The 288,358-nt window shown below is 40.4% G+C and overlaps 1 long non-coding RNA gene across 1 annotated transcript; it reads left to right on the plus strand.

Moving 5' to 3' along the window:
* The first annotated feature begins 27,708 nt into the window (after positions 1 to 27,708).
* Positions 27,709 to 239,554, plus strand: LOC139036216 (uncharacterized). Its single transcript, XR_011488919.1, has 4 exons — positions 27,709 to 27,815; positions 29,095 to 29,181; positions 190,021 to 190,150; positions 239,145 to 239,554. It is a non-coding gene; the product is annotated as an uncharacterized lncRNA (long non-coding RNA).
* Positions 239,555 to 288,358: the final 48,804 nt, after the last annotated feature.

A 288,358-nucleotide genomic window follows, 5' to 3' on the forward strand; every position in this document is an offset into this window, starting at 1 on the left:
GGATCTAACCCTGCATTGGGAGCTCAGAGTCTTAGCCACTGTGTCACCAGAGTAGTCCCTCATGCTCATTTTAGAAAATACAGATAAGCATAATAAAAGTCAGTTGCAACCACTGTCTAGAGACAGCCACCACTAATACCTTGGTGTATGTGTGAGCTAAGTCGCTTCAGTCATGTCTGTACAACCCCATGGACTGTAGTGTGTCAAGCTCCGCTGTCCATGGCATTCTCTCATGGACAAGAATAGGCAAGAATACTGGAGTGGGTTGCCATGCCCTCCTCCAGGGGATCTTCCCAATGCAGGGATCGATCCCATTCTCCTGGGTCTCCTGCATTGGCAGGTGGGTTTACCACTAGTGCCACCTGGGAAGCCTATCTTGGTGTACATCCATTATTAGTTGTTCTTCTACAAGTTGCCTTAAGTGGCTGCAGGCTATAGGTCACATTCATTTTTATCAGTTATAAACAACAGTTTATTTGTGGTTTAACAATAATTTCAAACCCTTAACCATTAACATTCAGAACCTGTCGCAGAGTCGGATATGACTGGGCAATTGAGCACACGCACAGACACACACAGACACAAGACAAGTCATGGGGAAGTTATTTTTGACAGGGAGGTCTTCTTGCTGTGCCTAAAATCACTGCATACCTTTGTTTTGCTTCTCAAACTCAGAACTTTCCCCCTCTTTTACATCGATCAAAATCCTCCCTGTCTCTTGGGGTCCACTGAAGTTTTGCCCATTTAACCTTCAACTATCTTGCTCACAGTATTCTTCCCTTTCCCTGAATCCCTTATTACATGTGTTGTTCATTTAGTACTCATTTGTACATTTTCTCAAATTATTGCCAAACTGTTTAATGTCTCATAGAAGTGTTTAGGGCCAGAAAGCACTTTCACGATCACCCAGTTTATTTAAAAAATGAGACCCAGAGATCTTGTTATTACAAAGATTCTAGAGTTGGGATTAAATCCATGTTCCCCTGATTCCCAATCTGGCTTTTCACTATCTCAGATTGCACCTCCTCATTGACTAAGTTAGCTAATAAGCCTTAAATGCTAGGAGCTACTATTAGCACATTCTCCATTTTAGGGATGAGGAAATTGATGTGCAGATAAGTTGAATACTTCAACTCAAGGTCAAACAGTTTGTAACCACATGGAAACTGGCTGCACCCAGACCACTGACTCCAGGATTCCTGCTATTAATTCCACTTGGTATTGCCTCACAGCCGTGTTGTAACTCCAGAAAGGAGAGTTGGTTGAGAACTGAAGACTGGGTTTGACAAATAGGAAATTTTTTACTTTTGTTAGGGAAACTTCAGTACAGGAGTAGGACTGTGAACTAAATTACAGGAAGTAAGAAATGAATGAGAGTTGAGGCAGCTGAGGGCCCGAGGACCACAAGTAGACTTGGTGGTGAATGAAATGGCACACAGGGTAGTGGTTTGAGGAGTAGGTGGAATTGAGGGAAGCCTGGTGTTATTGACTGATGGGTTGGATGGAAAAAATTCAATAACTGATGAAACATCCTAGAAGAGGAAAATGAGGATGGGATCAAAATGCAGAAGTGATTGGGTGTAGAAAGGAGTAGGATACTTTTCTTTTTGGACAAGAAAGAAGTGGGAAAGATGAGTGGAAATAAAACTGGAAAGGTGAAACGTATGGATGTTGTGGGTGACTCTTTCATTTGGAAGTTACGGGCTAGGGTTAGGATAGGGGGCTCAAAGAACCTGGAAGAGTTTGGAAATACTGCTATAGGGAAGTGCAATAGAGGGATAGATTTAGGGCAGAACTGAGCTCTTAAATTTATAACTTAGGTAATCAACAGGGTTTTGAGAGTCTCTCTAGTAGTACCAAAAAACTTAGAACTGGGAATCAGTTCTAAGGGGACTGTCAGCGAGAGGAAACAGGTCAGGATAACAGGGCAAGAGAACAGAAATGTTGATGAGGACATTGTTGATGTGATTGCCAAGTATTACTGTCTGTATTATTGATGACCAAGAGTTCAGGACTTGTCATGGATATGTCTCATATACTTTTACATTAAAATTTTTTAAAATTAATTAACTAATTAATTTTATTTTTGGTTGTGCTGAGTCTTCAGTGCTGCATGGGCTTTTCTCTAGTTGCAGCAAGACAGGACAACTAGACAACTAGATGATGGGTGCAGGTTTCTCATTGTGGTGTCTTCTCTTGTTGCGGAGCATGGACTCTAAAGCACAGGCTCCATCGTTTTGGTGCACCAGCCCAGTTGCTCCTCGTCATGTGGGATCCTCCTGGATCAGAGATTGAACCCGTGTTTCCTGCACTGACACGTGGATTCTTTACCACTGAGCCACCAGGGAAACCCACTTTGCATTTTTGATATGCTTAAAGACAAAGAACACACAGGCATAAATATGTTTTCACATTAAACAACCAAAGTCCACTTAATTCACTTCTCACCTTTCCCTACAAACTTTTGGTCCTGGAGAAGATGGAAGGGAGGTGTTTACTCAAGAGTACATTTTACCATTCCATGTGTGTTACTTGCTAAGTCATGTCCAGCTCTTCGAGACTCCATGGACTGTAGCTTGCTAGGCTCTTCTGTCCATGGAATTCTCCAGACAAAGATGCTGGAGTGGGTTGCCATTCCCTGCTCCAGGGGGTCTTCCTGACCCAGGGTTTGAACTTGGGTCTCCTGCAGTGCAAGCAGATTCTTTACCATCTGAGTCAATAGTGGTGGGTATATGTTGATGGGTCGTAAGGGAAGTGAGGATCTCTTCCAGCCACCGTGCGACCCTAGAGTGCTGAGTCACTGTCTTTAGGATGGACAGAGATACCATGTCTTTTAGTGGATGCCAGGAGTGACTTCATGGTGACAGTGCTCTTGCTAGGCCAAGAGCTCCAGGAAGAACCACAGGCCCTTTGGTTTATGGGGCTCGCTGGGAGTAGCCATGGTTCTTATCAGTTGCCACCTGCCATCAGCTGTTTTCTCTCTACTTGGTTGCAACCAATCTAGCACACTTCTTAAAAGTTCAAACCAGCACTTATATCACTACCATAATATTGCTTACAATTGTAGGCCTAGAGGATTTTGCTAATTTAATCAGTAGTCTGGCGATCAAAGGGAGAGGGCTTATAACATGGGCACTGGGCCAAAGAAACAATCTCATGAGGGGTTTTCCTGGCATTTTCTCTGGCCACAGGTATGGAGGGAGAAGTGTCAGGAAGGGCTGATTAACTGGGAGCCAAGGAAGGATTGAGGGGTTGGATGTTTGGTGAGGCTAGAAAGAGGTTTAGTGGGAGAAGGGGCAAGGGAAGAATGTACGGCAGGGAGCAGGGTTTTTAGGCTTATGTTTTAGGTGCATTCTGATGCAGAGTATAGTATGACGTCTCTCACTCTGATGCAGAGGTGAGCATGAACTTGGGAGTCTGACTAGCATGGTTTAGAATCCCAGCCCCTGCTGTCTCTAAATAGGGGTGCTATAGCTGAGCTTTTGGTTTACTGTGAGAGTTATAGATAATGATGTGAAATTACTGATAGAGTGCCTGGCACTCACTATCTGGGAAGTCGGATTGGCCAAGTCATCAAGGAGAACACTGAAGTTACTTGGATGCTGGCAGGAGTCCAGGGATGAGAAAGACTTGGAACCAGATGCCAAGACCTTCAGACCCACTGGGAGAGTGGGTGGAAAAGGATGGTATTATATGATGGATAGCACATGCTTCAGAGGAAGAGTGCCTTGAGGAAAGATAGAACAGCAATGGTTTGGAAAAGTCAAGGCTCTTCCATAAATGGTGCTGGGAAAACTGGACAGCTACATGTAAAAGAATGAAATTAGAACACTCCCTAACAACCATACACAAGAATAAACTCAAAATAGATGAAAGACCTAAATGTAAGACTGGACACTATAAAAGTCCTAGAGGAAAACCTAGGAAGAAAACTCTTTGACATAAATCACAGCAACATCTTTTTTCACCCACCTCCTGGAATAACAAAAATAAAAACAAATATAAACAAATGGGACCTAATAAAACTTAAAAGCTTTTGCACAGCAAAGAAAACTATAAATAAGATGAAAAGACAGCCCTCAGAATGGGGGAAAATATTTGCAAACAAAGCAACTGACATGGAACTAATCTCTAAAATACACAAACAGCTCATGAAGTGCAATATCAAAAAAACAAACAACCCAATCAAAAAATGGGCAGAAGACCCTCTAAATAGAAATTTCTCTGAAGAAGACATACAGATGGCCAATAAATATGTGAAAAGATGCTCAACATCCCTCATTAATAGAGAAAGGCAAATCAAAACTACAATGAGGTATCACCTCACACCAGTCAGAATGGCCATCATGAAGAAAATCTACAAATAATCAATGCTCAGTCGCTTCAGTTGTGGCCGACTCTTTGTGGCCCCATGGACTGTAATCTGCCAGTCTCCTCCATCCATGGGATTTCCCAGGCAAGAATAGTGGAGTGGGTTGCCATTTCCTTCTCTAGGGAATCTTCCCGACTCAGGGATCAAACCCACGTCTCAAGCAGTTTCTTTACCACTGAGCCACGGGGGAAGTCCCTGAAGCTCAGCAAATAGTATTAATTTTTAAAACTTGTGGTAAAACACACATAACATAAACTTTACCATTTAAAAAAGCCAGTTTTTAAAAAATATGTTTATTTTGTTGCATCAGATCTCAGTTGCATCTTGCAGGACCTTTTGTCGCAGCGAGAGGGCTTAGTTGACCTGTAGAATGTGGGATCTTGGTTCCCCAACCTCATCTTCTGCCTTGCAAGGCAGATTCTTAACCTCTGGACCACCAGAGATGTCTTTACAATTCAGCATCTCAGCCATGTTTGTGTGTCCAGTCCCGGGGTATGAAGCATATTCACACTGTTGTGTTACCATCACCCACCATCATCACCAGAACTCTTTTCATCTTGCAAAACTGAAACTCTATACCCATTAAACAATTTCTCATCCCCACTTCTCCCAGTCCTTGGCCACCACCATTCTACTTTCCGTCTCTGTGAACTGGCCAATACCGATTTTGTTTTAAGGACTTCAGAGCCCTTCCCTGCAGAGGAGCAGAGAGGCGAGAGAAGAAACGTAGGAGTTAGCAGTGCAACTCCCAGTGGCGGGGGCCTCACCCTTCTCTCTGGGTTGTTCGTTTTCCACCTCTTGTAGATGGGGAACATCCACAAGTGCAGTCTTGCTGCCTCTTACTCCTGGATGTGAGGTATTTTGGCTCCTGCAGGACTAAAGGTTCCTCCATCGCCTGCCCCTGCAGCTAGGAGGCAGGTCTCCAGCTCTCCTCCACAGGAGGACTCAGCTCAGTCTTTGCCATGGATGAAGGATCCTGAATGATGACACGGTGACCACTACCCCTTTCTCTAGGACCTCCTTCCTCAGGCAGAATCCACCCAGGACAGTTATGGATTTGATAGGTTGATTTACCTGCTCGATATAGAAAAAAGAGGCAAAGGCTGTGACTTGATCCAACATACTCATTAGGTCATTCCCCACAAATGTTTTTTTTGGGAGAACACACACCACTCCTCTTGACTGCAGCATCCCTCCTTCCTGCTCCCCTTTCTTGCTCCCACTGGATCCTCCTCCTCCTCCCACCCTCTGGAGGAGGAGAGTCTGCTACTTCACTCTCCCTTTTTTTTTTTGGGTCTGCACCAGCATATGGGATTTTAGCTTCCTCCCCAGGGATGGAACCTATGCCCCATGCAGTGGAAGCATGGAGTCTTAACCACTGGACCACCCCCTCATCTCTTTTTGTATGTTACGCACTTCAGCTCATCAGCTTGTTGGCAGATACTTCCTTCCTGGGGGAGGGGTAGACCTGGGTCTTTTTGTCTGCAGGAATCTCGTGGGCTCTAGAAGTGGGCAACTCAGCAGTCCCTTCTCCCTTGGGATTTGGTGGGCTTGGCTGAGCAGAACTTCAAGAAGAACTAGGACAGCTCTCAGACTCTCCCTCAAAAGCTGAGGAGACCCTGTCCTGGCATTTGCTTCACTGTGCATGCTGTGTTTTGTTTCTCATCACTAGGATCACTCTGTAAGAGAAGCGTGTGTGTGCTCAGGTGGGTGTGCACACGCGCACATGTGTGTGAAATTCTTAGAGCTGCCCTGTTGGTTGAGGCATAAAATTGAGAGCTATCACAAGCCCAGATTGATATTCTGAAATCAAAACCAGTTTGACAGAGCCATCCTTTGATTTGGCTATAGTTTTGTTACAGTCCAGGGTCTTCCCTGGTGGCTTAGAGGGTAAAACGTCCGCCTGCAATGTGGGAGACCCAGGTTCAATCCCTGGGTCGGGAAGATCCCCTGGAGAAGGAAATGGCAACTCACGACAGTACTATTGCCTGGAAAATCCCATGGACGGAGGAGCCTGGGAAGCTGCAGTCCATGGGGTCGCAGAGTCGGAGACGACTGAGCGACTTGTTACAGTCAGGCACTGATACACTATACTTCTCTCTTTGCACATGTGCTAAGTTGCTTCAGTCGTGTCTGATCCTGTGCCACCCTATGACTCTAGCCCACTAGGCTCCTCTGTCCATGGGATCCTCCAGGCAAGAATACTGGAATGGGTTGCCATTTCCTCCTCCAGGGGACCTTCCCAATCCAGGGATTGAACCCGCATCTCTTATATCTCCTGCATTGGCAGGTGGGTCCTTTACCCCTAGCACCAGCTGGGAAACCCGTACTTCTTCCTTATCGCAGTGAAAAGACTGCGGGAACTTGCTATATGACTCTGGGAACTCAAACGGAGTCTCTGTGACAGCTTAAGGGGTGGGGTGGGGTGGGGTGGAGGTTCAAGACGGAGGGGACTTATGTATACTGTGGTTGATTCATGGTGATGTATGGCAGAAACCAACACAGCATTGTAAGGCAGTTATCCTTCAATTAAAAATAAATAAATTTTAAAAAAGAATTTATGGTAAAATGAACTACTGGAGGCACATTTGTTATCTTTTCTTTCTTGCATCAGGCCTTTTAAATCTTGGAAGGAGAGCAGACATTTGGGATCTCCTCTTCTTTCTTTCTGTTCTGTTTGAAACTAAATTCCCTTAGTGTGACAGTTTGGACAAGCTGTTTGGACTGCCACTGTGGAATGCTCCAGAGATGGGCAGGCAGGAAGGTGGCCTCTCAGTTCCATGATTAAGGGGTGACTGCACGGGGGCTCCACTCAGCCATCTCCAGTGAAAAGCAGTCAGAAGGCACAGTTGGAATCTGACCCGCAAGGAATAGCCTGAGTCCTCAGGTCAAAGGCATGTTTTCAGATTTGCTTAGTTACTTAAACTTGGTTCCCGGGGCAGGCCTCTGGTTGTCATTCCCAGGTATCGTTCAAACAGGACCTGTGAGATTCTCAGGTGGCTCTGGAAGGCTGGCCCATTAGAGCCACTGATGTCTGATTTGAGCATCTAAATGGAAACATTTGCGGGATCTCAAATGGCCTGGCAGATTTTTAAATTTACTACTATTCATTTCTACTGAAATAATAATCCACGTCACATACATGATTTCCCTGTATAGAACAGTGGTTAGAGCAAGAGCCTGTGGGGTCAGCTTGCCTCAGTTTGGACACTAGTTTTGCCTTTTGGTGGAGAAGGAAATGGCAATCCACGCCAGTATTCTTGCCTGGAGAGTCCCATGGACAGAGGAGCCTGGTGGGCTGCCGTCCATGGGGTCAATAAGGCATCGGACACGACTTGGTGACTAAGTTGTGACTAAGTGTCACTTTCACTTTCTTTTTGCCTTTTGGTGCCTCTGGTTTCTTATTTATGAAAGAAGAATAGAGGTACTCACATAGGATTGTTGTAAAGACAAAATGAGTTAATGCCTAAAAAGTGCTGAGGGTACTGAAGTGGCTAGTGAAAGTGTTCAGTAAAGCCGCTGTTTCTATGACATCTTAAAGACACTTTAGGGGCAAAGCTCTTAGGAAAGTTTTTATTTCTGTGTGGGCAAGATGATGGCACAGGCATCTCTCCCCCATCTGTGACCTGGAGTATTTTTTATAATTTATTTTTAATTGAAGGATACTTGCTTTACAGAATTTTGTTGTTTCTGACCTGGGATATTGCCACTCTTGTTCCCTGCAATCCTCAGCAGCTCTCAGGAGAGGCCAGCTGCCCTGAGTTGTACATTTCCAGGGACCTGTGCATTTTAACAAAGTATAAACAGATGAATGGAATTGAGGAAGAACTCTGGGGGACTGGTTAATACTTTCTATATCCCTGACCAGCATTCAGACAGTTTGAGAAGGGGGTTTGGGAGGAGTAAGAGAAGTTGCCCAGAGTCATCATGTAAAACCCAAAATGCACCTTCCAGAAGTTATTTGCCCCACTCTTTCTGCCAAATAGAGCTTCTTTGGTTTACAGACTCCTCAGGCAGGTGTACACTTTAAGTACATGCTTTATAAATTGCTTTAGATGTTCAGATGGCTTTTTTTCTGAAAATCTAGCAGAGGTCTGATTCTGAAGGCCTAGGAGTTTTATTTGGGGAGCAAGGGGGAGCAAGGAAGGTGCATTTTGGAATGCAGTTCCCTAGAGGAGGGGTGGTTTGGGTTGAGTGCCGTGCGGGCTGGGACCAGAGGCAGCATGTGGGCCTTGGGTATCTGAGGGCCAAAGAGATGTAACAAGGAGATGGATTAGGGTTCAGAAGAGAGGTGAGAGCTTGCCCAGGACAATACAGGATGGAGTGACTATTTTAGAACAGGCCTGGGTCAGACCTCCAATCTTTCACTTACTAGCTCTGAGAGTAAGTTATTTAATTCTCTAATTGGTATGGGGGGGCAGTGCTTCTTTCTGGGACCCTAATCAGGTATCTGATGCTACAACTTAATTTCTGTGATTTATTACTATTTTATATCACCAAAGAGGAATAGGATTTGAGAAATCAAATCCCTTTATTTTTTGGTGTTTCACACTTTATTCTTTCTGGTGTTAAAGATGGGTGGAGAGGTTTATTAGTTTGCTAGAGGTGCTGTACCAAAGTACCACAAACTGGGTGGTTTAGATTTTTTTGGTTGCTTCCCAGCTGGTGATGGACAGGGAAGCCTGGCGTGCTTCAGTTCATGGGGTTGCAAAGAGTCAGACAGGACTGAGCGACTGAACTGAACTGAACTGAGGTTGTCTCAGTGGTAAAAAATCCGCCTGCCAATGCAGGAGATGAAGGAGACATGGGTTTGATTCCTGTGTCAGGAAGATCCTCTGGAGAAGGAAATGGCAACCCACTCCAGTATTCTTGCCTGGAGAATCCCATGGATGGAGGATCCTGGTGGGTTACAGTCCATGGGGGTCACGAAAGAGTTGGACATGACTTAGTATGCACACATACAGGCATGAGTAGGAGAGCAATTGAATACATTATGACGGTCTGTCCATTTACTGGGATATTATGTAGTTGATGAGATGATGTAGAATCTGTTGGCATCGATATATATTTATAGTATATAGTTGAGAGAACATAATAATATGTGTAAATAAAACGTTTTTATAGGAAAATTTTTTTCTTAAGCCTAGTTAAAAGTATAGAAGGATATATAGCAAAATATTAACAGTGATTATCCTGAGAGATTGAGTTATTAATTGTTGTTTAGTCACTAAGTTGTCTGACTCTTTTGCAACCCCATGGACTGTACCCTTCCAGGATCCTCTGTCCATGGGATTTCCTAGGCAAGAATATTTGGGTTCCCACTTCCTTCTCCAGGGGATCTTCCTGACCCAGAGATCGAATCCGTGTTTCCTGAATTGGCAGGCAGGTTCTTTACCACTGAGCTACCAGGGAAGCCCAAGTTATTAATTCAGTTCAGTTTAGTTCAGTTCAGTCGCTCAGTCGTGTCCGACTCTTTGTGACCCCATGAACTGCAGCACACCAGGCCTCCCTGTCCATCACCAACTCCCGGAGTCCACCCAAACCCATGTCCATTGAGTCAGTGATGCCATCTAACCATCTCACCCTCTGTCGTCCCCTTCTCTTCCTGCCCTCAATCATTACCTTCTATTAAAATACTATTCTATATTTTCTGAATTTTTTGCAATAAGTATGCATACTTTGGGCTTCCCTGGTGGCTCAGAGGTAAAGACTCTGCCTGTAACGCAGGAAATGTGGATTCAACCCCTTGGTCAGGAAGGTCCCCTGGAGAAGGCAATGGTAACCCTCTCCAGTATTCTTGCCTGGGAAGTTCCATGGACAGAGGAGCCTGGTGGGCTACAGTCTATCCGGTCACAAAAGAGTTGGACATGACTGAGTGACTAGACAATAACAACAACAACAGTACATACTTCATAATAAAAATAACAATGAATTAATATGAAAACTGCCTTTGGAGGCTCTGGATGGCCACTTAACATCTGAAAGTTTTGCTTTTCCTAACTCCATTGTTCTTGCACAACTGGCCTTCTTTAGATTCTGACATTATAAACCTTCACACTTTTGATCAAAAGCCTTATATTTGATCAAAGCTCAATGACTGCTTATTGCTACTAAAACTATTTAAAACCCATTCTACCTGGTGAGCTCTGATCTTCCCTGGTTTGCTGACCTTGATTAACCTCATGAGTCTGAGCTCATCTGGATGAGCCCAGAGAAAAGTCTACCCCGTTTTCAAAAAACATCAACACCTCACCATCTGCTTGTGAGGTTTCTGAAGCATATGGATTAGCTCAGAGAAGAGCATTCCAGGCCCTGCAAGAGCATGCCAACTCAAATTGTCTGCTCTTCATCACCTTCATCAAAGCTTGGCTGAGAAAAGTGGTATTTATGGGAGACTGTTTATAATCCATCTTTTCCTCTAGATGCTACAAATTCTGTGCTTGAATCAAGCCAAACCAACGGAAATTTCCATTCTTGGAATATATTTTCTAAGCTTCTCATGAAATTATATTCATTAAATATTATCCTAGAAAAACAGGAAGTTTATCAAAAGGATACAATGGTGTCGTCTCACAGAACTCTCTGAAAGAATTCCTGCAGGGCTGACACAGACATAGAGAACAGACTTGTGGACATAGTGTGGGAAGGAGAGGGTGGGATGAATTGAGCTGGTGATGCCATCCAACCATCTCATCCTCTGTCATCCCCTTCTCCTCCTGCCTTCAATCAGAGTCTTTTCAAATGAGTCAGTTCTTTGAATCAGGTGGCCAAAGCATTGGAGTTTCAGCTTCACCATCAGTCCTTCCAATGAATATTCAGGACTGATCTCCTTTAGGATGGACTGGTTGGATCTCCTTGCAGTCCAAGGGACTCTCAAGAGTCTTCTCCAACACCACGTTCAAAAGCATCAATTCTTCGGTGCTCACATAGGGCATAGACTATGACATAAAACCTTATTTTATTTACTTCTATCTTATCTATTCTATCTATTCCATCACCTTTGGAGGTGATATATACTTTGTTACCTGGATTCCCTTTACTAGAAGTCCTTGCTTTGGGAATAACTATTTTCTTATGTTGCAGATTTTTAAAACTGAAGAATGTGGGGATTTCCTGGTGGTCACTGGTGAGGACTCAGCTCTATCACTGCTAAGGTCAGGGGTCCAGTCCCTGGTCGAGGAACTAAGATCCTGCAAGCCATGCAGTGTATAATAGTACTTTATAGTACTTTTTTATTACAAAAATAATAAAATTTAAGAATATGACAATAACTAGGTATAGAAATGGAGAAGGCAATGGCAACCCACTCAATACTTGCCTGGAAAATCCCATGGAAAGAGAAGCCTGGTAGGCTACAATCCATGGGGTTGTGGAGAGTCGGACACAACTGTGCGACTTCACTTTCACTTTTCACTCTCATGCATTGGAGAAGGAAATGGCAACCCACTCCAGTGTTCTCGCCTGGAGAATACCAGGGACGGGGAGCCTGGTGGGCTGCCGTCTATGGGAGTCTCACAGAGTTGGACACGACTAAAGCGACTTAGCAGCAGCAGCAGGTATAGAAAATCACTCAGTACATTTTTTGGGGGTAGGAATGGTGTTGAGGTGACTGTCAGGGACATCACTGCATCACCTGAAAAAGTTTCACATGACAAAATTGCTTTAGAACATTGTGCTAAATATTAGATTAGAAAATAAAAATATAACTGATTCTTGCTTTTCTTGGTGGCCCAGAGACAAATATGAAGCTCAGCTGTAGCTATTATCCTAGGCGCCTGTGTTGTATATTTGTGTGTTTTTTTTGTTGGTCTAAAACCACTACTTTTGTTTATATTTTCCCTGGTCCTGATGCTCTTCTTTTTATTTAGTTTTATCAATTATCACATGTATTTTTATTGGAAACACCTCAAAATCTTGAGGGGGGAAGCCAGTCATAAATAAAGACCATATTGTTAATGTTCAACAAGAGTTTCTCAGCCCACTCCACATGTACCTTTCCATCTGTCTACTTCAAGTTAGTTTTAAAATTGCTGGTTCTTAAAACCTAAAGGGATTGGTAATGTGGATATATCGCACAGAGATATACACAACAAGAACTATAGGGGAGCTTTTCTATCACCCTATGAAGGACATTACATAGCAGTTCCCGAGAATATTTATCCATAGGTTGATGCCCTAGATACTTCTGTGCGTGCTTTTCCCATGTATGAGCAGATCAAACTTATTTTGCATTAACAAAAGTTAGCTTGTGCATGTGATAAAATAAAAGCTATTTGTTACTGTTTGTTAATTCATATGATGACTTTTTAATTACTCTCTTTTGTTGTGCTTCATGTGCAGCTGAAGACATGCATGCACTTCAGCATACATGTCTTCAGCTAGAGTTAAATATTTTCTATGATTTTTTTTTTCCTTTTTGCAATAAACTGTACATACCCACTGGAAAAGTTTTGATAAATGGATATAGCTGTGTAATCCAAATCACTACTAAAATACAGAACATTATTATCATTCCAGAAATTTCCTTCCATGCTCCTCCCCAGTCCATCCCCATGTCCAGACCCCTAAGGCAACAATGGTCCTGGATTTTTTCCTATCATAGATTGGTTTTGCCTGTTCTAGAACTTACAAGTAGAATTACACAACTGCTTTTGGGAATAAAAAAGAGCGTTTCTTTTATTTAAGAAACTATTTTCTTTTATTTAGCACTATTTAAGTTTCTGGGGGTGATGACATATGGCCTTCAGGATCCTAAAGTACACAAGATCATAGATTATTATCAGTGAGGTATTATCCAGGGCAGAGAAGTAGTTTACCCCTGAATATGGTGGACAAGAGAGCTTGGCCTATCTTCTTGGGCAAGTGCCTGAGTGGGTGATCAGTCACTCAGTTGTCCAACTCTTTGAAATCCCATGGACTGTAGTCGACCAGGCTCCTTTGTCCTTGGGATTTCCCAGGCAAGTGGGTTGTCATATTGGAGTGGGTTGCCATTCCCTTCTTCAGGGGATCTTCCCTCCCAGGGACTGAACCGGTGTCTTCTACATTGGCAGGCAGATTCTTTACCTCCGAGCCAGCTGGGAATCCCCTTTTGGAGCAAATAGCTTCCATTAAATTTTCTCCTTGTGGCCCTTTTGGAAGGGAGCCTAGTGAGCAATCAAATACACCCAAATAGGTGTCTGGCCAAAGATTATTTGTTAAGTCAGCTCAAAGCACAGAGACATTCTGCTGGCTGGCTGCCCCCAGGGACAGGGACACATCCTGCCTGGAGGCCCCCAGCTGGGGGGAGGGCCAGGAGAAGAGTGAACCCAGGAAAAGGGTGGGCAGCCCATTCTTGACCGCTTGACCCCAGGCACTTCTATTTTTTTTTCTCCTCATTTTCTCCCTTGGCCTTCTCTGTCCTCTTGATCTTTAATTTCCTTTCTTTTTTTCCTCTTCCTTTTCTGCGACTCCCTGGATCAGCCCAGCATTCTGATCCTGGGGCTCCAGGTCCTGCCTGTAGCTCCCAGCGCCGGCCGGACGCTCTTCCCACAGCCCTCCACCCCTCCATCCCTCCACACCCACCGGCTCGCTGCGCTCCCTGGTCCCGCCTGGCAGGGCTGGGGAAGTGAGAGCTGCTACCCCGCCGAGGCTATGAGTCAGCATTTCTGCTCGTGGACGCCGGCCTGGGCAGAGACCCTGGGAGAGGATGTGCAGGAGGCGCTTTGCTTTCCCAGACTGGAGCTCCAGACGTCCCCAGGGGCGGGGGTGGAGAGTGGTGGGGGGGGGCGGGGGTGGGGGGGCGGTGAAAGGGCGTCGGGGGCCCGGAGCACAATTGCTGTGGTATTCCTGTGTTCCTACACATCACTGGGTTTGTTTCTGTAAACTTGTCTCACAGTTCTGAAATCTGTGCTTAAAATCTTTAGCAGTTGAAAATAAATTCTATAGAAGTCTCTGAGATTTGAGGAAATATAGCTACTAAGTGTGAGAAGGAAAAAAATACAGACTAAATTACATCTTTTCAAAAATGTATAATGTGATTTTCCAAACATGCTAAACGTTTTTATTTTGTTGTTTAAAAAACGGTTTAAAACAACTTTTTGTTACATTAAAATTTTCAGTTTGATGTTTATAAAAAGCTTTAACAAACTAGGTACATAATAGGTATTCAGTAAGTTTTTGTTGGTGGCAGGAAGTGCATTAAATTAGAGATCATAAGAGATTACTCTGTATTTAAAGGACTGAGATTTTCTACTATTTTTAGTCAAAGAACAATGTGCATTTTTGAATTCAAAGATTCCTTATTACTGATTGGAAGTTTGCCAGTGTTTTGCAAAAACTGGTTACCACCTAATTGGTATATGATGGATCTTTCCAAGTTCAGGCTTGATATATAGTGAATTATGTAGCTTTTCTCCAATTTTGAATAAACACACTTAACCCCCCCAGCCCCTCCCCCCACCCCCACCCTCCAGTTTATTTATCTTCATGTAGCTTATGTCACAGAGTTTATTTCAGTAGTCACTTAAAACTAAATTCTTGAATTCTCCCGTGGTATAGAAATATCCCAGGAACACTTTATGGGTTGAACAAGATTTTTATATCAGTTCATGAGGCATAGTGTTGTATTCTTGTAGTTGATTGTTGCTACAGCCAGTTTGCATTTCTGAATATGGTGACACGATTTTTAATTAGTCACAGCCACTGGTGAGGACAGTTGACTAATTTAAAAAATGCTGGACAAACACTTGGGCATTGTATCCTGCTAACAGTCTTCGCAGATTTTTCCTTTTGTCTAACCTAGATTACTTCTGATGAGGTTTAGACTCATTTCTTCTTGTTTGGCTCTGAATGGTGACTAAGGCCAGCTGCACTCCAGCCTCTGAATACTGCCCGGCCTCCGAAGCAAGAGCTCTTCCAAGGCCCCTTGGAAGAAACGGTCCGATTCCTGTGTCCTCATCTCCTCTATGGGGAACATGGAATTGCTTTTCCTGGGAGTTGGTTATAGCTTAAGCCATATTGCATCTCTCAGTGGTGTGGTATGTGATTCATCAGGCCTCTGGTGAGAAAGCGTTAGTCACTCAGTCGTGTCTCTTTGCTACCCCATGGGCTGTAGCCCACCAGGCTCCTCTGTCCATGGGATTCTCCAGGCAAGAAAACTGGAGTGGGTAGACATTCCCTTCTCCAGGGGGTCTTCCTGATCCCGGGATCAAACCCAAGTCTCCTGCATTGCAGGCAGATTCTTTACCATCTGAGCCACCGGGGAAGACTTCTTTCAGGAATGAGGAGCAAACATTTTGGCTCCTCTTTTGTCACTGAGCACCACCAGGTAATGGAGTATTCAAATACCCTGGAGCTCCACATGTACTCTAGATAGAGCCCAACTATTAATCAGTGCCCTATGAAGCGGATGTTTGTTAGAACAGCCTCTCTTGTCCGTGTCAGGATTTTTCCAGTTTAATATGATTGTAACATGTTAAGAGACATAGAAAGTGTTCCGAGATTAGAGAGTCTATTTAAGTAACTAAGAGTTTCTATTAACAAAATAATGGCATGAACTCTGTCCTAGGCCATGAATCCAGGTATTTTTGTTCTAAAATGAAACATAGTTCAGTTACAAAGAGTCCACTTTATTTTAGAGCAATGGGAGACTGGTAAATTCTTTTTCTGAAAATCTTGTAAATCAGAATGAGGTTCAGCCTCAGTAAAGTGTTGTTCAGAGACTTTCAGAGAAAGTAAAGAAAAATTTCAGCATGGTGCACAGTATTAAGAAATGTCCGGAACAGCAAATCCATAGAGACAGAAGCTAGATTAGTGGTTGGCTATGACTGGGGGGAGAAGGGAAAATGAGAGATAATGTCTAATGAGTGCTAGATTTTTTTTTTAGGGTGGTGAAAATGTTTTGGGTTTAAATAGTGGTGATAGTTGTACAACTTTGTGAATGTACTAAAACCACTGAATTGTACTCTTTGAAAGAATGGATTTTATAGTTTGTGAATTATATCTCAATTTAAGAAAATGCAATTCGAAGAACAGAATACAAAATACTGTTCAGTAATCCTCAAAATTGTCAAGGTCATCAAAAACAAGGAAAATGTGAGAAACTGTCATAGCAATAAGAGTCTAAGGATATCTGCTACTAAATATAATGTGTTTAGGGTTAGGCAAAGGACATAACAGGAAAATTGAGGAAATTTGAGTGAAGTGTGGTCTTTGTTAATAATAATATATCAATGTTGGCTCATTAATTGTGAAAAATATCCTATTGTAGTAGAATATGCTAGTAATAGAAGAAACTGGGTGTGGGGTGTGTGAGAATTCACTCTATTAATGTCACAATAATCTAAAGTATTTGAAAATAAAAAGTAAGTCAAGGAAAAAAGTAAGTAATAGGAGAAAAATGTAATTCAGAGCCTCTTGGATTATTAGACATTAACTCCTAGAGATAAATAAAATCTGGAGGTCCTGCTAACTTTAGAAATTTGATTTCCTGTACAGTTTGGCCAACTGATTTTGGGCTATAAGTTTCACCAGCCAGCTTCTCAGCCAGACTTGAATTAATCATCTGTTCGCAGACTCCAGGGAGACAGAAGCCCCGAGGGAAGACTGTTTCCATCAGTGGAAAGCCCACCTTCTCAGACCCGCCCCTCCCCTGCCTTCTGTGCAACTTTGGTGGTGGTGGTGGTTTCCTGGCTGGGTCGTGTCCACCTCTTGGGACCCAATGGGCTGTAGCCTGCTAGGCTCCTCTGTCCGTGGGATTATCCAGGCAACAATACTAGAGTGGGTTGCCATTCCCTTCTCCAGGGGATCTTCTCAACCCAGGGACTGAGCCCACGTCTTCGGCATTGCAGGCAGATTCTTTACCCCTGAGCCACCAGGGAAGTCACTCTAGTTGTTCTTTTGAGCTGTTATCATATCGTGTAAAGGTGATGAACTCACCATGTGGCAGGTATTTGCTGAGGTATTATTTCAGGTATCTGGGGAAGACCAAAGTGAACACAGGCACAAAACCACACATTGGAAGCTAGTTGCACTTGGTATTTAAGTACATTGTGATTATAAGCATGATGGACAGGGTGCTTTGAGAGCAGGTAGCAGGATCTCACCCCGTTGGCAGTTATAGACGGAGTGCATCTTAGCTGCAAGGAGGGATGGGGGAGTCCTTGGGGGTGAGGAGGTGGGAGGGGCACTTCTGGCAGAGGGAATGGCGTTGGCAGGTGTCTGAAGGGCACACGGACTCGGGCAAAACTGAAAGAAGACCCCTGTAGTCCTGAGGCGTGGGGGCAGCTGCCGGGGTGGAGGGCGAAGACTGATGTGCGATTAAGCTGGAGAAGTAGGAAGGGGCCATTAGGAAGTCACTGAAAGTTTTTAAGCCTGGAGGTGTCTTGTTCAGAAGTGGGTTTAAAAAAATACTTCTCTTTGCAGTGTACAGAATGGATGGGGGAGCAACAGTGGAGTGGGGAGGCTGGGTGGGAGGCTAATACAGGGGCTTAGACAGGGAGACTGGTGAGGAGCAGTGAAACCCAAGTTGAGAAGAAACTAGGAGGTGGAATCAACAAAAAGCTTATGCAGTGACAAAGAACATAATTTATACATACAAAAAACATAAATACATAGTTTTACTAAAAGATATCAACACCATGTATTTGTTAAAAAGCAAGAGACAAAGCAACAGACCAACAAACATAAGGAAAAATGAAAACCACTGCTCTGATCTGAAAAGCCGAAAGTCCAGATAGAATAATGATAAGCTTGTTGGTTTTTTCTTTTTTAAGGCACAGTTATTCTTTCAAAATAGCCACGACTGTTTTTTAAAAAGTTGGCTTGCTCCTTATCAAATTATAAGATTTGTCACATATGATTTGTGTCTGTTTTCCACTTTGCCAGTGGTTTGGAGAGTCGTGATGTGTCTTATGAAGTTAGACTAGAGAGAGTGCTGAGGTGCAAACAGCTTTCTGAGGCAGGCCTGGCCCAGACGATGGGGTCAGCGCCCAGTGAGACAGCTTGGGGACTCGGTCCCAGCGAGGGTGTTCAGTGACAAGGCAGGCCCCGGGGCAGGGCCAGCTGTGACTGCAGACAGACTCACACCCACAGCGTCTACAATACCCACAGCTGCCGCCGGGCCGCATTACAAAGGTGTCTTGGCAGAAGCATTTTGGCTGTCTGAAATACAGCCTTCACACAATCCTTAGACTATATTTTACAAGTTCATTTTCTAACACACAGGCACGCTTTTATGGCATCTGGGGCATTATGCTGAATGACTCGGTAGTACACTGCTGACCAGACAGGGCATTTCCAGATTTAGATTATGAGAGAAAGACAGCAAGTGGTAAGTTCAGCTGCAGGTCAATGGACACTTGTACCACAGTTCCCTCCCCAAGCACTGGGCGCCTTTAGCCCAGGGGGACGCATACTCTAAAGCACATTAGACAGAGATGGTCCTGGGTGGTTGCTTTTATGACTGTTGGTTCCATTTGCACAGGGACTGTGTTGTTATCACATTGTCAACATTGTTCTTAATATCAAAGAAAGACTGGGTGGAGTGTCAAGAAGTGGCATGCAAATACTATAATAGAAGTGCCAATGGTTGGTCTTAACTCTCTTCCTAGCATTGATGAGCCACAAGAGGCAAGTGCTGCTTGTGAAAAGCAGAGATGGTGACAGAAACCGATGTTTATTGATTTTGCTTCAAATTGTGTTCATCCTACATTTTTTTTCGGTTCTTCGAATAATTTGGGTTGGGATAATTTGAAGAGGAATAATGATGTTCCCTGACAGATAGCTTTCTGAAAGAGCTGAGAGTTCATCTGTTATTCCACATGAATCAAAGCCTCTCAAAATTTTTCCAATTATGATCACATTTACCATTTAAAGTTTTTGCCCAATTTGTCCAGTTTGATTTTTAAAAGTGAGGGAGGATTGTATGTCAATTATATCTCCATTAGAAAGAAACATGAGGGAGGATTAAAAATCAGAGTAATATCAAAGATATAAAATAATTTTATTTTTTCTATTTTATAACATTTTATATAACTCATAAAACACTGCTTGTATAAAAATTCCCACAAAGTTGCTAGAGAGTGTACAATTTCCCAAAATGTCCTGGGTTTTTAGAAACAATTTTATTTTTCATAATTTATTTAGTTATTATTAGTATTTATTTATTTGGATGTGCTGGGTCTTAGTGGCAGCTCTCGGATTCTTCAAGCATGGGAACTCTTAGTTGTGGCATGTGAGGTTTAGTTCCCTGACCAGGGATCGAACCAGGTCCCTTGCATTGGGAGTGTGAAGTCTTAGCCACTGGACCACCAGGGAAGTCGTAGCTCATTTATCTTTAAAATGAGTCTAAGTTTTCCTTGAGGCCACCTGAATGTGGTTCAGTCTTTAGAAATTATCTTTCACAATGACATCTGTCTGTCTGGTTGGTGAACAGTGAAAACTGGCAGCATGAGGGATAAATAAATCTGACTGGGAACCGAATTTAGCCTTAAAATTTGGTTTTAAACCATAGAGTGTTTTAAAGATGGCTACCTCCTTGTTCAGTCCAGGTTACTCTGGGGCAACCATCATTGCTTCCATTCATTCAAAGCATACTTGCCTATATATGTTTAGTCTCGCCTTTGGTGAGGTTTCCTTTAAAAAATACTATAACTGCTATGGCTTACTCTTTGGATGTCACGAAACAAAACACCAACTGCACAAAACCTACCTGGGTCCTCTGAGGTTGGAGTGAAACAAAGGGGGAGGTTGTGAAACCCGGCCATGTGCCTGATGACTAAGATGGAACCCATGTAGGAGTTAAGTCAGTAATAACATGCCTCTTGCTGCAGCTCAAGTTGCCTGCAAACCCCCCACGCTTTTTAGCAAATATTACTTTTAATGTCAGAGTGCACAGAGCTGTTCTCGAGGGTTCGGCTAAATTTGACTCTGTGGGAGAATAAACCTAGAATTCCAAATGTGGTGATCCCAACAGTGTATGTGATGCAAGACCAATTTTCCACTTGTGCCGGGTGGGTTTGTTCGAATCTCACACAGAAATGAGAGATGCCAGACGGAGTGTTGACTTGCCCCAAACATAAGGTAGTAATTTGGGTTTTATTTTAAATAGGCATTAGAGTCTGGGTAATCCAAAATTTTAATTTAGGAAGGAGCCTGGGAGAATAGCAGAGGACAGGAGCTAGGTGGACCTCTGATGAGAGGCAGGGAGTGGAGGAGTTGGAGACCTCACAGGCTTCCATCCGTTTCTGGAAGGGTTATTTTGTGATACGCTAGAGGCAAACTCTAAGTCTGTGTCTTAACATGAGTCTGTAGCCAGACCTAAAGGAGGTTCTGGCATTGTGATTTGGAGTGGTAGTTTTTTTCTTTACTGTGCAGATGATAGAGTAACCTTTAATGGTGAAAGCGTTGTAAGCTGACTGTGGTGTTTTGACACTGACCCAGTTTCAGCAGTGACCAAATCAGGGTGGCCAGGGAGAAGGGGGGCTTGGAGAGCAGCTTGAACAAAATAGGTCAGATGGCTTTCTCCCAGCTTTTCTCAGACACTCACAATGGGCTTTGCATTCTTTATACAAAGCCCAGGGGTTGCATGAAGAATTTTTGTGCAAAATGCTGCTCTAAGCAATTTTCTCTTGGTTCAAGCTGGTGCCTGTGATGCTGGGTCATTCTCTTGGTTTGTGGAGGATGTTTGGTGTAGTCATTCAATAAATATTTATTGAGCACATGCTATATTTCAAGTACTATGGAGATGGCTGAGAATACAGCAGTGAATAAAGCAGAGTCTGTTCTCATGAAGCTTGCTTACTAGTGCAGAAAAGCCTGAGTTCAAATCCTGACTCCATCAGTTACTAGCTTGTTGGGTTACTTGGCTTTGACTAACACATTATTGACTGGGGATGTATTAGTGTGTCTTTTGTCATCCGATAATTATTGACTGGAGAAAAATCTGTGTTTCTAGAGAGTCATACAGTTAAAATCACTGTGCAGTGCTTAAAATTGGTCAAAGGTTCAGTATACAATTTATGATTGTCATTATCATTCACAGTTTGCTCCATTAGGTTTTTGTTCCAACCTTGCATATATTATATACATAAAATTTTCAAAAATGATGCATCATGAAATTTTGAGTGGAGAAGAATTTTTTTGGTGAATTTTAAGCAGATACTTCCTCTGACTGCTCGAGTGACATATATACTAGTGTCTCAGAAGATGGTAGTTCTTTAGAATATAGTTCTGATTCAGACAATGTGGATATTAGACCACAAAAAAGACAAAAAACGTTAGTGATGGATTCTGATATGGAAAGTGAAAATGAAATTCATGATGCTGAAGAATGCTCCTTTGCTTCTACAGAAGAGTGGACTGAAGACAATATTTCATGAAAATCAGAAGATTTTTCAGGTATTTCAGGTTTAGTTATTGAATGTAATAATCTGCAAAGTGTTAGTGAAATAACAGAATTGTTTTTTGGCTGGCCAAAATAAAAATCACTGGCCACAGGTGTCACATGTACGTGCTAAGTTGTGGGTTTCCCAGGTGGTGCTAGTGGTAAAGAGCCTGCCTGCCAATGCAGGAGACATAAGAGACACAGGTTCGATCCCTGGGTCGGGAAGATCCTCTGGAGGAGTGCATGGCAACCCACTCCAGTATTCTTACCTGGAGAATCCCCATGGACACAGGGATTAGTTTCTGCCCAAATCCCCTAGTCGGTAATGAGTTAACTTCTCTGTGCCTCTGGTTTCCATATTTGTAAAATGGGATGACAAAATGGTACTTAATTCGTAAGGTTGTTTTGAGGATTAAATAAGGTATTTCATGTAAAGAACTTACAACAGTGGATGCACCGTAGTAAGAACTAAATCTTAACAGTTACATATCAAATGAGCTTCAGCTGATGTCTAAGGGAAGCACAAGAGAGCATTCATGCATCTGGTTAGTACAGACAAGGGTTCAGTTGAGGCCTTCCGCTGCATGTGGCTATTGGGTGTGGAGTTCAAAACTTGTGAAAAGCAAAGGAGCTCAGAAACTCTCACTTAAGCAAACGTTAATTTGAAAAAGAAGCTTAAGTGGAAAGGCAGTATAGAAATTCATGGACTGTTCTTTCCACAGGGGGCTTCAATGATCACAACTATAGTTGAGAAATCTTGCTTGGAATTAGTAGGTAATAAAAATTTGGACCCCTTTAGGAGAGGAGATGCTCCCCAGCCCCAGTGAAAGACACATTCTGTGGACTTGCTGGTGGGCCACCTGGTCTTCTGAAACATTGATACCACACTTGTGCTTTGTGCAGGGGAGAGTGATTTGGTAATTCAGTTTTTCTATGAAATCTTGAGAATTCTGTAATGTCAAATCCTGGTGTTAGTATAAATCAGGCTGTTTGAGCTCGCCTATCACTCCACTACCTCCTAGCTCAGTTTCTTTATCTGCAAAACAAAGTATGTTCAAAGAGAAACCTTTGGTTAAAGTGATAGAACTTAGGAAGCAGTTCTACATGAATAGATGCCCACACAGCTAGGATTTTGTTTAGCAGATGGCAAAGCACATGTATCACTATCTTGTTTCAAGGCGATACTATTCATACCTGGAGTAGGTGGACAGTGTCAGTCTTGTTATGTTGAGAGACATGACATTCTTTAAATAGAAAGCCAGTTGTTTGCCTCAGATGCTTCTAGTTTGTTATGGTTTGCTCCTTTAAAATGTCCAAATATGGTTCTGGGGAAAATGGGTACAAGTTCTTTCTTTTTGGAGCAAAGGCTTTTTGGAACAAGGGCTGTGTTACTGATGAAAATGTTATATTGGGTCTCATGGCAATTCATTTATTGCTTTCTTGACCTTGTGTCATCCAGGGAGTGTCAAAACCACATGGTGCTTCTGAGCCCTACGATTTTTGCAGTTAAGTCTCTGATTTAGCTGACAGATGTTAAAACACAGACACAGCCAGCTAACTCCCCAGTGACAACACAGATGCAGAAACTGAAAAAAATGCAGTTATTCTAACTTGGGGAGGGATTATACTGATGCTCCAAATTTTCCTACTGATAGCCTTTACATTTTTTTCCCCCCGGTAGCCTGATATGGGTTAGGTTAGGGGAAACTGAATCTCTTTCCTTTTTGTTGATTCCATCTCCCATCCATACACCTAAGAAACTGTGCAGATCTGAAGGACCACAGATCAGGGGAATATTAGCAATAATATTGGGCTCAAGTCTCTTTTATGGTGAGCCCAGCTCTGGCTGAGCAACCTTTGGCTTCGAAGAGAAAAACAAAAAGATCTTTAATCTGAAGGGAACTGCCCTTGGTGCCTACCCAGTTATTTTACGGATTAGCAATGGGAAGCCCACAGTGACTTTCTCTGGGTCCCAAGTGAGACTAGTGGACCCAGAACTAGAATCAGGTCTTCTAAGCTCCAGGTCAGTTGTTTCCCATCGAATCTTGTCCCTGTGTACATCCTCAGCCTTTCCTCCAGCCCCCACCTCAGGTTTCCCCTTGAGATCAGTGTTGGGGACCAGGGATGCACAGTGGAGGTTGAGATAGGACCTCTGTTTCTGCCCTGCATTGGGTATGCCTCATGGCAGCCCATTTCCTTTCGGGAAATGCTAACCACAAGAATGGTTAGATTTTTTTTTTTTTTTTTTTTTACTGTAGAGCTAATTTAAACCTGTGAGTTGATAAATGAGGAAACTGAGACTCAAAGAGGGGGTGTAACTTACTCAGATTTCCACAGTTCTCCAGGAAGACAATTAACAAATATTTATGGAGCACTTATGATAAGCCAGTTTTGTGGAACCTGCTGGGATTTGAATAAGAAGACAGATGTGGTTCTTACCCTGGAAGAACTTACTGTCTAGTAGCAAGATAGTCAGAAAACAAACAGCCACAAATGGGAAGAATTTTAGGAAGGGGACATGCAGGGTCCTGTTGAGAACTTCATCTGGTCTTTCAGAATGTTAGTGGAGAGTTAAAAGAGAGGGAACAATACCTTTGAAGTGACCTGCTTTCTTGCCCTATTGAGATATTTGAATCAATCAAAATTCTCTTTCATGTAAGGTTGTTCTGGCACTTTTCAGATCCTTTCTATCATTACCCTATTATTTACTACACTGAAGCGTTTCTTCAAATTATGGCCTCACCACAGGTCACTCTAGGAGAAAATGAGGTAGTGGGGGTGGGTGTGCAGAGCTCATAGGGGAACTGAGGCCCAGTACACTCCCGAGGGAAGCTGCTGTGTCCTTGGTATCTGGTTGCCTCTAGAGGAAAAAAAAAAAACAAAAAACAACCTACAAGTCCATTTATAGATTTGTAACCTTTGCCGATTACCTGTATTTTCCTGTATTATCATGTACTCTGGTAAGATGGCCCCTTCTGGCTCCCAGACCTCTTTTCTCCATGTTCTCAAACTTTGGAACTTTCCTACATGACAGTCATTTTTCTGGCACCGGCCCTCTCTCCCTGTCCCCTCACCCTCTTCTGCTCAGAGCCCACCTCTTCCTGGGCAGCCCCACCCCTTCCTCCATCAGCCGCCCACAGCCCTTGTGCACCAGCTGCAGCTGGTTTTGTATATGGTTACATATTTAAAACAATTTGTGTTCCTGTCTGTTTTCATTATGTGCATCCTTTCTTCTTCTCTGAATGACAAGTGTCCTGGGAAGAGGGCTTGGGGCTCCCATTTCCTTTAGGGCTTAGATTACCAAGAGAGCAGGAGCTGGGGGAATGCATGCCAGGAGAGCCGTGGACAAGAGCAGTTGTCTCAGGCAGGACAGCAGGCTGAGACACTGACTTGTCGTGTGACTTTAGACTGGGTTTCAGCTCCCTTTGTCTATAAATACGTGAGAGCACAGTGCCTCCGCCGCATGGGATCTAGTGATGGGTCCGGGTATGTGGAGTGGCCAGGAAATGTGACACAGACTTTTATTTGAGTTGGCTCTGGACCCAGTCCTAGTCTTTGCCAGATGGATGGACAGTGTTGAGTGACCCAGACGACACAGTCAACATGGCTATGGGTCCTGGCAAGGAGACCCCTCAAATAAGAAGACAATGTCTTGGAAAAATTTTAGAATTTGATATATGTGTAATAGTTGACACACACACACACACACACACACACACACCCCTAACTGTGTGTATGTATCTCAGTACTGTGCATTGGTCCAGGACCCCTGAGGGTATTAAATCCTCAGGTGCTCAAGTCCCTCATATAAAATGGTGTAGTCTTTGCATATGATTCAGAAGCAAAGGAAAGCTTGATTCTTTGAGCCAAGAGTGGAGGGGTACATGCTTGTGTTCTAGAGAACATGCTTTCCCTGCCAGACTGTGGGCCAGGTTGCTTTATAGAGTCTCGTCAGTGGGAAAGGTGGGGATTCTCGTGAGGCAGGCACTGCTCTTGGCTCTGGACCCAGTGCTGGGGCAGCATCTCTGCACACGGCCCACCACCGCCATCTTGAATTGCACTGTCCCGAGTGGTTTCTGCTCGCGCCTGCCCCGCTGAGATGTGGGTGCAGCCATTTTGCCTCAGGAACTCTCTTCTGAAGTGCCAAGTTCAAATCCTCTGCATGTGGCGGCCTATGAGCAAATGAAACTAGACTAAGCCCAAAGGAAAGAAAGGTTCGACTTTATTAGTCACCCAGATTCTCTTTTTATTTTCCAGGAATGGTTAATGGGCTTTGCCAGTGACAGGTTTGCGCAGTTAGCAGCATTATTCATAATATCCAAGATGGGGAGACAAATCTAAGTGTCCATCAATGGATGCTGCTCCTGCTGCTAAGTCGCGTCAATTGTGTCCGACTCTATGCGACCCCATAGACGGCAGCCCACCAGGCTCCACCTTGCCTGGGATTCTCCAGGCAACAACACTGGAGTGGGTTGCCATTTCCTCCTCCAATGCATGAAAGTGAAAAGTGAAAAGGACATCACTCAGTTGTATCCGACTCTTAGCGACCCAATGGATGGCAGCCTACCAGGCTCCTCTGTCCATGGGATTTTCTAGGCAAGAGTACTAGAGTGAGGTGCCATTGCCTTCTAGGATAGACATGGGCTTCCCATGTGGTGCTAGTGGTAAAGAACCTGCCTGCCAATGCAGGAGATGTAAGAGACATGTGTTGGGAAGATCCCCTGGAGGAGGAAATGGCAACCCACCCCAGTGTTTTTGCCTGGGAAATCCCATGGACAGAGGGGCATATCATAGAACATTAGTCAGCCTACAACTTGATGAACCTCAAGGACATTGTGCTGAATGAAACAAGCCAGTCACAAAAAGACAAATACTGTGTGATTCCTCTTGTATGAGGTACATAGACAGAAAGTAGAATAGTGATTGCCACAGGCTAGAAGAGGGGAGAATGGGGAGTTATGGTTTAATAAGGTGGTGAATTTTAGTTTTGTAAGATGAAAAGAATTCTGGAGATTGGTTGCACACAGTCTAAATATACTTAACATTATTGAACTATACACTTACAAATAATTAAAATAGTACATTTTATATTAAGTTTATTTTATCACAATAAAGAAAAACAAACAAATAAAACCCTCTAATGCCCAGGTTGTACCACAGACCAGTAACATCAGAATCTCTGTGAGTGAACCACAGGCTTTGTATTTTAAAACTTTCTCTAGGGTTAAACCAAAGTGGAGAACCACTGGACTCCAGGCAGGTAATCCAGGCCCCAGGTCACTGCTGTAATCCAGGGGTGCAATGGGAAGGAATGGAGTCACGGGATAAAACGAATTGCTTGGTTTGGAGAGAGACATTGTCAACATTCAGTGATAGATTAGATATGGGTAAAAAGACAGAATGTAGAGAGAGGTTCCCACTCACTTAGACTAAATGGTGGATTTGTAGAAAAACTGACCATTTATCAGGAAGTGTTTGAGGAGGTTTTGGGGGAATGATGATTTATTTGATGATTTGGTGATATACTCGGGAAGAAATTTCTTAGAGGCAGCTAGAAGCTTTCATACTCAAAATAATTTATCCATTTTCTTCTTAGAAACCAGAGTTCTATTTTTACATTAAAAAATTTATTTTTATTAAAAAAGGACCAAAGGCAGAAAAACTGCCCTATGGCTATACTGTCTTCAGGAGCCAGTGATAGACCTCTTATTTCAGAGCTCCTTTTGGCACAACTGTTGGGGAGCTGTGTCCTTCACTTGTTTTTCTCCTCCCTGCCTCTGAATGTTCTATGCAGCTCCTTTCTCAAGACCCCAGTTACATGTGGTTGCCAGTTCCTCCCACCTTTCTAGAAAGCTCATAGTCATCAAATTCACATTAGGGCAATAGAAACTTCCCACAGTCATTTTTCTGGCAGCACTCACATTTGAAAAACAAACTGAATGGCGAGAAGCACGTTTAATGAAAAAGAATAAAACTTGAATGATAGCATTGCAAGGAGACATTTTGTAGAAGAAATTATGGTTCTCTCAGGTCTCCAGAAAGCACCTCCCTAAAGAATCCTGGTTAGACGTGCAGACCGAGGTGAGTGGGTGGGGGATTCAGTGAATCACATGCAGTTGGAGTGGTAGATAGTCGCTAGAGGGAGGTTACCGACTCACCTCGGTGATCTAGCCGTAGATATGGTGGGGACAAAAATCAGTGGGACATTAAATATAGCATGTTCCCCTGGCACAGAATCGTATTTTTCAAACAGCTTAGAGTCGCGCCTCCCTGCTTTAACCCAAGTGTTCAGGAGACTGAAAATTTGAGGAAGGTCTCAGAAACTTTCCCTCACATGGACTTGGAGATGCCTTTATCACAGTGCCCACAGTTGCATGCTGTGACTTGTAGCCATTGCCGTGTTTATTTTGGACAGGTTAAGGGGGGAAAGCCCAGGCTACCCTGGCGAGAAGAAGAAGGAAAAGAGTCAGACAAAACTTCTGGAAAAGCTTGCAGTGGTGTCGAGCTTTTATCTATCTTTCTAGTTCAGTGTCTGGCACATGTAGGTAGTAAATAGACTCTGTTGAACGAACGAAGGCATAGTAGAAATAGTTTCTGCATGATGAATTTTATGGTTGTAATTTTGTTGTGCTGTGTGTGGGTGGCATGTCGAGGGAAAACCCAGAAGGCCTGGATTCCAGTTCTAGTTGTGTCACTAATTAGTTCTGTGATATCGGCTCAGACACTGGCTTCTCTGAGCTTGTTTCCTTGGTAAAGACGGGTCAGTGAAGCTATGTTTCTCACTCCCATGGTAGTTATTCACTGTTAAATGAGATAAAGTGCATGAAAGTGATTGGAAACTCTGAGGTGCTCTACAAATATAGAGTACAATCATTTTGAAAGCACTTAGCTTTGTAGAGGATTGTGTGAATTAATGTGTATTGATGAAGAAACACGTTTCATTAGGTAAAAACTGAAAGTAAAACTCGTATATTTTAGAATGTGAATATAAATGCGCCAACTTGTGTAGCACTAATTTCAAGGCGTAGTATATTAATTTCAAGTAGGACATTTATGAAAAAAACATAAAAACAAAACCGAGATGTTAAAAATGTTCAACACTGTTGCCTCTAACTTATTCTCAGAGTCAAGCATTTTTACAATTCTCATGTAAGAAATTTACATGAGGGTTAAATACCCATCAGTTGTTGTGTTAGTAACTCAGTTGTGTTTCTGACTCTTGGCCACTCCATGGACTATAGGCTGCCCAGTTCCTCTATCCATGTGATTTTGCAGGCAAGAATACTGGAATAGGTAGCCATTCCCTTCTCCAGGGGATCTTCCCAACCTAGGAATCAAACCCAGGTCTTCTGCATTACAGGTGGATTCTTTACCATCTGAGCCACAGGAGAAGCCTATATACCCATCAGTATCCATGACCAAAATCAGATCTTGCCATGTACACCAGGTAACAGAGTTATGTTTCTACTGCTCTTCTTGGAGTAATCACTGGTTAATTTGACTAATGGTCTTTCCAAGTATGTATATTTGTGTGTGGTGTGTGTGTTGAATAGCGCAACAGTTTCATTAGCCTGGCAAAGTGCTGCATCCACGTATTTATAGACAAAGGCCTTTTTGATGTGTTAATGATCTTAAAAGGCTTAGTGCCACTGGGAACTGTGTGCAGTTTTTCTTTATCTAATCTTAATCTTAAGTATTTTCTTGGATGGCCATTGAACCTAAGTTTAAGGTTAGCTAGATGAATAAGGTATTACTGTATTCTCTTCAAAATAAACATGGCTTTGTTACAGCAACAGCAAAGTGAGCTTTTATTTGACTTTGGCTAAGATGAATTATACTTAAACATTTTGTAGTGTTTTATAAAGTTTGGCTTCTCTATAGTATATTAAAAGATTTATTTAAATATTGATGATAAATTTGGTGAAAGTGACAAAGCATCTTGCACTTTTTTGATGATTTCCATTTTCCCCCCCCAAATACATCTAAAGCTTTATCCATCGTAATGAGAGTTAGAAAAGTTGAGTGACCACTTCTTTTTGCAAACCATTATATCCTTGTACAGTAATTTTCTATATTACATTTTGCAGGTACCATAATCTTGGAAAAGTAGTGATAAAACTCAAATACACTGCAAGAAAGAGTGAATAAACTTGCTAAAGATGATACTCACTTGTTATATACATCTGGTGCTTATGTACTTTAAATAGGAAAATCTTACTCATCTCGGTAGAAAAACAGGGTAAAGATTACAACTTGGGGACTTCATGATATTTTGTCTGTGTGCAGTTTGTCAAAAGGCAATTTATCTAAAGCTGGAAAAGGATATGGTTTGGCTGACTAAACTGTGGAGTGATACAAATGATACGTAACGATAAAAATGCTCAGGGGAATTTTCGGGGCGCTCAAATCAAGTGTACAGTACTGTGTGGGTGTAAAGAGCAGACTTCTTTCTCTGCTTCTCTATTTGCACCAGTTTTCAAAACTGTGAAAGTTGCTGACATTTTATACCACATGCTGGACCGTTAAATCACAATTTTTGTGGTCACTTGTAAATATGCCTGGTGGTGGAGGGAAAGCTTGTTTGTGCTCCCTGGGACAAGCGTCCTTCTCATGTGCCCCTCCTTTTTTTAAATCGCACTGTGTACTTTTGTTTTGGAATCCAGGGCTCTCTGATCTGAGAGTGACTTGGGAGAACTCTGGAGATACCTTGTGTTCATAGATGTTCCCTGAAGGAAGGCTGAAAGTATGATTCAGAAACACGAATCTTCCAGTCCTCAAACAAAAATGATCTTTCTGATCCGTGTGCTACAACTCCTGAAGTTCTGACATGAAGGGATTTCTTCCTCGCCAATACTGGGATTGGGAAGTCCTGAAGATATTTCAGTGGGGCTGGTTCTTTAAGCTCATTTTCTGTCTCATCACTAAAACGGGGCTCCTGATAGTTACTGATAAATGACCAGTAATTGGTAAAATGATTCTAGTACTTAAAATGGGGCTTCTGACTCTTATTAAAGTGGGTTTTGTGGCTATAAAATGAAACAGTGCGAGTCAAATGCTTGATATAAGGCTAAATAGTAGTAGTTGTAGTTATTACTATTTTTCTTTTTGTTGGGAGGGAGGAAAAGGAAGAGGAATAGGCCACTAACATAGTAGGGGATTTTTCTCCTTCCCAGTTACACCCTGGGAAGTCATAGAATTGGTGCTGAAGAAAGGCTTTGTCCTTCATGGTCTAAGAGGGCTTCTTCGGGGTTGGTTTGGGGGATCAGCAAGAGAAACCCCAAATGAGGTGAAGAGAGAGGATGTTGGAGGGTACCACATTGTAGTGTGTTCATTTTTAAGGTTCTTTAACTTTTCAAAGCACCAAGTCATCTGCTGATTTGTTTTCACAATGTATGGGTAAAGTTGGCAGGGTAGGTATTCTTAGCCTACAAGGGAGGAAACCAGAGTCCTGTAAAACTGGGATTAGGACCCCAGTCTCAGATTCTGAGCACATCACCCATTCACTATGTGACATCCTCAAATTCAAATGACCTTGTTCACAGGTTTGTGTTCAGACCTGGGTCCCAACTGATGAGCCTATTATTGGCAACCTGCAAAATAGCAGGAATGACAGATATTGTAGATTCATGGTCCAAAGGACCAGTGTCAGCTAGAGATAGCTGGAGTAATAGCACCTGAGCCAGGTGAGTTTTCATCTCCTGGCTGTGAGGGAGGTTTCTACCTGAGCCTGGGCCAGGCTGAGTCACTGAAAAGGAGATCTGACTCCAGCCCAGAGCCCTCTCTAACAGCTTTGGTGCAACTTCAGAGTCCTGTGACTACGCTTAAAGGAATGAAAAGGAGATGCTGGTAACATCGAGAAATGTCAGGAAAGTGTGATTCTGACAGCATTCCATCAGCTTTTCTCTTCCTTTCCTCTTTTTTTCACTCCATTTATACAAAATAGTTCTGGAAAATTAGAGAGAGACTCTATAAATGTTAAGCCTTTGTGTTATGACTTGAATTGCAAAGTCCTTGGGGGCATTGAATTTCCAAACATTTTAGGGTAGCTGCAAAATTTAATTTTAGGTAGAAAAGAGTTAACTGAGGGTCAATGTAATTCCGAAATCATCAGTGTGCAAATCATCTAAGCATATGTGAAAAATTCAACAGCTTAAAGGTAATTTTCTGGGAAAGTAAAAATAATACACTGGTATTTAGCCAGAAATAAGAATTTGAAACATTTCTTTATGCATAGGAATTCTCTAGTAGGCAAATCACAAGTTAATGTGGAGTATTTGTAGTTTATTTATTAACTTAGGGTTTCCCTGGTGGCCCAGACAGGAAAGAATCTGCCTGCAGTGCAGGAGACCCGAGTTCAGTCCCTGGGGTTGGGAAGATCCCCTGGAGAAGGGAATGGCAACCCACCCCAGTGGTCTTGTCTGGAGAATCCCATGGACAGAGGAGCCTGGTGGGCTATAGTCCATAAGGTTGCAAAGAGTCAGGCCTGACTGAGTGACTAACTTATAGAGAAGAATTAAGGTGGTATAGATAAAACATATTTTTAAACTAAAGCATATGAACTCAAGACAGAAACTAGAAAGAAGAAAGGAAAAAGAGTTATAGAACATTAGTGAGAACTCCTGGGTGTGGAAATTCTGATTGAGTGTATACAACAAGTGTGTACTTGAATTTCCTTGTGAATTTCCTGGTGCCAGAATGAATTGGATAGCCCTCATTCCCTCTCTAGTACTAGAGTGCCTGTTTCATTCGTTCACTCACTCACTCCCTCATTCTCTCTTTTCAATGAAACTTATTTGACCTGTCTTTCATTACTGTGGCTCCATGCTATGCACTAGAATATGGCAGTGAACATGATCTAGAAATAGTTATCTTCATGGAGCTTATAGTTTTCTTGGGAAGGCATGTAGACAAATTATTACTATATGATAAGATGGGTACAGATCTGCTAGACATGCAGAGAAGTATAAGAGCATCCAATAGATGCATTTAATTTTGAGTGGAGGTTAGGGAGGTTTCTGTTACTCAGTGAAACATTTTTTTTTTTTTCAGTGAAACATTTTAAGGAACTCCACCTTGCTAGTAACAAATAGCTTGCTGTTGGATTTCAGGACTACTTTTCGAAAGCAGAGTCTGATTTATTTGCACACGACTTAAAAACTAATGAATTGAACCAATGTCAACATCACCCTGGGCTTCCCTGGTGGCTTAGTGGTAAAGAATCCATCTGCAATGCAGGAGACCCAAGAGACTTGGGTTCGATCCCTGGGTTGGGAAGATCCCCTGGAGAAGGAAATGACAACCCACTCCAGTATTCTTCCCAGGAAACTCCCACGGGCAGAGGAGCCTGGCAGGCTATGGTCCATGGGGTCGTAGAGAGTCGGACACAACTGAGCACACCAATTACTTACTGTTTTTTATTTGGTGATTTATGGCTTGAAATAGGGCCTGCCTTATTGAATGTTTTCCTTCATACGTGATTTCTGTCCTGTTTCTGGGTCCCTTTGCTATCTCTACAGATACCTTTAATATGAGAGTTTGGCTTAGTCATAAAACCCTGTTCTGTTAGTTTACCCCAGTCTTGAATGATAAAATAGGATGAGCTAATTAATCAGAATATTAATACTCCCAGGACCCTTTGGAGAACTAACTAGAGTTTTAAATGCAATTTGCAATGTACGGTGGTACAATAAAAAGCTGAAAATCTTTGTTTTGAAAAATAGTATTATATGATACATGTAAAATATTTTGCTGAACCATCAGAAGAGTTCAGATTTTATAGTATAGAGAATTCCTCTAAGGTAGAGGTGGAGTAGTGTGTTTAAGAATGTGGGATAAAGTCACATTCTGGTTCTGCCTCTTTCTAGTCAGGAGAACTCGGGTAGGTTATACAATCTGTTTGTGCCTCCATTTCTTCATCTGCAGCATAAGGATAATGATATTTATCTTGTAGAGTTGTTACGAGGGCTATATGAAGGGACCTAAGGAACTCAGCCCAATGCCTGGCTCTCACAAAGGCTCAATAAATGTTAGTTATTCTTAATATTAGGATAGAAAATGTAGGGTTTTGATAGAATTTTAACTTGCTATAATATTTGAATTGGAATCTACAAAAGACATCTCTTTTAAGAGGAAGTAGAATGAACAAAGGACAAATGGCCACAGTTTTGTTAATCCAGATTCCACCGAGTCAACATGAATGAGGAAAAAGGGTTATGAAGCAAATGTCTACCTTGTTCTTGTAGTTTTTGGTATACTGAAGAAGTCAGAGAGGCCCAGGATTCTACAGAGAAGTGACCTTTGAAAGAGGCAGGACCTGCTGAGGCATGGAGAAGCTGTAGGCTTGGTGGTTAAGAGCACAGACTCTAGAGCCAATCTCAACCCCAACTACATTTGGTACCTGTGTGACCTTCGGCAAATCACCTAACCTTTCTATGCTACAATTTCCTCCTCAGTAAAAGAGGATGATAAAAGCACCTGTGTCATTGGATTCAAATGTCCAAAACAGTGATGGCCTGTCACTCTCAGTAAAATTAGCTACTACTATTCGTCTGACTGGGATGTAAACTCTTGACAAGCAAGTACTTTTTGCTTGTTTTCTTCTTTTCACTCATGTATCTCCAGGACTTGAAAAGTGTCTGACATGGCAGCTGCTCAGTAAATGCTTGCTGAGTGAGAAAATATATGAAAGCTCTGTTAGTCAAATAAGAAGATTAAAAAGCTGGGCTAAAATGTTGAAAATAATTGAAGCTAGGTGATGGGTGCATAAGGATCTATTAGATGATCCTCTCTACTTTTTGTTTGATTGAGTTTATAATAAAATGTAAAAAAAGAGACTGAAAGTGAAAGTGTTAGCCGACCCCGCCAGGCTTCTCTGTCCATGGAATTCTCCAGGCAATAATACTGGAATAGATTGCCATTTCCTTCTTCAGGAGATCTTCCTGACCCAGAGATCGAACCTGAATCTCCCACATTGAAGGCAAATTCTTTACTGTCTGAGACACCAGGAAAGTAATTTTTAAAAAAAGACTAATTGGACAGAACCAGGCATTAAAAAAACTTTTTTTTTTTTCTTACAGCTTAAGAAAGTAAAAAGACATAGTGTAAAACATATGCAATGTTTTGAACATACACTACAGTACTACTAGAGACTGGGGAAACTGTGTTCCGCAAAGGACATTTGTTTCTCTTTTAAGGATTCTGATGGCAAGCAAGAATTTAGATAAAAATTGACAGAGCTGATCTGTCAACTGACACAGTTCTTTCTTATCATTACCCTGTCATCACACACCCGAGGGGCTGAAAGGGACCTTGGAGGTGATTCGTCTGCCTCCCTTGGAGGTTACTCAGGTATCTGTCTGCATTGTCCGCTCCCTATTTCAGCACTTTAGCAGCTCCCTTCGCTTCAGGCCAGAGGTCACCATCCCCTCCTCTGAAGTCTCAGGAGACTCCTGGCCCTGACACAGTCTTCCCTTTGGACTTCTGCCCAGATCACATTCCAACCCTGTCAGTTCTCCTCTTGACTGTCCCTTCTCATCTTGCCCCATGCAGGTGTAATAACCTGGCCATGGAACATACACCTTAGTGCTGCCGTGACTTTGTGTGGGATACGGCCTCTGGGAGCTGCCCATGATTTCTTGTGATAGCTCTGGTGGGAGGACTTCCCTTTGCAGGAAACTTTGTTCGGGCCCCCAGGGTTACTGGTCAGGATTTTCCTCCTGGCCTCTTGCCTCTTGGGAAGCATTATCATAGCAGTGTAAAGAGACCCATTTTAATAGTTCTTAGTTAGGGTCCCTGGAAAGAGAACTCCATAGTCACCGTCCTTGAGTTTTCAAGGTGGGAAGCATGGAAACTTTGGAGAGCATTTTTGGTAACACACGAACTTATTTTAAATGCGATACAATTGATTCTTGTTATTCATGGGAGTTCTGTTCTGTAAAGTCACTTTGAATGCTGAATTAGTGAATACTAAACCATTGTTTTTAGGGGAAACATGGGATTCAGTTCCTACCAGTCTGTGGTCACATTTTTGTCATGAATCAATACAAAACCTTGTTTTAGGTGTATTTGTGTTTAGATGCCTTATTTACTATATTCATTAGCATTGAACTCACAGCCAGCAGCGCTGTAACTGAGGTGTGAACGACTTATCTAACACTGATCTGTCCTCTGGGAGCCGCATCACAGCCTTCTCGCACTTAGAAACACTAGACGGCACTTCAGCTCTATGTTTGGGGCCATGTTACACAGCGAAATTACCAACAAAAAGCGCAACGATATGAAAACCTGGCACTTAGCTGACCTTGAAAAGGACACTCGTTTATACCATAAGAATTGAAACAAGACGGCAGAGCGTGACCTTGTTTGACCCCAGCTGGGAATGTGTGTGTCAGGCAATGCAAAATTTTCACTGCTTCTCATGTCTTCAGACAACTGTGAAAGTGCTGTATTGCTTTCGGGCTTACAAAGAAAGTTTAGCAAGTAGAAGAATTTGCAAATATGGAATCCGTGAGAAATGAGGATTGACTGTATATCCATGAAGTTTGTGCATTGGGTCATTATGTTTAATAAAACAAAACATGCAATTTACTACATGTGTGTTATGAAATATTATATGTAGTCATGTAAAATCATGGTTCTTCATTCCATATCTTTGATCCAGGAGATCTGGAATGAGAAAATTAGATTATAAGATGAGCTAAAAAATTTTAAAGATTTATATGATCTCTTAAGCTTTAAACCTTTAGGCTATAGATATTATTTACATACATTTTATATATTTATATTATATCATGTCATATTTTGTTTTCTGTATAGCTCACTAGCTTAAAATTTCCTTTATTGCAGTGGAAAAGGTTGAACTGAGACAATTTTCAGTGATTACCTGAAATATCATTTATACCTAAAGAGTATATTAACATCTATTTTAAATTATAGTTGGTTTACAATATTATATTAATTTCAGGTGTAACATAGTGATTCAGTATTTTCATAAACTATACTTCATTTAGAGTTATTATAAAATATTTCCTGCATTTTATAATATATCCTTGTAGCTTACTTATTTTATACATAGTAGTTTGTACTAAACACTGTAAGTCTAACCTGAAAGTTTTTCTCCTTTATCCTGGTGAGGCATTATCAGTAGGAGGTATCTATTGTTATTATCACTCCATAGAAATCATTTCTAAATTTATGTCTCTAGTATCTTTGAAGGACAGAGAAGCTTCACATTTAAGATATTATGACAGGAAAGCTGCTGTAGCTTTAAGTGGAAAATGACCCATTCCAAGGGTCATGGTCATATGGAATATATTAGGACCTTTCACTGAGAAGGAGAGGAGGGTTTTGGCTCTCTGGATTAGCAAATCAGGAGATAGAAAAATGGAGGTTTCAGACTAGGAAGGCTTTCTAACTCTAAGCAGCTAGCGGGTGTGTTTTTGCTTTCCCAGTCTTGGGAGTCAGCCTCTTGTAACTCAGTTGTAGGGTGCTTATACCACTGTTACCTCATCTTCACGGATGTAGCTTGATGATGGAATTTGGGGGATGACTGGACATTTTTTAATGCATGTTGATTGCGAGAAAGGTACTTTTTCAGATCCACCGGTGCTGGAGGCAGAGGTAGAAAAAAAAAGCTATCCAGGAAGATAAATCAGAACAGTGTATACTCTTTTACCCCTGGGACCCAAAATATTCCTGAATATCACACCAACAAGGCAAATAAAAGATCGAGTGTCCATCCAGACACTAAGAGGAGGGGACAGACGTCATAAAACACCCCAGCTGGCCGGACATGGAGGTAGGCGCACGCCAGGTGTTCAGTCCTTCAGCCTTGTGGAGTTTAACTTGGTCTTAGGCATGTGTTACAGGAAGTGTGGTCTAGTGGACTCAATGGGAACCCTCTCACTGGAGGGGCATGTTCTGCGTGAACGTGTCTTTACACAGTGGAGAATGAGGAAGTGATTTATGAAACAGTTAAGCCTCAGGTGTGTGGTTCTTATAGGGTACACAGCGCAGAATGAAGAAGCACAGAGGAAGTTGGGGCGAGGAGAAGGAAGCTTGGAAGGAAGACAGAGGTTGGATTCGAGTCCGCTTCACTCCCGGTGGAGTCACTTGGCACGCTGCGCACATTAATCACTGCACGTGATTTCTCAGTTGGGTGCTGGGCACGACAACGGCTGGGAGCCGGACCACGGTTCCCTCAGTGATGTGTCTTCTCTCAGCCCTCAGTGTGTGGTCAGGCTCACTGCTCACAAATTCCACCCAAAATAGTCTTTCTTTTTCACACTTAAAAATTCTTTCCAAGCAAGTGTTTCCTTTTAACATTCCCAAAGCACACTGACTTTTTGAGCTTCGTGTTGCTTCCAGCTCTGTCAATGTCAGAGGCTTCCAATTAGTCCCAACGTCTCATTGCTGTTTTCCCTTAAGAAGTCCTGATGGTATTGCCCTGACTTAGGGTTCAATCTGCTTATGCTCATTGCAGCGCTCATTAGACCCGCATTTCCACCACTCTGTCCCTCTGGTCTTGGTCTGGGAGATGCTTATGATTAGCATGGGGGTCTTAATAGTCATTCTCTTTCACCTTCAACCCGTCAGTTATGAAACAGTTATATCCAGTTAAAAGAGGAAAAGAGTATTACGGAGAGAAAGGGGGGCATTAGATATTAAAAGTCTCAAGGAAGGGAGGTCACGGGATGAAAACCATTGCATATTAAGTTGCTCAGCCCAGTAAAAGTCACAGGAAACAGCAATGAACTGTTACAGAAAATTCTTTTGAACTGTCCTCAGCCCATTCTCTTCTGCTTCTGTTAGTGTATTTGGACAGACATGTGCCTCCACACACATGTCCTGCCCTGATGTGTTTTTTTTAATAAACTTTTTATTGTGTATTGGGGTATACCCCACTAACAGTGTTGTGATAGTTTCAAGTGAACAGGGAAGGGACTTAGCCATACATATATATGTATCCATTCTCCCCCAAACTTCCCTCCCATCCTGGCTGCCATATAACATTGAACAGATTCCCCTGTGCTATACAGTAGGTCCTTGTTGGTTATGCATTTTAAATATAACAGTGTGCACATGTCCATTCCAAACTCCCTAATTCTTCCTGCCCCCCATCCTTCTACCTGGGAAACTTAAGTTCCTTCTCTAAGTCTGTGAGTCTGTTTTGTATGTAAGTTCATTTGTATCATTTCTTCTTAGATTCCACATAGAAGGATTGTCATTTAATGTTTATCCTCTGTCCATCTTACTTCACTCAGTATGATAATCTCTATGTCCATCTGCCCCGCCCTGGCTTCTGACTTGGTTTTATCCCCTGACATTAGGTTCTAGGCCATCTTTACATCTTCTTGCGTGAAGGTTCATGCCTGACTGCTGGTTTCAAGTCCTTCTTATCATCCAGGAAGGAAAAGACCTGATTAGGTAAGGCAGTACCCACTCTTCCACTTCCCTCCTTTTTTGCATCACTTCATTTTCATTTCTCTGTCTAGCACTTAATATTTTCTAGTGTAGTTATTAGTTGACTGGTTTATTTTCTGTCTCCTCCAACTAGAATGTAATTCTATGAAGGAAGGGACACTGTCGTGTTCAGTGTGATGTGATCTCTAGGGCCTGGAACTGTCCTTGGCACAAAGAGTCTGCAGGAAATATTTCTTGACTCAGTGACTATGAAATGATGAGAGAATACTTTTGCATCTTGTGTTTTGCATGTATGCAAGTGCTCAGCAAAGTGACTGGCATGTAGCAGGAGTTCACAGAGACTCTCCCTTCCCCTGTTCACTCTAAAATGCAGGCTCAGTTATAGGCTCGGGGTAGTAGGATCACTATATTGTTGACTCTTTACTTTTAACTCAGTTAATTCTGTTTCTGAGTTAGTTTTGGCATTTGGCACAGGCCAGGAGGGTGCAGTGAAAACAAATGCACCTGACTGCTAGCACGGGGGATCTTGGGTTGCAATCTTGGTTTCAGCTCTGACTCACTGTGTGAACTGTGGGCAACCTACTTAACCTCTCTGATTCTGTTTCTTCATCCATAGAATGAAGAGGTTGGATAGATGATGCTTAAGGTCCCTTGCAGTTCCTGCATTTTATAATGTCACCTATTTACCTTCCTTTGAATGTGAGCACAGACTACTCTCTTCATACGAGAGTAAACATACTTGCAAGGTGTTCTGCAACCCTTAACGAAGTGCTGAAAACACTCAAAGTGTAGGATCGCTATGAGTATGCACCACTCCTCTGTTTCATTAAAGATCTCAGATCACACATTTCTCTGCCATGCGCTTTAGGAGTCTTTGTACTTGAAGTGGATTTAACAAATCACCCTTTATGTTTACATAGCATTTTCATTGGAGGATATCAATGTTTCTGTACAATCTGTCATGAAGTGCTATTGTTTATAAAGAAGTAAAAGGATGAACTGCTTGAATTCTTAAGGGTCATCTATACATTAGATTCTGTCAGTGCCACATGTTAGAAGTCTGGAGTTACAAATACATTTTAAAATTTTTAATGCACTACATAATCCCACCAGAAGCACCTGGTTACTACATGGGTTAAGAATATCACTTGCCAAAATGTTACCCCACATTTAAGTGGATCTGCGGAGTGTGCTTCTTGACACCTTTATTTACTCTTCAGTTGATTGCAGTTTGAACCCTTCTTGATTCTCTGAACCTGCTCTTGCTTTTTTTTCAATGTTTAATTTTTATTTTTTATTGAAGTATAGTTAATATGGTACTATATAAGTAATAGGTGTAGAATACAGTGATTCAAAAATTTTAAAGGTTATACTCCATTTATAATTATCATAGAATATTGACAACATTCCCTGTGTTGTACAAAATATCCTTGTAGCTTATTTGATACATAATAGTTTGTGCTTCTTAATTCCCTACCCCTCGGTTCCCTCTCTTGCTTTGAAATAGGTGCTGCCATCTAAAAGCCAAACCTGCAGTCATTTGTTAGTCTGTATCTTATTTGATGGACCCATGACAGGCTTCCCTGTGCCCTCACTATGTCCTACTTCATTCTTGCACTGAATCCCACATCCGTGCTTTGTATACTCTCTTCTCTGCCTAGAATGTTCCCAGCCCAACCTGCCTGGCAAACTCATGCTCACACCTTTGAAGATGTGGCTTAAATATCTCATCCTCTTTGAAGCCTTTCTGACCTTCTCTTCCTATTCTGGGAAGAACTAGTTTTCTCTCCTTTATATTAGCATCATGCCAATACATACCAAAATTACAGTATTTGTGAACAACAGACCGGTTCCAAATTGGGAAAGGAGTATGTCAAGGCTGTATATGTTCACCCTGCTTATTTAACTTATATGCAGAGTACATAATGAGAAATGCTGAACTGGATGAAGCACAAGCTGGAATCAAAATTGCCAGGAGAAATATCGATAACCTCAGATATGCAGATGACACCACCCTTATGGCAGAAAGTGAAGAAGAACTAAAGAGCCTCTTGATGAAAGTGAAAGAGGAGCATGAAAAAGTTGGCTTAAAGCTCAACATTCAGAAAACTAGGATCATGGCATCTGGTCCCATCACTTCTTGGCAAATAGATGGGGAGACAGTGGAAACAGTGTCAGACTTTATTTCTTTGGGGCTCCAAAATCACTGCAGATGGTGACTGCAGTCATGAAATTAAAAGATGCTTGCTCCTTGGAAGAAAAGTTATGACTAACCTAGACAGCATATTAAAAATCAGAGACATTACATTGCCATCAAAGGTCCATCTAGTCAAAGCTATGGTTTTTCCAATAGTCATGTATGGATGTGAGAGTTGGACTATAAAGAAAGCTGAGCACTGAACAGTTGATGCTTTTGAACTGTGGTATTGGAGAAGACTCTTGAGAGTCCCTTGGACAGCAAGGAGATCCAACCAGTCAATCCTAAAGGAAATCAGTCCTGAATATTCATTGGAAGGACTGATACTGAAGCCAAAATTCCAATACTTTGGCACCTGATGTGAAGAACTGACTCATTTGAAAAGACCCTGATGCTGGGAATAATTGAGGGCAGGAGGAGAAGGGGAAAACAGAGGATGAAATGGTTGGATGGCATCACTGACTCAGTATATGTGAGTTTGAGTAGGCTCCAGGAGTTGGTGATGGACAGGGAAGCCTAGCGTGCTTTAGTCCATGGGGTCTCAAAGAGTTGGACATGGCTGAGCAACTGAACTGAACTGACAGTTTTTTGCATGTCTGTATCACTTACTGAGAATTCATTGTAGATAAGGATTTGTCTTTTCAAGTTTTATATTCTTAGGCATAGCCTAATACTTTCCATAAAAGTTTGTTGAATAAATGAAGGAATGAATGAATATATAGGATTTAATTTCTGGCCCCAAAACCAAAGTTATAAAACGATCTTGATTTGTGTATATGAAGTACTTTTTCGAATGACTTTCTGGGTAGTCATGGGATTGAAAGGTAAGTTCAGAGGATTTTATGAATCCTATGAAGGATGTCTGTAGTTAATCATGGCATGAATCAAGTTTTGCTTTTTTTTAAATTAATGCATCCAATTAAGAGATGTTAATTAGATTAACCTACTAGCAAGGGGAATAGAACTGTTATTATGATGATTGATTTTTCTCCATCATAAAATGTAGCTTGCATAGTCTCTAGACACACTAATGAAGTGAAATTTGTGCAGCAGTCTGTGAATTGACTGAGTTGGCAAAGCTTCAAATACATTAAAAAATATGGCTGTCATTAATTTTTTACTACATTTTAATTTTTAATTGAAAAAATGATTTAGTATCCAAATTAAAGAAAAATGTAGTAGAGAAAGTTACTGTAATATCTGTCATTGTAAGCAACAGATATTTTAATTTTTTCATGTTACCTTCACATACATTCTTATTTTCAGGCAGTTGCAATTGTGGGATGTTTTTTGTTTGTCTGAAGACTCTATATGTAGACATTTAAAATGGATATATGGCAATATTTACCAAGAAATATTTTTACAAATGCTAGTTTCTTTAGCTAGAAAAATTTAGCTAGCTAAAATCTCTAGATTCTCAATGATGTAACTTGGGGAAAAGAAAATATCTCTGAGAGCCAATAAGTTTGGTACATTGTAAAAGTAAACATTCTTTTACTGTAGGATTTCCCAAAGGCTATAATATTGTCAGAAGCCTTAATTAAAAAAAAAAGATACTAGACACATTTTCTTCATATTAATTTTAACATGAAAACTTAATAAAAATACACAATAAAATATCTGTTCCACAGATAATTGCTTAGAACCCACTTTGGAAATCAACGATGGGTAGTCTTCTGTGTTGCTGTTGTTGTTTACTGCTCAGTGGTGTCTGACTCTCTGTGACCCCACAGACTGTAGCCCTCTAGGCCCCTCTGTCCACGGGATTCTACAGGCAAGAATACTGGAGTGGGTTGCTATTTCCTTTTCCAGGGGATCTTCCTGCCTTGGCAGGTGGATTCTTTACTGCTGAGCCACCAGGGAAGCCCCATTTTGTGGTGTTGCTATAACATAATTTATTAGCCCAATCTTCTACTGTTGGACAAAGGTATTCAGTCACACTTGTGATAAAGCCCAAGATCCTTAACATGGGCTATGAACACGTGAAATCTGGTCCGTCTTGGTTTAACTCCTGTCACTCTTCTGCTTAACTTCTGTGTTCCTCCCACTTTGGTTTCCTTTAGTCCTTGAATTCACCAAGCCCTTTCCCATTGCAGGTTGGGCTTTTATACAAGCTGCTTTTTGACTTTTATATATAAGAGCACATTTATCTTATTTCCTTTTATTGAGCCATTTACTAATTTACTACCAATATTTTCAGGAAACATAATTAGTAACTTAGAGACATAGAGTGCTATTGGTTTCATCTTCTCCCAGCACTCTGTTGCATGGCAATTCCCTGTCTTTCCGGGAACATCCAATCGTGTTTCATGATTATGGGTGTTCGCCTAGCAGAACCAAAAGAGAAAGGCCCATAGTAGATCACAATCCCAAAGATCAGTCACTTTCAGACGGGTTATTTTATCCTCTTAGTTAATAAGATTGTCAGTGTTTTTCTTTAAGGGATTTTCAGACTATATGTTTCACGTTGAGCTCGTGAGGACTTTGCTCAGTGTGACAAGGAAGTGGCAATTTGCTCTCCTCCACACTCTTGAAGGCCTATGGTGCTCTAAAGGAAGTGAGGGGTGACTGTTGACCTACTTAGCTTAACCTCCCAAGAATGCAAAATGAGACCTGGGGTACACACATGTTCCTCAGCATTTTGCTTCTAGGCAGTCATTTTATCATTAAATAGGATGAAAGCATAGAAGAAATGTTTATCAAAAATGTAAGTAAGCCCAAAGCATAGAAGGAGGTTTTGGCCCAACCCATTGATTTTACAGAGGCACAAAGGCAGATCCTGAGCTTGGGTCACTGAATGACTTCAGAAGATGCCGCTCATGTAGACTGTGATGTGAATGAGGTTTCTGGAACTGCTCACCTTGGCAGCCCCATTCAGAGAAGATAAGAGATCTATTGGAGTTTGCTTTGTGATCTCAGGCTGCCACTCTTATATGTTTGATGACAGAATCAAGAATTAAGCATTTAAAAAAATTTATTTATTTTAAATTGGAGGATAATTGCTTTACAATATTGTGTTGGTTTCCCATACATCAACATGAATTAGCCACAGGTATACATATGGCCCTTCCCTCTTGATCCTCCTTCCCCCTCCCACCCCAACTCACCCCTCTAGGTTGTCACAGAGCACCAGTTTGAGCTCCCTGAGTCGTATGGCAAATTTCCACTGGCTATCTATTTTATACATGGGAATGTATATGTGTCCATTCTACTCTCTCAATTCATCCCATCCTCCCCAAGAATTAAACATTTTTGGAGACTTGAGAGATGGTGAAATTAATGTAAAGCAAAAAGTGTAAAGTATCAAATTTAGATTTTGAAATCAATTGACTCAATCCAAGCTGTGGAAAACCTGACTTGAGGTTATTTCAGTTGGATGAGTTAAGTGACCAGAAGCACTGTTATAGGTAACCCAAAGGCTGTAGCTGTGAAATGCTCTAGTGGAACCCTAGGCTGAAGTAATAGAGATAGAGTATCCTAAGCTGAATTGGTCAGAACACAACAGAAGTATTGTGCTCAGTTCTAGGAGTCATATTTTAAAATTTTTTTAAATTGAAATATAGTTGATTTACAATGTTGTGTTACTTTTAGGTGTACAGCAAGTGATTGTATCATATCTATCTATATATGTATATAACAGCATTGTAAATCAACTATATGTATTTCTTTTTAAGATTCTTTTCCATGATAGGTTACTACAATATACTGAGTATATAGGAGTCAAATTTTTTAAATGGATAATAATAACTCTGATTGCCAGGTCATATGCATGGTACCTAATAGCAATTTAATATTCTGCTAGGCTGTTGCTGAATCAATTATGTTGTATGCAAAGCTCTAGCACATAGTAGGTGCTCAGTCATGTTAGGTCTTCCTTTTCTTCTTTGCAAGGAGGGCAATCTGAATGCTATTGGTGCTGGCAAACATGCTGACCAAAGACCCTTTCAAAAAGTTGGGAGTTATTTCTGAAGTCTTTGAGTCTTCAAACACTGAGAGCTTGACCCCTCGCTTTTACAATGTTTGTTGTGATTCCCTACAGGCATAAAGGTTTGCTATTATTAAGACTTTATTGGAATTGTATAAATGACAACCAGTTTGATTTCCCTCCCTCCCTCACTTCTTTCTACATTTATTGAGGGCCATGGAAATGTGCTAGTCTCCAGGAATTAAAAATTTAATACTTCATGATTTCCTGGAAGAGACTTACTATAAAAGGAAGTAGATAGACATGAAAACAAATTACTTACAATATATGTGATGGTTGTGGCAACGGGAAGTATGTGGAGGGCACAGATATATTAATAGCAATTCAATTCAATAAATACTGGCTTTGAAGACCCTTTTATATATTAGGCACGCTGTGAAGCCCTGGGGGATCCAGATAAAACAAGGCACACCATTAGTTGTGAAGATTAAATAGCTACACGTGTGTAAGTGTTCTGAAAGGGGAGGCGCAGGCCATGGTGAGAGTCAGAAGAAGAAGAAGGGTTCAATCTGAGGCTGAATGAAGGAGATGAGTTCACCAAGCATGAAGAGAGGGGAAGCACAGTCCAGGGAAATGCCTGGAGCTCACTCCGAGAGCTGGATTAAGAGAAAATATTGAAAACTTAAGCAGTTTGCATGAATCCTGTAAATATAGGAATAGCCTTTGAGGAAGTAGGGTGAAATATCTTTGCGAAACCTCTGCCCACCTCTGCCCACCCTCACCTGTATGGGATTAATCATCATTTTTTCTCTACTTTGTATATATCTCTGTATTTGCAGATATTACATAATGAATTGTGTGCTAAGCCACTCAGTTGTGTCCAACTCTTTGCAGCCCTAGGGACTGTAGCCTGCCAGGCTCCTCTGTCCATGGGATTTTCCTGGCAAGAATACTGGAGCAGGTTGCCATTTCCTCCTCCAGGGGATCTTCCTGACCCAGGGACTGAACCCACATCTCCAATGTCTCCTGCACTGGCAGTGGATTCTTCACCACTATGCCTCCTGGGAAGCCCCACACAATGTATTATATATATATATATATATATTTATATATATATATATATACACACACATGTATATGTATATATATATATATATATATATTTATGTCTTCATCTCTTATCCTTTTCTGAACTACTTATTCAGACTTACTCTGTTAGTATTTTCGGCACCCAGCTTATTTGGCACTTTTTTGCGGAGCAGTGAATTAAGGACCAATTTTCAGGGAATGGAAAAGTGAAGGATGCCTTTGATAGAGATTGTGGAAAAGATAAAAATGTCATGGAGAAAAGAGAGGGAAAGAAGTGTTAAGTAAGAAGAACTATGATAGAATCTAAAGGGGGCCTGGCCCAGGCTGGTATATCAGAGGAAGTTCCCTGAGGAAGTGATATTGAGTTGAGGTCTGAAAGATAAACAGGCATTAGCTAAAATAAAAGAAGGGATGCTTGACGGAGCAACCTGGGCAAGACTACCGGGTAATTATGGAGATGACTTTAAACAGACAGCAGGTAAAGTCAATAGGACTTTATTATTTCACTAGACAAAAATTTTCTCCAGACATTTCTCTAGCTCTGGAGGCATAATGGTGAATAAGAGAGATCTCAACTTTCACAGGACTTACATTGTATTGGAGGGAGACAGATCACAAACACACATGCAAATAGATCATTTGTTTATGGTGCCAGAGAGGGAAGTGACAAGATGCCCTCTAGGCTCTAGGATGGGCAACTGGATGGATGCTGGGCCCATTCACCAAGACAAGGAATGCTGAGGGAGGACCAGACTTGTCCAGGAAGAGCATGGGTTCGTTTCTGACATACTATGTGAAGTGCTTGTGAGATGAACAAGTGGGTCTCAAATAGTCAGTTGTATATGTGGGTTTAAGTTTCAGTGTTGCCAGGTCTGAGATAAACATTTTGCAGTCTGTAATGTACACATGGTAACTAAAGTCAAAGGAGGGGATAGAATTGCTCTTATGTCCACACAAGCCATGCCCTTGTGTGGGAGCCAGTCATGTCTGACTCTTTGCAACCCCCTCGATTGTAGCCCACCAGGTTCCTCTGTCCATGGAATTCTCCAGGCAAGAATACTGGAATGGAGCCATTTCCTTCTCTAGGGCATCTTCGCAACTCAGGGATTAAACCCAGGTCTCCTGTACTGCAGGCAGATTCTTCATCATCTGAGCCACCAGGGAAGCCCTAGGTAAAGCCCTAATGCATATGGAGTTAAAGCCACAGGAGTGGATGGAAACTGCCCTTATGGCCACATAAGCCATGCACTGTGCAACTCCAGGCTGAGCCAGTTCCATAGACAGTGGTGCGCCTAGTGTCTTCTGGAACTGTGCACTGTGATGGCCATGGATGACCTACGGAGGGAATATGGAGTGAGAAGAAAGGTGAGCTTTGAGGATCAAATGTTGAATTACTTCAATACTTAAAGGCCAGGCAGAGAGGAAGGAGCTATTGAGAGAGAGAGAGGGAAAGAGGGAGAGAGAAAGAGGAGCAGCAAAGAATGGAAACAAAAATCCAGAGAGAGATGTCAGTGAAACCAAAGGAAGAGAAGGCTTCAAGGGAGTAGTGGTCACCAAGGTCAGATGCTGCTGAGAAACCTAATGAGATGAGGAGTGGACACACGGTCATCTCAAGTCTCGGCAGGCATTGTGAAAGCTATTTTGGTGGAGTAATAAGGCTAGATTGGAATGAATTGGGGGAGTGAGTGGGAGTTGAAGAAATGTAGACAACTTATGTGTCCTATGCACGACATTTGAAAAGTGTCCTCCCCCAGGCATGCAGATGAGCCCCAAATTGGAGTGATTCACCCCAGAGGGAGCTGGGTAACTTTGCAAGAACCCTAATTTGGAGGTGTTGGGGTTGGTACTGGTTAGGTTTCTGAGCAGTAGTTTTTCTTCTTCCTCTTCCTCTGCTGTTTTCTTGTCGAGTACGGCACTGATTGCAATGGCAGTGTCTGAGGTGACGACAAGAGAGTGTTTTTGGAAAAGGGCCTGGAATTTCCAGCACACACTGAGTTGATTCTACTGTTATATTTGAACGTTACTAATAAATTGGGAAAACATGGTGCAGACCACACACGACTTTTGGAAGGTCCTTCCTGATAGAAGGAGCATATTCCTTAAACTCTTTTGTTTAAATATACCCTACCACTCTTGTCCTGTCTATCCATTGCCCTTTTAAGGGGTATCTATCTTCTGATCACTTGCAGCTTATGATGTTTCTCAGCCTCTTCAAAAGAAACACATGTAGAGCCATTGATCTCTACGTGGAGATTAGTTAGATGGAAGAGTCTAGAGAGCTCAGTGGCTTTGTGTGTATGTGCTCAGTTGTTCAGTTGTGTCCAACTCTTTGCAACCCCATGGACTGTAGCCCGCAAGGCTCCTCTGTCCATTTACCAAGCAAGAATACTGAGTCGGGTTGCCATTTCCTTCTTCAGGGGAGCGTCCTGACCCAGGGGTCAAAGCCCTGTCTCCCACAGTGGCAGGTGGATTCTTCACCACCGAGCCACCTGGGAAGCCCTCAGGGGCTTTAGGACACAGTTTTTGGGGCTGGCAGGCCCCCTCTTTCTCTTGTTCTCCGGGTTTGTATGTATGGCCTCTGACCAAGGATCTGCTTCTCTGAAGCAGTGTGGAGCTGCCCGCCAGAGTGCTCTTTAGACAGAGCCCCACGAATTGAGATTTATGCAGATTCAGTAAAGGGTCTTTCAGATCCATTTTCAGAAACATTTCCCAAGAAATGAAAGAATCCCTTATAGAAAAAAATGGTTTTGCTGTTCAGATAGTCTTGAAACAGCCAGTTGTCAAAATTCAGTGCATGTTGCGATGTAATTCACTAGAGGAAAATATTCTAGCCACAGCTTTTTCAAGCAGGCAGCCTGGCACTAATCACTGGCTTCTTCATAATGCATATATCTGCCAGATCTAACATGTGTTAACCTTATACAGCACTGCTATAGTATCGACTTCCCTGATGACTCAGTGGGTAAGAATATGCCTGCAATGCAGGAGACACAGGAGACATGGGCTCAATCCCTGTGTTGGGAAGATCCCCTGGAGGAGGAAATGGCAACCCACTCCAGTATTCTTGCCTGGAGAATCCCATGGACAGAGGAGCCTGGTGGGCTACAGTGCATGGGTTCACAAAGAGCCGGACACGACTGAGCACACACTGGACTGGACGCGCATAGCTGTGACCCTGAATGTTACTCTCATTCACACAGAACTTGTGAACTCAGTATATTCACCACTAAGTACGGCCAAACCATAGCAAAAGAGTGAACGTATATTCCCTCTTCTAATATAACTCTGCACACAAAAAGAACTGATGACCTGGAAAAGTAAAGAATATATAAACATGGTAACGTGAAATAAAAAGTTCAAGTGAAGGAGGGTATTGTTTTGTTGTTCAAAAGGAGAGTAAGAGTCAACAGAATCTTATTTTATTTAGTATTTACTTATTTGACTGTGCTGGGTCTTAGTTGAGGCACACAGGATCTTTGATCTTTGTTTCAGCATGGGGATCTTTAAGTTGCAACATGTGGAATTTAGTTCCCTGACCAGGGAGCAAACCTGGGTCTCCTGCATTGGGACTGTGGAGTCTTAGCCTTTGGATGACCAGGGAAGCCCCAACAGAATCTTTAATTTCACCTATAGGCTCACTGGCATATTGAGTGCAGCACTTTCACAGCATCATCTTTCAGAATTTGAATTAGCTCAACTGGAATTCCATCACCTCCACTAGCTTTGTTCATAGTCATGCTTTCTAAGGCCCACTTGACTTCACATTCTAGGATGTCTGGCTCTAGGTGAGTTATCACACCATTGTGATTATATGGGTCGTGAAGATCTTTTTTGTACAGTTCTTCTGTGTATTCTTGCCACCTCTTCTTAATATCTTCTGCTTCTGTTAGGTCCATACCATTCCTGTCCTTTATCGAACCCATCTTTGCATGGCATGTTCCCTTGGTATCTCTAATTTTCTTGAAGAGATCTCTAGTCTTTCCCACTCTGTTGTTTTCCTCTATTTCTTTGCATTGATTGCTGAGGAAGGCTTTCTCATCTCTCCTTGCTATTCTTTGGAACTCTGCATTCAAATGGGAATATCTTTCCTTTTCTCCTTTGCTTTTCGCTTCTCTTCTTTTCACAGCTATTTGTAAGGCCTCCTCAGACAACCATTTTGCTTTTTTGCATTTCTTTTCCATGCTGTGCAGCAAATTTTGAAAACTCAGCAGTGGCCACAGGACTGGAAAAGGTCCATTTTCATTCCAATCCCTAAGAAAGGCAATGCCAAAGAATGCTCAAACTATCACACAATTGCACTCATCTCACATGCTAGTAAAGTAATGCTCAAAATTCTCCAAGCTAGGCTTCAGCAATACGAGAACCATGAACTTCAGATGTTCAAGCTGGTTTTAGAAAAGGCAGAGGAACCAGAGATCAAATTGCCAACATCTGCTGGATCATCGAAAAAGCAAGAGAGTTCCAGAAAAACATCTATTTCTGCTTTATTGACTATGCCAAAGCCTTCGACTGTGTGGATCACAATAAACTGTGGAAAATTCTGAAAGAGATGGGAATACCAGACCACCTGACCTCCCTCTTGAGAAACCTGTATGCAGGTCAGGAAGCAACAGTTAGAAGTGGACATGGAACAACAGACTGGTTCCCAACAGGAAAGGAGTATGTCAAGGTTGTATATTGTCACCTGCTTGTTTAACTTATATGCAGAGTACATCATGAGAAATGCTGGGCTGGAAGAAGCACAAGCTGGAATCAAGATTGCCGGGAGAAATATCAATAACCTCAGATATGCAGATGACACCACCCTTATGGCAGACAGTGAAGAGGAACTAAAAAGCCTCTTGATGAAAGTGAAAGAGGAGAGTGAAAAAGTTGGCTTAAAACCCAATATTCAGAAAACTAAGATCATGGCATCTGGTCCCATCACTTTATGGCAAATAGATGGGGAAACAATGGAAACAGTGTCAGGCTTTGTTTTTTTGTGCTCCAAAATTACTGCAGATGATGATTGCAGCCATGAAATAAAAAGACACTTACTCCTTGGAAGGAAAGTTATGACCAACCTAGACAGCATATTAAAAAGCAGAGATATCACTTTGCTGACAAAGGTCCTTGTAGTCAAAGCTATGGTTTTTCCAGTAGTCATGTGTGGATGTGAGAGTTGGACTATAAACAAAGCTGGGCACCAAAGAATTGATGCTTTTGAACTGTGGTATTGGAGAAGACTCTCGAGAGTCCCTTGGACTGCAAGGAGATCCAACCAGTCCATCCTAAAGGAGATCAGTCCTGGGTGTTCATTGGAAGGACTGATGCTAAAGCTGAAACTCCAATACTTTGGCCACCTGATGCGAAGAGTTGACTCATTGGAAAAGACTCTGATGCTGGGAGGGATTGGGGTCAGGAGGAGAAGGGGATGACAGAGGATGAGATGTCTGGATGGCATCACCGACTCGATGGACATGAGTCTGAGTAAACTCTGGGAGTTGGTGATGAACAGGGGGGCCTGGTGTGCTGCGATTCATGGGCTTGCATAGAGTCGGACACGACTGAGCCACTGAACTGAACTGAACTGATAGGCTCACTGGAGGCAGTCCTGCCAGTTAGCACACCCTCAGTTTGCAACAAATTATTGTTTAGAAAAGCCTTGGGGTCAGGGCCCTTTCTGACTCTTTGTAAGCAACTGGGAAGTTAATGAGAGAGATCAGTCTTATCTTGAGGAGTGCTTTGACAATAGGCCCAATAGAATAAAGGTCAACGTATATTTATTTTTCAGTCACTGAACATTTCCATCATTCTGTACTGTGGGTTCCTATTTGCATTCTTTATTTTTGGAATGAAAAATCTCTCAAGAGCAAAGTAGTATCTTTTCAAAGAAAATACCACAGCCACCAGCATGATGGACTCCTATTCTTCTTCTCACTATGACTTTTACCACTTGCTACTCTCGTATTCTCTCTTTGAATGGTCAGATGTCAAGTGTTGCAAGAGTTTCTGGGCAAGAAGCCTTAGTCTGTTGTCAGTGGCAGGCATGCTGTAAGTCAGCTGAACCGAGGTACCCAATGATACCTCTAAACAGTGTCAAAACCATTTGAAGTCTTTCAAATGCTGATTTTGTCATCAAGGAATTCACTGACCTGCACGTTTGGAACAATCAGGGGATTTTTAAGCAATGTTACATATATACAATATTGAGAAGTTAAAGAAGCAAAGAAGGAGGGCCCATTCAATATTTTGAAAGTGATAATATTTAAACTCCAACTAAAAATCTTAATTTATCTACTTAAAAAATTTTAATATATAGTGGAACTATATGTAATTTTGTTCTGTATTTTCCAAGCCTCCTGTCAATGTGTTATCATGCTTTCATAATTTAAAATATAAAAAAGAAATAAGAAGGAAAAAAGTGATTATAAAAGTGTTACTTGCATATTGAAGATAACCTGGAAAAGACCACTTAATAATAAGTGGAGAATGTTCCTTTCATGGAGGCTGTGTCTTTTATGATCTGCATGTATTCTTGGGGACCTGACTTCATGCTGATATAGGGCAGCAGCATCTCACACCACTGCCCTCTCTGCTTTGCACCTCTGCTCCAGTTTTCTTTCCTTTCACAACATGATAAACAAAACCACATGTTATTTGTGTGGTCAAGTTAAAGGGAAGAAAACTTCACCAAAACAAAAGAACTACAAGTGAAATGTAACAAACCCAGTCTTTTTATTATGGTTTTTCTTCTCTAAGGTTTTCATGGCAAGCTTGAAGTAGCCAGTGTGAGCCTGTGGTCATATCTCTAGCCATCTGTTCCCTCTGTGTGCTCTCCCCAAGGTTGGCTTTCAATTCCTGGAGGAAATGTATCCCAACTGACAGGATTTTTGATTTTGCAAGTTCCCTTTCAACTTCAGCTTGAATATATTGATGTTGAATATATTTATTCTTTGTGCCTGATGAGCTACAGTCCATGGGGTTGCAAAGAGTCGGACATGACCGACCGACTAAGCACAGCACAGCTAAGCTTGGATGTTTGGTGCGTTGGGTATATTAAATCAATTTGACTTATGATATTTTCACCTTATGGTACGTTTATCAGGATGTAACCCCATCATGCAGTTCATGGGATTGCAAAGAGTCAAACATGACTTAGTGATTGAACAACCCCATCATAACTTGAGGGAGGTCTGTATACATATCTGTATACATATATTCATATCTATATTTATATACATACACATCCCACATATTTTTTGGTGTGTGGAGTCAGAAGAGATGTTTCATATGTACACTTACATATGTGTTCAGTGATATAGTTGCTATTTTATATATTGAAGTATTTAAATATTTATATGTATTGCTATATTTATAAATACCTTTTCTTATGTTCTCTTTCCTATTTTTCATCTTTGTTTTTCAGTAGATTTCTTGAATTTTAACTTCTAGCCCTTTTAGTGAGAGTTTTTCATGTCTGCTATCACATTTTTTAAAATTTCTAAGGCTTTCTTTTGTTCTTTGACTACATTAAAAATTCAAGTTTTTAAAATAAGTGCAATTGTCTCTTGTATCTCTCTGAAGTTATTACTGATATATTATTTTTTTAAGCTTTCTTTTCCCTCCATATTCTGTTTCCCCCAGAGTATGCTTTTCTTTCCATTTGTTTTATATTTGTCTTTCATAATGGATGTTCTCCTCTAATTTTTCATCTCTTTAATTGCCTGTTTATATGCAAAAATGGGGCATCAGCAACAGATTGGAAACCCATGTGTGTGTGTGTGTGTGTGTGTGTGTGTGTGTGTGTGTATGCACACGCATTCACACCTCTCTTGAGGGTGATCTGGCTGGGCTGTTTATAGGGGGAGTTTCTGATGTGAATAACTTTAGGTATTTTTCTCTTGGGCCGGTTTATGCCCTCCAGCTTCAAGCTCCTGCCAGAAGGTATAAACCTCACTGCTAGTGTTAAGGGAGTTGAATGAGAGAAGAGCCTGGGAATCTCAGCATCTTCCTGCTTTTACTTCACCGATCTGTGTCAGGACGGCACACCCACCCTCACTGGTGCCTGTTGCCTTGAAATCCAGAGACTTGTTTGACTCTTTCTAGAGAATAAGCCTTTGTCCTCTTGAGGGAGCCGGGGGGATCTGAAGACTTTTAAAGAAACCTACTTTTAGCCTGTCCTTTGTCCCTATTTCCAGAGATGCCCAAGCCTTTTGGGATTTGGAGGTATAAATTGTGTTGCTTCTGGCTTTCCCCAAATTGCCAGTTTAGAATTCAGCTGCCTTTGTTCTGTAATGTCATTACCATTTTTTTCATCAGCTTTATAGCTTCCAGATTTTGCTGCTGTTATCTCCTCTCCCATCTTCACACCTATCTTTAAGGGCTTATGCCTTTTTATGGATATTTTGGTAAAGTTTGGGGATGGAACAGCGGGAGTCCAGCCCATCATTATTTTTTAATTAATTAATTTTTAATTGGAGGATCACTGCTTTACAATATTGTGATGGTTTCTGCCATACATCAACATGAATCAGCCATGGGAATACATATGTCCCCTCCCTCTTGAACCAGTCTATCATTTTAAACAGAAACCCTTTTACAGAGATTTTATTTGTGTTTCTCCCTCCCAGCTTTTTATTGCTAGGCTGACACCATGCTGTGCCTGCTAAGACTGGAGCTGGGGTGGGGATGTGGGCTGCGGCCTAAGATGGAGCACTGATGTAAGGCCAAGCTCATGCAAATGTTTCCACTTCAGAGTGAGTTATTTTCTACTGATTTCTCGTGTCAATTCCTTCATTCGATGCCTTCTAGTTGAGTTGTTCCACTTACTTTTCAGACAATACACCCACACTCTGAATTCTAGCCATAGAAACAGCTTAGGCTCAAACTGGAACCACTCTCCCTCATCATAGCCTTCTCTCTCACTAGAGGGTATAGGTATTCAAATTGGTCATGGTGTTACACTGTTCATTGATGAATAGCAGTACATTTTCCCTTGTGTGAGCACAAAAATGCCAGCTATGAAGCCACTGCACGGGTATTGTATGTGCTAGCTGGAGATATTCTGATTTTCTAGAATATTTATTTCCAAAGGTACCTTGTTTATAATAGGGGTATTACATGAAATACTGGATTATATGCTACAGCTCTAAACACAGTTATTTTCTGAACTGTATTTTCAAAGAAACATAATTGTTGACATGAATTTTATTTATTTTTTTGCTTTAGATTTCTGGTGATATAATAAGAAAACAAATAATATAAAACCCAGAGAAATCTATATAAAATGTTAAGACTATCAACTAGTTCTTAAGCCTGCATAAATCTTGGTCCTTCATATGACATCGTTACCAAAAAGATATCCAGAGATGTTTCATCTTAATGTTTTCACATGTACATCAAAAGAATATGAATGCTTCCAAGATGTTAGTCTGTTTCATTGAATTTCACAGCTTTGCATCCCATGTCAGGAAGCTGTAGCAGAGTTGTGCTGATACCCGGCGCAGAATGCCAGCACATGCATATGCTGACACAGATGCTTAATGAGGAGTCAAGACTAGCACTCAGATGTATCCCATCCCAGACTTTTCTCATCTAAATTTAAACCCAAGGTGGCCCCTGCAGGCTTTCCCTAAACTTGCCCTCTGGCTATGACTTGAGAATAACCATTTTACAATCTCAGGTGAATACCACTGTCCGTATTGTGGAATCATGGCACTTGATACATTTCCCACGCCTGAGGCTGCAGTCTTCATTGCCAGAGTAGTAAACCATGGGGTGCAGTCACTGTGGTCAGCAAGCTGTTTGTCTGCCTGACATCTCTGTGGGCACCATTCCTTCACTATTCTCGGGCTTTGAGGTTCTGATGGGGCTGGCCCCAACCTCTGGACCCAGAAGTGGGCCCACGACTCAGGCCTGGGCCATCAAAGAACTCCATTCACCTGGCTGTGGTAATGGCTCAGAGGGACTGAGTCAGTCCCCCTGTCTGAGCTTGCTCTGGAGGTCTCGCTGGAGCTGTCTGGGAAGAGGTACAGTCTTTTCGGGGGGCTGCCAAATGGTCCTCTTTGCTACTCCTGGAAAGAGACAGATTGAGAAAGGAGTCACCACAAAGGAAGTAGGGCTAAGGGATAGAGGCAGATTCCCAGTGATATTATTTGTATCTCAGTATTGCCCCTGGACTTTCTAATTATGGGATTCCAATATAGTTTCCTTTTAAAAGTGCTGGTTTAATGGGATTTCTATACCTGCAGTGGAAAGAGCCTTGACTAATATGATTGTACTGACCTCCATGAACTGTACTTTTTCTGCCAAACTGCATATATTTGGTCAGGTTACAGATGGCGATAAGCTTGAATTATCCAACTGGGCTGTGTGTATTGATTCATTGAACTTGATACTTACTAAATCTCTAGCTTGTACTGTGTGGACACCCATAAACCTGCAGTAATGTACTGACATTCTGGCTGCAAATGATGTACTGTGGCAAACCGTCTGCCTCCTCGGGCTTAGGGTCCTTACCTGTAAAACGATGATGAAATTACTCACTTCATAGAGATCCTGGGGTGAGTACATCACATAAACCCTTTAGGGCTCCTGGTTATACTTAAGTATAGTACAAACGGACTTCCCTGGGTGGCTCAGTCGGTAAAAAATTTGCCTGCAGTGCTGGAGACACGGCTTCGACCCCTGCGTTGGGAAGATCCCTTGGAGAAGAAAGTAGCCACCCACTTCAGTATTCTTGCCTGGGAAATATCATGGGCAGAGGAACCTGGCAGGCTACAGTCCACGAGGTCTCAAGAGTTGGACATGATTTAGCGACTAAACCACCACCACATAGTAGCTAAAGTGATTTTACTGTCATTATAAGATGCCTGTTAATTTCTTAGTTGATCAAAATATAAAAGAAGTTTCTCAAACTTTATCTGATTCTAAAATGATTTATCGAAATAGGTTTTTCAGAATAAACTCTGAGAAAAATTCACATAGTTTATTCTTCTGTGTGCTCGGGTTACAAATATGATTTATTTATGAAATGTTGCTAGGTGGTATTCTAGAGTTCTGGTGTGGCAATTCTTAAAATATTTAAAGAAGACAGTTTTTAAAATAATGCCAACAACAAATGGTATAACACAACACACTGTTAAAGCTAGTTGTTAAGGTCTCTGAAGAGTGTGTATACCAACAAATCATATATATTTCAAGTATTAAATTGACTCGCCAAATTCTTTTCCAACCTCTCTTTCTTCACAGTGTATATTAGAATGTTTCCTTATCTACCTTAGTTTGCTCATCTGTCCTTTGACTGTATTATAGAAAGATAACTTTGTTGAGATATAATATATGTTATAAAATTCACCCATAAAGGTACACAATTCAGTGGTTTCTATCCCATTATTATTACACAGAAAAAAGTATACTCTGGGTGTCCGGCTGGCAGCTTAAAGTCCTCCGACAAAAAATGACAAGGGTGAGTGCGCAAGCCTGCAGGTAGTTGCCACTCACCTGGTTCCTCCCGCCACAGTTGGTTTGGCGATGGGAGACTCTCTTCTCGTTCTTTTTTAGGTTGGTGCCGACCTCGGTGTAGCTGCGTTCCCAGTGGGCTTAGAGCTTTCATACACATCTTACTTAATAAAACACTGCTTTGAAAAGAAATGGAGAAGGAAATGGCAAGCCACTCCAGTATTCTTGCCTGGAGAATTCCGTGGACAGAGGAGCCTGGTGGGCTACAGTCCATGGGGTCACAAAAAGTCAGACACAACCGAATGACTAATACTTGAAAAAGAAAAAAAAGTATACTCTGTTTTTTTCCTTTATTGCACTTACCAAAATTTGTACTTACCTATTTACTTGATTGTCTACTGTTTAGGCAACACGATCCCTATTTTGTGAGGAAAAATATATGTACATAGGAAAGGCAAAAACCAAAAGAAATACAGGGTTATGATATGTTTTACTTTCTTTCTTGAATTTTTTTTTGTGTTTCCCAAATGAATGAATTTTTATTATAAGATGGAAGTCACTTTAAAAATAGCCTTCAGTGCAACAATATGGTGAAGCTTAGCATTGTAATGTTTAGCTAGAAAAGTTTCAAAAGACAACAAATAACATGATGTGTTTATAATAGTATCCAAAGTAACCAAAATAAAAATATGATTTTTGTGAAGAGTATAACGCAATGCAACTACATGAAAGAAAAACAAGGGAGTGTTGAATATGGAACTTAGAATGATAGTTATTTCAGGTGAGTGAAGACAGTGGGATGAATGGGGAACCTGTGCAGTTACAGAGAGAATATTGTTAATGAATCTGGCTTTTGTTTGTTTTGTGGGCACTTATTATTATTTTAATAACTTAATAATATTTTAGTAATAGAACGAGAGAGAGGATGGATGAATGGATAGGTAAATAGATAGATAGGTAAAGGCCATATTTATTTATTTTAAAGATCTTTTAAAAAAAATTACTTATATGGCTGCACCAGGTCTTAGTTATGACATGCAAACTGTTAGTTGTGGCATGTAGGATCTAGTTCTCTGACCAAGGGTTGAACCTGAGCCCTCTGCATCGGGAGTGTAGAGTCTCAGGCACTGGGCTACCAAGGAAGTCCCCGCAGGCCATATATTTAAAAAGAGTCTTCAGTCTCCTATTCAAGCTGCCCATCTTGCCGATTACAGCACTTTACAAGTAGATCCTGTCACTAGGAAGTGCTGGCGTCACCAGGGCCAAGAATGACAGGCCCACTACCACCCAACTGCATCTCTGTGTCCCCTCCTTCTGAACAGGAGTATGAGTGGAAGCAGGGCGCAGTTGACACCCAGCTGGGACACACCTGTGAGGCAGGCCAGCCTGTGTCTGTGATGTTAACTGTGAGCCTGTGCTGATTGATGGGGACCCTGTTCTGGCTATTCAGAATTTTCAAAATCTTGCCTGGTGTGGGAAAAGCTACCCAAGCTCATTCATTGACAGGCTGATCAACCACATTCCCATGCAGCAGTACAACCGCAATCAACTTACACTTGAGCTGATAATTACGAAGAGGGGGAGGAAAGGAGATAGTTGTAGGTTCAAAGAGATGAGACCTTTTATTGTGGTCAGTCAGATCTGTTTGTGAATGATTTCAAGTCAGAAAGTGGCTCCACATTTCTTGATGCCCCCAACGTCTGTTCAGCTCTCTTTTCACAGTATTTCCTGATGCAAAATGTGTCATCACCTCTTGTCTCTTCCCTGCATTTTAGACACATGCTTTATTTTTTACTTATTTAAAATCTTAAAAAATTTTAATTGAAGGATAATCACAATATTGTGTTCGTCTCTGCCATACATCAACATAGGTGTACATATGTCCCCTCCCTCTTGAGCCTCCCTCCCACCCCATCCCACCCCTCCAGGTTGTTACGGAGCCCTGGTTTGAGTTCCCCGGGTCATAGAGCAAATTCCCACTGGCTATCTATCTTACATATGTCAGTAGACACATACTTTAGGTGAAAAAGATTTCTGGAGAGGAAGGAGAAAGATGACAAAATGCCCTTTAGTAAATCCTTCCAGATGTAGAACCAGGTATCTGGAGTGGTCCTCAGAGAGCTCCGCACTCAGCATCCCTCACTGCACAGATAGAAGACACTGGCCCTGAGGGCCTCCGAGCCCTGCCAGTAGGGACAGGTCACCACTAGGACCCAGAGCCCCCGCCTCCCATCCCAGTGTGCTTTCCACTATGCTACGTAATAGGCAGCATGTTTGCATCTAGAGAAATATGGTTGGCAGCCACTTCAGGACCTAGTTCTGCGCACCAGTGGGGCAGCACCAGCCTGGGACCCCTCAGGCCAAGCAGTCAACCACCTCAGGGCACAGTCTCACCTGCCAAGAGGCTGGCAGACACCATGGGTAGCAGGGCTGGGCAGTTAATTGTCTGAGGGTCAGTCCTGCCTACCAACACACCCACAGTTGTCAGCGGCACCACAGCAGAGGGTCCCATACAGCTCACTCTTAGAGCATACGGCTCTGTTGACCAGAAGAGAGTATGCTACTGGGTCCCAGAGGACATCTTCTACATAAGGCTACTTCTCCAGATGAGAAATGTAACTGACCTACCTAACACATACCTACCTGATACACAGAAATAAACAGGGAACTGAGCAAAATGAGGAGCAAAGATAATGTTTCAAACAAAGAAACAAAATAAAACTCCAGAAGAACTAAGTGAAGTGGAGATAAGTGATCTATCTGATAAAGAATTCAAAGTGTCTGTAAAGATGTTCAATGTGCTTGGGAAAAGAATGAATGAACACAGTAAGAAGTTTAATAGAGAGTTAGAAAATACAGGCAATATAGGCAAGGGCCAAACAAAGCTCAAAAATACAATAACTCAATATACTAGAGGGAATCAGCAGTAAAGTAGATGATGTAGAGGAGCAGATCTGCAAACTGGAAGACAAGGTCAAGGAAGTCACTGAAGCTGAACAGAAAAAAAGACAAAGACTTTTTAAAAATGAGGATACTTTAAGAGATCTCATCAACATCAGGTAAACTAACACTTGCATTATAGGGGTCCCAGAAGGAGAAGAAAAAGAGAAAGGGGCAGAGAACGTATCTGAAGAAAAAGTAACTGAAAACTTCCCTAACTGGGAAAGAAAACAGACATCCAGGTTCAGGAAGCAGAGAGAGTTCCAAACAAGAAGAACCTGAGGAGGATCACACCAAGACACATTATAATTAAAATGGCAAAAATTAAAGATAAAGAGTCTTAAAAGCAGGAAGAGAAAAGCAACTAATTACATACAAGGAACTCCCATAAGACTATCAGGTGACTTTTCAGCAGCTAGCTTATGGGCCAGAAGGTTTAATGTGATAAAACAGAAACAAAAACAAAACCATACAACCAAGAATATTCTACCAGTCAAGGCTGTTCATATTTGAAGGAGATATAGTTTTACAGACAAGCAAAAGCTAAAAGAATTCAGCACCCTAAACCTGCTCTACAACAAATGTTAAAGGGACTTCTCTAAGCAAAAAAGACTATAACTATAAATATGAAAAGTACAAAAGAAAAAAGGCAAACATACAATAAAGGTAGTAGATCACCCACTTATAAAGCTAATAGAAGGATTAAAAGACAGAAATAGTAAAATCATCTTTATCTATAGTAAATAGTTAAGAGATACATAAAGCAAAAATATGTAAATTATGATGTTAAACATAGTAAACATGGAGGGAGTGCATAAAAATGCAGGATTAGTAAAATCATTCAGATTTACGAGATTATCAATTTAAAATAATTTTATAATTATATATATAGTGTGTAAACATATATATATGTTGTATATGAACCTCATAACCACACACAAAAAATCTTAAATAGATAAATACAGGAAAAAACTGAGGGTTAAAATATGTCAATTATATTTCAGTAAGAAAGAAAAAAAAGGAAGTACTGACACAGCTACAACATGGATGAATCTTGAAAATATTGTGTTAGGTGAAAGAAGCCAGACACAAAAGACCACATATTGTATGGTTTCATTTGTATGAAATATCCAGAATTTTCTAATATATAAAGACAGAAAGTAGATTACTGGTTGCTTATGGCTGGGGAGGGAATGGGAAAATAAGAGGGTGATAGTTGAAAGTGGTTTTTTTTGGGGGGGGTGATGAAAATATTCTAAAATTGGTTGTGGTGATTTTTGCACAACTTTGTGAATATGTTAAAAATCATTGAATTGTACAATTTAGACGACTGAATTGTATGGTATGTGAATTATATCTCAATAAAACTGGTACCAAGACAACACATACATGACAACAGGGCTGCACTAGATCCCCTGAAGGCTAGTCAGTAAAGAATCTGCCTACAATGCAGGAGACCTGGGTTCGATCCCTGGATCAGGAAGGTCCCCTGGAGAAGGAAATGGCCACCCGTACCAGTAGTCTTACCAAGAGAATTCCATGGACAGAGGAGTCTTGCAGGCTACAGTTCACAGGGTCACGAAGAGTCAGACATGACTTAGCCACTAAACCAACCCAACTTGATTTGCTCCTGAGGTAGTGGTGGTGTCTTTTATTCTCATTCCTGTGTCTCTTCCCTGCTTAGTATGTGAGCCATTCTAATAAAACTTTTTGACTTGTGGTGTTTATAGATGGCATTAGTTCTTTGGTTTACTTTTCCAAGATAACATTTACATCTTCAAAGGGATCTTTGAGAGTTTTATTCCAAAGGAGAATGTAATATGGGAATTTCAGGCTATTTAGGAGAATGAATGGAGGAAGTAGTTTGTGGATAAGGGATTTTCAAGCCACCCAAATAATTTTTGGCTTTTACTTTGCAGAAGTTCTTTAGGGGAGGGGTGCCAGTGGTGGCTCTTGCATAAGGTGACCCTTATTACTCAGAACACAGAAATTCCCTTCACTAAGTCTGTGCTCTTTGGTGACCATAATGCTAAGTGAAAGGTTAATGAAATCTTTTTGTACATTTCCAGAGACCTCCAAAGTTTGAATTATGTTAGGGTGTCGGCATTTTCATAGGCTGAAGCTGAGCTGGGATTGGGTGATGGCGCTGAGACAGTATCTTTATTATCTCTGTTAACACCAGGCTGTCGGGCTCCAGATCCTCCGCTGCTCTCAGCCACATGGGTCACTGAGAAGGTGCATATCTCAGTATAGTCGGGTGGCCCTGTCTGTACATCACTGAGTTCTACTCACTGGTTCTTGCCGTGTGTCCGAGGTGTGCTCCCTTAAGAGGCCCTGGACTTGCAGAAATTATTTTTGCAGCCAGAGAATTTATAATTTGCTACATATGGCCAGTCATTTTTAGCAACTTTCCTTCTTTCTTTTGCATTTTTCCCACACCCACTCCCACTTACTGTTGGCTGCCCTCCCAGTACCTTCTCACCACTAGGGACTTATATTAATAGGCAGATTTCTGTAGGCTCTGAGAGAGAGCCACAAATGCATTAGTTGCCTCTTGTTTTCTTTTAATTATTACTTTTCATATTTTCTGCCTACAGATGACACATTTAATAAAAGTCAAGGGTATAGTCACTGGGCCAGGAAGAGGAATCTACGTGTCCTGACTGCTGTAGGCTGAGCAGTGGACAGAGCAGCATGGAAGTGGTGAGGGTTGAAGTCTTTGGCTTCTGCAAAGAGACAGTGTGGAATGGAGGGCTGGGGGTGAGACGCTGAGTGATAGAAGTGAAACAGTTTGGTATTTTGCGGTTGCACAAACTTTAACTGGAGTGCTTACTCATCTTCTGGTTGGCTATGTGGTTTGGGGCAAGTTACCTGTGATCTTCAAGCTTCAGTTACTTTACCTTATCTGTCAGATGAACTTGCAAGGCTGTTATGATAATCAAGAGAGATGATGAACATGAATATACTTAGTGGCACATATAAAGTACTGCATAAATATTATTTGCTCTTTCCTTTCATTAAGAGAGAAGGAGCAGGAAAAAAGGCCAAAGACACGAAAATCCCCATGTTCTATTAATAACAGTTCCCTTTTCTCTTTTCCATAATATTTTCATAATGCTTTAAACCATGTGGGTAATTGTTTCAGCATTTAACTTTTCCACTGAATTATTTAATTACATTTATGACAAGCACACGTTTATTTTGAGCATGTCAGAGGAACCATTAATTTATTCTAGTTGATTTATAACATGCTCAGATATTTTTTCACCATTAGCTTTGTGGTGATAGAAAACTATGCAGCCTCCCATAGATTTATCTTGCTTCAATCACCCTTTAATCAGAATGAATTCCTGGAAAGTCTAGATAAGGGTCCCCCTAGAGCAAAGGAGTAAGATTTTCTCTGAAAGCGATTTAAGCCTGATAGTTTATCAGTCCAGATGACTCCCACTTTTGTCCGCAAGTTTTAGTAGAGGAAGCTTGCTAGGCATTTTATCTTGGAAGGGGGCAGTGGTAGAAGAAAAGCAATGAGATTAGAAATTTCTTTTTCTAAAGAAAATGGTTATTTGGCACATCTGGAGAGAGGTGCAATTGTTTGGTTCCCAGATGCTTCTGTAGCCCACACTTCTGTAAAGATTCTCTGCCTGGCATGTCTTCATTGCCTTCAAAGGGATTTCTATTTGAGTAAGGTAATAAGGTTCACTTCCACAGCCTTCCCTGATTAATGCCTCAAGACTGGATCCTCAGTCCTGATGGGCAGATGAGTACCGAATTCCCCATTTAGCGCTCTCAGACTTTAAACATTCCAAATGACAGTACATAAAGCACATGCCTTTCATCACCTTTATTTTCCCATCAGCTTGTGGCCTGAGAATTTAGGTTAACCAGGGATTGAAACAATGAAAGTTTCCTAGTAGTTCTTTTTTCAATTTGTTTCTTATTAAATTTTTAAAAATTTGCTTTATTTATTAGCAGGGGTGGGTAGGAGGCACTGAGGTGTGAGGCTTGGTCACAAACAACAGTTGCAAAGAGGATTGTTAAGCACAGGCAGTTGTGGATTGAAAATACGTTAGCAATTAATATTTTCCACCGAATGGTTTAAAACTGAAAAAAAGAAAAAACAAAAAACTACAGCTGTTGAAAGATATTACAAAATTAGGACAGCCTGAATGATCTTGCATTAAAAATAAATCTCGTTCTGGGAAAAGTTTTGCGCTTCTCATTCTTAGCCATAAGTAAGACAAGGCAATAACTATTTAAGTTGTGTGCACAATGGTACAAATTTCTCCATGAAAATTGGACAAAAGTTGCTAAATAAACACATGGATAACTGTAAGAGCCCTAACGTGAGCTATGAAACAAACAATTTAGATCTACCTATTGTATAAATAAAACATTCCCCAGAAGGAACACTGACAGCTATGTTTAGAGCTTGAAATGGGCCTGTTTTTCTTAGGATGAGATGAAGATTGACACTAAAAGGTTATTAACCAATATTCACTGTCTCTTCTGTGGACTTTATCTAAGAATGGTTTGATACATTTGAATGGTGCCAGTTTTTTCTGATCATTATTCATTATTAATGTTTTGTCAAGATGTTTTGTTTAAGTATACAATTTCAAATGATTTGTCATATTATTTAACTATATGTCTTTAGGTACAAAATGTTTATGAGAGTATAACCTCATGAAAATCAAGGATATATATGGTTTTATTGATAGAAATTGACTTTTTCCCCAGTAGCTTTGAGTTACACATCTGCATTTATTAATCAGTCCCAACTAGGGTAGGGAAAAGTGGAAAGAAGAAATGACCTTCTGGGATCTGGACGATCAAAGCTGCCACTTGTGTGAGGGTTTTCTCTCCACTGAAACTAGGAGGGAACTTGACCAGCAAAGGCTTGGACACCACTGTCAGCCCGGAATACCCTCCTGTAGTTCTTTTATGAGGCTATAGCTGGAAGCTGGCCTGAGGACACATTAACCCTGGGCACTCAGAGTGTCCTGGTCAGACACCTGCCTGCCTCAAGCTTCCAGGGCAAACTCCTGGGGATCCTGGTGAAACCACAGGCTGGGAGGTAAGACCACACCCCACATGCACAAAGGTCTTAGATCATGTGTGTGTGTGTGTGTGCTAAGTCACTTCAGTTGTGTCTGACTCTTGGTGACCCTATGAACTGTAGCCCACCAGGTTTCTCTGTCCATGGGATTTTCCAGGCAAGAATACTAGAGTTGGTTGCCATTTCCTCTTTCAGGGGATCTTCCCCACCCAGGGACTGAACCTGCATCTCCTGCATTGCAGGCAGATTCTTTACTGCTTGTGCCATTGGGAAAGTCCATCTTATAAATTTCAGTTCAGTTCAGTCTCTCCGTTGTGTCTGACTCTTTGTGACCCCATGCACTGCAGCACACCAGGCTTCCCTGTCCATCACCAACTCCCAAAGCTTGCTCAAACTCACGTCCATCGTGTTGGTGATGCCATCCAACCATCTCATCCCCTGTCATCCCCTTCTCTTCCTGCCTTCAATCTTTCCCAGCATCAGGGTCTTTTCCAGTGAGTCAGTTCTTTGCATCAGGTGGCCAAAGTATTGGAGTTTCAGCTTCAGCATCAGTCCTTCCAATGAACACCCAGGACTGATCTCCTTTAGGATGGACTGGTTGGATCTCTTTGCAGTCCAAGGGACTCTCAAGAGTCTTCTCCAACACCACAGTTCAAAAACATCAATTATAAATTTACCAAGGAAATAAAATGGGCCCTCTCTAGGTTTAAACAAAATATGGGACCAAACACATGTTGTTTTCTCTTTTATAGCTTGCCATCAGTCTTATCTCATTAGAAGGTAGAATAAGGTCATGAGAATTTGTTCTCTTCTTGCATCACAAATAAGGGGAGTCATAGCAAAATGATCACATTAATTTATATACTATATTGCTTTCAGTGGAGATCTATGAGAATCTCATATTGATCCAAAGGAATAGCTCTTATAGTAGAAATGTTAGGCGAAGTGTAGAGGCTTTTAGCCTCCTTCAGACCACACATGGTAGTTATCATCTGCTGGCCCCAAGAAACTGGTGTGATTTTTTAAGAGAATGGTTGTCATGTTGAATTTGAGTTATCTGTGTGATATTCAGATGACTATGTGGATGGATAATTAGAGGTATAGTTTTGAAGCTTGAGGGCCAGAGGTGTGAGATTTGGGAGTCACTGGTCTCTGAGTGGTAGTTGATGTTATGGACATATGTAAGATCACTGAGGGAAAAATGAGAAAAGAAGCTGTCTGGGATGACCTAGGACAGAAGTGTGAGTGGCACTAATGTGTGGGCTACACTTTTAGTCACCCTGTAATCTTCTTACACTGACAGCACATATACAAGAACTCAATGCATGACACTGAAAATTCAAGGATGAAGTTTAGTGGAAAGTTAAAGCACTGTTTACATGTTGCTGAAAATAAATTGATCCGATTGTCTGTTTCATGCAAAGATGGAAGTTAATAGAATTCAACCTACCAAAGAGTTACTAACTGTAAAGCACTGTGTTCCATGCCAACAGAGAAAAAAATCAGAGATGAATTATAACAGTTCTTACTCCTAAGAAGTGATGGAGACAGATGTAGAAACATCTAACTGTAACAGACAAATGAATGAGATAAGGGCTGTAATAGCTGAGCGAAATGGGAACTTGACAGAAAGAAAAACTAGTTTCAGAGCAGGATTTGAGGAACGTTTCACAGAAGAAGAGGAAGGATACGAATACTATAATAGGAAAAGAAGTGAGGGGTGAACGTGAAGTGACAGTTGCTCAGTCGTGTCCAACTCTTTGTGACCCCATGGACAGTACAGTCCATGGAATTCTCCAGGCCAGAATACTGGAGTGGGTAGCCTTTCCCTTCTCCAGGGAATTTTCCCAACCCAGGGATTGAACCCAGGTCTCCTGTATTGCAGGTGGATTCTTTACCAGCTGAGCCACAAGGGAAGCCCTGCCATAAGGGAAGTGAGGGGAGAGACTCTCAATGTGACTGCCCCTCTCATGCCCAGGCAGGAGGCACCAGAGGGCTGAACTAGGCTGAACTTGCAGGTCAAACACTGAGTATTCAGAAGTTACCTGGTTACTGTCAATGTGCAGCCCTCTCTAACCTCCACATCTCAGACCCTACACAGGAAAACAAGAGCCTCCAAAATACAAAACAGTCTTCCTAACCAGCGGTAAGCAGTACCTTCCAAGCAAGAACCTCCCGATGATACTCTCAAGCAGTTAAACATGGGTACTTCACAGTTCCTCACACATAAGAGAGAGAAGGAATGTGCTCAGTCACTCATGTCTGACTCTTTGTTACCCCGTGGACTGTAGCCACCAGCCTCCTCTGTCCATGGAATTTTCCCAAGCAAGAATATTGGAGTGGGTTGCCATTACCTTCTCCAGGGGATCTTCCCAACCCCGAATCGAACCCGTAGCTCGTGTCTCCTGCATTGGCAGACGGATTCTTTACCACTAGTGCCACTTGGGAAGCCCCATAAGAGAAAATACCCTAGAACAAACAGTGCACTTCATGTAATATTCCTTTTGAAATATAGTGGGAATCATTTTGACAGCACAGAGAAAATTTCAGGAAGATGTAATCTGTTTGGGCTACCCAGGTAGCTCAGTGGTAAGGAACATGCCGCCAGGGCAGGAGGCATAACAGACGTGGGTTCAATTCCTGGGTCAGGAGGATCCCCTGGAGGAGGGCATGGCAACCCACTCCAGTATTCTTGCCTGGAGAATCCCATGGACAGAGGAGCCTGGTGGGCTACAGTTCATAGGGTTGCAAAGAGTTGGACACGACTGAAGAGACTTAGCCAGCATGCAGCACGTAGTCTGTTTAAAAGATAAAAAGTACTGCTTCAGTGTTACCTACCCTCCTGAGTCTGGCCCCAACAAGAGTCCTTCTATTCAGTGTGACTTGAGGCAATCGAATGAGACAGTATTCTGCTCAGAAGCAAGAAAAGCTTATTTGGTCGGAGAGTGGAGAGGCGCGAGCTTGCACTCCAGAGCACACGCTCTTCGCACGGCCCGGGCTGCCTTACAGGGTCTCGTCAGCAGGCGGAGGAAGCGAACTTCTGTGGGACTGGGTGCAGCTGTGCGGCGGCACTGCTGCCGCTCCAGGTCCAGTCAGCGTGTCCGTACACGGCCGTCACCGCCATTTTGAGTCACGCAGTCACCACCTCTGTACACGGCCGCTGCCGCCATCTTGAATCGTGGGGTCCTGTGCAGCTCTCCTTGCAATGGCCCAGCTGAGGTGTGGGCTCAGCCATCTTGCACTAGTAACTCTGGTCTGAAGTGCTGGGTACAAGACCGCTACAGTCCGTACTCTGTAGGCAAGTGGAGGTTAATTCTATCTTGTTTTTTCCCGGGGACCTCAGTGGGTAGAGTACACCGGTGACATTTGTATGTGAGAAAGAAGAAGACAACAATGGAGCAAAGCCAGCCAGTTTAAGGGGAGTTTATTCTGGTGGAGACAGTGCCTGGAGGCATAAGTAGACGGTTTTTGAGAGAAAGAATGAAAATGAAAGCGAAAGGTACACTTTCCCTCACATTTCTTTCCCTAGTATGCGTTGTTGTCAGTGCATTTCTGAAGAACTACAAACTACAAACTACAAAGTTTGAAGAACTTTGTAGGGTGGATGCTGAAGTTGAGTCTTTATCCCTTTGTTATGTGAGATTTATTTTAAATGATTCTGTAATTCTTACATATGGTTCTACCCTCTTTATATCCTGTTTGGTAACTACTTGGGTCATGTTGTAAGTCCACCTCAGCAAGGCTTGCCTCCTTTTCACATTCTTTCCACAAAAGTGCAGAGCTAGTTCGTTTGCTGATATAACACAGGAACCCCTCGGGGGTCTGATATAAATATAAGTAGGATATCCCTTCCTCTCTGTGAATGACAAGAGCGGGGGAGGAATGGTCTTATTAAGTACTGTCAGCACCCCCACCCCCCACCCCACATGGTATGAACTCTATAAATGCCTTGCAAACTGATTATATGAGTAGTACACAAGTTGAAAGTGAAAGTGAAGTTGCTCAGTCCCATAGGACTCTTTGTGACCCCATGGACTGTAGCCTATCACACTCCTCTGTCCATGGGATTTTCCAGGCAAGAATACTGGAGTGGCTTACCATTTACTGCATTCTTAAATCCTATTTGGATTCTCCAAAGCCATTCTTTTCTATATGGGTCAAATTGCTGGAGAGAATTTGTGAATACAAATTATGTTATTTAACACATTCTAATCCTAGATACACAACAACTAAGTTGCTTCAGTCATTCCTGACTCTTTTGTGACCCCATGGACTGTAGCCCACCAGGCTTCTCTGTCCATGAGATTTCCCAGGCAGGAATATGGAATAGGTTGCTATTTCCTTCTCCGGGGGATCTTCCCAACCCAGGAATCAAACCTGTGTCTCTGGCACTCCTGCATTGGCAGGTAAGTTCTTTACCATTGAGGCACCAGGGTAGCCCAATCCTACACAGGATAATACCAAATATGGCTTGCAAGAGCTATAATATAGTGCGGGAAATTGGTGGTCTAGGTATAACTGGGTCTTAGTTCTGGCTTTGCACTATAAGCTTTGTAGTGGTGGGGCATATGCAAGTGTTGTTACAGTCTTTAAAATCATACCATTGCACAAAATGAGTATTGCAGCCTGCTTGAGGATATGCTCAATGAAGACAAAGTGGGAATATTTTATCTTGTGATCTGGGTTTTTGTGAATTTATTTTTTAATGCAGTCTCAGAATCTCCCCACCCCTACTTTTTTAGAGTAGGCATGTCATATTAACGGCATTTTAAAAAACTTCTGGTTAGCTAGAATTTTTAGATTATTTAAACTGAACTTCTGGTAATATTCTTCAATTTTGAAATTTACTTTTTAGGAACCAAAAGGGTCTTTACAGTAATTCTTAAGTTTGTTTTAGCTTAACATTTCACTAGTTGTGATACAGTTGAATATTGATTCTGTATTTTAACATATTAGTTATTCTGCTTATTTCTGGGTCATCTGTAGATCCGATAAATGGTCTTGCTAAATTTTCCTGTAAATCAAAGGACAGATTTAAGGATAGAGGCCTGTAGTACTCTGTTAGAGACATTCTTCCAGGTTGATAACAAGTGATTAATTAACACTTGGATTATGCTTATTTATAACGAGCTGTGAATCTCTTCTACTGAACTGTATCATTCAATCATATGCTTATAGAGATTCCACTTTGCCCCTGGCCCTAAAATTTCTGTGTCCTCATTGGGTTGGGGTGATTTTGATTTCTATGACCTGAAAGTCCAAAACTGTGCTTCTTCCCCCCCCCCCCCCCCAGCATCAGTTCAGTTCAGCTCAGTTCAGTCCCTCAGTCATGTCCGACTCTTTGCGACCCCATGGACTGAAGCAAGCCAGGCTTCCCTGTCCATCACCAACTCCTGGAGTTTGCTCAAGCTCGTGTATGTTGAGTCGGTGGTGCCATCCAACCATCTCATCCTCTGTCGTCCCCTTCTCCTCCTGCCCTCATTCTTTCCCAGCATCAGGGTCTTTTCAAATAAGTCAGTTCTTTGCATCAGATGGCCAAAGTATTGGAGTTTCAGCTTTAGCATCAGTCCTTCCAATGAATATTCAGGACTGATTTCCTTTAGGATGGACTGGTTGGATCTCCTTGCAGTCCAGGGGACTCTCAAGAGTCTTCTCCAACACCACAGTTCAAAAGCATCAATTCTTCAGTGCTCAGCTTTCTTTATAGTCCAACTCTCACATCCATACATGACTACTGGAAAAACCATAGCTTTGACTAGACAGACGTTTGTTGGCAAAGTAATGTCTCTGCTTTTTAATATGCTGTCTAGGTTGGTTGTAACTTTTCTTCCAAGGAGTAAGTGTCTTTTAATTTCATGGCTGCAGTTACCATCTACAGTGACTTTGGAGCCCCATAAAATAGTCTCTCACTGTTTCTACTGTTTCCCAATCTATTTGCCAAGAAGTGATGGGACCAGATGCCATTATTCAGTTTTCTGAATGTTGAGTTTTAAGCTAACTTTTTCACTCTTCTCTTTCACTTTTATCAAGAGGCACTTAGTTCTTCTTTGCTATCTGCCATAAGGGTGGTGTTATCAGCATATCTGAGGTTATTGATATTTCTCCTGGCAATCTTGATTCCAGCTTGTGCTTCATCCAGCCCAGCATTTTACATGATGTACTCTGCATATAAGTTAAATAAGCAGGATGACAATATACAGCCTTGACATACCCCTTTCCCAATTTGGAACCAGTCTCTTGTTCCATGTCCACTTCTAACTGTTGCTTCCTGACCTGCATACAGATTTCTCAAGAGGCAGGTCAGGTGGTCCAGTATTCTCATTTCTTTCAGAATTTTCCAGAGTTTGTTGTGGTCCACACAGTCAAAGGCTTTGGCATAGTCAATAAAGCAGAAGTAGATGTTTTTCTGGAACTCTCTTGTTTTTTTGATGATCCAGCGGATGTTGGCAATTTGATCTCTGGTTCCTCTTCCTTTTCTAAAACCAGGTTGAACATCTGGAAGTTCATGGTTCATGTACTATTGAAGCCTGGCTTGGAGAATTTTGAGCATTACTAGCATGTGAGATGAGTGCAGTTTGAACATTCTTTGATCCCCCCAGCATAGGATCAACCAAAACTCCCAATGGGGCCCTGGAGTCCCTCCTTGCCCTGGTAGAGGTTCTACAAGGTTGAAGCTGCTTGGTCAGAGATGGATCTTAAAATTGGTATATGTAGGCCCTTGAAAAGCTCAGCTATCTCGTTCTGAACTATAACTATTTTTCCTGGTAGGAAAGACCCTTTTATTATTTTTTTTAAGAGCACACACTAGTCCATGATAAAATAACTTAAGAGAAAGATCTGGAAGGGCTGACTTCTCCCCTTTACACTTGCTCAGAGCAAAGTCTGAGCACAGAATAGGTCCTGGTGGAACTCAAGGCAAGGCAAATTCTTCAAGGCCCTGACCAGCAGGTGGGAGTCAGGAGAAGTGTTCCCAACCCCTGCCACCCAGCTGCAGCAGGCCCCTCGCTGGAGACTTTCACAGACTCACTCCAGTTTTCCAGACGAGATTTGTGGGGCATGAGCAGGGGGAACTAGAGTGGGGGTGTTGAAGGACAATGTTGTTTTCTTAAAAAGTATCTACCAGCATCACACTACTGGGCCTGATGTCTCCTTTAACCATCACTTGGTATGTTTTATAGCATAAATAAAACTCAGATCTAGAAAAATGGTACTTATGAACCTATTTTCAGAGCAGAAATAGAGACACAGACACAGAGAATGGACTTGTGGACGAAGCAGGGGAAGGAGATGGGACAAATTGAGAGAGTAATGTTGAAATGTATACACTACCATGTGTAGAATAGATGGCTCGTGGGAAGCTGCTATATAATACGGGGATCTCAGCTTGGTGCTCTGTGATGAGCTAGCAGAGTGGGATGAGGGGTGGGAGGAAGGCTCAAGAGGGAGGTGTATATGTATACTTATGCTGATTCATGTTGCATGACCGAAACCAACACAGCATTGTAAAGCAGTTATCCTCCGATTAAAAAAAAAAACTCAAGGAAAATAAATATATCGACTCCTATGAGGTTGGAAGTGAGCAAAAGTGGCTTTTGGGAAAATTAAAAAGTAGGCCATAATTACTTTATTCCAGTTTGGGGCAACTTTCCCTTTTTCCATGACACATCTTTTTGCTACTGGAGGTTGGTTGGTTTCCCTGGTTTCTCACAGTCTCCCCTCCTCTGTGCATAGACACATCGTGTTCTCTGCGAGTCCTTCTTCCTGACCAGATTCTCACTCTCTGGTGACAGTTGCTTACTACTAGGTAGTGGAATGGCGGTATGTGCTTGCATGAGTGAAACTCTCTCTCTCTCTCTTTCACACCCCACACATCCACACATATGTCAGTGATGAGCCAAGAAGTCTCTGGTCTCCAGTTGCACACAACTTCAAAAAGCTACCATTCTGATTAGTGTCTTTACCACCCTGCTTGGCCCATTGTATTACTGTGGATGAAGAAGGAGCAGGTCCAGTGTCATGGGCAGGGGACACAGGGCCCCACATTCAGAAGGGCCCTGCATTTGTTTTATGGCTCTGCTGTTGCCATCTTTAAGTTCTTAATTCTTTTTGAACATGTCACTCTGGATTTTTATTTTGCATTGGGCACCGCAGATCATGTAACTAGTCCCAATCAAGGGTTAAGTGTCCTGCTGCATGATGTACCTGTTTCCTATAGCCTAGGAATCTGTTTTCCATGCCAGCAGCTCTCAAAAAACTACTTCACATTTATTTTTTAGATGCATATTTTCCAATAAACTCTCTTTTAAAATGATTAATGGGTATTTTCTAAGAAAACGATTTCACCCAAGCATTCATATAATGGAACTATTTGTTTTTTCTTTTTTTGAACTATTTGTTTTACTATGCTCATGTCCCAAGTGGTCTCCAATCCCTATTTAATTTTAATGTCTATGTTGTTCTTTAAATTTTAAAAACCCCATCCAGAACAAGCCTATACACCATACAGGAAGAGCTGTAACCAATATTTGAGATTCAACAAAGATTAATCAGTACATACTATATGTGGGACCCTGTTCTAGAGGCTGGGGATAAAGCAGAGATACAGCATTCTTGATCTTGTCCATTCTAGTGAGTGGAGATAGACAGTAAGCTGATAAATGAATGTGTGTTAAGCTAGTAAACCATAAGTAAGCATGATAATTTCAGGTACAGGTAAGTACTAAGCAGAAGGTTAAAAATTGGATTATAAGGTAGAGAGTCTTAAACGTGGCTTTAGCTTGGTAGTTTGAACAGGCCTCTCTGAGGAAGTGACTTTTGTATTGAGACCTAAATGACTTACTATGTAAGTTTCAAGTTTTGGTAAAGCTTTAAAATGTTAGCTATAACTCAAACATTGTTCACTGTTTCAGTGAACTGTGAAATCTGTTGTTCAAAGGGGGATGGTGTTCATTCTCAGTGAAAGTATACATGTCTTCAGAAGGCATCAGTCTTGAACTCCGTGGATGGGGCCTCAGGCTGGTTCTTCTCCAGGGAATTTCCATCTTCAGTGGCAAGTTCCGCTTTAGTTCACTTTGTTGTCCAGACAGTTGACCTTGTTCATGTGCCCCATATGTGGCGAGCACTTCATTAGTTGTTTGTAGTTTCAGAGGAAGTTGAAGTTACAGAACCCACCCTTCCAATTTTCTGGAGAAGGCAGGGCAGAACCAAGGAAAGGTAAGTAAAAGCACAAATCATAGAAACCCAGGCATCGCCAACAACAACTGTACACAACTGGAGGCCATGAGGGATGCTAGATTCACTGGGGTCATTCACCCAGAAAGGATCACTCACCATGTCCACTGGCTTTTCCTGCACTGTTTTGAGCTAACCTTTTCCCCAGCTTCTCCATTTCAGAACCCCTGTTCCTTCCCTTCTTTAGGTCGGATAAATATAGTGGCAAAATTCTAGGACTTCCCATAGCTCCATGTTATTAAACTTTTCTGTGGAAAATAACAGAATTGGGGGATTAGAGATTAAAAAAAGGAAGAAGCATTTTTCTTTACCTGATGGCCATATAATGGTTTTCTTCTTGACCACTTTTGACTGTGAGACGTCTTTGGTGAGATGCATGAAGCGTTTGCAAATTGTTGCAAAACTCCAGCCCTCCAAGCTGCTGAATTTTTTGTCCCTGTTTAGTTTTTTTTGTGGCTTTGTTTTAGAATTATAAGGAAGTAGAAGTTAGTTTTTGCTTTTGAAAAAAGAAATAGTTTTATTCACACATGCACACATTTGAAAAATGCAGACAGAGCTACTCTAAACCAAACTGTTAGAATGTTACTGTTAACATTCCTTTACTTAAATGGGAGATTACACCTGTTTTATAAGAGGTGCTGGAAAAGGGACTCTCTGTCACCTATACTGGATATTCCAGTATGGAGACAGGAGGATAAAAGAGTTGTGGTGTGTACCCTGAACAGGAGATTTTCATTTTGAAGTAATAAGAGCAGGTCAGGAGTGTTATTTGTCCCATCTCAGTTGGGGCACCTCACCAGGTAAAGCCAGGTTACTCTCAGAGACTCCCAGAGATGAACTTTAAGGTTTGTAAAGATCATCATTTTCTCGTTCTGGTCTCAAAAGAATAATCAGTGGTGAGAGCAGACATCTCTTAATGTAACTTGGATTTCAGGTTTCTCCTTTACACCAGTCCATGGTGATATGAAAAAAGCTAAAGGTGACTTTTCATCAGTAATAAAAAAAGAAAGATCTCCCACATTTATTTCTTCAAGGGCAGGTTTATATTTCTGCTTTTCCGCTTATTAAGACAAAGATGATGATGAATGGTGGTTTCCAGATGTATTTCTGAAAAAGCTGAATAAGAAAGCTGTGTTTGGTTGACTGTCCTGTTCCTGGGAATGGGAAGTAGACAGAGAGGTGGATCACAGAAACAGCCGTGTGAGCAGTTGCTTTTACCACCATTGTGTTGTATTATATCATTGTGTATGTGTGTGTATAACCTAGGGTGTTAACTCTATTTAACCTAGGATTTAATCTAGTAGGATTTCAAAATTAAACCTTCAACACTTTGTGTGAATAAATCATCCTTCAAATGAGTTTTCTTATTTACACATTTTAAGTTTGCTTTCTTTGTCATTATAGGTGGACTGTTCTACCTCAAATGCAGATCTCACCTCGTTGCCGCCATGATTATGGTCCTGCTGTGGCTGGTCTCCAAGCTTTTAAGTAATAGGATATGAACCCTTTTGCATTCCTTCTTTTGTCTCCACAGCCTGATTTCCTGCCCCTCCCTGCTTTACATTTGACCTTTCACACACTAGTGATCCTTTCACATTGTGCTGCTCTACATTTCACAACAATCCTTCTCTCTGGCGTACACTTCCCATTTTCATCTGCTTGGCTCACTTTTACTGGACAAGCCATCATTCTCTCCAGAAAGTCTTCCCTTAAACCATGGGCTCCTTCTGTAGGTTCTGTGTCTTCTTGCTTACTACTGAATATATTCAATTTTTAGTTCAGGTGTAATTTGATCTTTTAGACTATAGGGACCATGTGGGAAGAGACTATGCCTTATCATTCTTGCAGTTGTTGAATGCAATGCCATACACGTAAATGTGCTTAGTAAGTGTTTGCTGGCCACTTCTGAATATTAAGTACTCAAGTCAGCAAGAATTTCAGTGCGACTTCCTAGCTAGTAGTAAGATTGAACTGAAAAAATGCAAGAAAGTTTCATAATGATAAGTGGTTAATAGCAGTTATGTCAGGAAATGAGTAACAGGTTATTTTTTCCTCTCAGTGGTAAGGTCACAGTATTTTTAATGAGTTTAGAGAAATCCACTGCCCATGTAAAGTATATACATACATATAGCATATGCAGTAGGGATCACAGATAATATTTAGAATTAAGAGCTATGAGAATTGGGGAGGTTCCTCAGATGTCTTCCTGGTCAATCACCTATTCATTTGTGGTGCAAAAATCCTTTTATAATATTTTTGACAAGTAATCATGTCATTTCTACCTAAACACCTCTTGATAATGGCCTGTTTTTATCTCATTAGGCAGCAGCTCCTTTCGTTTGGGGACCATTTTAATTTTCATAAAGTTCTATACTAATCTGTGTCTACTTTCCTATAACTCCTGTCTATGGTCCTAATTCCTCCTCCTGATGAAGAGGAAGATGCAATAAGTCTTTGTAGTTATAGGTGGATCATCGAGTGTCCCACAGCACTTCTCCTCTCCAGGTGAAGTTTCCTTAAGCCTGGCAATTGTTCTTCATTTTTTTAAGATTCTATGTCCCCTTGTCATGCCTGTCACTTTATTCTGCTGTTCTTCAGTTTTTCTGGAAGTGATCAGGTCACTCCAGGCTCCCTTATCAGTACAAATTTGAGCAGGCCCCTGGCAAACATTAAGCTAAACACTGTATTTTGATTCCTGAAGCCTGAGATTGCATTGACTTTTTTGGTAACCATGACACTTTGCTGACACCTATAGAACTGGAGAAGGTCAGTTTTCATTGCAATCCAAAAGAAAGGCAATGCCAAAGAATGCCCAAACTACCGCACAATTGCACTCATCTCACACGCTAGTAAAGTAATGCTCAAAATTCTCCAAGCCAGGCTTCAGCAATACAAGAACCGTGAACTTCCAGAGGTTCAAGCTGGTTTTAGAAAAGGCAGAGGAACCAGAGATCAAATTGCCAACATCCGCTGGATCATCGAAAAAGCAAGAGAGTTCCAGAAAAACATCTACTTCTGCTTTATTGACTATGCCAAAGCCTTCACCTGTGTGGATCACAATAAACTGTGGAAAATTCTGAAAGAGATGGGAATATCAGACCACCTGACCTGCTTCTTGAGAAACCTGTATGCAGGTCAGGAAGCAACAGTTAGAACTGGACATGGAACAACAGACTGGTTCCCAATAGGAAAAAGAGTACATCAAGGCTGTATATTGTCACCCTGCTTATTTAACTTATATGCAGAGTACATCATGAGAAACACTGGGCTGGAAGAAGCACAAGCTGGAATCAAGATTGCCGGGAGAAATATCAATAACCTCAGATATGCAGATGACACCACCCTTATGGCAGACAGTGAAGAGGAACTAAAAAGCCTCTTGATGAAAGTGAAAGAGGAGAGTGAAAAAGTTGGCTTAAAGCTCAACACTCAGAAGACTAAGATCATGGCATCTGGTCCCATCACTTCATGGCAAATAGATGGGGAAACAGTGTAAACAGTGTCAGGCTTTATTTTTTTGGGCTCCAAAATCACTGCAGATGGTGATTGCAGCCATGAAGTTAAAAGACGCTTACTCCTTGGAAGGAAAGTTATGACCAACCTAGATAGCATATTAAAAAGCAGAGACATTACTTTGCCAACAAAGGTCCATCTGGTCAAGGCTATGGTTTTTCCATTGGTCATGCATGGATGTGAGAGTTGGACTGTGAAGAAAGCCGAGCGCTGAAAAATTGATGCTTTTGAACAGTGGTGTTGGAGAAGACTCTTGAGAGTCCCTTGGACTGCAAGGAGATCCAACCAGTCCATCCTAAAGGAGATCAGTCCTGGGTGTTCATTGGAAGGACTGATGCTGAAGTTGAAATCCTAATACTTCGGCCACCTGATGCTAAGAGTTGACTCACTGGAAAAGACCCTGATGCTGGGAGGGGTTGGGGGCAGGAGGAGAAGGGGGTGACAGAGGATGAGATGTCTGGATGGCATCACCGACTCTATGGACATGGGTTTGAGTAAACTCCGGGAGTTGGTGATGGACAGGGAGGCCTGGTGTGCTGTGATTCATGAGGTCGCAAAGAGTTGAACACGACTGAGCGACTGAACTGAACTGAACTGAGCTGATGGAACTTTCAATCAAAGTTGATAATGGTAATCCTTTAATAATGGTAATCCAAAGTTGGTAATGAAATCCTTTAGGATTGTCCTTCTCATATGGTTGCTAGGTCTAATGTTATGATCTGATCTTCTGAATGATGCTCCCTAGGTGACCAACTATTGATAATATGTGTAGACCAAAAGCAGGATGAGACAGTGGCCATGTCTGAAGGTACTAAGAGTTTTTATTTTCCTTTGGGCATGGAGACAATGAGATTGTAAAGTCATCAAACTTTTTTAAAAACTAAGATTTCCAGAATTTATCTATTCAAATCAGCATTGCTCTTTAAATCAATAACCTTGAAAGCTTATGTACTTAGTCTGATGATGTCTCATTTTTTGAGTTACTAGGACAATGAAATATTTTTTGATTGCCTACTCTGAGTTTAGTGCTCAGGTACATTTTTAAACTTCTACCTTTGAATGGTTTTTAAATCCAGTGAGCAAACCACACAGGAGAATATTCTATTTTCAGTGGAGCTTTTTTTTTTTTTTAATCCCAAAGTTCTAGTTTAGTGGACTTGGCTCCGTATGACCTTTTGTCATCTCCAAAAATCAGCTGTCCTCAAAGATGACAATTTAGCAGACTAACAAACGTCCCCATGCAGGGCCCTGGAGCCACTGACTGCTGGAATGGTCAAAATAAGCTTCATCAGGGCCTTGCTGACACCCTCTTTATCTAAACACAGGACTCCTAGAAATTCTATCTGGAGGTCCTAGCTCCTGCCAAAAAATATTTTTTTTCCTCCTCTATTCTAAGACCAATTACCAAATAAAGCACTCTACAGAGAACCCAAATGAAATAATTCTCTACCTAGTTGGTCAGGAGAGTAATTAAACCCACCTGCTGTGATGAGCAGGCCTCCAAGCCACTGTTACAGTAACTACCCTGGATGCAAACTCAGATGAAAGCTGGTGTTAGACAGGCCTGAGCATTTCACAACCACAGTCCTTAGCAGTCGTAGCAAAGGGCCCTGTCTTAGATTCAGAAAGGCAGCTCCCAGCCCTTCTGGGTGTGGTGTGAGCTAACATTACAAAGCAAAATTTTTAAAAAAGCACACATTAAGTATAGCTGGTGATGGTTGTTCAGAGAATGCAGACAAATGAATTTAATTCTGAGTCTAGGATTTGTTTGCTCTTAAGAGTTGCAGTGACACAGGTACCACTTTTGTTTGAGGTAGCTTTTGCTCTTTTCAGCCAACTCTTCTGGGCTTTATCAACGTAATCAAGTTCAGGAAGTATATGACTTCTCCTAATACTACAAGCCATTAGGTGTCCTGTAACCTACAGTCAACATTCAGGACAATCTGAATTTCTGTAATTTCTTTGTATGTACCAGATTTTGCTGAAATTTTTGAAAACCATAGAATATTGGCAGTGTTTGAAACATGAGGCGATACACATTTTGATTCAAATGGCAAACTGAACAAATTAGATATAATTATTGTCCTATGACACTGCATACAATTTGGTTAAAAAATATGTTCAGTCCTTCTCAGAGTATTAGGAAATAAACAGAAAAGGAGGAAGAAATGTGAAGATGCCTAGCTGAAACAAGGAGCATATTTCATTTAGATACTAGTACTAATAGTAACAATAACAATATTGTTGTTCAGTTGCTCAGTAGTGTCTGACTCTGCGACCCCATGGACTACAGCCCACCAGGCTTCCCTGTCCTTTATTGTCTCCCAGAGTTTGCTCAGACTCATGTTCATTGAGTTGATGATGCCATCAAACCATCTTGTCCTCTGTAGCCCCCATTCTCCTCCTGCCCTCAATCTTTCCCGGCATCAGGGTCTTTCCCAATGAGTTGACTCTTTGCATCAGGTGGCCAAAGTATTGGAGTTTCAGCTTCAGCCCCAGCCCTTCCCATGAACATTCAGGGTTGATTTCCTTTAGGATGGACTGGTTTGATCTACTGGCTGTCCAAGGGACTCTTGAGAGTCTTCTCCAGCATCACAGTTTGAAAGCATTTCTTCAGCACTCAGCCTTCTTTATGGTCTAGCTCTCACATCTGTACATGACTACTGGTAAAACCATAGCTTTGACTCTATGAACAATAATAATACTGCTGCTCTAATACCTTATGTTACAGCATAATGAGACCATGGATTTCTTTAGCTGGGAAAATTGGCTATAGACCAGTAGTACTTAAGAACTTAGTCTGAGTAATAAAATTTTAAAAACTAGTGAAACAAGGATTTTAATGCTTTCAAAAAGAGTAATACTAATACCTTGTATGCCCATAGCACTTTGAAATTTATAAAGCATTTTCACATTGCAGTAAAGGGTTTTGCAGGGGAGGTGGCAGAGCTCAGATGTTTAAGTGGCAAGACCTGGATTTTCTGCTATGTATGTTACCCATTATTGATTCAGTAAAACTCACTCAGCCAATCCAAGTCTTCCTGATTTAATGGATTTGTTTAATGGATTTATGGGTATTGTGTTCATTTGTGGCATGTAGACTCTTGATCCTAATGGTGACAGAAGCATTTGCAATGTAGACGATATACTAAAATTTTTTTCCAGGTGTATCTCCATCTTTTATAAATCTTGATATTCAGGGGGTTTCCTGCAGTGACCTGGGCTTTCCTTGTGGCTCAGCTGGTAAAGAATCCACCTGCTATGCAGGAGACCTGGGTTCGATCCCTGGGTTGGGAAGATCTCCTGGAGAAGGGAATGGCTACCCACTCCAGTATTCTGGCCTGTAGAATTCTATACAGTCCATGGGGTCGCACAGAGTTGGACACAACTGAACGACTTTCACTTTCTTTCTGCAGGGACCTAGCATACACACATGCACTACTTATCAAGATAAACTCAGTCAACCAGTGAAAGAGGATTTTCTGGATATCTCGAGCTTATCAAGAATATGATTTGGAGGACTCAGATCATTTCGTTTCTTCCTGAAGTGTTTAGATGATTCCTGTGCTGTCTCTGTAGGTTGATCCAGGGACCTTGCTGTCCTTGAGTAGAAGGAAGATATGAAGTAGAGAACAACACACAAAGTTTGCTCTTCCAGATCGGGAGGATTGTGGGAATAAGAAGTTAGTTGTCAGGGTCTTTGTTTCTCTTCTTTCAGGGTCCAGTACATGATAGGGAAGGGGAGGGGCTTTAGAAAGTGTCATTCATATTGGAATAAGGGATCCAAAGAAACCTTTGCTCCTTTGGACTAGTTTACCGAAGGCTGAGCCCTGCAGGAAAGTTGGAGGTGTGGGGTTGGTACCATGGCCAGTGTGGCACGTGAGTAAACGCAAGTGGTGTTGAGAACTAAGCCTTTATTCTGGATCCCCTGGGCCTTTTAAGTTGCTTTATGCCCAGGGAGAGGAGGTGGAGATGCTGAGGGTCCTGGTGAACTAACAGAGGCCCTAATATGGGACAGGGATTCATATTTGGTGGGAACTTAAAGAAGAGGGTAAATATCTTAAATCATGGGCTCCAGCAGTGAGTGCCAGCTTGTGACCTCACATGACCACTTTGTACTTCTCTGGTCACCAGTTCATGGAGAAGCTTAGTCCATCCAGTCTTTAGAATCCAGATGACCCCATATGGCACTGAGGATCCCCTCTCCTCTATCATGTCATCATATATGAACCAGCCATCATCTTGGGTTGAAGAATGAGGAAGGAGAGGAGATTCTACCCAAATAGATTAAGCAGTTATTAAAGGAACTGCAGTAATTGTTGCATCAGATCAAGTTTGCCAATTGGAAAATCCTTTAATTTTTTCCCCAGGCTTAGAGGTTAGGGGCTTATGAGGATGATCATATGGGTTATGGAAAGAAAGTAGGAATTCCTATCTTTTATCAAAGGTACTGATTAATAGAAGAACCATTATTTTATAACTTATAAAAAAGAAATAAAGCTATTATATCAGTAAGCATTCAACTGGAGAAATAGAATTAGTGGAGATATTGTTAAGAGATTGAATCAGTCCCACCCAGATTATCTACGATAATCTTTACTTAAAGTCAACTGATTTTGTAAACAAGTTCATTTGTATCATTTCTTTTATATTCCACAAATAAGTGATATCATACAATATTTCACTTTCTCTGTCTTCACTCATTTGACAGTCTCTACATCCATCCGTGTTGCTGCAAATGGCATTATTTCATTCTTTTTTAATGCCCAAATAATGTTCCATATATATATATATATATATTTATCTCATCTTTTTTATCTATTCCTCTGTTGTTGGACATGTAGGTTGCCTCTATGTCTTGGCTATTGTAAACAGTGTGGCATTGCAGGGTCATATGGTAGCTCTATTTTTAGTCTTCTAAGAAATCTCCATGATGTTTTCCATAGTGGCTGTACCAATTTACAGTCCCACCAACAGTGTAGGAGGGTTCCCTTCTCTCCACACACTCTCCTGCATTTATTGTTTATGGATTTTTTTGATGACAGCCATTCTGATTGGTATAAGGTGATATCTCAATGTAGTTTTGATTTGCATTTCTTGAATAATTAGCGATGTTGAACATCTTTTCATGTGCCTTTTGGCCATCTGTATGTCTTCTTTGGAGAAATGTCTATTTAGATCTTCTGCCCATTTTTTGATTGGGTTGTTTGTTTTGATAATATTAAGCCACATGAGCTGTTTGTAAATTTTGGAGACTAATCCCTTTTCAGTCACATCGTTTGCAAATATTTTCTCCCATGCTGTGGGTTGTCTTTTCATTTTGATTATGGTTTTCTTTGCTGTGTAAAAGCTTTTGAGTTTAATTGAGTCCCATTTGTTTATTTTTTATTTCTATTACTCTGGGAGATGGATCAAAAAAGATACCGCTGTGACTTATGTCAAAGAGTGTTTTCCCTATGTTTTCCTCTAAGAGTTTTATGATATGTAGCCTCACATTTAGGTCTTTAATGCATTTTGAGCTTATTTTTTATGTTATTAAGAATATTCCAATTTTATTTTTACAAAACGGAGACAGGTTCACAGTTTTAGAGAACAAACTTACGGTTATGAGGGAGAAGGGTTGGGGGAAGAGATAGAGAGTTTGGAGTTGACATGTTCACACTGCTGTATTAAAACTGGGTAACCAACAGGGGCCTGCTGTAGAACACAGGTTCAGTTCGGTTCAGTTCCGTCGCTCAGCCGTGTCCGACTCTGCGACCCCGTGAACCGCAGCACGCCAGGCCTCCCTGTCCATCACCAGCTCCCTGAGTCCACCCAAACCCGTGTCCATTGAGTCGGTGATGCCATCCAGCCATCTCATCCTCTGTCGTCCCCTTCTTCTCCTGCCCCCAATCCCTCCCAGCATCAGGGTCTTTTCCAATGAGTCAGCTCTTCGCATCAGGTGGCCAAAGTACTGGGGTTTCAGCAAGGAATTTGAAAAAGAATAGATACATGTGTGTATATCTATCTATATATATATCTATACCTATATACATGTGTGTATATCTATTCTATCTATCTATATATATATATATATATACCTATATACATGTGTGTATATCTATATATATGTATATATATATATCTTATATATACCTATATATATCTATATACCTATATATGCCTATATATATATATAACTGAATCACTTTGTTATGCACCTGAAACTAACACAGCATTGTTAATCAACTATATTCCAGTATAAAATAAAATGTTAAAAAAGATATAAATGAATTTATTTTTTAAAAAGTTTACCAAAAAGTCAACTGATTATTTAATCACATCTATAAAATACCTTATAGTAACACCTAGATTAGTGTTTGAATGGAATACCCGATGGTTGTAGCCTAGCCAGGTTGATACATAAAACTGACCATCGCAGCTACTGTGGCAGGTCACTTTTTCACTATGAAAAAGTGAAAACATTAGTTGCTCAGTCACGTCTGACTCTTTGTGACCCCACAAACTGTAGCCCGCCAGTCTTCTCTGTCCATGGAATTCTCTAGGCAAGAATAGTGGGTAGCCATTCCCTTCTCCATGCTGCAGTCCATGGTGTGCTGCAGTCCATGGGGTCACAGAGTCAGACACGACTGAGCGACTGAACTGAACTGATTCCCTTTTCCAGTGGATCTTCCCAACCCAGGGTTCAAACCTGGGTCTCCATTACAGGCTGATTCTTTAGTGTCTGAGCCACCAGAAAAGCCCATGGCAGGTTATGGAATGGCATATCTCAATTTTAGGATGTTAAAATGCATAAAAAGTACATTTTAGACTCAGAAATATGGTACATTTTCTGGGTGTGGTGTGAGTAAATTTAGAGCTCTGCTACATAATTTCATTTAGTAACTCTGGAGATTAATTAGTAATGATTTCATAATTATTTATAATTCTAGAGATTAGTAGTAATTTTTGACTACTCATTTGTAAACTGAAAATTTGAGATGCGAAGAAAAGGAAGTAATTTCCTGAGGGTCACTTCAGGCAGAGTTAGATATAGGAAGCAGTTTTCCCCTCTCACTGTTCTTTGAGTCTCGATCTCACCATTTTATAAGAATCACATTCTGGTGAAATGTAAATTATGATTCCCAAACTGGTGTCCCTGGTCATGTGAGGGTTCCAAAAGATATCAAAACTATTTTAGGGAGCCAAATGGAGAGTATACATTTAATCTGAGGCAATGCCTCATGGGCTAAATAAGATGTTAAGTTGCTTTGCTTTGGGCCAGAGTTCTATCTAGTCCCTTGGGTCACTTTGTTGTTAAATACTGATCAGAAGCTCGGTTACCAGTTAAATGGGGGTAATGTGGGTCATTTACCTGCTTTCACTCAAATCCGTTGTCCACCTTTCCTTGCTCTGCTCTGTATCAAAGGGAATTATAGTTCCCAGGTTTACTTTCAAACTTACTTTATGAGTGAAGTGAAAGTGAAGTCACTTGTGGTGTCCAACTCTTTGCGACCCCACGGACTATACAGTCGGAAATCTCCAGGCCAGAATACTGTAGTGGGTAGCCTTTCCCTTCTCCAGGGGATCTTCTCAACCCAGGGATCGAATTGGGATCTCCTGCATTGCAGGCAGATTCTTTACCAACTGAGCTACCAGCGAAGCCCCTAGGTTCAGCTAATGGGAGACATCAGAGAAAGTCTGGAGGGTGGGAGAGGGGACAAAACCAGGGAGCTTTCCTTTCTTTTGTGCCTTGGGCTCTGCCTCCTTCATGGGTTGTGTTTTCTCAGTGGCTCTAGCTTCCACTGGACAGTCCCTCTGTCTGTATTTCCATCTCACTAGGCAGCCTCCACTGTGGTTCTGGTTGCTGCTAGATGGTCACAGCTTTGGACTCTTTTAACAACAACATCCCCCCTCATTGTTTCGTCAACCGTAGAATGGCAGTGGCTTCCTGCTTTCTGTGTTCTGGGTCATCTCACCATTTCCTGGGTGCTCCTTCAGCTCTCCTATCATCTGTGCAATAAATGCCTCCTGATGGATCCTCTCTGTTTTAGAATACCTTGTGGTTTCTATTTTCCTAACTGGACCCTAACCAATACATAGCATTTTTTAAAAATTTATTAATTACAATGGAAAAAATAAATCAGTTATTCCTTGAGAGATACAAATTTGGATAGATTCATCATTCTGAAGATGTCTTCCAAGAGGAAAGATATAAGAAAGAAGAGAAGGAACTTGGTAGTGGAAGGGTTGGGAAGTCCCGTGCAGTGGGGGGCACATGAGGTAGTACAGAAGGGAGCCTTGGGAGCCACTGTTTTCATATGAGGAAATCAAGTCCCAGAGAAATAGGGGAACTTGTCCATGGTCACTCAGTGAGTTAGTGAATGAGTAACCAGGGCCAGCACTCAGCTGCTTCTACATTAGCCACAGTAGAAATGTAAGGACGTTTGCAGTCAGAGAGATCCAGTTAGAATCCCAGTTCTACTGCTCATTTGCTTTGTGAGTTTGATCAAGTCACTTAACTATCTCTGATTCTCAGTTTTCTCATCTCTAAAATGGAGATTAACTTCACAGTGTTTGTGAAACTGAAAGAAGTTACTGTAGACATACTTGGCAGAGTGCATGAGCAGAGTAGTGACTAAATGTGATATCCCAAGCATGATGTTTCTATAATGCTATCCAGGAATAACAATAATTTCCAAGAAGGTGTTCTTTTAAACTTTCTTAAATTTTCTCTTTTTCTTTTACTGACTTGCAACAAAATGAAGTAAAGAAACCAACAAAATGCTTCAATAGTGTAATTCACTTCTTTTAAAAAATACTTGCATATGTGCTCTGAACATCCTTCTCTATTCTATCTTTAGTTACATTTGACCTTTATGACATCAGAGTGAGAATCACGTTTATATGGATTTATAGTTGCTGTGGACCTGCTCTATGACACTTGGCAATCAGTAATCACATAGGCCTGCTTTCCTCCAGTTTCTGATTGATTACAGACCAAAAGTAGACCTTGTTATACCAAAAATGATTCTTTTAGAGGTCTGCTCCTATAGGCCCATAGTCTGGAAGCTCCAAACATTTGGCCCGATTGGAAAACTGAGCTGCATGAAAAGATGTCAGCTCTGTAGTTGGTTGCATATGGGGAACTTCTTCATTTCGAAGTGAGATTGGATTTAGAAGGTTATTGTTTTTCTCATGGTTTCCATTCAGGCTGTTTCCTTATGTGTGACCATGATGCAAAGCAGGCAGTGAGCCGGCGAGCTTTAGAATGGAGCAGAGCTATCTATGGAAACAGATTTCCCCCTGGTCAATGTTTTAAAATTGCTTTCATTGAAAAAATGGATGAAATAGACTGAGGAGGGTAGGTTATGGGGTCCATACTTATCTAACCAAGGCCACTAGAAAAGCTGGTGGATATGGTTATATTTAGAGGGTAATCAGAGGGGTTTAAATTCTGTGCAGACTGCATTTCAACTCTCCATTTAAAAATGCTCTATTTTTTTGCTTGTGGAGTACCAGAAATAGGGGCCGCAGGAAAGCTGTTCTGTGCATGACCTGGGGGTGATGGGACACCTCTATTTATGGCAAATGGCTTTGACTTCTGTGGGATTGGGTCATATTGTTACAGCTGCAAGACTAAAAAGGATTTGAATGATTATATTTTGACTAGTATTCTTCCTACACTTTTAGGAAACAGGGAAACTTTAGTTTCTCTCTTTCTCTCACTGAGTCTTGCTTTACTTTCCCCCCATTCCATCTCTCTTGCATTTCCTTCAGAGCTCCTTTTTGGAGACTGTGTTGCCCTAATCTTTTCTTAATTGTCATGGAATATTGTGTGCCGCTCAGGGGCTGCACCTTGGTATTCTCAGCTACATGTGGGAAACTTCTTTACTTTGAAGTGAGTTTGGATCTAGAGGTTAGTTGTTTTCTTTGTGGTTTCCTTTCAGGCAGTTCCCTCGTATGTGATAATGATGCAAAGCAGGCAGAGGACTGACTTGAATCTTTAGGATGGGCCAGAACTATGGAAATAGGCTTTTCTTTAGTCGATACTATAGGTGTGCATGACTTCATTTGTCAGCCCAATGACATAACTGATTACTGTCAACAAAGAGAAAGAGTAAACAAAAGAGAATGACAAGGTAGCATATGATTAAGAACAGAAAGAGAAACAGTGTCTGTAATCATTAGATGCCAATTACATGTCTAAGTAACCTAACTTTCCATCATAGTTATTTTTGTTTGAAAACACTGGTCAATACATGTAAATCCATGGCTAATTCATTTCAATGTATGACAAAAACCACTGCAATGTTGTAAAGTAATTAGCCTCCAACTAATAAAAATAAATGAAAAAAAAAAAAGAAAACACTGGTCTTTGCAGTTCAGTGTACTTTATACTCAGTAGCAGTAAAAGGAACTAATATTTACCTGTGTTTGCGATTTACTAGACACTGTACTGGGCGCTTTATTTCCATTATCTTATTTAAGCCTTGCAATTAGAAATAGGAATTTATAAGAATTTATACTAGTACATATGTAGATCAAGTGCTTATCACACATGCACACACACACATGCATGTAAGCACATGTATGTGCCCAAGTCCCTGTTGGAATTTTTTAATTTAAATAACTGGGATGGCAGAGAAATGCCCCCAGTTTTCAGCCTGTTAAGCTAAACCAAGGAATTTTGTTTCAGCATGTAGTAAATCATCTCTCAATACAGCCATCTTCCTGACTCATTACATACAACTGTAAACACTGGACAAAATACAAACAAATGAACCAAAACCAAAAAAAAAAAAAAAGGCAAAAAACCCCACTCTATTGGAGGACTCTGAAAACTAAATCTCAGCAGACAGATTGTTGGGGGAGGGGGCCACTTGGATTTGTCACCATGGGGTGGTGAGAGTCCCCTTCCCCCCCTTCTTTCTTACAGCTTTATACCAGTGGTGGGTGCCGTTATGGCACTATGGGCAGATAAATCTTAATGAAAAACCAGTCCTTCTGGCTAGAGAAATCAGGAAAAGGAACCCTTGGGGGCTGGAGACTGAGGGGAAAACTCTAGCATGGAGACTTAAATGTAAGACCTGAAACCATAAAACTCCTAGAAGAACTCTTAAGTCCTGCAAACCAGCTCTTTTCCAGGAGATATCAGTGACCTGGAGTGAGGCAGAGTGAGAATGGGAAGATGATGCCTGCTTTCCTCTGTGGGTTTTGGAGATTATTGCAGTCAGGGTCCTTAGACATAATTTAAATCACAGTGCTACAACTTTCTTAAAAATTAGAAAAAAAAATTTTAAAAAATTTTTTGGTTGCACTGGGTCTTCACTTCTTCATGGGCTTTCTCTAGTTGTGTTATGCAGGCCTCTCACTGTTGTGACTTTTTTGTTTCGGAGCAGAGTCTCCAGAGAGCGGATTTAGTAGCTGTGGCACACAGGCTCAGTTGCCCCGTGGCATATGGAATCGTCCCAGACCAGGGATCGAACTCGTGTCCCTGGCATTGGCAGGCAGATTTTCAACTACTGGACCATCAGGTCAGTCCAAGGCTACAGCTTTTAAGATAAACAAATAGACCTCTTTTACAAAAAGACTGTGAGGTTTTGTATGCTGCCTCTGTGTTGGGCCCTGCGGTGATAGCCTTGATGAGTCTGTGTGAGCCCTTTAAAAACAGTCACTGAATTTGCTAATAGTCTTATGTGTCTTATGGATGCAAGTTGTTGACTTTCAAAGTGAAATATTTTGAATGTCCTTCTCTCAGGAAGTCTTAAAAGTTGGGGCTTCAGATACAGGAGTCCAAGCTCTTCACGCCTCAGGAAGAAGATGGGAGTTGTGAGCTCCCCTCAGTTGTGTGATGCCCTGTCAGGATTGGGGTTTATGGCAAGACTGTGTTATCAGCTTTTCCTACTCATTTCACTATGCGATTTTTCTTGCCCACCCAATGTGTAGGAGTCCCTCAGCTGGTTTCTGAATTTCTTTCAGAGCTTATTCTTCTATAGATTCATCGTGTTCATGGGAGGAGGTGAGTTCAGGAACCTCTTATGTTGTCATCTGGAATTGAAACCAGCAGTTTCTTAAAAATTGTAGGTATATATCTACTGTATGATCTGGTCATTCCAATCTTGGTGTTTACCCAAGAGAAAAAAAGTAGCAGCTTAGCTCCATACAAAGATTTGTACATAAATGATCATAGCAGCTTTATACATAACAAACGAAAATAAAAACAACCCAAATGATCACAACAGGAGAATGGAAAAATAAACTGTGGTATATATAGTACAGGGGAATACCGTGTGGTGTGATGTGCTTAGTCGCTCAGTTGTGTCCAGTTCTTTGTGACCCCATGGACTGTAACCCACCAGACTCCTCGTCCATGGGGATTCTCCAGGCAAGAATCCTGGAGTAGGTTGCCATGCCCTCCTCCAGGGGATCTTCCCAACCCAGGAATTGAACCCAGTGTCCTGCATTGCAGGTGAATTCTTTACTCTCTGAGTCACCAGGGAAGCCCAAGAATACTGGAATGGGTAACCTATCCCTTCCCCAGGGGATCTTCCCCACCCAGGAATCAGACTGGGGTCCTCTGCATTGCAGGTGGATTCTTTACCAGCTGAGCTACCAGAGAATACTACTCAGCAATAAAAAGGAATGAACTGTGAATACACACAGCAACATGGATGAATTTCAAAATCACTATGATGAAAATATAGGGAACAGAGCTTCTCAGGTGGCACTAGTGGTACAGAATCTGCCTGCCATTGCAGAAGATGTGGGTTCGATCCCTGGGTTGGGAAGATCTCCTGGAGGAGGGCATGACAACCCACTCCAGTATTCTTGCTTAGAGAATCCCATGGACAGAGGAGCCTGGCAGGCTACAGTCCATAGCGTCACAAGGAGTCAAACATGACTGAAGTGACTTAGCTCAGCATGGCACGTAGAAAACAAACATGTGGTTATCAGTAGGGAGAAGGAAAGAGAGAGAGGCAAGGTTGGGGTAGGGCATTAAGAAATAGAAACTACTATGTATAAGACAAATAAGCAAAAGGTTATGTGGAGTAGCACAGGGAAATATAGCCATTTTTATAACAACTTTAACTGGAGTATAGTCTGTAAAAATACTGAATCACTATGTTGTACACCTGAAACTGATATAATATTGTAAATAAACTATGCTTCAATGAAAAATCATTATGGTGAGTGAAAGAATCTAAGCACAAAAGAGTATATTCTGTGTGAGTTCATTTATATAGGATTCTGGGAAATGTAAACTAATTTATAGTGACAGAAAGTAAATCAATGGTTGCCTAGAAAAGGAGTGGAGAGAGGGAGGGATTACAAAAGGACAGGGTAAAACTTTTAGGGTGATAAAATATCATCTTTGCAGTGATTGCTTTATGGTGTATTTGTCAACACTAATCAATTTATACACTGTAACTATGTGCAGTTTATTGTATGCCAATAGACCTCAGTAACTTTTTTTTTTAAAAAAGCTGTTGGAGAGATATTACAGCAAAGGATTAATAGAAATATGTTGCCCTTCTAGACAGTTCTTGAGTCTAAACTTCACACTTGAATTTTAGCTTTTTTATATCTCTCATGTTACATTAAGCTTTCTGTAACACATCCGAGTGCAGACGTTGAGTTAGAGACGATGTCTAAGCCAGAGATACAGTATTGGATTTCAAGTAGGAAATAGCCTAAAGGTCTCAGGAGTGGATGTGTTTACCTTAGGAATGCAAGAGATAAAGAAAGTCTAGGACTGAGCTCTGAGTAACACCAATAATTTCAAGGTGGGGAAAAATGAGGTGGAGCCAGCAAAGGAAGCTGAGAAGAAACATCTAATGGGGTTGAAAGAAATCCAGGAGAATGTATGGTCAGGGAAGTCAAGAGAGAAAAGTGCTTCAGAGAGGAAGGAAAGGTCACCTGTGCCTAATCCTACTGAAAACTGAGTTGAGTATAAAGTACTGTTCAAGGACTATGGGAATTTGACTTTGGAATCAGAAAAAATAATGCAAGCAGTGCTATGCAAAAACTTGCTAACATGTAACACATTTTGCCTGACTTATTCCTGAGTTAATAGGTTTCTCAGTTCAAGAAGTACAAAATTGAAAACAATTCATTAAAAAAAATTTAAAGGACTAAAAAAATGAAAAGACTCATTTAGACTATTTTGACATATCACTGGTTGAGAGGTATCAAATCACCTCATTACCGTTTACCTCTTTGATAGTCACCATCTTTACTGCTCCAAAAATTTTTGTTGTAAAACATTATATATTGTTACTAAATCTTTAACGTTCATGGCTAAAGGATCTCTGAGATTTGCAGCTGACCCATATGATGAAGTTGTGAAGCATTCTTATATTGCCAAAATAGAAAAACCAAGGCAAACTCTTGCAACAATTGAGTTACTTGAATTAATTATAAATGGCTTACAGAGTTGGGTTTTCATGTGAAGTAACAACCATCAACCCTTCATTGTGAAAGTGAAAGTGAAGTCGCTCACTCGTGTCCGACTCTTTGCGACCCCATGGACCCTAACGCTTTATTAGGAAATGTCAAGTTGAAATAATAGTGTAATTCCATTTTGATTTGTATAGAGAAGGATTTAAATAGTAATGCAGTATAAACAACCTTGATAGCAGTCTTGATTATAAGTTCTTGAGGGGTTCAGCTAGAAGTTCAGAGTGCGAAGGCCATAAAGAGAGATTAGCAAGAGCTAGAGCTGAGAAGTCAGCTGAAGGCAAGAGACTACCCAGCAGGGTGTTTCTGTCCTTTCTTACCTCACAGAAGGAGGATATCCATGTGAGGAAAAAAAACTCATGGAGGCAAAAATTGCCAAAGAAATTTGCTAAAACAAAAATTATAGAGGAGTGTGAAGCAATGACAATTAACCATTTAGAGAGATTCTAACTGGATGAATGTACAATGCTATCCTTTCTGAGAAGCAGGTTATATCTGCTAAGAGACATCTGGGAATGAACTAAGCTTCAGCCTGTAGTCTTTATGCTGACATTTTGCCATATTTTCAATGATGCATAGGGAATGCTATACTAGAATCATATGGTCGCATAGCTGTTGTATCCATCCAAATTATGAGAGTGCTTGGCTCCCCGTACTAAGAGTTTAACACCTCCTGAGCATGCGGAGCCATCTTGGCCGTACAGAGGAAACCGGCAGCATAGTCATCCCTGGGGTACAGCACTGTCCATGATGGAGGTCCATCAAGTAACAGATGCCGGAGGAAGTTAGGGTAAAGGAGGTAGCCCTGCCAGCAAGTTCTTAAAGGCTCTGGCTCAGTTGCATGGAAACCACTCTCTCTCTCTCTCTTTTTAACCTTCTGGAGGCATAGATGGATTGTCCTGGCTTCCCTCACATGTAGACTCTTGTCTTTTGTGGTTTCCTTTTGTCTATGCAATTGCTTTTGATCAAGTTTATTTTAATTTCATACTCATTGGACAACAGAAAATGCAGGGTTGTGATAAGGTTGAGGAGTGGAGAAACAGGAGTTGGAAAAGAGCTGAGGAAATGGAAGGGGATGATTTTTTTCACCCTGCCCTGGATCCAGACATTTTTAAGCAGAGTCTCTCCTAGACAGTCCTGGGCACCCTTGAAGTCTGTCTGGTTCAGGCCAGTGACTTCAGACCCTGAGACACAAAGGTAACAGCCACTCTTTATACCAGAGGTTGCAAGCCTCTGGGATCTAATGCCTGTTGATCTGAGGTAGACCTTATGTAGTAATAACAGAAATAAAGTTCACAATAAATGAAATGTGCTTGAATCATCCCCAGACCATCCTCCTAGAAAAATTGTCTTCTGTCTAACTGGTCTCTGGTGCCAGAAAGGTTGGGGACTGCTGGTTTATACTATGACCTTCTGCTTCTTGGGAGCCTACAGGGTGTGAGTAGTTAACTTCAAGTAGGTATGTTATGTGACAAAGAAGAGCAATGGCTTATGAGTCAGGAGTTCCTAGTTCACTGTTTACAAGTACAATGATTGTGGGCCAGTTTCTTATGTCTCTCTGTGTCAGTTTCTCATGTTAAATGGGAAAAGTAATACTCACGCTGTCTCTTTAAAGCATCATCCTATGGATCTGAAGATGATGTAAGTGAAAGTCCCCATAGGACTATTAAAAACTCTTAAAAAGTAAAGTATAAAAGCTTTAAAAAAGTTGCATTTAATTGAGACTATTTTAAATTAGTGTTTGAAATCCTTTAGGGGAGTTCCATTTTGAAATTTCTTTGTGATTCTTGTGTGGTATGAAGGCGAATCTAAGTGTGCCCTCTGTAAATAGAGCTCAGTGAAATGGAACATCCAGGCAGTGAGAGTTAAGGGATGATACCAGGTCGGCAAAGACAGAAAGGCTGTTTTGACTACAGGGACTATTGGGTTGGCCAGAGAGTTCATTCAAGTTTTCCATAACAGCTTATGGAAACCCAAACTAACTTTCTGGTCAGGCCAATATAATGTGTATAGTGAAGAAAAACAGAGAGTGAACTTGGGAAAATAGGTCTGTGTGGTTATGTGATCTTCATCTAGGATAGAAGTTACCAATGGTTGTGGTGTGAATGGATTAAAGTAATGAATTGTTGGTCTGGTTTAGTCCCCTTGGTAGACAGTGTAGCTCCAGATGGCCACTGTAAATCTGCTAGACCTGTCAATAGACCTGTTCAGGCGCTTTCGGTGGCATTCATACTATCCTCAGAACTGCATCAGCAGGTTAGGTACTTTCTGAAAATTAGAATTTCATCATCATTTTGAAATTCTTGATATGAACAAGTTTTGTTGGTTTTGAAACACATACTACCAGCAGACCTTTTAATTTAAAATAGGAGGAGCTTAGATTCACTAAAATAGCTTTAGTGCTTATAAATTTTTGAATGATTATAAAATGTTAAAAAATTTAATCACCTGTTAGTGCAAAGTTTCTCATTGATGGTGACCAAGAATTCTGAAGAGATCATGGTTTAAAAAGCCTGCGTCAGAAAGCACATATAGTTAACTTATTCATAAAATCTTATATGAAAAAGTTATGTTCAAAGGAGCAAACTTAGATTTTGTATTAAAAATCTGAAAAGATATTATTTGGAAATTTCAAGTATTTCAATACTTACTATCTTCCCGAATACTTTTACTTTATTTTAAAGTCATGAATACATAATATAAGGAAACTGAAAGGATTTCCCTTCAGGTCTCCTGCAGTTTCACCATTGTGCCATTTTCTCTGAGCGCCGTAACATGACAATGTTAGGAAGCAGTGATTTTAAAGAAGAGCATGTCACATTAGTCATTGACTACCTGTCTTGTCATAAAGTTTTCAGGGATCTGACTAGTGTCTGAACCCATCAGCTTAACTCCTTGCCAAGAATTCTTTATGTCTTTTCTTTATGTTATGAACAGATTTTTCTCTAAAGTTCTTGTAAATCAAAGTAGTTGTTAGGGTGTATGGAGATAGAGATTGTGGATAGCAAATGTGAATTTCTTAATTCACTCCATCCTCAATTCTATCCTTCGAAAAACAGCTTAAGCCACATGGCCCTTAGAGTAAAAGATCATTGTTGATCAAAAACAAAATGTTTCTCCCAAAAGCTGTTTTTTTGTGGCTCCTCTTGATTTTTATAGAAAATGGTGGTGGTTGCCTTGCAACTGGAATTCAGAGTTCTGGCTCTGAAAGGGATGGCAATTGGCAGGTGGGTATGTGCTTCCATTTCAAAGTTATTAGACTGTGGAGTTCCTGCAGTGAGGAAACCCCTCTGCTGGAGAATTGTATGGTGGAAATTTTAGGAGTCTTTCTGCCTGAAGTAAATTACTTCATACTGGACTTCAAGTGTTTAGGCCCAAATTTGAGTTTCTAAAATTGGTGAAGGAAAATTTAATAAATTATTTTTTCTTTACAAACAATAAACACTCAACTTGGGATGGCATGGTTTTATGATGACCTTAACTCTGACAGGTGGCTATAACAAAAAGAACAGCCTTTAGAACCAGGCAGGCTTAAGTTCAAACCCCAGGTCTGTCGCTTAGTAGCTGGTCTTAACCTCTCGGAGTCTCAATTTCCCCACCTGTGTAGTGGAGAAAAGTACTTCATAATTTATGGAGCTGTGGCACAAATTAACATGGGAAAACATATGGCCAGCATCCAGTTCAATGCCTGTCATGTAGTTAGTTTTCAGTAAATGATGGGTATTATTATTATCTCATTACTAGGTTCAAAAGGACAAATATTCAGACAAAGATGGCTAGCAGCTTGAGTGAGGGATAGTTCATTCAAGTTTTGTGCTCATTTCAGACAAACATTAGTTATATCATTTCACACCTAAGTCAGAACTACTTTCTTCCCCCTCTCACCCTAGGGTAGAGGGAGGACGCAGCTGACTAACTTTCTGTGGGTTAAAAACAAAGTGGAGATTTTTAAAAAAGAAAATGCCAATAGTGGCTCTCTGTGCTGGTGGAATCTCAGGTGCCTTTTTTCTTTCTCTTTTTTACTTTTTTGTATTATTTCTGAAAAAATTAAGCTGGTTTTGTTTTATAAAACACAATCCAGAACAACCAACGTAAATGAGTTTTACAATGTTAAGATTTCTTTTATTTCACTGAAGGCTCGCACTGGCAGCTGGACACATCCCACCCCACTCCTCTCCCCCACGCGGGACTGTGTGCTGCGGAAGTCTCCACCATCCCTCCACCCCTGGCTCCTTTCAGGTGGCGGCGGGAGCAGCCCTGGTGATGGTTGCTGGAAGGGTTTTCTCTTTTCCCTCCAGGCTGGGGGGAGCATGATACCCATGACAGGCAGTCAGTAAAAAGCAGCAGCAAAACAATATGATTCATGTTAAAACACAAGGCAAAATAAAACAAAAAACCTAGTGCAGGTTTAAGAATCTGGGAGACCAACTAGAAAAGAGAGGAAAGGAAGTGGGGGTGAGGTGGGGTGGTGGAAGCAGGATGGATAAAACTACAGTTACAACAAGAAGGAAATGGAAAATAAATAAAGGAAATTCCTTAACCCAAACTAAGCCCCTTGAGGGAGTTTCTTTAGAGTGGATGGTGGGAGGATGCATGAAATTCATGTAGGACTATATAATTTGTGGGGGATTCCTCTAAAACCGATTAAAAAAGAACAGCCTACAATTCATATAGGACTCATTTGGGTTTACTACCCTCTCTGGCAGTCTACACTATCTGAATGTGTGGATTTATGAGTTTTAGATCATTTGTTTCCAGTCCCACTGAAGTAAATAGCTCAGGGCAGTTGGTGCATTTATGATTGTTGTACAGAGGATTGCAGCTGATGAATGACTTCCTTTTTTATTTGTCCTTTGACCAGAAAGATGTGTAGTTTTATAGCAATTTGACTGTTAATCTGTAGCATTTTTCTTTTCAGTTTCATTGCAGGTTTAGGACAGCTGGTTCTAATCCAGGGATGTACAACCCTATGGTAGGGTGACCTAGAGGTTATAGATCTGTGTTGTGCAACATAGTAGCCACTAGCCATGTGGGCTATGAGCCCTTGACATGTTGCTAGTCCAAACTGAGATGAGCTAGAAGAGCCCATTGGGTTTTGGAGACTTAGTATGAAAAAATGAATGTGAACTGTCTCATTAATAATTTTTACATTCATTTATATGCTCAAATTGCATTTTGGGTCTACTGGAATAACTAAAATATATTATTATAATTAATTTCATCTGTTTCATCTTACCTCTTACTTTTTAAATGTGGCTACAAGGAAATTTAAAATTATACGTGTGGCTCACATTTGTGGCTTGCACCATATTTCTGTTGGATGGTGTTGAAGTATCGATTAGAACAGTCACATAGGAAATTCAAGTCTTGACACACTTCCTGCCTCATGACCTTGGATAAGTTATTAAAAGTTTCTAAGCTTCAATTTCCAATATCCAGTTAAATGGGGCTATACTATTTACCTCACAGGGATCAGCTGAAATAATACCTGGCACATAACATGTGCTGATAAATGTTAGTTCTCTTCTTTGTGCATTTTATTTACTGCTAGTAAATGTAACTATGTTATTTATAAAGAACTGTCTGGGATCATGAGAAAGTAGTCTGTCCCTATGTGGTACTTTTCATTCAAAAGGTTAAAGAGCTTGACAAATATCAGTCACATGAGGTCTGAAGGGGAAGAGCCCATTTTTGGCTCCATGGAGAGTGAGTCTGTGGTTGAGCTTCGTGCCTGCTGTCATCTCTGGTTGCCACTGTTGTTAGACACACTTGGAGGCATTGGTTAATGATCTGTTAAGCTGCTGAAATGTCTTAGGTTCTATTTTAAGGCCCCCAAACATGTTTCTGATCTTGCTGAAAGTGCACACCTTCAGCTTCGTGTGCTAACAAGTGCAGTATTCCTTCAGGCATTTTAAAGCACACAATTAAGAAACAGGGCCACTCTCTTCTGCACACATGTTTCATTTCCTCTTCCTCATTCATTTTCAGCCCTTGAAGAGTAAAAGCATGGAGTATAGAGTTGGCTTGTCTTTTTGAGCACTAAGCTGCTTTAACTCTTGGTTATAGGTTATCTTTAGGGATGGCACTTTGACAAGAATCAACCCCCATCAAGCACTTGTGAAAACATACTCTTCTGTACTGGCTTGACTTTTCTTCTTGCAAACTCTCTGACCCAAAAATGCTAGATCCACGAAATGTGAGTTCTAGTCGCCTCCAAGGTGGTTGTTTCCCATAAAAGGCAATTCAAGGAACTGGCTTTGGTTTTAAAACTAATATTTAATTTTTTAAGTTTCATTTGAAAACCTAGTTCTTGGTTTACTTTTAAAATTGAGCATTTAAAAAAAATTATTTAATTGGAGGCTAATTACTTTACAGTATTGTAGTGGTTTTTGCCATACATTGACATGAATCAGCCATGGGTGTACAGGTGTCCCCCGTCCTGAACCCCCCTCCCACCTCCCCCCCCCCCATCCCATCCCTCTGGGTTGTCCTAGTGCACCAGCTTTGAGTGCCCTGTTTCATGCATCGAACTTGGACTGGTGATCTATTTTACATATGGTAATATACATGTTTCAATGCTATTCTCTCAAATCATCCCACCCTCGCCTTCTCCACAGAGTCCAAAAGTCTGTTCTTTATATCTGTGTCTCTTTTGCTCTCTCACATATAGGGTCATCATTACCATCTTTATAAATTCCATATATATGCATTAATATACTGTATTGGTGTTTTTCTTTCTGACTTACTTCACTCTGTTTAATAGGCTCCAGTTTCATCCATCTAATTAGAATGGATTCAAGTGCCTTCATTTTAATAGCTGAGTAAATATTCCATTGTGTATATGTACCATAGCTTTCTTAATCCATTTGTCTGCCAGTAGACATCTAGGTTGCTTCCATGTCCTGGCTATTGTAAACAGTGCTGCGATGAACATTGGGGTACATTTGTCTCTTTCAATTCTGGTTTCCTCAGTGTGTATGCCCAGCAGTGGGATTGCTGGGTCATATGGCAGTTCTATTTCCAGTTTTTAAAGGCATCTCCATACTGTTCTCCATAGTGGCTATACTAGTTTGCATTCCCACCAACAGTGTAAGAGGGTTCCCTTTTTTAGCTTACAGATCTTATCACTCTTTTTCAATAAATTTTAACAATTACTCATAAGATGGCCTTTGAATAAGGTTTTAATTTGCAAACTTAAATTCACTTTATCTACTTATTTTTAAAATTAAATATTTTGATTTTTATAAGTACATTAGTTGTCTGACAACAAAACTTTTCTGAAGATTTAATGTTTATAAATATGTAAAAGAAACTTATGCTGATTCCTAAGTACTCTTAAATATTCTATAGTACACATAATTATAGTAAGATTTATATTTAAAAATCACAAGTCTATGTCAATTACTCAATTAATTTTTAGTTGGAATAACAAGGCTGACCTATTGCTCGTTTAGGCCAAAATTGCTTAAACAAATGACAAGACTGCTCAGACTCCTCCTAACTCTTTTGGGGAAATGACTTTGTAAGTTGCAACAAGGTGGACAGATCAATGGAATATATCTAGACGTCAAAGTGGTGGTATTTTAACATCCGTTCAAGTTGTATGGTCCTAAGATACAGGAAACATATGAAAAACATATAGGAGTGTTTGAAGTTTCTTTAAATGAAAAATATGTTTATATATCATACATGACTATCTCTTGGACATTAAAAGGATAATAAAGGAATGCTATGAACTACAGTATACCTACAAATTTGATACCTCAGAAGAAATGAAAACCAGTAATTTGAAAGACACTATCCAGACTCACGAAAGGAGAGACAGATAACCTAAATAGTCCTACATTTACTAAAGAAATATAGTGGTGGTGGCTTCCCTGGTGGCTCAGACAGTAAAGTGTCTGCCTGCAGTGCGGGAGACCCGGGTTCAATCCCTGGGTTGGGAAGATCCCCTGGAGAAGGAAATGGCAACCCACTCCAGTACTCTTGCCTGGAAAATTCCATGGACTGAGGAGCCTGGTAGGCTACAGTCCATGGGGTCACAAAGAGTCGGACACGACTGAGCGACTTCACTAAAGAAATTGAATTAGTAATTAATAACCTTCCGAAAAGTAAAGTGACCAGACCTAGTAAATTCTACCAAATATTTAGGGAAGAAATGATACTAATTTTCCATAATCTTTTCTAGAAAAATAGAAGCACAGGAAACACTTCCTAATTCATTTTATGAAAGCAGCATTACCCTAATACTAAATCCAGGTGATGACATTACAAGAAAAGAAAAAACTACATACCAATATTTCTGATGAACCTAGATATAAAAGTCCTCAACAAAATGTTAGCAAAAATTCCCAGCAAGCTGTTTTGTTAGCATCAGCAAATTGATTTTAAAATTTATATGGAAAGGCAAAAAACCAAGCATAAGAAGTATACTACTGAAGAAGAACAAAATTGGAGGACTTACACTATCTGATTTCAAGGTTTATTGTACTGTTACAATAGTCAAGACAAGACATCATGATACTGGCAAAAGGATAGATAGAGAACAAAGTAGGGAACTCAGAACAGGTCCACACAAATGTAGTCAACTGCTCTTTGACAAAGGAGTTAAGACAATTCAGAGGATAAAAGCTATTACCTTTTCAGCAAATGGTGCTGAACAATCACAAGTTCATATGTTAAAAAGATGAACCAAAACACAGATCTTACATCTTTGAATAGCTGATTTTGAGCTGTGGTTTTTAATATGAAATTTTTATAGTATTAGAATGTTTATCACTATTTCTGAGTGATAAAGTTCATTAATCTGAGCACCCAAATTGATGCTTTTGACCTATGGTGTTGGAGAAGACTCTTGAGAGTCCCTTGGACAGCAAGGAGATCAAACCAGTCACTCCCAAGGGAAATTAGTTCTGAATATTCACCGAAAGGACTGATGCTGAAGCTGAAACTCCGATACTTTGGCCACCTGATGTGAAGAACTGACTTCCTGGGAAAGACCCTGGTGGTGGGAAAGATTGAAGGAAGGAGGAGAAGCAGACTACAGAGGATGAGATGGTTGGATGGCATCACTGACTGGATGGACATGAGTTTGCGTGAGCTCCAGGAGTTGGTGATGGACAGGGAATCCTGTCGTTGTTGCAGTCCATGGGGTCACAAAGAATCGGACATGACTGAGCAACTGAACTGAACTGAAGATTCACTATATTCATAAATTTAATTTATCAAAATATAAGAATTATTTAAAGTTCATGGGATAATTTGTTGGCTAAATATAAGTACTAAATAAGGCTAAATATAAAGTACTAAATGAAGTACTTTAAAAAGTAAATTGGATATATTAAAACATTTAAACATTAGAGTCAGTATCATCTAAAAGTTCTTAAAAGTGACTGCTAGAATTTGTTAGAGTTCCAAATATAGAAATATTTGTAAGCTAAACTTAAACGTTTAGGGAACAATGAGGTTTATGTATTTTTTTTAATCAAATGAATATCAGGTACTAAGAATTGGGTCAACTGGAATCCCTAGCTCATGACACATCCTCATCATTGGTCTATGCCTGGTGTTTATTTGGTTGGTAATGTTAATAAATTTAACACATTTAATATTAGTTTTTAAAACCAAAGCAAACCTCTGAATAGTCTCGTCTTTATTCCAAAACTTTCTGTGAGTACACATTCATAGGATAAGGGTGGGATGTGTAAAGTATCTAAGACATGTTTTTATGTATAAAAATGTTCAGAAATAGTAGCATTTAACTTGTTTATTAAGGGCAAGGTATTTGAGCAATAAAAAACAGATAAAATGGGAAAAACATTTTGCACATGAGGTCTTTGTTGTGAAAGGATAAGAAATTTAAACTATGAATTAATAATTCTATACCTGGAATTAAGTGGATAATTAATGCTTAGTTAGAGCTAATGACCTAAAGTAACTCCCATATTTTTATAGCTAAAAATAAAGCAATTTGCAGGACAGTTAGCACTTCCAGTGATCCCAGTCAATACTAGTTAATAATTTTCATCATTCTTCAGGTGTTATCTTCATTTTACATACATAACTGGAATCTTTGCAAGGCTACTAGATTACCCCTCATACCTGTCTAAGTATTGTAGTGGATGAGGTAGTATTTATGACATTTTATTGAATCTACAAATAATTTTTTGTTGGACAGGATATAATTTCTTTTAACATATTTTTTGAAGTATAAATCACATACAAATTGCACATAGCTGTAGTGTTCATTTTTCATACTGTTCATGAGGTTCTCAAGGCAAGAATATTGAAGTGGTTTGCCATTCCCTTCTCCAGTGGACCTTGTTTTGTCAGAATTCTCCACCATGACCCATCTGTCTTGGGTGGCCCTACATGGCATGGCTCACAGCTTCATAGATTTAGACAAGGCTGTCGTCTATGTGATCCGTTTGATTCATTTTCTGTGACTGGTTTTCATTCTGTCTGCCTTCTGATGAAGAGGGATAAGAGGTTTATGGAAACTTCCTGATGGCAGAGATTGACCTAGGGGGAAACTGGGTCTTGTTCTAATGGGCCATGCTCCAGAAATCTTTAATCCACTTTTCTGTTGATGGATGGGGCTGTGTTCCCTCTCTGTTGTTTGACCTGAGGCCAAACTATGGTGGAGGTAATGAAGATAATGGCGACCTCCTTCCAAAGGTCCCCGTGTACCCACTGCTCCACTCAGTGCCCCCTACCCTGCAGCAGCCCACCACCGACCCACACCTCTGCTGGAGACTCCTGGACACTCATGGGCAAGTCTGGATCAGTCTCCTGTGGGGTCACTACTCCTTTCTCCTGGGTCTTGGTGCACTCAAGGTTTTGTTTGTGCCTCCAAGAGTCTGTTTCCGCAGTCCTGTCTAAGTTCTGGTGGCTCTATAGTGGGGTTAATTGCGACTTCCTCCAAGAGGGCTTATGCCATAGCCAGGTCTGCTGCACCTAGAGCCCCTGCCCCTGCGGCAGGCCACTGCTGACCCGTACCTCCGCAGGAGACACTCAGACGTTCAAAGGCAGGTCTGGTTCAGTCTCTGCAGCATCTCCTGGTATGCATAACATTTTGTTTGAGCCCTCTGAGTGTCTCTGGCTGGGTATGGGGTTTGATTCTAAATGTGATTTCACCCCTCCTACCATCTTGCTGCGGCTTCTCCTTTGCCCTTGGACATGGGGTATCTTTTTTTTGGTGGGATTCAACATTTTCCTGTTGATGGTTGTTCAATAGCGAGTTGTAATTTTGGAGTTCTCACAGGAGAAGATGAGTGCACGTCCTCCTACTCTGCCATCTTGAAAGATAGGACACTGAAAGACGAGCTCCCAAGGTCAGTAGGTGCCCAATATGCTACTGGAGAACAGTGGAGAAATAACTCCAGAAAGAATGAAGAGATGGAGTCAAAGCAAAAACAACACCCAGTTGTGGATGTGACTGGTGATGGAAGTAAAGTCTGATGCTGTAAAGAGCAATATTGCATAAGAACCTGGAATGTTAGGTCCATGAATCAAGGCAGATTGGAAGTGATCAGACAAGAGATGGCAAGAATGAACGTCGACATTTTAGGAATCAGTGAACTAAAATTCACTGGAATGGGTGAATTTAACTCAGATGACCATTTTATCTACTACTGTGGGCAAGAATCCCTTAGAAGAAATGGAGTAACCCTCATAGTCAACAGAAGAGTCCGAAATACAGTACTTGGATGCAGTCTCAAAAATGACAGAATGATCTCTGTTCATTTCCAAGGCACACCATTCAGTATCACAGTAATCCAAGTCTGTGCCTCAACCAGTGATGCTGAAGAAGTGGAAGTTGAATGATTTTATGAAGACCTACAAGACCTTCTAGAACTAACACCCAAAAGAGATGTCCTTTTCATTATAGGGCACTGGAATGAAAAAGTAGGAAGTCAAGAGATATCTGGAGTAACAGGCAAATTTGGCCTTGGAGTACAAAATGAAGCAGGGCAAAGGCTAATAGAGTTTTGCCAAGAGAATGCACTGGTCATAACAAACACCCTCTTCCAACAACACAAGAGAAGACTCTACACATGGACATCACCAGATGGTCAATACTGAAGTCAGATTGATTATATTCTTTGTAGCCAAAGATGGAGAAGCTCTATACAATTGGCAAAAACAAGACTGGGAGCTGACTGTGGCTCAGATCATGAACTTCTTATTGCCAAATTCAGACAAATTGAAGAAATTAGGGAAAATCACTAGACCATTCAGATATGATCCAAATAAAATCCATTATGATTATACAGTGGAAGTGACAAATAGATTTAAGGAATTAGATCTGATAGAGTGCCTGAAGAACTATGGACAGAGGTTTGTGACATTGTACAGGAGGCAGTGATAAAGACTATCCCCAAGAAGAAGAAATGCAAAAAGGAAAATTTTTTGGCCTTTTTTGGTTGTCTGAGGAGGCCTTGCAAATAGCTGAGAAATGAAAAGAAGCTAAAGGTAGAATGCAGAGTTCCAAAGAATAGCAAGGAGAGATAAGAAAACCTTCTTCAATGATCAATGCAAAGAATAGAGGAAAACAATGGAATGGGAAAATAATGTAATAGGAAAGAATAGAGATCTCTTCAAGAAAAGTAGCGATACCAAGGGAACATTTCATGCAAAGATGGGCATAATAAAGGGCAGAAATGGTATGGACCTAACAGAAGCAGAAGATATTAAGAAGAGGTGGCAAGAATACACAGAACTGTACAAAAAAGATCTTCATGACCCAGATAACCACGATGGTGTGATTACTCACCTTGAGCCAGACCTCCTGGAATGAGAAGTCAAGTGAGTCTTATGAAGCATCTCTACAAACAAACCTAGTGGAGGTGATGGAATTCCAGTTGAGCTATTTCACATCCTAAAAGATGATGCTGTGAAAGTGCTGCACTCCATATGCCAGCAAACTTGGAAAACTCAGCAGTGGCTACAGGATTGGAAAAGGTCAGTTTTCATTCCAATCCCCAAAAAAGGGAATGCCAAAGAATGTTCAAACTACCACACAATTGCACTCATCTCACATGCTAGCAAAGTAATGCTCAAAATTCTCCAAGCCAGGCTTCAGCAATACGTGAACCGTGAACTTCCAGACATTCGAACTTAATTTAGAAAAGGTAGAGGAACCAGAGATCAAATTGCCATCATCCGTTGGATCATCGAAAAAGCAAGAGAGTTCCAGAAAAACATCTACTTCTGCTTTATTGACTATGCCAAAGCCTTTGACTGTGTGGATTACAACAATCTGTGGCAGATTTTTTAAAGAGATGGGAATACCAGACCACCTTACCTGCCTCCTGAGTAATCTGTATGTTGGTCAAGAAGCAACAGTTAGACCTGGACATGGAACAACAGACTGGTTCCAAATTGGGAAAGGAGTACATCAAGGCTGTATATTGTCATCCTGCTTATTTAACTTATATGCAGAATACATCATGAGAAATGCCAGGATGGATGAAGCACAAGCTGAAATCAAAATTGTGCCTCAGATACGCAGATGACACCACCAGAAGGAGAAGATGAAATAAAGGGCCTCTTGATGAAAGAGGAGAGTGAAAAAGTTGGCTTAAAACTCAACATCAGAAAACTAAGATTATGGCATCCGGTCCCATCACTTCATGGGAAATAGATGGGGAAACAATGGAAACAGTGAGAGACTTTGTTTCTTTGGGCTCCAAAATCATTGCAGATGGTGACTGCAGTCATGAAATTAAAGATGCTTGCTCCTTGGAAGAAAAGTTATACCTAGGCAGCATATTAATAAGCAGAGACATTACTTTGCCAACAAAGGTCCGTCTAATCAAAGCTATAGTTTTTCCAGTAGTCATATATGGGTGTGAGAGTTGGACTATAAAAAATGCTGAGCACTGAAATATTGGTGCGTTTAAACTGTGGTGTTGGAAAGGACTCTTGAGAGTCCCTTAGACTTCAAGGCGATCCAACCAGTCAATCCTAAATGAAATCAGCCCTGAATATTCATTGGAAGGACTGATGCTGAAGCTGAAACGCCAGTACTTTGGCTACCTGATGTGAAGAACTGACTCATTGAAAAAGACCCTGATGCTAGGAAGGATTGAAGGTGGGAGAAGAAGGGGACAACAGAGGATGAGACAGTTGTATGTCATTACCGACTTGATGGACATGAGTTTGAGTAAGCTCTGGGAGCTGGTGATCGACAGGGAAGCCTGGAGTGCTGCAGTCCATGGGGTCGCAAAGAGTCCCACCCAACTGAGCGATTGAATTGATAGTGTACCTTGATAAGTTTTAACATATATACATACACACATATATACAGTCACACACATATTTCTCAGCTAACCAGTGATCTTTATGTCATTATATATTAGTTTGCACTTTCTAGAATTTTATATAAGTTGAAATACACAGTATTGGTTACTTTTTAAGCCTTCTTTCTTTTACTCGGAATAATGGTTTTGAGATTTACTGATGCTGTTGATGTGTAAATAGTCCATTCCTCTTTGTTGGTAAGCAGTATTTCAGTTTATGGCTATATTGCAATTGGTTTATCCTTTCGCTTATTGATAGACACTTGGGTTGTTTCCAGTTTTTGGCTATTACAAAAAATATACCTATGAACATTTGTGTATCAGTCAGAGGTCAAATTACTGACATTCATTGGATCATAGAGAAAGCTAGGAATTTCCAGAAAGACATCTATTTCTGTTTCACTGACTATGCTAAAGCCTTTGACTGTGTGGATCCCAACAAAACTCTTCAAGAGATGGGAATGTCAGACCGCCTTACCAGTCTGCTGAGAAACCTGTGTGTGGGTCAAGAAGCAACAGTGAGAACCAAACATGGAAAAACTGACTGGTTCAGAATTTGATAAGGAGTATGACAAGGCTGTATATTGTCACCCTGCTTATTTAACTAATATGCAGAGTACATCATGTGAAATGCTGGGCTGGATGAATCACAATCTGGAATCAAGATTTCCGGGAGAAATATCAGTAACCTCAGAGGTGCAGACAGTACCACTCTAGTGGCAGAAGGTGAAGATGAACTCTTCACTTGTTGAAGAGACTCTTGTTGAGGGTGAAAAAGGAGAGTGAAAAAACTGACTTGAAACTCAACATTAAAGAAACTAAGATCATGACATCCAGTCCCATCACTTCTGGGTAAATAGAAGAGGAAAAAGTGTAAACAGTGACAGATTTTATTTTCTTGGGTTCTAAAATCACTGTGGTTGGTGACTGCAGCCATGAAATTAAAAGGCACTTGCTCCTTGGAAGGAAAGCCATGACAAACCTAGACAGCCTGTTAAAAAGCAGAGATATCACTTTGCTGATGAAGGTCCGTATAGTCAAAGCTATGGTTTTTCTATTAGTCATGTATGGATGTGAGAATTGGACCATAAAGAAGGCTGAGTGCCAAACAATTGATGCTTTTGAATTGTGGTATTGGAGAAGATTCTTGAGAGTACCTTGGACTGCAAAGAGATCAAACCAGTCAATCCTAAAAGAAAACAACCCTGAATACTCATTGGAAGGGCTGATGCTGAAGCTAAAGCTCCAATACTTTGGCCACTTGATGCAAAGAAAAGACCCAATGCTGGGAAAGATTGAAGGCAAAAGGAGAAGGGGGCAACAGAGGATAAGATGGTTAGATAGCGTCACTGACTCAATGGACATGAATCTGAGCAAACTCCGGGAGATAGTGAAGGACAGGGAAGCCTGGCATGCTGCCGTCCATGGGGTCGCAAGGAGTCAGACAGAACTTACCAACTGAACAACAACAGCAATTCAGTGTGGATACATACTTTTTTCCCACTCTGGGCAAATACCTATGAGTAGAATTGTGTGATATGGTAAGGGTATGTTTAACTTTTAAGAAATTGCCAAACTGTTTTATAGAGTGATTACACTATTTTACATTCACACCAACAGTTTGTGAGAGTTCCAGTAGCTTCACTTCCTTGCCAACCCTGGGTATGGTCAGTCTTTTAAATTTTAGCCATTCTAATAAGTGTGACTTTTAAAGAGTACAATTTTAATTTGCATTTTGCCAAAGACTAATGTTGCTGAACATCTTTACATGTGCTTATTTGCTAATTGTATGTCTTATTTTGTCAAGTGTTTGTTCAAACCTTTTGCTTATTTTTTTTTTGTGTGTGTGTGGCCGTGCTGTGATGCACCATGTGGCCTGTGGAATCTTAGCTCCCTGACCAGGTATTGAACCTGCACCCCTGCAGTGGAGACCTGAGTCTTAACCACTGGACCACTAGGGAAGTCCCTGCCCATTTTTGAATTGGGATTTTTGTTTTTTTAATTATTGAGTTCTTTATATATTCTTTATCAGATGTGATTTACAAATATTCTCTTTTTTTTTCTGTTTTTATTTTTTTAATTTTTTTTTTCCATTTATTTTTACAAATATTCTCTTTCAGTTTATAATTTATCTTTTCATTATTTTTAGAGCCTTTCAAGAGCAGTTTTAAAACTTTAATGTTTTATAATTTATTTTTCTTTATGGATTGTGCATTTTTTGTTATATTTAAAAAATCTTTGCCTAACCTAGTGTCACAAAGGTTTTCTCCACTGTTTTCTAGTAGAAGTGTTTTAGGTTTTACATTTTTTTTTTTAGGTTTGTGTTTCATTTTGAGTTAATTTTTGTATATGATGCAAAGTATACTGCTGCTGCTGCTAAGTTGCTTCAGTCAGGTCTGACTCTGTGCGACCCCATAGATGGCAGCCCACCAGGCTCCTCTGTCCCTGGGATTCTCCAGGCAAGAACACTGGAGTGGGTTGCCATTTCCTTTGCATGAAAGTGAAAAGTGAAAGTGAAGTTGCTCAGTTGTGTCCGAGTCTTCACGACCCCATGGACTGCAGCCTACCAGGCTCCTCCGTCCATGGGAGTTTCCAGGCAAGAGTACTGGAGTGGGTTGCCACTGCCTTCTCTGATGCAAAGTATAGATAAAAGTTTATGTTTTTGTATATGGATACCAAATTGTATAGCACCATTTGTGGAAGAGTCTATCATTATTACTCCACTAATTTACTTTTATAGTTTTTGTTTATAATCAATTGTTCATGTATGTGTGGATCTATTTCTAGACTCTCCAGTGATTTATCTGTCCGATTGATTTATCTGCATGTCTTTATGTTGATACCACACTGTATTGATAACTGTGACTTTATAATAAGTCTTGAAACCAAAGAATGGAAGTCCTCCAACACTGTTCTTTTTCAAAGTTGCTTTAGCTGTTTAAAACCCTTTGCATTTTCCATATGAATTTAAGAATTAGATTCTACAGGAAAGTTGGCTGTCAGATATTAAAAAAATTGAATTTTTATTTAAATTGCACTGAAACAATAAGTCAATTAGGAGAGAACTGACAGGCTAACAAAATCGTATCTTGAGGTTGCTCACAAATCTACTTAATTAGGCACAATGAAAGAGACAACGCCACAGCCAAATCCTCCTAACTCCTCCGCTTCCCTGGGGCAACATGCGGCATCTGACTTTCAGACTAAGTAAAATGCTAGTGCTGATTTGTATAGTAAATTCAACACCAATAAAGCTTAATTCTTTGTGTTAAAAAATAAATTAAAAATCAAATTCTAATATTTTCTTCCTCTGTCTCAATGCATCAGTATTGGGAATGATGCTCCCTGTTTAGAACACTGGTAAAATCCATACCTTTCAGTTCAGTTCAGTTCAGTCACTTAGTCGTGTCCAACTCTTTGCAACCCCATGGACTGCAGCACGCCAGGCTTCCCTGTCCATCACCAACTCCCGGAGCTTGCTCAAACTCATGCCCATCGAGTGGTTGATGCCATCCAACCATCTCATCCTCCGTCATCCCCTTCTCTTCCCACCTTCAGTCTTTCCTAGCATCAGGGTCTTTTCCAAGGAGTCAGTTCCTTGCATCAGGTGGCCAAACTATTGGAGCTTCAGTATCAGTCCTTCCAATGAATATTCAGCACTGCCGATATCGACGGTGCTATAAAAGATTAAAACATCGCACCTGTTCCTCTCAGTGATCAAAACTATATCATGTTCTGTTATTTCTGAATTTGGTCTCCAGGGGAGCAGCCACTTACCTCTTAGCCTCTGTCACTTGGGGGAGAGATGAGATAAGACAGCAGTTAGAAGCCCGGCTTGGCTAATGTTAGAAACAAGGCACAGCTACTACTTCTTAGCCATATTGCTCTGATTGCTATTTGTTGATGAGAGCTGTGGGAAGGAACGGCATTGCATATAAACAGGAGAGATTTAGTCATGATTTATGCTTCTTTAGAAAATGCCAGCAGCAAAAATTACTTCCAAAATATTCAGACCACCTGTGACTAATCACACTAATCTCAGGATGACCTGCGTTTCCCTAGCGAGGTGGTAATCAAGCACCTTAAAGACCTTCCCCCTAATTCTGAGCATTTTTAAAGCAATATGATGCCACGATTCAGATTTTCCCAGTGCAGGTGTCCACAGTGCTTCCAAGTTTATGATATTTTGGAGCCTGCACATTTTACCCTCTAGGCATGCATGGTGCACACTAAGTAGAACTAGCAAAGCGGGCCGCGGGTTGCTAGGCAATCCTTAGAGTCATTCTGGCTGGGTCCCTTTTGGGTTTGCCGCAGCAGCTGTTCCAAACCTTTACGTTCATTAACATCCAGTAAATGTTGACTGCAGTCTTCTCTATAGCAGGCACTGTACCCCCACCTTCTTTTCATGTTTCTTCATTCTTAGCAGATAAAAATTTCAGCTTTTCAACAAAATGTCCTCTTTACTTCAAAGTAAGGTCATTTCCTTGCGTCTTAACTTCTGCCTTCCTATCTTTCAGGATGAGGCATCCTTTCCAAAATTATCCTTGCCCCTTACTCTTATTCTGGCTGATCGTCTTGCATCACTCTGAAATTTGTTTGGCTATCCTGCTTCTGTTACATCTTCAACCATTCCACCTGGATCTATCCTGCCATGCCTTCCTGTCTGTTCCCCAATGCTTAAACACTTCAGGGGCCACTATTACTCTCTGTTGTGTTGTTCAGTTGCTAAGTCACATCCGACTCTTTGCGACCCCATGGACTGCAGCACACCAGACTTCCCTGTCCTTCAGTATCTCCCAGAGTTTGCTCAAATACATGTCCGGAGAATTGGTGGTGCTATCTGACCCTCTCCTTTTCTGCCATCCCCTTCTCCCTTTGCCTTTAATCTTTCCCAGCATCAGGGTCCTTTCCATTGAGTCAGCTAGTACTATTACTCTTAGGATATCATAAGGAAAAAACTGTTCAGTGTGGCCTCCAAGCCCTGCACAGCCTGGCATCTGCATGCCTCTGCATTCTTACCTCTTGCTTGCTCGTCCTCTCTATACTGTAGACACACTGGAGTTTCAACCCCTCAAACACATCTTGGGCTTCCTCCTAGTAAACGGCCTTACATGAGCTCTTTCCTCTTTACTCACCTCTGCCATCTTAGTTTATTTCTATATGGAAACCTTCCCTGACAAGCATCATTTCAGTAGGGAAATCTTCCCGGGCAAGATCCAGTTCTTCTGCTGTAGACTTCTAAGGCCTGCCCTGTGTCTTTTCGTTGGCCCTTATCGTAATTTGCATTTTACGTTTAGTTTGTGCCATTATTTGATTGGTGTCTTTTCTCCCTCACTAATGTATAAACTCCATGAAAGCAGGAACCTGTATGATTGTGCTCATAGTTAAATACCAGAGGCTGACCCAGTGTCTGGTACTTCAGAGATATTCAGAAAATACTTGTTAGATAAAGAGAAGTGACATTTCTGATCTCAGGGGTCACTTGTGACTTTTACATTGTCACCTCCTCTTTTTCTAATCTTGTCCTATTTGAACTCTGCCATATTTGGCTCTGCTTACCACACTATCATTAAAATTTCTTCTTCATTTCTTTATGACTTACTGTTTCTCTTATTACTCCTCTCTTTTTTGTCTTTTACTATCTTTTCTCTCTACAAATTCATTGCAGATAATAAGTACTTGTTGGAGGAATGAATGGAATGTTAGTTTTCTTTAGGGTTCTATTATTGGTTTTTTTCTCTTTTTCTCCTTCCCTCTTTTCCTTGGTGATCTTATCCAACTCCATGGCTTCACTATCATCAATATGCTGGTCCAGACCTGTGTTTCCAATTGATTATCTTCATGGAATTATCCTCTGCGTGCTCAGTTGCTCAGTCACGTCTGACTCTTTTGCAACCCCATGGACTGTAGCCTGCCAGGCTTCTCTGTTCATGGAATTTTCCAGGCAAAAATACTGAAGTGGGTTGCCTTTTCCTACTCCAGGAGTTTCCCAAGAGGTCTCTTAAAATCAGCCCGATTCAAACCAAAGGGATTCTCTTTCCTAAATGTTTTTCTCCTGTAACCTGCTCTCAGTAAAGTTCGCTACTACCCAGTTAGGAGCTTCTAAGCCCAAGACATAAGATCATCTTCCACCCCTTTCTTCCTCTTTCAGTAATACCAAATTCGATTGATGAAAGTGAAATGTCTCTCCCTACTATCTGATTTATATGTTCCTAACTGCTGTTGTGGGCTTCCCAGGTGGCGCTTGTGGTAAAGAACCCACCTGCCAATGCAGGAGACATAAGAGATGTGGTTTCGATTCGGTTGAGAAGATCCCCTGGAGAAGGGCATGGTAACCCACTCCAGTATTCTTGCCTGGAGAATCCTGTGGACAGAGGAGCCTGGTGGGCTATAGTCCATGAGATTGCGAAGAGTCAGACATGACTGAAGTGGCTTAGCATGCACAACTGCTATTGCCTAGCTTTGTGGTTATCAAACTTTCTTTTTTTTTTTTTTTTTTTAAAGAAAAGATAAAACTTACAGAGATGAACTCCTACATAGAGAACTGTTAGATAAGGCAGGGGAAGAGGAGCTTCTTTGATTGAAGGTGAGGGAAAGGATCTTGGAGCAACCACCCTTTCCCCAATGAGGCAGTACTAGAAGATGTTATGGTTTGAAAACTACTAGCCTATGTGATTGCAACAGCCTTTAAAAATTACTGAAAAATTTTTAATGGGTAAAACACAGAATAATACCCAAGAGAGTTATTGTGAAAGTTAAATATAAGGCCCTTGGCATGTGGTACACACTCAGCAAGTGAGAGCTGAAATCATTATTACTCCTTGTAATCTTTTTTTCAAACTAACTTCCTAATTAGACTGTGCTGTTTTTCTTAGGCATACTCAGCTAATCACTCAGTCTGGATACTTCTTTAATGGCTCTTATTTATGTCTGCGCTGGGTCTTGGTTGCTCCATGCAGGCTTTTTCCAGTTGCAGTGAGCAGGGGCTACTTATTCTTCCATGCAGTGTGGAGGTTTCTCATTGAGGTGGCTTCTCCTGTTGTGGAGCAGGGGCTCTAGAGCACTGAAGCTTCAGTAGTTGTGGTGCACGGGCTTAACTGCCCCTTGGTATGTGAAATCCTCCTGGACCAGGGATCGAACCCCTGCCCGCTGCATTGGCAGGTGTACTCTACCACTGGATCACCAGAGAAGTTCTGGATACTTCTTAGTATTTTCTCTTTTTCATTCTCATCTTTGCAGTCCAGATTCTCATGGTCTCATTGTCTTATGACTAAACTATCTCCTAACTAACCCTCATTCTGCCCTCAGTCCCCCTGTAGTTCATCTCTACATTTTATTACCAGGTCAAATACACTTCTTGGTTCTACACTATCCATGGGACAAAGTTCAGACATCTTCCCTTCATAACTACCATGCTCTGGGACTGATCCTTACTCTTATGCCAACATTTTCTCCTTTTACTCCCTCACACAGACCTTCTGTTGAAGGTAAGTTAGGTTCATCATTGCTCTGGAACACACCAGGCATATTCCTGCTGCTACTCCGTGTTTATTCCTCATTTACAGTGGAAGAAGCACTCTGATTCTTGAAGTTCTAGGTGCCATGTATTATACAGTCCATTCTATCTTACCAGTACCTGAGAGACTCCAACTGGTTCCACTTTTGCAGTTTGGAGCTTTGTTAAATGCACACCAAACCCCAAGAAGTTAGAAAGCAATTTATTAATTGATTCATTCATTTATTTAATAGGCATTTATGGAACTATACTGTGGACTGACCATTATAGTAGGTGCTGTGAATATCATAGTGACAAGATAAATGCAGCCCCTGCCCTCAAGGAGGTTCTATCTACCAGGGAGGGCAGAGGAGAAAAAGCAATGATAACAAAGCAAAGTACTCTGATGGAGGATATAAGGAGCTGTGGATTATAGAGGAGAAGATCTAATACATTGCAGGGGCATGTCGGAGGGTATGTCAAAGATGGCTTCCTACAGAGAGAGACTGTTAGACTGAGGCCAGGAGGATGAGTGGAGCTGAGTGATGAAGAAGAGGGAAGATGTTCCAGGCAGAGGAAGTATCGTTGTTGCTGTCTTAGGGAGGGTTCGTTGCTGGGAGGTAGCAAGCAGGAAGGATTCCCGGCAGGGCTCATCTTTAGCTTATAAAGAGCCAGGGAAACTCTGGAGAGGCTGGCTCAGGGTGTAATGCTTTCTCCATCCCTTCCTGTCTCCTCTCGCCTCCCAGCCCCCTAAATGCACACATACCTCCTCCTTTCAGGTTTGGTCCTCTTAGGGATTAGTTCTGAGCCAATCATTTGATCTGAAGCAGATGACTTTCAGCAAACCCCCAGGAGCCTGCTCCTTCTCCACCTCCCTGTGACATCCCCAGACAATTGAGACACACAAAGTCTGAACTCACCCAAGCCCCACCCAGCAGCCTCATAACTCTTTTAAAAAATCTTCCTCAAATAGAGGAATTTTGTGGCTTTGTTTGATCTTTTTATGTTGCTGTTTTCAGGATGTAACTCTTCTGTTTTCTTCTCAAGCCTGATCTCCAGGCAGTTATCCAAGAGAGGCGGGGTCTGAAGTCCTCGGCCTGTCCCAGGACACACATCACGACAGAGATGAAAATACAGGCAAATGGTCTGGGATGTCTTTATGAACACCACTCAGATGACTTGGCCGAAATCTTCCTCTTGCATCAGAACTCAATGGTTTTAACAACACAGTTTGATAAAAACATTTTCTTTAGCAGTCATGTTACAGTCATTAAGATGTAACCTTGGGAACTCTATGCATGATTTAGTTCCTTTTTGAACTAATTGCTCTTGTTTTATAGACATATCCTGGGTTTCTTTCCAGGTACATGAGGAGTTTTTAAAATGACAGTCATATGGATTCTCTGCTTAGCAGGATTCTCTACTAAATAATTTTGAGTGTTCTTACTTAGAGATTATTATTACACACAAAGCAGCATAAAAGTTAATTTGAGATTGAACCACTTCCCAGTTTTAAAATGAAGATAATAATACAGGTCTTCAAGTTCTTGTCTGAAACTTTTGGAGCCACATATACTTAAAAATTCAACTTATGATGGTGCATGGAAAATAAATTTTTGGTGGTGAACATGTTGTAGGGTATACAGAAGTAGAAATATAATGTTGTACATATGAATTTTACACGTTATGAATCAGTTACCTCAATAAAATTTTTTAAAAAAGAATTAAAACATTTGCAGATATTAGAGAGATAATATGCTGGCTATATTATGTAATTCCCCAGTCAGGGTCTAGGATAATACTGCTAATCTGATGTGGAACCTCTGAATACTCACAGTACATCAGATAACCTCATGTTTGCTCACCATATGAGGTTTTCGTGCCAAACTTAGGAAGTAAACTTTTGGTTTTCAGAGCATTTTGAAATTACTGATGAACAATTCCTCATCTTGCTTCTCTGAGTTGTATCAGATGTGGTGTTAATCTAAAAATGTTATTTCAACTTAAAATATTATTTTAGAGCCACTGGAGCATCTTTGTCCTTTTTGACGCATATATTCTTACGACATCCTTTTTGGTTATAAGTAAAGTAATTCCTCTATCTGGAAGTTCCATATACTGCTCTCCCGCCTCACTTATGATCTTACTATCTGTTGCTCTTTGCTGAGCTGGCTGGCTTTCCAATACATATTTCCTTTACTACAAACAGCAGGGTTGCTCTTGCTAGACATCCTGTTGCACATGGCCTTTATGTCTCTGTCATCTGTTTTGAGAACCTTTCCTAAAGTTAATTGTTTAGTTGACTGTGTTGGTCTAGTGGGTAGCTCAGATTTATTTATCTAGAAACCATGCTACTTGGGGGAAAGAGTAAAGTACTTAGAATACTCTGAACTCCTGGAATTTCACTTTATTTCACGTTCTTTCTAGCTGTGGTGATGATGACAGACAATTCGTTTGATTTGTCTAAATCTTAATTTCTCAACTTCAAAATGTGTTCCTTTGCTACTTCTCAGTCATGATGTGAAGTGAAATGAGAAGAGGTTGCTGCAAGCAAGGAAATTCACTAAAATTCAGATTCAAGGAAAGGAAATGATCTAAATTAAGATCTATACATACTTCGTGAAAAGAAAGTGTTAGTCTCTTAGTCGTGTCCCACTCTTTGAGACCCCATGGACTGTAGCCCACTAGGCTTCTCTGGCCATGGGATTCTCCAGGCAGGAACACTGGAGTGGGTTGCCATGCCCTTCTCCAGGGGCTCATCTTGAGCCAGGTTGAACCTGGGTCTCCCACATTGCAGGCAGATTCTTTACCATCTGAGCCATCAGGGAAGCCCTATGTATAATTAAGTCAGCATCTATTAATAAATGTTGTGTTATATGGCTTTATTCTTGCTTAGATCTGCCTACTCACCATTTATTGTGTGTCTGGTGTATCAGGATAATTTACTGTGTGTCTGTTTTGAGGTGGCTTCCATCATTCTCCTTTTGAGAGATGGCAGAGACTTGGCCGATGTCACATCACTGTCTAGTGCCTGAGCTAGACTGAAAATCAGATTTCTTTGAAGGTTGAGTCAGCACCCCTTCTACTTGCAAAGACTATTATGCAACAATGAATGTTTTGTGGCTGTTGTTTTGTGTTCTGCAAGAGCACAAGAGAGGATTCATAAATGTTTAGATAATCTTTTTTTCTCTTGAGTATAAACTCAGATAGTATCAATAAGTCTCACACTTTGGAGGCTCAGGGGGAATTAGCCATCATTTGGTGCATTGGAAAATCTTCATTTTTCTCTTCATTCACTCATTCCTTGTGTAGAATTTATTCTTATCATACAGTCCTTATAAATAAGCAGAAATGTTTTACTAGCTTAAAAAGCATTTATCAGCTCAGTCTTTGCTTGTAAGTCTCAGAAACAGTAAAACAGCATCATTTTTCTTTACTATTCTCTTGGTCTAATTGTTCACTTGCTTTGAGGGAACTGTTGAATTGAGAAACCCAGATGAATCTCCCAATGCAAACTCTTTTCTCATTTCCAGTAAGTGGCCCAATTTGCAATGCTCTTTTAGCTATCAGTGACTGCATTAACTGAGACCCATATTTTGAAGTTGAGAAATTAAGACTTGGACAAATTAAATGAATTGTGTGCCATCATCACCGTGGCTAAATAGAAGCATAAATAAAGTGAAATTTCAGAGATGAGGACCTCCGGGAGAGGATGGGTTGGGATGGGAGACTGACTAATAAGCATTGGCATGTCTCTTTATTTTAGTCTCTGTCTTTTTCTCATTTAAGACGATCAGAGCAGGTCTTGCTGGCTGTGAGAAACATAGCCCAAGGTTTGTTAGAAGGCCTGTGGCAGAAATACATAAGTGATGCAGGTTCGATCACTGGGTTGAGAAGATCCCCTGGAGGAGGGCATGGCAAACACTCTGGTATTCTTGCTTGGAGAATCTCATGGACAGAGGAGCCTAGCAGGCTACAGTCCACAGAGTTGCAAAGAGTTGGACGTGACTGAAGCAACTTGGCCTGCACGTGGCCTACAAAGACCTTCCCTAACTCGTCATTTTGTCAACTAGGATTTCATTCTAGAGAGTAAGAGCCTCCTTATGGGTTCAGAAGCCTCCTGGAGGCATCTTGCCAAGTGTCAATGATCATTATCTGTCCATAGCTCTAATTAGGTAGAATATCTAGAAGGAATTTGTCTTTGTGAAAAGGACTTTAAGTTAGAGTAAATTTGAGAAAAAGAGAAGATGAGTTGGATTTCAATATTTCCTAGGATTTCCTTCTGGGTGGTGACAGTGAAGACATGGAAGTAGGATGTGAGATAACTAAGAGCTTTATTGGCAAATGTCCCATTCTTTTAGAGACTCCATGGCCTTTGATATCCTTGATATTTTTTCCCCCCGTGTCTTTCATAATCAATTAAAAATCAATTATTTAGTACCTCATATGTAGCCAGGCATACAACCTCAGATCACATGCTAGTGATTAAGAATGTAGGTAGCCCTTGCTCTCCTGGAATTCTTAGTCTAGTAGGGAAGATGGATTTTAATCAAATAACTACACAAAGTATTGTGAAACTGTGAGTGAAGGACAGGGAAGCCTGGCGTGCTTCAGTCCATGGGGTCACAAAGAGTCGGACACAACTGAGTGAAAATGTTTATGGTGCTGTTAGAGAAGACTTAATTTTTTGTTTGAAGGGTTAACCAGTGGTGGGATTGCTGTACCCTATTTTCTTATAAATGTCAGGAAGCCTAGATACTTTTATTAGGTATTAAAAGGAATATCCTGGCTAAAAAAATGATTAATTATGTAGTTTGTAAATGGACTGCTGCATTGAACTAGTTTTAAACACACAGAAAAAATATATCTGTGTGTATATATGTATATGTAAATTATATACATTTACTTTTTTTTTGTTTTTTTAAACTAGTATCTTTCCCTGATTAGGGGCTTCCCTCATAGCTCAGTTGGTAGAGAATCTGCCTGCAGTGCAGGAGACCCCAGTTTGATTCCTGGGTCGGGGAGATCCGCTGGAGAAGGGATAGACTACCCATTCCAGTATGCTTGGGCTTCCCTGTGGTTCAGCTGGTAAAGAATCTGCTTGCAATGCAGGAGACCTGGGTCCAAACCCTGGGTTGGGAAGATCCTCTGGAGAAGGGAAAGGCTACCCACTCCAGTATTCTGGCCTGAAGAATTCCATGCACTGTATAGTCCATGCAGTGGCAAAGAGTCAGACACGACTGAGTCACTTTCACTTTCTTTTCCTTGATTATAAAAGCAGTGTAAAGTTCTTGACGAGTCTTTGGAAAATCATAAAAAGTACAAAGAGAAAAAGAAAAATTCCCCAGAAATAATCAATGTTAACACTTAAAAAAATAACTTATGTGTTTGTTTTATTTTTGGTTGCACTGATTCTTCATTTCTGCGCGTGGGCTTTCGCTAGTTGTGGAGGGCAGAGGCTACCCTCTAGCTGTGGCGCATGGGCTTCTTACTGCAGAGGCTTCTCTTGTGGCGCGCAGGCTGTAGGTGCCGCGGCTTCAGTGGTTGCAGCAGGCAGGCAGTAGTGTGGCTCGTGGACCCTAGACAATGCAGCTTTCAGGAGTCACGGTGCACGGGCTTAATTGCTCTGCAGCGTGTGGAATCTTCCTGAACCAGGGATCGAACCCATGTCCTGTGCATTGGCAGGCAGATTCTTATCCACTGTACCGTCAGGGAAGTCCAGCATTTTGATATATGCCTTTCTAGTCCTTTTTCTAGACATGCATATGTTTAAAATATAATTTGGATCATATGGCAAAAATTTTTTCTCAATTCAATTTAAAAGATTTTTCATTGAATTGTAATCATTTCTCATGTCATTTATTTACTGCATTATATCCTATGTTTATATCATAATTTATTTTTTTATTTCTTTATTGTACACAATAATATATCCCATTTTGCTACCATAAATAATACTATGAAGTACAGTTCTCTGTAATTTATGACAGTTTTCTCAGGCTAGATTTTGAGATGGAAAGAAAACAAACCACAGTCATAAGAATGAAATTATAAGGTTTGTGATGCTTTACAGATAGATAATATAAATCTAGTTCCATTAGCAAAATATGAGAGTGATTATTATTACTAATTACACTTATCATCACTGAATATGATCATTGTTATAAATAGTTGAAAAATAGTTTCTTTTAACTTGCTATTTTAGTCTACTAATGGGATTAATTTTTAGAAATGTTTGTTAGCCATCTATACATCTTTTATGAATCTTGGTTCATGTTCTTTACTCATTCCTTTATTGTAGTTTTTAATATTTTTCTTATTGTTTGTTAAGAGCTTTTTATTTATTAAGGATACCAATCTTTTGTCCTATGCAAAATTTTTCAAGTTTTTTTGCTTACAGAAGTTTCTAATTTTCAGGTAGTTAGATCTACTAATTTTTCTTCATGATTTCTACCGCTTTTATGCTTGGAGAGTCTTATCTTATTAATCAGATACCATTTTGTCTTTGTGTTTTTTATCTTGGTGAATTTTCATTGTGGGTCTCATAAGATATTTCAGCAAACTCATGCAGTGCCTAACATGGCACTTCTGAATATGAGGTATGGTTACTTCATGTTTGGCTAATAGTTTGATCTCAGTAGACACTGGTCATTAGCGCAATTCTTCAAGCCACATCTTGAAAGAGGAGGAAGTATTACCCAGTCAAACAAAAGGAAAAAGGATGATAAAAGATGGAAAATCATCCCCAGGTTTTAAGCATGAGAGGAACACTGAGTAAACTGACAATGAGAAATTCAGGTAAATTATTCTGTTTACTCTAAACAGCAGAGAAGAGGGCTGGGAAGATAAGATTTGAATCTGGACAACCTTAGGAAAGAAAATGTTACCTTTATCAATGATATTTAAGAAATGGGGAAGGTAGTGTTGTTTCTGCTAGAGAGAGTCAAGAAATGTTTAGACGGTAGGATTTGTCCACTCCACCTCTGGGCTTTTATGGGCTTTAATTGTGGACAAAAATGGCAGTATAGCATAGAGGAAATACTTTCCAGTTTGGGAATGAGGACCTTGGTTCTGACACCAGCATTGCCATCATTAATAGTGTTTTCCTCTGAGAGTTTCTACTTTATTATTATAAGTGCTTTCTGGACTTATTTCTGGACTTTCTTTTTTTTTTCCATTTATTTTTATTAGTTGGAGGCTAATTACATCATTACAGTAGTTTTTGTCATACATTGAAATGAATTAGCCATGGATTTACATGTATTCCCCATCCCAGTCCCCCCTCCCACCTCCCTCTCCACCCGATCCCTTTGGGTCTTCCCAGTGCACCAGGCCCGAGCACTTGTCTCATGCACCCAACCTGGGCTGGTGATCTGTTTCACCCTAGATAACATACATGCTTCAATGCTGTTCTCTTGAAACATCCCACCCTCGCCTTCTCCCAGAGTCCACATCTTGTTCCATTGATTTATATTTCTGTTTTTGTGCCAGTACTATACTGTTTTGATTACTGTAGCTTTTAATTATAGTCTGAAGTCAGACAGCCTGATTCCCCCAGCTCTGATTTTCTTTCTCAAGATTGCTTTTGCTATTCAGGGTCTTTTGTGTTTCCATACAAATTAAAAAAAAAATTTTTTTTGTTCTAAATCTGTGAAAAATGCCAATTTGATAGAGATAGCATTGAATCTGTAAATTGCCTTGGGCATTGTAGTCATTTTGACAATATTGATTATTTCAATCCAAGAACAGAGTATATCTTTCCATCTCTTTGTGCCATCTTTGATTTCTTTCATCAGTGTGTCTTATAGTTTTCAGAGTACAAGTCTTTTGCCTATTAAGGTGGACTAGATGATTTTAAAGTCTCTTACAGCTTTAAAAATTTTCTATTCTCATAGCTTTAGGTATCAGCTTCAATTCAGTTGCTCAGTCATGTCCAACCGCAGCACACCAGTCCTCCCTGTCCATCACCAACTCCCAGAGTTTACCCAAACTCATGTCCATTGAGTCAGTGATGCCATCCAACCATCTCATCCTCTGTCGTCCCCTTCTCCTCCTGCCTTCAATCTTTCCCAGCATCAGGATCTTTTCCAATGAGTCAGCTCTTCGCATCAGGTGGCCAACCTATTAGAGTTTCAGCTTCAACATCAGTCCTTCCAATGAACACTTAGGACTGATCTCCTTTAGGATGGACTGGTTGGATCTCCTTGCAGTCCAAGGGACTCTCAAGAGTCTTCTCCAACACCACAGTTCAAAAGCACCAATTCTTCGCTGCTCAACTTTCTTTACAGTCCAACTCTTACATCCATACACAACTACTGGAAAAACGATAGCCTTGACTAGATGGACCTTTGTTGGCAAAGTAATGTCTCTGCTTTTTAATATGCTGTTTAGGTTGTTAATAGCTTTCCTTCCAAGGAGCAAGCATCTTTTAATTTCATGGCTGCAATCACCATCTGCAGTGATTTTGGAGCTCCCAAAAACAAAGTCAGCCACTGTTTCCACTGTTTCACCATCTATTTGCCGTGAAGCAATGGGACCAGATGCCATAATCTTAGTTTTCTGAATGTTGAGCTTTAAGCCAACTTTTTCACACTCCTCTTTCACTTTCATCAAGAGACTCTTTAGTTCTTTTTCACTTTCTGCCATAAGGGTGGTGTCATCTGCATATCTGAGGTTATTGATATTTCTCCCGGTAATCTTGATTCCAGCATGTGCTTCATCCAGCCCAGTGTTTCTCATGATGTACTCTGCATATAAGTTAAATAAGCAGGGTGACAATATACAGCCTTGACATATTCCTTTTCCTATTTGGACCAGTCTGTTGTTCCATGTCCAGTTCTAACTGTTGCTTCCTGACCTACAAGAGGCAGGTCAGGAGGTCTGGTATTCCCATCTCTTTCAGAATTTTCCACAGTTTATTGTGATCCACACATAGTCAAAGGCTTTGGCACAGTCAATAAAGCAGAAATAGATGTTTTTCTGGAACTCTCTTGCTTTTTCGATGATCCAGCAGATGTTGGCAGGATTTGATCTCTGGTTCCTCTGCTTTTTCTAAAACCAGCTTGGACATCAGCTTAGTGTTTCAAAACTCCAAAGTAGCCTGAGAAATGTGAAAATAGGAACTTGTACTTTTCTAGGATTTTTACTTCCTGTTTTTATAAAATTCGAGCTAGAGAGGACTTAAGAAATGTCAGAATGAGCTCCTGCCTGCTGCTTGGTCAGCAGAACAGAATAGGTCTCTGATGCGCAAAGGTGAGGCTTGTTTAACTGACAGCAGGAGCAAGCCCTCTTACCTCTTCAGGGTGTCTTATCGTTGGTATCATTATTACATCCTGCTGTCTTATGACCAAAAACCAAAATGAGGACATGCTCAGAAATGATGGCCATGTTAGTAAACTGAATACAACTATCAGAAATTAAAAAACAAAAACAAAACTGTGGTTCAAATTCGTTGGCAATTTTGGTAAAATTTGGGGTTTGATTCATTCAGTTTGAAAATGCTTGCCTAGATCTGTGGCTAATTACATACTGAAACAGTTTAGCTTTCTGTCATTTTAGTCTTCAGTGGGGGCAGACAAACTGAAGGATGTAAAAGAGACATGCCTTGCATTTTGGGAGAGCCTTGCTCTTTGTTAATTTGCTATTTTCTGTCATTTTTGTCTTGAAGCATTAGAATTGGGTCTGTTGTTGTTCAGTAGCTCAATTGTGTCCGACTCTTTGTGACCCCAGGGACTGCAGCAAAACAGACTTCCCTGTCCTTCACCATCTCCTGGAGCTTTCTCAAACTCATGTCCATTGAGTCAGTGATACCATCCAACCATCTCATCCTTTGTTGTCCCCTTCTCTTCCTGCCTTCACTCTTTCCCAGCATCAGGGTCTTTTCTAATGAGTCTGCTGTTTGTATCCTGTGGCTAAAGTATTGGAGCTTCAGCTTCAGTTTCAGCATCAGTCCTTCCAGTGAATATTCTGGGTTGATTTTCTTTAGGATTGACTGATTGGATCTCCTTGCAGTCTAAGGGACTCTCAAGAGTCTTCTCCAACGCCACAGTTCAAAAGCATCAATTCTTTGGCACTCAGCCTTCTTTATGGTCCAACTCTCACATCCATACATAACGACTGGAAAAACCATAGCTGAAGAATTGGATCTACATTCTACTTTCTGCTTTCCGGTCTTATCAAAGGAATCTATAAGCAGCTTAACCTTGTCAAGGGGAGATTGTACTTAAGATTTCTCTTCAGGAAGCACCAGAATTCCACTTGTCAAGCCATTAGCTGCGTCTTGCTTACATGAAGCTTATCGTGCGACCCTAAGAAAATTCCCATCTTATCATGGATTGCATCATAATGAAAAAAACTGTCTGAAGCAGTTTTGGTGGTTTCTTAGATTATTTGGAAATTTCCAGCTTTGTGTACTAGACAGGAGACCTCTGACCTCAGGGATAACAGCATGAAGGCAAGGTGTGGTGGCTCCTTGTAAGTCAACAGGAGCCTGTAAGTGCTCCGCAGATGCTTTCGATTATTTTTTGTCATGAAGTTTCTGAGTGGAGTCACCAAGTGCATCGGAAGTGAATTTACTTTAGGGAAAAATGTCTAGCAGAGAGAATTCATTCCTCAAACGGAAAACTTTTAGAAGCCTGTTATTTTTCTCCCTGTGTTTCCCAGGTGTGCTAGTGGTAAAGAACCCGCCTGCCAATGCAGGAGACATATGAGACACAGGTTTGATCCCTGGGTTGGGTGGATCCCCTGGAGGAGGGCATGACAACCCACTCCACTATTCTTGCCTGGAGAATCCCATGGACAGAGGAGCCTGGTGGGCTACAGTCCATAGGGTCACAGAGTCGGACATGACTAAACCGACTTAGCATGCAAGCAATCTTAAGAAGGAGTTTTAGCTGTTGTTACTGAAAATTTATGAGTTATTTTTAAGAAGCAGTCTTAAGATGTAGGTTAATATCTAATTCTTAATGATTTTAAGGTAAATTTAGGTAAATTTAAAATAACAAAGTTTACATTAGTTGTTGCGGGTTGCCAAAGGCTTAAATATGAAATTTTCTCAGTCCTGTCACTTTTTGTTTCTGAAACTCTTTGCACACAATGAAAACCTTTATTTATTGTGAAGTCACTGTTTCCACCTTTGCTTCCTCGTCTAAAATAGAATCAAAGGGATGGTTAACTCTCAGTGTGCACTTTGGTTAACCCTCAATTTTATTCTTTCTGTCATCCAACTTGAAATGTCCTTTTCTCTCAGTTTCTGACTGTACAAATTGTATTTGTGTTTTAACATTCAGATCAAATGTTACCTTCCTCTAGCTCATAGGAGAGGTTTTTGAGGAAAAAAAAAAAAAAAAAAAAGAGGTTGTGAACATTTAGGAAAGGAAGCAGGGGTCACTGGTAAAAGAAGTCATTCCACACGAATATCATCTTCTTTTAAAAATCATATTTTCTTTTTAAGACATTTTTCCTTAAAAATTTTTTTTTTTTTTCCTTTTTGGTTGTGCTGGGTCTTCATTGCTGCAAGCAGGCTTTTTCCAGTTGTGGCTTGTGGGGGCTACTCTCTAGTTGTGGTGCAGGGGGCTTCTCATTGTGGTGGCTTTTCTTGTGGTGCACGGGCTCTGGGCACGTGAACTCCAGTAATTGCAGCACTTTGGGCTTAGTAGTTGTGGCTCATGGGTTTAGTTGCTCTGCAGCAACTAAAGATCTGGGATCTTCCTGGACCAGGGGTCAAATCCATGTCCCCTGCATCAGCAGGTGGACTCGTAACCACTGGACCACCAGGGAAGTCCCATCATCCTTTTTTATTTTTGCATTATTGTTCCTCTGACAAATAATGGAGATGCAGCTGATGTGGTATTTCTGGATTTCAGTACATCTTTGATAAGGTTTCTTTTGATAGCCTTGTGGTCCACATGATTGTATTATACAGTTAGGTGGATTAGTAATTGGTTAAATGGCTGAAGCCAGAAGTTACTGATCAATGGCTTTTGGCCTATGAAATGCTTTGCTGTGGAATGCTGCTGGTCTTTGTTCTTGACACCATCTTAGAGAAAAATTTTATTAATGGTGAATTAGCTGGGATGGGCTTTAATCCATGCTGAAATAACAAATGACCCTCCAAACTTAGTGGCTGAAAGTAGGTTGGTTTTTCTCTCCAAGTGCTAGTCTGTCCTGGGGAGATGGGAGATCTGGCTCTGTGCCTTTGCTGTAGACACCATCCAGCATGTTGCTGGCTACACACAGCCACACTCAATCCCAAGTGTGCAGGCGTGCAAATTGTGCCTGAAAGGGGAGAGCCACCAGTTTTTGAACTCCACTAATGCCCACCACACTGATTGGACAAGCGAAAACACAAAAGCACAAAGCATTAGTGGATGACATGAAATTGGTGGTATAGTAAATGGGATTTCTGGTCAGAAGACCTGATAATGGGTTCTGAACTCTTCCACTTAGTATTTTGTATGACCTTGAGAAAGTCATTTAACTTTCCTAAGTCTCTTTCCTTACCTATAAAGTGAGGCCATCAATGATGTCAATATCCCAGGGTTATTGTGTGGTGTACTGGTGCCTGGTACTGGCTGGTACTGGTATCTCTGAATTTAGAATTAGCTGTATATATTGGTGTTTTATTCATTGATATAGAAAAGATTTCTACTGCAAGATATTGTCTATAATATTATTATTATCCCTTTACAATTTTTGCTTCTTTTAAAATTTAATGTAGTTTGTTTTGAATTCCATCTTGCATTTGCTTACCTTGCCAATCTTAAAAAATAATATGTGAACTCTCTTTTAGATAGCTTGTTGTTATTTATCTAGTCTGAAAGCATTTTTTTTTGTACAAGCTTTTGATCCATTTACATTTGTTCCCATATCTTTTAAATTAAATTTTCTTTTGGATGTTTTGATTTATACTTTTTGTTTCTATATTTCTCTTTTCTTCTGACTTATGATATATATACCATTTGCTTTGCATTTTATTCCAAATGTAAACATTCTGTTTTTCGTTCTACTGAAATATACCTTAAAGAAACAAAACCTAACCCCATAAAAGCTGTTTTTTTTGAAATATCACAATCAAGAATGAAATAATTATTTATAACCCCAAACTTTGAACACTGGTCTTTCTTTTCATCTGTATGCTTTAGAATATTTTCATATGCCCAGGTTTATTTCTCTTTACTTATCCTATGAAAGACCAATGTTCAAGTATAGACAAGACATGGAAGCTACCCAGTGGTGCATAGTCTCACTTAAGTAAGATACAAAAGATCCTCTTTGGGATTAGATAAAAGACTAAAGGTACTGAATTGACAACCAAGTGTTGGTGTTGCTGGAAAAAGTGGCTCCCACTCTGAGATTTCATTTCATGGAAACGGAGTCCCCCTGGCACAAAGTGCAGTGGCTCCTGGAAGAAAAGACTCACTGGTTTGCCCCCAGTCAACAAATGATGGCTTCCTGGACCCACAGGCAAACTGAATCAGCCAGGAGCAGGCAGAGACAAACACATAGGTAGAAGAAGTCAATACAAATATTTTCTGTGGCTATGTGGAAACAAAGTGGTCTCAGGGTAACACAGGACCTAAGACCCACTCCAGAGCCTGAAGCACTGAAGTGGGATAAGCACAGATGCTGGTTGCCTGCCGTGTATCAAGGAGGATACATGGCTGATTTATGTCAATGTATGACAAAACCCACTACAATAATGTAAAGTAATTAGCCTCCAACTAATAAAAATAAATGAAAAAAAAAAGGAGGATTGTTTAATTTTGCATTGGAATCCAGAGTGCTGTAATTTCTAAGGTTCCACATTACTGCATGGACAGTTTTTCTTATTTCATATTTTCTTTGCTCATGTAAGCAATTTTGGTGGAAGGTTTTTGAATGTTCTCTCACTTCTAAGCCAGAAGCCCAGGGGCATTTTCTTGTCTCAGAGAACCGAGCTCCAACTCAAAGAATTTGTACTTAGGATTTTCAGACACTAGTTGGCAGACAGGGGCTTGTGTCAACTCTCCAATCTAAATTCTGGATGGATCTAAGGAATCATTTAAGGTACAAACTTAGGTGACACCTCTGGGTGAGTTTCTGGGAAAGTATTGGGGCAGACCAACTCAATCCTTGCAGCTGTGCAAAACATTTGCGAAATTCAAGCCCTTTTGTGAAACACAAATAAGCATTATGTAGCAAACAGAATTGGGATGGGTCTTGTAGACCTAAAGGCATTACAAAAAAAAAAAAAAATCCAGGATTCTAATAGCTAGGCACAAACAGCTTCAGGATCGGCAAGCAGCAGCTGCAGTGTTTAAATAAACACCCAGCCTCTGCACGTGCATGCGTGGCAAGACCTGTCAGTATCACTTTTCAACCACACCTGAGCTCCCAGGTGGTGACCTCTGCCAGCAGCCTTGGCTCTTTAAGGAAGGACAGTCCTGGATTATTTCACAGAGGTTTAGAGATGGGAAAATAACTACTCCTCACCTCAGGCCAACACTGGGAACATTCTTGTGCATTTCCTTTATCATGCATTAGAAAAGGCCTCACTTCCCTGCCCCCCTCCCCCCAAAGACACCAGTTCTGAGAACTTGAAGTCTTTTGCCATAAGTCTGGAACACAAGGCCGGCCATTCATTGGTGTTAAAGTGGATTTGCTCAGTCTCCATGAAAACTGTCAGGGGCGAGGTAGGACCCTGTTGGCCCAGAGCCACTGAAGCAGAGCTGTCTCTGGGATGTGAAGTAAGAGCCACTTGCTGAGTTGCTTGGGCTAAATCTGAAATGACAGTTCAGCTGCCCATGTTCTTTGACTTCTGGAAACTCTCTTCCCTCATCCACATTCCTGCCTTCAGTCCCACACCCACACAGCCAGCCCCCTTTGGGACATTTTCTCCTGGGTCTCCAGGAGCTCCTCAAACTTCCCTTGTCCTAACTGTGTTCTCTGTTTTGGTTACTAACTGCCTCTGACCCTTCTGAGAAGACCTATCTTTCTTCACACTAGCCTTATCCTCTCTCTCTTTTAATTTTTCTCTGTTTTCAGCACCGGTGCTCCTGCTTTCTCATTTGGAAAAATCTTTATTAAAAAAAAAATCCTGTTCCTAGACTAAAAGCTCTGTGGAACTTTACCCAGTCCTCCTCCCTCTCTGCTGGAATTAATTGCTGCCTTCATTGGTAAAATAAACATTACTGAGGACCTGCTGGGCTTGAGGCACAGGACAGGCACTGGGGACCCTCAGGAGTCTGGTGCAGGAGACAGACTGTGGTCAGTTAGCATTTGAAGTGGTGCAATAAATGTATGTGCTAAGTGCCGTGGGAGCACAAGGGAGGGGGTCACTCACGCTCCATTTTCAGAACTGCCCAAGGTTGGGAGCTGGGAGCAGAGTGCAGTGAGTGTAGAGCACTCCCAAGTGAGCAACTCGACTCGCTGGGTGCTTTCTTCTTGACTGCCTCTCCTAGGCTCTGACCTGTCTCTCTCCCTCCAAACTCATCCATCTATTGTCTATTACTGCCACTGGGAAGCTCTGCAGAGTGAAGACAGTTTCATCTCTCCCTTTTCTTCTTTCCAGATCTCAGAGTCAACTTGTGACTTTAATAATTTTAACTTCTTCAGTATGACAAGGTGATGTTGGGGAAAAATATAACCTGCAAACTAAAGCAAATCTTAAATGGTGCAAACTCATGGTGAACCTCCAGGGTCTGCATCCTTTAAAAGCTTCTCATTGGAGATCATCCCTTGCCCCATCGCCTTTTCATTTCTTTCCTGTGGGCTTTATTGTTTGACATGCTGTTCTGATTATGCTGTCCTGCTTTTTCTGGTGAAAATGAGCATGGGGGTGCTGTCTGGGTAGCATCACTACTTCATGCTTCACTGTTTAATGTATCCTATCAAATTGTTATTCTAGATGAGTAGAGACTAGGCCCCATTTGGGAGCTGAGATAGCATGGGAAATTAGGCATCTTGGTAACTGCCCCATTGCATGGAATCTGGCATGGAGTTGATATATAGGATGAACTCAGGAATGAAGAATTTGTGAGATAGAAGATAGTTTAGCAATCATCTAGTTCAAAATGGGAATTAAAATATCAGTCTATGGAATGATAAGAAATCAGGGAGGTGAAATTTGTGAGATAGTGTATCGTGAGATGGGCTTCCCTTGTCGCTCAGTAGTAAAGAACCTGCCTGCCAATGCAGGAGATGTGGGTTTGATCTCTGGGTCAGGAAGATCCCGTGGAGAAGGAAATGGCAACCCACTCCAGTATTCTCATCTGGGAAATCTCATGAACAGAAGGAACCTGGTGGGCTACAGTCCATGGGGTCACAGAAGAGCCGAACACGACTTAGTGACTAGACAAAAACAATGACAAGCTCAACACGCTTGTTTTACAAATGGCAGAATGGAAGCCCATTCTGCTAAAGAGAGCTAAAGTGATGGTTTACAGAGGATTAGTGGCCAGTTTGCCTAATATCCTGTTCAGTGGTGCTCTTCCTACTTCACTGTTGTCCCCGGAACTCTGTAGTTGCTTATAAGTAGTAATCTAATTAGTATAGTCCCTAAAAAAGAAAGTGAAAGTGAAGTCGCTCAGTCGTGTCCGACTCTATGCGACCACGTGGACTGTAGCCTACCAGGCTCTTCTGTCCATGGGATTCTCCAGGCAAGAATACTGGAGTGGGTTGCCATTTCCTTCTCCAGGGGATCTTCCCGACCCAGGGGTCGAACCGGGGTCTCCCGCATTGCAGGCAGACACATTAACCTCTGAGCCGGTTTATCCTAATTTACAGATGAGTTAACTGGGGCATATAGACGGTAAATAAATTACCCAGTATCACACGGAGCCCTTTTTAATAATTTAGACATCCTTACATACAAAATGGGAATTAAAGTATCAATCTATGGAATTTTGATAAATTAGGGAAGCAAAATTTGTGAGATAATATATTGTGAGATGGGCTTCCCTGGTGACTCAGCAGTAAAGAAGCCACCTGCCAATGCAGGAGACTCTAGTTCAGTCCCTAGGTTGGGAAGATGCCCTGGAGAAGGGAAATGGCAACCCGCTCTAGCATTCTTGCCTGGGAAATCCCATGCACAGAGGAGCCTGGAGTGCTGCACTCCATGGGGTTGCAAAAGGGTTGGACACAACTGAGAGGCTAAATGACAGCAACGTATGATGAGATATTCATTTATGTGTTTTTTTCTTTCATACTTCCTTTCACTTTGTGGTCCTCTTTTATTTAGGCAGCTAAGAGGGAATCAGAGAATTGAGCCAGATAGCAAAGAATAAAATTCTTAACTCTTAGTTTAAAAGAGCCTTGTCCTTGCAGTGGTTATTTATTTTGAGGCCCCTCTTACTTTAGGGATTCCTCAATCACACAAGTCTTGGTGGAAGTCAGTCTCCTGCCCCTCACTGTGGAAATACACAGGGGCTGGATATTCCATCTTTCTCCTATCTGGCAGCTAGCTTGTGAACATGTGAACTACTCTTGGCTCTCACCAAAGACAGTGTGTGAAGGTGGTGATCCAGGGATACCCAGTGGTTAGTTACTCTGGTGACAAGGACATGCTCAGTGGTGGCAAGGCCTTCACGATTTCAGTGTTTGGTTTCTGCCATCCAGCCTCTTTGAACTCTTAGCTGATTCTTCAGGCTTTCCAGTGATTCTGTGACCCACCCAGTATTAGTTTAGTAAACTCCTTTTTTTCGCTTAAGTTAGCTGGATCTGTTCACAGCAAGAGCCTAGACTGCTATGATCCAAGTCTAAGACAGAAATATTTGAAACTGAACCTACAGAACAAATTTTCTCCAACAAAGAAGTGACAGAGCCTTGGTGACAGATAATTAGAGAGGTATGTGGTGGGTTTTCGAGAATGGACTGCGTGTCTTGCCCTGCCCTCTCACTGTCTCTCTGTAGAGCACAACGCATGCAGAAGTTTGTGTGCAGGAGGAGAGCTTGTGCCTCATTCTCCTTGAAACCTGGGAGGAGGCCTTCTCCTCCAGGTTCCCCATGCTGGCGGGAGTGGAAGTGAGAGCTCAGATGGCTTCACTGGGTACCAGGCAGAGAGGAGGCCACAGCTGCCCATGTGGTTTTCTATTACTCTTGGAAGAGCTGAGTTTTCCCATGTTCCATGGAAGGTGTGGAAGTTGGCTGAGGGAAAGAGAAAGGAAGAAACTAAATAGCACCAGAAAGCAGGAGGGCCAGTGGAACTGAATGGGTCTTAGGATTCTGCCTAGGGGTCTTTGCAGCTGAAGATAGTAATGGTCCTGTAGTTAAGGACAAGGTGGGTATACAGACTAGTAGTCCCAGCCTAGAAAGAGGTTCACACATGGAAACCAGATGGGACTAACCAACTCAGGTATCCCAGGGAGGAGAGAGGAGAATCCCACACCCCAAACACCTCTATCCCCAACAATGACCCCAAGACATTCTATAAACACCCTAGAACTGAGGTCAGTCCAGGGGAGAGAAGAAGAGTAGAGGAGAAAATCTGGAGCTGACTTAACAAAACTTGGAATGAATGAGAAAATCCTGAAGGTTTTATTTATCTGGAATCGACTAGATTATGTGTTGTGCCATTTGTGAACTGGAGTTTGAGATGGAAAAGCAGAGCAGCATTCTTGCAAACCTGAGATTTGTGGCCTTTGATCAAGAGAATTTGCTTTTAGTGATTTATGCTTTGGGTTATTATCAAGAAGGTGTCCAGTGTTATCCTGGATAGGAGGACCACACAGCTAAATAGCTTCCTCTTTGAGACACTTCTCTGTGGCAATGGAAACAAGGCAATCCGGAGGTTTCTGGAGATACAGTTCTGGTGCACGCAGCCTTATACAGCTGGGATGTAGCCACATTGGTAAACTATTAAGGGGATGCACAGGACTGTCTGAGAAGCGTGATGAAAACCATAGTCAGAATACCAGTATCCCCAGTACACAGTGGAGCTGCTGGCACCTGGACAGCCATGTGGCATTCCATTCCTGTTTTTCTTGACATTTTATGTTTAAAATTGCTTTCTTTAATTGTAGAGACCTTTCCAGGATAGCAATTGCAAGCTGGATATTGAGAACATCTATGACTCCTTGTTGTGGATTTGAATGATCCATATGGATCTGGCAAACTAATATGTTTTAGAGATGCTTAGCATCACCTGAAGTTTTCTGTCACTTTCTATTATTCTTTGAGGTTTTCTCCAAAGCATAGATATTTAGTGAGGAGATTGCCTATGTAGGAAATTTCATCCTGACATGACTGACAGTAAAGATTCGGCTTTGGGCCTTTGCCAAACACTCACAACTGAGAACTACTCAAGAGTAGCTAACGTGGTAAACAGAAGAAATAGCAGGACTAATGACTGTTACTAACTCTTGTCTACCCCATTTACACACAGTCACATGGACCAGTTCCCTTTCAACACAGCCCTGAGTGTGTCACCTGAAGATACAGGCTGTCTAGGTGTGTACTCTCCTGCACTAACTCTGGACTCTAAAGGTACATGAGTTGAGAGATGGGAATGATAAGGTGATTATGGAGTTAGTAGAAGACATGAAACTGCATCCTGGGATTCTGGTAAGGCTGATATTTTTTTTTCTGAGGCTGACTCTGGTGCTTTGGTCTGTGCTGCAGTGGAAATAGAAGTCAGGCATAGTCCAGACCACTTGGGAGTAGATTAATACGCCTCTTTGAATGAGGCTTAGAGGATCAGGTCATTTGGGGGACCTTTAGGCTGAGGGGGAGCTGGTGTGTGAACGACCTTTGAAGGTGCCTGTGAAACAGGTACTGGGTGTTTCGGATTACACCCGAGTGGGGAAGGTCAGGAGCCAGAGTTCTGTGTGTCTCCTGTGACCAGCTCAGAGAGGTACCTCGACCTAACCAGCCAAGCCCATCCCTGAGCTTGGGGCAGCAGGAGACTTCATCACAGCTCTGCAAAGAGCCTTTTGCATGGTGTCCTGACCAGTCCCTGCACCTCTTTGTGCCTCAGTTTCTCCTCATGGACAAGAGATCATTTAACAGTTCCCTTTCTCCTAGAGGATTAACCGAAGATGGGATCCTAAGCATCCTCACTCATCAGATGCTTCATGAGTGCTTAAGAGCACTGTTATCCCAGTGGTGTTTCATCTCTAAATGTTAGTTTAATATATATGCTGTCTACTGGCTGTGATAATTCTTAAGATAAATGTGTGGTAGATTTCATGCCATGGAAGAAGAGTTTCAGCCTGTACATGGACTTCCGAGGCTGGGTCAGCAGATGCAAAAAGTCAGACACAAAGCACTGAGTCGGTCATCTATATTCTGGCTTCGTGATATTGTGTAGACAAATTATCCAGATGATGAAACTGTCTCTCTCAACATCCCATTTTGGAATATGTCTACGGATGTCTACTTGTGCATTGTGTTGTGTTTCTGTCAAGTGTGAGTTGCCAAATTATAAGTGAGCCGAATCATTCTTTCTAGAGATGTGTTCAGGCTCACAGCTTAGCTTTGTGGCAAATGCTGGTTCTCTTGCTCGAGTGCTGCGGGTGCTGATTTCTGTTTCTCATTTCCTCCTCTGATGCCTCATCTCTTTCGTTTCTTATGCTTCTCACCTGTGGCTGGAGGCTGATGGGCTGGAGTGATGAGGCCCACAGATCCCTGAGCGCCAGGCTTGCTTCAGCAGCATCCACTCCTCCTTTGTTTCTTCTTTCTCTCGACCTCAGTCAGATCTTGCCCTTTCATTCGTCTGCCGTTTGACAGCCACCCTACCTTCCATTCCATCACCATGGGGATGAGGCCAGGGGCAAACCTGAAATGGCAGTTGCCTTGGTGGATAGACCAACTTTCCAGGAGCCCACGGCCCACAAACTCAGGCAATGGTGCAGCCAGGAGAACAGGTCCACAGTGCATGACTAGACCACCTCTAGAGATTTAGAAAATCACCTTTTTCTGTGTCCTGTCACTAAATTCTACTCACCTTGATTAATATTCACAGAACAGACAACTTAAAAAAAATGTGGTTAAAATGCACATAACACAAAATTTACCAGTTTAATAATTTTTAACTGTACACTTTTGTGGCATTAAGTACATTCGCACTTACATCATCATTATCACCATTCATCCTGAGAACTCTTTTCATCCTTGTAAAACTGAAACTCTATACCATTAAACAATAATGATTTTTAAAAAAAACCCCATTCCTCCTTCTCCTAGTCCCTGGCAAGCACCATTCTACTTTCTGTCTGTATAGACTTGACTACTCTAGGTACCTCGTATAAGTGGAGTCATGCAGTGTTTGTCTTTTTGTAACTGGCTTATTTTACTTGGCATAATGTCCTCAAGGTTACAGAATGTGATAGAATTTTCTTCCCTCTTAAGGCTAAATAGATTACACTTTGTTTATCCAATTATCCTTCCATGGACATTCGAGCTAAGGATGTGCAACTTGTATATGAGTGCACCATTTTGGGAGCCAGTATGTATGTGAGGTGGTAGAAACTCCACAAAATTTATGGTCAGGCAGACTTGGGTTCTGGTTGTGGCTCCATTAGTTCTTAGCATGATCATGAAAAAGTTCCTTAGCCTCTCCTTAAAAAAGTACTTAAAAAATTCAAAGTAAATCTTAAATACAGAAAAGAGTATAGCTTACATGTCCAGTTTAAAGAACAATAATATATAATAGTAACACAAAAATAGAATAAGAAGCCACATACTAGCCATACAATCTAAGAGACTCAACATTACTCCAACATTTGAAAGTCTTCAGTGCCTCTCCTGGGTGCTCCTTCACTCTATCTTGAACTGAAAATTTGTTTACATTATTCATTTGCTTTTCTTTATCATATGTGTATATCTCTAAACAAGGTATTATTTAGTTTGGTGTGATTTTTAAACTTTATGCAAGTGAAATTTCACTGATTTTTTTTTCCCTCCAGACTTTAAGTTTTGGGATTAATTTATGTTAAGCACATCACTATAGTTAATTAATTTCCATCATCATAAAAGTATTTCACTCCCATTTATGGGCCTTGGGTTTCCTCCTTCATCTCCTTCCTTCCTTTATTCCTTCCTCCCTCCTTCCTTCCTTTCCTCTCCCTCCCTCTCCTATGTTTTCCCCTCTCTTTCTTTCTTCTACACACTGTGCTGTTCTGAACTTTTGTGCATGGTTCCTGGTACACACATGCAGGAGTTTGTACACAGTATCTGCATACAGTGGAATTATTTGATTACAGGGTGTTTGCAAGTTTCTAGGTAATGTTCAATTATTTTCTAAAATTGTGCTTTCCCAAATTGTGCTTCTACTGGCAGTGCATGAACATCTCCATCAGGTCACATCTTTGCCAACATCTGGCAATCCCACTGAAAAATTTTGCCCCCTGATGGGGATATCTGGTGGGTGTGACATGGTCTTACACTCTCTTTTCAAATACTTAATCTCAGTTATCTTTATCGAACATTCTATGGTGATAATTGCAATGTATATGGTGCACCAATGAGAGTTATTTTAAAACAAGATTGTTCTTCCATGAATGTGAACCTGGTTGAACAGTGTGACAGCATAGATACTTGCTAACTTTATGTAGAGATGACCTATTGTTACTGGGAATCAATACTGATATAAATATTGATTAACCCCTAAATTGACTTCTTGCAATAATCCAGGGAGGAATAAAGCCTTTACCTTACCCCCAGCTCCAAACCAGTGTGTCAGTCATCTAGAAATATCTATCAGGCTTTCAGTTCAGTTCAGTCGCTCTTTCTTGTCTGACTCTTTGAGACCCCATGGACTGTAGCACGCCAGGCCTCCCTGTCCATCACCAACTCCCGGAGTCCACCCAAACCCATGTCCATTGAGTCAGTGATGCCATCCAACCATCTCATCCTCTTTCGTCCCCTTCTCCTCCTGCCTTCAATCTTTCCCAGCATCAGGGTCTTTTCCAATGAGTCAGTTCTTCACATCAGGTGGCCAAAGTATTGGAGCTTTGCTTCGGCATCAGTCTTTTCAATGATTTCCTTTAGGATGGACTGGTTGGATCTCCTTGCTGCCCAAGGGATTCTCAAGAGTCATCTCCAACACTACAGTTCAAAAGTATCAATTCTTCGGCATTCAGCTTTCTTTCTAGTCCAACTCTCACATCCATACATGACTACTGGAAAAACTACAGCTTTGACTAGACGGACCTTTGTTGGCAAAGTAATGTCTCTGCTTTTTAATATGTTGTCTAGGTTTTACCCATGGACATAAAGCATATAGAAAATACAGGTCTCAGTTTAACAGAAAAGGGGAAGAGAAACATGAGGGAAGACTGGTAGGTACTTTCCTGTATGTTAATCCCCACAATATTCTCTTCAAAAGAGGTATAACATCTGAGCTCTTAGAAATGGGGATCTAGACCCAGAGAGTTGTCAGTCAACCAAAAATATATTTCAGTTCTGAGTGTGTTCCAAACGCTGAATTCAAAATGAATATACGTGGTTCCTGCTCTCAAGAATTTTATACTCAGCCTGGCAAGGAAAACAGATGTGAATACAACTGTAATTGCATTTTCAAGTGTTAAGAGGTATGACAGAGGTAAATTCTAGATACAGGGATGGCTTCTCATGGAGGAAGACACATGAGACAAGCTTGGAAGGATCAATAAGAGCTGGTTGGGTAGCAGGAAGGGACACTTCAAGTGGAGAGGACAGCATGAGCAAAGTCTTGGGTATAAGAAACAGCACTCCCTTTCTCAGGAAAGTGCAAAGAGGCAGTATCTGATGTAGGGAGATTACAAGGGGGTGGGAACAGGGATCAGAAGAAGGATTTTTGGAGACACAGGTGGGGGTTAGATCTTGTGGAACTAGTAGGAGTCCTCTGAAAGGAGTTTGAACTTATGGGAGCCTTCAGCAAGGCAGGGGAGTAACTTGGTTGAATTTTGGTTCTAGAAAAATAACTTTGATGCCTACATAGATTGGTGTACAAGGCTGGGAGTAGGGAGGTTAGGATGTAGTAATGATAGTTCAAGTAAGAGATGAGAAAGGCAGAGCCAACAAAGGTACACTGCAGTTCAGGTTTTAGTGACTAGTGGACACAGTGGCTGAGGGAGCTGTTTGTATTTAGGCATCATTCACCAAGGAAGTGAATAAAAGGTGGGCAGGTTTGAGATGAATGAATAAGGAAGATATGGTAGATACATACAATGGAGTGCTATTCAGCCATACAAAAGAATGACATTTTGCCATTTGCAGCAACATGGATGGATCTGGAACGCATGAATTATGCTTAGTGAAATCAAGTCAGACAGAGAAAGACAAGTGCTATATAATATTACTTACATGTAGAGGCTAAAAAAAATACAACAAACTAATGAATAAAATAGAAAGAGGCAGACTTAGAGATACAGAGAACAAAATAGTGGTTAGCAGAGGGGAGGGAGGAGGGGTAATACTAGGGGAGGGTAAAAAAGAGTTATTTTGGGATTATATGAAATCATCTGTGTGAAACTTTTGAAAGTTGTAAAGCACTATAGAATTTAAGAAATTTTTCATTCAGTAAAAAAAAAAAATCCATTAAAAAGTCTGATTTCAAAAGGTTTAAACAGAAAGGTGCGTGGGTTTGGTGTGGGATGTGACAATGCTATCAGGAATGAATATGTTCAATTTGTGGTGCCTGTAGGACATTGAAGTAGAAATGTCTGGTAGGTGCTTTGAGTTTCTAGGCCAACTGACTCACTGTGGTTTGCCTGAGACTTTCTCAGTCTTAAAGTCCCAAGCCTCAAGAAATCCTTCAGACCCAAGGAAACTGGAATGGCCTAAAGATCAGTAGAGTCTGGGCTAGAGAAAGCGGTTTGGAATTTACAAAAGCCAAATGCATGAATTAGCATCCATAGGGAAATTGGAGAGTGAGAAGAAAAGGTGACCAAAGATGGCTCCTGAGGAAATCACCTTGGACAAATAATAGAGGAAGAGGAATTCATGAAGAAGCTCAGAAAGAAAGCCTGGAGAGGCAGAGATCTGAGGGGATGAGGTTGTGAAAACCAAGGGGGAAAAAAATTCTGTAAATGAAGAAATGGTCAACTGTGTTGAAGACTGCAGAAAACGGATGATTAGATTGGCTTTTAGAAGTAGTCAGGGCTGTTTGTAATGACAGATTCGTTTTGTTCTAGGAATGAAATCAGCATGGGGACGGCCAGCAGGCAAGGAATGGGACATAGACTTTTAAGAAACTATGTGGTGAAGTGACAGAGAAGAGTTATCTAGAATAGGATACAGTGATGAGAGAGAGTTTCGAACAAATTAGAGGGAGAGGAGCTTGTATATATGGTGAATGAAAGAAGTTAGTGAAGAAAGAGAGGTTGAAGGCACAGGGAGGACAGTTGTTAGAGTAAGTGGGAGGGATGGGGTCAAGAAACGGGCTGAACCAGAGCAGACTCCTCTTTTGAGACCAAAGGTATCAGTGTGTGTGGGGAGTTTGTAGCAAGGTCACGTAGCCACTTAGCCACAGAGTTGGGATTTGAGTCAATGAGTGCCAGACTTCAAAAGCCATATTATTTCTACCTCATCACAGAAAAATACACTCCAGCTCAATAAAAAATGTCCACACGTATGCATAGTCATTTAGTGCTACACACAGACAGATATGTGCTGTTGGTGAAACTGGGGAAGTAATTAGAGCAATTGGAACCAGGTGTATTTCATCTGGGGCGCTTAACAGGAAAGGTGAACTTTGAACAGAATTCTTTGAGAATTGGAAAATATCATGAGGCCAGAATTAGCTTAACATTAAAAACATTAAGTTGTTTTTCAAATCATACTTACTTAGAAGAAATTTGTTTTGACAAAATAAGAAATTTGCTTCTTTTTCTTGTAGTATGTAGATTCTTGGTAGATGAAATGGATGTAGAAATGTATTTAGAAATGTATTTATTCCACGTAGCAGCAGAACTACTAGTCACCATCTCTCCCATTTCCACTTTTCCTCTTCTTTTATAGAAATTGAATTTTTAAGTGAGATCTTGGCTACTCGGCTAACCACTACTAACATTTCTTGCTAATGTTCTTGACCAAGTTCTGGCAAATTGGATGTGATCAGAAGTGACATGTACAACTCCTGGTTGTGCTTTTAAAGGGAGAGATGTGTCCTTTTGCCATCATTCCTCCACCCTGCTGCTTGAGTGTAGAGTAGTAATGGTGAGCCATCCCGGACCATGCAGATGAAGGCAACATCCTGGGGATGATGGAGCAGCAATGTAAGTGGGGTTGGGTCCTTACCATATATAAGCCATTGGTAATTTGGATTTGTATTACAGCATTTCAGCTATATACCCCATTGCTAGTAGTAAGACTAACGTGTGTGCATGTGTGTGCTAAGTCACTTCAGTTGTGTCCAACTCTGCGCAACCCTATGGACTGGGTCAGGCTCCTCTGTCCATGGGATTCTCCAGGAAAGAATACTGGAGTGTGTTGCTAGGCCCTCCTCCAGGGGATCTTCCTGATCCAGGGATCGAACCCACATCTCTTATGTCTCCTGCATTGGCAGGCAGGTTCTTTACCACTAGCGCCACTTAAGAAGCCCTAAGTTACTTATTTTCTTTGCATGATTCATATGCATTTATAGTATCATACTGATGTCTGAACTCTTTGCCTGTTTAAGCTTCCAGCTTTGTTCTTTCTCAGAGTTTCTTTGGCTCTTCAGGATCTTTTGTGTTTCTGTACACATTTTAGGATTGTTTTTAACACTTCTGTGAAAATTGCCATTGGCATTTTGATAGAGCTTACATAGAATCTGTAGGTTGCTTTGGGTGTGCATGCTAAGTTGCTTCAGTCATGTCTGACTCTTTGCGACCCCATGGACTGTAGCCTTCCAGGCTACAGAATCTGTGGGATTCTCCATGTAAGAATTCTCCATGCAAGAATACTAGAGTGGGTTGCCATTTCCTCCTCTAGGGGATCTTCCCAAGCCAGGGATCGATCCCTTGTTTCTTATGTCTCCTGGTTCTTTACCAGTAGCTCCAGCTGGGAAGCCTCCTCCTTTGGGTAAGTATGGACATTTTAACAATTAATTCTTCAAATCCGTGAACATAGAATATCTTTCATTTGTTTGTGTCTGCTTTAATTTCTTTCATTAGAGTCTTATAGTTTTCATTGTATGATTTTTCACTTCCTTGATTAAATTTATTCCTAAGTATTTTATTGTTTTTGGTGCTATTGTGAATGGCATAGTTTTCTGTATTTTTAAAGATGTTTTGTTGTTAGTGCATAGAATGCACTGACTTATTTCTGTATGTTGTTTTTATATACTGTAAGTTTATTGAATTTATTCGTTAGTTCTAACAGTTTTTTAGTTGAGTCTTTAGGATTTTTTATATATAAGATTGTATCATCTGCAAATAATGACAGTTTTACTTCTTCCTTTCTGATTTAGATGCCTCTTATTTCTTTGTCTTGCCTAATTATTATAGCTAGCACTTCCAGTAATATTAATATGTTGAATAAGAATAGTGATAGTGGGCACCCTTGTCTTGTTCCTGATTTTAGAGGAAAAGCTTTCAAATCATTCACCGTTGAGTATGATGTTAACTGTGGGTTTGTTGGAGAAGCTATCTACATTTTAGCATCAATTTATCATCTTCCACATGCAAAACCCTTCAGTTGAATTTTTATTTATTTATATTTATTTTTGGCTGTGCTGGCTCTTCTCTTTGCAGTGACTTCTCTTGTCACATAGCATAGGTTCTAGGCCTGTGGGCTTCACTAGTTGAAGCACTAAGGCTCAGTAGTTGTGGCTTGCGGGCTCTAGAGTGCGGGCTTAGTAGTTGTGGCGCAGGGGCCTAGTTGTCCGAAGCATGTGGAATCTTCTTGCACCAGGGATCTAACCCATGTCTCCTGCATTGGCAGGCAGATTCTTATCTACTGTACTACCAGGCAAGTCCCAGTTGACTTTCTTTTAAAGAAGTTTCCTGTAAGAGCCGACTAATGACTTCTCTTTACATCTCATTAGCTAGAACTACATCATATAACCATCTCTAGCAGCAAGAGTGACTGGAAAATGTATATGGACATACTGTACTCTGAATAAAATTGAGATTTTCCTCATAAGAAAAAAGGAGAGAATGGACATTGTATATGCAGCTAGCAAATTCTGACTTAGTTGCTAATTCTTCCAAAATTATTAGAGGTGAAGGAAGAACAGAGGAAGTGATACTTTCTCCAGTTGTCAAATGAGCAGAGTTCCATGGCTTTTGCTGTCCCAGCTGGAATCACATTGCCACAACTCGGGGAATTGCTGGTTCCTATTATTCCCTTGTCTGTTAGATTGAACTAGACTTAACTGGAGTGAAGAGTCTAGCAGCTCTTCTAGTGAGATCATCTGCTCCTGACTACAGTAGTTTCATCTATTTCTTCTAGACTGTACAGAAACTAAGGCACCTCTATTTGTATACTAAGACCCTAGCTTTCCTATATTTGTTGAAAGGGACTGAGAATGAAAAATCAAGCTGCATTAGTCTGGTTTCTCTGAGAAGCAGATACCAGGATGGTGCAAGGATTTTATTAGGGGAATTTGTGCAAGGCTTTTATTAGGGGGAATGCCTGTATGAGAAAGTGGAGAAGGAGCTGGCAGAGCCATCACACTATGATGCAAGTCTAACCACAAGTGAAAGAGAGAAGGAAGGAAGGTTGGATAGAAGTGACCTTGACCATCGTGCAGCCTAAGAAAGGTTCAGCAGAGCCACTGTAGAATCCTTGAGCCATCGTTGGCTATCAGAGGAGCCTGTTTCCCCAGAACAGGACTGCCTGCCATACCCTGTCATTGGCTGGGAGTAGCCTGTGGCAAGTGTGGCCTTGGTACAGAGGTAACAGTCTATAGCAGGGTGCAGCAGGCAGAGACCTTGGCTATGATATTCCTATAGTTGGAGATCTGCAAGGCACAGTCTCTTGTGTGCCTTAATAAGCTTTTTGCTGGAAATTAAAGAGAGTGCTGGATGCCGCTTACTTTTGTGAAATATAGAAATCCAAACTGGTTGACATCTGTTGCCATGAATTACTTTAGGAAAAAAGTGAAATAATGGTGAATCAAAAGAGAAGGGATAAAATATATTGGAAGTCCTCAGAAGTCTATAATATTATAACTGAGTGATTCTTGAATTATTTTCTTAAGTTTGACTGAGTCTTCTTGATTAGGTGCCATTAGCTTTCTTAAAAATTTGAACGAAAACCTTTCAAATAGGTTGGCTTCTCAGGTCCAAAATCATCTGCACCAGACATTTGAAATGTAGCGACAGAGCAAAACAAAGAGGACAGGGTTTCCTGTGACTTGTTGATAGATTTATAGATGAGAATGCTTTTGTTTAAAAACAGATAATCTGGGCATCAGACAAGCAAGATATCAGACATCAGAGAATCAACTTTTTGCTAGTAGTTTTATTTTGATTTTTTTACACTGTCAAGTCCTAGTGTGAGCAAGCATAAGAAAGCGCCAAACACTAAGCTCACCAAAACATTGCCCAGACAGACATGTGATATCCACAGCAAAAGGACTTTCAAACCTGATTTATTCTTCTGTCTTCTCTCTAAATCACAATTTGTGCTGATAAGATGACCTAATTTACTTAAAAGTGAAATGGAGAAGCTCAATAAAAATTGAGCAAATCCCGGGTTTATGTGTTGAACATCCCCATTAGCAGAAAGACTACAGGCAGAGGGTGGGAGACACGCAGCCTGAAACAGGTTTCACTCTGGTCAAGATTAAGAGATGAGAAAGCACATGAGATAATCTCAATTCACCATTTTGCAGCCTGGAAGACCTAGAAGAAGAGGAGGAGGGTGTTCTAAATAATCTGTTTTTCTGATTCTTTCTCCCTCTTTACTATAAATGGTCTAGCTGATAGTTTTCTTGCCCTTTCCTCAGAGAGCTAGTCCTCAAGAAAAAGCCATCAGTATCAAACAGTTTTCTCAGATGATTTTCATTTTCTCTGATGATTCCTTTAGTTGCATTAATCTGGAATAATCCTGAAGTTCTTTTTGTCCTTTCATTCATTCTCCCAAGATGCCTATGAACCACTATTCATCCTTTTAACCTTCCCGTCACCTGGTTATGGCTCTTCTTTTCTGACCTGTGGGCAAGTCAAATCCTTTGAGAGAATTTACCAAACGTATAATTTTAGCAATGGCTGTTGAGCTCTTCTTAGCTCTTGAGAGGTCCCACAGCTTGTGACCGAATGGCACATTTTAGTGATTTCTTCCCAAAGGAACTATTCAAATGCAAAAGAATTTCCTTGCATATTTGAATCTTCTCCTGCAGCAATTTGAAGCTGTGAGCCCCAGCTTTGTGAAATGGATTATTAGATGTCACCAGAGTCTATAAGGCTTGGAAATATTGCAGGACATTTGGTAAATTGAAAAGCAGCCTTGTGACTCTCTTCAGTATACAGGGGCAGTTTCAACACATTTTACAAGAGAAAGTAATGCAAAGTAAGTAATTTCAGTCTCCTCCGCTGATTACCACTCTTAGAACTCTCCCTTTCTTCCCTCCAAGGGGGTTAGCAAGGGCAGCTAGTTGCAAGGCTGCAGCTGTTCTTAATTGTTGACTTTAACTTTGCAGTGGTCCCTGTTGGGAGAGGATGCCATATCTGCCCCCTGGAATGGACTTACAGGTGTTGGAGAAATGTTTTCTTTCCTACGGGTTACTTGACACTCTTAACAGACAAGCTATTATGATATACCAGCTGACGTCGGGAGACATGAGCTTAAATAGTGCCTGACTTCTTCCCCCACTCCTCTCACATATGGACCTGCTGAAAAATATATGCTTTCTCTGCATTTCCCCGTGCCCTGCCCCCTGCAGACAGGCAGGATACCTTGGCAGCAAAAGAGAATGTCAGGTGGAAGATCGTTATGAACTTGCTCTAAGCAGGCTCAGATTAAAATGGGTTCCAAATTGAAATGTCTTGTTTAAAAAAAATGAGTATATGAGAAATATTAGCTTTTTTTAAACAAAAAGTAAAAATGCTACTTGGGTAAAAACAAATCTGGGTTACTTTTATTTGTTTTCTAAGAGTGAATACGCTAGAATTTGGTTTCGGAGCTAGGGCTGGGTATACCTTCATGCTTGCTCTGTTGATGTCCTGATGGAGTTTCATTAACAGGCTGTGGATGTCGCGTGTGCAGTTAGTAGCACAGTGAATGTGTTCATTTGAATGTATTAATATTAGCGCAGTAATTGCTCCGCCTTCCTCCCTTAGGTGTTGAGCAGCCAGGGCTCCTTCCTTGGACCCCAGGCCTGTTCTATCCACCTCTGGCCAGCCCCTCACTCTTACCCTGACAACCCACTTCTAGACCAGCACCTAGACTTCTGTGTCTAGCCTGGTGTACACATACTTTGTTCTGAAGAACCGCTACATTTGAAGGTGGAATGACAGGGGTCAGAGCCTGCACATACATGTGGTCAGAGTTCCTCAGGTGCAGCTCAGAGCAAAGAAAAGGGTGCCCTGGACTTGGTCTCCATGTTGTTCTTGCTGGGATCTAACACTGTTAGGGATGGGCCTGCATACTACCTCTCCTACTGGCTGGTGCAATGCTTCAAAAAAAAAAAAAAAAAAGGCAAACAAACATGGGTTTTAATTTTAAAACTAGGTTAAATTTATCACTCATTCTAGATTTTAAGGCAGTTACATAGGAAAGTAGTCTCAATGGAAACAGAAAGTGAAACTGACCACTTCAGGTCCCCTTTTAAAGATACCTGAATTGCTTCTTTCAGCAGACAATGCATTATTCTGACGTTGATTTGAATGTTTGAAAATTATTGATATTTTAGTAAAGTACATCCAAAGGATGTAGAGTAACATTTTGTTGCAGTGCAATGAATGTTGAACAGTATTTAAGAAACCCACAAATGGTGCTGTCGTGACCGTTTTTCAGGTTCAGAGCTATGACAATAGGCACGATCACAGCACTCAGTTCTGTTAGTTCAAACACCCAGATTATTCACCCAGGTTAAAGACTCCCCAGATTTATTATAATGTCCAGCTTAGTAAGAGCTCAGTAAATATTTACTCTATTTTAAAAATTGACCCAGTGTCTGAAAATGTTTGGTTGCATTAGTGTCTGCAATAGTCCAAAACTGAGTCAGCCTAAATTTCATGGTGCTTCCAATTGTTTCAATGGCCTTGAAAGCCAACTCTAGCTTTCAAAGCCACCTGTGCTGATGACTGGTCAAAGATACTTTAAAGTGAGAAAGTGGAGCTAATTTTTCCATTTACTGTCAAGTAGATGCAAGAATGTACTCACCTCAGTGTTATTTGACTCATATCCAGAAAACTGGGGCCCACTTCAGTCTCAGCTTCATAATGGTTTCAGTCCACTCATTGGCCATAATCTCTTGGATCTTTAGTTCACTGGTTTGAAGTGGTTTAAGATAAATAATGCCCAGTGATTTCCGATAGGTTCTATCCAGGAGGGTGTGTTATTTTTTTGTGATTGTAGATATGTTTGGGAATGGGTGATAGAGGAGTTGGATCATCGAAAAAGCAAGAGAATTCCAGAAAAACATCTACTTTTGCTTTTTTGATTATGCCAAAGCCTTTAACCTTGTGGATCACCACAAACTGTGGAAAACTCTTCAAGAGATGGAAGATGGGAATACCAGACCACCTGACTTGCCTCCTGAGAAATCTGCAGTTCAAGAAGCAATAGTTAAAACTGAACATGGAACAACAGACTGGTTACAAATCGTGAAAGGAGTATGTCAAGGCTGTATATTGTAACCCGGCTTATTTAATTTATATGCAGAATACTTCATGTGAAATGCTGGACTGGATGAAGCACAAGCTGGAATCAAGATTGCTGGGAGAAATATCAATAACCTCAGATTTGCAGATGACACCACCCTTATGGCAGAAAGCGAAGAACTAAAGAGCCTCTTGATGAAAGTGAAAGAGGAGAGTGAAAAAGTTGGCTTAAAACTCAACATTCAGAAAGTGAAGATCATGGCATCTGGTCCCATTGCTTCATGGCAAATAGATGGGGAAACAGTGGAAACAGTGAGAGACTTTATTTTTGGGGGCTCCAAAATCACTGCAGATGGTGACTGCAGCCATGAAATTAAAAGACACTTACTCCTTGGAAGAAAAGTTATGACCAACCTAGACAGCATATTAAAAAACAGAGACATTACCAACAAAGGTCTGTCTAGTCAAAGCTATGGTTTTTCCAGTAGTCATGTATGGATGTGACAGTTGGACTATAAAGAAAGCTAAGCACCAAAGAATTGATGCTTTTGAACTGTGGTGTTGGAGAAGACTCTTGAGAGTCCTTGGGCAGCAAGGAGATCCAACCAGTGCATCCTAAAGGAAATCAGTCCTGAGTATTCATTGGAAGGACTGATGTTGAAGCTGAAACTCCAGTACTTTGGCCACCTGATGTGAGGCCTGACTCATTGGAAAAATCCCTGATGCTGGGCAAGATTTCAGGCAGGAGGAGAAGGGGACAACAGAGGATGAGATGGTTGGATGGCATCACCAATGCGATGGACATGAATTTGAGTAGGCTCTGGGAGTTAGTGATGGACAGGGAAGCCTGGCATGCTGCAGTCCATGGGGTCTCAAAGAGTTGGACACAGCTGAGCGACTGAACTGACTGACTGATAGAGGAGTTATGTAGTCAGAAGATTGATAGGCTCTGATGAGGGTATCCACTGGGAGCCCAAGGTAATTCATGAAGTGGTCCCAGTCTTCTACTTTGCCTTAAAGCATCGTGGGGTCTCCCTCCTAAGGATCCTGTTTTTCACCTTGAACACCTTAATTCATATTTTATCTGTTAGGTCCCCAAATGGCTTTAAATATCAGTATTATTCAAATTGTGAACTTTGACCCATTAGTGGTTATTAAGTTAACTTCATGGATCAAACCAGAACTGAAAAAAGAAGTAGAATTAAACAGGGTAGAAGATATCAGAGCACTTCTTAGGCAACAGGGAAAGTCTTGGTTTTGCAAAATTTTTGTTTCAATTGTTCATGTAGGAGACAGTACTGAAGAGTGCTATAAAATTTGTATTCTTTACATGGGTAGTAATGAGAAAAATGTGAAACACACAGACTTAAGCAGGTTGTTTGGTTTTTAGGCATTTGGCAGGCATTAGGAAGGAGAGAGAGGGTTAGGGACAGGAGACTTTCTGTGCGTAACTTCCACTACTCCATGTACGTGGCCAGCCTCCCAGTTTGCCTACTCATTCATGTCATACCTTTCGATTTTGCTTCTTTATCCTTGCTTTGTAGAGGACCATCATGAAATCAAAATATCCTTCAGTGAGTACTTTTCTGCTTGTAAGGTGCTTTTGTCCACTCCATCCCATTTTGTTATGGATTCTAGATTCTAAAAGCTAGGTTCATCCCCAAGTGAAGGCCAGGTTCAACTTCCTGCCTCTGAGTCCTCCAGCAGGATATTCTCTAGCCTGTTTTGATGATTCATTGTTAATATGACCACTGCCTAGGAGTCGATTCATTTATCTGACCTTATTTCCTGTGTCTGATTAACTTTTAACTTTTGAAGTTATGTTGCTATTACTTAAATAAGGTATAATTGGGCTTATGATATCTCTAGTAACTGAGAGATGATATCACAAGGGAGTGAAACAAGGAAGTGGCACTGGGTTTCAAGAATGAAGATCACAGTGGAAGAGGATGGCTCCTGGATGCTAGGCAACTCCAGGGAGACAGGGATGGCCCAACATCTCATTATTCACTGGCTCATGGAGGACTCCACTGAAAATTACAAACTCAGGCAGCCAGCTGTTTTTCAGAGGGATGGTTTTGTTGTAGTGTTGTCGAACAACCATTCTGGGGGCCCAGTTATTCTGCTCTGGGATCCTGCTATTGTTAGCAATCTACTCCCTAGAGTTCAGTTGCTATTGATTGAAAGTCTGCTAGTCCTCTTCCCCTGGGGATCTATACATAAAAGGTAGAACTCTGGGATGAAAAGATAGAGGCTTACCTCTAGGACATTTGGTCAGTGGGACCTATTTATTTTCAAACCTCTTCCATCAAGTAACACCAGCTAATGCTAAAGAGTGAAAGTCATACTGGCTTTGTGTCTCTGTTGAAAGCTCCTCGCATTCAACAACAACAACAACAACAAATCCTCTTTGGAGGAGAACTCTCAAGCCTAGAAGGAGTTAAGCTGTGTGTCTGCACAGTGTGGCTTTGTTCTGGCAACGTCCCATTAGTTTAGGTCATTTCTGATGACTTCACTCTCCTGGTGACATCAGCCTCTAATCTCCTGAAGGTGAATTCATGTGCGATTGCTTCAAAATGCTCACTCCCTGAGTTCCAGGCCATTCCCGTTGATATATGGACAGAGCCTGTCTTTCCCAGGCCGCAGTCTGGTCTGTGCGCCGCATTTGTGCTTACTGTATCATATTACCGTGTGGACATTATGTCACTAACTGGCACAGCCCGGCTCAAAAACTGAAATGTGCTTTTGCAAGCAAAAAACCAAAAGCTAACATCACCTCTCCCCATACCCTACCCCAGGTATAAAATAAAAAGGTTAGAAGGATGGTTTGACTGCATTTCGGTTGGTTATTTTTCTAACTGCTCTCTCTATCTTCACGCTCTAAGTGGCCTGAATGTTGATAGTATCTTTGTCTTAGTTTTCAGTTCATTACACCCACTAACTCTTGAAAATGTTTGGTTACTGATGGCACAAATTAAATCTAAGACCTTGAAATAATTTAGTTTAGACTTGTTCTAAAGTATCAAGCCTGTAAATGAAAGTAGCCTGTTTACCTTCTAAGACCATTTCTTTTGCTCTGCCTTTCAGATGCTTTGAAAGAATAAAGAGCTGTCAGGAAAGCAGCCTGGGCTTGTTGGGTGGGTGTCCGCTTCAGCCACGGTGGTGTAGCAGCGCACGGGCCCCGAGTGCTGAGAAGGACACGATGCCTCTGGGGCTGCGGCACGCGGCCGGGGAGGGGCCCCGGCCTGCCCAGGCTTGGACCAGTGTAAGCGCAGGTCATGCCCCTTTCTGCCCGTCCGCGTTAGCCACAGGCTGTGGTGACACCCAGTGATGTCAGTATGGATTCAGAATGCTACAGGGTCTCCCCGAGCCCCGCTATTTCCCCCTGGCTCCCACCATCGCAGGGGAGTTAATGTGTTCTGTTTGGGGTTCTGCGTCCTCAGATGGGACCTGGACTGAAATGAGGCAGAGGAGGGGAGCCTGTCTGCAGAGAAGCAGAATCCCCACACCATTTTCAGCCCTGTGCATCCATTTCTTTTTCTGACTAATGGCCCTTGGCAGTCAGCAGTACCTTCTGGTGTTCAGAGCTAGCAGGGTATGCACTGGGGTTTAAAATCACGTCAGAAATATTTCATAGTAACAGTATTTTTAAGAGGAGAGCCTAGTGTTTAAACAAGCCAATACGATGCCACTGTCACTGTTTATCTTCATTTCCTATTGAAGGGAAAGGAAGACATGAATAGAGCAGTTCACCCTTACAGGCGTCACAGTGCAGTTTTCCAATAGTTGTGACCACCTTGATTTGGTTCGGGGGTCATCTACAGACTACAGGGGTACTGAAAAGGTACTATATTTTTTCACAAAATAAATTCAGAGGCTCTTGTTTTTTTGAGGAAGGAAGTAAAGTCCATGGATGACTTGCCAATAAAATTTTAAACTCAGGGATAATTAGGCTTTCTGAGTTTCAGGTCTGTTTTAGTTGAGGGTGGAGGTGGGGTGGGAGATTGACTGCATCGGAGGAAACTTGTGGTATCTTAGTCCAGGGTGCTGACACCATTATCGTTCACATTTGCTCACGATGGACGAAGATATTGGACTTTTTAAAGGTCTGGTATGAAGTAAGCCAACTTCTTTCCTCCTCCTGCTGCATCTCCAAGGAGGTGGAAATATTAGAGAAGCCTCTTTACAAACACATTTTCAATGCCATTCCCTTTCTTGGTTCATGTAGAGAAGAAAATAGAAAAAAACGAATAAAGAAAAGCCCAGAAACCTAATGAAAATAAGTGAGTTTAAAATTCGTGTTTTGTGCCCAAATTCTTACTTGTTCTCTTCTAACAGCATGACGGTTTTACATGCACACAGTTTATACGTGCATATGCTTTATACGTGCCATGTTTACTCCCTTCCCTGCAAATAAGTACTCCTGAGGTATTGAGATCTCCCAATTTCCTGCTCCCTGCAAGCTTCTGAAGAGTAAGAAGGTAAAGCCTGAGAGAACTGCAGGAACTCTACTTTGCTAGCAGTGAGAAGCTTCACATGGGCGATTGGGCTGTAGTCTTATGTGGGGATGAAAGTAGAGGTACGTGTTTGCCCATTCAGGTCGGGGGGAGTGGGTGGGGTGTAATAAAGAGCCCTGGATATGCTGAGCCTTGTATCTTTCCCATATGCACTATTGGGTGTTCCTTGGGGTGGGGATGCTTCCTTTTTGTTTCTGAGGAGATTGAGAGATGTCTGCTTTTGCATTTGGAGAGGAAAGGCTGACAGTATCAAACTAGGTAGTTTTCTCATAGTGTCTTTACTCTGGTGATGGCACAAACCACCAATCCTGCAAACTAGTGGGTTCATTGATGAGCATGCCCTGCCATCCGTTTGCTGAGTACTTGTCCTCAGGGTGGGATTGCTAAGTCACTAAATGGGCATACTTCCCCCCAGTCTGGGATCAGAGGTTGACAGCACAGTGTCCACTGTTTCACTAACTCCTGCACCCCAGGGGGAAAGCCTCCTACTCCCTACCTCCCTCTTGGAGTATTTTGCTTGGATTAGGTTCGTGCCATGCTCTGCAGCGGCACCACCATCAGTTTGATGTAGACTTGGGATGGTGCTGGTAGCTGGAGGTGTGGAAGAGAGCGAACCTGTCCCTAAAAGGCTGATGTGCACGTGCACATCCATCAAAGCGTGTGATGGGCACACTCACGTCAGCAGATCTTTCACTGAAACTCTGCCATCTACTGTTGGTCTGACCCTGAGAGAGAACTGTAGCCCCATGTAAGATATTTATCATTAGTCCTGGGACTCTGGTTCAGAAGGGAAAAAGTTCCTGCTGGAGTCATCAGTGCCTGCAGACCTCAGGATGATAAACACATATGTAGCTGATGATAGGTATTGGTTTATTTGGGTCTTCTCCAGTGGCTCAGGGTTAAGAATCCCCCTGCAATGCAGGAGACGTGGGTTCGATCCCTGGGTCGGGAAGATCTCCTGGAGAAGGAAAGGTCTACCCACTCCAGTATTCTTGCCTGGGAAATCCCATAGACAGAGGAGCCTGGCAGGCCATGGGGTTGCAAGGAGTCGGACATGAGTGAGCGACAGCAGACCTAGCACACGCACGCTATCTAGAAGCAGCTGGGGGGCTTCTGATGACGGGTGCACATGTGCTTCCTGACCTGCCCCACCCTGCCAGGTTCCTTTGAGTTTGTGATCTGATGAGAAGTTCCCACCAGGACCACCTCATGAGGTCCTCATTTGGCCCTAGTTGTCACCAAAGGGTTTGGCTCCTTGAATGCTGGGGCGCTCATGTCTCGATATGAAACCTTCATCTTTATTTCCTGTGTCTAGAGCAGAGTCTGGCGTGCACAGGCACTGGGGAACTGCTTGATGAGTTGATCTGTTGAAATCAATAAAAAATTTGCTGACTAAAATAAACCCTGAACACAAAAGCAATCTGTAGATAAAACATTACGTTTCAGTGATCCAAAGTGTACAAAACATGTAGTTCTTTGAAAGGACCTATCTTGATATACGTTTACAAATCCACCTACTTTTCTTCCATTTGACATATTTTAATAGTGTGGTCATGGAGTGGGCTTCCAAAAAGGGTTAAATCTAAGGATGGGGATTTACGGTTTTCTCTGTAATCAAGCAGTTTAACTTCTGCAGTTTAAAGTCTGCTGTTTAACTTCTCTGTTAAGGAATTCAGGGAGGTGTATTCCATAGAACTGGCTTCTCAGATGATTTGTTTTTCCCTTTAATATCCTCATCCAATCCATGAACAAGATACAGCTCTTTATTTACTTTGATCTTAAATTCTTTCAGTAATATTTTTTTATTTTCCTAAGTATTCTATATTTTTTAATGTTATTATGTATGACTTTTAAAAAATTTATATTCTGATTGTTTATTGCTTGTATGTAGAAATACAATTATTTTTTGTACATTGTATTATAATGCTGCAACCTTGCTGTGTTAGCTCACTTTTTAGTTCTAGTAGCTTCCATCAGATTTTCCACACAGATAATCATGTCATCTTCTTCCTTTTACTTCTTGCTTTCTAATATTTATGTTTCTAATTTTTATTTCTTACCTTATTGTATGGGTTATATCCTTCATTATAGTGTTGAATAAAAGGAGTAAAAACAGACATTTTTGTCTTGTTCTTGATCTTAGAGGGAGTGTGATGCTGACTTTAGGTTTTTTTTGTAGATATCCTTTGTCCATTTGAAGAAGTTCCCTTCTATTCCTAGTTTGCTAAGTTGTTTTTTTTTTTTAATCAGAATGTAGGTTGGATTTTGCCGTATCCTTTTTATACATATATTGAAATGATAAATGGCTTTTCTTTTTGTTTGTTAATATTGTGAATTAAGTTGATTGATTTTTGAAGTTTGAATCAGCCTTGCATTCCTGGGACAAACTGCACTTGGTTATGATGTCTTATTCTTTTTATATATTGTTGAATCTTATTTGCTAAAATTGTGTTTTGAATTTTTGCATCTATATTTATGAGGAATATTGGACTGTAGTTTTCTTTTCTTGTAATGTCTTTAGTTTTTTTTTTTTTTTTTTGTTACTAGTGTAATGATGGCCTTGCAGAATGAATTGGAAAATAGTTCTTCTTTAATCTTCTGGAAGAGTTTGTGTAAAAATTGTATTATTTCTCCCTTATATGTTTAGTTCCCTCATAGCTCAGTTGGTAAAGAATTTGCCTGCAATGCAGGAGACCTGGGTTCGATCCCTGGATTGGGAAGATCCCCTGGAGAAGGGAAAGGCTACCCACTCCAGTATTCTGGCCTGGAGAATTCCATGGACTGTATAGTCCATGGGGTCAAAGAGTTGGACATGACTGAGTGACTTTCACTTTCACTGCTGAAGTCTTTGGGTCTGGAATTGTCTTTGTAGGAAGAGTTTTTTTTTTTTTTTTTGAATTAGCCATGGATTTACATGTACTCCCCATCCCAGTTCCCCCTCCCACCTCCCTCTCCACCCGATCCCTCTGGGTCTTCCCAGTGCACTAGGCCCGAGCACTTGTCTCATGTACCCAACCTGGGCTGGTTATCCGTTTCACCCTAGATAATATACATGTTTCAATGCTGTTCTCTTGAAACATCCCACCCTCGCCTTCTCCCAGAGTCCACAAGTCTGTTCCATACATCTGAGTCTCTTTTTCTGTTTTGCATATAGGGTTATCGTTACCATCTTTCTAAAGTCCATATATATGTGTTAGTATACTGTAATGGTCTTTATCTTTCTGGCTTACTTCGCTCTGTATAATGGGCTCCAGTTTCATCCATCTCATTAGAACTGATTCAAATGAATTCTTTTTAATGGCTGAGTAATATTCCATGGTGTATATGTACCACAGCTTCCTCATCCATTCGTCTGCTGATGGGCATCTGGGTTGCTTCCATGTCCTGGCTATTATAAACAGTGCTGCGATGAACATTGAGGTTCACGTGTCTCTTTCAGATCTGGTTTCCTTGGTGTGTATGCCCAGAAGTGGGATTGCTGGGTCATATGGCAGTTCTATTTCCAGCTTTTTAAGAAATCTCCACACTGTTTTCCATAGTGGCTGTACTAATTTGCATTCCCACCAACAGTGTAAGAGGGTTCCCTTTTCTCCACACCCTCTCCAGCATTTATTGCTTGTAGACTTTTGGATAGCAGCCATCCTGACTGGCGTATAATGGTACCTCATTGTGGTTTTGATTTGCATTTCTCTGATAATGAGTGATGTTGAGCATCTTTTCATGTGTTTGTTAGCCATCTGTATGTCTTCCTTGGAGAAATGTCTGTTGAGTTCTTTGGCCCATTTTTTGATTGGGTCATTTATTTTTCTGGAGTTGAGCTGCAGGAGTTGCTTGTATATTTTTGAGATTAATCCTTTGTCTGTTGCTTCGTTTGCTATTATTTTCTCCCAATCTGAGGGCTGTCTTTTCACCTTGCTTATAGTTTCCTTTGTTGTGCAAAAGCTTTTAAGTTTCATTAGGTCCCATTTGTTTATTTTTGCTTTTATTTCTAAAATTCTGGGATGTGGGTCATAGAGGATCCTGCTGTGATTTATGTCGGAGAGTGTTTTGCCTATGTTCTCCTCTAGGAGTTTGATAGTTTCTGGTCTTACATTTAGATCTTTAATCCATTTTGAGTTTATTTTTGTGTATGGTGTTAGAAAGTGTTCTAGTTTCATTCTTTTACACGTGGTTGACCAGTTTTGTAGGAAGAGTTTTAACTATGAATTTAACATTTTCAGAAATAAAGGACTATTTAAGCAACCTATTTATTTTGTGTGAGTTGTGGTAATTTGTGTCTTTCAAGGGATTTTTCCATTTCACTTAAGTTATCAGATTTATTGTCATAAGGTTTTTAACAATATTTTGTTCTTTTCTGTTCAATATCTGTAGAATCTGTAATGATGTTGCTTCTCTCCTTGATGATAATCATAAAAAGAGTCTTCTCTCTTTTTCTCTTACTAATCTGGGTAGAGGTTTGTCAATTTTATGACAATTTTTTTCCTTCTTTTGATTTCATTAATTTTCTCTACATTTTTCTTTTTACTATTTCATTGATTTCTCCTCTGATATTTTTTGTTTACTTTGCTAGTTTCTTTAATTGGAAGCTTTATGCTATTGATTTGGTTCCCTTTTTAATGTAGGCATTAGAACTATATATTTTCCTTTAAATTGTTGCTTTAGCAGAGAAGGCAATGGCACCCCACTTCAGTACTCTAGCCTGGAAAATCCCATGGATGGAGGAGCCTGGTAGGCTGCGGTCCGTGGGGTCGCTAAGAGTCAGACACGACTGAGCGACTGCACTTTCACTTTTCACTTTCACGCATTGGAGAAGGAAACGGCAACCCACTCCAGTGTTCTTGCCTGGAGAATCCCGGGGATGGGAGAGCCTGGTGGGCTGCCATCTATGGGGTCAAACAGAGTCGGACACAACTGAAGTGACTTAGCAGCAGCAGTAGCATACATTTTGACATATTGTATATTCATATTCATTCATTTAATGTACTTTCTAAGTTCCCTTTTGATTATTTTTTTGATTTATGGGTTATTTAAAAGCATTTTATTTATTTTCTAAATATGTGGGAGATTTTCCAGAGATAATTCTTCTATCTATTTCTAATTTAATTCCGTGGTGGTCAAAGAACATATTTTGTATGACCTGCATCTTTTTAAATTTATTGAGACTTCTTTTATAGCCAGGAATATGGTTTATCTTGGTAATGGTGAGGGTGAGGTTGAAGAAAAAATGTATTTTCTGTTGTTGAATGGAGTGTTCCATAAATGTCAATTAGATCAAAATGGTTGATAGTATTTTTCAAATTTCTATATCCTTATTGATTTTCTCTGTAATTATTCAATCAATTATTAAGAGAGGATTTGAAATCTCTGAATGTAGTGGGGACTCCAATATATATTGTACAGGTATATTAGACTGTTTGAAGTTGTACTATAACTAACACTCTGTTAATTATATTTTATTCTTTTTCCTCTTTGTGTTTTACTTATTTTAGTGATTTTTTTTTTCTGCAATGTCTTTTCTGCTATTACTTCCTTCCAGTGGTGTTTTCATCTCTAGAAGTTTGATTTGAGTCTTTTTTTTTTTGGTAATATATTCCCCCTTCTCAACTTTCTGAATATATGGAATACAATTAAAATATCTTTTAAAATGCTCTTGTCTGTTAATTTTAACATCTGTGTGTTTTGGGTTGGTTTTGATTGGTTGATTTTTTTCTCCTCAATATTTTCCTGTTTCTTTGCATGTCCAATAATTTTTGATAGAGTGGCACCTTTATAAATTATACATATTCATGTAGAACTCATCTGTTGAGTTCTGGTTATTTTTATTCTTATAAATATCTTGAACTCTGTTCTGGGCTTAGATGTAGTTAAGTTACTTAGGAATTGTTTGATCCTTTGAAATCTTGCCTTTAATATTTGTGAGGTGGGAGTGAAACACTGTTTAGTCTGAGGGCTATTGTTTCCCACTACTGAGGCAAGAAGGGCTTCCCTGAAGGCTCAGATGGTAAAGAATCTGCCTGCAATGCAGGAGACCTGTGCTCGATCCCTGGGTCGGGAAGGTCCCCTGGAGAAGGGAATGCCTGCCCACTCCAGTATTCTTGTCCAGAGAATTCCATAGACAGAGGAGCCTGGCAGGCTACAGTCCTTGGGGTCACAAAGAGTTGGACACGACTGAGCAACTAACACACACTGAAGCAAGAACTTTCTGATTACTGTATTCAGCTCTCTGTAAATGATGAGGTTTTTCAGTCTGGTGGGGGGATTACTTTTCCTGTCCTTTCATGAGCTCCAGGAACTGTTCTTTGTAATTCTTTCAGGTAGTTCTTCTCTGGCCTCTGCTAGTTTCTTCCCAAGTTGCACTGATTAGTATTCTGCTGAATCCTCGCAGGGGACTCCCTAGGGATGTCCAGTTTTCTTGCCCTACAGCTCTTTCTTCTCCTACTAGCCAGCCAACTTTGGCCATGTTGGTCTTTGGAAACTCTTAGCTGCATCTCTTCACCATAGGGAGTCTGTTAGACTACTTCCCACTTCCTCTGTCAGGGCCGGGAAACCATGTCAGGGCAGTAAACTGGTGCTGTTGTAGGGCTTTCGTCTTTCATCTTACGACTTGTGCTTTCTCCTGGGTTCTGTCCTGATAATTAATTACCATCATTTTAACTTCCTAATGCCATCAAACATATGTTTTTTTTTATACTTTATCTAATTTTCCTAGTATTCTTTGGAAAAGATTTGGTAGTAATTACTGTCTGCAACTCTTGGAATAAGAAACCCCAAACCTTTCAATTCCCATCAAGTTATTCCCAGAGGAGTAAATGGTTATTCTGTTCTGGTAGGGTCCCAGGTAGAGTCTGAGTGAGATTCAAAGCTGGGAATCCAGCATGTCTGACAGTTCTTGTGGAAGAGCCTCTTCTCTGGTTAGGATTGAGGAAACATTTGAGAGGGTGCTGATCCTGAAGGAAGAAGGAGACAGACAAATGAATTTCACCCAAGAACTGAATCTAGGTTATCAAAGAAGGGGAGGGGTGAGTATGATGTCAGTCATTCATACCCCTTTTTGTCCAGCTCCCACTGGATTTTTAAAGAGTTGCCTAGAGAGAGTTGACTGTATGTTAAAACAGAAAGGGCACTTTTACTCGATATCCAGCCAAAAATAAAAATAAAAAAGGAGCCAGAGGCCCTCCATCAGCAGCTGGGAGCAAGAACCAGTGAAATTTGAGTTATTACTGTTAATATGACCCTTTAAGAACACCCTGGCTAGTGAGGTTTGAAGAAATCAAGTTACACAGGGGCCAGGTTAGCCTAGAGCCAGCTGAAACTTTATGGTGCTTTGTTAGTAAAAAGAGTCCTTGGCACAAACCAATTGTCCATCAGAAACTATCCTGAGGGCAGAAACTCATTTTACCTTGATCCCAGAATGTCCATCAGATGGTGTGGCTCTTGCCTGGGACTCATGTTTTTCTGGGCTGGTACTCAGAGAGATTGACTTGAGGTCCTTAACATTTTCCAATGAGTCATACATAGGGCCAGGTTTGCTGAGAATGTGGCAATTTGTTGCTAACCTGAAGGCATTGTGCAGATATAAAATGATTAATCTGATGCATAAAATGAAAGACAGGTAGCAGAGGTAGGGCGGGGGAAGCTATTTCCAGTGAACATAGCTCTAGTTCATAAGATGAAATCTATATTTCACTCAGCAGAAGGTACAAATCTGTATTGCATTAGCTCTGCAATTCTAACCAAAACAAAGACAGGATGGCAAATATTTAAACAGTGATTAAAACATTGCCCAGGCAATAGGAAATGTCTCCTCTTGCCAACTGTTTGCTTGGACGGAATGAAATGAGGGGCACACAAACCTTGTCTTCCTGGTTGCTCTCAGGGACCCTTCTCTGGCACAAGGTCAGCACCCTCAGTCATTAATTTGAGTCCAATGGATCCCACTGGGATCCCTATTGAGAAAGAGCTCTGACATCTGTTAAAGGCTAAAAGGGCCTTCAATATATATTTTTCTTTTAACATATTTTACTTATACAAATGGCAGGGTGTAATCAGAGCAGATTTCTCTACCAGAAGTTTGAATGCTTAATTCAAAACAAACGCATATTTGATTTGGTAGTATAATTCTCCCCCACCTCCCTCATTTGGCTGTTTGCCAGCTGTTAGTCTAATTGCAGGGGTGGCAGCCTGAGATTCTACAACCCTCAAGGGCAACTTGAAGGAAATATTGCCATGACTAATTATGGTGATGCCATGATTGAAAGTCATTCTCTGCTTTTGAATGGCCTAAAATGACATGGCAGCACAGACTCATGCAAGGACATCCCCACAAATCTATATTTTGTTAAGGTTCAGTGTTGCATTCATGTCAGAAGTGACCCTGAAACATTCTTACTCTGATTTTTTTAAGCAGTCAGGATGACCACACCTTTGATCAAATCCCACTCAGCATTTTCCTTAGTCATCTTGAAAGCGAAGCTGTTTGGTGTGTTGGCACAAAGTAGTCACAGCGCTACTGTGCTCTTCTGCAGACGGGCAGATGGCCTGGTGACTTAATTCGCATTGGTAAATAGCATTCACTGTCACATTCTCAGCTCTGGACTAAACACTGCAGGTAAGCAGCCAAGGGAAGAGGCAGTGTTAGAAGTGAATTGGGTCCCCTCCTCTCCCCCCGAAGATATTTTGGAGTCCTGACCCTGAGTACCTCAGAAAGTGATCTTATGTGGAAATAAGGTCACTGCAGATTAATTAGGATGGAGTGACCCTGGTGTAGAGTAGCCTCTAAATCCAATATGACTGTGTCTTTCTGGCTGCATGAAAACAGAGATACACACGGAGGATGCCACGTAACAGTGGAGGCAGAGGCTGGAGTTACATGGTTGCCTGTGGCTCCGGGGTAAAGAATCTGCCTTCAGTTTTGGAGACATGGAGATATGGGTTCGATCCCTCGGTTGGGAAGACACCCGCCCCCCACCCCAGAGGAGGAAATGGCAACCTACTCGGGGATTCTTGCCTGGGAAATCCCATGGACAGAGGAGCTTCGTGGGCTGCAATCCATGGGGTCGCAAAGAGGGTGACACAACTAAGCAACTAAACAACAACAGCAACGACAAGCCAAACTGCCAGTGATTGCCCGAAAACCACCAGAAGCCAGGGGAGAAATAAGCAAGATTTCTTATCTGCAGGTTTCAGCAGTAATGTGGCCCTGTTGACACTTTGGTGTCAGCCTCCAGAACTGTAGTCAGTGTGTTTCTGTTGTTTTAAGTCACTTGGTTTGTGGTACTTTGTTCTAGCTGCCCTAAGAAACTACTATAGTGTGGAATACGTTGTGTTGTTAGGCAACGTGGGACCTGGTGATGGATCTATGTAGAGTAAGGATGACACGTCGGATGGACAGAGGCCCAGTGGAGACCGAGTTACTGGAGGAGGCAAATATTAAGCTGATTTCAGGGTGTCATCATGTGAATCCTCAAACTATTTGAAGTGACTTTGTTTCCCCCCTGTGCAGTCTGGACAACTGAGAGACAGTGAAGGACAGGGAAGTCTGGCGTGCTGCAGTCCATGGGGTTGCAAAGATTTGGGAGTGCCTGAGTGACAGAATGCAGACGCAGATGCAGTCTGGACCCAAGAGAAGGCAATCTGCGATCTGGGCTGAAGTGGCCAGTTCTCCTCCTACCACCCAGAATATATTCATTCGAATCACATGAACTAGCCCCAGCTTAATAGACACCCTCTTTATTACTAGTCGGCCAACAAAAGTATAGGGTAGCCTAATGACATAGATAAAAAGGAATTTGGGATGTAGAATGTGAAAACCAAGGGTCCAGTGGCTAATTATTCTACATCAAATATAGCTATCCTAACCCAAGTAGCTGTTCTAAAACCCAAATGACTAGAACCCTGATGAATTTCCTTTTAAAGTGCTAGAACAGAGATTCAGACTCTGAATTTGCTGAATTACTGCAAATTTGGATCCAGCGCCAGTCTAGCAGCCTATTCCAGCCTTTATAAATGTGAATGCAGCTTACTTGGTTCCATGCCCATGCTGGGGGCTCCAGGAAGCTCTGATTTTCCTGGCCGGCTTCCTACTACACCAGAGCCTTGTCCACTTTCTAAAATGATTATCTCACCATGTCACTTTCTGTGTACAGCCTTTTGGTAGCTCTGACTGCCTGTGGATCAAATAGAAGCATGATGTTCTAATAAGCCTCTATGTCCCTGCCCTAGACTCCTCTCCTGTCATCCTTTCCCTTTAATTTTACATCTAGCTTCACAGAATTAATTGTCATGTCCAGGACACATCCTTATGTGTCCTGCCCTGGTGGCATTTACCTACTATCCTCTAAACATACAACATCATTTCCTTCTTTTTCTTCTAGGGAAACTCCAGTTAACCTTCAAAACCTTGTATGGAGCACTTTTCTATGAAAGCCTTCCTTGATCTCTGCCACCAAATAGACTTAGAATAACTTCTTTCTTTGTATTATTTTTACATATTTATTCTGCGACTCACACTGTATTTAATGATTTGCTTATAAACCATCTCCCAATTAAACTGTGAGAGAAGAAAGTATGTCATATTTATATCAGGATGTGTAGTAGTGAGTGCAGTGCCTACAGAAGGTGATTAGTAACTATTTAAAAGAATTTGTCCACTCAAAAATGTTTATTGAAGTCTTTATTGTGTTAGTCATTGTTCTGGGCCTTGAGTAAACAAGACAGATAAGGATCTTGCTCACTTGGAGCTCACATTTCTGGTAGAGAAGATGAATAAACAAGCAAACAAACAGAAAAGACATATATTAAATTGTGAAAGTTGCTCAGTTGTGTCTGACTCTTTGCGACCCATGGACTGTACAGTCCATGGAATTCTCTAGGCCAGAATACTGGAGTGGGTAGCCTTTCCTTTCTCCAGGGGATCTTCCCAACCCAGGGATTGAACCCAGGTCTCCTGCATTGCAGGTGGATTCTTACCAGCTGAGCCACAAGGGAAGCCCTAAATGACCATAGTCTGGTGTTAACCGTATATAGCCATAACCATATAACCATAGCATTGGTGTTAACCACCCCAAAACTCCCCATGTGGGAATTTTTCTTTTATATATTATATTACCTGAAAATATATATCTTTTCAATTAGCATATGATTCAGCAATTCTGCTTCTGGGTATGTACCCAAAAGTATTGAAAGAAGGGTCTCAAAGTGATATTTGTGCAGTCATGTTCAGAGCAGCATTATTCACAATAGCCCAAAGGTGGAAGCACCTCATGTGTTGCCCATCAATGGATGAACAGATAAACAGAATGTAGTCTATGTATATAACGGAATACTATTCAGCTTTAAGAAAGGAAGGAAATTCTGACACAAGCTGCAACATGGACATACCTTGAAGATATTATGCTAAGTGAAATAGACCAGTCACAGAAAGACAATCACTGTATCATATGAGGTGTCTAGAGTGGTCAAATCCACAAGGACTGAAGGTAGAATGGTGGTTGCCAGGGGATGGAGGGAAGGGAGAAAGGGGAGTTGTTGTGGGTACAGGGGAGTTTCAGGTGGTGAAGATGAAATGAGTTCTGTGCATGGCTGGTTGCACCACAGTGTAAATACTCTTAATACTACTGCACTGTACACTTAAGAGCCGTTAAGATTATAAACTTTATATTTTGTGTATCTTGAATAACACAAATTCCCTGCCCTTGTGATGCTCATAATCTATTTGGGGGAGACAGATAATGAATTTTAAGGGGATTAAACACATATATTACAAACTTCTGTTGGGAAGAGATGAGTGATATAGAACAAGGCAGAGAAAGTTAGAAAGAGGATTGGAGGGTTGGGGACAGGGAGAGACTATTTTCAGGTTTTTAAAAAGGTGGCTGACTCCATGGGCTTTTTTTTTTAGCTAAATTTAATATGTTGTTGATGAGTGTGTCAACTGTGAAGTTGTGATTTTTTCCTTGGCATCTATGTTTTGCCCAGAAATCTCTGACTTGTTGGAGTCTTGATTGTCAATTTAAAGTCTCCCAGAAATAACTTTCAAATACCACCTGGAAGAGGGACTCCCAGGTGGTGCAGTGGTAGAGAATCTGCCTGCCAGTGCAGGAGATGCAAGAGACATGGGTTCAATCCCTGGGTTGGGAAGATCCCCTGAAGTAGGAAATGGCAACCCACTCCAGTATTCTTGCCTGCGAAATCCCATGGACAGAGGAACCTGATGGGCTACAGTCCATGGGGGCACAGAGTGGAACATAATGAGTGACTGAGCAGGCATGCACCGTTGGGAGGAGTCTTGGACACTAAAGCTGTGGAGTCTCACATGGGTACACCCAGAGGGGCTTCTTTTCAAATCTGTGAAGAAGACAGCCAGGAGGGGTGTGTATGCTAGGGAATAATAATCAGGAAGAGGGAGAGGTTGGAACAGAGGTGAAGTGACTTGGCAGGCTGGGTAGCCCTAGGCTGCTCAGTCGTGTCTGACTCTTTGTGACCCCATGGACTGTAGCCGGCCAGGCTCCTCTGTCCATGGGATTCTCCAGGCAAGAATACTGGAGTGGGTTGCCATTCCCTTCTCCAGGGGATCTTACTGACCCACGGATTGAACCCACGTCTCTTGCATTGCAGGCAGATACTTTACCGTCGGAGCCACCTAGGAAGCCCCCAGGCAGGACAAGGGGATCTTAAACTGCTAGGGGACACGACGATGGGTAGGGGCAGTGTTTTTACTGTTAGTTACTTACCTCATCCATTGACTCCTTCAGCAGGTGTTCTCTAGGGGCCACTTCTGCATGTGCCTCTGGGCTTGCTCATGGCAATTGAGCTAGAGTGATTCCCCTCGGGGAGTGCAGAATCTAGTAAAGCAGTCAGAATGTATGCCCATTGTGAATAGTTAAATAAGAACAGTATACAGTTTATGATAAAGTACCCAGCTGAATAATAGAAGCAACAAATGCTATAGACACGAATGCTACTGCACAGGTCTCAGAACGGCTTAGAAGGGATGGGACCCAATCAGAGCATACTCTAGGAGTGAACAACACATGACCAGGAATATCAGTCCTGGTTATGGGAGCTTTGAAGAGCAAGGGATGAGGCCACCCTTTCAGGGAGGAGATGGAACTCAGACTGAGCCTGGAGTGTTGGGAGGGAGAGAGGAGCAGGAGTAATTAAGTTTGTTTTATGGTGTAAGTGGGTTTCTTGGAAGATGATTCTGACAGCTGTGTGTGGGATGGAGTTACGTGGGAAGAAGGAAGGTGGAAAGGCGGTGAGGAGGCTGCTCTAGGAACTGAGGTGTGAGGTGAGGAGCGTGGAGGACATGATACCGGAGAGAGGCTCACCCATGAGAAGGAGAACTGAGGGGTGGAGAGTAAGTAACTCCATACCGTACTCCTGAGAGCCAGAGCGTTTCTCTCCTGCAGCGAGTTATTCAGATGTGACTAAAAGCACAGTAAGGTGTGAGCTTAAGACCCTGACACCGCTGTCACTACCCCCCCTGAAATTCCTCTCTTAGGACTCAACAAGGGAGTTGGAAAATAAAATCTGTGAAGATGGCTTGTAGAATAGAGCTGGGTCCCCCACAGGAGTAGCTCTGTCGGCAGGAATTGCTGTGGGGTCTGCAGTATTTGAGGACAGAGGTGGGCATCTCAACTTTGGACTCTGGCTTGGATCTGGAAAAATGTTAGCAATTCCTGAAGCCTCTGAACCCTGGAAACTCTGTCCCGGGAAGTCCCACTTTAGAAGCTATACCTGGATATCAGGAACCCGGGGAAGTGTCTTGACCTGCAAAACCCAAGCTTATCTTTTTGTTAGAACTGGACTTTAAGCATACAGCTCTCCACCTAGATAAGCTTTCTGCAGAATTTAGGGGATCCTAAGAGTTGTAGGGTTTCCCTTCTATAGTTTTAATGTGAGTGCTCCTCAAAACCTCTTCAGGCAAGTGGTAATGATCTTTTTGAAAAGAGGAAGAGAAAGATATATGACTGAGTGCATTTCAACTTCCAGAAAAACTACTTAAACAGGATGAGGAGTAAAAAGGAAGTAGTAGGTGGGTTGGGTGGCAAGTCAGTTGGAACTCAAGAATTTTAGCTACAAGAGTTTTAGCTAAATGTATACATACCACTGATTCATTTCATTGTATAGCAGAAACTAATGCAACATTGTAGAGTAATTATATTCTAATAGAAAAAGTAAGATGACTTCAGAAAACTGCTAGGTACATTGTATCAATCAGAAATACATTTGATTTAACCTGCTTGTGGATTACAGCATTAAACTTAAGCACCATCACATCATTTATGACTATGTAGCCAGGAAAGTCAACTGGAATCTTCAACTCAGGGAGTGGACTTAATTGGGCAGAGAAGGAGGGAGTGGGAAGATGAGGGGATGAGAGGGTTTTTGAAGCTGTGAGCTTCAGAGACCAATTTAAGCAGGTCGGATGCAGGCAAGATAAGGGGTCTGAACAGTGTGAGGGCAATGTGGAACATCAGGATGGATATGAAGCAACTGGGAAGGAGCAGAGCCATGATGTAGAGGTGAGGCCATGAGGAAACGAAGCAGGGACCACATTCTAAATAGTGTGAAAGGGGATAAACTGGTTCTGTCCCTGTGTGCTCACAGCCACATAGGCAAGCAACAAACAGTTGGTGTGGGAAGGTTTTTAGTTGAAGAGATTTACAAAAGCCCTGGGAACAAGGAGGCACAATAACCACAAACATCCACTGAACGCTTTTATGCCAGACACAGTGTTCAGTGCTCTGTAATGTATTATCCCAAAGCCCTGTAACGGTCACTGTCATTGTCTTCATTTTTACTGGTAAAGAGACTGAGACTACCTAGCAGAGTCAGTAATTTGCCTAAGCTAGTGCGTAGTAGAGCAGGAATTCTCTGAGTTTAGCATGATCTCAGTAAATCCTGGGATTATTAATTATGAAAATAGTATAAATCAATGCTGCTGATTGTACTCTCCCTTTCTTGAAAAAAAATTTTTTAGTGGCAAGGACTAGATTATAAAATTCATATTAAAATGTTCTAAAAATTCTGAAAAAGAAGAAAAAAAAGAAGGGAAGAGAACTATTAAACATTAAAACATTACATAAAATTATAATAATTTAGATATCAGAATGCTGGTTCTATGAATAAATAAATTAGTGATATAGAACAGAGAATAAGTCTGGAAATGTCTGATACTTATGTGGTAAGAATGTAGTATATTATGAAGATGTACACTATATCTGATGGGCAATGGTTGTTTTTTGTTGTTGTTGTTCTTTAAATAACAATAAGATAATTGGGTAGCTAATTGTTAACACACACACACACACACACACACATACATATACATACACTGCATACAATCACAACCCTGCTTCATTTTGTGCATCAAATGCATTCAAGATTTAAATATATGACAACTGATGTCATAAAAGTGCTACAGGAAAACATGGCATTATTTTAAAATGATTTACCACAGAAAGGCCTTTCTAAGCCTGGCAGAAACTTCTAAAGCTGCTCAAGGAAAGATTAATAAAATAAGCGCACAAAAATAACTTTTTTGTCATTAAAACACTATAAACAAAGTTATAAGACAAACAGCAAGCTGGAAAATGTATTTGCAATGTAAGATGTAGATGAGGCATTACTGCTTTGTTCTTACATGGCAGTATGAGATATCTATGTGTCTAAAATCGCCAGGGTTTTAACTTTGTTATGTGTTATTTTTAAATAAGCTTACGAGCTTGTATTGTGCGTGTGTATTTACTAGCATAGAACATTACTGCACATTTTGTGTTTTGTGTATGTATGACCAGGATTGAGACATCGGGCAGTTTCAGCACCACAAGGGGCTTTCGTGTTACTGCTTCACACTCACGTCTACCTCCCTCTCGCCCCACTTCCCAGCTCAGACCCCAGGTAATCGCTAATCTGTCCTTCATTTCTATCATGTTACCATACCATTAAATGAATGTCCCTTACATGCAATCATACTGTCACCTTTTGGGTTTGGCTTCTTTCACTCCACAAGGTTCTCCTGAGATTTGTTCATTCAGGCTGTTGCATGTAGCAACAGTTTGCTCCTTTTCATTACTGAGTAGTAGTCCATGATGTAGACGTACCATGGTTTTTAGGGTGAAAATCAGTCACCCACTGAAAGACATCTAGGTCGTTTTCATTTTGGGTGATTACAAATAAAGCCGTTACAAACAATTCATGTGTGGATTTTGTGTGAACCTAAGCCTATCTCTCTGTCCAGGAGCACAATTGCTGGATTATATGGCAAAACATGTTTACTTTTATAAGAAACTGATCGGAACGTTTCCAGGGTGCCTGTATTAATTTATATAAACATATAATATATGTAAATATATATATAATGTATATATCAATAATTAAAGGGTTAGCATCCCCAAGGAATTGGCAGAGAACAAGAATAGGGAGTTCACAGAAAAATAAGAACAAATGGCTCTATAACATGAAGATACACCTAACCTTAACTGATACTATGAAATATAAAAAAGAAAATTAGGATAGTATTTTTTCATGTACCCAATTTGCCAAGAACAAAAAATTTGACAACAGATTTGGTGTTTGAGGAAACAAATAGCTTTGTATATTGTTGATGGGGATATAAACTAATAAAGCCACCTGAAGAACAACTTAATATCTATGGAAATTTTTAATGCCAATGCTCTTTGACTCAGCAATTCTAACTTTAGGAAACTTTTCAATAGACATAGTTATATATGTGTGACATTTGTTAATTCGCTTAATAAGTAATTTAGCTGCTAGTGTCAGTTCTGGCTACTTGGGATACACTGAGCATAAAACAAAGATCCCTGCCCTAGTGGAAATTATATTCTAATAAGGGGAGAAAGACAATCTATAATAGACAAGATAAATACATGATAAAATATATAGAAAATGAGAGGTGCTTTGGAAAAAGAGCAGGATAAAGGAGACTTAGTGTGCAGGAGGTGGGTAAGGGCAATTTATTTTTTTCTTCCAGTTTTGTTGAGGTATAACTGACATTTAGCACTATGTAAGTTTTAGGTGTACCTGATTTAATCTACATGCATCATGAAGTGATTATCACAGTAAGTTTAGGGTACACACATCATCTTGTATAGATACAAAAGAAATAGCAAGAAACTTTTTTTTCTTTGTGATGAAAACTCTTAGGATTTACTCTCTTAACAGCTTTCATATATATCATTGTTGTTCAGTCACTCAGTTGTGTCTGATTCTCTGCGAGCCCAAGGACTGCGGCACACAAGGTTTTCCTGTCCTTCACCATCTCCCAGAGCTTGCTCAAACTCAGGACCATTGAGTTGGTGATGCCATCCAACCATCTCATCCTCTGTAGTCCCCTTCTCCTCCCGCCTTCAAACTTTCCCAGCATCAGGGTCTTTTCTAATGAGTCAGCACTTCGCATCAGGTGGCCAAAGTATTGGAGCTTCAGCTTCAGCATCGGTCCTTCCAATGAATATTAATGATTGATTTCCTTTAGAATTGACTGGTTTGATCTCCTTGAGGTCCAAGGGACTCTCAAGAGTCTTCTCCAACACCACAGTTCAAAAGCATCAATTCTTCAGTGCTCAGCCTTCTTTATAGTCCAACTCTCACATCTGTACATGACTACTGGAAAAACCATAGCTTTGACTAGATGGATCTTTGTTGGCAAAGTAATGTCTTTGCTTCTTAATATGCTGTCTAGGTTTGTCATAGCTTTTCTTCCAAGGAGCAAGCATCTTTTAATTTCGTGGCTGCAGTCACCATCTGCAGTGATTTTGGAGCCCAAGAAAATAGTCTGTCACTGTTTCCATTGTGTATATCATAAAGAATTCATATATATATATATATATATATATATATATATATATCAGTATATAAGAATAGTAAGGAGAGATAAGAAAGCCTTCCTCAGTGATCAATGCAAAGAAACAGACGAAAACAATAGAATAGGAAAGACTAGAGATTTCTTAAAGAAATTTAAGAGATACCAAAGGAACATTTCATGCAAGGATGGGCACAATAAAGGACAGAAATGGTATGGACCTAACAGAAGCAGAAGATATTAAGAAGCAAGAATACACAGAAGAACTATACAAAAAAGATCTTCATGACCCGGATAATTATGATGGTATGATCACTGACCTAGAGCCAGACATCCTGGAATGTGAAGTCAAGTGGGCCTTAGGAAGCATGACTACGAACAAAGCCAGTGGATGGAGGTGATGGAATTCCAGTTGAGCTTTTTCAAATCCTAAAAGATGATTCTGTGAAAGTGCTGCACTTAATATGCCAGCAAATTTGGAAAACTTAGCAGTGGCCACAGACTGGAAAAGGTCAGTTTTCATTCCAATCCCAAAGAAAGGCAATGCCGAAGAATGTTCAAACTACTGCGCAAGTGTGCTCATCTCACATGGTAGCAAAGTAATGCTCAAAATTCCCCAAGCCAGGCTTCAACAGTATGTGAACCGTGAACTTCCAGATGTTCAAACTGGATTTAGAAAAGGCAGAAGAACCAAAGATCAAATTGCCATCATTCGCTGGATCATCGAAAAAGCAAGAGAGTTCCAGAAAAACATCTACTTCTGCCTTATTGACTACTCCAAAACCTTTGACAGTGTGGACCACAACAAACTCTGGAAAATTCTGAAAGAAATGGGAATACTGGACCACCTGACCTGCCTCTTGAGAAATTTGTATGCAGGTCAGGAAGCAACAGTTAGAACTGGACATGGAACAACAGACTGGTTCCAAATAGGGAAAGGGGTATGTCCAGGCTGTATAATATCATCCTGCTTATTTAACTTATATGCAGAGTACAGTATGAGAAATGCAGGGCTGGATGAAGCACAGCTGAAATCAAGATTGCTGGGAGAAATATCAATAACTTCAGACATGCAGATAACACCACCCTTATGGCAGAAAGCGAAAAAGAACTAAAGAGCCTCTTGATGAAAGTGAAAGAGGAGAGTGAAAAAGTTGGCTTAAAACTCAACATTCAGAAAACTAAGATTCTGGCATTGGGTCCCATCACTTCATGGCAAATAGGTGGGGAAACAGTGACAGACTATCTTTTTGGGCTCCAGAATCACTGCAGATGGTGACTGCAGCCACGAAATTAAAAGATGCTTGCTCTTTCGAAGGAAAGTTATGACCAACCTAGACAGCATATTAATAAGCAGAGACATTACTTTGCCAACAGAGATCCATCTAGTCAAAGCTATGGTTTTTCCAGTAGTCATGTATGGATGTGAGAGTTGGACTATAAAGAAAGCTGAGCACCAAAGAATTGATGTTTTTGAACTATGGTGTTGGAAAAGACTCTTGAGAGTCCCTTGGACTGCAAGGAGATCCAACCAGTCCATCCTGAAGGAAATCAGTCCTGAATATTCATTGGAAGGACTGATGCTGAAGCTGAAGCTCTAATACTTTGACCATCTGATGCGAAGAACTGATTCATTGGAAAAGACCCTGTTGCTGGGAAAGTTTGAAGGCAGGAGGAGAAGGGACAGAGGATGAGATGGTTGGATGGCATCACCAACTCAATGGACATGAGTTTGAGTAAACTTCAGGAGTTGGTGATGGACAGGGAGGCCTGGCGTGCTGAAGTCCATGGGGTCACAAGGAGTCGGACATGACTGAGTGACTGAACTGAACTGATATGTCATCCATATATCATCAAGCATGTATATATATTCATATAAATATATATATCAAATAGCAGTGTTAATTATATTTATCATGTTGTACATTACATCCATAGTACTATTTATCTTACAACTGGAAGTTTGTGCCTTTTGATTGCCTTCATCCAGTTTTCCTCCCAGCAACACCTCCAAACGTCTACCTCAGCTTCAGTGATGACCCTAAAGCGTTTGACTCTGTGGATCATAGCAAACTGATAACCACATATCTCATGTCTTTTTATATGAGTTTGTTTGTTTTTGAAGTATAAGTGACCTCTGACACTCTGTTAGTTCCTGTTACACAACATAGTAGTTTGATATTTCTATAAATTTCAAATTGCTCACTGCAAGTCTAATTGCAATATGTTACCACACAAAGCTATTATATAGTTATTAACTTTTTCCTCACACTGTACATTTCATACCCATGACTCATTTATTTTGCAGTTGGAAGTTTGTGCCTCTTCATCTCTTTCACCTATTTCATTCCTTCTCCTGACCTCCTCCCCTCTGACATCCACTTGTTTTTTTCTTTTGAGTCTGTTTCTGTTCTGTTCAGTTCAGTTCAGCCGCTCAGTCGTGTCCGACTACTTGCAACCCCATGAAGTTGCAACCCCATAAGTAAAATCATATAATATTTGTCTTTCTCTGTCTGACTTGCAACCCCATGAAGTTGCAACCCCATATTTGCCATACAATATTTGTCTTTCTCTGTCTGACTTGCAACCCCATGAAGTTGCAACCCCATAAGTAAAATCATACAATAGTTATCTTTCTCTGTCTGACTTATTTCACTTAACATAATACCCTCTAGTCCAACAAATGGCAAGATTTCATTTTTTCCTGTTGCTGAGTATAAATTTCATTCTATGTGTGTGTGTGTATATATATATATATAAGCAGCATATGTGTAAGTCTTTTGTATCCATTCAGCTGCCCTGTTTCTTTTGACTGGAGCATTTAGTCCATTTACATTTAAAGTGATTATTGACAGATGTGTACTATTATCATTTTTATTTTATTTTATTTTCTATTATCATTTTAAAAGTTGTTTTTCGGTTGTTTTGTGTAGTTCTTTTTTGTTTCTTCTTCTTTCAGTGTCTTCCCTTGTGATTTGATAACTATCTTTAGTGCTATGTTTGGATTCATTTCTCTTTTTTTGTGTGTGTATTTATTATAGGTTTTTGGTCTGTGGTTACCATGGGGTTTATATATAGCAATCTATATATGTGATTATTTTAAGTTGTTGATGTCTTAAGTAAAAATGCACGTTAACGACCCTCATTTTTCACTCCCCTCCTCCCATTTTTATGGTTTTTGACATATTTTACATCTTTTTGTTTTGTGTATCTCTTAACTACCTACTGTGGATATAGATGATTTTATTCCTTTTGCCTTTCAGCCTTCCTACTAGCTTTATACCTGGTTGTTTCACTACCTTTATTGTGTGTTTGTCTTTACCAGTGAAATTTTTCCTTTTATAATATTCACGTTTCTAGTTGTGTCTTTTTCTTTTTCACTTAGACAAGTCCCTTTAACCTTTTCTTGTAAAACTGGTTTGTTGGTGCTGAACTCTTTCAGCTTTTACTTGTCTGTAAAACTTTTGTTCTCTCTGTTAAATCTGAGTGAAAGCCTTGCTGGGCAGAGTGTTCTTGGTTGTAGGTTTTTCTTTTTCATTACTTTATTTATTTATTTTAAATTAATTACTTTGGGGTATAGTTGATTTACAATATTGTGTGAATTTCTGCCCTGCAGCCCAGTGAATCAGTTGTACATACACGTATATCCACTCTTTTTTAGATTCTCTTCCCGTATAGGTCGTTACAGGGTATTGAGTTCCCTATGCTATACAGTAGGTTCTTATTACTTATCTCTTTTATTATAGTAGTGTGTACACGTCAATCCCACTCTTCCCTTTCATCACTTGAAATGTATTGTGCCATTTCCTTCTGGCCTTCAGAGTGTCTGCTGAAAAATCAGCTGATAGCCTTATAGGAGTTCCCTTGTATGTAACTTGTTGCTTTTCCCTTGCTGCTTTTAATATTGTATCTTTATCTTTAATTTTTCCCATTTTAATTACAGTATGTCTTGGCGTGATCCTCTTTGGGTTGATCCTGTTTGGGACTCCCCATGTTTTTCCAGACCTGGATATCTGTTTCCTTTTCAAGGTTAAAGAAATTTTCAGCTGTTATGTTTTCCAATATGTTCTCTCCCTCTTTCTCTCTCTCTTCTCCTTCTGGGACCCCCTAAAATGAGAATGTTATTATGCTTTATGTTGTCTCAGAGGTTCTTCAATGTTTCTCATTTCTTTTTATTCTTTTTTATGTTCAGCTTCAGTGATTTCCACTACTCAGTCTTCCAGCTTGCTGATTTGTTTCTCTTTATCATCTAATCTACTGTTGATCCCTTCTAGTTTATTTTTTATTTCAGTTATTGTATTCTTCACCTCTGTTTTGTTCTTTATATTTTTTGCTTGTTAAAAAATTCTGACCTCCTACTCTGTTGGTTCATTCCTCTCCTTGGTTCTTTAAACATTTACATTTGTTATCTAGAACTCAGATAGATTGCCTATCTCCACTTCTCTTAGTTCTTCTGTTTGGAATATATGCCTTTGTCCTCTCATTTGGCCAAATTTGCTATTTCTATTTCTATGTATTTGGTAAGTTGGTTATGTTTCCTGACCTTGGAGAAGTGGCCTTTTGTAGGAGATGTCTTCTGTGTCCCAGTGGTGGACGCCTCTCTCATCACCAGAGCTGTATATTATAGCGTGCACTCCATGTGGGCTGCATGGGTCCTTCTGTTGTAGCAGGCTGCCTACTGTGGGCAGCCTGGCAGGTGTGGATGACGCTCCACTTGGTTGGTTGCCAGGCCCTGCCTCGTGTGGAGGCTGCCTGCAGCTGGTTGATGGGGTTGGGTCCTGGAGAGGCTGAAGATCTTTGCTGCTAGTCTTGTGGGTTTTTTCCATCAATAGTTTCTCTGTAAATGGTTGTAATTTTGGTGTGCCCATGGGAGGAGATAACCTCTGGGTCTTCCTATTCTGCGTTATTGGCCACTCTTGGGTTGAAATTTCAAATGTATGGTTTGGGTCGGCTTCATTGAGGTGACTTGTGAGCAACAACTTGAAGGAGATACAGCAGAGATATTTAGTGATTACAAAATATTGTGCTTCCCTATGTTTCCCAGCCCCCTGCAATTAGGCAGGGCCCTGGGTCTAGTTTTGATCAATGAACTGTATTTGCAAATGATTTGGGCAGAAATACTTGAGAGCTGGTAAATGATACCCTCTTTTCTTCCCTGCTGTGGCAACTACAGAAGCCTCAAATGACGATAGCAGAGCCCTAAGATGGAAGCAGCCCCAACTATTTGACTACCACTTGAAAGAATGCCATCTTTATGAACAGTCTACATAGGAATTTTATGTGTTTAAACCACTGAGATTTTGAGGTTTGTTTGTAATTGCAGTCTAGCCAACCCTCATGAATTCAGGAGGTGAGGGAGTTAGCCATGTGCATATCTCAGGGAAGGGCATTTTAGGCAGAGGGGAACAGCCAGAGTCAAGGCCTCAAGGCAGGAGAATGCCTGATGGTCTAGTGATTTACACACAAGTTTATGAAGCATTGCTTCAATAGCAGAAGATTGGAAAGAAACTAAATGTTGTTTGCTAGGGAATTTTGAAGAAATTATGGCACATACATTCAAGGAAATACTAGACAGTTAATATTATAATGTAGCTTTGTACTTAATTAACAATATAACATCATAATTTGTAACTAATATTAAAAATAATTAGGTGGCCCTGTATGTAATGATATGTAATGATCTCCAGGCTATGTAATTAAGTAAAAAATGTAAGACTAGAATGGTGTAAATAGCATATTATAGTTTAAATCAAATGCCCTATTTATTAAAAAATATGGGTGTACACATCTGCATGTAATTGTTTTAGAGCAAGGTTTTGAATGTTAGAAACTCACCTCCTTAGAAATAACAAGATGTGTTACATGCAAGGAGTGGAAGAGTGTCAAGGTTCTCAGCTGGGGACGATTTTGCCTCCCCAGGATCTGGAGACATTTTTGGTTATTGTGACTGGAAAGGAGATGCTACTGCATCTGGGTATGCCAGATACTCAGATACCCAGATACTCCTGGGTATGAGCCAGGAATGTTGCGAACATCTTAAAATGCACAAGGACATCCCTCATAACAAAGAATTCAGTTCAGTTCAGTTCAGTTGCTCACTCATGTCTGACTCTTTGTGACCCCCTAAACCACCACAGTTCAAAAGCATCAATTCTTCTGCACTCAGCTTTCTTTATAGCCCAACTCTCACATATTATCTACCCCCAAAAATCTATGGTGCTGAGGTTGTGAAACCTTGGTTTAGCGGGCCTTGAGTAAAAAATTTCAAGTGGGCTACTCTGAAATGGTGAAATATACCAGTGTGTATTACTAGTACTTTAAAGTGTCTATTTTTATATACAGCATATCAGCTAAGTTTTTCACAGGCCCAGCTGCTGGGCAAACAATTGAACAAGAAATTCTCATTAGTTTCTTTTAACCAAATCCTTTTTTTTTTTCTTTTTGCTGGTTGGAAGGAAAAAAAAATGCGTTTCTATTTTCTACCAAAAGCTCCATCTGTATTTGAATGTACTCTTATGGTTATAACAAATAATGTGCTTCAACAAATGGAAAAAGTGTCGTAAATGGCAACAGTGCTGACTTTTAAATGGTGGCGAGACCTCCTATAGGACAAGTGATGCTACGTCCTTCCCGCTCAGAACCATCAAACGTAGGACTTACAAATTAGAAAGTAATGGCCTTTGCTCTGCTTGTTATGATCAACCAGAAAAACAGGCTTTGGCTTATTGAATCTATTATTGAGCCCTAATTAGCTGTGGTATTTGGACATTCTGAGGCCTACAGTAAGATAAATAATATTTATGGTTTCTTCAATGTATCAAATCATTGTTTATGAAATGCAGTGTAGGATAAAATACTCGCCTTTCTCAGAGTTTAGACCACAGAGTGACCAAGAACTCATTCTGGGGTTGTGATTGAAGCACTGGAGCCCAGCATGGGTAATCTTCATGTAGACACTCTAACCACACATGTCAGAGTGCTCAGCAGCATCTTGGGCCCACTCAGACTCCTCGACGGGTCCTTAACCAATGCCCTTAACATCGCCACGTGAGCTTTGGGTGGAATTGAGGAAGGGTAGCATTAAATACACTGAGTAATCTGAAAATGAAGGGTGGGGGAATTAAAAACAAGTTCAGCTGGGTTCAAAAAAATTTCTGAGAATGTCAGCATTTTCCATTTGGGGGAAAAAATGTCTTTAAAAACTTTTCTGTAGGAGAACTTGCTTAACTCTCATTAGTGCATATATTGATATGAACTGAAATGGGGTAGAGAAAAAAGTGAACCAAAAAGCAAAGTCTCAAAGACCTCAAAATACCAGGATAACTGCATGAAGACAAATAGATCTGAGTTTCCTTATCCATAAAGCAGGGAGAAAAAATATAAAATTCTTGGAACCAGATGAGTTTCAGAGTTCAGGATATTTAATATTCTATGAAAGTAATAAGATAAACGTGCATGCGTGCTCAGTCGTTCAGCTGTGTCTCACTCTTTGCGATGCTATGGACTGTGGTCCACCAGGCTCCTCTGTCCATGGGATTTTCCAGACAAGAATATTGGAATAGATTGCCATTTCTTCCTCCAGGGGATCTTTACCCAGGATTCAACTTGTGTCTCCTGCGTCTCCTGCATTGGCAGGTGGATTCTTTACCACTGCACTACCTGGGAAGCCCAAAGTAAACATACCATTCATTATATGGAACCCTGAGAGGGTCTGGGGAACTATTCCTTCATGAAATGCATTAATATTTCTGTAATGAAATGTGTACCAAATGGGTTGAAGACTATAAGCTGCCTCACATTAGGTTATGTCAGTTTTTGCTGCTGAGTCAGTTTGCTCTAGACTTAGAAAACACTTGGAGTGTTCAGAACCTTTTAATTTATGAACTACAAATGAAGTGTCATAAAAATAAAAGACTGTAATGGGCAAACAGTATATAAACTATGTAAGCACGCAGTAACAGTGGCTATTTTTAATTATTAGACTGAGTCGTATGAAATTTTTGTTTTTATAGGTAAAAGACAATCAGATGCTTTAATTATAATATTATGTCACCATTGGAAGTCTTTGAGTTGATATCGATTTGGCTCTATTACTATTCCATTTCTTTTCTTTCCTTCCTTTCTGTACCTTTCCCTCCCCACAACCCCTCATTCCCACCTTAAAATCCTTGCATGTAGAAAGTGATGTGACCTTTGGCTGAGTTACTACGCAGGCTTGTGTAGATGAAGCTTAAGTTTCACCTACTTATATAAGAGTAGAAGGCCTTTGCTTAAAAAAGATAAAAACCAAAATAAAAATAGTAAAGCAAGCAGCAGGCATTTTACTTGTCTTAGATTTCCATGCCCTTCTTTCTCAGCACACCCTAAGTGTTCTAACCACAGTGATTCTGATGACCAGAGTTTCCAGAGAAACCTGGGACTGAGCTGAGTCAGAAGGATTTGAGTTGGGTCAGCACAGAGTCCAGGCCAAAATCATGATGAGCTGGTGTGAGAAAACAAACAAACAAACAGACAAAAACAACCTAAAGCACAAAGCGGCCAGCTACCAACCACTTCAGAATTGTACCAAAGTGACCTGCTGTTTGTGAGTCTGTTTCTCTGCCTTCCTTTCTAACTGTAGACCTCGGCTACTCAAATCACTCCCATTCTTAACATTATGGACCATCCATGGGGGCAGAAAAGTCAGCAAACTCATGCATTACGTTTATGCATTACTCATGCATTATGTTTACAAGTTTATTTCCAAGGCTGATTATTTATTAGTTTGATTAAGAATTTCTCCTGGTGGCTCATGGGTAAAAAAAAATCCACCTACAGTGCAGGAGATGTGGGTTCAATCCCTGAGTTGGGAAGATCCCCTGGAGGAAGAAATGGCAATTCACTGCAGTATTCCTGCCTGGAAAACTCCATGGACAGAGGAGCCTGGCAGGCTACAGTTCATAGGATCCCAAAGAGTCAGACATGACTGAGCAACTGGCCACCCACACGTAAGAGAACCTTAGTAATTGAAAGCTTCTTTTATTTCGCTAATTTGTAAATACTCCTGATCTTTATGATAGGAATGAATCTAGGCTTGTCAAATATTTTCATGGTAATTCCTCTAATGAAGATCTTAATTAACCAAGTAATTTATGATGAATATAAAGGCATCTTAATTAACTGAATTATTTTTGGTGAGTAACCTCACCCTTAGAGCAAGGTGGGACCTTCCAGTTGTTTTGGCTAGACTGGGATGTACCCCTCCCTTGGCTCCTCAAGATAGTCCTGGACCTGTTTCTTGTTACTTCCACTGGTTGTAAGCCTCCTCGTTATCCAGTGCATTCTCATAAGAAATTCCATCCTAATTTGAAGTATTCTGACCACTCTGCACCTTCCATCTTAAAAAAGTCCAATGTGTTCTTCTGGTTTATTCCAAAGGCTACTTTTTTTTTTCTATAAAAAATAATTTTATTTCTCCCAGCAAAATTGATGCATAGAAAAATTAAAAACTCAATTAAACACAAAGCAGAAAATAAAAATTACCAGTAATCCCTCCACTTGAATAATCACTATTAAATTTTGATGTATATCTAGGTAGTACTCTTTTTATAAAAGTGGGAGTACCCTGTTACACAATTTTCTGAGTTCTTTTTGCTTAATTGTTGTAAATACCTTTTCCGTTTTATCTCAACAAATTTAATGATTAAACTATATTTCTATTGTGTGTATAACCAATCACCAGTGTTGGACATTTTGGTTGCTTATGTTTTTCACCACTATAAGTACTTCTGTGATAAATAACTTTGTAGCTAAATGTTTGCACACATGTGTGATTATCTCTCAGGTAAAGTTTTAGAACTGGAGTTATTGGATCAAAGTGCAAGCACAGTTTTGAGTAATTTGATTCTTAGGGACAAATTACCTTCCAGAAAATTTGTGTGAATTTACATATCAATCCAACAGTCTCTGACAGTCAGTCTCTCTTTTCTGTGGCTTCTCTCTGGGAGTTTTTCATTGCTTCTGCCTCAAAATTGCTTGTCCTAAGTTTGTCAGTGCTGGCTCTGGCCATTTTGTCTCAGAATACTGCCTCAATCTCCCCCTTTTTTTTCTGCCATTGGATCTCCCTTGATTGAATTGTCTTTTGAGCAGTAGAGGAGAAGAAAAGTGAATCCAATGTGTTTTTTGTTTATATGTTTGCATCCTATCCAGCCTATGGGAGGCAGCAGTAGCAGCAAATTAAACTCAAGCCTTGCAAGATTTGCTTTCCACTGGGAAATGAAAGACCCACGAAGTTCAAGGAGCCCATTAGTGGCAAGAAAATTAAGAGCATAAACCCAAAGAATGCCCACAACTTGCTGCTTGGTATTACACGGATGCTTATGGTTCATATAATCTCTCATTGCTCAAGTGTGTTTAAGGACAATAACAACTATGGTTATATTCCTAATACAGTCACCAGGGAAGCCCCGGGATATACTAGCTAGGGTCAACCACCTGTGGCCCTAGTCAACAATCAAAGATGGTTGTGACAAATACTCCATGAGACAGTAACAGAGGGGAATAGAAACATCAGTGCTGCTTTTTATTCTGTAATTTTTCATCTTAAGTGTTTTGGGGAACAGGGACTGAGATTCCTGTTTATGGGCTGTGAGACTCTTTCTGTGCTCTTGGTTATCAAAAGGGCATTTGGGGAATTTTGCTGTTTGTTGGCAATGCTTATAGGCAAAGGAAAAGGCAGGCAAAGGCAGGCTGAAGGGATAGTTATTTTTACTGCCTGTTTGTCTCTGTTGTAGGAACTTAAGAAAACTTTGAGAAGTTTGAGGCTACCTATTAAAATATGTATATTGGCTTTTGTGGATTACCTTTTTTAGCTAAATATGTTCTCCCTGACCAACTTGGTCCATGCCATTGAGAATAAACTGCATTTTTCATACATTTATTTATTCACTCACTCTTTCCTTGGGCAAAAGACTTGAGGAAAAAAAGGGTTGGAGCGAGTGCTCTTTGATTAAGTAAAAAGACATGAGTCCCAATCTTACATGGGATAGAAAGGCCAGAAGCTCACGCAGTATTCCCAGGAGGGTTTTTGTGAGGATGGAAGCATGGGGACCCATACTGCAACCACGTCTTTGCTGTCACTTAGCTCCATGGACTGTCCTGCTTCATGAGGAGCGTTCTTACGTTTGCATGGCCTTCCTCCATACTGCATATCTCCTCTTTTCCTTTATTTGCCCCAAACACAGCTAATATAAGACTGTGGCATGAGGTAGATTTTTCTGAGGGTTTAGGGGGTGGGTAATGCAGGGTATTTACAGTGGAGTTTGCTGAACTGCATGGTCTGGGGGAATAATTCCCATAAGACTCTCCTCACTTCTGACACCAACTACAAGTTCAGGGGATTCCCCAAGACACCCTCAGGTTGGATAATTTTCTAGAAGGAACCACAGTGTTACTGAGCCAAACACAAGTCCACTCACCCATGTACAGAAAGCCAGTCTATTGACACTGACATTGGTGATAGAAGAAAATGCAGCTTTATTGTAAGGCACCATACAAGGAGAACAGGTGGCTCATGGTCAAAACCCCTGACCTCCTTGAAGGGTTTTAGCAAACCATTTGTAAAGGCCAGGTAAGGGAGGGGGAATTACAGGAATGTAATCAGATTGCATACGATTCTCTAGTTAGTTGATGGTGAGGTAGCAAGGCTATGTCCAGCAGTTAACATCAGTCCTTAGGCCCAGGAGGTCTGGGGACTGTGTGCTTATTGATCGTCATCAAGCAGTTAGCATCTTCCATTTGGTGGGGGGTTTTCAAATCTTTAAAACAACTCAGGAAATGTGTATTGGATACTATTATCTAGGTACTTTAGAGAGGAGCTATGGCAGAGGATACAGGGCAGAGGTCTGTTCCAGGAAAGCCCCATAGGGTCCTGCTTGGTTACAACTGAACTTATTGAAAAGAAGGAGATACATATTAATATCATCCAAGGGAAGAGACATATAGGGAAGAGTCCAGGAGGGGCCCCAAAGCCACGCTTCCAAGTGCCTTTTCTCTGTTAATTCATAATGCTGTTACCTGCTCTTGACACTCTCTGTGACATACGCAGAATATTGCCCGCTGAGGAAGCCCGCTGAAGCCTTTGGTGTCCAGACTTTTTATAGACACTATTCATACACTGCTTGTGTGACTGACATTTAGTCTCCAGACTTTCAGGCTCTTAGAGTTTCAGGCTAAAACCTATAGTCTCCAGTTTCTTTGGACCTGGGAATTTATACAACATTTCCCAAAGCCTCCATTATAAATCACATTGTTAAACCATTCAGTGACCAAAGTCCCCTGAATGGGAAAATACCCCACAAAGATCTTCCTCTCAGGTAAAACATTCCAGGGACCTACAGAGAGTAGACAGGACCTACAGATAGTAGGTAGGACCTACAAACCTACCTCCTAGTAACCAAGGGACAAGAGCCAGATCTCTCCTTGAGTTAAGTTAATTCGTTACTACACAATTTTTTAATTAGACTTTTCTGGAAACTTATTGGGTAATCTTAAATTCATTAACTGGGGCCACACTCCCTTATTTTATCTCTCTCTTTTTTATTTTATTCTTTTTTTTTTAAATTATGGTTGATTTACAATGTTGTGCCAGTCTCTGATGTACAACGAAGTGACTCAGTTATACACATACAGACATTCTGTTTTACATTATTTGCCATTATGGTTTGCCACAGGATATTATGTATAGTTCCCTGTGCTTATGTTGTTCTTATTGTTTAGTTGCTAAGTCGAGTCCAACTCTTTGCGACCCCATGGACTGTAGCCCACCAGGCTCTCTCCATGGGATTTGCTGGATACTGGAGTGAATTGCTATTTCCTTCTCCAGGGGATCTTCCTGACCCAGGGATCGAACCTTGCTATACCTTGTTGTTTATCCATTGTAAATGTAATAGTTTGTATCTACCAACTCTAAACTCCAAGTGGATCCCTCTCCCTCCTTCTGGCCCCTCAGATAACCACAAGTCTGTTCTCTACATCTATGAGTCTGTTTCTGCTTTGTAGATAGGTTCATCTGTGTGACATTTTAGATTCCACATATCAGCTCAGTTCAGTTCAGTCGCTCAGTCATGTCCGACTCTGCGACCCCATGTGTCGCAGCATGCCAGGCCTCCCTGTCCATCACCAACTCCCAGAGTTTACTCAAACTCATGCCCATCGAGTCGGTGATGCCATCCAGCCATCTCATCCTCTGTCGTCCCCTTCTCCTCCTGCCCCCAATCCCTCCCAGCATCAGAGTCTTTTCCAATGAGTCAACTCTTCGCATGAGATGGCCAAAGTATTGGAGTTTCAGCTTCAGCATCAGTCCTTCCAATGAACACTCAGGATTGATCTCCTTTAGGATGGACTGGTTGGATCTCCTTTCAGTCCAAGGGACTCTCAAGAGTCTTCTCCAACACCATATTCAAAAGCATCAATTTTTCGGCACTCAATAACCTCAGATACGCAGATGACACCACCCTTATGGCAGAAAGTGAAGATGAACTAAAAAGCCTCTTGATGAAAGTGAAAGAAGAGAGTGAAAAAGTTGGCTTAAAACTCAACATTCAGAAAGCTAAGATTATGGCATCTGGTCCCATTACTTCATGGCAAATAGATGGGGAAACAGCAGAAACAGTGACAGACTTTATCTTTTTGGGCTCCAGAATCACTGCAGATGGTAACTGCAGCCACGAAATTAAAAGATGCTTGCTCTTTGGAAGGAAAGTTATGACCAACCTAGACAGCATATTCAAAAACAGAGACATTACTTTGTCAACAAAGGTCCATCTAGTCAAAGCTATGGTTTTTCCAGTAGTCATGTATGGATGTGGGAGTTGGACTATAAAGAAAGCTGAGTGCTGAAGAATTGATGCTTTTGAACTGTGGTGTTGGAGAAGACTCTTGAGAGTCCCTTGGACTGCAAGGAAATCCAACTAGTCCATCCTAAAGGAGATCAGTCCTGGATATTCATTGGAAGGACTGATGCTGGAGCTGAAACTCTAATACTTTGGCCACCTGATGTGAAGAACTGACTCATTGGAAAAGACCCTGATGCTGGGAAAGATTGAAGGTAGGAGGAGAAGGGGACGACAGAGGATGAGATGGTTGGATGGCATCACCGACTCAATGGACATGAGTTTGAGTAAACTCTGGGAGTTGGTGATGGGCAGGGAGGCCTGGCGTGCTGCGGTCAATGGGGTCTCAAAGCCTCAGACATGACTGAGTGACTGAACTGGACTGAACTGACTAATAGCTGAATAATATTCCACTGTATATAGGTGCTGTATCTTCTATTCATTCATCTGTCAATGGACATTTGGGTTTTTTCCATGGTTTTGTTATTGTGAGTAATGCTGTTGTGAACATAGGGGTGCAGGTATCTTTTTGAATTATATTTTTGTCTGTATATTCTCAGGAGTGGGATTGCTGGATCATATGTTAATTCTATTTTTAGTTTTCTGAGAAATCTCCATACCGTTTTCCGTAGTAGCTGTACCAACTTACATTCCCACCAGCAATGTAGGAGGATTCCCTTTTCTCCATACTCATTCCAGCATTTATTATTTGTAGACCTTTTGATGATGACCATTCTGATTGCTGTGAGGTTATACCTCATTGTAATTTTGATTTGTAATTCTCTAATAGCTAATAATGTTGAGCACCTTTTCATGTGCTTTTTGGCCAGCTGTATGTCTTCTTTGGGGAAATGTCTATCTAGATATTCTGCCCGTTTTTTGATTGGATTGTTTGTTTTTGATACTGAGCTTCATGAGCTGTTTGTATATTTTTAAATTATAAAAGTAATGCAAGAGTATATGTTTATTGTTAAGAAATACATTTTTCCCTCCTGAGAATCCTCCACTTAGAATTCTGGTTCTAATTCTACTCCTTGTGTCATCCCTTGTTCTTCTGGATCCCTCAAAGCGACTCTACTACTACCCATAGCCAAAAGGATCGAAGGGAAAGATAGACTCCCCATCACAGAATATTTGAAGTGGTTACTCACTAGGCCTGTATATGCATATTAAAATTCTCTGAGTTGTTATAGCAGCTGTTGCAACCGAAAATAATTCAGCGACTAGCATCATTTTCTGTGTAGTTTATGGGCTCAGGAATGGTCCAGAAGTGCTGGTATTTGAGTTACCCTTAGTCTGCCCAGCCCATCTCCACATGTCACAGGCTGGTAATTTGATCTACAGCTCCCTTGAAGTGAGTTTGCATTAAACACAAAAAGCTCTTTTTTTGTTTTTTCCCTTTTTTGCCAAACATTAAACGGACTTTTATGTGTGTCCTTTTTCCCCTTGAAAAATCATGTTTTGATTCAACAAAAATATTACACACCGTCCTGAGGGTTTCGTATCCTTTTCCCACAGCCGCACATTTTCTGCAGCTGCCTGCCCTCTGTCACCAGAGGCCTGAGTACCTAAGACAGGGAGAGACTGGCTTTGAATACAGCTGGGCCTAAGAAAACACAGACAGTGGTGAGAAAAAATATCTTCCAGTGACCTTTCCTTTCAAGACTCAGGAAGTCGGCTGCTTCTCAGTGCTCTTATCATTGCTGCGAAGTCTTGATTTTTCCAGTCTCCAGTGGTGGTTTTCCAGGCAAATGAGAGCCAAAGCTGAAAGAGCCTCCTGTGTTTGGAGGACTGAAGGAGACTGCCTCAGAATGGAAGCAGTCCCACCTGGCCTCTCCTGACCACCTTCCGGCAGCCAGGGCCAGGGACGTGTCTGATGATGGAGACATTTGGAGCCATTTCAGCAGTGGCAGCTGGCACTGTGTTCATTCCATCTGCTGATATGCAGATTGTGGTGGGTGGGGCGAAGGCGGGTGGCGCCATTGACTCACCACCTTGCAACAGGTAGCCTGCTTTCCAGCTGCTTTGCATGATATCCAGACTTCCTGGCAGGAAGGTTGATGGTTCACAGAGCCTGAGGCGGCACCTCTGAGTTCAGTAGCTTCCAGTGTTTAATGATACCCAAACCAGCGGTTGAAATACCTAAGATAATAGTAGCCACAGTCATGTGCTTGGGTTACTGAAAACTGAAATTCACTTTTTTTTTCCTTTTTAGCTGAAGACAGACAATTTAGTAACTTTTATATCAGTAATGTGAGGAGTCTTGTCTGTTTAATCAGCCAGTTAGTTGTACTACAAGGAAAGATTAAATATCTGTCTTCAGAGTCATTGAGTTCTTATAACATTTTAAGTTAGAAATCTAATACTTTCTTCCCCAGAGATGTATAAACTTATTTGGTCCAAGTTCGGGGATGCCAGAAGTCATTGCGGTTTAGATGATACCTGTTTATGATTGACACAAATAAACAGTCACAAGTGTACAGAATCTTGAGTTGTGGGATCTTGCTGTCTGTCTGAAAAGCCGTTGCATAAATCAGAAATCTGTGCTTGTCTGGCGCAACCAAGGGGAGGGAAGTGGGAGGTTTAGATTAGGATGGATGAATTGAAGGGTTTAAGCCACATATATGTATATATTTTCCATTTCAGTACTTTAATAGTGTTTTGAGCATTTGCCTCTACTACCTGGTAGGCAGAGCTCACTCCAGAGTAAACGGTCTCTTCCTGGTAGGAGCCATTTATAGCTCCCAAGGCCACTGGCATTGTTCCAGTATAATCCCCTTGCCAGCTCTGTATGGGGGCATTTTCCCTGTAGCCTTGCAGTCCCTGTCTTTCTTGTTGACAGAATGGTTCTTGTGCCTGGTATTTTGTGCCTCTCAGGGTGCAAGAGGAAGATGTCTAGATTCAACCCATCTCTGCATTGCTGCAGCCCCCCACACCCACTCCTTTCATGGACCCAGGAGGCCATCCCAAGAGAGTGCACCAAACGGTCCACTTGGTCCAACCAGTTATTTGATTAAAATATTAATCTTGTGATCATGTCAGTGAAAGTGTGTGAGACATTGTGAATGATGTGTGAAAGTCACTCAGTTGTGTCTGACTCTTTCACACATTAACTGGGTCCTAACTGTGGAACAGACAAGTCTTTGGCTTTGAACTCAACTCTGCAAGATGATGTCCTCCAGGAAGGTTTGCTTGTGCCTTGACTCTTGACAGTCAACAACTGAGGGTAGATTTTTTGAAACTCTCCATGGACAGAGCTTGGAGATCAGGCTCAGTGATCCTGGCCTTGCTCATGCTCTAACCAAAAAGGAGAAGACAAATTGGAGGCTCTCTTAAACACTTAATGGAATTTTGGGATAAAATATTTAAAAGGTTAAAAAGCCTTTATAAAGGAGGAATTTCTGGTCTTCCTGTGGAAGATGACCAAATCCGTATTAAAGTATTCCCATTTCTGGTAAGTTAATCAGTCCCCCCCAATATATAACAGGCCTTCCATGATCAAAATCTGGATCCAAAATTGCTCATTAGAACAACTTTATCTATAAAAAGAACTCACCTACATCAGATGGCAAGGTCGTAACCATATACACAAGCGGACTGCCACAGATATAGGAAACAAGTTTATGATTACCGAGCGGGAGGGAGTAAGGGTGGGATGAGTTAGGACATTGGGACTGACATGTATACCTAGCACAGGGAGCACAGTGCTCTGTGGTGACCTCAGTGGGAAAGAAATGTAAAAGAAGAGTGGATACCTGTATATGCACAGGGGCTTCCCAAGTGACGCAGTAGTAAAGAATTCGCCTGCCAGTGCGGGAGCTGCAAGAGACTCAGGTTCAGTCCTTGGGTCAAGAAGATCCCCTGGAGGAGGAAATGGCAACCCACTCCAGTATTCTTGCCTGAAAAATCCCACGGACAAAGGAGTTTAGCAGGCTACTGTCCATGGGATCATAAACAGTTGGATCCAACTGAGTGTGCATGCATGTATATGTATAATGCATTCACTTGGCTGTATAGCAGAACCTAACACAACATCGTAAAGCAACTATATTCCAATAAAAATTAATTAAAAAATAAAACGCACATGACAATTAGATAATGAAAGAGAAAAAAGTACAATTGGATAATAAAAGAAGAAAAAAAAATGGAGCAAACTGCACAGCCCCAGTTTGCAGTTTGCTGTGGGAAGGAGTCGCCTCCAGTCCAGACTCTATAGTATGAAGTCAGGTAATTCAATGACAATAATAATTTTATTAATAGCTGAAGCTTAAGGGAAGTTTACAGCTTTAAAACAGGAAATGGAAAACAATAAGCAAGAAACTATAAAATAAATTGAACACACAGCTTTCTGTTACATTTTATACCCAGTGGTACATAGCATTTACTTTAGGAAATGACAGGCTTATTTAGAAGTCCGGCAACTTCTAGAATCTCTCTCTTTCTCTCTCTCTCTCTTTTTTTTTTTGTTGAAATGTAAGTGGGAGCAATGTTGGATACACTTATGGCTTATTTTTTAAATTTATTTTTGGGTTTCTAATTAGGGAGTGTTAGTATGTGTCTAAGTTTGTTTTTCCCTTTAATATTTACATACCATGTTATGTCAAAATAAATCTTTATTGTGAATTTGAATCTGGGTATTATTAGCTATGTTTTGTTAATTGATTATAGTGAGCCAGGCCCTGTATTAAATACTACAGTGCTTTAACTTATTTAATTAATTTAACATTATGATGTGGGTACAATTATTACTTGCATTTTACAGATGAGGAAACTGAGGATCAGAAAAGTTAAGCAACTTGCCTAGGACACAGCTACTAGCAAGAATTGTACTGGAAACTCAGATCTGACTGTCCCCAGAGCCCAAGATCTCAATCTGTTCTTCTAACTCTTAGTCTGTATCATGACTTTCACAGTCTGAAATTTGGAACTCTTGGGGAGCCATGGGACAATGTTTAAGAAATATTTAAGGATGCTGTATACACTGCAACTCCAATATTAAATCATAATTTATTTGAAATAAAATTTCTTTAAAATAAATGAGAGGATTTACATGTATTCCCCATCCCAGTCCCCCCTCCCACCTCCCTCTCCACCCGATCCCTCTGGGTCTTCCCAGTGCACCATGCCCGAGCACTTGTCTCATGCACCCAACCTGGGCTGGTGATCTGTTTCACCCTAGATAATATACATGTTTCAATGCTGTTCTCTTGAAACATCCCACCCTCGCCTTCTCCCATTTCAATGTATGACAAAAACTACTGTAATGATGTAAAGTAATTAGCCTCCAACTAATAAAAATAAATGGAAAAAAAAATGTCATTACCTAGGAAAAAGATGGAATGTTATGATTTACATGAGGATAGATCAAGATTTTGAAATTACCTACACATCCACCCTCATTTTGGATTTGAGTTTCGAATGGATGAATGAATGAAATTCAACTGATGACTTAGTTTTATCCTAAAAAAAATGTCAAATATGATTTTGTTGCTTTTTTTCACTTTCCGTAATAAACGTAATATAGATTAAGAGATAAAAAAAAATAAAATAAATGAGAGGATTCTCTGACTAATAAACTAACAAACTGATAAACTCCAAACTAGATGAAATTGTCATGTGCTATTTCTCCACCTCCTTTCCCTGGACTTCAAGGACTTTAAAAATGTCCTGCCTGCCCCCAAAATTAGAGAACTCTGAATTTCAGCATTGCTGGTGTGTGTGTGTTATCTGAATGGTAAGGGTCAGGGTATAGGGGGAAGATGATAGGAGTTGTAGTCTAAAGAAAAATCAGGGAATCCCAGTGACCCCATTGCCTTAGAGTCTCAGTATTCTCACTTTTAATGGAAATGATATCAGTATCTATGAAGTCAGAGTGTTGTTAGCATTAAATTAGACAATACATGTGAGTGAAATTTATGGGTTACTTATTTTAAATGTAGTGAAGGTCTCCTTCCCTGTTTGACAACGTGTAGGCTGGTACTTTACCATCGTCTGTTTCTAAGACCTGTTAAAGTCATTTTTTTCTGGGAGTGCTCTATTCATCAGGATCTTGGCAGGAAACAGACGGTGCATTCATGCTGGGAAGAGTTTAATAAAAGCACTGTTTACAAAGGTGTGTGCTGGATTTAGAAAAAGCACCAAGGGACGAAGGGCCTCTCGGTACCCCAGTGGGGTGCCATTACCTATGCTAGGTTTGAAGAGGCAAGCAGAGGGAGTGTTTATCAGAGCCTGGAGATTTTGGAGAAAGCCACCTGGCAAGAACTACGGCCTTTGGTGGAGGGATGCAGTCAAGCCACAGAAACCTAACAGGGAATGATCTTGGGAAAAAATTTTCCTGACCTCACAATTTTCCCTTGCTTTGATCTCTTGCAGGTACTCACACTGGCTGGAATCCAAATGGAAGCTGTAAGGGAAGGGAGCTCTTGATGTGGTCCAAACAGGTTGGCCCCAAGGGCAGAGAGCAGGTGGAGAAGAGTGGAAAGTGGATCTGGGTAAGCAGAAGGTATGGAGCACAGCCTCATGGTTTTTCAAACATGTTAACCAGTAATCTCTATCCCTTTGGTCAGATTTGGTTGAATCAATGGTAATGCAAAAATTATGTTGTCTGCCTCCCCTTCTGTATTTTCTCCACATTTAGAAATGTTTACTCTTCACTTCTAAGCTGTCTTGCGTTCTTTCATTCCTCTGAATCTTCTTGTGAAAAAATTAACACAAGAAGTTAATTCTCACACTTAAGTGTCTTATGCCTAACTATTGTTTGTTAAAATACATACTGGTTTTGACTCCTGGGGTAGCTAAGTTGCTACCAGACTGACCTCAGATGAAAAATGCAAAGAACTACCTGAAGGCCCTGGAACGTGAACTAATGCAAGGAGATTATGGAGGGTGGTTGGCATTTGATGAAAGGACAAAACAAGGAATTCCTTCCCTTATCGTTTTTTTTAGCTTAAGAATTGGCTGTGGACAATGTCCATAGGTTTTCTGACATAAAGAACTAGGGGAAAGTGTTGAGAGCAGTTACAGACATTGAAAAGAGAGGGGGGAATCTCCAAAAGGAGAGAGCCAGAGAGGAGAGCCCCAAATTTTGTGTAAAACCTTCCCCAATTCCTGGTTGATCCCTGAACCATGAATGTATGTGTCAGACTGCAAGCAGCTCAGCAAAGGGTCAATGAACTAAAGTCAAGATACGAGATATTGCCCAAGAAACAGAATACTTTTTTTTGGCAGTACTGCCAAAACAAAAATATCATACTCTTCGGGAGGTGTATAATAGAATTCAGAGTTCTCATGAGCAATCATCCACAGTGCCCAAGTTCCCATCCAAAGTTGTGCTGTGCTCAAGCTCAGTTGTGTCCGACTCTTTGCGACCCCTTGGACTATAGTCCACTATATATATATAGTTCACTATATATATACAGGCTCCTCTGTCCATGGGATTTTCCAGGCAAAAATACTAGAGTGGGTTGCCACTTCCTTCTTCAGCCATCCAGAGTTACTTGACATACAAAGAACAAAAACGAAGTTCTTGACCTATTCTCTGTTATATTGAGAAAATATAATCAATATAGATCAATCCTGAGGTGACTCAGATATTAGAATTATCAGACATAGATTTTAAAGCAGCTGTTCTAACAATAACTCGGGGAAATTTTATATCTATAAGGGCTTGTATTAGAAAAGAAGAAAATTATAAATTAATTATCTAGGATATGGACTTCTTAAGTGGCACTAGTTGTAAAGAGCCTGCCTGCCAATGCAGGAGATGTAAGAGACCCTGGTTCGGTCCCTGGGTTGGGAAAACCCCCTGGAGGAGGAAATGGCAACCCACTCCAGTATTCTTGTCTGGAGAATCCCCCTGGACAGAGAAGCCTAGTGGGCTACAGTCCATAGGGTTGCAAAGCGTCAGACATGATTGAAGTGACTTAGCACAAGGAACCTTAGAAATTTAGAAAGATAGAGCAAATTAAATCCCCATTCAGTAAAGAGATGGAACTAATTAAGATAACAGCAATCAATGAAGCTATGTTGGTTACCAGAGATGCACTTCAAAGATAGATTAAAGTTGACTTTTGAAAAGATAAAGAAAACTGATAGACCCATAGCTAGACTGATTAAGAAAAAAAAGAACACAAATTACCAATATCAGGAATGAAAAAGAAGATGTAACTGCAGATCTCATGGAGACATAATAAGACAATATGCTGACTATTCTCTTCCTTTGTGCTGCTGGGCTCTCGGAGGCCAAAGTACCCTTCAGTAGTCAGAACTGTTAGTTCAGTGGGACTCTTGCTGTTTGTCTTCTGACAAGAATGTACTCTTCAAGGGCCAAAGCCTTCAACTCTCAGAGCACAGAATTTTGGGGAAGGGAAGGACATTTGAAGTGATATCAAATGGGGTCTCTCTGGTTTCACTCCTTGGTTACACATTTGGAACACAGAAACATTTCAGAGCTTTTTGGTTGTGGGTATTTGGGTACAGGAATATTGTCATTGAGAATTCTACTTTGAAATCCCTTCCATAAATACTGATCCATCTTTCTCATCACTATGACCCGATTTCCATCTCTTTTTTCGTGCTGTCATTTAGCACACCTCAAAACAGACCCTTTGCTTAAATAGTTTACCTACTTACTTCCCTACCACTTCTGGAGGGGAGAAAGGGAGTAGAGTGGGAGAAGGAATTGGCTTTATGTGCACAAATATAGTTAATGCTCACTACATTGCTTGCTCCCCTGTATTTCCCAGTCATCGTTGCAGTTAGTCATGGGCCATGTGACTGGGCTGTGTGATTAGTTCTGCTCAATGGACTGTGGGTGGGTCTTCTGAGGTGAAGCAGTTAAGACCCAGTGTATCTCCGCCATGTATCTCCTCTTGCCTTGGTGTGGCAACTTTGGAGGCCACATGTTAGAGACCGTACAGCAATTAGTTGAAAGAAGCCTACCAATACATATCAACTAAACCTTTATTGTGCTAAGCTTCTAAGATTCTGGTTTATTTCTTGTGAGTGCAAGTGCTGATTACCTTGCCCACCTAGTCAGTCAACATTTTAGGACCCTAATTGTAAATGTGTTTATTCTCAGAAAAAGATTGGTCAGTCAAAACTTTATTTGCAGTTCCATGCACTTAGCATTATGGTAGGTGTTCCACTGTTGAGTGCCCACTCTGGGTAGGTGGAACCCTCTTTCCTGTGGTTGTGGTGTGGCCTTTCTTGCGCAGATAGAGGTTCAGATATTTTAAAAGCATGCCAAGTCCAGCTTTATTCAGTTCTTACCAGGGCTTGGTGAAGTTTATAACCTGCCCAGATATGCAGAGAATGTACAGTGCTACACATTCAGGGTTCTTCTCTGGCCGACTCTCTAATCCCTTCTAAATTCCATTCCTTAACTGGAACATCACCAGTTAATCTCTTAATGTATGTGCACACAGCAGATTTCTTCCTGTGTATTTTCTGTGTAGCCATGAGTGTTAATGCTGTCATAAGAGCACCTCATTTAGTTATCTGAGTCTTGGGGTTAATTTATGTGCGGTACCTACTGTGATCTTTGGTTCTTTCTTTAGTCTCTGCCTTATCAGTTTAGATGTCTTTCACTTTGCATCCACACTTTGTGGCCTCATCCTGACAACTCTTCTAATTTCCTCTTTATCCTGTTATTAAATAAAAGTTAACAACCCTATAATCAGACCAGTAGGATCCAGCAGCAGGTACAGATACCGGGTGATTTACAGGTGTGGTTTTATGTCCAACTGTGAAGTAGACTTTTTAAAATTCCCTCTTTGCAGATGAGGAAATGGAAGTTCAGTGAAGACTCAAGAGAAATGTGATTCTCTTAGATACAATCTAGGTAGAGAAATAATATGGGTATGAGAGAAGTTTTTACTAATAGCAATATTTATATACTATAAACAACTAAATCTTGCTAAGAGAAATTAGAGAGGACCTAAGAAAATGTGGATATATACTGAATTCCTGGAATGGGAGACTCAGTATTTTTAAGTTGTTAATTTTCCCAAAATTTATCCATATATTCAAAGCAGACTTGTTTTAAATATAAATTAAAGAAGCTGATTCTAAAATTCATATAGAAATGCAAGAGACTCAGAATAGTCAAACACCTTTGAAAAAGAACAAAGTTGGAGGATTCACATTATCTAACTCCAAGATTTACTATAAAGCTACTATGATCTGGATAGAGTGGTACTGGTGTCAAGATGGACAAATGCGTTAAAGGATATAGTGGAAAAACAAATCCACATGTGTATGGTCCATTGATTTCTGATAAAGATGCAAAGGATTCAGTAGAGAAAGGGTAGCCTTTTCAATAATTGCTGCTGGAACAATTGGATATCCATGTGCAAAAAAAGAAAAAAAATCTTTGATCTGAATCTTGCAACATGTACAGATCAAAAAATGATCATAGACTTAAATGTAAATTCTAAAAGAATCAAATTTCTGGAAGGAAACATAAAAGAAAATCATAGTGATCTGATATTAGGCAAAAACTTAAATTTCTTATCAAAAGCATGATCCATAAAAGAAAAACATAAAAATTGAACATCACTAAAATTAAGAACCTCTACTCTTTATAAAAAGACTGTTAGGAGAATAAAAAGTCTAGCTATTGTAAGAAAATATTTACAAATCACATATCTAATAAAAGATTTGCAAACAGGATACATGAAGTAGTAAGGGAAAAAGCAGTCCAATTAAAAATAGGCAAAATATTTGAACTGACACTTTACCAGAGAAAACATACAGATAGCAAATACACATACTAAAAATGCTCAATACCAAGATTTGTTATGAGCAAACAAAACTGTCATGAGATACTGTTACACACCAATTATTAATAGAATAAAGACTGACCATGGCAAGTTGAGGATGTGGAGCAACTGTGAACCTTCTTACACTGATGGTGGATATGTAAATTGTGCAACCATTTTGAAAAATAGTTTGGCAGTTTCTTTAAAAGCTAAGATATACCTACCATATGACCAGCCATTTTACTCCTGGGAATTTACTGAAGAGAAATGAAAGTATTTGTCTATACAAACGCTTGTACATGACTAATCATAGCAGCTTTATTATAAAACACAAAAAATCAACTCAAATGTCCATCAGTAGATGAATGGGCAAATTATGGTGTATCTATCTATACAACAGAATGCTTAGCAATAGAAAGGAACGAACTATTGTTACATGCAATGTCATGAATGAAATTTGAAGTAACAGATAAAAATGAGTCCATACTGTATAATTCTATTTGTATAAAAATCTGGAAAACTCAGACTGATCCATAGTCACAGAAAGCAAATAGGTAGTTACCTGGAAACATGGGAAGTAGGAAGTGATGGGAGGGAAGGATTACCAAGGGGCTTCAGGAATCTCTTGAGGGTGATGGGATATGTCCATTACCTTGGTTGTGGCGACAGTTACACAGGTGTATAATATGTCAAAACTTATCATATTGTACATCTTAAATATGTGCAGTAGCTCAATTATATACCCATAAACATGTTAAGATAACAATAACATAGGGAATGTTTATTGAGACGCAGGAGGTGATGGTGGAGAGATTGAGTTCTGGAGCCAGAACGCCTAAAGTACCGATTCTGGCTTTTCCACTTATTAGTTGTATGACTTCGGATGGGTCAACTTGTTTATCAGGATATACAATGGAGAAAGTTCCTGCCTAGTGTTGCTGTGAGGATTGTTAGTTTACTAATGGAAAGCCCCTGTATTCCCTGGAATATAGGAAATATTTAACAAAGATCAAGAAATCTTGTGCTGGGCGCTATGCTGGATGCTTTATAAGAATTATCATCTCATTTAAACTTACTAGTCCTGTGAGACAAGTACCAATATTCTTATTTTACAAGTGAGGAAATGGAGGTACCAAGAGGATGTATAACCTTACATAGGAGGCAAGTAACAGAATCTGGCTTTGAATAAAGGCAATCAAATTCTGCACATTTTAAATCCTATGAATAAGTTTTAACAGATGAGGCACTGACTCAAGTGCTAATAAGAAGGTTGTCCAGACACTGCCCCTGTTTTCTAGGATGTTATTATCTGAGACATGTAAAACTATTGAAGACCAACGTGTTTGGGCAGCTTTCTGTGAGCTCTTCATGTGATTACTCTTGGCAGCTAGCTCCATGCTCACCAAACCTGTTTCTTTGTCCTGGGCACATGGTCAAACTGTGTTTCCTGGTCCTCCTGTGTCTATTGAGGTCATAGATTAGTTCTTGCTAATGAGCTTTGAGCAACACTGGTGTTGTCACTTCTAGGCCGAGGCAAGCAGGAATGGCTCGGCTTTTTCTATCTCCAGTCTCCTTATTGCCATCAACTAGTATGTGTTTAAGGTGCTGGAGCCACAACGTTGGGAGGAGCCTGATTTCTGAAAAACACCTGAAGCCGTGCTCTCACTGCTGAGCTGCAGTGAACCGCTTTTGCTGTGTTAAGCCACTGACACAAAACCCTACTGGCTTTTGCTGTGTGTGTTCCCTGTTTCTTGGGGCTTCCCTCATGGGCATCAACTCTAGGTATTCCAAGACTCACTAGAAACTGAGTCATTTATGGCCCTCTAAGATGCATTAATTATTTTCCTCGGTTGTTTTAAAATCTTCCATTCACATCTCAAAAACCTATTTAAAGGGACAGATTGCTACCTTCTGTTTTTCAACTGCCATTTTTATCCCCTCCTTCTTGCTCATTGGACAGCCTGACTTCCAATCATTTTACCAACTTCCCCATCTGTGATGTGTCTTCTTTCATACTATGTCCTGTCTGAACTATGACAATTCATGGTCTGCTGACAGTCTTCTGGTTCCTGGCCAATTACAGCTGGTTCATGACTCCATTAATTCCCTGGCACAAGAGGCTTCTCTCCATTTCTTAGGGCTTCCTTCACCAGGGAATCTTCCTGACCCAGGGATTGAATCCGGGTCTCCTGCCTTGTAGGCAGATGCTTTACCCTCTGAGCCACGAGGGAATCTGCGAAGAATAGCTGTTTGCAAAACTGGACAAAGAATACCTTGTGCCATTGTCATGGAGAAAGGGCTTGGTTCTGGGCACCTGGTTCTGTAAATCTGATGTTCTTGGCAGAAGGTGATGGCTTATCATAGCATTCCAGGGGCTATCTACAGAAGGACCATGGATGGGAGATCTGATCTTCTGATCTCACACCCTCATTTTACTGATAAGAAAAAAATGGGCATACTGGTGCCCATCTGAGAACCACTTACTACTGGTTTGTGGCACTGTAGTTATAGAAGCAAAAGTAAGAAGCATTTTGTTAAAATTCATCAGCTAAAAGGATATATTGTACAGCAATATAGCCAATATTTTATAATAACTTTAAGTGGCGTATAATCTATAAAAATTTTGAGTTACATTGTACAGCTGATATTAATATAAATTATAAGTCGACCATACCTCAAAAATAAGAAAAATGGAAAAAAGAAGCACTTAGAAACTTTTATAATAATTTGACAGAAGAATTTTAAGTCTATTGACACTGATAATTTAAAAAACTAGGTTTATATTATGTACATCTCTTTAAAAATTCGTGTATATTTAATTCGTTTTATTTTATGATAAGGTTATTTTTATAACAATTTTAATTTAAATTTACAGAAATATTGAGAAGATAGTACAGAGGATTTTCATATCTTGTCCAAATTTCCCCTATGTTTAATATACTACATTAGTATGGTACATTCATTACAATTAATGAACTCATGTTGACACACAATTAACTGAAGTTTGTGTTTTATTTATGTTTCCTCTGTTTTTAACCTAATATCCCTTTTCTATCCCAGGATCCCATCTAAGATCCCACACTACCTTTTGTTGTCATGTCTCCTTAAGCTCCTCTCGGTTGTGACAATTTCTCAGACGTTTGTTGGTTTTGATGACTTTGCCAGCTTTGAGGAGTAGTGGTCAGAAATTTCGTGGAGTGTCCTTCAATTGAGATTTGTCTGATACATTCTCATAATTCAACTGAGCATATGGGTTTTGGGGAGGGAGACCAGAGAGGTGAAGGGCATTTTCATCGCATCATATCAAGGCTACATATTATCAACATGACTTATTACTGTTTATGTAGATCTTGGTCATGTGGCTGAGGTGGTGACTGTCAATTTTCTCTAAAGTGTCTTCCCACATCTCCCTTCCATGTACTCTTTTGAAAGAAGTCACTATGTGCAGCCGACACTTAAGGAGTGGAGAATTGTAATTTATTTTATTGTGCTTTATAAAAATATAGTTTGTGATATATATGAAATATATAGAGAGTGTGATATAAAAAATATAGTTGGTTTGTGATAGATTGAAAATGAAAAAGGTCTTTCACCACTGCTCATTTGAGAAGCACTGCTCTAAAAACCTGCTTAAGGGTACACAGAAGAAGAACTGGAACTGAGCCCAAGATGTGTTGGCTCAAATCCCAGCTCTTTTCATTCCCCAGAGCCCCACTTGCATATCCATCTTATTCTGGAGCCAAGAGACAAGCTGGCTGTGGAATACCATAGACTGCTCCTTGATATCTCCGCTGCTCTTAAGAAAGGCTTCAAGTCTTGGTGAACTTTCTGGAATACTGGACTCATTGCGCCTTGAAATGTTAGCTTGTCTGAACTATCATTTTAAGTCATGCTCCGTGGCAAACAGATACTGAGATGGAACTTTGCACTCAGGCTATTTGTTATTAAAAGTGATGAGAATGGTGTGGGGCAGAAGGAGAAGTTGAAGGGCACTGCAGTCCAAACAAAGGCTCTTATCAGTGGTACAGCTGGACCTGGGGTGGCCATGCAGTGTGTGTTAGTTGCTCAGTCGTGTCCAGCTCTTTGCAACCCCATGAATTGTAGCACCGCCAGGCTCCTCTGTCCATGGGATTTTCCAGGCAAGAATATCAGAGTGGGTTGCCATTCCCTTCTCCAGGGGATCTTCCTTGCTCTGAATTTAGGCAGAGAGATCAGGCTTTGAACACTCCCACGCTGACCAGGTATTGAACTCTGTCTTTGGGAAGGAAGTATAACCTTGGGAGAGGTGGCTCCCTTAGCCCAGGGGCTCAACCTAGAAAGGGACTTAGCTGTGCCTTCAGCAGCCCATACTTCTGGCGGTGGGGGAAATGAGGTAATGGAGAGATCGTGATGACCTCCCCTCTCCAGCACTTGTTATAGGTACCATTGTGTGTGTGTGCGCTCAGTCACTCAGTCGTGCCCAACTCTCTGTGACTCCATGGACTGTAGCCCTCCAGGCTTCTCTGTCCATGGAATTTTCCAGGAAAGAATACTGGAGTGGGTTGCCATTTCCTACTACAGGGGATCCTCCTAACCCAGAGATTGAACTTGCATGTGTCTCCTGCATTGGCAGGTGGATTCTTTACCACTGTGCCACCTGGGAAGCCCATAGATACCATTACATTTTAAAAAATTTCTTTTGTCTTTATGTTAGGTCTAGATTCTAGGAATCAGAAGGTTGTTTGCTACACTCCTCCTTGCATTGTTAACTGTCTCTAGTGCCTGAATGCAGTGATTGTACTTTGGGTATGGATGAGGTAATCCAGGAAGGGATTCTGGGAAGAGATGCCGTGTGAGAAGGTTGGTGTGGGTGTGGACACAGTGCAGAGAATTTGTATTTGTGCAATCTGCCTGCTTCTGTGATTCATCTGGGTCTGTGCACCCTCATAAACAGTGGGCTCCAGTGAACTAAGTGTTGCTTTCTAAAGAAAATTTAGAGCTGGGATTTTAGCAGGGAGGAAAGTATATGCCCAATGGTAATGAGAACAAACACACAACACCAGGGAAACCACATAGAATAAAGCTGTAGGAAGATTTTTTATAATTTGTTTTCAAGGGAAAGGGATATAAGCAACAGAATTGTTTTAACTGGTCAAGAATTTGTCTCTTCAGTCTCTTGTCTCTCATAGGATCTCAAGCTTGCTCTTTCTCACCATTTTGAATGGGAGTGAGACCAAAAGAATTTTAATTACAGGGCAAAAGATGGAATTTGAAAGCAGAGCAAATTTGGCAAAATTAATTCTTTTTTTTTTTTTTCTTCCATTTATTTTTATTTGTTGGAGGCTAATTACTTTACAACATTGCAGTGGTTTTTGTCATACATTGAAATGAATTAGCCATGGATTTACATGTATTCCCCATCCCGGTCCCCCCTCCCACCTCCCTCTCCACCCCATCCCTCTGGGTCTTCCCAGTGCACCAGGCCTGAGCACTTGTCTCATGCATCCAACCTGGGTTGGTGATCTGTTTCACCCTAGATATACATGTTTCGATGCTGTTCTCTTGAAACATCCTGCCCTCGCCTTCTCCCACAGAGTCCACAAGTCTGTTCTATACATCTGAGTCTCTTTTTCTTTTTTTGCATATAAGGTTATCGTTACCATCTTTCTAAAGTCCATATATATGTGTTAGTATACTGTAATGGTCTTTATCTTTCTGGCTTACTTCGCTCTGTATAATGGGTTCCAGTTTCACCCATCTCATTAGAACTGATTCAAATGAATTCTTTTTGATGGCTGAGTAATATTCCATGGTGTATATGTACCACAGCTTCCTCATCCATTCGTCTGCTGATGGGCATCTAGGTTGCTTCCATGACCTGGCTGTTATAAACAGTGCTGCGATGAACATTGGGGTGCACGTGTCTCTTTCAGATCTGGTTTCCTCAGTGTGTATGCCTAGAAGTGGTATTGCTGGGTCATATGGCAGATCTATTTCCAGCTTTTTAAGGAATCTCCACACTGTTTTCCATAGTGGCTGTACTAATTTGCACTCCCACCAACAGTGTAAGAGGGTTCCCTTTTCTCCACACCCTCTCCAGCAAAAATTAATTCTTATGTAAAAAAAAAAAATGCTTCCTGTACTTGGCATCCTGTTTTCCTGACTGCTTGATGTTCATCTCTTTTATTCCTTGTGGTTTGAAATCAGACCTGCATCTTCCCTTTCAGCTTTTCCCTGGATTGGAGGGTGCTCAGCATAAATGAACTCAACCTGATCGATAGGATGATTTTACATTAGATGAAGGTGTTAGTCGTTCAGTCGTTTCTGACTCTTTGTGGTCCCATGGACTGTAGCCTGCCAGGCTCCTCTGCCCATGGGATTTTCCAGGCGAGAATACTGGAGTGGGTTGCCATTTCCTTCTCCAGGGGATCTTCCTGACCCAGGGATCAAACCCAGGTCTCCTGCATTGCAGACAGATTCTTTACTGTCTGAGCCACCAGGGAAGCCCAGGGGACTCAAAAGAGAGAGAAAAAAAAAAGAAACGCATTTTCTTCAAAGAGGCTTTTCCACCAGCAGCTTCATGACATGACATCTACCATTTGGATTAAGTGTAGCTATGGGGCAGGAAAGGGTTAAAGGACTTAGAAAGCACTGAAATATTTTTTTCCCCCTCTTGAGATAGAAGAATGGGAACAACCACTTTGCATAATAACCACAGACATATACTAATAGCTAACTGAGCTCTTTTTAAATGCTGGGCACTGTGCTAAGCACTTTATAGGCATCATCTCATTTATGTTCATAATGATGTGATGATTATTATGAACCCCTCAACACAGATATGAAACTAAGAATTGGAGAGATTAGATGCGTTGCTTAAGTGTGGAGATGGGGTTCAAATCTAGGTGCCAGATTCCTTTGTACCACATCCAGTATTACTTCAGCAGCCATGAAATTGGGAAGGGGGAGTGGTTTGAATAGGAAAACAGGAAGTGTGCTAGAACCACTTCCCAGGTAAAAGGTCTTCTGAGGAACATCCTTCTGTAAGCTCCTTCTTGTAGCTCAAGTCATTTTCTTTTAGTCCTAAAATGAGAGACCAGGGGACAGTTGAGATCTGAGAGTCAGGACCTTAAACTGAATTTGGAAACTCATATTGATCTGTCAGGTTGTGACATGAAGGTGGTGATGGAGGCCCCCCATGGGTGTGGATGAGATTGTCCAAGGAGAGAGGGTGCAACAAAGTGGTTAACGGGCACAAGCTGGATTCCTAGAAACCAACATTTAAGGGGAATGTAGAAAAAGACAAGCCGATAGGAAGGTGCAAGAAGAAGAGTCAGTTTTTCTGCCATCATTTAGGACAGGGTGGTACGTCACTCAGGAGAGTGTGGTGTGTGATCGCCCAGCAGAGGATGGGGTGACGTCTTCCAGAAGAGGATGGCGTGCAGTCATCTGGAACAGAGTGCTATGTGGTCATCCAGTGGAGAGGAGGCATCAGAGTGGACTGATGCAAAACTCTCAGGTCAGGTGACGTCTCATCCTCTAAGAGAGGAGAGGAAGAAGGGAAGATAAGAGGAAAGGCAGATACATTAGAAAGTGTAGAGAAGGCAACGTTAAGGAATGTTATGCCAGGGCCCGTATATTCTTATGGGGCTTCTCTGGTGGCTCAGTAAGGAATCTGCCCAAAATGTGGGAAACGTGGGTTCGATCTCTGGGTTGGGAAGATCCCCTGGAGAAGGGAGTGGCTGCCCACTCCAGTATTCTTGCTGGAGAGTCCCACGGACAGAGAAGCCTGGTGGGCTACTGTCCATGGGGTTGCAAAGAGTTTAACACGATTGAGTAACACTTTGACATATTATTAAGGAAGTAGAATGTTCTTTTGGTTTTTCTGGCTTGATAGCTTCCTTCCCAAAGGCGATCCTGTGCATAAGCAGGGTCGCCTCAACCACGGGGTAACCTGCTGCCAAAATTATGGTGCCTTGTCAGGGAGAGGTGTATCTGAGCCTCTTCTAGGCCACTGGTGATTGTGGTTGCACCACTGCTAGCCCTCACTTGGCCCTGTTGGATGGTTTCTCACCCCCTGAGGATGTTCTTCAAACTTTCTTGGGAAACTAAAATGGGTTGATTTCACCTTTTATCTTGGATATCCAAGTTTGGGTTCAAGTGTTTTCTGGTTGTATCCTGCCAGTGGAACATGCAGGCACAGGTGGCATGTGGATATTCAGCTGGTTCTCTTTTACCTGAGAACCTGGGCTGAAGGCAACTCTTGTGAATGCTAAGGTGGTCAAGTGTTGGCAAACTCATGGTAAACACTGTCTAAAATCAGACTCCTGTGAGATATTTGAGACCTGTGCTTCCTGAGTGCTCCCCTCCCAGGAAGGTCTTCCTTGCTCTTCAGTGCTTTGATGCCTACTGGAACCTTCTTGCTTCATTTGTGTGACTGTTAGTTGAATATTTTGTACTTTGAAAAGATGTGGAACACATAAGTCAGTGTAGTAGGATCTTTCTCATTCTTTTTACCAGATTTATCTCTCTTGCCCCCAGTAATTTAGGTTGTTATTGACTCTGTTTCTCCAGGGAAGGGGTCTCATAGGTTCATCCCCATGGCTAAAATGTGTCTTTCATAATTACAACATGATTCTTGAAGTTTTAAAATTAGTGAACAAAGCTCTTCTTTCTGTAGCTAGAGAGATTCCCATAAAACAGCTGCCCTGGAGAAATTAAACTTAAATTTGAAACAAATCATAAAATATAAGATGTTTTCCTGGGAGCCATATTTTAGTGAGAGTGGAAAAAGATTATGGGAGTGGCTTAGTGCTGGGTATTTTGCATACTCTATTCCAAGTCTATAACAACACCGGGAATTGTTCCATTTTACTGCACAGGAAACTGGGTCATAAAGAAGAAATTAACCCAGATCCCTCGGGGTTCATTATGTTAATTAAGTGGCAGTACTGAATTTCAGATCTTGGTTTATCTGCCTGTGCTCTTTCTACTACCCAATAGTTCTCTGCTGCTGCTGCTAAGTCACTTCAGTCGTGTCCGACTCTGTGTGACCGCATAGACGGCAGCCCACCAGGCTCTGCCATCCCTGGGATTCTCCAGGCAAGAGCACTGGAGTGGGTTGCCATTTCCTTCTCCAATGCATGAAAGTGAAAAGTGAAAGTGAAGTCTCTCAGTCGTGTCTGATTCTTCTTGACCCCATGGACTGCAGCCTACCAGGCTCCTCCGTCCATGGGATTTTCCAGGCAAGAGTACTGGAGTGGGGTGCCATTGCCTTCTCCAACTTGACATAATTTTTTTTTTTGAGAGATTTGTTTAAGAAAAAAATTCTACCCAATCCAAGGATTTTAATTCAGCAAGAGTGGAGTAGGGTCAGGTATATGTGTTTTTAAAAATTGCCTTCACTGATTCTGGTGTGCAGCTTATTTGGAAATATTGGAGGGGAAAACAAGAAAGAAAGTGGGGTGCAATAAGGATAGATGGTGGGTTCCGCACTTTGATAGTCTGGGGCAAGCCCACTCACCCTCTGAGGCTCACAGCCTCTCTAGATCTGACCCGTCTTCTCCGACCCCAAGGACAGTGGTTTCTTCTCTGCTAGAGGAACTTGCACCAAGGCAAGGCTTCTAAGCATGGAGTTCAAAGCTGGCTCAGAAGTTTCAAGTTAGAAATGTAGTTCCTGTTTTCTTCTTCCAAAGGAAGGGCCACTCACAACTGTACCCTAAGCCCAGAAATGGGATCTTAGATAATGAAGATCATCTCTGGGTTCTTAGGGTCTGGCACAAGTGTGTATGGTGTGTAGTGGGTGCTCAGTGTACACTGGATCAAGCAGGGTGGCAGGCATGCCAAGTGTCCAGTCCTGTGAGTAGGGCTAAGGGGTTACATTTTTCAATATGGCCTGTTTGGAGGCTACACTCTGTCTGAGGGGCCAGCCCCCTGGCATGTAACTGAGGAGGGCATAGCTGATCGTCCAGATGTAGCCAGTTTTCTAAGGTACGCAGTGATGAGGGTGTGATAGCTTGTTTTCCTTCGTGATGTTTTATAAGCTGGATCTCATTTACCTGTGGGAAAGTCCTGTGGAGAATAGATTTCTAATTTAGTCAGCCTGTAATTATTTCTTTCCTTTGGACAGTTACTGATATTTCAGGTGGCTCCCTCCCAATTCAGAGTCAGCAGTGAGTACCATTAACTTGCCTTTTAGCATTTCTTCCAGATCATTAGTATGAGATGAACAATCAGGAGATTCCAAGAGCCTGAAGCTTAATCAAAGAGTCATGTCTTCTGGTTCCAAGATAGCATCCTCCATGGCTCTAATTTCCCATGCCTGCCAACCTCAAGAACTCAAGTGAAAGCCTTTGATGATTTTCAATAATGCGATTCCATGTTTTATAGGATCCTATGCCTGCCTCCTGGCTCCAGCTGTACACTAAATTTAAAAAAAGCCACTCATGCAGAGCTGACGTGAGATAACTCACCAACTTGATGTTCAAAACTTTATCATTTGTACAAACTCCAGACTTGCCTCCTAGCCCATGTTGTCCAGAAAACTGAAAACAGTCCAGGCACAAATTACTGTAGGAGTTGGATGAAAGGCAACAGGAAGTTGTAGTAGCTACAGTGGCCTGGCAGGGCCCCCAGAGGAGGCTGTAGTAATATTTTAGCGCAATAGGAGCTCCAAGGAGACTGGCTGTCTTCTTCCCTCCCTTTCTTCCTTCTTTCTTCCTTTCTCTCACAAAAAGATTCTTAAACTACCCCCTCTCCATGCTCCAGCCACTGTCCTTGGCCCCTGAGAATACAAAGAGGCAAATGACATGGTTTTCACATTTAGAGAGTTTAAGTACAGCTGTGAACAGAGTGGAGCGCATGTTTTCTGAGCCATGGTTTCTTACTGACTCTGAGAGTCCGCAAAGCCTGGAGGCTGCTCTGATGCAGAGTCTGAAGCTAGTGCTTGAGTGCCGCTCTCCTGTATCACATGTCCCCCTCCCTCTAGCCCCTTCTATCCAAATATTTCCTCATTTAGATCTGAACTAATTCTCAGTTTATGGGAGCATAGCAGAGGGAAGGGGGTTCAGAAAGGTCTCATTTCAGAGTCATTTTCCTTGGGGACGATTGGACCTCAGTTGCTATGCATTCAAAACAACTGCAACTCTGAGTGGCCGTGGGTTTGAGGATGTGTAGCCACTGATTCCAGAGAAGGCAGTGGCACCCCACTCCAGTGCTCTTGCCTGGAGAATCCCATGGACAGAGGAGCCTGGTAGGCTACAGTCCATGGGGTCGCTAAGAGTCGGACATGACTGAGTGGCTTCACTTTCACTTTTCACTTTCATGCGTTGGAGAAGGCAATGGCAACCCACTCCAGTATTCTTGCCGGGAGAATCCCAGGAACAGAGGAGCCTGTTGGGCTGCTGTCTATGGGGTTGCACAGAATCGGACACGACTGACATGACTTAGCAGCAGCAGCAGCAGCCACTGATTTTGTAACGTGGCCACTGGTGGCTAGTGCGGATAGGGATAAAGAGAGGAGAAGCCTTCTTGTTGGAAACTGCAGTATTTGTAATTTAAAAAAAAGACCTTTTAATATTTCTAAGAAATTTCCAGGTGAGTGAAATATTCAGTTAACCGTGCGCTAGTTTGGTCCACATGATGCCCGTTGGTTTATTCACTCATCAGTCACTTGTCATGGTGGGCATTGAGTTTGGAGCTGGGTGGGCATGAATTGCAGGGCGTGTTCAGTCTGGTGACTGGGAAACTGATGTTTCCAAACACTAGATCTGATTGTCTTGGCATCATGAAGAAAAGGACTTGTGGCTGCAGATATCTGGTGGGTAGAGTAGATGGCTCTTGGCATTTAATCTATGCTAAAATCATTTTCCAATACCATTTTACCAGCACTTTAGAACTGTGAAATATGTTATGAAATTTAGAAGAGAAAAATCAGAGAAGAAACTATTAAAATGTAGAGTATTTTAACTGAAAAACTTGGACATTAAAAAAAAAAAGATACCCAGAATTTTAACTTGGGTCTACTTTGTCTCAAAGGAGGTTTAAAAATCTTAAAAATAATAGGAACTTCAGAGTAGGTAGTCACTTATTATATACAGGGCTTACTTTATGCTTATATCAAACTTATAATATTTGATAATATTTAAATGCTCATTATTTTGGGATAGAAAAAAAAAGCCTATTTGTTCCTCAACCCAATTGCTCAGAAGCAGGGTATGGATTCTGCTCTCATCTTCCAATGCAAGTGAGTTTCTCCTGGGTTGAGACAAAACATGGACTCTTACAGCCTGAAACAATTACTTTCTGGAAATTTGCAGTGAGTGGAAACAGTTATGTAGAGGTGTGGATCTTGCTACCTGGATCAATAACTTTAGCTAGTTAAGATTCTTGCCAAGGAAAGGCAAGGAAGATCAAATTTCATAGACCTAGCAAACCACTGGAAACTTCTTGCACGTGTGTGTTCAAGGATCACCTTTTATGATTTATAGAAATGAAAGAACTCATTGGAATATGAATAATAGCTACCATTTATTTGTCATTTATTATGCTGGCCACTATGCCAAGTACTTTATATTCATTGACTCATTTAATCCTAATGACAACCCATGAGCAGGTACTATTGTTTTTCCTACTTTACAGATGAGAAGAGACACAAAAAGCCTATTAAATTATAGAGTAGGATCAGTGTGTCATTCACTTAGAAAATGAGTCAAATAAATGTGTAAATAAGTGTGAAAATTCCTATTTCCTTGTCTTTCTTCTCAAGTTTGGTGTGTTTTCTCTGTCTTTAAAAGACATTAGTGACTTCTTAGTCCTTTGAAGAAAAGTCAAAATTTGAATGCAGAAGACAGTTTTGAAACCTGTGGCATGAACTCATGAAGCTAAAAGAAAATTTAACTTCACAAATAGGATACTAGCAAATTGGAAAAATTCACTGTGTTTGTGGACCTTTATCTTCCTGAACACCCCTTACATTTCTTTTTCAGATAAGAGATAATGAGATTCAACCAACTAACTCATTTCCTAAGCAAATGACACATTTACCTACTCTTATATGTTTAGGCGCTCAGCCATGCCCAACTCTTTGTGACTCCGTGGACTGCAGCCCACCAGGCTCCTCTGTCCTTGGGGATTCTCCAGGCAAGAATACTGGAGTGGGTGGCCATGCCCTCCTCTAGGGGATCTTCTGAACTCAGGGATAGAACCCAGGTCTCCCGCATTGCAGGCAGATTCTTTACTGACTGAGTCATCAGGGCTTTACCAACTGAAGTCCACCAACTCTTATAAGTCTAGGCAATTTCCTAAAGTTTAGGACACATGATACGGAATTTTCTCTTCCTACAATGTCTAGCCTTCTCCATCATGGTTTCCCACAACTCATTCTTGACAATGCTCAGGCATCACCTGACTCCTGTATTGAGGAAGTTTTCTGGGAAGTTCTTTGAAAAGGGTGTTCATCCATCCTCGGCTGATATCTCAGCTCCAGCCCTTCCCCCTCATGTTGTCCTCACCTGCACTCTTCTGAATGATTCCAGTACTGGGCTTATAATTACTGCCCTTTGTTACTGAATCGATTCTGGCCACAGGTGTTCCAGTCAGAATGCCCCCAGAGCCTGGACCTGTAGGAAAAATATCTTTGAAGCTTCTGGCTCTGGCCCTAAGCCATGGAACCTTGGTGAATGGTACCATTTATCTGAGACTCAGAGAAGGCACTTTGTAAATTTTAAGGCATTAACCAATTGACAGGAGAGTTCAGGAGTTCTGCTTTACACTTGTGGGTAGGTGTCTTATTTCTCTGTGATAGTCATCATCCCTGACTTCCCTGGTAGCTCAGTGGTAAAGAATCTGCCTGCCAGTGCAGAAGACATAAGAGACATGGGTTCAATCCCTGGGTCAGGAAGATCCCCTGGAGGAGGGCATGGCAACCCACTCCAGTGTTCTTGCCTGGAGAATCCCATGGACAGAGTAGCCTGGTGGGCTACAGGCCATGGAGTCACAAAGAACTGAACATGACTGCACTACTGAGCACACAGCCGTCATTCCTAGAAATGTGCCTGAGATACATACCCCTGGACATGCTTGGGCCTTCGGGGACATGTGTCTGAAGCCAGTGTCAACAGTGTCAGCTGGATGAACATGGTTAAGTGGCTAAGGCAGCTGGAAATTAACACTGTGTTACATGTCCCTTTAAACTCCTCCCCTTGTAAAGAAGTAAAGTCAGAGCAGAGAACTGGATGGATTTACCCTTGGCTGCAGGATCAAGCAGTCGACTAAATGGAAGGAGAATAATCATATGTGTTAAAGGCTGTCCACATTTGCCAAACCGTGGTCTTTTAAAAATATATACATATATTGCACAAAGAGTTTGGCATTATAAAATGGATCTTGTAAGTACCACAGTCTTTTATCCAGAATATTATTAAGAACTTTTTATTAAAAATTAAGATGCCTTAGAAACCACATAAAAATTTAAAAGGCTTTTCAAGGGCATCTCAGGAGAGAAGGCAGAATTCTCAAACAGTTGGAGAGCTCTGCAGAGGGACTCTCCACTCAGCCAATTTGTCTCCGTACTGGCCCAGGGCAGCCATTCACCACCTTGTTTTTGGTTATTTCAGCTGCTGTTAGGCATTCTCCTTCACACGCACCTGCATCAGAGCAAGCAGAACTCTGTGTGTTCCCGTGAGCTGTGGACGTGGGCCCCCCAGCCCCGTGCTGCACCTCTGTCTGACCACACCTAGCTCTCTTGAAGTTTTCTGTGTTTTGTGTGAATCTCTTTTACATTGTCAACTTAAGTACGGGATCAGCCTCCTATTAATTCATCAATGCGGTTTTCTTTGTTCAACTCGACTCAGCACAAGTTGGGGTCCCTTTGTTTTGCCAGCCTCAAGCAATCTACCCTCCCATCCCCTTTTCTTATCTACTAACACAGGGACAATCTTTTTAAGTTTTTCCTGGACCAACAGACCCTTCTCACATCCAAGAAACCCTTTGCTGTTCTAGGACGCTAGAATCTGGCCAAGTCTTATATCCCTCCCCACCTTTGCTCATTCTACTCACCCCCTTCCTGGGTTGCTCACTTGCTCCTATCTTTCCGGCTTTTGTTTTTCTCAGAGTGAAGAGCACTTACTGTTTGGTCTACTATAACCCCTTAAATTCCCTGTTCTTGACTGCTCTTCCATATCTCTTTGTATTTCTCTAATCCTAACAGCAAGCTTGCAGGCTCAGGTTGTAAAGGCATATGTTTCCCTCCTTCATTTCCATGTGATCCCTTGGATTTGCCTTACTGTTAGCTCTTTGATTGAAGATCTGAAAACCCTGAGTTTGCCCTTTCCTGAGATTGTCTTTCTTGCTTATGGAAAAACAATACAAGCTGAGTTTTCTGGCCTTCTGCTATTGTTCTTTCATGCAGGAAATATTTACAGACTCCCTTCTTTTTTTTTATTTTTAAATTTTTAAAAAATGTTGGCTGTGCTGGGCCTTTGTTGCGGCATGCAGGCTTAGCTGCCTTGTAGCATGTGGGATCTTAATTCTCCTACCAGGAGTCGAACTCTCATCCCTTGCATTGGAAGAGAGATTCTTAACCACTGGACCACCACCACTAGGGATGTCTCTGGAGTCACTTCTTTATGCAAGAGTGTCCTCGGCGCTAGGGATACAGAGGCCCTGTCCAGAAGGGGCTTGCCTGCTGGGGTGAAAGATAGACATAACACAACCTACCCTCGGTTGAATACCTTTATGTTAGGGTAGAGTTGGAGGAGGGTTGTATGGGATGTTCCATTCCAAATAGAGACTAGACAGTTTAATTCAGCAAGAGTTGGGGTGTCAGGGAAAGTGTTACCCAAAAGTCTTCGTTGCACTGAGTTCTGAAGCATGATGAGGTGTTCACCAGGCAGTCAGCCAGGGCCTTCATGGTGGAGGCAGCAGCACAGGCAAAGTCTCAGAAAGAAGTGTGAAAGGGAATTGATGATGTCCGAGCTGTTTATGAACCTTGTCCGACATCAGAATAGTCTTGCCTTTCTGCATTTCTTGCCAGCCCTGAGAGCAGAGTGTGCTTTTAGTGGGTTATCAGGAGAGGTCAAAGCCTGTATAGCTGATGTGAGGGGTTGGGGTGGAGACGGGTGAATCACTTGAAAGTTTTGTGTGCTAAGACAAGGCTCTTAATGGAGCCCTGGGTTTTTGCAGAGGAGAAAGTGCTTAAAGGCAGATTTTGCAGCCAACAGTCAGCCAGTAAAAGGTTTCACTGGGGCCAATACCGGGACATTTTGGCAGCCCTCTTTATTAGGCTTGGGGCTCTTTGGCTGGCCAATACCTTTGTGACTCTCCTTTCAAATGCCTGTGAGGGGGTTAGGGTGAAAATATAGAACCTTTGAGCATTTGAATGTGATTTCAATTGCTTTTTAATTTTTAATAAAACTTTTAATAAAGTTCTGCTTTCAGAGCCACAGGGATCAAAAGATTCCATTTAATAGGGAGTCCGACATTATAGTACTGGGAGATAGATGGGTTTAACAAGCCTGTGGTACATCTCTTCAAATAAGTGCAATAAATGGTTCTGTTGGAATGGGAAGAAAGGGAGGGTGCCTACATACATGCATATATCTTTTTATTTTTCTGTGCAGCCAGTAATTTCACTCTTTGGAAGTAATTGCAGAGCTTCTGGCATCTTTGACTAATACCCTTCTCATGTAATCGTTACACGGCTCCAAAGACAGTACAGACATCTGAGCCAAACATTTTTCTCTTTCGTTTGCAAGAATTGAACTGACAGATATACCTGTCTCTTTTGGTTCCAAGAAAATGTCTTGTTAGAAATGTGTGAAAATATATTATATGACAGTCGCTGAAAGTGTTTCAGATGCAGCAATAAATTGATTGTGGTTTTGGGGACCAGATGTGCACCATGTTTAGAATTTATTGTGCGTCTCCATATTCTAGCTCTGTGCTTAAGTAAACAGAAAGAAGTACTTGGCTTTTCAGTGGAACTCCTTGTGTGAATGGATGGCATTTTTTTTTTTCCATTGAGTGATGGGAAATGATAGAAATCATGTAAAATGGAAATACTCACTCTCCTTACACCCACTGTGTAATTGGTAGGACTCAAATTGTTTTGTTCTGATTCCTGTGGTCAACAGTGAGACTTTACCAGCAAATGTGGCTATTGTTGGTTAGTTGCTAAGTTGTATTCTGCTCTTTTGTGACCCCTGTCCATGGGATTTTCCAGGCAAGAATACTGGAGTGGGGTGCCATTTCCTACTCCAGGGGATCTTCCTGACCCACAGACCAAACCTGCATCTCCTGCATTGCAGGTGGATTCTTTATTGCTGAGCAACTGGGGAAGCCCTAACTATGTAGCACTTTTGAGCTCACAAACAAACTAAAGAAATGTTCTTCCTATCTTATGATAGTATTTTAGATCCTGTCTTGTGACTGAATGTGTGATAGGACCTAATCAGGACTTGGTTAGTTAGAAAGGCTTGAAGGGTACATCTATTTGTTGCATATCCCTGCAAGACTCAAGGCAGCCCATGTTCAAGGTGTTAGAGACAGGACATTTGATTGTCCATCTGTGTCCTATAAATTATCTTTCTCATGTGGAAATGGTCTGTGCGTTGTGACTGGTCTGCTATTTTATGCTTTCTCATTTTCCAGTTCAATATAGAGATATGTCTTATTTCCTCACCAACTGAGATTATGTTTACAGCTTTTTGTTAACTCTAGGCATTTCAACAATTGCTACTGATCAGACCCCTAGTGCCTGGCACAGCTGGTAAAGAATCCACCTGCCAATGTAGGAGACATAGGAGATGCAACTTTAATCCCTGGGTTGGGAAGATGCCCGGGAGGAGGAAGTGGCAACCCACTGCAGTATTCTTGCTTGGAAAATCCCATGGACAGAGGAGCCTGGCAGGTTACAGTCCATGGAGTCACAAAGAGTCAGACACAGCTGAATGCACACACACACACACACACACACACACACACACACACACACACAACCCTAGTAACTGTGCTAGGCAACCAGTAGATCTGGGAACTGGTATAAGACCTGGTCCTGCCCTCAGAAAAGCACTAAGAGGGTTCATGAAGATCAGGAAGGCAGAGAGCTTCACATCTGAGACCTCATTTAATGCATGGCAACCCTCAACTTTGGGTTCCCCTGGTGGCTCAGTTGGTAAAGAATTCACCTGCTATGCAGGAGACCCAGGTTGGATCCCAGGTGAGGAAGATCCCTGAAGAAGGAAATGGCAACCCACTCCAGTATTCTTGCCTGAGAAATCCCATGGACAGAGGAGCCTGGCAGACTGCAGTCCATGGGGCTGGAAGAGTATGACACGACTTAGCAACTAAACTACCACCAACCTTCAACGTTGCTGGGGGCTGTTTATTTCTTCATTTTACTAATAATATAACTAGGCCTTGGGCTTCCATGATGGAGCAGTGGTAAAGTATCCATCTGCCAGTGCAGGAGACATGGGTTCAATCCCTGATCCAGAAGATCCCACACCAGAATTTAAAAAAAACCAAAAAACTAGACCGCTCTGAGCCTAAAAATTAAGCTCCTGAGCCAGAAGATGCTGGACTTTAGAGCCCACACCTTCCCTCTAGCTCACTGGCTGGATGGTTAAAGAGTCAAGACATAACAGTGAATACTAGACTAGAAAAATTTTGAATAAGGCTAATAAAGATGCTATAGAACTAAAATACCATGTGGATTAGAGAAGGATCAGTTCACACTGATCAGTTCATGCTGACCCCATAGTCAGCGAAACTTCCTGGAGTTGTGATTGGAAGCCTGGAAAGATGAGGGTCGAAATCATGGATACAGAAGTATTTAGGGGATGAGCTTGTCGTGGTGTTGACAGGCCTTATCAGATCACTGTAGAGCTAGGGTGCAGTGGGCATTCAGGAAAGGCTTAGGATGGGGGCAGATGAAAAAGGACCCTGGATACAAATTGGAGGTGTTTAGACCCCTCTAAGAAACTGTATGTGTGTACACATTTTCATGCTAGAGAAGGTTTCAAAATGTGGAGGAAAATACCTTTTAACTAAAAACTTCAGCATTTGGGTACTGTATAATGTTAAATTTTCCCTTTGCATCAAGAAAAAAATAGTGTTTAACAATGAAGAGAATGTCACATTTTTTTTCCCCACTAGGGAATAGAATAAGTCAACCTCTTTGCTGAATTGAAAGTGTCTGAGAATAGTTGGCAAAGTGAACAAATTTTCTTCAAGTCTCAGTGGGAGAAGGTGGAAACTAAGAGGGGCAAGGAGGCCCAAGAAAGAGGATGGGAGTGCAGACCACCCTGGTCTGGCAGTTCTTCTGATGTCCTGGGGATGCCTGAACACTAGGAGGCAGACAAAAATATTAATATAAAAGAAAGAAAATCCAGGGGGAAAGGCTGATGAGCCCAGGGAACAGCAGGGAGCGCATGGGTCTGCTCTGTGGACCTGGGGGAGAACTGGCATTTGGGAGGAGTTTATTCTCTCTGAGAGAATATAACTTTCTACATGTTTCCAACAAATATTTTTTTTGTGGCCAGGCACTGTAGCACAAAGCCCCTGTTTTCTATTTATAGAAAGATACAGGGCAATATTTTGTACAAATTTAAAAATGATTATGACATATGATTTTACAATTGGGCAGAAGAAAAAGAATCTAAGACATAATGGGTCCCTTTGTAGTAGCCATGGATGCCTATCTATTGGTAAGAACCCTGTTTTAAATGGAATCTAAATTTAAGAGAAAGGGTCACACTGAATTCACACCTGCATTTTTCTGGTGGTTTGAAAGAAAGTGAAGGAATTTCATCAAGTGTTTGAAGATGATATGAAATTTGCAGTGTATACACAATCATTTATGTGATGGAAGATTGGCTAAATGTTGGGGATAAAAAGAGGAAGTCCAGATAGCTTGTTTTCTATTGAGAGAGGCAGAGAAATATATATACAAAGTGATTGGTGCTATAGTACAGAGTGGTGGAAATATATTAATAGAAGAAGAGTGATTCACACAGTCTGTGTAGGTCAGGGAAGGCACTATTGATAAGGTGACAGTTGAGTGGGTTTTGCAGTATTGATAGGAGTTCAGGAGAAGAGAGGTGAAGTAAAGGAGAATCGTGGGGAGCAACATAACCAGAGAAATACACAAATTAAAACTCAAGCATGTTAAAGTGTACCATCTACTTAGGGAACTAACAACAAGGCAACAAGGGTTGTACATGATGTACGGGAAGGAAGGAATGATAGGAAATGGACTGTAGGAATAGATTAGAGACAAATGGCAACAACCTTAAGTACCTTAGTGATAAGTTTGAACTTTGTTCCTTAGACTAGTTGTTTTTCAGGTTTTTTGTTTGTTTGGTTTTGTTTATTGGGTGGGGTTCTCTCCCTCTCTCTTTCTCAATGCTAGCTGTGCAAGATGCCCTGGAAGAAAAGGGTTCTATGGTCTTAACTTTGGAAGAGATGCTATGAATATGCATCCTTTCTCTTCAGTCAGTTCAGTTTCTCAGTCCTGTCTGACTCTTTGCGACCCCGTGGACTGCAGCATGCCAGACCTCCCTCTCCATCACCAAGTCCTGGAGGTTGCTCAAACTCATGTCCATCGAGTTGGTGATGCCCTCTAACCATCTCATCTTCTGTCATCACCTTCTCCTCCTGCCTTCAGTCTTTCCCAGCATCAGGGTTTTTTCCAATGAGTCAGTTCTTCGCATCAGGTGGGCCAAAGTATTGGAGTTTCAACTTCAGCATCAGTCCTTCCAATGAATATTCAGGACTGATTTCCTTGAAGATTGACTGGTTTGATCTCCTTACAGTCCAAGGGACTCTCAAGAGTCTTCTCCAACACCACAGTTCAAAAACATCAGTTCCTCAGCACTCAGCTTTCTTTATGTTCAACTCTCACATCCATACATGGCTACTGGAAAAATGTAGCTTTGACTAGACAGACCTTTGTCGGCAAAGTGATGTCTCTGCTTTTTAATATGCTGTCTAGTTTGGTCATAGCTTTTCTTCCAAGGAGCAAGTGTCTTTTAATTTCATGGCTGCAGTCACCATCTGCAGTGATTTTGGAGCCCCCCAAAATAAAGTCTCTCACTGTTTCCATTGTTTCCCCATCTGTTTGCCATGAAGTGATGGGGCTGGATGCCATGATCTTAGTTTTCTGATGTTGAGTTTTAAGCCAACTTTTTCACTCTCCTCTTTCACTTTCATCAAGAAGCTCTTTAGTTCTTCTTCACTTTCTGCCATAAGGGTGGTGTTATCTGCATACCTGAGGTTATTGATATTGACATTGAGAAAATATCAGTAACCTCAAATATCTTTCCTCTTGGATATGCACAATATTGTCATTACACTAATGCATTTTAGCATTGCTAGAAGCTAGATATGCTTGAATAACAAGCTCTGAGAATTCCTGAGAAAGCCACACAACCAAATGGTCTAACTCTGTTTTAACCATTGCTTCCCGTTTATATTACCTCAAGGTCCCCTTTTTGTGTAATACCTTCTCAGATTGGTATACCTGAAACTAATATCCCCCAACTTAGACTGGGAAATTACACTGGGGAACCACTGAGACTTTTTTTTTTAGCAGGAGGGGGATTTAGTCTGGAATACACTGGAAGAAGGGAAATGGTGCCAGTGTGCAGGCGGGAATGGTGGTAGACCCCACACTGGGACACAATGAGAAAAGTGAACCTAGTCCTAGTAAGTTCTGTGTCATAAGAACTTACCTTGCACTGTAATTTCCGTCTCCTCCACTGGCCTGTGATCTCCTTATATCAGTTATTTTGCAGCATCCCATGCCAGTACACAGTAGAATTAAAATAAGTCTGTGTTAAAGGAGTCAAGAGAAGAGTGAGCTACAGTACTTGTTTGTTAAGAAATGTTGTTTAGTTAAGGTAAGAGCCTCTTAGGGAAGCTTAGAAAAGGTGATATTATTTGAGACTAGAAAATAAGAAAAAGAAAATGCCTAAGTCAGGTTTAGACATAACTCTTAACTTCTGATACTGACTCTGATAAAGCAGTATGACTATTTTTTTCTTAATTTTTACTAAATGTGGTATTTCATGTGGATGTATTTTCTGTAAACCACCGATTAGTTCTTTTGTCTACATTAAAATGTTTTTCGTATTATTATGAGACAATAAAATATAAAAGGGAAAGTGTTATTTGATATTTTTACAAAGATGGAGAAGTATCTTAAGGAGGATAAATTATGAGACTTTTGGTGTGGACTGACAGTTATTCAAGCAGGTAAAAAGACAAGTTTTCTTAATGTTTATCACAACTTTCATAGAAAAGGTGAAACAAGGAAAGAGGGCACATCTTCATTTACAATTTGCTTTCTCCCAGATTTCACAATGTGAGACTTACTCTAAAGGCAAATGTCTTTTTAAAATGTAATTAACTTATTTAATTATCTTTTATTTACTTTTGACTGTACTGGTCTTCATTACTGCACGGGCTTTTCTCTCTGTGGTGCATGGGTTTCTCACTGTGGCAGCTTCTCTTGCTGTGGAGCATGGGTTCTAGGGTGTGCAGACTTCAGTAGCTGGGGCATGTGGCTCAGTAGTTGCAGTTCCTGGGTTCTAGAATACAAGCTAAATAGTTGTGTCACATGGCCTCAGTTACTCCTTGGCATGCTTGTGTCTCCTGCTTGGCAGGCAGATTCTTTACCACTGTACCACCAGAGAAGCCCCTAAAGGCAAATCTTAAACAAAGATAGATAAGTGGTTTATCACACATCATCACTATTTTCACATGTGAAATGGCAGAATCACAGAGCCATCAATTTAGCTGAAGATGAGGTATACCACTGCAGCTTGGCCAGCATCATCTAGAGGAAATGGATAGTGAAATCAAGGCCTATGGCTAGAATAAAGCTTTCTGTGGCTATAGGGTCCTCATGTATTGTGGTAGGGCAATATTTTGAAATATCAACTGAGGATTTTTCTAGTTTTTCCTGAGGTTGCTTGGTTTTGGCTTCCATTTAGTAACTAAGCTGGTCTAGTTTTATTGCCTTAGGGGAGATAGGTCATAGGGCAAGCACAAGATATGAATTCAATCTTGATTTTGGGGTTCTAAAATCCTAGCTCCCTCAGAAGAGAGAAGAACCTCAGGGCATGACATGAGCAACTGATGAGCCAGAATATCACGGGACTGAGGGTCAGCTGCCCACCTGGAGGGGGACAGGAGTCCATGGATCAGGAAGCATTAGGGAGTTGTGGGGGTGGCATTTGGAGTCTTTGGTGTGGAAAACTTCTGAGAAAGAAGACCGGTATCCAGCCCTTACTCAGGTCAAGTCCTGGGACGGTGTGACTACCGAGCCTCAAGATAGATCTGTGGGAACTGGATGCACACAGGATGTGCACTTTGCTGGTGGTACTCAGAGGAGAATTGAATGTGTGGGAGGAAACACCTGAGCATTAGCTTCCTATGGCCCTGTGTGATGGGAAGAATGATTCTCTGAGCCAAGTGGATGGGTTCTTGGATGACCTCACAGTGTTTCTCTGCCCAGCATGATGTGGAGTGGTAAGTGAATTCCTGGGCACAAGAGAGGAGCACAGGAGAAGCAAAAGCAGAAGTATGGATGGGAATGTGCCCTGGGAAGCAGTGAGCTTGTTGAATGATAACCAGGGCCAGGCATCTCAGAGATGCCACTGTGGGTAGCTAATGTTGATGATTGGAACTCAGGGTCCACCACCTGCATCCCTGTCTCCTTGTTACTGCTCAGCACCCCCTAGAATTCCGAAATGAGTGAACTGAGTTTCTGCCAGCCCTTCAGCAAGGGCTTTCAAAACAGAAATTCAGTTGTGTAGAAAAATAAAGTCACATTTCTTACACACATGAATCTGGGGAGCAGAATTCAAGCCTGCTTTTTGTATAATAAGGAAAAATTCCATTTGATAATGTCTAGTCAAGAATGGGCACTTCTCTGTCCTGCAAAGATCAGAATGCCCTTAAACTCAGGCCAATACAAAGAAGGGTTTGTTGAAAGGACACACAAAAATCTCTTAGAAACCAAGGGCAGAGAAGTGTAACTGGGTCCTTGGAAAGTGGAAAATGAAGTTTTTTTTTTTCTCCTCTAAGCGGCTACATGAGGGCTTTCATTTCTCCCTGAGTGCCCTTCCCCTCTCTTTTAATTTCTTGCTTTGCATGCCATGCCCCCCCGCCGCCCAACCTGGACAATCTGTTATGGCCCCATCCCAGATCTCTTACTAAGTTACCTACTAAGGAGTTCACAGTTCAGTGTCTACACAGCAAGAATCTGATTGATTTTCCTTGGTCAGGTGTCTACTGTTGGTCCAATTACTGGCTGGCTATTAGTGAAGAATCACAAGCCACCTTCAGAGCATCAACGGCAGGGATGCCATATCGGATGTTCATGGTGATCAGAAGGAGGTTATCTTGTCAACTTGGGTTGCTCCTAGTTAGTAGGGTGGTCTAGAGGATGTCCTTTGATGCATTCAAATCTCAACTCTGCTTATAAAATGCAGTGCTGGTAAAATTACTTGATTTCTCCAAGTCTTTGTTAATAAAACAGGAATGATCATTTTTATCCTACAGAGGTTCTTATAAGGATTACAAGATCCAGTGCATTTAAGGAATTCAGGCTGGTATCTGGTGCTTCATAAATACCCTATAAGTTCCAGATATCATAAATTCTATTATTAGTGATTGTAAACCATATAAATTATGCAGTCATGAAATGTTGACACATTATATGATAAACATTTATCTGCATTCAAGGTTATCAGTATGTGTTTGGTTAAGGTCTATGGAATTAAAATTAAAATCAGAATCATAGTTTTATACCAAAATTGATAATCTAACAATGACAGTTACAATGATATTGATGATGATGAAGGAATAAAACTGGATAAATTTTTTTTTCAGGATTGTGTGGTGTAGGTATGCACATATATATGATACCTGATTTGAATTTTATTTAGATTTTTTGTTCTAATGACTTTTTTCTTATCATCTTGACCCTATTTTGACATCTAGCAATACGTGATTTTTTCCAAGATACATGTTTCATAAACAAAATATATGTTTATATCTGACTGTACCCAAGCTGCTAATTATGGGCATCTCTTTCTATAGCTCACTATTAAACACTCATGTCTTTGGGGTTATATAGAAAACAATTTATGTTACAAAATAAAATCCTCCCTCAAAAATGTTTTCCCTGTGAGTGAGGAGGGAGGAAATCACAAACTGTTATTATTTTTCCTTAGATGGATCTAAATATTAACATTCCCTTAGCTTTAAAGATTATTTTTATGCTGCTCCTTTATAAACAATCAAAGTACACTAGCTCTTCTGTTGCCTCGGGTTCTGTCTACAGCATACCCAAACAACCAAGCTAAAAGAAATGAGAAAATCAGTTCAACAGGTTATTTGGCATTGCATGCAGAAAATAAAAATGTTTGAATAGCTTAAAACATTTTAAAAAGCACAGCATATAGTAAATTGATTTGAATGTTAAACACAGCCTAAGGATCCCTTGCTCGGGGGAAGAAATTGTTTCTAGGTTTTCTTGCAACTGTGTTAACTAGCCAACTTCTAGAAAGCCAGCAGCAGCAGTAATAGGAAGAATAGGAGAAGGAGGAGGAAGCTAGTCTGATAATAACAGCAGAAATAGTGGTCATAGTAGTAGTTGTAATAGTAGTAGTTAACACCTCAGGTAGACAGTGATCTAGGCACTTGGTAATATTTACTCTTTACAGCAGCCTTGAGAGATAGCACTGTTAATCTCCCATGTAACAGAAAACTGAGACTTCAAGGAGTGAAGTACCTAGTGGAGGAACCAAGAGCGGAAGAACAGGAACAATGGCTGACACTGACGGCATGTTTCAAGTTTCTTAGTTCTTCATGTGCATGACTTCCACTGAATTCTCACAGCAGTCCTAGGAAGCAGCCTTCTCTCTTATGCGCAGTGAACACAGGAGGAAAGTGAATCTGGGAGGCTTGACTAATCGAATGGCAGACAAGGGACTAACACCAGAGATCCAAAGCCACGACTGTAGCCTTGCCATTTATCTTGGGGTTTAGAAGTGATGTCTTGTTGGTTCTGCTTGGACTGATTTGTTGAGAGTGAGGAACAGTCCTCTACTTAGAGATTCTCCCAGGATGCCACTCTCCCTGATAACAGGTTTTCCCTGAGCTGCTCTCTTCTTGCTGCCTGGCTTGGAAAACAGCTGCTCTTCTGCTGAGGGACTCTGATGGACCCCCCCTTGCCCTCCTCAGTAAGAGGTGAGGCAGTAGGGTAAGGCAAGTGAAGCACTTGCCTGGGGCACAAAATTTAAGGGCCCACCAAAAAATTTAATCATCAAGAAAATAATATTTTTATGTATTTTAAAATATTAAATATTGAGATAAATAGCTTTGAAAAATCTACATCTGAACATATTATCAATATTTAAGATAAAGACATGATCAGTGTGGTCCTGGGTCACCTGGATGGAGACAGGATGGTGAGCCCCATGCTGGCTGTCTGCTCATGGCTGCCCCTGCGGTCCTCACACCCAGGGTCTTCTTGGGCCCTTCATAACCTTTCGGCCCCTCAGTCCACCCTTCTACACGAGTACCACACCAGACTCCCATACAGAGTCACCGTGAAGGGCTAGAGCCTGTATGATGGTACTTCTGTAGGCATCACCAAAACAGTACATCTTCACTCAATGCTGTTTAAAAAAATGAGGATGGCATTTTCCAGTGAGATGCTAAAAAAATTAGGCCTCTTCTCTTCTACCTTTTCTCTCCAAAACTCAACTAATAGAGCTGTTTTAAAAAGAGGTAGTCAGTGCCTTTCCAATTTTAGATTTATGTACTGGGCCAGTCTTGGTTTCTCTTTTCTTATGTGCTACTTGGGGTGTCAGCTTAAGAAAACACTGGCTCCCCTGCCGGCATGTCAGCTGGGACACATGTGTCCTGCTGACCTCTTCCAGAAGCATTGAGGAATTGTCCGGTCCCAGAGGCCTTGGGCTTTGAGGACTCAACCCAGCATTCATGCTTTTGAATACGAATATGACTGCTTCCCACCCCAAAAGACATTTTATTTATTATTTTAAAAATATTTTCTTTGGGCTTCTTTAATCCTAGGAGACATTTGCTTGATGAATAGCAAATAAGTTTCCTAACCAGACTGTTGTTATAAATATCCATGGCATTAATTCAAACCATTTGCATCGGAAACTTTTTTTTTTTCTGGAGGGAAAAGGGTGGCTGACTTAACCTCAACATTTGGGACATGATTTTCCCTAAAATAACCACAACATCCATCATTTTTTTTCCTGCTGGTGTGTCAATTTTTTAATGAGAGTCTGGGTCCCTCCAGTACCTTTGGTTTCCATGGCAACAATTCTACGTGTTTATTTTGGCTTACTGAAATAAAACACTGAGGAAAAGGTCAGTGACTCATTTTTGATTGGGGGTTACTCTAATTAGAGGATGATTATTTAAAAGCTGATCACTAACACAAAGTTACTATGTGCGTAGAAATAAGATCCACAGCAAGTATTTTAAATGACAAATTGTAAAACTTTTAGACAGTTGTTTCCAAACTCTGCCTGTTTATTCACAGGTGCAGGTGTTTTTAAGATTATTATTGTTTCACCCATGTATAACTAACTTTGACTTCCTGCCATTCCCTCCTGGTACCAGGATCTGAGTAATGCATTAAGTAATGGATTAAAGTGTCTAGAGTGACTAATGCAGTTATAGGAGTCTATTTGGACCTATGGTATATATATCTGAGATGAGCTGAATCAATACAGTAAAGTCTTTCTGAGGTGGCTGCATTGCTGGAGTCCCAGCCTTTTTTATTTTTGTTGGAGTATAATTGCTTTATACTGTTGTGTTAGTTTCTGCTATACAAAGAAGTGTATCAGCCATATGTAAAAATATATCCCCGCCCTCTTGAATCTCCCCTCACCCCCCACCATCTCACCCCTCTAGGTCATCCCAGAGCACCTAGTTGAGCTTCTGTGATGTACAGCAGCTTCGCACTAGCTCTCCGCTTTACACATGGTCGTGTATATATGTCAGTGCTGCTCTCGGAATTCGTCTCACCCTTTGATTCCCCTCTCTGTGTCCACATGTCCGTTCTCTATTTCTGCGTCTCTATTCCTGCCCTGCAAACAGGAGTTTTAGTGTTTTCATCCCCTCTGTCTCTTCAAGTTGGGTTTTGAATCTGTGAGAAGGGGCCTGCCATTGCTTTCTGATTATTGCCTTGGGTTGCCACTGTTTGATTTAGCACGCCTCTCTTTCCTCAACTCTAAAATGGGAGCAACAGAGAATCTGTATCATACGGTGTTTGAGAGGATTAATAATAAGAATAATGACGAATGCCTGGTATTTAGCAAAGTGCAGGCTCTTAGTAAACACCAAGTTAATGTTGGCTGTTAAATTACCCTTTACTTTCATTATTAGATCAGCCCTTTGGCCTTTGAACTCCTTTGTTAAAAATTAATTTAAGGCAAATGAAATGTTCACTGTAAGAGGCAAGAAATCTTTCTTAACAGCAAGGATATGTTTGTCTGTGAAGAATTTTACTCCTCTGAGTTTCCATGAAGCTGCTTTAACTCTCTCCTATTTAAGAAGAATGGGGTATTTTGTCTTCTTGAACCCAGGCTCTTGGAGACTGGCTGCTAGGCCTATGGGCAAGGCTCAGATGGAGAACCTGGCCTTCATGCCCCCAGTGGTTGAATCTTGATCAGTACATACAATATAAAAATATGAGGAACTAAAAAAAGTCAGGCTCCAAAAGCAGAACCAGAGAGTAGAAGAGTTGTTGCCAGGGGCTGGGAGTGTTAAATGGGAAGATGTTGGCACAAGGGTTCAAACTTTCAGCTATGAGTTGAATAAGCTCTGGGGGTCTAATGGTGACTATAGTTAATAATATTGTATTGTTCTTTTAAAAAAGGTTCATTTGTTTGTTTATTTTGTGGCTGTGCTGGGTTTTCGGTGCTGCTTGGGCCTTCTCCAGTGGCGGGGAACGGGGGCTCCCCTCTAGTTTCCGTGAGCAGGTTTCTCATTGCGGTGGTGTCTCCTGTTATGGAGCAGAGGCTCTAGGGTGTGTGGGCTTAAGTAGCAGTGGCACATCGGCTCAGTGATCATCTTGTCTCCCACGAAAATAGGGGGAATACCTAGGGGTGTTAAACACAGAGGAACCTGACAATTAGCTGTTGTTTCAGTTACCTTTTATTTTGTAAACTTACTGTAGCAATTGGGGAGTTTGGGTTTAACAATAAATAGCCTTTCAGGGTCTGAGAGGAGGCTTGAAGTTGTCCGGAGATGGGTTGTTGGAACTGAGGCTCCACCCTACACAAGCCTGATGCTGAAAGTGAAGCGAAAGTGTTAGTCGCTCAGTCATGTCCGACTCTCTGTGACCCCATGGGCTGTAGCCCGCCAGGCTCTTCTGTCCGTGGGATTCTCCAGGCAAGAATACTGGACAGAGTGGCCATGCCCTCCTCCAGGGGATCTTCCCCATCCAGAGACTGAGCCCAGGTCGCCTGCACTGCAGGCAGATTCTTTACCATCTGAGCCACACAAGCCTGAATCTGAGGCCCTCAAATTCTTGTTCCCAACTCTGACCCTTCTTCCACCTATTCTGTCGTTTATTCAGGAAATATATATATATATATATATATATATTTTTTTTTTTTTTTATTCAGTAAATATTTATTCAGTGTCTCCCTCTGTGTCAGAACACAGTATTGGGCATGGCAAAGAAAAGACTCTGGTTATTCTCAGATCACACACACACAGAACATGGCACAATGTTCTGTAGACTGTGTGTGACTTTCCATCCCAGCGTGTTGTTTTGGTCCTGTGAGAGTGACCTGGAAGAAGTGCTGGCCTCAGCCCTGCCACCCCTGGTCAGGCCTGGGGGCACTTCCTTCAGCTTCTGCTGTTCCCTCACCTGAAAACACAGCAGCAAGAGCTGCCCAGTTCCTGATATTAGGCACACGCACCTCAGCCCTAGGGAACAGCTCTTTTAACACCCACGTCCTGTCTCAACACCCACCCTCCCATCCCCAAGAGCAGCCTGAAAAGCCTTGGAGACCCCAGCAGAGAGAATGGGCTTTCCCGACAGGTTGGCTCTGGGGTGGGAGGGTCCCAGACGTCCTCACTCATCCTCTCAGGAGCAGCCCCCCTCCATCCACTCAGGGGTCTGGAGGATATCATGGAGACCCTCCAGAGAACCACCCTCTGAAGTAGTTTTTCAGACCCGTGAACAGTACCACACCTAAAACTGGAGGTAAAATGAAGCCCTGAGACAAAGGAAAAGTGGGAGCAGGGAGAACTCTGTGAGCCAGAGTGTTTGCACAGCCACCCCTAGGTAAGGGTTAGTAAAGTCCCCCGGTTGATGCTTTTCAAGAGAAAGATGCAGAACAGTGGAATACATTCTCTCCCTCTGCTGAAAGTCTCATAAAGCTGAATATAGTCCAGGACTTACCATTCTGGGTGCAGGGGCCTGCTGGCCCTGATCCCGCGATCCCAGATTCTGCATGTCTGCTTTGCTTTGAGACAGTGTGGAGAACCAGGAACTTTGGGGAGCAGTTCACTGACTCCACCCCCTCAGGCCTGGGAATGGAGTTTCTCCCCACAGGTGCCTTGCTGTTGGATTCCCTGAGAGTTGAAGCCAAGGCCAAATTTTGCCTCTGGGGTAATTATTCATGAGCCCACCATTGGTTGGTAAAAGTATAAAGGGCAGAGCTTGCCTCTCATTTCTGGGGCTGCTGGGTGTCTGGAGCATCTCCATTTATAGCCTGTTTTCAAAGCTTCGGAAATTGAGCTGGTTGATAGGCTTTGTTGGAGCTTGGGTCATTGGGAACCTTTGTTGACAACTATTTACTGTCCAGTCAAGAATATGTTTTCAGGTCATTTGTTCAAGAAAGTGGATCCCCTTTCAGATATGGGTTCATACATTAAAAGTATAATATATGTGGAATATAGAAAAATGGTACAGATGAACCCACTTGCAAAGTAGAAACAGAGACACAGATGTAGAGAATAAACATATGGATACCAAGAGGGGAGGAGAGAGTTGGGATGAATTGGGAGATTGGGATTTATGTATATATACACACACATATATGATAAAAGCATGAAGTATAAAACAGATAAGAACTGAGAACCTAACTGCATTGCCCAGGGAACTCTACTCAGTGCTCTGTCGTGATCTGAATGGGAAGGAAACTCCAAAAAAGAGGAGATGTGTGTATACATGTAGCTGATTCACTTTGCTGTACAGCAAACTGACACAGCATTATAAAACAATTATACTCCAATAAAATTTTTTTAAACATTGATAGGAAAGTCCATTTTTCTTTAATGACTGGCAACCTCCTTTTTGTTTGTTTGTTTTAAAAGATGGTAGCATCTGTGTCTCTTTATCTTTCTGGCTTACTACAATATTGTAAAGTAATTAGCCTCCAACTAATCAAAATAAATGGAAAAAAAAGCTAGTAAAAAAAAAAAATAAAGATGGCAGCATAGATTTTGGTGTCAGAGAGATCGTATGTCTAAGTCTGGGTACTACCACTTCTTAGTTGTATGAACATAGACTTGTTCCTTAAACTCAAGATACTGAAATTACCTCACCCTGAAGATGAGAATGCTTGGCTTGCTCCAGAAGAAGTCAGATGTGCTGGGATTTTTGTGACTTCTCTTTGTGTGTTTGTGTGCTTTTTCAGGACATTTTCGTAGAAAGTCCAAAATCATGTTTACTCTTAGTCTCTTTGTCATCTCTGATTACAGGTACACAGAGATAAAGTTCAAAGGCAGACAAGGACCCTCGGGTCTGTGCCATGAGGCTGGAGGAAGTTCTTCCTAGAGAATCCTGACTGTTGAGAATCCATACTTGGAGTTTGTCTTCAAGACATTGCCCACTGATAATGTTCAATACACCTAGAAGGTAGGACAGCAATCAGAAGAAAATGGAAATATGGTTTGGCAGGGTTAAAAGTAGTACTCATCACCATCAGGCTTGTTATCATCTACAAATCACTAGTTCAAGTGATGTTCAAACTTGGAGTGAATAAATATTAGTGAGCCAGAAGGTAAGACTTATTCACTCATTCATCAGGATTTTGCTAAGCCACTGCTGGGCAAGACTGTCAGAGGTGGTGGTGTGTCAGTGAAGACAGCGAAGTGCTGCCCTTTCGGAACACAGTTCCAGTCTGACAGTAAAAGTGAGAAATTGAAATGTGACATAACGTTAAGTGGTGACAAGGTATTTGGAAAGAGAAAAGGAAGGCAGGGAGAGGAGACGGAGTCATTTTTTAATATCAATATCAAGGAAGATCTCTCTGAGAAGATGATGTTTGATCAGAGACTTGGATCAAGCAAGGGCATGATCCCTAAGAATATGGGAGAACATTTTATTAGCCATAAACCAGGATTGTCACCAAAAAACTAAAACCTTTGATTACTCTCTTGGCCCCAGTGAGGATTTTGGATTTTAGTCCAAGTGCAAAGAGAAGCTATTAAGGAGAGACGTGATCTGATTATTTTGTTTTAAAAAGATCACTCTTCCTGCCATATGAACACGAACCTTAGGAAGGCTGAAGTGGAAACACTGAGACCAGTCTGGAGGCCATTGGAAAAGTCCAGATGTTGAAGCTGGATTTAGAAAAGGCAGAGGAACCAGAGATCAAATTGCCAACATCCGCTGGATCATCAAAAAAGCAACAGAATTTGAGAAAAACGTTTATTTCTTCTTTATTGGCTACACCAAAGCCTTTGACTGTGTGGATCAAAACAAACTGTGGAATATTCTTAAAGATAGGAATACCGGATCACCTTATCTGACTTCTGAGAAATATGTATGCAGGTCAAAAAACAACAGTTAGAACCATACATGGAACAACAGACTGGTTCCAAATCGGGAAAGGAGTATGTCAAGGCTGGGTATTGTCACCCTGTTTATTTAACTTATATGCAGAGTACATCATGTGAAATGCCAGGCTGGATGAAGCACAAGCTGGAATTAAGATTGTTGGGAGAAATATCAATAACCTCAGATATGCAGATGACACCACCCTTATGGCAGAAAGTGAAGAACTAAAGAGCCACTTGATGAAGGTGAAAGTGGAGAGTGAAAAAGTTGGCTTAAAACTCAACATTCAGAAAACTAAGATCATGACATCTGGTCCCATCACTTCATGGCAAATAGATGGGGAAACAATGGAAACAGTGAGAGACTTTATTTTTAGGGGCTCCAGAATCACTGCAGATGGTGACTGAAGCCATGAAATTAAGAGACACTTGCTCCTTGGAAGAAAAGCTATGACCAAACTAGACAGCATATTAAAAAGCAGAGACATTACTTTGCCAACAAAGGTCCATCTAGTCAAGGCTATGGTTTTTCCAGTGGTCATGTATGGATATGAGAGTTGGACTATAAAGAAAGCTGAGTGCTGAGGGACTGATGCTTTTGAACTGTGGTGGTGGAGAAGACTCTTGAGAGTCCCTTGGGCTGCAAGGAGATCCAACCAGTCCATCCTAAAGGAGATCAGTCCTGGGTGTTCATTGGAAGGACTGATGTTGAAGCTGAAACTCCAATACTTTGGCCACCTCATTCGAAGAGCTGACTCATTGGAAAAGACCCTGATGCTGGGAGGGATTGGGGGCAGGAGGAGAAGGGGATGACAGAGGATGAGATGTCTGGATGGCATCACCAATTCGATGGACATGAGTTTGAGTAAGGTCCGGGAGCTGGTGATGGACAGGGCAGTCTGGCATGCTGTGGTCCATTGGGTTGCAAGGAGTTGGACACAACTGAGCAACTGAACTGAACTGAACTGGAAAAACCCAGATGGGAGATGATAGTTCAGTTTTAAATGGCTCACAGCAGTTTTATTTGACTCCACCCTGAACTCATCCTGAGCATTCAGCCCTCTTATTGTTCATGAAACTGTTCACTTATTCTCAATATTAAACTCTGAGGGATCAGTGATCTTCATCATCTCCCTTCCAAGAATTGTGCTGGGCTGGTGGATGTACACAGATGCTCCCTCCAACATTTCACTGTCCTCCCCACTTTGCTCTTCCAGAGGAGAAAGGAGATATCAATATCTCTTCTTGCTCTTAGTTTTTTTTTCATGGTTTTTGGTTCCAGAACTGAATGTCCTCTCCTCCTTTTCACTTTCCATCTTTGAATCAAAAATTTCCATTAGTCTTCTGAAGTAATTTTGAGCATGCACCAATTGCATCCATAAACAGTCCCATGAGGGACATTTGTATTTTGTTGTAGTTGGTCCAAAGGTTATGATATATGGATTTGGAATTGTCAATAAAACTTGGAAAAGTTTTATTAGGTACATGGTGGACCTGGGAAAACGTGTTGGAACTTGTATGTTATGTAACTCTAATAGCTTAATTGCTAGAATTCTTGGGACTCTTACCAATGACTTCACTTCTCCTGAATGTGGGTTTCGTGCATCTGGTTGCTTGGCTGTTTTCAGAAAATAGGGGTAATAGTCACATTAATGTATCATCTTTTCCATGATTAGGAAAGAAACCTGAGAATGCTTTCCTAGCAAATATGTAGACACAGTTTCCTCCAACACCTGTTCTCTTAAGTCCTGAGATGTTTGAAAATAACCGCATAAGTTTCAGTATCTGATCCAGTCTTTCGAATATGTACTAGGGCAGCATAAAAATTTTGCTAGTGTGAGCAAATGTCAGCATGGCCCATCTCTTGCACCCCTGCCCATGGATTCAAGGAGAGTAAATACCTATTGATTTGGAATCACCAGTGGGTGGGTTATTTTGTTTCCATGTAATTAATCAGCAGATGAAAAAAACATGTTTTTAAAAAGTTAAGTACCTAATGTCACATTGCTGTTAAAATAAGGAGCTGGGATTCTGTATTCTAGATACTTATCCACCCTACATGCTTTTGAAAAATTTAAAAATTATACAGAAATACTTTCTCATTGTGGAAAAATTAGGAAACACAGATGGATTAAAAAACAAACCTCAAAAAATATTTCCACAATTCAGAGATAACCAGTGTTATCCTTTTGTTTCACTTATTTCCAGACATTTTTCTACACAAATATAATTACAAATATCTTATCAAAGATGAATACTGCTTTACAAATTCATTTCCCCTTTAATATTGAATAATACCTTGTGCTGTGTTAACGTCTTTTTATGGCATGAATATGGGTCTGCACTGTAATTTTTAAAATTCACATTATTTTCCATGCCAGGATGCTGGTGGTGTTTATTAAATATTTCATTATCTCTTTCCTCTCCTGAATTGGACTACAACTTGATTAACCAGTCTTCCTTATTTAGGACATTTATTGAGTGCTAATGATATTTGAAGTGTACTTTACATATGTATTTATTTCATTTATTTAACTTGCTTCCAATTTCTTAACATTACTGACAGTGATTACTCTTTATATACATTTCTGTATGATTCAGTTCAGTTCAGCTGCTCAGGTGTGTCCAATTCTTTGCGACCCCATGGACTGCAGCACGCCAGGCCTCCCTGTCCATCACAAACCCTGGAGCTTACCCAAACTCATGTCCATCGAGTAGGTGATGCCATCCAGACATCTCATCCTCTGTCATCCCCTTCTCCTCCTGCCCCCAATCCCTCCCAGCATCAGGGTCTTTTCCAATGAGTCAACTCTTCGCATGAGGTGGCCAAAGTATTGGAGTTTCAGCTTCAACATCAGTCCTTCCAATGAACACCCAGGACTGATCTCCTTTAGGATGGACTGGTTGGATCTCCTTGCAGCCCAAGGGACTCTCAAGAGTCTTCTCCACCACCACAGTTCAAAAGCATCAGTCCCTCAGCACTCAGCTTTCTTTATAGTCCAACTCTCATATCCATACATGACCACTGGAAAAACCATAGCCTTGACTAGATGGACCTTTGTTGGCAAAGTAATGTCTCTGCTTTTTAATATGCTGTCTAGTTTGGTCATAGCTTTTCTTCCAAGGAGCAAGTGTCTCTTAATTTCATGGCTTCAGTCACCATCTGCAGTGATTCTGGAGCCCCTAAAAATAAAGTCTCTCACTGTTTCCATTGTTTCCCCATCTATTTGCCATGAAGTGATGGGACCAGATGTCATGATCTTAGTTTTCTGAATGTTGAGTTTTAAGCCAACTTTTTCACTCTCCACTTTCACCTTCATCAAGTGGCTCTTTAGTTCTTCACTTTCTGCCATAAGGGTGGTGTCATCTGCATATCTGAGGTTATTGATATTTCTCCCAACAATCTTAATTCCAGCTTGTGCTTTATCCAGCCTGACATTTCACATGATGTACTCTGCATATAAGATAAATAAACAGGGTGACAATACCCAACCTTGACATACTCCTTTCCCAATTTGAAACCAGTCTGTTGTTCCATGTCCAGTTCTAACTGTTGCTTCTTGACCTGCATACAGGTTTCTCAGGAGGCAGGTCAGGTGGTCTGGTATTCCCATCTTTAAGAATTTTCCACAGTTTGTTGTGATCCACACAGTCAAAGGCTTTGGCATAGTCAAGAAAGCAGAAATAGATGTTTTTCTGGAACTCTCTTGCTTTTTTGATGATCCAGCGGATGTTGGCAATTTGATCTCTGGTTCCTCTGCCTTTTCTAAATTCAGCTTGAACATCAGGAAGTTTACAATTCACGTACTGTTGAAGCCTGGCTTGGAGAATTTTGAGCATTACTTTACTAGCGTGTGAAATGCGTGCAATTGTGTGGTAGTTTGAGCGTTCTTTGGGATTGCCTTTCTTAGGGATTGGAATGAAAACTGACCTTTTCCAGTCCTGTGGCCACTGCTGAGTTTTCCAAATTTGCTGACATATTGAGTGCAGCACTTTCACAGCATCATGTTTTAGGATTTGAAGTAGCTCAACTGGAATGTATGCTTATGCAGTGGTTATTTAAAGGTTTCTCATAAGTATTGGCAAAGGCTCATTCAGAAACGTTCTAATAGTTTGTGTTCACAGAGCACTGCAAGTGTTTATTTCTTCACCTGTATTTAATCAGTGGGAGTTACCAACTTTATCAGTCTTTTCTACACTTATAGGGAGAGATGATTATCATTATTTTAGCTTTGATTTCTTTGATCACCAAAGAAGGAAAATTTTTTTATTGGTATGTTCATCTTTTTCCTTAAAATATTTTTATTTTATTTTATTTTTATTTTTATTTTTTTCCATTTATTTTTATTAGTTGGAGGCTAATTACTTTACATCATTACAGTAGTTTTTGTCATACATTGAAATGAATTAGCCATGGATTTACATGTATTCCCCATCCCGGTCCCCTCTTCCACCTCCCTCTCCACCCGATCCCTCTGGGTCTTCCCAGTGAACCAGGCCCGAGCACTTGTCTCGTGCTCCCAACCTGGGCTGGTGATCAGTTTCACCCTAGATAATATACATGTTTCAATGCTGTTCTCTTGAAACATCCCACCCTCGCCTTCTCCCATCTAACATATTTTAAATAATATGTGTTTTAATGATATGTACCCACATGTACATAATTTGGTCCAAATGCAAAGCTTTAAAATTATGAAGTGCTCTTTTACTATAAGTTTTTTTTTTTTCTTTGCTCATCGTCTTCCTTCCTTTCACAACAGCCTCTCTCCCTCCCAAGTAGCCTCTGAAACAGCATCACATGCATCTTTTCTGCACATTTTATTTATCCTCCATATAATCTTCTTTAATATATAATATACATGCATAGGCACAATATCATATTGTTTTATGTGTTTTTTTATGGAAGTAGGATCATATATTATATGCTTTTCTACATCTTGCTTTTCTCACTCAACAATATCTCATTTGAAAATCCTCCAAGTCGTCTGGTAGAGCTCCAACTCATTATTTTTAATGACTGGAATTTTTAAAAAGTCATTCTCCTATTGGTAGACATTGATTTTTTTTTCTAGTTCTTTTTATTTCCTACCATGACTAACCATGCTGCCATCAATATCTTTTTACACACATCTTTGTAAAGAAATACTTTTATTTTATTGGAATATCCATGAATATTATTACTGGGTGGGTCTGTGAGTATGTGTTTTAATTATAATACATGATGCCAGATTGCTTTTGCCAAAGGATGTAGCACTTCACATTTCCACAAGAAATATATGTGAGAGAATCCTTTTCATTATATCCCAGCCAGCAGTAGATATTGTGGCTCTTTGTAATTTTTGTTACTCTGATGGGTGTAAAGTGATAATTATGTAGTTACTGTAATTTGCATATTCATGGTTACTTCTTTCATTTGTATCTTACCACAGGATTTATTTGTCTGAGTTATCTTTGCCCACTATTTTATTTGGTTACCTGTCTCTTTCTTGTCTATTTGTAAAATATTTTTGCATATTATTAACTTAAAATTTTATCATCTGTGTTACAAATATTTTTTTCCACATCTATTCTTAGTCCATTATATTTGTATATGAGATTCATTGTTGTGCAAAAGCTTTTCATTTTTATTTAGTCAAATATATCACAGTTTAGCTTCTGAATTTCTAGTCAGAGTTAACAAGTCATGAATTCTAGACAATACTAAATTGTGAAGTCTCAGCTTTTCATGTTTATCTCCTTCCAGATATGTCTAGGATATTAGTACCAATCATTTTTCTTCCAGTTTTATTGAAGTATAATAGACATACAGCACTGTGTAAGTTTAAGGGTATAGAACGATGATGTGACTTACATACCCCATGAAATAAGTTAGTGAACATCCATCACAATAAGTTAGTGAGCATCTATCATCTCATACAGATATAAAATTAAAAAATAATCTTTTTTCCCTTGTGATGAGAGCTCTTAGGATTGACTCTCATAACAATTTTCATATGTAACATACATCACTGTTAATTGTATTAATTGTATTGCACATTACATAGCTAGTAATTATTCATTTTATATCTGGAAGTTTGTACCTTTTGACCACCTTCATCCAATTCCCCCCTCTTCCCACTTCTTGCCTCTACTAACTAAAAATCTGATCTCTTTTTGTATGAGATATTAGTATCTCATATGCTAATATTAGGATATTAGTACCAGTCATTAAACAATCTAAAATTTTTCTATTAAAAATGTACCATGTTATTATAAACATATTAACATATTACCTCTCATCTACACTGGGATTTATTTCTGAAGTATCTACCATGTTTTATTGCTCTATTTACTTGCTCCTATTGGATTATAATGAGTTTATAATATATTCTGGTAATTGTTAAGGCAAATCTTTTCATAACGTATTTTTCTTAAGTATATATTTTTTCACATACAACTTTAAAATCATGTATCCAATTAAAAATTTATTATAATACTCATTGAAATTGCATTTAATTTGTAGATTAATTTTTGGAGAATAACATATTTTTCTGTTATTCCCTTATAAGAGATGGAATGCATCTTCATATTTTCACAATTACATATTTTAATAAGATTCTATTTATCCTGTGACTTTTTAATTAAATTACTTAAAAGTATTTTATGGTTTTTGTCACTATTGTAAAAAGATTGGGCTTTTCATCTCTTGATGCTAATTGTTAGAAAAAAGCTGTTAATTAAAAATATTTGTTTTTAATCCAGGAACTAGAACAAACTATTTTATTATCCTTAGAATGTTTTGTATTAGGATTTTTTGAGTTTTCTGTGTATAAAAATGTACAGTTATGTAATCAGCAAGATAGTTTTTGCTTTATCCAATGTTTTTTGCCTGCTATTTCATTTGCTTCAGTATCTACTATAATACTATACAAGTGTTATAATTAGTGTGAAATGGGTCATCTTTGATTTTGATTTTAGAATTTACTTCTAGTTTTTGGAAAATTATTGTTATTGGTTTCATAAGTTTTTTGTAGTGCTACTTTTTTTTTACAATATATTTCGGCTACAAAGCTCTTTGCCTCTGCTGGCTGGTGAATCTTGGCACTCTGTCCAAGTTTTGCTTCACTGTTCATTATTTTTAAATGTCTATGAATTACATGTCAATCCCTTTGGGGATCCCTAACTGTCCCCCTATTTTTAATTAGAACTGACTATTGAATTTTTTTAAATGCCTTTTTAAGTATCTGTTGTAAGACATCTTTCACATTTTTTCTGTACTGGTTTCAATGGATACATTTCCTGATATTAAGCACTCTAGTATTCTTGAAATATATACATCCTTTGACATATTGACAGATTCTCTTTGTTAATATTTTATTTAGAGTTACTCTTTTTACAGAAATAAGGCAAACTGGCTTGCAATTTTATATTTTGCTTCTATTTTTATTAAATTTGGGCATGAAAATTAAGTTGATATCATTAGGGAGCTTTATATATATTTCAATGGCTTATTTTAAATAATATAGGAATTTTCTGTTATTTAAAAGCCAGATTAAAGTCAGTTATGAAGCATATGGTCCTGATATCTTTTTATCCATGGCTGATTCATGTCAATGTATGGCAAAAACCACTACAATATTGTAAAATAATTAGCCTCCAATTAATAAAAATAAATGGAAAAAAAATGATAGATTCTTAACCATCTTGTGGATTATTTGTGGTAATTGATTAAAATTGTCTACTTCCTGTTGGGTTGGTTTTGTAATTGATATTCTGCTAGGAAATAATTCATTCCTTTGGGCTTTCAAATATTTAAAAAAGTTTTTTATTGGAGTATTGTTGATTTACAATGTTGTGTTATGGGTTTTCCAATCTTCTGTCACAGAGTTACCTTTATTGTTCTTATGTCTTTCTTCAGCCTTTCCTGACTCAGTGGTCATGTTTCTTTTCTCATTCTTTAAATTGTATTTACTTTGTACTTTTTGTTTTTTACTTTATCAGGCTTAGAAAACATTTTCTTTATTTTATTGGTCTTTTGAATGAATCCACTTTTGGGTTTAATTATTCTTTCTTCTATTTTTGTTGTTGTTTATCATTTTATGAATTTCACCTTTTATCTTTATAAATGTTATCTTCCCAGCTTATTTTTATTAATTTTATTTTCTTATTTACTAATACAAAGTTCCTTTATATTTTCTGCTTTTTGAAACAAATCAAGGCATTTAAAGCTATATATTCTGCCTTGAGTATAGCTTTTATTTGTGTCCTATAGGTGGTTTTACTATAAAATGTTTTCCTTTTTATTGCCTCCAATGATTTTCTAGCAGTTTATATTTCTTTGCTTTTAGTACACATTTTTGATCACCTTTTTATTTATTCTTAATTTTTTGCTTTTAATTTTAAGTTGAGGTTTTTAGATTCCATATATAATTGATATCATATGTATTATCTTTCCTTGTCTGACTTACTTCACTTAGCACAGTGCCCTCAGGGTCCATCCATGTTGTCACAAATGGCAAAGTAGCATTCTTTTTTACAATGGAATAGTAGTTCAATGTATATATAAACAACAATTTCTTTATCCATTCGTCAACTGATGAACATTTAGATTGTTCCCATATCTTGATTATTGTAAATAATGCTGCAAATGACATGGGGGGTGCTTGTATATTTTTGAGTTGATGTTTTCATTTTCTTCAGATTAAATACCCAGAAGTGGAATATCTGAATCTTATGGTAGTTCTTCTTTCTTTAATTTCTTGAGGAACCTTCGTACTGTTTTCCATAGTGGCTGGACTAGTTTCAGTTCAGTTCAGTTGTTCAGTCATGTCCGACTCTCTGAGACCCCATGAATTGCAGCTTCTTCAGCATTACTGGTTGGACTAGTTTACATTCCCACCAATAGTGCACAAGAGTTTCCCTTTCTCCACGCCCTTACCAATACTGGTCATTTCTTTTCTTTTTGGTAGTAGCCATTCTAACAGGTATGAGGTGATACCTCATTGTTGTTTTGATTTGAATTTCCCCAGTGATCAATGATATTGAGCATCTTTTCATCTATCTTTTGTTCTTCTGTATGTCTTTTTTGGGAAAAATGTCTGTTCATATCCTTTGCCCATTTTTTAGGTCTTCCCTGGTAGCTTAGCTGGTAAAGAATCTGCCTGCAATGTGGGACATCTTTGTTCAATTACTGGGTCAGGAAGATCTGCTGGAGAAGGGAATAGCTACCCACTCCAGTATTCTTGCCTGTAGAACCATGAACAGAGGAGCCTGGCTCACTACAGTGCATGGGGTTCCAAAGAGTTGGACATGACTGAGTGATTTTCATTTTCATTACCTTTTTTTTTTTTGATGGTTTTTACAGAGCTAAAACAAATTTTTTTTAAATTTGCATGAAAATATAAAAATCCTCAAATAGCCAAAGCAATCTTGAGAAAAATGGAACTGAAGGTATCGATCTCTCCAACTTCAAACTATGTCAAAAAACTACAGTAGTCAAAACAGTATGGTTCTGGCATAAAAACATACGTATGGATCAGTGGAACAGAATGGGGAGCCCAGAAATAAACCCATGTACTTATGATCAGTTAGTCTATGACAAAGAATATACCATGGAGAAAAGATAATCTCATCAATAAGTAGTGTTGGGAAGACCGGACGACTCTATGTAAAGGAATGAAATTAGAACACTCACTAACATTTTATATAAAAATAAATTTTAAAATGGATTAAAGACCTAAATATAAGACCAGATACTATAAAATTCCTTGAGGAAAACAGGCACAACTCTTTGACATAAATCACAGCAATCTTTTTTTAATCTGTCTTCTAAAGTAAAGGAAATAAAAGCAAAAATAAAAAAATGGGACCCAATTAAACTTAAAAGCTTTTGCACATCAAAGGAAACCATAAACTAAACGAAAAAACAACCTACTAGATGGAGGAAAGTATTAGCAAGTGATGACTAATATGAGATTAATATCCAACATATATAAACAATGCTTACAGATCAGCATCAGGAAAAAAAAATTCAAATAGCATTTGTTGGCAAGGATGTGGAGAAAAGGGAACTCTAGTACACTGTTGGTGGGAATGTAAATTGATATAGTCACTGTAGAGGACAGCATATACTTTTCTCAAAAAACTAAAAACAGTAAGGTTTTTATTTTTTTCCTTTTTAATGCATCTATATGGGATCTTTTTTCTTTTTTTTTTTCCATTTATTTTTATTAGTTGGAGGCTAATTACAATATCGTAGTGGTTTTTGCCATACATTGACATGAACGAGCCATGGATTTACATGTGTTCCCCATCCCGATCCCCGCTCCTGCCTCCCTCCCCATCCCATCCCTCTGGGTCTTCCCAGTGCACCAGCCCTGAGCACTTGTCTCATGCATCCAGCCTGGGCTGGTGATCTGTTTCACCCTTGATAGTATACTTGTTTAAATGCTGTTCTCTCAGAACATCCCACCCTTGCCTTCTTCCACAGAGTCCAAAAGTCTGTTCTGTACATCTGTGTCTCTTTTTCTGTTTTGCATATTGGGTTATCGTTACCATCTTTTTAAATTCCATATATATGTGTTAGTATACTGTATTGGTCTTTATCTTTCTGGCTTACTTCACTCTGTATAATGGGCTCCAGTTTCATCCATCTCATTAGAACTGATTCAAATGAATTCTTTTTAATGGCTGAGTAATATTCCGTGGTGTATATGTACCACAGCTTCCTTATCCATTCGTCTGCTGATGGGCATCTAGGTTGCTTCCATGTCCTGGCAATTATAAACAGTGCTGCGATGAACATTGGGGTTCATGTGTCTCTTTCAGATCTGGTTTCTGTGGTGTGTGTGCCCAGGAGTGGTATTGCTGGGACATATGGCAGTTCTAATTCCAGTTTTTTAAGGAATCTCCACACTGTTCTCCATAGTGGCTGTACTAGTTTGCATTCCCACCAACAGTGTAAGAGGGTTCCCTTTTCTCCACACCCTCTCCAGCATTTATTGCTTGTAGACTTTTGGATAGCAGCCATCCTGACTGGCGTGTAATGGTACCTCATTGTGGTTTTGATTTGCATTTCTCTGATAATGCATCATAATGATAATGCATGTTGAGCATCTTTTCATGTGTTTGTTAGCCATCTGTATGTCTTCTTTGGAGAAATGTCTGTTTAGTTCTTTGGCTCATTTTTGATTGGGTTATTTATTTTTCTGGAATTGAGCTGCAGGAGTTGCTTGTATATTTTTGAGATTAATCCTTTGTTTCTTCATTTGCTATTATTCTCTCCCATTCTGAGGGCTGTCTTTTCACCTTGCGTACAGTTTCCTTTGTTGTGCAAAAGCTTTTAAGTTTAATTAGGTCCCATTTGTTTATTTTTGCTTTTATTTCCAATATTCTGGGAGGTGGGTCATAGAGGATCCTGCTGTGATTTATGTCGGAGAGTGTTTTGCCTATGTTCTCCTCTAGGAGTTTTATAGTTTCTGGTCTTACATTTAGATCTTAAATCCATTTTGAGTTTACTTTTGTGTATGGTGTTAGAAGGTGTTCTAGTTTCATTCTTTTACAAGTGGTTGACCAGTTTTCCCAGCACCACTTGTTAAAGAGGTTGTCTTTTTTCCATTGTATATCCTTGCCTCCTTTGTCAAAGATAAGGTGTCCGTAGGTACGTGGATTTATCTCTGGGCTTTCAATTCTGTTCCATTGATCTATATTTCAAGACAGACATCTTTTAAAAGGGAACCAACTTTAGATGATAAAATAAACCATTTTTAAGATTTTTTGTTATAATAGCTCCTATTGTCTTAATAAACATCCTATCTTAGTTCTGAGTGATAAGATTCAATGAATAATTAAGCTACTAATAACTGTTTAAGGCAAGCAACTGTACACCAATCTCCAACATCCATTATCTTCTGTGTTTAAATCCAACAGGCTTGCGAGAGTTGTAAATGGACTAATACCAGAGTCTACTTTTCAACATCTAAAGCTTTCTATGGACTAAACACCAAATACCTCCATAAATAAGATGAAACAAAGATTTTGGTGGCTATTGCTACCATTGAATAAAAGACTTATGGTCTTTTTTACTCTAATCTAGCTTCACCCTACCTCAACCATGGAGAAGAGCAGAAGGATCAGAAAGAGCAGGGGCAGAAAAGCAAAAGAAAAAAAAAAAAAGAAGTAAAAGAGCTACAAAGAACAGAAAAGGGCCCTTGAACCATGGGTCAGACCTGGGCAGGGAGAGGGGAGAAGCTTTAGATTCAACATAAAATTGAACTTCTCGTGTTGCCTGGACAAGACTTTTAAAGCTTGGAAGTATCTTAATGATCAAAATAAGGAAAGGGGGAACAAAAAAGATGGAACAAACAGAAAACAAATAGCAATATAACAGATATACCTCTAACCATAATAATATTAAAAGTAAAGGAGGTAAACAGCCTTATTTAAGAAGCGAAGACTGTCACTTTGGACGAAAGAACTCAACTACATACCACTCACAAGAAATATACTTTAGCAAGTTAACAATATCAGGAATGAGAAAAGTGACATCATTAGAAATTTAACAGCTATTAAAATAATAATAAGGAAATGTTACAAGCAATTTCATGCCATCAAATTCAACAACATAGGTAAAAAGGGTAAATTCCATGAAACATACAAATTAGTAAAGTTCACTCAAGAAAAAAAAATAGATAACCTGAATAATCCTATATCTATATCAAAAGTTGAATTTTGTAGTTTAAAAACTACAAAGTAAACTACCGACCCAGATGCTTTCACTGATGAATTCTACAAACATTTAAGAAGAGTGACATAAATTCAACAGAAATTCTTTCAGAAAAGGTATTCAGATTGAAAAGAGAGTAAACCTGCTATTATTTGTAAATAACAAGACCATCTATGTAGAAAATCCAATTGAACCTCTAAAAGAAATCTACTAGAACTAATAAGTAAATTTAGTAAGTTTGTAAGAAACAAAATCAATATACCAAAACATAAATTATATTTCTATGTAGCAACAAAAACAAATTTTACTATAATTTATAATAGCATCAAAATATATAAAGTACTTGGGGATAAATCTAACAAAGAATATACAAGATTTATACACAGAAAGCTATAGAACACTGCTGAGGAAAATTGAAGATAAAAATTATCTACATAATTACAGAAATATACTACACCCATTGTTGGAAGACTCAATATTCTGAAGATGTCAATTCTCCCCAAATTGATCTGTATGATCAATATAATCCCAAACAATTTTCCAATAGACTTTTTTGTTAGAAATTGACAAGTTTTATTCTGAAAGTCATATCAAAATGCAACTTTTTAAAAGAACAAAATTAGAGGACTAATCTCAAGTTTCATGACTTAATATAATAAGTTCCAGTGATCAAAACAGGGTGCTTTGGGCACAAAAATATATCAATGGAATGAAATACAGAATCCAGAAACAGATCCACACATATATGGATGGCTGATTTTTTACAAAAATACAAAGACAAATCAATGAAGAAAGAATAGTCTTTCAATAAATGGTGCTTGTAAGAATTGGATATCCATACACAAGAATAAAATTAAAAAGCTTTCACTTATACCTCAAACCACAAACAAAAAGTAACTCAACTGAATCATTTCCTAAAAGTAAAACCTAAAATGAAAACATCAAGATGAAAATAGGAGAAAATAAATGATCTTAGATTGGTATACATTTCTCAGATAAAACACCAAAAGGATCTTTCATGAAACAAAACTCATAAAATGGACTTCATCAAAAATCAAAAACTTCTTTCTTTTGAAAGACACCATTAAGAAAACAGAAGATAAGCAAAAGGAAGCTTCACAAAATTGTATATAAACAAACTATTTAATATTAAAGAGGTACTAGATTATAGACTAACTTCTCAATAGCTTAAAAGTAAGAGCCAGTAGAAGTCAGAGACCAGTGAAAGGACATCTTTGATAAGCTAAAGGAAATTAGCTGACCCAAATCATAAACTTAGTAAAAAATATCTTTCAAAACTAATACTGAAATAGATATTATCAGGGGGAAAAAAGCTAAGAAAGTTTGGTATTATCTAATCTTAACTTATGAAAATTCTAAGAGATTTATTCCAAGCAATAGGAAAGCAATCCTGAAATGCAAGAAAAAATGAAGAGCAGAGAAATTAATATGTGGGTAATTCTAAACAACCATGGAGTATAATACTACTAGTAGCAGTAGTAGTAGTGATAATAAATCAATAATAATAATATCTTATGAGCTTTTTCTAAAGCAAGATATAATAGAAAATAAAACCATAACATATAAGTTGAGAGAGGGTATATTGAGTTAACGTATTCTAAGGTTTTTGTGTTTCCTGGCAGGAGAGTAAAGGTGTTGATTAGTTTTAAACCTTGACAAGTTAAGTATGCATGTGGTATGTCTAGATAATCACTAAAATAACAGAAAGAGAGTAGTTAACTTGCAAACAAATAGAAGAAAAACAGATTAGAAAAAACAATTTACCTAAAAGCAGGGATATGGTGAAATGGGAGCAAATAGCGAAGGATATAATTGTAAGATGTAAATCCAACTGTAGAAATAATCACCTAAAATTTAAATTGACTAAATACTCTATTTTAGAGGACAATATTATTAAACTGGATGATAAAAATTTAACTATATGACATTTTCAAGAAACACCTAAAATATAAGAAGATAGAAAGTAAACGAATGAAAAACTGAACACCCTGCAAATACTAACAAAAGGAAAGTGAAAGTGAAAGTCACTCAGTCGTGTCTGACTCTTTGCAGTGACATGGACTATACAGTCCATGGAATTCTCCAGGCCAGAACACTGGAGTGGGTAGCCTTTCCCTTCTCTCGGGGATCTTCCCAACCCAGGGATCGAACCCAGGTCTCCAGCATTGCAGGTGGATTCTTTACCAGCTGAGCCACAAGGGAAGCCCAACAAAAGGAAAGCTGGAGTTTTATATTTAAAAACCTTACTATTAAAAACTCTCCAGAAAGCAGGAATAGAAGGAACATACCTCAACATAATAAAAGCTATATATGACAAACCCACAGCAAACATTATCCTCAATGGTGAAAAATCAAAAGCATTTCCCCTAAAATCAGGAACAAGACAAAGGTGCCCACTCTCACCACTACTATTCAATATAGTTTTGGAAGTGTTGGCCACAGCAATCAGGGCAGAAAAAGAAATAAAAGGAATCCAGATAGGAAAAGAAGAAGTGAAACTCTCGCTGTTTGCAGATGACATGATCCTCTATATAGAAAACCCTAAAGGCTCTACCAGAAAATTACTAGAGCTAATCAGTGAATATAGCAAAGTTGCAGGATATAAAATTAACACACAGAAATCCCTTGCATTCCTATACACTAACAATGAGAAAACAGAAAGAGAAATTAAGGAAACAATATCATTCACCATTGCAACAAAAAGAATAAAATACTTAGGAGCATATCTAGCTAAAGAAACAAAAGACCTATACATAGGAAACTATGTATAGTTTTTAACACTATGTGTTAAAACATAATGTTTTAACACTGATGAAAGAAATCAAAGAGGACACAAATAGATGGAGAAATATACCATGTTCATGGATTGGAAGAATCAATATTGTGAAAATGAGTATACTACCCAAAGCAATCCATAGATTCAATGCAATGCCTATCAAGCTACCAACGGTACTCTTCACAGAACTACAACAAATAATTTCACAATTTGTATGGAAATACAAAAAACCTCGAATAGCCAAAGCAATCTTGAGAAAGAAGAATGGAACTGGAGGAATCAACCTTCCTGACTTCAGGCTCTACTACAAAGCCACAGTCATCAAGACAGTATGGTACTGGCACAAAGACAGAAATATAGATCAATGGAACAGAATTGAAAGCCCAGAGATAAATCCACGTACCTATGGACACCTTATCTTTGACAAAGCAGGCGAGAATATACAATGGAAAAAAGACAACCTCTTTAACAAGTGGTGCTGGGAAAACTGGTCAACCACTTGTAAAAGAATGAAACTAGAACACCTTCTAACACCATACACAAAAGTAAACTCAAAATGGATTTAAGATCTAAATGTAAGACCAGAAACTATAAAACTCCTAGAGGAGAACATAGGCAAAACACTCTCCGACATAAATCACAGCAGGATCCTCTATGACCCACCTCCCAGAATATTGGAAATAAAAGCAAAAATAAACAAATGGGACCTAATTAAACTTAAAAGCTTTTGCACAACAAAGGAAACTGTACGCAAGGTGAAAAGACAGCCCTCAGAATGGGAGAGAATAATAGCAAATGAAGAAACAAAGGATTAATCTCAAAAATATACAAGCAACTCCTGCAGCTCAATTCCAGAAAAATAAATAACCCAATCAAAAAGTGAGCCAAAGAACTAAACAGACATTTCTCCAAAGAAGACATACAGATGGCTAACAAACATATGAAAAGATGCTCAACATGCATTATTATTATGATGCATTATCAGAGAAGTGCAAATCAAAACCACAATGAGGTACCATTACACGCCAGTCAGGATGGCTGCTATCCAAAAGTCTACAAGCAATAAATGCTGGAGAGGGTGTGGAGAAAAGGGAACCCTCTTACACTGTTGGTGGGAATGCAAACTAGTACAGCCACTATGGAGAACAGTGTGGAGATTCCTTAAAAAACTGGAATTAGAACTGCCATATGTCCCAGCAATACCACTCCTGGGCACACACACCACAGAAACCAGATCTGAAAGAGACACATGAACCCCAATGTTCATTGCAGCACTGTTTATAATTGCCAGGACATGGAAGCAACCTAGATGCCCATCAGCAGACGAATGGATAAGGAAGCTGTGGTACATATACACCGTGGAATATTACTCAGCCATTAAAAAGAATTCATTTGAATCAGTTCTAATGAGATGGATGAAACTGGAGCCCATTATACAGAGTGAAGTAAGCCAGAAAGATAAAGACCAATACAGTATACTAATGCACATATTGGAATTTAAAAAGATGGTAACGATAACCCAATATGCAAAACAGAAAAAGAGACACAGATGTACGGAACAGACTTTTAGACTCTGTTGGAGAAGGTGAGGGTGGGATGTTTTGAGAGAACAGCGTTGAAACAAGTATACTATCAAGGGTGAAACAGACTACCAGCCCAGGCTGGATGCATGAGACAAGTGCTCAGGGCTGGTGCACTGGGAAGACCCAGAGGGATGGGATGGGGAGGGAGGTGGGAGGGGGGATCGGGATGGGGAACACATGTAAATCCATGGCTCATTCATGTCAATGTATAGCAAAACCCACTACAATATTGTAAAGTAATTAGCCAAAAATAAATGGAAAAAAAAAAGATGTCTGTCTTTTAAATAACAATCCAGGGGTCTTCCATCTGCAGCTCTGCCACCTTTGACATCTTTCCTCTAAGGCTTCATACCCTTCCACATCAAGCTGGCATTGCCTGGGGAGATGTTTTTATATACTAAAGCCTAAGGGTGGCATACAGTACTTCTGCTTACATTTCAGTGGCTAGGGCTCAGTTACACTTACCTGAAGGGTGGCTGGAAATATAGTGTGTGCCAAATCAGAACAGAAAAGATTTGGTAAAAAGCTAGCTAGTTTCTGTGTAGGGTCACTTTCCTTATTACAAAGTGTCCCATGTATTTAAATTTGAAATTAAAGCTCAATGAACCTTGCTCTCTTTCCCTTCTTCTGTGGCAGTGTGTTGACACCATGCAGCTAGGTCACTCACCTCTAACTCAGCCTTCAAATGGAACATCTTAAAAAAGTTATCACCCATCACACTAACACTAAAGCTCCTAGTAATTTCTAAACTAGAATTTTTAAGAAAATGTTTTAGAGGGACCAGGTCTTTATAATGATCATTTAAAATAGAACACTTATTAAAGTCAACTGTGATGCCTTCATACTTCATCTTCAGAGGATTTTCTTTTTAAAAAGTAATTCTTGAATGTCTTTCTAAAGATATTTTTCATTTAAAAGTAACAACTTAAAGTTCTGATTTTGGGTGCTTTGATTTCGGACAAAAAGTCATTTGTATATAGAATCTTGTAGAGTGTTTACACTTGTCTCTGTGTTTAGTACTTTTCTTGCAAATCCCAGTCCTCTGGAGTCATGGGGTACTCTGGGCCCAGGGACTCCAGTTTAACATTCATTTAATGGCTTTGACCTCTGCTCTGAAGTGGATTTATACAGAGGTCATGCTTTGCATGTCCTGAAGTCATTAGTTTGGCATGAAATGGTCCCGCGGCTTGTGTTGTCATAATAATAAACAATTATTTCTGACTTGGGTTTCTGTAAAAGGACCATGTCTATTTGAAGACCTAAATTATTAAGAACAAACTGCTTGTGGGGATGACAGTGCTTGAGGGCCAGTGACTATCTAATCCTCCATGTAGGAGTAACTCTTTCTTACCATTTAGTTTAGTTCAGTTCAGTTCAGTTGCTCAGTCGTGTCTGACTCTTTGCGACCCCATGAATCGCAGCACGCCAGGCCTCCCTGTCCATCATCAACTCCCGGAGTTTACCCAAACTCATGTCCATTGCCATCCAGCCATCTCATCCTCTATCGTCCCCTTCCCCTCCTGCCCCCAATCCCTCCCAGCATCGGGGTCTTTTCCAATGAGTTACCTAGGTGCTAATCACTTAATTTGAATGGCATCCCTTTCTAAGAATGCTAAGTATTTCCCAACATGGCCCTGGATTTGGTTCTGCATGTTTTCCAATATAACTCTGGATAATCTGTGGCAATTTAGCATGCTTATTTTATTATTTAATATGTTGTTTATGAATTTGGGGTTCTAAGTGTATCTCAGGTTTTTAATATGTAGTCTTCAGTTGTGATAAGATAGCTATCTTAATTTATATTGTAGGAGTCGAGACTTTTAGTTGCTGCTGTTTTTTCAGTACGATATGGAGCAAAGCTGTCATCTGGGAATGGGACTGGATTTTTGGAGCTTTGAGGAAAGAAGGTGTGATGTGGTTGTCTAGGAGAGAAGAGGATGGAATGGGGCAAGGAAGGGTCCAGTGATTGCTGGGTAGCATTTTGCTGCCATAGATACAGAGGACTTGAGAGGTTAAGAATTGTGGTCTGTGAGATGAGTTGGGGTCAGACCTAGTAGAGCCTTGCAGGCTGTCAGAATGAATTTGGATTTTGTTCAAAGTGAAGTGCACCACCATTGGAGGGTTTGTGCAGTGTCATGACACTATCAGAGTTTAAAAGAATCACTTTGATCACTCTGTGCAGAATATTCAGAGGCAGGAAGAGGTTTATTCAACAGTCTAAATGAAAGATGCTAGTAGCTTTGAACTATGGTGGAAGTGGTGGAGGTGAAGAAAAGGGGTTGAATTTGAGTTATATTTTGAAGCTACAGCTGATGGGATTTGCCCGTTAAAAGCAGAGTATGAGAAAAAGGCATCAAGGGAGAATTTAAGGTTTAATCCTAAGCAATGCGTAGATGCTGGTGCCAAATAGATATCAGGTTTCTCAGCTCCAAATAAACATATAAGATCAATGCCAACTACGTTGATTTCCTCAGCCAAGCAACAAAATAATCTCCATGTAGACTGAGGCAACAGTGCCATTTAGGTTAATGTGGCTAATAGCCTCACATTTCAGATAAGAAGGAGGAAAATTTCTGCATGAACACACCAGACAGGCAGACTTGACGTGTAGTTTTTTAAGTGTGTTAGCATATTTTCTTTTAATTTATAATTCAAGATTAATTAAGTAGACTAATTTAAGCTAACTTCTGGAAATATGCTGGAATTTCCTTTTTTCAAAATATGACAGAATTCAGTTTGTATTCTGCAGCTTGTTAGACTTTTCCAAAAAATAAAACAAAATGTATTTATTTTAATGGGAAGCTCTGCTCTCCATTTAGTATTTTAATATTTTTACTTTTTCCTTCTTTAAGGCTGAAATAAAACTGTAAAAGTATGAAGATGAGTGTGCCGTTAACTTTAAAGAGAGAGATGACACTTTGCTCCTCCATTTTAAAGAGCAGCTTGTTCCAATTTTTCCAGTCTTTGGTTTTTTTGTTTTAAAATTTTATTGGCTTTTTGACTGGGCCAATCTCATTTCATATCCTTGCTACTGCAGCTACTTCATTACTTTTTTTATCAGCTCATCAGCGCACTTTTTCTGGACAACTGAGAACCAACTGTCTTCATTTCCGTCCCTTAAATGTGAAGGCTTCAAAAGTTTCTGTAACTGCTCACTCTCCAGGGAAAACCAAACTAAAGGATGCTATTTCCCCCCAAAGTGCAGTTTAGTCATTTTCTTTATTGTGTTTGCGAATGATGCCACTGGGACTGAGGGAGGAAATGAATGTATTGCACAGGAATCTTTGTTTTGTGATTTGGGGAGATCAAGAACAAAAATAGTATCTGGATTTTTTAGTCATGTCTTCAGTTTGTTCCTTCTGGTCTTCTTATTGGGTGAATGGTTAATTTCAGGTGAAAGGAAGCCAGTCCTTTAGAGCCTTGCCCCTGAATTAGAGGACTTGATGGCTATGATTGTTAGCGCTTCACAGTGTAAACAGCTATCAGATTTGTGGATTGATGCCGTGGTGGGAAGCCCACTGTTATTTCAGAAGTATCAATAAAAGCAATGTTGAGAGCCTGGACTCTGGAATTCAACTTGGGTACAGATTCTAGTCTCACCACTCTCTCAATGGCTGGGTCATTTAACTTCTCTGAGGCTCAACTTATTCTATGTCAAATAAGGGTGATAGTGCTTACCTTATAGAGTAGTTGGGAAGAGTAAAATAAATAATATGCCTTATGCAGTTATACTATAGTGCCCTGCATATAATAAATACTCAGTAGTTGGCAGCTATTATTACTTTTCAATTTTATTAATTTGTAATTTAAGGAGACTACTAAGATTGTTATAGATCTATTATTGTATTTTATCTATATCTTATTTTAAGATAGTCATACCTTGTTTTATAGTATCATATAAATTAATTTATTATATGTATGTATACTATTACATATGTGTGTGTGTTAGTCCCTCAGTTGTGTCTGATTCTTTGCAGCCCTATGGACTATAGCCTGCCAGGCTCCTCTGTCCATGGAATTCTCCAGGCAAGAATGCTGGAGTGGGTTGCCATTCCCTTCTCAAGGGAAACTTCCTGACCCAAAGATCGAACATATGAATGTATGCATGTGTGTTTATATATATTGTCTATATATGAATAAGGAAAGGTTTAGGTTAGAGAAAATAGTACTCTGCTTTCTCTAGGTAGGTACCCCTATAGGTATAGACCAATAGTTATTAAAGTGTAAGCTCCAGACCATGGCATCACCTTCAACTGGGAACTTCCTTGAAGATCAGTTTTTGAGTTCCACTCTAGAAACTCAGGAAGTGGGGCTCAGCAATTAGTGTTTCAGTGAGTCTTCCCAGGAATCTTGATGCCTTGTAAAGTTTGAACACCTGGAATAGAAGTGTCACCACTCTAAGTTAATGATTTTCAGTCTGAAACATACTTGGTTTAAGCTGGTATCTTATTTCATGTAGTAAGTTTTAAGCAACCTGTAAATGCTGAACTAAAATCAAATGGTAATATTACAAATACAAATGCTTTGTTCAACAAATGCTTGTTGAGTGCTTACTAGATGCCAGGCATTGCACTCACATGTTTTAATGCACATTTAGAATCACAGTGTTTGACATAGCAAGCAAATGTAGGACCCAGAAGTACCATTTCTTTCTTTGTTGCTTGAAGGGTAGTGTGGGCAAGACTTTCTCCCTCCCATGTCAAGAGGTTTTGATTGAAAGTGTTTGGGACCAGTACTGTGAGGTTCCCCAAAACTCAAGGCATGAGACGGAAAAGTGATGATGGTGTCAATCCTGTTGGGCCTTTACCGGTTGGACAGCAAAGGGAGACACTGTAGGAGGCAGGGCACAAGTGCCTGTCAGTTCCCCTGACTTCCTAATGGCATCCTGTGTGACCTCAGCAGTTTGCAGAAGGTCCCTCTTCCCCCACCAAAACCTTAATTCAGCAACATGTAAAATTTTATAACTTCCTGGGAAGAGTTGGTTCTGTATCTTTATTTTTGGTATGACTAAAATGGCTAATGTTCCCTTGTATCATCTGTCAGATTAAACAATGACTACACATGTGACAGAAATATTTAGAATAAAGTAAAAAGCTCAGGGCCTCATATAACACACTGCTATAAAGTCACCATTTAGACTTAATGAATGCTAATGTTTTGACATTGTGTTAGTCAGCTGAGGTTGCTGTAATAGAATACCATACCAGGGGTCCCCCACCTCCGGGATCTAATGCCTAATGATCTGAGGTGGAGATGATCTAATAATAGTAGAAGAAAGTGCACAATAAATGGAATGTACTTGAGTCATCCTGAAATACCCGCCACCCCCAGTCTGTGGAAAAATTGTCTTTCACGAAACTAATCCCTGGTGCCAAAAAGGTTGGGGACCGTATGACTTAAGAACAGAAATTTGTTTTTTCACAGTTCTGAAGGCTACAAGTCCCAGACCAACAGGCTAGTTGGTTTGTTTCTGGTGAGAGCTCTCTTCCTGGCCTGCAGACTTCTTGCTATGTCCTCACCTGGCCTTTCCTCAACTTGTGAGCATGAAGAGAGAGTGAGATTTCTGGCGTCTCTTCTTATAAGGACATCACTTCTACTGGACAGGGCCATGACCTTATGGCTCATTTAATCTTCAGTGCTGCCTTAGAGGCCCTCTGTCCCAAACCACCCACACTGGTGATTATAGCGTCAATGTTTTGAGTTTTGGGGAGACACAGTTCTATTTATAATGGCCAATGGCAACAATCTTACCTGGGAACTTGCTAGAAATTCTCATTTTACCCTCCTTGACCCCCCATTCTTCCTTCTTCCTCCTCACAGGTAGACTTTTTGGAAGTTAGCTTGTGGTGTTCCTCTCCTTACATTATACATTTACTATATACATACACATGCATATTTTTTCCCCCTGTGAGGACTTTTATTTGAATGTATTGAAACTACATTTTAGGGGCAACTGGCATCATAGAAATACTGTTATTGCATCTTTCAACCCAAGAACATGTTTCTCTCCATATAATTTATCCAAATGCCTATCTATTATATTTCTTCAAGATTTATTTAGATGCCCATCTTATACCTACAGATTTGCCATGCCAACAAATCATGCCATGCCTTATCGTAGACTACACTGCCATATGTACGTGTGTTCTTTCTGGGTTATCTCTGACTATTCTACTGATCTGTCTTTTAGAGCCAAAACTACACTGTTTTAATTAGAGAGGCTTTATAATGCATGCTCATGGCTTGTATCTATAAACACTATATAACTTCACATAATTTGCTTCACGCACATGTGTGTGCTAAGTCACTTCAGTCGTGTCCAACTCATTGCGACCCTGTGGACTGTAGCCCACCAAGCTCCTCTGTCCATGGGATTCTCCAGGCATGAATACTGGAGTGGGTTGCCATGCCCTGCTCCAGGGGATCTCCCTACCCAGGGATTGAACCTGCATCTCCTGCATTGGCAGGTGGGTTCTTTACTACTAGCACCACTTGGGAAGCCCAATTTGCTTCATATCTGAATGATATTTGCTTTTATTCTCTCACCATTTTGTTTCTGACATTTATCCATGTTGATACTTGTGGATTTAGTTGATTTATTTTAGCTGCTAATTGATGCATTATAGAATGAATCTATCATGATTTATCTATCCAGTAGTAATAGACATTAAAAAGTAGTTTCCATTTTTTTCACTGTGATAAGTGAGGCTGCATTGAGTATCCTTGTGCATGGTTCCAAGTGCATATGTGCTGGAGTCTCTTTAGGGGATATACAGAGGTTTGGAACTCCTGGGTGGTAGGGTATATACACCATCAATTTTATTAGATATTGCCAATTTATGCTGTTAATAAAAGTTGATGCAAATTTTAATTTCCACCAGTAGAATTTTAATTTTACACATCCTTCATAACTCTTGTCAGGCTTCTTAATTTTTGTTTACCTCATGAGTATAAAACACTATTTTATTGCTATTTTTAAATGTACATGTCCCTGATAATTCAGGGGCTTCCCCGTTGGCTCAAGTGGTAAGGAATCTGCCTGCAGCATAGGAGCTGCAGGTTCGATCCTTGGGTCGGGAAGATCCCTTGGAGGAGGAAATGGCAACCCACTCCAGTATTCTTGCCTGAAGAATCCCATGGACAGAAGAACCTGGTGGGGTACGAAGTCAGACATGACTGAAGTGACTTAGCATGCACACACTGATAATTCATGAGGTTAATAATCTTTCATATGTGTATTGGTCATGCAGATGGTTCCCTGGGAACTGACTGTTTGCATCTTTGTCTACTTTCTATTGGGTTGGTTGTCTTAATGTAAGTTCTTTATATAAATTTATTATTGAAATAAAAATTTTATTTATTTGTAGTGATTGTAACCATCTTCTCCTTGTCTGCAACTTGATTTTTTTACTTCTAAAAAATAATGTTCTAATTAAATAGAAAGTTTATATTTTAACATAGTTGACTGTATCAATTTTTTTTCTTTTATCATTTGGGCTAATTATGTCTTATTTAAGAAACTATTTCCTACCTAAGGCCATAAAAATTTTTTTTTGACAAGTTTTAATTTCTGAACTCTCCATTCTTTTCCATTGGTATGTCAATCTTTTTGCATATTGCTTTAATTATTTTTTTCATTTATTTTTATTAGTTGGAGGCTAATTACTTTACAATATTGTAGTGGTTTTTGTCATACATTGACATGAATCAGCCATGGATTTACATGTATTCCGCATCCCGATCCCCCCCTCCCACCTCCCTCTCCACCCGATCCCTCTGGGTCTTCCCAGTGCACCAGGTCTGAGCACTTGTCTCATGCATCCAGCCTGGGCTGGTGATTGTTTCCCCTAGATAATATACATGTTTCGATGCTGTTCTCTTGAAACATCCCACCCTCGCCTTCTCCCACAGAGTCCAAAAGTCTGTTCTGTACATCTGTGTCTCTTTTTCTGTTTTGCATATAGGGTTATTGTTACCATCTTTCTAAATTCCATATATATGCATTAGTATACTGTAATGGTCTTTATCTTTCTGGCTTACTTCACTCTGTATAATGGGCTCCAGTTTCATCCATCTCATTAGAGCTGATTCAAATGAATTCTTTTTAATGGCTGAGTAATATTCCATGGTGTATATGTACCACAGCTTCCTTATGCATTTGTCTGCTGATGGGCATCTAGGTTGCTTCCATGTCCTGGCTATGATAAACAGTGCTGCGATGAACATTGGGGTGCATGTGTCTCTTTCAGATCTGGTTTCTGTGGTGTGTATGCCCAGACGTGGGACTGCTGGTCATATGGCAGTTCTAATTCCAGTTTTTTAAGGAATCTCCACACTGTTCTCCATAGCGGCTGTACTAGTTTGTATTCCCACCAACAGTGTAAGAGGGTTCCCTTTTCTCCACACCCTCTCCAGCATTTATTGCTTGTAGACTTTGGATAGCAGCCATCCTGACTGGTGTGTAATGGTACCTCATTGTGGTTTAGATTTGCATTTCTCTGGTGATGAGTGATGTTGAACATCTCTTCATGTGTTTGTTAGCCATCTGTATGTCTTCTTTGGAGAAATGTCTGTTTAGATCTTTGGCCCATTTTTTGATTGGGTCATTTATTTTTCTGGAATTGAGCTGCAGGAGTTGCTTGTATATTTTTGAGATTAATCCTTTGCCTATTACTTTAATTATTATAGCTTTACAGTACCTTTGGTATCTCATGCACCTTAGATCAAGCTTGTTTGTTCTGTTGTTTGAATCTTTTGTAACTTTATTTTTTTTCCAATCTATTTTAGGAATGCTTAAATCTTTCATATAGATGTGATTTGTCAGATTCTCTTTGTATTTCATCAACTTATGGCTTATATATTTTGAAATTATCTTGTTAAGTGAATATAGCCAAGGGTATATCAGGATGGGTCTATAGAATTAGAGCATAAGGATTTGGCATATATAAAATACCAGAGATAAAAACCAGAGGAGCTGGAGAAGAAAAGCTTTTTCACAAACTCTAAGCCAAGGGTTCACATAAAAGTGCCAGGTTGTGTCTGCCAAGCTCCTGGGAAAAAGACTCATATTGGGGACCATGTGCTAGATGAGGAGTGAAGGGGGGTCCAGGATGAAGTCACTTGGACGTAACTCACAGTCAACGTTTTTAACTGCTGCCATACCTGTGTATTTATTTGAAGGAGACTAGCGTGCAAGGTTGTTACTTGTCACTGAATCTTGGCAGGTTGAAATTCTTTTGGTTGATTAAAACATATCAGAGCAACTTCTAACATTTAATCAATTCCCACCCACACTTCTATTTTGGGAGGATAGTCCTGACTTTTGTTTTCTTCATTTTAAAGTCTTAATATCACATTTCATATTCCTCCTTGCATTTTGAACTCCAGGAGGATGAATTATTCCAATTGTCTTACTTTACTGGCTGTTATTGTCTGGAGGAAACTTCAGAGGGTTCAATTTACCTGGTAGCCTTTCCCTCTGAGATTCTGTTTCTGGTAGACTGCATCGCTCAGCAGAAATACTCCTATTACAGTGCTCAGTTTATCTGTAGATGAAAACCTTTGCATCTTAAATAAAGTGCTCAGCTAGTGGGGTCATGCTTGGGTCTGTTTCTCTTCATCAGTGCTTCTAAGTCTGTTTTCCAAGTCTGAGGTCCTGGACACAGACATCTTGGAGGAACACTAGGGGTAAAGGTGCTTTCCATTTAATGTGAAAAATAGAATTTTGCTTTAGGCTATTTTGCTCAATTGCTCCAAAGTAATTTACCTTGGGGAGTACAGAAAAAGACTGAGACATTCAAGCTAAAAGGAAACTAATTTTTTTAAAAGTACATATAGTTATAAGCAATCAACAAAGGGGAGTTTATGATGAAAATTACTCTTCAGCCCCAACGGGGACATTTTCTATGGTAAAAGATGCATCTCTCTCGAAAACACATGAAGATGTAATCTCTCTCTTCTCATTCCTTTATTACTTTCAGGTCTCTTTGGGGTGAAGAAACCAAGCAAAGTTTATGTTAAGACTTATTTTAGTAAAACAGAAAGCTATCCAGAGGATTTAAGGTTCTGCCCTTCTCCAGCTCCATACAAACATTTATCTCCTATGTTTAGTTTATGCAAATGAAAGGGCCTTGTAGGGGGTGGGGAGGGCATACCAAATACCCTATAATTGCACAGTTTTAAATTTAAGTTTGCTAGTACAGACTGGAATCTAAGATGGTGTGACATTTTCAGTGCCCAGAAGCCTTATAACAAGCTCTGCAATTCTGTATCTGAGTCTGTGCATTTTCTTCATTGGCCATTTTCATGGCATTTGATTATACTGCTCCAAATTCTACATGGTAGGTCTGGCACAAGATCCCTTCCATAAGTAACTATTGCTTTGCCAGATTCAAAAATATAAAGACAAAATAGCTACATTAAACCATGGATGATCTGAGAGTTAATTTTTCAGGAGGGAAGAGGATAAGAGTCCAATTAGACGGCATTCGCTTTAGGATAATGTTTAATTATAGCAGTTCCAGAAGAATCTAACCCCACTGTAGCCTCCAGACTTTGATTATTTCTCTTTGCTAAACAAATAAGAATTAATTTTGAACTTACATCCTTTCCTGGGTAGATCCTAAAGGCTGGGTCTTCAGGCCAACTTTCTGTTAAAATTCCCTTTACTTTAAAAAAAAAAAATGGTTACTATCAGTTTTTCTCCTTCTCAGCTAAAGGTGGTGTATTTATCTTGCTTATGTTGATAGAGTGTGGACCTACTTAGATTCTTAGCTTGTCTATATACAGTCAGTAGGGAAAGCCATGCCACTTCTCTATGCCCTGTCTGTTGGACAGAAGGTAAAAGAGTCTACAGGCTGCCATACCTTGGCAGTGGATATCATTCTGTGACTAGAGGTTGACCAGGTAAAGGGAAGTCTTTGTCCAGTATCATCTCAAAGAAAAATAATTTGTGCTACACTTCTTTTCCCAACTATTATGAAGTTGAGAGCAATACATCTATACAAAAACAGAGGTTAAAATTTTTTTGATATAAAGATGCCATGAATATTTCAAAATTTATTGAAAATCTATAATTTGCATGAATCTTTGCTCAACAATATGTGTGATTCCACATTTTACAAATTAGGAGGGGAGATGAACACATATACTAACAACTGTAATTTCAAGCAGTTATAGAATGAGGATCCTATAGAAAATGCAGATAATTGCAAAGATCACAAATGCAAAGATCAAAATTGGTGATCTTTTCTGGCCAGTGGAAGCATCTGGAGAAAATTGCATTTGTATTGGGCCTTAGAGATGGGTAGGAATTATTAATGGGCAGACATAGTTCTGTGGTATCAGGACTGCTTTAAATGGCACATGAGTGAACAAGACCAAGGAACGGGAAAGAACAAGTCACCCTCAAAAACAACCAAACTCAATTACATTGGGTAGAAAGGGGTATAAAATGGCACTGAAACTTTAAAGGGGATATCAGACTGTAAAAGATGGAAGAATGATAGAAGACCCAAGGAATCAGTGGGAGTCAGGTTATGAAGAGTCACTGGTGACTGGGCTTTGTAGGCAGTGAGAATCCCTGAATTTGGGTGGGGCAGTGATATGACAACAGTAGCATTCACAGGACTCTTCCATGGTGGCTCTGGTAAGGATTAGAACCAACAGCCTGCAGGTGAGGAGATCAGCTAGAAAGCTCTTGCATTAGTCTGAGAGTTAGTCTTGAACTGAGAACCAAATCACATCTCTACCTACCTCATCAGGGACTGATCCAAACTTGGTGGAGAGTAAATCTTGTATGATTTTAGGGTGTCCTTTTTAGAAAAAAATAAAACAAATTTGCAAGTAAAAACTGCTTTGACAGGGACATGTAAATGAGGGGCCCTGAGCCCTCAACAATCTGGGTGAAACACTGTGAGAATTTTTGAGGTAGAATGATTTGCCCCTGTCATTATTTTTAAATGCATCTGCTTATTCCAGAGAGGGAGGTTTTATGACAGTTGGCTCAAACAGACAAATAAAACAGATTAGTCCATAAGCATAAACTGCCTGTTTGTGCAAAACCGGGGTCAAATGGAAAAAACTTATTTCAGCTTTACAAATTTTAAGTTAGTCATTTTCAGCATCCAAACCACTTCTAAAATAAGGATTGGCTGTGCAGAGCCTTTGGTTCAAATCCTATGTCATCTGTTTCATTTTGAAAAGTGCTTGGAATAGTGTCTGGCACAAAATAAGTGCTTAATAAAATATTAGATATTATTTTTCATCAATGGGGACTTTAAAGATAAAATTAATGAAAATGTGTTCAAAACAAGATGCATGTTAACTTGCTTTTAGACAGATCACTTGCCTATGGGATTGTTACTATTTGAGTCCCAAAGAAATTGTCTGTTTTCTTGTAGTTTTAGGTTTAGGTGGTTCTTAGCTGACTATACATTGCATTACTTGGGACACTTTTAAGTCTAACCTTTGCCAGGGCCCCAACTGACCAATTTGATCAAAACCTCTGGGGTTAGTTTGGACATCAGGGTGGATTACAGGCTCCCTGATGACCTCATTAAACATCAGTCAGAGCTGGGAGCCAGAGCGTGCGGCCTCCCATTGTTAGGCCCAGAGCAACCTGACTTTAGCCACAGTTGAGATGACCTGAAGAAAGTTCAAATTTTCTTTGTTCTATGTTACTTTGTTCTATGTCAAAATAAACCATAACTAATTTCTAAGATAGATACATATTGAACTATGAAGAAGGTGATCCCAAGAGTAATTGGAAAAAATCCTTCACACTCATTCTTTACTCTATTAATTTATTCCAAAGCCCAATCTCCTTACAAATCTCTGTTACACTATTACAATGGTTCTTGTTGCTGCTGCTGCTGCTGCTAAGTCGCTTCAGTCGTGTCCGACTCTGTGCGACCCCATAGACAGCAGCCCACCAGGCTCCCCCATCCCTGGGATTCTCCAGGCAAGAATACCGGAGTGGGTTGCCATTTCCTTCTCCAATGCATGAAAGTGAAAAATGAAAGTGAAGTCGCTCAGTCGTGTCCAACTCTTTGCGACCCCATGGACTGCAGCCTACCAGGCTCCTCCGTCCATGGGATTTTCCAGGCAAGAGTACTGGAGTGGGCTGCCATTGCCTTCTCTATTACACTCTATTACAATGATTCTTGTTACCCCCTTGCTATTTATTTTCACTTAAATATAAAAGCTCTTCTTGGAGCGTTCATAAGCCCCTAAAAACAGTGCCCTTACATCAATAATCACATAGTGAACACTTCCTAAAGGTTGGGCCCTGTGTTAGCTGTGTATGTGCGTTGTCTCTTTGTCCTTATAACCTTCCATTTGAGACAGGCATGATCATCATCCCCACTTTAAAGAGGGAAAGTGAGTATCCTTGGTCATGTACCTGGTCTGAGAAGAGCTTAAGGGCATGTGTACGAAAAGGGAGGAAGAACACAGTAGTGACTAAGAGCTCCATGTACGGCTCTGACAGACCCAGCAGGTTTTCAGCCTCTACTCTGTGCACTTCAGTTTCCTCATCTGTAAAACACTATAGAAATATCCACCTTGTAGATTCATCATAGTTATTATGAGGATGATAACTATAGAATTGTTCAGAGATGACAACTGCTAATGGTTTAATGAATCAGATGTGCTGCTGTCTTATTTTTCAAATACATCCTAGGTTTTTAATGTTAACACTTTTACTGTTATTTATGATTTTACAAAGAAATGGATGTAATTGTAAAAAAAGGAAATCAAGCAAACCAAAATTTCAAAAAAACCACTGTTAATTCTACAAGTGAGAGAGAACTTATTTCATTTTTTTCTACCCTTTTTATTTTTTCTCTACATTCACATATATATGATTTAGAATGAGATGGTGTACGTCGTTGTTCTTTTAATACCTTTTCATTCAGTAATGTTTATATTTTCTATTTTGCTGCACAGTCTTTCTGTTTTGGGCTTCCCTGGTGACTCAGTGGTAAAGAATTTGCTAGCCAATGCAGGAGACGATCCCCTGGAGAAGGAAATGGCAACCCACTAGAGAATTCTTGCTTGGGAAATCCTGTGAACAGAGGAGCCTGGCAAGCCAGTATATGAGGCCACAAAAGAAACAGACATGACTTGGTGTGGCGGCAGCAGTTTGCTGTTAATATTATGCTTGCAGATGGGTGTTTATGCCCATAGATGTTTAACCAGGCCTTTACTACAGGACTGTGCATGATTCAAGGACTTGCTGTATTATATAATTTGCTGTGGGCAAGGCTGGCTCTCCTTACCTTACAGAGAGTGGAGTCAGTGCAAAGAGGCAGGTAGAGTCTTGCCTGACATTCTCCTTGTATGGCCATGAAGGCCGGAAGTTGAGCATGTTGGGAGACACTCAGGAGGCCTAGGTGGGAGACTCCAGAGATGCTCCCACTGTAAGGGGAAGCTAATGTTAAATGGAGTCCTAGGGCCAGGACACAGTCGAATCTTAGGCTTGTAAAAGATGAAATATAGAAATGGACAATTGCTAGACCGTGTATAAGAACAGAACTCTGACCTACAACCTGCAGCAACCAGTCCAGGATAGCAGAGCTTCGTCTAAGGAAATAACCCAGAAAGCCAGCCTGCTAGACATCAGGCTTGCAGGAAGCCAGACTGCCATCTCTAGTGAACAGTCCAGAAAGCTAAGCAGTAGCACCAAGGACTTGATTAATAACTGACAGCTTCCTACATTTTGTCCCCACTTCCAACTTAGGACCAACTAAAGAAAGACAAACATGAACCCTGACCAGTCATACTGAATGCCCCACATATAGTCAAACCACCTCCAGCTTCCCCAGGCCCACAGCCTCCAACCAGTGCTTACTGGAGGCTTACATTTAATCCACAGTCAAGCTTTCCCACTCCTATGCCTGCCATTGAGTCTCTGCTGAAACACCAGTGAATGGGTGCTGACAACCTTGCTTATACCAAGCTCTGAATACATCGCCTTTGCTTTTCACATTTGCTTGGTCTTCATTTATTTCCATGGGCTTCCCAGGTGGTGCTACCGGCAAAGAACCCACCTGCCAGTGCAGGAAATGCAAGAGACGCGGGTTTGATCCCTGGATGGGGACGATCCCCTGGAGGAGGGCATGGCAACCCACACCATTATTCTTGCTCTGGAGAATTGCATAGACCGAGGAGCCTGCCAGGTTACAGTCCATAGGGTTGCAAAGAGTCAGACGTTATTGAAGCGATTTAGTATACATGCACGCATATATTTCCATACTTGCTTGATGCCAAGATAGGCTGCTCATGTATGACCACTTCAGATAAGACCCTATGTCTTTGATAGAACTTTATCTCTTTTTTTGAGGCACAGGCTATTTTTCTGGAAGGCAGAGATCCTAACTTACTCATCTCAGTATTCCTAATACCAAACACTGCCTGGTTCATAATACAGACTGCGGAAGGGAGTGGGGATGAGGTCCCACTCACAAGGATTAGGCTGTTTCTTTTCCAATATGGAACCTGGAAAACCCAACATGTCTAGTCTGTCTTGTTTTGTTAGAATGAAATGTCATCCCAAATTCCAGCTTAAATGTAAACCAAACTGGAATTGACCTGGGAGTGAGGGGAATTTCATGGCCTCAGGGATTTTGTAAAATCTCTAGAGAACTATTTTAAAATCTTTTTGGCAAAGCTTTCCCCTATTTTGTTTAACACCTTCTAAACCCGTGTAAATTTTAAGGGAAATTTAATTTAAAAGATTTTTTTTTTTCCCTTAGCTAAATGGAAGCAGATGCTATTCAGACAGTTAAGAAAACCATGGCTAAGCTAGTTTGGCTTGCTCCTTATCCCTGTTTCCCAGGCAAATAACTGAAATGTGACCTGTGGCCATTTAATTGTCATTGAGATCAAGTTTCGTGAGGCTTCTCCACCATTGTGTCAATATATCTACACCAGAACCTTGACCAGAAGCCCCACATTTCAGTTATGACCCATATCAGCTCCAGGCTCCCTTCCTCAGGATGGAAATACCATTCCGGTATTAGCATTGGGAACTGGAATACTGCACTTGGCTTCTATATTGACCTTAACTGGTGTGTTCTTCCATAAGACACTTTAGATTTGAACACTGAAACAATTTTATTGGTTAGCTAAAACTTCTTCAAACATGGGGGGAAGAAGTCCAAAGGTGACTAACTTTGGAGCAATTAATTCTTAGAAATTCTATTTAGAATATTTTAGAATATTCTAAAATCTGAGAATTCAATTAATTCTCAGATTTCAGGGCTGTAATGATATTGTTTTTGTGCTAAACATCCCATCTGATGGCTCAGATGGTAAAAAATCTACCCACAATGCAGGAGACCTGGGTCCCATCCCTGGCTTGGGAGTATCCCCTGGGGTAGAAATGGTAACCCACTTCAGTGTTCTTGACTGGGAAATCCCTTAGACAAGGAGCCTGACAGGCTACAGTCCATGGGGTCATAGAGTCGGACCCAAATAAGTGACTAACACACTAGACTATAAGCTCTACAACAGCAGGGAACTTGTCTGTCTTATTTATTTCTGTGTCTCTTGTACTTGACATATAATAGCAACTAATAGGAATTTGTTCAATGTGTGTTGGGATCTTGGAATTCAGAGTCCCTGACAGAAGATGCTGAATCACAGCAGACATAGCAAACACAGAGAGCAAAGACCTTCTTATAAAATATATGCAAACAACAACACTATAGCAATTCTAACTGCAGAAAGAAGGCTAGTTTGACTGGTTATTTATTAACAAGCAGACAGCTTTCTGTTAGTAGAGCCCTTTTATGGCAGAGTCTTTGGTGGGTCCAGAAGTTCTGCCCAATAGAATTAAGTGAATCTAAGATGAGTAATCTGATTGCTTCATTCAAAAGAGAAGGTTTAAAATAATGCCGGGTTACACTATATTGGCTTGTGGGTAGGGCACATAATAGCGTGGCATAATGAGCTCACACCACCAGTGGGAGGAAAGCAATTCCATGTCCCCTGAGGGTGCTAAGGAGGACAAACCTTTTCTTCAGTTGCTGGCTAATGGAGAGAAAGCTTCCTCAACTTAGTCGTAACCTCTCCCCCTAAGCAGCCTAGTGGAAACAGCTGTGCCAACTCTGAGCCATGTATTTGCACAACCAAATCCTCACTATATTTATCACCTAGTTTTTCCACATCTGTCTCAGCAGTCTTGGTGGGTGGGTGGGGAAGAGAAGAGGTCGTGAAGAACAGGAGTCTCTTAACATCGACTTACGTGGTGGAGCAGGAGGGGTTGTCATTCAACATGTTTCAAGCTCCTTTCACTGTGCCTCCTATGGGACAAGGGCTGAAAAGCTAAAAACCACATTTCCCAGAAACCCTTTCAGCCTGAGTGGTGGGTGGGGTTTAGCTGCTCTCTTATTTTTTTTAATTAATGAATTTTTTTAATTGAAGGATAATTGTTTTACAGAATTTTTTCTTTTTTTTTTTCAAATATCAACATGAATCAGCCATATGCTCTTATTTGAAAGGCAAAGTTATTTCTCCTGCTGATTGGGATGAGTGAGGACCTTGTGGTTTCTCTGTAGCCCTGTTACTAAAGGCTCCAGGACCTGGCCCCTAGGGTAGTCCAGGTTGAGAGGCAGGTCAGGAAACAGCCATATTGCCAGCGCACATGGTCTTCTGGTGGAGTCTGGGAGCCCACAGCAATGATGGGGCTTGTGGAGGTCTCTTCTTCATGGCAGTGGGATGTGTTTGTACACCAGCTTCCCAACCAGCAGGCAGCAACCTGGGTGGCCTGGTTCCACTATGTGGCTTGGGATGTGTTTCTAGAGGAACCTAGAGTTTGTTTCGTTAACCCTCCCGATGCCCTGTAACCGTTTAGCACACTGAAATAAACACAGTTCTGCTTCAACTAGCCAGATGAAGTTCTTTTCTCTGCTCTGAAACCCTGACCACTGAAAGGCTGAATCAAGCTTTCTGCATTAAGTATTATTGACGGTTGCCCTCCCCCATTCCTGTTGCCTTGGTTTTAGACAATTATGTGCAAAACCATTGCTGTGTAACTTTTGATTCCTGTATTCTAAGCTATTGTGCGTTTGTCCACTGTATTCTAGTAAGTGGTAGGCAATTAGAAATCCAAGGTTATGGGGTTTGTTAAAATATTGAATCTGTTACATACTAGATTCTGATTTGTTCAGAAAAATGTTGAGCTGCTAATTTATCTATCCAGGGCCTGAGCTTAGAATTGCCTTGTCTGTTATTAGTGTTGCTCCTCGGTGTCTCAGAAACCTCTGCATGACATATAATATAAAAATAATGCCAATGACTTATAATAAAGCATTATGTTTATGTCCTTTATTATGATTTTTGAAAATGACATAATGATTCTTCCCTTATGTCAGGGTTAAGGGAAAGTATTGCAAAAAAAAGAAAAGTAAGATTCTGAGATGTATGGTAATTTGTTGAAAGTCATGAGGTTAGTTAATAAATAGTGGAATCAGGCCTGTACCAGATCAGAAAAGCTTATTTTTGACAAGAAAAGCAACTGCCTGATGTAACAGGTTTTCTCCAATAACCAGCCAAGAATAGCCTGGGCTAGCTAAAGGAGCTAGTTCCTTTTTTAAAAAAATTAACCAAAAAAGATTCATTGGATGGTATATAACATTGCTGGTGCCCTTAAAACTGTCACTTTGGATGCAAAAGACTGAGTTATTGACAGGAGTTAGTGGGTGAAGGGCAAGAGACAAGAGTCAAGCTGAAATGTATCCTTGCAATATCTGTGAGTGTTGAGGCAAGCTCAGGTTATAGCTTTATTCCATCAAACAAGGACGTGAAAAGCAGCCTTAAGGAAAAGACATCAGGCTGGGCTGAGGTAGGAGACGAAGAGCTTGGGGTGACTTGTGGAGAAGGAGAACAGATTACCTGCTGGGCTTAGTACCTTGGTTAACACTTTCTTGTTTTGTTTTTTCTTGCTATTAATTCCTATTATTAGAGAATCCTTCAAAAGGACCCTGTGGGTTTGAAACAGAATGAGAGTAAAACATTCTTTTCCACCAGATATCTCTTCATCTCTTCTGGCTAAGCCTTTCCTGGACTTAGTTTTAGTTTTAGTATTACTGGTACATGAGGAGGTTTTCTTTTTCTTTTTTCTTTTTTTTTTTTTTTTTGGCTGTGGAAGGATTTACATGTAGCCAAATGTTTCATGGCCCTATCTGTAATGTGCTTTAAAGCTTTTTCTGAAAGTGAAATTTATTTAAAGGAAAGGCTGTTTCCTACCAGTTGGAACAGCATCTAGAAGTATGACTCATGCAGCTGGTCCCAAGGGTTTTGATAGTAGAAACTTGCCACAGAACAAAGAGAAAGACGTTAACCTTTATAATGCTGCAGATCTGACTTCGGCAGCCCTGCCACCAAGAGCCTAAGCCTTCTTTTGTTTTGCTTCTATTGGGAGGACAAGCTAGCTGGTTGATAATAGTAACTAAGTCTGTTGGGACTATCATCCTAGGAGGTAAACTGATGGTTGGGAGGAAGGTGAAGTGGAAGATCAGCTCCCCAGTTCCAGGACTTGCCCCAGAAACTCTGCCTGGTCTGTGTATGGTACCCTGACTGGAAGGAGGTTTTGGCCATATCTTTATATCATGGAAATTGGATGGGTTTTGCACATACACAGACCTGAGTTTGAGTAACTTGACTAGATATTTGGTATTGGGGAAATTATGTAAACTCTCAGAGTCTGGGTTTCCTCATTGGTAAAATAAAGATGATATGACCATCAAAAAGCTGTTGAGAGCGCTTGAAAATGCTTTAAAGGCAAGCCACACTGCCTCCTGGCACATAGTAGGTACTCAACAGATGGCAAATGACTTTTCTGATTATGCTCAGGTTATTTGCTAGTTGTTTCCTTAACTTTGTGCTGAGTTTCTCTTTTCCATTCAAGTTTCTAAGTTTCCTACTCAAGTCTGTCTTTCCCTATTTCTCTGTGTGTTATTAACATGAGGTTTACATATAGTGTTTCTACTTCTGAATCTCAGAATCCTTATATATATATACATATATATATATACACATACATATATATTTTTTAAAAAGGGATCCTCATAATAGCCTGCAAAGTAGGCAGCCAGGAGGGTGCGTGTCCTTATTTCAGAGATGGGAATGAGTTGAGACGCTAGGGGGAAAAAAGTAAAGGGAGCATACAACAGGAGCACTTATTCTGGGGTTTGTGGGCTTCAATTTCCTAAAACACAAATGCAAAAAATTTGTGGTGCATTTTGATCAAGAGAAGATCTATGGTTTTCATTGGATTCTCAGATGGTCTGGGATCCACCTCCTCTCTCCCAAAACTTATGAACCACTGTGGTTAAAGATGTAGAAGTCAAGAGAATGACTTGAAGGTGGTCCCTGGTTTCTGCATGCAGGCAGACAGAACAGCAGTGTGTGGTTGGGATTCTGTTAGAGTCCCCTGGGTCGCTTTTTAAGATGCGGATTCCTCGCCCTATCTCAGACTGGCAGAATCCGGAGCTGGACAATCTGGCATTTGAACAAGTTCTCCAGGTGATTTTTAGGGCTTCTAAGGTTGGAAATCCACTGCTGTGGTGATAAAACCTGCCTTTGAAGTCAGGCCGCCATGCGTGGACCCACCACATACAACTGTGGGACCCTGGGGCTATTACTTCAATGTTCTCCTCTGAAAAACGGGAAGGATAATCATATTTCTCTCATAAAACACGTGTGAACATTGACACAGATAATGTCTGCACAGTGTTAAATTAAGGGCTTAATAAGATAATTACTCAATAAATGTTAGCTAAACTGATAATAATGATTATTACTGGTGTTATTATTATCAATGCCTTTATTAGGAAGGTAGGAGAAAATTGAAGGCCCTGACTCTGTGGGAAGTTAATGGGTGGAGGTGACTGAGTATTTACTTCAGTTGCTTTTGTGAGTCATCTGCTTCAACCACATAATGTTTGTCAGTGATCAATTCTGTATTATGAAGACTACTGAAATGAGTGAATCAGTTAGATTATAGTTAATGGGAAATTTCCTTTCCTTCTTTCATTTTAGCAGCTTCTAATTTTCTACTATAATTTAAAAAATGTTTGTTTCAAAGAGAGCTTTTTATATACAATTTACTGAAAAATAATTTACTGTTTATTATCTGTGGTTAAATTCTTTAGTTAACTGGTCAGGAATTTCACTCCTTGAGCCAGACATGCTAGAGTGTGAAGTCAAGTGGGCCTTAGGAAGCATTACTGTGAACAAAACTAGTGGTGGTGATGGAATTCCAGCTGAGCTATTTTAAATCCTAAAAGATGATGCTGTTAAAGTGCTGCACTCAATATGTCATCAAATTTGGAAAACTCAGCAGTGGCCACAGGACTGGAAAAGGTCAGTTTCCATTCTGATCCCAAAGAAGGGCAATGACAAAAAATGTTCAAACTACTGTGCAATTGTACTCATCTTACATGCTAGCAAGGTAATGCTCAAACTTCTTCAAGCTATGCTTCATCAGTATGTGAACCAAGATCTTTCAGATGTTCAAGCTGGTTTTAGAAAAGGTAGTGGAACCAGAGATAAAACTGCCAACATCTGTTTGATCATAGAGAAAACAAAGGGATTCTAGAAAAATACCTACTTCTGCTTCATTGATTATGCTAAAGTCTTTGACTGTGTGGATCACAACAAACTGGAAAACTCTTAAAGAGGTGGGAATACCAGACCACCTTACCTGTCTCCTGAGAAACCTGTATCTAGGTCAAGAAGAAACAGTTAGGACCTTATATTGAACAACTGACTGGTTCAAAATTGGCAGAGGTACTCCTTAACTCCTGTTAAGGCTGTATACTGTCACCCTGCTTATTTAACTTATATGCAGAGTACATCATGCAAAATGCCAGGCTGGATGAATCACAAGTTGGAATCAAGATTACTGGGAGAAATATCCACAACCTCAGATATACAGATGATACCACTCTAATGGCATTAAGTGAAGAGGAACTAAAGAGCCTCTTGATGAGGGTGAAAGAGAAAAGTGAAAAAGCTGATTTAAGACTCAACATTAAACAAACTAAGATCATGGCATCTGGTCTGACACTTCATGGCAAATAAATGGGGAAAAAGTGGAAACAGTGACCGATTTTATTTATTTTCTTGGGCTCCAAAATCACCGCAGATAGTGACTGCAACCACAAATTAAAAGATGCTTGCTCCTCGGAAGAAAGGCTATGACCCTAAACAGCGTATTAAAAAGCAGAGACATCACTTTGCTGACAAAGATACATATAGTCAAAGCTGTGCTTTTCCCGGTAGTTACGTATGAATGTGAGAGTTGGACCATAAAGAAGGCTGAGTACTGAAGAATTGATGCTTTTGAACTGTGGTTTTGGAGAAGACTCTTGAGAGTCCGTTGGACTGCACGGAGATCCAACCAGTCAATCCTAAAGGAAATCAACCCAGAATATTCACAGGAAGGACTGATGCTGAAGCTCTAAAACTTTGGCCACCTGATGTGAAGAGCTGACTCATTTGAAAAGACCCTGATGCTGGGAAAGATTGAAGGCAGGAGGAGAAGGGAATGACAGAGGATGAGATAGTTGGATGGCATCACTGACCTAGTGGACATGAGTTTGACCAAACCCCAGGAGATAGTGAAGGACAGGGAATCCTGGTGTGCTGTGGTCCATGGGGTCAAAAAGAGTCAGATGTGAGTTAGCAACTGAACAACAAATTATGTTGTTTGAAAAATTTTAATTGTACTTAAATTTCTTTGGCTTAAATGACAATTTTTAGGAATCGAAACACAGTTGAAGGCCCAACTGGGGAGGCATGGCATTCTTATTGCTAGAATTCTAGAGGATGTTGCCTAATGTTGAAATTGTTGCCTATCTTCACAAAAGACTGGAAAATTCATTTAAGAGTCTCCTTCTGAAAGAACTTACAAAATGACTGAGAAAGTCTTACAAATTACTCTCTCATCTTCATAAGGACATACATTGCTGTCCATATATACTAGCCTTATTTTTAAAAGATAAATGAATTTTTAAAAGGGAACAGGAAAATGCATCATTATAGACATATAATGCATATATGCATATAATGCACATATATATATATATATATATATATATATATATATATGTTTCGGTTCAGTCACTCAGTCCTGTCTGACTCTTTGTGACCCCATGGACTGCAGCACTCCAGGCCTCCCTGTCCGTCACCAACTCCCAGAGTTTACTCAAACTCATGTCCATTGAGTCAGTGATGCCATTCAACCATCTCATCCTCTGTCATCCCCTTCTCCTCCCGCCTTCAATCTTTCCCAGCATCAGGGTCTTTTCAAATGAATCAGTTCTTTGCATCAGGTGGCCACAGTATTGGAGTTTCAGCTTCACCATCAGTCCTTCCAATGAATATTCAGGACTGATTTTCTTTAGAATGTACTGGTTAGATCTCCTTTCAGTACAAGGGACTCTCAAGAGTCTTCTCCAGCACCACAGTTCAAAAGCATCAATTCTTTGGTACTCAACTTTCTTTATAGTCCAACTCTCACATCCATACATGACTACTGGAAAAACCATGGCTTTGACTAGATGGACCTTTGTTGACAAAGTAATGTTTCTTCTCTTTAATATGCTGTCTAGGTTGGTCATAACTTTTCTTCCAAGGAGTAAATGTCTTTTAATTTCATGGCTGCAGTCACCATCTGCAGTGATTTTTGGGCCCCCCAAAATAAAGTCTATCCCTGTTTCCACTGTTTCCCCATCTATTTGCCATGAAGTGATGGGACCAGATGCCATGATCTTAGTTTTCTGAATGTTGAGTTTTAAGCCAACTTTTTCACTTTCCTCAATAGGCGCCTTAGTTCTTCTTCACTTCTTCTTCTGCCATAAAGGTGGTATAATCTGCATATCTGAGGTTACTGATATTTCTCCCAGCAATCTTGATTCTAGCTTGTGCTTCATCTAGCCCAGCATTTCTCATGATGTACTCTGCATATAAGTTAAATAAGCAGGGTGACAGTATACAGTCTTGACATACCCCTTTCCCTATTTGGAACCAGTCTGTTGTTCCATGTCCTGTTTTAACAGTTGCTTCCTGAACTGCATACAGATTTCTCAAGAGGCAGGTCAGGTGATCTGGTATTTCCATCTGTTTCAGAATTTTCCAGTTTGTTGTGATCCACACAGTCAAAGGCTTTGGCATAGCCAATAAAACAGAAATATATGTTTTTCTGAAACTCTCTTATATATATAATATGTACAAATATTTGGATTATAGATCTAAAATCACACAGTTGAAATGAAGACCAGAAGCCAAGCCAAATGAAAAAACACAAAGTATTAATAATTCTACTATCTCGCATTGAACTTGGGGCTTAGTATTGGTTGCTATATTTATATTTTTTGATGAGTTGCCCATGAGAGGAGCAAGTGGCAAAGTCCTCTGGTGGCAGTGAACTACTCAGGTAAGTAAGACATGCAGCCAAGGACATCAAAACCCAGGGACATAAGCCAATGAGGAGAAACAGCAAGCAATTTAAATTCAAAGCAAATTCACAAGTCTCATAAGGAACATTTTAAGGAAACACAGCATGAATTAAAAATCTGTAGTAACTGTTGAGAAGATAGTGAAGTGGTAACGGAAGAGTCTGCTGAGAGAAGTTCTCCGTTTCTTTCACTCTTTCATCTACTCTTGGACAATGAATTGGCTCAGGTTGCTCTTGAGCTCCTTATCAAGTACTGCTCTTTGCCTTATGTGCTTGGCTGGATATAGCTGCAGCTTGAACTCGTTCTTCCAGCCATCCTCTGGCACTGTGAGGTTGTGTGTCATCACCAGACACTGTCGTGGCCCTATTCATTGTAGGAACAATTCAGAAATGTGACTGAGTGTGGAGCAAATACCCAGAGGGTGTCAGGGAGCAGTTTATGTGGTTTGGGCCCATGAGATTACCAGGTCAATATGGTCCAGCTGCCCAAATTGATGGAACCACTGTGTCCCCCAATCATTTCCTCATGCAGAGCCAAAACTTAAAACCACCAGCAACAGGGAAATATCTGGGCTAAGCGTGCAATCAAGCCAAGTGTGTCCACAGTCAACTGAAAAGAAAATGGCATAACTGGAAGCTCAGGTCATCTGTCTTCTTCAGATCTAATGTCAGTCACCGTAACGTCCACTGTGCCTTGACCTGAGGGAGTTTCCTCTGCTCTATGTGTGCCCGAATCCCCCTGAGGCCTTCCCCCCACCCCCCAGTCTCTAGTTTGTTAGTTTAGCTGGTGTATTTATACTGGTGTATTCTGTCCTCTCAGTTTCCAGACCTGTTCTCAATTCCAGCTCCTGATCTCCAGGAGTAGGGCTGGAAAATTGCTTCATTGCTTCACTCAGATAAACCTCTAGGAAAAAGTTGCCTCTGCCAATCAAGCTCACTCTCTTATGCATCTCATTCACTGGGTCTGTGTCTCCGAATCTCTCTCTCACATTTATGATGTTTCCATGTTCCACGTTTTCTCTGTCTTTGCTCTCTCCTTATTCTTATAGGTGTTTCCTCCTATCTTTCACACACAAGTTTCCTGCTAACTGTCATTATTTCCTTGTATTAATATTAACTTTCATTATGGGTCCTGTGCTCATGATCGTCTTCTTTCATTGCCTCAATCCATTTTCAATCTTGCTGAAACTATACTTGTGTGTGTGTGTTCAGTCACTCAGTCTCCCTGATCCAGGGATTGAACCTGCATCTCTTGCATTTCCTTCTTTGGCAGACAGATTCTTTACCACTAGTGCCACCTGGGAAGCCCATATGTGTGTGTATGAAGTTATTAATATATACATATTATATACGTAATGAAATTAAAAGGGAGAGCACTTTCTCTTCTGAATCAGATGTCTGTGGGAACTGTTACCTTTCTCAGCTCTCCAGTTATAGAGTGATGTTCCTCAGTCCCATGCAAACAGGAGTTGACATAGTACGTTTAGTCTGAAGTTTGGACTTGGCTGATTGGTTTACTTTGTTGTTATCCTGCTAGCTCTTGAATGACATGCAAAATTTATTTGAAAAGTCAAAGTTTTGTAAGGAATATTTCCATGCATTCATTTCCTATTGGAGCATTTTCTTTTGACAGATTCAACTCGAAAGGCTCCTTGGGGGATGATAAGGTGGGCTGGCACAAGAGGAGGGAATGGCCGTGAGTGTCAAGGTTCCTCCCTCCCACAGCTCTGGTCATCAGACTGACTTTCTAGGCATAGAGACAGGTGTGTGAGTCTCTCAAAGAGCCTGAATAAATCAAATCAAGGAATGGATGAAGGTAGTATTTCAGTTCAGTTCAGTTCAGTCACTTGGTCGTGTCTGACTCTTTGTGACCTCACGGACTGCAGCATGTCAGGCTTCCCTGTCCATCATGAACTCCTGGAGCCTACTCAAACTCATGTCCATCACATCAGTGATGCCATCCAACCATCTTATCCTCTGTCGTCCCCTTCTTCTCCCACCTTCAATCTTTCTCAGCATCAGAGTCTTTTCCAATGAGTCAGTTCTTTGCATCAGGTGGTCCCAGTATTGGAGTTTCAGCTTCAGCATCAGTCCTTCCAATGAATATTCAGGTCTGATTTCCTTCAGAATGGACTGGTTGGATCTCTGTGCAGTCCAAGGGACTCTCAAAGTAGTAGTTTCCAGCACTCAATTTCTTCTGTGGGCTAATAGGCAAAGCCAGGGACCATTTCAAACTTGAGTTTCTGCAGCACAACAGGGTTGCATGAATAAAAGGAACAGTTAAAAGTTGGCAACTCCACGCAGGGACAATCAATCTAACATCTCAAGGGTATGGTTTGGTGAAGTGAATCCAAAAGTAGGATTGAAGTTCATGGGCTATTTTGGTCTTATTCCAGGCTTGCTATTAGCATGCTATGTGACTGGGTCTGTGCCTCCGTCCCACTCTCGTAGTACTCTGGAAGACACTACCACGTCAGCTGAATTGGTGTAAGAATTTATTAACAGAGGGGAAGTGATTTATAGCCCTCAGATTGATAAATAGTAGCATGTGATCACCTCACATTGTTGTACACTAGCCATACCTGATACAATGTACCCTAGTCTATCAGCTAATGGTTATTAACAATATATGATTTAACAAAATATGACTGTATTTATCCTGTGTTTAACTCTGACAATGTCTGCATTGCCTTGTGCTATTTTAACCTATATATTTTCTTTGAAGTATGTCTCCAACTTAATGATTTGCATGTGGTACTCTCCTTAGATTATTTCTATGTTTTTTCCCCTCTACTCCTTTCCAAGTTGTTCTCCTTCTTAAATGTCCTTTCTCTGTCTTTATCATCCTAAAATTTTGCTTTAGTCCTGGTATTTATTGAACCTCTTCTCCATTGTTTCATTAGCATTTCATCCATGGATTCTTTCACATAGTTCAGCCATTTTTATACTTAAGACTTTTAAACCTTTGATTAAACAAATACATACACCAAAACCCACAAAATTTCTTTGACTGGGTTAAAAAGAAATGTCTCAGAAATGAATACAATTCTTATAAACATGTTTATCTACCATATTAAGTTTGAAACAGCTTATTTAACATTGCACATGGTACAAATTCTAAGTTTAATTTCTTAAAGGTTCAGTAAATATACACTCAGAGATGCCTATAATTCTTATAAACGTTCCTACCTGTCAGTTGTCAATGTTAACATTTGTGGGTTAACAGATGACATGCTTTGACACAATTACTAAACCTTGTCTGTTTATTTCTGGAGGGATCATGTGAAAGCCACATCCAGCTGGACCTTGAAAAAATACACAAATTTTACATAAAAAATAGAGGTTTTCCAACAGTATATCTGTCTGTAAATCTTAGGGGCTTTATCCATGTCCAGTTAGACAAATTTCACGTCTTACGGCCAGTCCTATGCTGTAGAGACAGTGGTGTTTGATAAAGGTTTTGGTTGTCAAAATATTTTCACTAAATGCTGCCCATTATCAGCTGAGACCTTATGTATTCACACATACAAATACATAAACAAATAAATGAAGGATATAAAAGAGAAAGCAAAAATCACTCCACATCTCACCACTCAGAGATAACCATCTAAGTTAAGATTCTGCTGAATGTGTTTAAAGTAATTTCTCTGCATGTAAGTATATAGATAACCACATATGCAAAATTTCTACATAAATTGAATCATAGTATACATGGTTCTCTGCAGCTTTCCTTTTTAATCAATAATATGTGATGGACATTTATTCATGTCGTGGACACTGATATTATTCAATACTCCTCTGTTTAATCAATTTTAATGACCGTATAGTATTCCATTACACACACATGTTGAAATTTATTTAGTCATTCCTTTATTGATGTAAGCTGTTTTTAGTTTTTTCAATTTACAAATAATACTGGCATGGACATCCTTTGTATTTAGCTCTTTCCAACTATTTCCTTAGGATAAATTGTTAGAAATAGTTCAAATGGATAATTTTACATATGATGCCAAATTGTCTCCAGAGAAATTTTGTTTCTTGTGTCAGTTATAGTATAACTTTGAAAACACTAGTCCTGGAGGACACAGGATTTTTGTTGTAGCTAATAAGCTGAAGAGAGAAAAAGCTCTGGTCTTGGGGAAGAGAAAAATAGTGGAGGCATTATGAGTTCAGCTACCATGCATGTTGATTTTCTAATAGTAGCCTGAATAAGGGTGGGATTATGGAGAATGGAGGCTTTGAGTCATTTCTGTGGAGGATGAAATGCGAGTCAGGAAGATATGGTAACAACGATAACAAGAATAGCAACAAAAAGCCCAACTTAAACAATTAACTTCTAAGAATCCCATGGGTGGAGGAGCCTGGTAGGCTGCAGCTCATAGGGTCGCAAAGAGTCGGACATGACTGAGTGACTAAACTTCAATTTCAAGACTTTGCCATCTATATAAATGTACAGTCCTATAAACTTATGGCATAGCTTGCATTCTTACAGTTTTGAAGCCTTTATTTGTGTGTGGGGGGCAATGAACAGAGGGCTGCTTTATTTGGAACGATGAGTTGAGAATATGTTTATTTGGGATTATGGTAGGTAAAAGCCACCTTTATTTAAGAAGATTGATGAGAAGAGGGCACTCAGTTCTAGGAACTGGGAAAAAAAGCAAGCTGAAAATGAAGGTTTTTAGGTGGAGGAGAGACCTTTTTGATCAATTAACCGTGTGCTCCAGGTCCCTGAACGAAGACAGAGAAGGCTGCCTGAAATTAGGAGATTGCCTGGATGGAATGTGACTGATGGAGTCAGTCTTGTAAAGGACCGAGGATATAGAAGGATCAGAAATTTTGGCCAAACAGGAAGTATGTGCCTTGCATGGTTATTTGTCTCTCCATTCTTGATGTTCCTTCTATAGTCTGCTAAAGAAATAGTTTTATTCCATTATTCTATCATTAAGTATCTTTCTCCCCATCAGACTACAAAGTAAAAAGGAGAAAATGAGAGGATACTTTTACATAGACAAGAAAATAAAGCAAAAATATCAAAGTGAACTCCACAGTATAGTTTAAAAATTGCTGTTATTCAATTGCTAAGTTGTGTCTGACTCCTTTGAAACCCCATGGATTGCAGCATGGCAGGCTCCTCTGTCCATGGGCATTTCCAGGCAGGAATACAAGAGTGTGTTGCCATTTCTTTCTCCAAGGGATCATCCCAGATCAGGGTTCGAATCCATGTTTCCTGCATTGTCAGGTGGATTCTGTACCACTGAGCCACCAAGGGAGCCCATATTTTAAAAATACATCATGACTAGGCATAATTTTTCCTCAAAATATAATGAATATTTGATACAAAAAAGCCCATCAATGTAATTCAAACTCTTAAGAAAGTAAAAAAGAGGCTGATTCATGTCAATGTATGACGAGAACCACTGCAATATTGTGGAGTGATTGGCCTCCAACTAATAAAAAATTTTTTAAAAAAAAGTAAAAAAGATAAAAATCTATCTCAATCTCATTGGATGTACAAAAAAAGGAATAAATAAAATTCGGTACATTCAGAATTTTTAAAAAATGGTCTTAAAAACTACACCAGTTTTCTGTGGATGCCATGACAAATTGCTGCAAACTTACTAGACTAAATCAACTTAAATTTTTTTTCTTATAGTTCCAAGGGCCAGAAACTCTAAGGGGCTAAAACCAAGGTGTTGTCAGATCCAGTTCTTTCTGGAGAATTTAGGGGAAACTATTTCCCCATCTTTTCTAGTTTTTAAAAGTTGCCTGCCTTCCCTGGCAGTGATTTCTTCCTCGTATCACATCATCTTTCTCCCCCTGCTTCTATCATTACATTGCTATTTTTTTCCTTTAATTTCGTAGTCAAATCTTCCCCTGCCTCCTTGTACTTTAAATACTTTTGTAAAGTCCCTTTTGCCATAAAGGTAACATTCACGGGTTCTTGGGATGAGAATCAATCCTCATCCTTTGGGGCCTTTACTCAGCTACAGGGGAGAAGGAAATGGCAACCCACTCCATTATTCTTACCTGGAGAATCCCATGGACAGAGGAGCCTGGTGGGCTATGGTCCATGGGGTCACAAACAGTAGGACACAGTTGAAGTGACTGAGCATGAACACATGCATTCAGCTGTAGAAAGTTAAGATCAAGAGTATAAATTGGTCAGTTACTTTGTAGAGGCCAATTTTGGAGGATCTTATAGCACTGAAAGTATACAACTTCTGTGAGGTGGGTTTTTGCTCCTGGCACATGTGCAAAGGAGACATGGTCAAAGATGTTCATTGCAGCATTGTCTATATTGAAATAAAAACCCCATATTATTATTATGGGGACAGTTAAGCACAGTATTCTAGTTAGAATATAGCTTTTGGAGCTAGCCAAACATAGATTTGAGTCCTGGTGCTATCATTTACTAACTAAATAATGTAAGGCAGAAAGTTAACTCTGTGGTGTACCTTCTTCTTCTATAAAATGAGGATAGTAACAATAACCACATCATTGGGTTATTGTGAGAATTAAATAAGTAAATCCATGTAAAATGCTTAATTACACAGTGCTTAATACATGATACACTTTAAAAATATGTTTAACACCACCACCACTAACAAGGATAATAGTACAGGTGAAGGATTAACCTAGCTGATTGTGAAGCAATTAAATACTTAAGGGGACCAAAGAAAAAATTCTCTTCATATTGTATTGCTCCAGAAAACAGATCCCAGGATCTGAGTGGATATTAGAGGCTGACATATTTTAAATAAATGTAAGAAAGAACCTTCCAACAGTTACAGCTCTCCAGTGATAAAGCAGGCAGTGAAGCAAAATTAAGAGAATTCTGTCTGGATGTTTTCAAACAGTATACAAGACTATCTGGCAGATATGTTGCCAAGGAGATTCCTGTTTCAGTAAGAGTTGGAAGAGATATATTCTCAGGTCTCTTCCAGGTCTAATAATTTAATTATATTTTATTTATTTAAAATATGTAATTGGGTTTTTCTTTGAAACTGGCATTCCTATAATAAGCCAAACCACAAAGTAACACAACAATGGAGTTGCAAATTCCAATGTCTACTCCTAATTCTGTCCTTCTTGGGTAACTGATATTGACAGCTTGGTTTGTGCTCCATTTCTGCATTTTTCTTTATACTCACACGAAGTTGAGAAAACACACACATGAACTCCACTCCTCCACCCCCAGGTTTTCTAATTTTTTAGGCCATAAGATTATACTATTTAGGCTGTTTAGCAGCTTGATCTTTTAAAATTTAATATATCATGGATATAGCTGACTTTAAAGTTCATATAGAAGAATATGTGCTTGAAACAGTAATACAGTTTTATAAATTGCTTTATCAGATATTAAAATTTATGATAAAACTACTTAATCAAAATTGTGTGACATTAAAATAAAAATAGATAGATAAATCATAATAGGGAGTCCAGGAATAATTCTAAATTTAAATGGGAATTTGGCCTTTTAAATTAGTAGCAAAATGATTCCCAATCCTCCCATTTATGTAGGCATTTACTGTGTCTCATGTATAAAGATGATTATATAAAAATAAAAGTGAATTTAAGGAATTAAAAGTATAACATTAAAAATATTAGAAGAACACTTAGGACATCCTGTGTATAACCTTGGGTGTGTGTGTGTGTGTATTCAGGTAGACTTCTAAACAACTTGAGAAATCTAAAAGCCAAGAAGATTGACAAATTTAGCCTTATAATAAATGAACATTTTCTTGGAAAAAGAAAATAGGCAAAGTTGAAAACAAATCACGTAGGGAGAAAATATTTATAATTCATGTAACAGTCAAGGAGTTAATGTTCTAATGCTCTTATTATATTTTTAAAAATCCTACAAATTGATAAGGAAAAACTAAGTAACCCAGTTTTAAACTGGACAAAGAATATGAACAGGTGTGCTAGATGGGAGAGGCAATCAGATGAATAATCACACAAATGGAAAGATGCACACACTGCCTGTTGTCAGGGAAACGAAAGTCAAGTAGCAACAAGCTGTCATTTTCATGTACTATACTGGCAATAGTGTAAAGCACTCATAACACCTAGAAGTAAAAAGAATGTGGGGAAGTAGCCCTCATAAATTGCTCTTGGGAATGTGAAATGTCCTTTGGAAAGTGATCTGGCAGATTAAAGTCAAAACTATTGGTTCTGCCTTTATGAATCTCTCGTACAGAAATGAAGTCATTAGAATATAAGATGACATATTCTTCAAGGATTCTTACTATAGAATTCTTGAAGTGGCAAAAAGCTGGAAAAATCATCAATGTATATAATGAGGGCATTGAATGGATAAGTAACGGTACACTCATACAGATCATTTTAAAGAAGAGATACTGACTTGGTGGGAAAATCATAATTTAATTGACTGATAAGAAACATTTTTAAATTATAAAAGTATACATAGTAAGTCTAGAAAATTCAAAAAGCAAGTATTAAGAATATAAACTTTTACGTTTCTTAGATTTATGTTTTGGCTAGTTTTCTAGTTCTGTATGTGTATGTATGTATGTGTATGTGTCAGTGCATATGTACACATACATGTACAACACACATTTATATAGTTGTATTTATTCCTACTTACATTTGAATTTTTAAGCTTAGCATTAAATAGTATTTTCTTCCCATAAAGATGTATTAAATACTATTTTAAATGCCCTAATATTAGTCCATCCTGAGGCTATAAATCTTGCCACTAGAAATTGAAGTGGTTTACTGTTTTCAGTGTTTAAAATAATACAATGGTTTACTCATACATTGCTGGTGGGAATGTAAAATAGTACAAGAACTCTGAAAACGTTTTGGCAGCTTCTTAAAAAAATAAACATGCAAATACCGTGAGACCCAGCAGTTAAATGCTTGGGTATTCCTCCCAGAGAAATAAAAACTTATGTTCACAAAAAGCCTGTACACAAATGCTCATCGCAGCTTTATTTATAACAATCTCACGCTGGGAAAAACCCATGTATTTTTCAATGGGTGCACATCTACATCAGGGACTACTACTCAGCAATAAAAAAGAATGAATGTTTGAGGCATGCAACTTGGATGAATCTCCAAGAAATTATGCTGAATGTAAAAAGCCAGTCTCCCAGATTTCATACTGTAAGAGTCCACTGATGCAACAGTCTTGAAGTGACAACATTATAGAAATAGAAAACATATAACTGATTCCAGAGGTTAAAGAGGAGATGGGAGAGAATAGGAAGGAAGTGGATGTGAGTATAAAAGGGCAACGTGGGAGGTCCTTGTGATGGAAATGTTCAGTGTCTCGACTTTATCAATATCATCATCCTAATTTTGATTTTGTATCATTGTTTTGTAAGATGTTATCATTAGGGAAAACTGGGGAAAGGGGACAAAGGATCTCTCTGTATATCTTCATACAATTAGCTGCATGTGAATCTACAATTCTCTGAAAACTGCAAGTTCAAATTTGAAAACATTCCATGCAATGAGCATTCCTATGCATGTGGAGTCTCTGTTTTGCTTCTCTAGACTGTATTCCTGGAGGTGAAATTTCTCTTGAATTGTATTAAGGCTTTTAAGACTTTTGAAACACAGCGTCAAACAGCTTTTCTGGAAACTTTGTACAGTTGAGTCTGTATATTCAGGTAAGGGAGGTTGTGGCTACAGCTTTTCTATAAAAAGGACCTAGCATTGTGGGACACAGATGACATTTCCAGAATCAGTATTCAGTGAAGTCAGGCTTTCCATGGCCTCTGGCTCTTTGGAGTTCTGCAGAAGTAAGTGGTGAACCTAAGGCCTCATAATGTTTTGTTTTGTTTTGTTTTTCCCCAAGAAGTATTCTGCTTGCTTTTAAAGAGAAAAGGTGAGGATGGTTGCCTGTTGGTGCATTTCTATTAAGATGTCCTAATTTTTTCAATCATTGTCTGTAACACGTGTAGTTTTGTTTTCAGCTTGCTTATAGGCCACGTGGAATGTTAAAATTAGGAAAGGTACATTATGCACAGTGCTGTGTGTACTCCATCTCTGTGAGTCTGCTCTTCCTAACTCTCATAAATGTGCCAAAGCTTTCATCCTTCAGTTGTTCTAAGTAGAGAGTTAATCATCTTTAGTACGTGTTTCGGAGAAGGCAATGGCACCCCACTCCAGTACTCTTGCCTGGAGAATCCCAGGGATGTCGGCGCCTGGTGGGCTGCTGTCTATGGTGTTGCACAGAGTTGGACATGACTGAAGCAACTTAGCAGCAGCAGCAGCAGCAGTAAGTGTTTCTTTAGGAAGTGTTAAGGTTCTTTTTTTGTTGTATGATTTTCAAGTTTCACTTTATATGCTCAGTTGAGTCTTCCAGGAAAATGACATTTTCATGGCAGTCCTTTGTTCATGTAGGGCTATATTTTACTTGAAACTACTTAACTTGATCTATTTGCATAATTTATTAAAGTATAGCTGATAACATTTGAATTAGCTAGTACAGAAAAAAATCAGAAACCACATTTGTTTTGCTAGTCTTTTAAGACCTGGAGTTTATGTGATTTTATATAAAAAATCATTGCCTTTAATTCAATTTAAATAAGTGCTCTTAATCAGTCGGTAAAAATTGGGTTAACATTTTTGAATTATTGTTACAATTGTGGCTATGTAGGTTTTGATGAAAGAGAATTGGTTAATTTACATAGCAAGCTAGTCATTCATTTGTTCATTCATTCATCTGTTTTACTTATTTTCTTCCCCCTTACACATTATTTCACATTTCTCTAATTACTCCTCCTTCTCCAAAAACAAAGTTCCAGGCTTTTCAATTCCTCTGTATGAGAAAACCCTCACCCTGCCTTGCTTCTTTTTTATTGCTCTTTTCTGGATTTTTTGTCCCTTTTGGGAGAAGATGGCCCTAAATGATAAAGATAAGTTATGGATGACTTATGAAATAGAATAATAATACATCCTATATTTTTTCCAAATCCTTTTACTTCTACTGCCTTTTTAAAAATTTTGGATTACCACTGTGTATTGAGCATACATCTTCATCAAGTTGTCCAGAAAGACGACTAAGTCTTTTTACAGGTCTGGAAGCTCTCCATGTCTTCCTCAGGGCCAATGTTAAGAAGGATTGTAAATTGCCAAAAAGCAAAAATAAAAATTCAGATGTAATGAACATCTTATGACAGGGTGATTGAGTTCTTGGAAGTGAAAAGTAATTGGATCTAATTGTGAAGTCCAGTTGTTTATAGCAGGAACATGTGTAGAATTTATGGGTTTGGATGGTCTACTCCGCACTAAATGTAGGTAGTGTTAGCCCCAAGTAACTACATAAATAAAGTGCGTTACTTCACGTCATGCTTCTTACTGGGCAAACCAGACGACAGTGTTGCTGTTCCAGCGGAGTTTCAGGCTCTTCCACTAAAAAAGGAGGTCTGGAGCAAGAGTGCCCCATGGTGGTTCTCAGCACTGTTGTTTTTTGTTTGTTTGTTTTTTTCTTATGACTTCATGCCATTCGTGTGTGTAATCTGTACGTCTCACTAGTTATTCTCGCTAGTCATTCACTTCATTGGTTCTCAATAATGGCAGGGACAAAGAGTGGTGGCAATAGGGTGCACTGGGTACATTTGGCAGAATGTTGGGGCATGTGCTCTACAAATGTCCCTGGGGGATTATGATCCACTACTCCCCCCAGTTGCTACCTGCCCTACTCCTGTTCGAGAATAACATAGCAAGGGATATAAGGAAATACTCCATTTTACTCTGGGTTTTCCTGGTGGCTCAGTGGTAAAGAATTCACCTGCCAATGTAGGAGATGTGGGTTTGTTCCCTGGGTCAGAAAGATCCCCTGGAAAAGGAAATGGCAACCCACTCCAGTGTTCTTGCCTGGGAAATCCCATGGGCAGAAGAACCTGGTGGGCTACAGTTCATGGGGTCACAAAGAGTTGGACACGACTTAGTGACTAAACAACAACAACATTAAACTCTGTGCCAAGAAATGGAAATTTCCAATATATTGTTTTCTTAGAAAGTTATGAATTATCAAGATTAACTCTAAAAGACAAAAAATATTATATAGACAAATATCATGAAAAAAAATTTAACGTCAAAGATTTATATCCAAACAAGTTTTAGAACCATAGGGTTCTTCAGTTAACTTCTTTCAAACATTCAAGGAAGAAATAATTCTAATGATATAAATAAGCTGTTCCTATATAACCAAATAGGAGAAGAGGGTGTCAGAGGATGAGATGGCTGGATGGCATCACCAACTCAATGAACATGAACATGCGCAAACTCCGGGAGGTGATGAGGGACAGGGAAGCCTGGTGTGCTGCAGTCATGGGGTCGCAAAGAGTTGGACATGACTGGGCAACTGAATGACAACAGTGACATGTAACCATGTGGACGTCCCCAGAGGCTCAGCGGTAAAGACTCCGTCTGCAGTGCAGGAGACACAAGAGACTCAGGTTTGATCCCTGGGTTGAGAAGATGCTCTGAAGGAAATGGCAACCCACTCCAGTATTCTTGCCAGCAGCATCCCATGGACAGAGGACCGTGAAGGGCCACAGTCCATGGGGGTCCCCAAAAGTCGGACACGACTGAAGCAACTAAACACATATAACCATATATTTGTCCAGTGTTTTTTAAACGAAATCAATATGTATGCTATTATTTGTTGGAAAAAAACAAAGACTTCTAAACATTAAAGGCATTTATAACTATTTGGTGGAATTTGGGGTTTTGTATTTTTATTCACATTTTATTTTCCAAATTCTCTATGTTGAACATGGGATATTTTTATTATTTTGTCTTTGTAATTTTATAATTATTCACTGCATTAACCTTTCTTGAAGAAAGAAAGTAGATATGACTATGGTGAGTGACAGGCAACCGGACAATGTGTGCAAAGCCTGTGACGAATACCCACCTTGCGTTGAGGAGGTCTCCATGGAGCAACTTGTGTCACAGTGTTAACAGGTCTTCAATGATTCCCCTAACCTGTGGCTCTTTCTCCTGGCTGAATGTTAGAATCGTCTAGGAAGCTTTGAAAATTATCTCCCAGGCACTGGTATATATATATATTTAATACTCCCCAGTTGATTCTAACGGGCAGCCAGGCTTAGACCATTGTCAGAGGCTCACTGCATATGTTCTGCTTTATTTTAGCAGCCAAGGAAGTGGAAGCCAGGGGTCCCTCTGGCAGGATAAGCTGAGGCAAGTGAAAGCCCATCCCACTTCCAGTCTGTTTTTTGGCCCTTTGAGTATAGGGGCAGAGCTTGCTCTTCACCACTGTCTTTGCCAGGTATTCAGTCTGAATATCTGTCCTTCACTGAGATACAATTTGGGATAATAGCTCTCCAGTGAAAATTACTCATTATGAGGCTATTGTTTACATGAACTCTTCAGTTCAACCCTTCTTAGGGAACAAGAGGTTTAGTTTAGTTCCTAGTGATGTACAGTTCCAAGAATTTCCATTACACCTGGCAGGGATGTCAATTCTATTTCTTATCACTCAATAAAACAATTTATTAGGAAAATAAGGTTTAAAAGTGCCAGACTACATACAGTTCAGCCCTTGGAAATCATAAATGTCCTAAATCTTGTTGGACATCAGGAGAGGCAACTTAGGATATGTCTTTTCTTACAGCTCCTGGCTGGGAGCTGGGTCCTGAGGTCTGTGCTAGGCTGGGGAATGAGACTGTGCAGATGGTTGGAGGCCAAGTGAGAAGGGCCTGGACAAAGCCTGTTGGCTCCAGTCTGAAGTCTGGCTATGGGCTTTGGTCTTGTCTGCTCTAGGTATACTTGGTTATTATCACAAATAGGAAGCCCAGTCTCTTGGCAGTAGCCAAGGATGAGGAGCCAGGTGGGTCCTTCAGGAGTGTGACATGAAACAGGGCTCTATTAGGCAGTTCTTGCTTTTTCCATTGAACTTTAAAGGAGGGGGCAGTAAGGATAAATGATGAGGGAAAAAACGGAGAGCACAAATTTTTGTGTCTTTCCCAAACATTCTCTTAAGTCCTGTTACGTCCCTGTCCATTTTAGGTGATTTATCTTTAAAATGTACAGCCCTCTGGAGCAGTAGGAAAATCATTACTGTACCCATCTAGCTGCAGGAACATTTAAGCTTTCATAAAGCCAGATCTCTCTTCCTTCTTGCCCTCGTCATGCAGTGAATCACAAAGATTTTGTAGATGCAAGTATTTTCCATCAAGCTTATGAATAACACCACTTGGCAGAAGACCCTGAACAAAGAACCAGACTGCAATGTTTTGTAGTGACTTTACATACAATGTGCCTTAATTACTGGCAAGCCTGTCGAGAGCTTATTCCCACATGTGTCAACACTTTCTTAATACACTGTAATTCATCATGTTAGCATGGCAGAAACAAGGTACTCTACGTCCTTGAACTCTTCTTTCTCCAAGTGCTGGTCTTGAACTGTGCATCCCCCTGCAGCGTCTTCGTCTGGTGAACCAAGAACAGACTACAGCACTGAAACAGTTAGATCCCTGGAGTCCGTCAAAGTCGTACATCACCAAGCACTTTCTGTAGCACACTACATCCAAGAAGCACTGCTTTATCGTCAAAAGGACTTTCACTTAATAACAGCAGTAAATCCTGAAAGAGAGTCTAATTTTAGACAGACAGCTTGGCTAAGAAGGAATCCTATCATTTACTCTTTTTGACAACTTTATTCATTGAGTTAATTTTCAGGCTAGTTGCATGATTAAATTAAGATAAAATTTACTTCTCTTTATTAGAAAAAAGAATGCCTTTTGAATTGGGAGAAGGAGGACAGGACGGGGGAAAATGAATTCTAAATAATAAACACTGCAGTTCAGTTGGAAATAGAGTAATTTGTAAAGCTATATTATACTTCCTAGGTCATCTCTTAACCCTTTGGCTTTTTTGAGTGAATTTAGAAGTGGGCTCTGAGCCCAATTTTAGGTGGTTTAGGGGAGAAGGGATGAATCTGAGTCTTGTCTCGGGGAAATTGGCACTGAATTCCAAAGCAACTTGGTTGCTTAACTTTTGCATTTCATTTTTATAGCTTAGGACAGAGAAGATAAATTTATCTACCCAGAATTTTAGATGGCCTGAAGTATGTTTCACATGATCTCTTGGCTAAGACCAGCATTTTAGAGAGTTTAGAAGGAAGGGTCCACAGATCTGAGTATGGGAAGCAGAAACTTTATTTCTGGCACTGCTGAGGCCTCAAGGAAAGTTCTCTGTGTGTCCACACTGCCATTTCTTAAACGTGTTCTTTGATGACCATTTCTTGTCTTCACTGTTGAAGTGGAATACATGAATGGGGTCAATGGTGACATCTTGGTCACAACAATGGAGAGACCACCTGTTTTGCATCAATCTTTTGTATTAATTCACATGGCATTTTTCAAAAGTTGGAGCAAATTACATGTGGTAGAGCTATATTAACAGTCCTTAAATTTTAATATTTGTCAAATATGGGGCATAAGAATGCCATAGTATAAAACACATGAATGCTTTATATGTGCATTCATATAAAGTTGAGTTGCTTCTTAGCAACTCTTCTGCCCATCATAGCAACAATTTCATCTCTCTCCCTCTCGGCACATAATCATGACACAGTTATAATGAAGTTAAGACATAAAAAGAGTCATACGTTTTTCTGTCTTCTGGAGACTTGGAATCCAGGTGTGTGTTTTTTGTGCTCGGTGAAGTGCCAGCAGCAGGGATCTTGATGGTAAATGTAGAGGCTGTGGAGGGAAGGGATGTGGGGTGATTAGTTTAGGTTCCTGGGAGGAGTTGTCGCTGGAGTCAGACCCTGACTCATAAGAGGGTTTATCAGAGCACGAGAGAGAGTGAACTCCGGGAAAAGAGAAAAACAACATACAATAACTGCTGAGGATGCAACGGAGACACCTCGAAAGAGAGTTTTCTAACTTTGTGGTGAGACGTAGCACGTTAAAATATATTTTGAATGACTTGATAGGACTATAAAACTTAGTATATAGGCTTTTCATTCCAAACTTGCTTCTTTTCTTGTGTCCCTTTGTGTATTCATGGACCCAACATCCCATCTGATTTCTGGGTTTTAAATCTCAATAGGATCTTTGCTCCTTCTCTTTCACTTGCCTACCTCAGAATGTGCAGCGAAATCCTGTTGATTGTCTGCAGTATCTCTGCAGGCCCTTCCTCTCCTCACTACCCCCTTATCCCTGATCTCAGACGAGCAATAACTTCTCCATTGAGCTCTCAGCCTCCAGTCTCCCTGCCTAATTTATTATGCTTTAGCTGTTGGGTTAGGTTTTTTGGAAGCACAGTCTTATACTCTCTGGCTCAAAAACTTCCAACAGTGCTCACTGCTTACAGAAAAATTTCCAGATTTCCTTTCCTACATGCAAGAATTGCTCCACTCAGGCTTGATAGAACTTTTTATCCTCTATAATGCAATTAATGAAATGCTACTCCATGCTTTTCTACTTTTTAAATTTTTCTTTCTACTTTGAACTCAATGCCTCTGGTCAGTACTTAAAACATGTTTTATTGAAAAAGAATATTGGAGTTTTGGACATTAAAATTTAATATATTGGAGGCTTTTATGAATTGGTAAATGAAATAACATTAATAAGGATTAGATATTTATAGAAGTGTTTCTATTCATATATAAGACTAACATTTTAAAACTTTTCTTCCATTTGCATTTATTCAGTGGTCCTATTGGTTACTGGTAGAATAAGAAATTCTTTGAATCTCTTCTCTCTCAATAACATTTGGTAGCCAAAAGTTCAGATATAAGATTAGAGCCAGCAGAGAAATAGAAGAGGAAGATGAATATACTAGAGTAATATTCTGTTATTATGTTACATTGCACTAATTAGATAAATTTTACATTCCCATGATTTAATAGAATAAAGGCTCATTTCTCACCACATAAAGTCTGGTGCAGTTCAGGCAGCCCTAGAAAGCATATCTCCTCCAGGCAGAGGCTCTGGGGTTCAGTCTCCCTCCATCTCAACACATGGATGCATATGCACAATGGTGTTTATATTCACACAGTGTTTTCTCTCATATTCTATCAATTAGAACTAGTCAAAAGGCCCTGCCTAAGTGCAAGACACCTAGGAAGTAGGGAGGAGTATATTTAATACTTGGTGAGTGCTACCATCTCTGCCACAGAAAAGAAAGAGTTACTGAGAAGGATGCTGGTAGAGCCCTAAGTATTAATACAGAAGACAGTCATTTGCCTGTTGCTCGCTGTGTGACTTTTGGCAATTTGTTGAGCCTTCTGTGCCTCAGTTTTCATACATGTATGTAAAATATGTTTATACTAATATTAATAATAATAATATCATGTAGAGTTTATAACTCCTATAAAGCAGTTGGAAGAGTGCCTGGAACATTTTAAGTTTTAGTTGATGTTAGCTATTATTATTATTATTAATATGAAAAACATGGGATAGGAGATAAAATGAACCATGACTTGGAATAAAGTTCTTAAAAATAAGCTTAGTGTGAAAAATAAAGTCATCTTTAAGTCTCGACAAGCTTTGGGGAAATAATTATACAGGGGTCAAGTTGTCTATCAGGTAATTTTCTTGAGGATTTGGGATAGAGGAGAAATATGGTTATTTTGCTGTTATTATTTTTAAAGGAATCTTTCTGAAAATTATGCTCAGAAGACCAGATTTTAAACTTACGACAGAGATAAAGAGACTTCAGTTGACAAGATCAGCCTTTTAATCATCATACAGTAGGATATACTGGAGGATGATTTTTCTCTTTTTGGTTAAGTTTTGTTGATGTATAGCTAATTTAAAATGTTGTGTTAATTTCATCTGTTCAGCAAAGTGAACAGAAGAATATACTTATATATTCTTTTTAATTATGGTTTGTCACAGGATATTGAATATGATTCCCTGTGCTATAGAGTAGGACCTTGTTGTTTACCCATCCTACGTATAACAGTTTGCCTCTGTTAATTCCAAATTCGCATTTGGCAACCACAAGTCTGTTCTCAATATCTGTGAGTCTATTTTTGATTTGTAGGTATGTTGATTTGTATCATATTTTAGATTCCGTATTTAAGTGACATGTGGTATTTGTCTTTTCTCTTTCTGACTCTCTTCGCTTAGGATGATAATCTCTAGATCCAACCAGGTTGCTGCCTTTGCATCATCTCATTCTTTTTGCAGGCTGAATAATATTCTATTGTGTCTGTATCCTGCGTCTTCTTTGTGCTTTCATCTGATAGACATTTAGGTTGTTTCCATGTGTTGCTTATTTTAAACAGGGCTGCTACAAACATAGGGGTGCATGTATCTTTTCTAATTATAGTTTTGACTGGGTAAAAGTCTAAGAGTGAGATTGCTAGATTATGTAGAACGTCTAGTTCTGGTTTTTGAGGGATCTCCACACTGTTTTCCATAGCGGATGTACCGGTTTACATTCCCACTAACAGTGTAAGAGATTTCCCTTTTCTCCATACCCTTTCCAGCATTTGTTATTTATAGATTTTTTTTTTGATGATGGCCATTCTGACTGGTGGTGAGGTGGTACCTCATTGTAGTTTTGATTTGCATCTATTGAATAATTAGAGATATTGTTCACCAATATCTTTTCATGTGTTTATTGGGCCATTTGTATGTCTTCTTTGGAGAAATGTCTATTTAGGTGTTCTGCCCATTTTTCAATTGGATTGTTGTTGTTGTTGTTGTTGTTGAATTGTATGAGCTGTTTATATATTTTAGAAATCAAGCCTTTGTTGGTTGCATTGTTTATAAAAATTTTCTTGCACTCTATAGGTTGTCTTTTTGTTTCTTTTATGGTTCCCTTTGCTAGGCAAAAGTTTTAAAGTTTGATTAGGTCCCATTTGTTTGTTTTTGTTTATATTTTTGTTGCCTTGGGGGACTGATCTTAGAAAAAAGCAGTGATATTTATGTCAGAGAATGTTTTGCCTATGATCTCTTTTAGTTTTATGGTGCCATATCTTATGCTTAAGTCTTTAAGCCATTTTGAGTTTATTTTTGTGCATGGTGTGAGAGTGTGTTCTAACTTCATTGATTTACACACAGCTATCTGACTTTTCCAGCACAACTTGCTGAAGAGACCGTCTTTTTCCTATTTTTTTTTTTTTTTATTCTTGCCTCCTTTGTTGAAGGTTAATGAACCATAGTTGCGTGAGTGTTTTTCTGGGCTCTCTGTTCTGTTCCATTGATCCATGTTGTCTGTTTTTGTGCTAATACCACACTGGTTTTTTAACTTTTTATTTTGTATTTGAGTTTAGCCGATTGATAGTGTTGTGATTGTTTCAGGAGGACAGCAGAGGGACTCAGTCACACATACCTGTATCCATCCTCCCCCAAACTCCCCTTCCATCCGGGCTGCCACAGAGCATTGGGTAGAGTTCTCTGTGCTGTGCGGTAGGTCCTGGTTGGTGTGCTGTGCTGTGCTCGGAGTCTTCAGTTGTTTCCGATTATTTGTGAGCCTATGGACCGTTAGCCTGCTAGGCTCCTCTGCCTCCAGGCAAGAATAGTGGAGTGGGTTGCCATGCCCTCCTCCAGGGGATCTTCCTGACCTAGAAATTGGACCCATGTCTCATGCATTGCAGGTGGATTCTTT

This window comes from Odocoileus virginianus, chromosome 8 (assembly GCF_023699985.2).
Source record: "Odocoileus virginianus isolate 20LAN1187 ecotype Illinois chromosome 8, Ovbor_1.2, whole genome shotgun sequence".
NCBI classification, from domain to species: domain Eukaryota; kingdom Metazoa; phylum Chordata; class Mammalia; order Artiodactyla; family Cervidae; genus Odocoileus; species Odocoileus virginianus.